At 40.8% G+C, this 288,358-nt stretch overlaps 1 protein-coding gene, 1 long non-coding RNA gene and 1 other non-coding gene across 3 annotated transcripts; 2 read left to right on the top strand and 1 right to left on the bottom strand.

Annotated features, from left to right (window-relative positions):
* Window positions 1–106,333: 106,333 nt before the first annotated feature.
* On the bottom strand, window positions 106,334–232,162 carry ALDH1A2 (aldehyde dehydrogenase 1 family member A2). The gene is made up of 13 exons (XM_070797496.1): window positions 231,262–232,162; window positions 171,975–172,079; window positions 171,647–171,787; window positions 168,407–168,536; window positions 152,259–152,320; window positions 150,136–150,264; window positions 149,896–150,009; window positions 120,423–120,525; window positions 118,022–118,206; window positions 116,477–116,641; window positions 115,650–115,807; window positions 115,125–115,199; window positions 106,334–108,192 (listed from the first exon to the last, which is right to left on the bottom strand). Exons 1-13 carry the CDS (start codon window positions 231,376–231,378, stop codon window positions 108,120–108,122), a joined length of 1,557 nt encoding a protein of 518 aa, XP_070653597.1. The 5' UTR covers window positions 231,379–232,162; the 3' UTR covers window positions 106,334–108,119.
* On the top strand, window positions 123,500–123,606 carry LOC139185543 (U6 spliceosomal RNA). Its single transcript, XR_011569115.1, has one exon. It is a non-coding gene; the product is annotated as a U6 spliceosomal RNA (small nuclear RNA).
* A 37,994-nt stretch (window positions 232,163–270,156) lies between the features above and the next one.
* LOC139185250 (uncharacterized) lies at window positions 270,157–283,566 on the top strand. Its single transcript, XR_011568848.1, has 2 exons — window positions 270,157–271,812; window positions 281,764–283,566. It is a non-coding gene; the product is annotated as an uncharacterized lncRNA (long non-coding RNA).
* The last annotated feature ends 4,792 nt before the right edge of the window (window positions 283,567–288,358 follow it).

Raw genomic sequence — 288,358 nt, 5'->3', positions numbered from 1 at the left:
CCTTCTTTAGGAAAGTTAACAATTTTGTACTATATTTGGGTAGAGAAACTAAATTTCTGCATTAAAGCCTTCCTATGTTCAATCCTTCCCCAGCTGGAAGGAAACAAAGGAACCATGCCTGGACTTCTTCACATGTGTACAGCTGTCATCATCCCATTGTTCCCTTCAGAGGAGTTTTGAGTACTGCATCTTTCATTTGGGCTTGTTGTCTTGTACCCTTAATCCTGGAATAATAGCTGCCCAGTTCCACATGTGTACAAATGAAATGGAGCCTACCTTTGTGCTCTTCCATTTATGACAGCAATCTTTCTTATGTCATGTATGGAGCTTAATTTTGTCCTATTGATGTTGCCATGACCCAGCCTGTGTGCCTAGAATTGCATTTCCCTTAATGGCAAGTTTGATTAGGTTTCAGCAAAGCATATGACTAAAACAGGGCATAGACTTCCTTTTGGAAGACGCCACACCAATGAATATAGTTGTCCACCTTTTGAAATCTATTTTCAGGCCAAAAAGTCTCTAGTCTTTCCCATTTCCTAGCTTTTGTCAAGGTTCATGTAAAATAACTGAAGGTTTGTTGAATGACAGCATGGTAATCCAAACCACAAGTTTTGAGAGAGAGGGAAGGGTGGTGTGACGTTGTGATTTATGTTGAGACATATTTAGTCTTTGTCTGTTTCTGGCACAGAGCTCCTAAAACCCTTAGAATTTCCTGTGGTGATAGTCTGGGCTTGCAAGTGGTATGTCTGTGCTGTTGTGGGGATGGGGTGGAATGGTGTCTACAGTCTTGTGGGACTGAAACTCAGTCTGTGGAATCTGATGCTATCTCCAGGTAAATAGTGTCTGAATTGAGTTAAATTGTAAGACATCCACCAGTGTTAAAATTGTTGTTGGTGGGGGAATATCTCCTCTCCACTCATTGGAGTTGGGGACAGAACCCTAGGTAGATGAGTCAAGTAAGGTTAAATGATAAAGTTTCTTTTTTGACATCAGTTCTGATATGTGCAAGAAACTTGAACTTTCTAGATAAAACAGTCCCCTAGCTAAGACTATATTTAACCTCTATATTCAAAACTTTGTTCCCATTCTTGTCCTTGTTTCTATTCCTGGAGCATTGAGGAATATCAAAGAAAAGGGAGTTTTAAGCTGAACAGGACCCTGTGGGGCCCTCCCAGGTATAAACCCTTTCCATGTCCTGTTTCTTATTTGTAGGTGATAGGCTTCATTCAGCCTTCTCAACCTTCCAAAGGGCAGATCAAACAGTTTAATATCAGGTAAGGGAGGGATTCAGGGAGTGCAGAAACAAAGGAGGAGCTGTTAAGAAACAAGGGGCAATAATATACTGTATTGGTGTTTTTCTTTCTGACTTACTTCGCTCTGTATAATGGGCTCAAGTTTCACCCACCTCATTAGAACCGATGCAAATGCATTCTTTTTAATAGCCGAGTAATATTCCATTGTGCATATGTACCACAGCTTTCCTATCCATTTGTCTGTCGATGGACATCTAGGTTGCTTCCATGTCTTGGCTATTATATGTGAGGCAGCAAAAGAGACACAGATGTAAAGAACAGACTTTTTGGACTCTGTGGGAGAAGGCGAGGGGATAATTTTGAGAGACTAGCATTGAAACACATATATTATCATATGTGAAATAGATCTCCAGTCCAGGTTCAATGCATGAGACAGGGTGCTCAGGGTTGGTGCACTGGGATGACCATGAAGGATGGGATGGGGAGGGAGGTGGGAAGGAGGGTCAGGATGGGGAACACATGTATGCCCATGGCTGATTCATGTGAATGTATGGCAAAAACCACCACAATATTGTAAAGTAATTAGCCTCCAACTTAAAAAAAAGAAAGAAAGAAACAAGTGGCAAGGTCCTGCTTCCTCCCCAAGGGATACTTATAACAATATCTTTGAGTGCTTCTGCAGGAACTCTAAGGCTCCTTCCAAGTTGAAGATGGTAAATTCAGGCTGAGCACAAGATTCCCGGAGACCGCTCTGTTACCTCATCAACCAATCAGAAGAAAGTCTGCACACAGTGGATGATAACAAAGCCTCTGAACCTCTCCCCAAATGATTCTTCCTTTAAGAACTTTCATGGTCAAGCACAGTCTTTGAAGTTGGTTCCTGGACTTGAGTCCACTTTCTCCCCAGGTTGTTAGCCTCCTTGTATAAAGCAATCTTTCCTTTCCAATAAACACTTGTCCCTAGTATTGGCTTTCAAGCAGCAAGCAGCCAAACCAGGTTTAGTAACAAAAAAGAGAGGGAGAGAGAAAAGTGTAAACAGTGCTAGAGGATGGAGATAAGTATCACCAGATATTAAATTTCTAGACAATAGTGAAGGTGGAATAATGTTAATGGCAGCAGAAAAAAGAAAGTCAGTATCCTGAAACAGTTATAGGAGAGGCTCCTGTACAGGTGTGTTCAGCCACTCAGTTACGTCCGACTCTGCAGCCCCATGGACTGTAGACTGCCAAAACCCTCTGCCCATGAAATCTTCCAGGCAAGAATACTGGAGTGGGATGCCATTTCCTACTCCAGAGGATCTTCCCAATCTAGGGATCAAACCCATGTCTCTTGCACCTCCTGCATTAGCAAGTGGATTCTTTACCACTAGCACCACTGGGAAACCCTCTGTACTGGTAAGGGTGGCTTTTTCCAAGCCTGGCCAAACTGAACGAACGGTTCCACAGATCAGTACCTGGGTGGTATAATTAGGGAGATAGTGGGCTGCCAGTAACAAAATCCTCATGCTCTATCGTCACTCTAAAACTACTGCCCTCCTCACCTATTGTTCAGAGGGGTTGGCTGGGTTAAGTAGAGAGAATAGTTCTTTAAGCAAGAACATTCATGTGTGAGCTCAGCTTGGAGAGAAAGTATGGTTCTTAGTTCTATAAGCAGAGGATAAAGACAAACAGTAAAGCCACGCCCAGGATGACTGGAAAAGTGTGTGTCCATATTGTGTGTGTGTGTGAAGTACAGGATAACCATCTCCTAGAGGTAAAGGATACTTGAGTATTTTTAGAAAACTTCCCTGTTCGGTTTGCAACATAACTCCCTTCTGTTTTCCCAAACTGAAGGAAATGCTCCATGTTTTTGAACTGGAATTTATGTTTCTGGAGGAGGGAGGTGATGATGTTAGCCTCAAGTATCAGTAAGACAAGAACAGGATAGATCAAAGGGAACAGAACTTAATTATCTTTAGGATATTTGTGAATGCATCATAGCCATAAAAGCAGAGAGGAGTCATAAAATTACTCAGAAATTTTAAAAATGCTACCCAAAGTAAATTAAGTTAAAAGCCTAACCTGGATGTGGCTGAAGAAAGAATAATTTGAAAGATAAGGTCAAGAATGTCTCCTGGAACAGAGTACAAAAATTCTGAGGTGATGTTAGAACGCTAAAGATTTGAGAGAAAACCATCAACACTTTAAGTAGACATTTTTTAAAGAAAAATCAAGAAGTTAAATAAGGAAAGAAAAAAAAGTTAATATAAAAAGCTCCAGATCAGGAGTACACCCCTCCCCAACACATACACACACACACACACACACACACACACACACACACACACAATATGTGGGCTTACTGACCACAGTGTAGTGAAACTAGAAATGTTTTTTAAAGGGGAAAAAAAATAACACTTGAATTTTAAGACTCTATTGGGTTAAATAAGATAGAAAATTGAAATTAGACTGAACACTGCAGTAAATGTAAATAAGGCTGGGTCTTGGAATAAGTCAGAAAATATGCCCTGTAAGTGTTGAAGAGCAGAAATGGCAGAACTAATAAGTGCCAGTGTGAAGGTGAATAGGGTTGTTTTAAAAGAGTTGATATCCTGTAAAATTCCCATTAAAATATTTGAGGTCTGGAAAAAGTGATGGCCCACGAAAAGAAAATTACTTAAACTGGTTTGAGAAGGTATTAAAGTAGCATTAAATATATTCCCCTCAGTGTTCAGACTCAGTCTTAAGAGTGATTGCTTGAAGCCTTTAAGGAATGTACTTGTCAGGTCATTTAACTGTTCTGCAGCATTAACACACACACATACACACACACACACACACACACACACACACACAGCTTCTGAAAATGAACACCACCCTGTGGGCCCAGTGGGGTCCCAAGAGCCTGTGTCCTCCTTTTCTGTGACCCCTGTTTCTTCTTTGTAGAAAAAGGCTTCTGCCTCCTAGACCTTCTCTGATTTCCAAAGGGCAGGCTTTACTAATCAGGGAAATGAGGAAATGCAGAGACAAAGCAAAAGCAATCAAGAAACAATAGTACAGTGATGAAACAGAGTTCCAGCTCCTCCTCAAGGATTATACACAGTGTTTTTGAGGTCTTCTGCAGGAACTGAGGCCTCTACGCAGGTGGAGGATGGGAACTTCAGGCTGAGCACAGGACTCCTGGAGCACCATGCAGTCAGCAGCCACACATCGTGCAGCCTTCACCCCACGTTTTGCCCTAAAACCCTTTTGAGAACCATCCGGGAGTTCAGGTCTCTTGAGCATGAGCTACCTGCTCTCCCTGTTTGGCTCTTTCTCTGCTCCAAACTTTGATGTTTAGGTTTGTTTGGCTTCACTGTGTATCAGGCACACAAGCTGGCATTTAGCAGTATTTCCAGCTCATACTGCACCCCCATCATAATATTAAAATTAATAAAAGACCTATAAACAATGTCACATATAAACCATTTTCAAAAACTCTTATTTTAGCAAATACAACCTAATTGAATATTAAGAAAAGTATTTACATCATAACCAAGTAGGTTTTATTCTGGAAATGTAAGAATTATCCAAAATTAGCAAGGATGATCCCGAAGTACCATTTTAATAGTTAAAAGCAACAACAAACGATACTCTCAATACAAGCTGAAAAGGCATTTGGTAAAATTCAACCTTTGCTAATTAAAAAAAGAAATGAGGCTAGAAAATCTGGACCTAGTCTATTATTTGTTTTATAAGAGGAGAAAACTAAAATTTTCCCTATAGCTAGATATTTGAAAATCAAAGGTTTTTTTTTTTTTTCTTTTTAAAGTTTGTAAGAACTTCTTGCCCAGCAAACCTGATTTCTGGGATAAAAATAGGTTTGAGATTGAACTCAAGTAACATTCTTGCCCAGTTACAACATGTCCATAGCCCTATTGGCCTTCTGAAGTGTTAAGTTAGTTGACTAGTCATATTTCTAAACAGCTTTCTTCAAATGAGAATTTCTAATTGTATTTAAAAAGTACCCACTTCTGGTATCCCAGTCAAAATAACATTAGATGAAACATTCAATGGTTCAAGATTTACACTTGATTTAAGAGTACATTTCAAAATCATCTCACTTGTAGGAATTTCAGAGCCCAGCCAATCATACTATTTTTAACTTAGAGATATGGGCGCTAGTGGTAAAGAACCCACCTGCCAGTGCAGGAGACATAAGAGACACAGATTCAATCTCTGGGTCAGGAAGATCCCCTAGAGAAGGAAACGGCGACCCACTCCAGTATTCTTGCCTGGAGAATCCCATGGACAGAGGAGCCTGGCGGGCTACAGTCCATGGGGTCACAAAGAGTCGGAAATGACTGAAGTGACTTAGGCCATATGCAATTCTATGTAACTAGTAATTCTGCTTCTCACCCTTACTTCTGGAGTGCTTTTGGCCACATTTGTTGTTCAGTGGCTAAGTTGTGTCTACTCTTTGTGACCCCATGGACTGCAGCGGGCCAGGCCCCTCTGTGCTCCACTATCTCCCAGAGTTTTCTCAGATTCATGTCCATTGAGTCAGTGATGCTGGGCCATATAACAATCATCTTTTAGCAGATTTTGAAAGATGGTTTCAGTATTAATGCAGTAGCTCTTTAGTAGAATTCTGTCACTATATTCTATTTGGTAAACCCAAGGGTATTATCTCAACTACTTAACAATCACTGGGTAGAGGGCATAGACCAGCTAATGCAGACAGCCACCCCATCAGAAAGGGCACCCAGTAATCTGTACTGATGCGAATGAGCTGAGGGGTAAGTTGGCTGATCATCAAGCCTAGGTTGGTCCCTACAGGCCCCAGTTCCATGTTGTCTGTGGAGCAACTGAACACTTGGTTTGAACTACAGTCTTGCATTCACTTGTTCTCACAGCTTCATTAAAAAGCTTCACACTCAAAACTCCATTCCTGATTGCTGTGTGTTTTGCTTTTAACAGTTGGGCCATTTCCATTATATTTAACACATATCTTCACCTCTTTTTCTCCTGACTTCACTGTTCATATCCATATCATTATTCTCAGTCACTTAAGCTTGAAGTCTATGAGTAAATATCTATTGGAGACGGCCAATATCAGGACAACTGACTTGAGTGGTCCTCAGAAAGTTGTAGAGCCAGGGAGACGGAACAACTGTATCAACTATGTCTCACAATAGTTATCAGGGCAAGAGACAGAATAGGCTGTCAGGCAACAAGGAGCCTAGAGTCAATGAGCTAGGCCTAAGATGAATGAGGGAGATAAGAAATCTAACTCTTGAAGTTCTAGGTGGTGACTCAAGGCTGGTGATCATGTCCCCAAATGCATGTGGGGCTTGGATATAGGGATCCAAGAGAATGACCTGGCTATTAGTACTTGAAAAAAAGTTTAAAGGAGAAACACGAATACTACAGTATAGTGTACCTTTGGAGGCTTAATGGGTCCTCACACAACACAAGGCTTGCTAAATCCCATGAACCTCAGAGGTGATTACACTTTCTAGATCTGCACTTGAATGGCATATGGGGAGACTTATAGAATCCAGTGGGGCTAAAGAATGGGCTTCTCTGACAGCTCAGATGGCAGAGTCTTCCTGCAATGCAGGAGACCCAGTTTCGATCCCTGGGTTGGGAAGATCTCCTGGAGAAGGGAATGATTATCCACCCTAGTGTTCTTGCCTGGAGAATTTCATGGACAGAAGATGCTGGCAGGCCACAATTCATGGGATCACAAAGAAGCAGACAGGACTGAGCAACTAACAATTTTTTTTTAAAATAGGGTGGGGGAAAGATAAAGAGATCTGTAATTCATGGACTGGGTTTCCCCACTTCTGACTGGATATTCCCATGCCTAATACTTCATTGCTAAGTAACACATATAGATTGCATAATCTCTGTTGTAGGGTACATTACATATCAACAGCTATTCCAAGAGTTGCATCCATTCACATCCAGAGATTTTAGAATAAACAATCTCAGGAAAAACTAAATAGGCTGGAAGCTTTTGTTGGTCACAGAACTCAGTGTTAAGGAACCAATTTTTATCATAGATAGGGAGGAGGCAGAAAGAAAGGATTAGAAATAGACTGTCGCCAGATGGTCTGACATTGCACTTCATGATTGGCCAAGACAGAGCCCCAAGGTTCAGGAAAGTCGTCTTGAATCTTAATATATACATAGTCCATGGGACGCAGTGGACTGGACGGAAGATACAGGAACTCTGTGACAAAGCCAGTTGTGAGGAGTAAAGGGCTTCGATCCAGCTAGAACAGGCTCTAGTCTGTGGTTCCATAAGCAGGATATATCTAATAATGTTCCTCACAACATTATTAGAATTATGGGAAGCACAGAGTCTTGGGGGCTCCCTGAGGACCAAGTCTCCTTGTTTGTCTGCCTTGGTCTGTGCATAGCCACCACCCAACATGCTATCTGGCATACAACAGTGCTCAGTAATTTTTTTTTGTTAATAAATAAGCACAAACCTGCACTAAATCTTAGCTCTGCTACTTATTAGCTGTATGGCCTTGATACTTCATTAAGTCTCTGAGACTCAATTTTATCTTTACGATTAAAAATGGGATATTGTATATACAAAAGTGCACAACTGGTGTTCCATACATGGTTGTGGCTATTGTTTATGATAGAGGTATGTGACTTTGAGCAATTGACTTAACCTTTTTTTGAACTCAATTCCTTCATCTAAAACAATAGCTATTATGGCACCCTTCTCACATAGTTATGACAAGAGTTATATTGAGATAATATATGTAAAGTTCTTAGTATTTTCTATATGCTACGCACTGCTAGGCACTGCTCTATTTAAGTATTTCCTGGTTCTTAATTTCAACTTGGTATTTGAGTTTTTTATTTTGATTAAGAGTTCACTTATACCCTTCACTCAGCTTTCTCCAATACTGACATCTTATATAATCACAATACAATGATGAAAACATCACAAAACTACTACTAGTTACTAGTAATTACTAACAGTACAGTTACTGTTTTATGCAAAACTATTAAGTAATCCTCCGACCTTGTTTGAACTTGTTTTCCCACTACTGTCCTTTTTGGTCTAATTCAGAATCCGACATTGCAGTTTGTTGACACGTCTTCATCCCCTCCAGTGTCTAAAAGTTCAGTCTTTCACATCACTTTGATGACTACAGCCAGTCATTCCTAAAATGCCCTTCCAATTAGGATTTAGGCTGAGATTATATATTTGGCAAAAATAGCACAGAAGTGATACTGGATTATTCTCAGTGCATGATACCAGAGGTAAAGAAAGTTGCTATGTCTTATAGCTGATGAGGTTGACTTTGATTACTTGGTAAAGGTGGTGTCCAGTTTACTCCATTATGAAGCTACAGCTTTCCCTTTTATGATTAGTTGTCTTACAGGGAGTTATTTTAAGACTGCATGTATACTGTGTGTAACTCACTGTGTCGTGTCTGACTCTTTGAGACTCTATGGATATGGACTGTAGCCCACCAGGTTCCTCTGTCCATGGAATTTTACAGGCAAGAATACTGGAGTGGGTTGCCATTTCCTTCTCCAGGGGATCTTCCCGACTCAGGGATCAAACCTGAGTCTCCCGCATTGCAGGCAGATTCTTTATTATCTGAGCCAACAAGGAACCCCCTATTTGTTATTAAACTCTTCACCCACTAATTTTAGCAATTATTGATAGTTCTTGCTAGTAATAACTATTACTATGCTATTCTCTTAATGGTGATGTTGTATTTCCATTATTCCTTCTTTTATTAATTGGAATTATACTGTAAGAAGAGATGTTTCTTATCCCTTATTCAATTGTTTATATCCATTGGGTTCATGGTTTTATTATCATTATTACATATTTTGTCCAGATGATCCCAGTTTTGACTACTAGGGGTTCCTCCAAGTTGACTCCAGTGTTTAGACAAGCAGTCATCATTTTTTAAACTGTGTCCCATCCGTTATGGTTTCAAAAGATTTAAGCTCATGCTGTATTTTTCTGCCCTGGCCCCAGAGTCAACCAAGGAGTTTTGCCTTCTTTTATTGGAGAATGGTATTTAGAAACCAAGATTTGGGCGCTAGGCGTGCTGGTTGCTACTGGGGTGTCATTCTACAAACTTTTGTATGTATATATGTACTCACACATATAAATGTCTTTTAGTTTTAATTCTTTAAGATAGATTTTGCTTTCTTAAGATATTTTCCAAAGAGACACAGACCATGGACCATCAATTTACTTGCAATTCTACTTATTTATTGCTTCAGTAGGTACCATAATGTAAATGCTATCTGACTCAGTAGAATTAACACGTGAGAAAAAGGAAACGAAAAGGCTTTGCTCCCTCTAGCGGTAAAACTGAGTAACTGGTATTTCATAGCCTTCAGATGGAAGTTGAGTATATGAATGAGACAGCAGAGAGACAAGAAATTTTTTAGAGATATTGACCAATAGAGGAACACGTGTGATTAGACAGAATTAGGATGTGACTATCCTGTGGCACGAATGAACCTAAGGGGAGTAATTTATAGCTAATATTCGGCTGGGTTCTAGAGACCATAGTGTAACCAACATTTTACAAAAGGCATTTACATAGGTCATCTCTCCGGGTCCTCACAATTTTGTGAGGCAGGTACAGCGGACTTATCCTCACCTTTCAAATAAGGAACCAGTCTCCAAGAGCTTAAATGGTATGCTTTACAAAGTAGAAGACAAATTGTTTCAGACAGAGCTGGGACTTGGGTTTAATTTGTACAGCAAAGTAGTGTTGGTCTGTTTGTCACTGCTGGCCCTCTGCTCTTTCTGCTAATGAATTTTAAAATGTTGAGTATTTCGTTACAATTGAAAAAATACAAAAGACACCAACCCCAAAAATATGGCCCTATAATTTAAAGAGGAAAGAAAGGAAGGAAGGAAAGAAAACATCTTCCACATTTTGACTCTTGCAAACATTTTTAGCAGTTCATAAAAGTGAGAAAAAGACAATCCTAACTATCAGTGAAGTTCTTTATCAAGTTAACACCTAGTTAAAAACAGGTAATGGAAGCTTTATAAATACGAAATCCAGACTCTCAATAAACTTCTTACCACCAGATGTGGACTGAGATACGCACCAGTCTGGGAAGCTGGCCACCATAAACCCTCTGAGAGCTGTCCAGGAGTCATATAACCATCTCTAACCACGTGAGCCCTGGTCTCTGTACTATTACCCTTCCTTTGGTGGAAGAGAGATATCACCATAAATCTACTCCTAACTGGAAGAATGCATTTTCTCATTTTTATCTACACAGATTTGAAAATAGGGAAGAGATTGATCAATACATTCATTTTTCTGCAATCATCTGCAAGACCAAAACGGCCTTGGGGATGATGTATGACACACGGCGAATCCCTAAAAGCTTCTGGTCTCTGAGGGTTATTATGGAGACAACCATGGGAAGTAATAAAGCGGTGTCGTTTATTTAAAGGAAGGGCCTTCCTCTCATTTCTCCTGGTACTTCCCCTCCTTTTTGTAGTCCTAAAGTGCTGAATGGACAGTATGAAAGAAAAAAATGCCAATTTCAAGCTTTCAGGAATCCCATTTGGTCAGTTGATTCCAGAAAGGTAAAACCTATCAAGTATTTCACAAGCTGGTGTTACGTTAGCTTTCAAATTGATGCCAGAATAAAAATTGGGGACCTGTCATTTTTATCCACGTAACAATGAAGGGATAAACAAAGACTCCCATTCCTACCCACTGAGAGCTAACATTTCCAAGGACAGCTGAGTTATTTGAACTGAAGAGAGCTGACTGCGTGAAGTTCAATAGAGCTGTTTTCATCTGATGTACTGTGAAGTATAATTGCTAAATCTGGTTTAAAAACATAAAAATGAGCAAAATGTGCTGTGAAATACATTCCCAAGTCTAGTTGGGAAAACAACAAACAAACGAACCCGTGAAAACATGCATCAGATACTCTCTGAGGTCAAGGCTATAAAGGGAACCTACAGGTTCTATAAACTTCTCATTGTCTTTTTTCCCCTGTCCTCAGCTAGGCAGGGAGGAGACGAAGAGCAGGCTCAGGTCAGCATCTGGCTAGTATCCAGGCATGAGCCATAATGCTGTCCTCCCACACACAGGTGCTGCCACAGGATATCTGGCCACCACATGGCACAGCCTGAAGGACACTCTGGGAAGCGGGTGGGTATGCCCTGTGTTCTGGTCTACTGCACCCATGAGCACCATCCCCAGAGTGACACATGTAGAGGAATCTTCATTTCCAGCCAGTTCTATGCAGCAGGGAACATAGAGACCACAATGATCACCCTGGCTCACCCATCCCCTGGAGGCTGCAAAAAGCAGGAGGAAGAAGGGAGGATACCTTCAGTACAAATCTGCTTGAACCCTGCTGTCCATCTCGGAGAAATTAACTTCTGGGGCCAAACCATCTAAAAGCCAATATAAATGGGATGAGGAGAGCCCCCTATGGGAGTGACCCACCGTATAAAATACTGAGTAAATACACCGAGATGTCACATAGCAGTTCAGACCATCACTATATGGACCTTGCTTATGACCGTCCACCACTGTGCATCAGCATGACAACCTCACAAGCTCTCTATTTCCGTTAAGTTCTGGGCATGAAGTGTATGTCTTGTATGTCTCATGAAGACATACAAGAAGTATCTGAATTCCCCTTGCTCTTCTTCACCCCCTCCCTGCCCAACTGAATGTGCTTTTCCTTCTGTTCCCAGAGCAGAGCTCGTCTCAACACCATCTGGCTCCCATTCCCCTCACAGCATAAGCCCTCTCAAGTCTAGGTCATTCATCTTTGTATCCCAGTACTGTTCTCAGTGTTTGGGACCCAGAATTAAACCTGTGCTGACTGCATCAAAGAATTGAGGAAGCATGAGAGAGTCGTGTTTCAGGATCCACTCAGGTCTGAAATGCAACTGAAGAAATTTTCATCCAACCCAGTGCTTCCCAAAGTGTGGTCAGTGGAACATATGCCACGGGGTGTGCCCCTGCCCCCGCCTCTCCCTAGAGAAGAGAAATTTAAAGGCGTATTCTCTGGTCAAATAACTTTGAGAAATGCTGCATACTGTGCATTCCTCCCAAAGAACTGGGTGTTCATGAGCTTTATAAAGGCCCATGGAAAACCTAGCAGTTTAGAAATTTTAAAAGCTGGTTTCATCTGGTGTCATACAATCTAATTTTGTAAGCCAGGTCTTGCAATTATGCACTGTTTTATGAGTAACTCCTCATCTGTTGGTGTTCAAGTGTAAGAATTTCAAAGGGGAGCTTCCATTATAGTAGTGGATCTCAAAGTGTGGTTCCCAAACCAACAAAGGTAGCAACATCTGAGAATTTTCTAGAAATGCAAAGTTCAGCCCTATCCCCTATACCTACTGATTCAGATACTGGGGGCGTGGGATACTGGGCAATCTGTTTCAGCAAGCCCTTCCAAGGATTCCACTGCATGCTCTGAACTGTAAGGACCACAGCACTGGAGACGTACGCCTGGTTCTTGGGGGTTTCCCTCACTGGTTCAGAGAAAAAGAGATTTATCTGAAGGATCAGTCAGGAGAGGAATGACTCAGTTCTTGACATCAGACCTTATGACTGCCATGAAAGTGCATTCTGAGCTGTCCCACTGGAAAGCTGTAAGTCCAGGGGGCCAGAGATTTTCTGTGGGGAAGGCCTGTAGTTTTCCAATACTGCTTGTGACTAGGTAACTATCTAATCCAGAGATGGGGTGAGAGCAGGGCTTTATCCACAAATCAAAAGCCTCACCTTCCAAAAATGCATGATTAGAAGATAGCATTTTGATTGGGATTTGCCTATCTCCTGTATCTTATTTCTTAATTTGTTCAGAACTTAGGTGGGAAAGAAAGGTTTTAAAACAAACAAACAAAAAAAGAAAAAAACAAGGGTGTCACAGAGCGCAAAACAGAAGCTAATGTGGGTAGGGCTCCTGGGGTTGTGAAATGCAGCAGTTCCATTATTTATTAGCCCCATAAAACCCCAACTTTGTTAGATGTTTAAGTAGGATTCTGAGACCAGATCTGGGCTCACTGGGAAGGAGTCTTGAGATCAGGTAATGAAGTCTACGTTAAAAAAACAAAAACAAAAACAAAAAAACAACTAAGATCATGGCATCCGGTCCCATCACTTCATGGCAAATAGAAGGGGAAAAAGTGGAAACAATGACAAATTTTCTTTTCTTGGACTCCAAAATCACTGTGGTGACTGCAGCCATAAAATTAAAAGACACTTGCTCCTTGGAAGGAAAGCTATGACAAATCTAGATAGTGTATAAAAAGCAGAGGTATTAATTACTTTGCCTACAATGGTATGTATAGTCAGAGCTATGGTTTTTCCAGTAGTCATGTACAGATGTAAGAGTTGGACCATAAAGAGGGCTGAACACCAAAGAATTGATGCTTTCCAATTGTGGTGTTGGAGAAGACTTTTGAGAGTCCCTTGGACTGTGAGGAGATCCAACCAGTCAATACTAAAGGAAATCAATCCTGAATATTCATTGAAAGGACTGATGCTAAAGCTGAAACTCCAAAACTTTGGCCACCTGATGCAAAGAGCTGACTCATTGGAAAAGACCCTGATTCTGGGAAAGATTGAGGGCAAAATAAGAAGGGGGCAGCAGAGGATGAGATGGTTAGATAGCACCACTGACTCAATGGACATGAATTTGAGCAAACTCCAGGAGATAGTGGAGGACAGAGGAGCCTGGCATGCTGTAGTCTCTGGGGTTGCAAAGAGTTGGATATGACTTAGCAACAGAACAACAATGATGAAGTCTACACAGGTGTAAGTGGTAAGTGGAGGCATGTGGGTCTGATAATGGCTATTCCAGGGTATATTGTTATCAAAACAGTTTCTCAATCAAGTAGAGAGTTTTGAAGACACTGAACTTTGCTACTCTCCCCACTTTACCAAGCAACCTTCTAATACAGTGATCCCCCAACCTTTTTGGCACCAGGAACCAGTTTCATGGAAGATAATTTTTCCACGGACTAGGCAGCAGGGTGGTTTCAGAATGATTGAAGAATGATACATTTATTGTGTACTTTATTTCTCTTACTATGACATCTTCTCCACCTCAGATCATCAGGTATTAGATCCCAGAAGTTAAGGACCCCTGGCTAATACATGACTTCCAAAGTGGGCTAACCTATGGGGAAGGAATTCCGTGAGCTGAAGACTAGTTACAGGCAGCTCACTAGACTGTTCTGTAGAAAGCAATAACCTGGTCTCTTGATTTCTCTCTCTCTCTTGTTTAGTCAGTAGTGGGCTCATCTCTTGGAGCCCTACCACTTCCTGCATGCTGAGAAAGTGGTTTGCACACGGGGAAACGTAACCAAGGTTCTGGCCCCATGAGGCTTGCTTGGGGTAGCCACAGGCCCCCATGGGTGTCTTTTATCACAATGGTGGCTAGGTCAAATAGGCCTTTTCTCAACACACACTTTCCATTTCAAAGGAGACAGAAGAGAAATTATGTAGGGCATTGTATCCTTGTAGTCATTTCTTAGAAAAGAATGTTCTATCTACCCCTTTCTTCAAGAGCAGAAATTTAGTAGCCATATTATCTAGATTACAATGACTTAACATTTGAAGAGAAAATTGCTTTATGTGTCTGTGAGAAAGACTTAATATTTATTTGCCTCTGATGCCTACTTCCTGAAGTTTTATTACTATAACCAGTGAGGTCCTTACATGTAGTTTTGTAATCGAAAGCCCATGCAGAGTTCTCACTTTTTTGGTGAGATTACTAAAGTTACTTACTTGAGAGCTGCCCATCTTGAAAACTGATGCAAAGAGCTGACTCATTAGGAAAGACCCTAATGCTGGGAAAGATTGAAGGCAGAAGGAGAAGGGGATGACAGAGGATGAGATGGTTGGATGGCATCACCGACTCAATGGACATGAATTTGAGCAAGCTCTGGGAGATGGTGAAGGACAGGGAAGCCTGGTGTGCTGCAGTCCATGGGGCCACAAAGAGTCGGACATGACTGAGCTACTGAACAACAAACAATTTGAAAATTAGAGCCTTTGAGTTAATTTGCAGTGACTACAACTAGTTTATGTAGAAGAAAGCTGAGAACTACGAGAACCATCAGTGTTTTCACATCTACTCTCCAATATATCCTGAAAGCAATGGCACCCCACTCCAGTACTCTTGCCTGGAAAATCCCATGGATGGAGGAGACTGGTAGGCTCCAGTCCAGGGGGTTGCCAAGAGTTGGACACGACTGAAGTGACTTAGCAGTAGTAGAGTTAATCAAGAGGCTATACCTGCCTGAGAGAGTGAATGTTTTGGAAGAAATTAGGAAAGCTTTTGTGAAACTGACAAAGGACATCAGAACGTTTCAAAGTTCTCAGAACTGGTAGTAAAGATGTAGACCCTCCCCAGCTTTTTCCTTCTCTTCCCAGTGAGACCTAAGCGCTGATCTTGAGTTAGAAAAGGTACTGAAAATGATATCCTACAGATTTCAACTGACTTTTAAGTTAAGATTTAATCTAACCAGGTTAGTTTTGCCTTATGCTTACCATGTGAAAATGCTGAGACATCGAGATTTGCAGCAAAGAAAGAGCTTTTTCACAAGACAGTCGAGCACACGTCTCACAGCCACCTCCCAGAAGGCCAGGGCCTGGGGGGTATTGATGGGATTAAGAAGCTGGGCAGTCTGGGACGTGGGGAGCATGAGGAGTGTGAGGAATGTAGGCAGCATGGGGAACGGTGATTGGGAAAAGGCAGTGGTAACCGTAGTTTCGATACATGCCTCGTTCAAATGTGGCGGCACACAGCATGATCTGAGGGTGGAGTTTTCGGCCCACTGACCTCGGAAGGTCACTGAGCAGATGTTCTCACGTGGCAGTTGGAGGGTTGGTGGTCCTATCCTGTCTCACCGCACTCAGCTCAAACTAGGCACAGCTCACACCAACTTTCTGGAAGACGATTCAGGTAAACATCTTATTGTTTAGGCTACATGCCCTTGGAGGACATGCAAGTCTTTTGTAGCAACAGTTGAAATGGACTTGAGGGGCCTCCTTGGCGGTCCAGAGGTTAAGGCTCTGTGCTCCCAATGCCAGGGGCTCGGGTTCAACCCTTGGTCAGGGAAGATCCCACATGCTTCAACGAAAGATTCCACATGCTGCAACAAAGACCCAGTGCACCCAAATAAAAATAAATAAATATTAAGAAAAAAAAAGAGGGCTTCCCTGGTGGTCCAATGGTTAAGAATCAGCCTTGCAATGCAAGGGACACTGGTTTGATCACTGGTCTGGGAAGATCCCACATGCTGCAAAGCAACTACGTGTGCCACAACTACTGAGCTCGTGCGCTGCCACTACCGAAGGCCAAGCTCCTGGAGCCTGTGCTCCGCCAGAGCCACAGCACTGAGAAGCCTGTGCATGACATGAAGAACAGCCTCCACTCACCACAGCTAGAGAAATCCTGTACAAAGCGATGAAGATTCACCACAGCCAAAAAAGTAAGTGAATCTTAAAAAAAGAAAGAAAGAAAGAAAATGGACATGATTAGTGAAGCAGGTTATAGGTGAGATGGATTTAAATAATGATTATCTATGGTTTCAGGATCATGTTTAACAGCAGGGGCTGCGGACCCAGATGCCACTGTTTATTAGCTGTGTCACACTGAGCAAATCACTGAGCAAGTCACTTCACCTCTCAGAGCCTCAGTGAGCTTCCATATAAAGTGGGGATCTTAACACATTATTGACAGGACTTTTCCAGGAATAAATGCCCATGGCCATAATACATCTCCAGTTAATAATGTGGCGACAGTGTCTAGCTTATAAGAAGAGTGAGATAATTCATGTCAAGGGCTTAGCAAAGTTATGGACACAGGGTGAGTGCTCATTCAACATTAACTTCTTGGTGGGAGCTACCAGCCCCTCTGTTGGGACTGGGACCATTCTAATTGGTTGGCTTTTTTAAAAAATTGAGGTATAACTGATAAGTAATTTAGTACACATTTAAAGTATACAATGTGATGATTTTGTATATGTGAAAATGATTACAAGCTGTGAAATTATTACATATTGTGAAATGATTACAAATTGACACATTTATAACCTCATATAATTACCTGGTTTTATTTTGGCAAGAACGTTTAAGATCTACTCTTTTAGCAAGCCTGCAATATAGCATTATGAACTCCTTATAAGTTTGTACCAGGATTTGACCAATATCTCCCTCTTTCTTCCACCCTACAGGTCCTGGTAACCATCATTCTACCCACTGTTTCTATGAGTTCTTTTAAAATTTTATCTAGATTCCTATGCCTGACTTGATTTTACTTATCATAATCCCCTCCACGTTAATCTGTGTTGTCACAGATGGGCAGGATTTTCTTCTTTCTTGTGGCTCAATAATATTCCTCTGTGTGTGTGTTTATACATTTTCTTTAACCATGAATCCATAAGCATGGGTTGTTTCCACATCTTGGCTATTGTGACTAACGCTGCAATGAACATGAGAGTCCAGATATCTCTTCAATACACTGATTTTTCCTTCCGTTGGATATATTCCCAGAAGTGGCATTGCTGAATCATAGGGTTGTTCTGTTTTTAACTTGTGAAGAGCCCTCCAAACCTTTTTCCATAATGGCTGTTATCAGTTTACCTTCCCACCAACAGTGTGTAAGAGTTTTCTCTTCATTCTTGTTAATGTTTATCTCTTGTCTTAATAATAGCCATCCTAACAAGTGTGAGGTGATATCTCATTGTGGTTTTGATTTGTATTTTCCTAATTATTAGTAATATTGAGCATCTCCATGTACCTTTTGGCCATTATATGTCTTATTTGGAAAGATGTTTATTCAGATTTTCTGACCATTTTTTAAATTGGATTGCTTTATTTTTTGCTACTGAGTTTTATGAATTCCTTACATATTTTGGATATTGCTCTCTTGTCAGATATATGATTTGCAAATATTTTCTCTCATTCCATTTTGTTGTTTCTTTTGCTATGTAAAGCTTTTTAGTTTGATATAGTCCCACTTGTTCGCTTTTGCTTTTTGACCCTTTGTTTTTGGTGTCATATCCTAAGAAATCATTGCCATGATCAATGTCAAGGAGCTTTTCCCCTGATGTTTTCTTGGCAAATGGTTAAGACTAATCCATTTTATGGAGTTAATTTTTGTGAGTGGTATATGATAGGGGATCCAGTTTCTTTTTTTTTTTTTTTTGCATATGGATATCCAGTTTTCCCAAAATATTTATTGAAGATACTATCCTTCACCCATTGTATGTTCTTGACATCCTTGTCAAAATTTAGTTGACTGTATATGCATGGGTTTATTTCTATGTCTATATTATTCCACTGGCCTATGTATCTGTGCCAGCACCATAGTGTTTTGATTACTGTAGCTTTGTAGTGTAGTTTGAAACAAGGAAGTGTGATGCCAGCAGCCTTGTTCTTCTTAAGAATGTTTTGTCAATTTTGTTTACGTTTTCAAAAAGCCACCTCCTAGCTTTGTTTTCCATTGTTTTTCTAGTCTATATTTCATTTATTTCTGCTCTGATCTTTGATATTTCCTTCCTTCTAACAACTTTAGGTCTAGTTTGTTTGTTTGTTTGTTTTCTAGTTCCCTGAGGTATAAAGTCAGCTAGTTTATTTCAGATTTAAAAAAAAAAATATATCCCTATAAGCTTCCCTCTTGGGCTTCCCTCATAGCTCAGTCAGTGAAGAACCTGCCTGCAGTGCAGCAGACCTAGGTTCAATCCCTGGGTTGGGAAGATCCCCTGGAGAAGGGAATGGCAACCCACACCAGTATCCTTGCCTGGAAAATCCCATGGACAGAGGAGCCTGGTGGGCTGCAGTCCATGGAGTCACAAAGAATCGGGCATGACTGAGCCACTAACACTTTCTTTTCTCATAAACTTCCCTTCTAGAACTGCTTTTGTGGCATCCCATAAGTTTTTAAACATTGTTTTCTGATTTTGTTAAATATTTTAAAATTTCCCTTCTGATTTATTCCCTTTCAATACTTCTGTAAGATACAATAAAAATTGATTATAAAACAAAAAACCAATGAAGGCAAACAAAATGCAAGCCCTGATTTCCCCCCAACATTGTGAAGATTTAAAAATATACAGAAAAGCTGAAAGAATCGCACAGTGAACCCCCATATGACCACCACCTACATCCTACCACTTACATTTTGTTATATTTGTTTTTTCACTTATCTATTCCTCTGTTCATTTTTTAATACAAATCATATTTTGATACATTAAAGGTAAGTTACAGACCTTAGTACATTTTACTCCTAGATAGTTCGGTATGCATATCATAAACCAGGTTTTAATATTTGTTTGTAGGGATTTTTTAAGGTAAAATTTACATACAGTAAAATGTACATATCTTAAATGAACTATTCAAGGAGTCTTAAGACATGCATACAGCTATATAATGCAAAACGGCATCAAGATAGAACATCCCAGAAATTTCTTGTGCCTCTTCCCAGACAATCTCCACAGTGTATCAATGTATGAATCCTAATTTCTTAATACTAGATTCACTAAGAATAAAATTACAACATAAAGTTGCTATTAACATTTCTAAATACATACTCTTAATTTCTGGACTCACCTCCCACGCCTAGGTAATAAGCTGCTCATGACTCAGCCCAGCCGATGGACTGTTGTGTAAGTAAACTCTTTACTGAAATGCTGGTTTTGAAGCTGAGGGCCCTGTAACCAAAAATCCAAAGGCCACTTGCTTGGAAAGCATCAAAGCAAGAGCACCCCCGCCCCCAGAGGCATATACTCTGACTTTATTTACTCCTTGAGAGTGAGGGAGTGAGTGAAAGTTGCTCAGTCATGTTCGACTCTTTGGGACCCCATGGACGATACAGCCCATGGAATTCTCCAGGCCAGAATACTGGAGTGGGTAGCCTTTCCCTTCTCCAGGGAATCTTCCCAACCCAGGGATAGAACCCAGGTCTCCCACATTGCAGGTGAATTCTTTACCAGCTGAGCCACAAGGGAAGCTTGTACTTGTACTTCCCTTGTGCTTCCCTTGTGCTTCCCTTGTGCTCCTTGTATGCTTGTTATATTCACCTCCAGAGGGAGGGAGGAAGAGACTAGAAAGCAGATAGCAAAGGTATATAGGGAGAATGATGTCTCAGAGCATAACAGGACCTTTCCATGCTCTATTCTTTTCCTTTCCCTGTCCTCTGTCCTTCCCTTCATAGAAACATTGTCAAGATCAGCATCCAGGAAGCAAGAGGAGTGTGTGCAGCATGAAGGTAGTGTCATGCTCCATGGCTAGAGATGCAGCAGTGTTGGAAGGGATATGCAGAGGCAGCAGGCAAAGGAGGGCATTGGCATGATTGGAAGTTTGGCTATATTAAGCATGAAAGTCAGTAAGTTTAGAAAAATGAGAGTCAGATTTCACACTGTCAAACAACCAGAACCAGACCAGGAACTTCTAGCAAAACCATTGCACTTCCACCACTGTGAGAAGGCAGTGACCACTAAGGGGTGACATCTCCAACACGTAAACGCCATGTATGTAAGTCCTTCTATCTCCTATCCTGGGTATCAGCCTGGGATGACTGCAGGGCAGAAGGTACATTTCCTGCAAGATTGCAACTGTCTCTGATCCCCTTTCCCCTGTTCTGTGTCCTTCTCCCAGGGCAGTGAAGTGAGACCTGGCTACATGGTGATCTCCACCCTGGAATCCTGAATCACGACTTAACTAATCATGAAAAACTCCCTGGAAAAGTAAAAAATGAAATATACCCAATGGAGGGACAATAATATGTTCCTGGATTAGAAGATTAAATGTGGTAAAGATGTCAATTCTCTCCTAAATTGACATTTAGGTTTAATGTAGTTCCTACCAAAATGTGAGCAAGATTTTTTGTAGCTATAGATGATATTATTCTAAAATTTAAATGTCCATCAACAGTTGAATGGATAAAAGATGTGGTATATTTATACAATGGAATATTGCTCAGCCATAAAAAGAATGAAATAATGCCATTTCCAACAACATGGATGGACCTAGAGACTATCACACTAAGTGAGGTAAACCGAAGACAAATATAATATGATACTGCTTATATGCAGAATCTAAGAAATAGATTCAAATGAACTTATATGAATAACAGATATAGACCCATAGGTATAGAAAACAATGGTTATCAAAGGAGAAAGGGGGCAGGGATAAATTGGGAGTATGGGATTAACATATACACACTACTATATATAGAATAGATAACCAACAAGGACCTACTGTACAGCACAGGGAGCTCTACTGAATATTTTATAACAACATATAAGGGGAAAAAATTTGAAAAAATAGATATATATGAAATAATCTTAAATTATCTGCACTAGAATAAAGAAAATTTTTATGAAAAAATAAGTGAGAGCACCAAGATGCTAGAGAGGATACGAATAAATTGGATCACTCATACATTAATGGTAGAAGTGTAGAATGGTATACCAACTCTGAAAAAGAGTTTAGCAGTTCCTTAAAAAAAAAAAAAAACTAAACATGCAACTATCATGCAATCTGACTATTGCACTGCTGGGCATTTATCCCACAGAAATGAAAGCGTATGTTCACACAAAACATGTACACAAATGTTCATAACAGCTTTATTCCTAATAGCCAGGAAATGGAAACAACACAGATGTCCTTCGGTGGGTGAATGGTTAAACAAATTAGTGCATCTACACCAAGAATGTAGATTTTTGGGGGGGCTCCAAAATCACTGCAGATGGTGACTGCAGCCATGAAATTAAAAGAAGCTTGCTCCTTGGAAGAAAAGCTATGACCAACCTAGACAGCATACAAAAAAAGCAGAGACTTTACTTTGCCGACAAAGATCCGTCTAGTCAAAGCTATGGTTTTTCCAGTAGTCATGTATGGATGTGAGAGTTGGACTATAAAGAAAAAAGCTGAGCACCAGAGAATTGATGCTTTTGAACTGTGGTGTTGGAGAAGACTCTTGAGAGTCCCTTGGACTGCAAGGAGATCCAACCAGTCAATCCTAAAGGAGATCAGTCCTGAATATTCATTGAAAGGACTGATGCTGAAGCTGAAACTCCAATACTTTGGCCACCTGATGTGAAGATTTGACTCATTTGAAAAGACCCTGATGCTGGGAAAGATTGAAGGCAGGAGGAGAAGGGGACGACAGAGGATGAGATGATTGGATGGCATCACCGATTTGATGGACATGAATTTGAGCAAGCTCTGGGAGTTGGTGATGGACAGGGAAGCCTGGCGTGCTATAGTCCATGAGGCTGCAAAGAGTTGGACAGGACTGAGTGACTGAACTGAACTAAACACCAAAAATACTACTTGGCAATAAAAAGCCATAAACTATTGATACACATTGGAGAGGGCAATGGCACCCCACTCCAGTACTCTTGCCTGGAAAATCCCATGTGTGGAGGGGTCTGGTGGGCTGTAGTCCATGGGGTCGAGAGGAGTCAGACATGACTGAGTGACTTCACTTTTCACTTTCATGCATTGGAGAAGGAAATGGCAACCCACTCCAGTGTTCTTGCCTGGAGAATCCCAGGGACGGTGGAGCCTGGTGGGCTGCCATCTATGGGGTCGCATGGGGTCGGACATGACTGATGCGACTTAGCAGCAGCAGCAGTATTGATACACACAATGACTTGGATGAATCTCCAAAGAATTACAATGAGTGAAAAAAGTTAATCCCTAAAGGTTACATACTGTATGATTCTGTTCATATAACATACTTGAAATAACCAAATTATAGAAATGGAGAACAGATTAGTGGTTATCAGGAGTTAAGGAGAAGGTGGGGGTGAAAGCAAATTGACTGTGCTAGAAAAGGGACAAATGACAGATGCTTGTGATGGTGGAAATGCTCTGTATCTTGATTGTATCCTTGTTGAGATATTGTACTATAGTTTTGTAAGACATCACCACTGGGGGAAATGAGGTAAGGAATAGACAGGATATGTCTTTATTATTTTTTATATCTGTATATGAATCAATCTATAATTATCTCAAAATAAAATTTTAGTTAAAAAAATTAAAAACCAGAAAAGGTCATCTTGGTAAGGTAGAAAAAGCCCTAAGTGAGGAGGTAGAAATCTGGGTCTGGTCCCAGCTCTGTTGCAAACTCACTTGGTGGCTTTGAGTCATTTAGCATATGTGAGTCTCAAAGGTCCCCCCGGTAAGAACGAGGAGACTGAATTGGCTTTACTCAATGTAGTAGTTTACTGGTGGTGTTGTGATAAAATACCACAAACCAAATGGCTTAAGTAACAGAAATTAATTGTTTCATGGTTTTGGAGGCCAGAGGTCCAAAATCCATGTGTTGGCAGGCTTGGTTTATTTCTGAGGTCTGTGCAAGATCTGTTCCAGTCCCCTCTCCTTGGCTTGCACATGGCTGTCCTCTCTCTGTGTCTTTACATTGTCCCTCCTCTTTGTGTGTCTATGTCTACATTCCCTCCTTTTTATAAAGAAAACAGTCATATTGGATTAGGGAACACCTGATCCCCAAATTGAGTCACAGTCTGGGATTCTGGGGGCTAGGACTTCAATATTTGAGCTGGGATGGGAGACATAATTCAACACAGAATACTTAACAACCCAGAAAACTTAACATCACAGATGTGCTGTGTTATCAGATGAATTAACTACATGAAAGTCCTTGCAAGAGGGTCTATGTAAACCTAAGATTTTAAAAATCATTAAGAACATTATTAGAAAATGGCATCCAAGTAGTAACTTGGTGGACAAACACTGATTCAAGAGCCAGGAAGCAGCTTAAGTTACAAGACAAACTCAGGTCAAGTCATTTAGCTTGGTTCCTATTTTCACTTTTTGGAATATGAGGGGATTAGACTCATGATTTCTACTGTGAATTTAGCTCTAACATTCTGTTGGTTCTAATTTCATTGTTTTAAAATAGCTTTCTAATTAAAGAAATTAATATTAATTATAGAATAGTTGGAAATACCTAAAGGCATAAGGACAAAAAATTAGCCATAATCTTATACCTCAGTAAAACCTTAGTGTTAACATTTTGGTATTTCTTCTGTTTTTTTCTACTTCTAGTTCTTTTTTCCCCACACATGTACGTATGTGTGTGTGTGTGTGTGTGTGTATACACATATAACACTCATTCTATACAATATAAAGCACTCATTTTATATATGTAATATATACTGCATATGTACTAAATACATAATATATATTGCATATGTAATACACATATATACAATAATCATTATATACACATTCTTTTTACACTTTGGAGTTCACAGTATCTATACAGTTATGTTTTTTTTTCTCACCTGATACCATATTGTAGGTATTTTCCTACATTATTAAAATTCTTCGAATATGCAATCCCCATTGGTTATATAATACTTCATTGAATGGAAGTCTATATTTTATTTAACCCAATTCTTAGTTCCTTCAAGCCTGCCTCTCTGTATTCAGAAATGAATTGCTGCAGGTTTGTGTTATCTGCCTCAAACACAATTTCAGGCTTTACCCACGCCTGCCCAAACGCCTTCACTCATGGAAACTTGGAATTGAGGTGTGATGCTAGAGGAAGCCGCCCTCCTGCTGGGCGCTGGAGGCTCTGATTGCAGCTGCCTGCTTAGAGCTTAAGGCCCCACCTGCTGGGGGAGGGAGGAGTTTGGCACTTGGGTCGAATGAATGCACGTTTCTCAGGGCAACACAGCAGCTGGATGAAGGCAGAGACCCCAGGAAAGAGAGAGTCTACGGAAAGGGGAGGAAGGCGAATGGCAGAGGAGCAGAAGAAATGCGGAAATGTTCTGCCTCGAGCGTCCCGTCAGGACTCTCGGCTTTCACCTCCAGTTTTCCCAGAACATCCCTGACTACTTTCTGCTCCTAAAACTTCCTTGGGTATGGCTGGCGCTGGGCCATCCACATGAAAAAGCACAATAAAAACAAAATCTTCAGCAGATGCGGCAGCCCAAAGAGGATCTTAGATTCAAGGCCACAGACCGTGGCTCCAACTCAGCAGATGCAGTAGCGAGGTGCACAGATGTGGAGGGAGACCATAGCCTAACTCATAAAAAAAAACAAAAACAAAAACAACAACACTGCAGAAATCATTTGTTTCAGATGGACTTTCTGAGCTCTCACAGGATGTGGCAAACCAGCCCAGAATGCAGCTGTCAGGCTTTCTTTAGGATAAAGATGGCCAGTGCTATGTGACGGAGGAACTGAGATGTTCATTTTATTTTTTAAAAACTTTATGTACTTCTGGCACTAATACAGCTGTTTTAATATTTCTAGTCCTTTTTAATGTTCTGTCTTTCTGGAAAATAAATTCCCTTGGAACCTAACATGCCCAAATTTTGGCATAAATTGGTAAAAAGTAACTTGGGTTTTGCTGACAGTCTTTCTTAGTGGACTGGGCGGAATGCTAGCCTGAGGGTGAAGAAATCACTTCCAGTCTTGAGTCTGTCACACATTAGATGTATGATTTTGAACAAATGATGTATGTGATTTTAAAGAAATAATTTAGCCCTTCTGGATCTGTTTCCTCAAATATAATGGAAATAATTGGATTATTGATGGTTTGCTAAATTTTTGACACTGTGGAACCCTTTGTTCAAATGAAATCTTACATGGAAAGACCCAAGGCTGCTGTTTAAATTATTTACCAACCAGGAGTGCATGTGTGGATCCCTCCATTGAGAACACACACTGACTACAGCCCTGTAGTGGAGACCTGAATGCCCTACCTGACATTAACCCTTGAGTTCTGTGACCATAGAGAGTTGGGAGTGGATCTCGGGGGACAGGGCTCATGAATCAGGCAGCAGGATGCACTCAGGGAGATCAGGACAGCAGTTGTTTACCAACACTTAAGTTCATAGCAGTATTAGTCACAATAGCCCAAACTGGAAATAAACCAAGTACCCATCACATGGTGAATGGATAAAGAAAATGTGGTGTTTTCATATGATAGAATCCTATGCAACCATATAAGGCAGAGGTTGGAGACCACTGGTATAAGAGAATGAAGTAGTGATAAATGCTATGGCATGATGAACCTTGAGAACATGATGGTAAATAAAAGAAGCCAGACATAAAAAGCCAGATATTGTATGGTTTTATTTATATGAAATGTCTAGAACAGGAAAATCCATAGAGACACAAAGTTGATTTATAGTTACCAGGGGCTAGGTAGTGGAAGAGAATGGGGAAATAATTCCTAATGGTCATAGGATTTCTTTCCAGGATGATTAAAATGTTCTGAAATTAGATAGTGGTCATCACCTGCAAATGCTCCTGCAAATGCAGGAGACACGCGTTTGATCCCTGAGTTGGGAAGATCCCCTGGAGAAGGAAATGGCAATCCATTTCAGTATTCTTGCCTGGAGAATTCCATGGACAGAGGAGCCTGGTGGGCTACAGTCCATGGAGTTGCAAAGAATCAGACATGACTGAGGTGACTTAGTATGCACGCATGCATGATGGCAGCACAGCTCTGTAAATAACCACTGAATCATACTCTTATAAAGGGTGAATATTATGGTATGGAAGTTATATCTCAATAAAACTTATTTTAAAAGGTATTGTGGAAAGCTGTGTGCTCATGTATTTAAAATTTAATAAAATACGTAGGTGCCCAAGAAAATATAAAATGCCCAAATCAGCACAATAAAAAATAATTAGGAATTTGAGTTGACTAGTAAGTGATAGATTAAAATAGGAGTTATCTCTTCTTCCCTAGAAACCCAGGCTCAAATGGTTTTACACTTGAGTTCTATCAAACTCTCAAGAAACAGTAAATTTTAATCTTAGATTATATCAGAAAACAAAAACAGAGAAAAATATGCCCCACTAATTTTTGTGAGATCAGTATAGTATTGATCACTAAAGCAGATAATAATAGAAGAAAAGGTAATTATAGGCCCATCTCACTTATGAACATTCATTGAAAATCAAAACAAAATTTTAGCTTACCAAATCAGATACAGACTTTAAAAATATACAGAATATAAAAAATGCATTATGATTAAGTAGTTTATCCAAAACCTGTGAGGATGGTTTAACATCAAAAATTTTATGAATGTACTTTTCTGTGTTAATAGAACAAGCAACAGAAAACACGTCATATCTTAAGCTACCAGAAAATGCATTGTTTTTTTATGATTTTTTAAAAAATGTCTTAGAACCTAGAGAGAGAACTGCCTTAAATTAATAAAGGTGGTGTACAAAAATTTATAGGATGTCTTGTACTTAATGGAGAAACTTGAGATGCTTTCCCCAGTTATGGGCTAGGGAGAGGGGTTGTTTCTGAAGAACCCCCGAAGTTGTCCCCACAGGAACCACTGAGACCAGAGAGCCCTACTTCTAGGTCCTGCAAAGAGAGACAAGTAAGAACTTTCCTGTCACCTTTTCCTACTCTATCCCACACTTTGATCCTAGAGGAATCAGAAACCATGATTAACGTGGTTGAGGAGGCAGAATCAGAGTTCAAGGACTCAAACTCAGCCCATGGGTCCAGTGCAGCAGCCGCACCTCCAGGCCCAAGCTATGAATGTACAGAAGCCAATACTGTGGATGAAAGATGAAGTTTAACTGTTCACTGGATTGGAAATATGAATCATTGACCTGAGGCTGCATTTATTACCTGAGAGGGACCACAAAGCTCCTGGGCTGTGCTTAGTCACTCAGTCGTGTCTGACTCTTTGCGATCCCATGGACCATAGCCCACTAGGCTCCTCTGTCCATAGGGATGAGACTTGTCCTAATTTTGATCCAGGAGCAGAGAAGAACTAGTCTTTGCGACCCCATGGACTATATAGCCTGCCAGGCTCTCCTATCTGTGGAATTCTCCAGGCAAGAATATTGGAGTGGGTAGCTATTTTATTCTCCAGGGAATCTTCCTGACCCAGGGATTGAACACAGGTCTCCCACATTGCAGGCAGTTTCTTGACTGTCTGAACACCAGGGAAGACCATTAAAGAAGTAAATGGAACCAAATAAAGATGCTTTATGATTACATATATTACATACATACATCACCTCCATGCTATGATTATTAGAGGAAATTATTAAATTATTTGTCATCATAATCCTGGGGGGTAGATGTTTCTGTGAGAATAATATTAAACCCACAGAAAGTGAAACTCTTACTTGTAGAGGTTAAAGGATTTGTACAGATTCACAGAAAAGACAAGTGGCAGAGCTGAGAAGTAAGGCTTGGATTTCTGACTCTACAGTCTTTCTTGTGAACAGAACAACTAAAATTCCAGACTTGAAGTAACATCAGCTCTCCTACCACTTCATATCAGGACCTGTGCCACCCAGAACTTTATATGAAACTACCTCTCTGATTCCTGGTGGTCCACTGAATCCCTATTTAAATGACACCATGTATTAATAACAGTTTTATCCCACTTTGCACCCTTTCCCACCCCATTCTGTGGCACCAGAAGGAGGGGCAATTTCCTTCCCCATCAAACTTCTGCTCTGGCTTGGTCCCATATCCAAAGACCCTCTTCTTGTCTGGGGAGCCATCAGCCCTGTGCAGACCCAGTGTAAAAGTACACTGCCAAATGTAAAGAGACAGCTAGTGGGAACCTACTCTGTAAGTGCAGGGAGCCCAGCTCGGTGCTCTATGGTGACACAGATGGATGGGATGGGATGGGGGTAGCTAGGGTGGCCCAAAAGACAGGGGATATATGTATACATTTAGCTGACTCACTTCAGTGTACAGCAGAAACTAGCACAGCATTGTAGAGCAACAATACCCCAATTAAAAAAAAAAAAAAGTGTCCTGGGCTTCTTGGTGGCTCAGTGGTGAAGAATCTGCCTGTCAATGCAGGAGACACGGATTCGATCCTTGGTCTGGGAGTTGTGGCTGAGCAGCTAAGCCCATGGGCCACAAGTACTGAGCCTGCATTCTAGAGCTCAGCAGCTGCAAATGCTGAGCCCTTACGCCCGACAGCTCCACGAGAGAAGCCACCTCAATGAGAAGGCCTCGAACCGCAACCAGAGAGTAGTCCCTGCTCGCTGCAGCTAGAGAGAGCGTGTTGGCAGCAAAGAAGACCCAGCACAGCCAAAAATAAATAAATAAACAACAACAAAAAAATAAAGTGTCCTAAACTCCAGGGGATACAAAGCCCTTTTCCAAGGATCACGTGGGCACCCTCTCTCAGCAAAGGAGTGAGTCCCCTGCCTCCACTCCAACTACAAGATGGCAACAGCTCCAAAAGATCAGAGTCCACACTCCCATCTCTGTCCCTTCAACTTGTTTAGACTTGTCTTATTTTGATCTTGTATCTGGTCAACTTGCTGAACTATCTTATCAGCACTAGGAGTTTTATTCTCCTCTTGATTCCATTAGTTTTCTCAGGAATTTCATAATATCTGTAAATAATGACACTGTTACCTCTCCACTTTTGATCCTCTTTTTTGTTTGTTTGTTTCTTGCACACTGACTAGGTTCTCCACTATTGTGTAAACTATCAACATTCTTAATTAGTTCCCAACCTTAAAGGAACACCCTCCATGCAATCTTTCTGGACCCAAGGTTCCCTTCACAGGTTGTACATGACCTCTGCAGTCACACAGGGCCCCAGGCTTTGCTTAATGCTTTGCTGTCAGCATCTTAAAATCATAATGTTTTAAATGAGGGAGTCCACATTTTCACATTGCACTGGGTACTGAAAATTACCTAGTTGGTCCTATCCAGAGAACAGTGGGTGGTGATTATGTAACAAACTCTACAACAGTGAAGAGTTAGGAAAGTGCAGTTTTTCCTAATGGGCATTGTCTTATCCAGTTAGCAAAAGGTCCATGCCCGAACTGTATATTCATTCTTGCTAGGTGGACTTCTGTATAAACAAGTTGTTTTGCCTTCCAAAAAAAAAGGTCAGCTTAAGTATGCTCCAAATGACTTTGACTTTGTGACTGAGCCTAAAACAGTGAGACCATGGGAAATCAGTTGTTCTTATTTCATCAGAAATCAAGTCATTCCAATCTGGATTATCAGAAGAGGATAACCAAGATGGCAAACAAGGAAATCATTACAAGAAACTATTGATCAGAGTCCCTTCTCGAGCCTGAAGCTCTCGCTGCTGTTCAATAAGGGATAAATCGCTTGTCCCCATCCTCAGGACCACCACACTGGGCTCTGTGTGCCTTCTTTGTGCCCTGTTCATAACACTCCTGTGGAAAGCCAGTCCATGTGCAGGAACCATGCTTACTTCAGCGAATGAGAACGTGGAGATGCACTGGCCCCTAATTCAATGAGGTATGACAGTGTGAGCCCCACAGAAAGGACTGGAAAGGGTTAGAATTACCCCTCTCACTTCAGCCCACAAACTAGTTTCCAGGCCCAGCCTTGAAGCTTGACTGTAGGTCCCAGACCAGCCCCTCTGGATCCTGACATTGTCCTAAGAAGCTAAGATAGCTGGGGATCCATGACTTCTTGGTTGATCAAAGTATTCCCACATTTGGTGAAGGACTGGAAGCTGGAGTACTGTTTCCAGTAAGAAATGAGGGACAAGAAAAAAACAAACAAAAAACTCTGACCTACCTACAGGATCAATTTGAAGCCTCACCCAAACAGGGGACTAGAGTACAAGCTTTGTCCCAATGAGGGGAATTGAGGAAGGGGATTTTTCTTAGTTCAGAAACACTTACTCAGGAGGACATGAAGGTATGTGGGGACCACACAAGTCTGTGGCCTGCTAAGGGCAGAACCAGGACAAGGGGGAGCAGTGGCAGCGAGTCAACCCCAGCTCGATATAGGAAACAACTTTTACCTGGAGTCTGCTTTAAGCCCAGCTACTCACATGGTACAGTAGAGGGGCTGGAAGCCTTAGCATTCTTAAAACCTGGAATATAACAAATATTCAGAAAAGTGCACATATAAGTGAAAAGCTCTTTGAAATTTTACATAACCCTGAGATGACTACCAATTCCCCAGCAAGGCCTTCTGGTCAATACTCTCTTCTCAGGGTCACCACTATCCCAACTTCTAACAGCATCTACAGGTTTGAACTGTGTTTCCCTTCATATACATAGACTAGAGATTTGGCTTTGTGTGTGTGTGCCTGGATTCTTAGGCCCAGTATTGCATCTATGAGATTCAGCTGTATTGTTGTTGGTGGTTGTAGATGATTCATTCTCAGTGTGTGAATCTAGAATGATTTATATAGCAAATCTACTTGTTTAATGAGCATCTGGGTGGTTTCCAGTTTGGGACTATTGTGAAGAACGCTGCTCTGATTATTCTGATGTGTATCTTTGCTGAGTATATACATACTCACTCCTCTTTGGCGGGAGTGGAATTGCTGGGTTGTAGGGTATGTGTTTCAGTTGATACTGTCAGTAGATTCCAGAATGTTTCAGTTTACACTCCCACCAGAAGTGTAAGATAATTTCAAGGCTTTGTCACCCTTGAGATGCTTCTCCACTTTGTCCTGTCAGAGACCTCTGAAATGTTGCCATGAGAGGTCTATCCCTGGTGGGGGCGGGAAGCCCATGCTCTTCTTACAAGTCACTTATACTGAGCCTCTCACTCAGAAAACTGAGAGATTTGCCAAGAATCAAGATCAATGCAGGAAAGCATTGTGCACTTAAGGGCAACAAAGAAGACTGGGGATAGCAGAAAGACCCGTGAGGCTGCCTTCTGGCCCTGTGCCTCGCTTGTGGCCCGGAGGTGTCATTCTGGCCATCAGGTCTTTGCCTAGCCTCAGCTGCTACTCTGTGAAAACCACAAAGTTGGCAGTTGTCCCACAGGATTTGCTCCATCACTGAGCAGAGACCTCGTCTCCTACGTTGCTTGGGGCAGAAGAGAGAGCAGTGTTCGTGTCCCCATGCCCCCAGAAGGAGGAGAGCCCCCAGCTGTACAGACCCTTCCAACCTGGTCCATACCATCACCAATGCTCCCTCCTCAACCTCCAAACTGGCCTCCTTCTCTACTTTTCTTCAAAACAGGAATTATGTTGGACATTTGCTTCCCAAGTCCAAAAATAGGAAAGAGATGGGAACAGCTAATCTGGTCCAGCTGCTGATTTTGCTACTTAAAGATTTTTTTTTTTTTAATAGTAATTCTTTCTTTGGTTTTCCCTCATATCTGTACAATCTTCCACCTCCCCACCACTCTCCCCCCGTCCCCCATATCCACCCTTCACAAAATCACCCAACTAGGGTCCAGGGAATGTTTCTTTCTCAGCTCCCCACAACTGGCATCCACCTAGCTGAGCGGGCTCCTCCTTAGTGGTGCCAAGTCCCCCATGCTGGAATTTTCACCTCTTGTCTTATGCACATTCTGATTGAATCATTGCTGCCACCTGTGAGTTATAGCACATCTCACCCCAGGTGGTGTCCTAGCCTTCTGGCATCACAGTCTTGCTTTCTGAGAAGTATGCAGGGTAGGCAGATGTGACAAGAAAAATCCCCAAAGACACAGCCCAAGTAACTCACATTGCATTGTGAATTACCATATGCTAAACTACATTCATGCATTCACTCATTTATCCCACCCACAGCTCCTGGGCACTTAATTTAGGGCCACCTTGATGCAAGAGGCTGGGGTGTATGCAGATGTGTACTTGCCACATGGCTCACACTGAAGAAGTTTACGCTGTAGGCTGGTAATAAGAGCATTTTAGGATTTAACACAAACTGAGACTCCCTGACAGTGAAAAGCGCTTGGGGCACTGATTTGATCAAGGTGATTTCAGCTAGATCACTGTGGGACTAGAGGCACTAACTCCCCCAGAATTCCTAGGGACCCCTTTCCAAGTGCAGTTCACTACCTGTAGTCAAACTGGTAAACAGAAAGGAGCAGGGTTTGTGGTCCTACCAATGCCACCCCCAACGTCTGCAGCGGCCAGTGCAGCCTCACCTTCCATCCCCTGCTCTTGTTTCCCTCCCTGGCAGAGGCAGAGGTGAAGCCACCCCTACTCCTGACTCCATCCCAGGCGACAGTCTCCACTCTCTGCTTTTTAAGGGATTCCACTGCTAGTTTTGTGACATCTCAGGTCAAATACAGAAATTTGGACCAGGCGGTAGATGGAATCTTTATCCTCAGATTCTGCATGGGTCTACAATTTAAAGATGCCACGTTTTGTCTAAGAATGTGGACATTTTTCAGTGCCATTTCTGAAATTTTTTTTAGGAGGCAATTATAAAGTCATGCTTGGCTTAGGCAAGCCTGAGGGAATTATCAGATCCAGGTTAGATTTCCCTGGAAAGCCTATGGGAAAGGATCTTCTTTAAGAGTATAGAGGTGAAATTATCTCATTTTTGGCTGAAGAGAATCTAGTGACAGAATTTTTCACATTCTTAGTATGGAGATCCCTCTGAAGCTTTCAGTTTTCCCGCTGGGTTTCTGCTCCAGGACAGGGAGGGGAAAGGAACTCAGAAAGAAAAGGAAATTGCATCCATGAGGAATTACTAAGGCAGCAAGCATTGCAAGAGGGTAGAATGCCTTTCTATCTGGATATCTGCAATGATCAGCATCATCCATACTCAGAATGATGTTTGTCTAATGAATGAATAAATGAATGAAAATAAATTATGTTATTGTGTTAGAAAAAACAAGAAGAAGAATAAATCCTTAAAAAAGTCTTTTTGGTCTAGCTGGTTTCAGGCCCTGACGAAACTCAGGTTCTTGATGTCTCATTAGAGAAATAATTCGGTGAGAGACAAAGTATAGGTAAGAGGTGGATTTATTTAGAGAGAAACACAGTCCACAGACAGAGTGTGGGCCACACCAGAAGGCAAGAGAGGCCCAAAACGTCTGTTTTGGATGATGCCCCCAAAGCGAATGGGGGACAGAAGTGTGTGCCATAATTCCTTCGGTGCTGTTAAGAAAGTCTTGCTACCAAAAAACCTTGATGATAAAATTGTTCCACATGATCGATTGTACAAGCTCCTTGGGAGCTGGTAATGAAAGAGTTCATGGACTGACCGTGGTCTGCAGTTGAGTAACACTGGCCTAGACAAGCCCATTGTCACAGTCATACAGGACAGTTGGTCTCAACTGCAGTTAAATTCCTAGGTGTGATCCCCTTTGACAGAGAAGCCTTGCCATCTTCTGAGAATGATGGATGTGTTGAGAGTGATTCTTAGTCTTGGTTGTACACTGAAATCACCTGGGAAACCTTCAAAAGGGGGCTTTCACCCCCAGACATTTTGATTTGATCGGGTTGGGTAGTGGCCTGGGCATTTGAGAGTTTCTAGGTTCTCAGGTGACTCTAATGTGCAGCCAAGGTCGAAGACCACTGCTCTTACTCTAGATCAGTGGTTGTTCAACATTAATGCGTGTAAGAATTATTTAAAGAGCTTGTGTGAAATGTATTGTTGAACACCAGTGCCAAAGACTCTGATACAGTAGGATCATGGAAACTGCACTTCTTAAAAACAATTAGCCCAAGAGATTTTGATGTATTAGTAGGTGGACCATAATACTTTGAAGAGCACCGCTTTAAATAATTTTCTGGACTGGTTAGAGCAGGTAGGCTGGATTATGCAAGGAAGAGACACAATGGTTCAGATTTTGAAGCCACATCAAAATTTGTTTCCTTTCCAGAGGATCCCAACCATCTGGCACTGTTGGAGGGAGTATGGTACAGCCACTGTGGAGGACAGTATGGAGACTCCTTTAAAAATTAAGAGAAAAACCACCATAAACCCAGCAACCCCACTACTGGGCACATAACCCGAGAAAACCAAATGGAAAAAGACACTTGTACCCAGTGTTCTTAGCAGCACTATCTACAATAGCTAGGACATGGAAGCATCCTAGATGTCCACCCTAAAGAAGTTGTGGTACACATACACAATGGAACACTGCTCAGCCATAAAAAGGAATGCATTTGAGGCAGTTCTAGTGAGGTAGATGCGGAGGAGGCAATGGCACCGCACTCCAGTACTCTTGCCTGGAAAATCCCATGGACGGAGGAGCCTGGTGGGCTGTAGCCCATGGGGTCGCACAGAGTCGGACACAACTGAGCGACTTCACTTTCACTTTTCACTTTCCTGCATTGGAGAAGGAAATGGCAACCCACTCCAGTGTTCTTGCCTGGAGAATCCCAGGGACGGGGGAGCCTGGTGGGCTGCCATCTATGGGGTCGCACAGAGTCGGACACGACTGAAGCGACTTAGCAGCAGCAGCAGCAGTGAGGTAGATGAACCTAGAACCTGTTATACAGAGTGAAGTAAGTCAGAAAGAGAAAAACAGATTTTGTATATGAACACATATGTATGGAATCTAGAAAAATGGTGCTGATGAACATATTTGCAGGGCAGGAATAGAGACGTATACATAGAGAACAGATTTGGGACACGGCAGGGGAAGGAGAGGATGGGATGAACTGAGAGAGTAGCATTGACATATATACACTACCATGTGTAAAACAGATAGTCAGTGCGAAGCTGCTATACAATATGGGGAGCTCAACCCAGTGCTCTGTGACAATCTAGGGGGTGGGATGGGATGGGGGGTAGGGGAGAGATTCAGGAGGGAGGGGACATATGAAGGTACTACTGACTGATTCATGTTGTATGGCAGAAGCCAACACAATATTGTAAAGCAATTATCCAATTAAAACTTTAAAAAATAGTGTCTAATGAAACCCAGGAGATAGTGGATAACTTTGTCTGTGAACTTGTCAATCTAATATTATTAATACTCAATCCTATCTCTTGTGGATGTCTCTGCCTCTGTACTCTCAAATCATCTTTCTGTGCTTAGCCTAAAAGGAAATTCTGTAACCATAGGTCCAAGATAGCTGAGGCCAGGCTTAGAAGCAGCCAGGGCCAATCACAATGGTATTATGATGGAAGAGGCATCCTCAACTAGCCTTTGTACATTGCAGAGCTATTTTACTAGCTGCTTGACTTTATAATGATAGCAGACAAAAGACATCTTTGATCAGGATGAGGTTGTTTATTCCTGCAAATGTTCTCATCATGAGCCAGGCTTTGCTTAGTTGGTTTAGGAAATTGAAAGTCAGAGAGAGACAAAATGAATCTCATTGATAAACACACTGAAGTCAAGGTGGTTTTGAAACAGGAAGCACTCACATTCTTCTTATTAACACAGAGAATGTAGGTCCTGGTAATTCACCTCCTTGGGTTAGTACCCATGTGCTTGTGGGTGGCTACAAATTCAGGCCCCAAATGTTTAGAGGGACAAGGTCCCTGGGCGCTGGTCCTCTAAACATTAGCCCACTCCACTGAAACACCTGAAGTCTGAATGCAAGCTGCATGCTAAGTCACTTCAGTCATGTCTCACTCTTTGCAACTCTATGGACTGTAGCCTGCCAGGCTCCTCTGTCCATGGATTCTCCAGGCAAGAATACTGGAGTGGGTTGCCATGCCCTCTTCTGGGGGATCTTCCCAATCTAGGGATCAAACCTACATCTCTCAGGTCTCCTGCACTGGCAGGTGGGTTCTTTACCACTAGCGCCACCTGGGAATTTTTTAAAAAGAGAGAATTGTGAATAGTAACAGAAAGTCTTTTCAACGATTTCTGAAATGATATATTTTTAGTGATCTTGAGGTCCTAAATCAACTAAAACTTAGTTGAGTTAAACTCAATACACAACTTCTTTTTATGGAGAACTCTTCTGAAAGTTGGCTATGAATAATTTGGAAGTTCTAATGATTCTGATATCCCATGGATGTGTTCTGATTACCCAGGACAAACCCACGTTACTTACATTGTCCTTGTATAATGATTAAAGGTGTTTTCTTTCAATCAAAAGGGTCTCAGTTTGGGTGACAACTTGTAAGGTTTTTTTTTTTTTTAGTAGATCAATGAATGCAAGTTTTGTCTTTTTTAAGTTTGTAATCACTGAAGTGAGTAATCCACATTAAGAAATGGAAGTGGTAGATATATTTGTTTAAAAATAACTATTGCAACATTTGAGGAGTTTTATAAGATGAATTCAAAGGAATCCAACAATAATTTTAAAAAGTCTCTCAGGAAGTTAAGACTCTTCGATAGAAACTGTTGACTCTTTTCTGCCTCAATGCCCTTTCACTTGAGGGATCCACACTTGCCAAAGGCCATCAGATAAAACTGTAACTGTATTTTCTTAAAAAAAAAAAAAAAAAACAGACTTATTTTTTAATCTTACAATGAGCATCTACCACCCTAGCTAAAACAAAAGAGACTCAAATCCCTTGTTCTAGGGAAGGTCCTCAGGAAGTGAGGAGATATAAACAAAATGTTCTGCCATGAAACTATTGTCCCTTGAGCAGTGCCTGATCCAAACAAATAAATAAATGAGTGTATGTCTTCAGCATTAAGTGGATCAACTAGCAGAACTATCAGTCCTGCCACCCAGGCTCCTCTCTTTTTCTAGCTCATCACTGGGCTCAGTTTCCAGCTCATTTCTAGGTCAACCACATCCAACATGGGAATGATGAGTGTGTCAGCAGGCTTCCACATCTAGTGCTCTAGGTGCCACTGAGAGGTGTGGAAAAGTGGCTGGCCCATCACATCATCATTGTCTTCATCATCAATACGACTTCCAGTAATCTGAGTGTCCACCATAGGACAAGAGCTGTTTCAAACACTCTACTTACTTTATACAACCTCATGAGGAGGTACTATTGTAGCCTCCATGTGACAGATGAAGAAACTGAGGCACAAATATAGGCTAAGCACCTTGCCCAAGTTTACACAAGTAGCAAGATGTGGAGTCAGGATTCAAAATGAAGAAATCTGATTCCAGAGCTTGTGCTCCTAACCTTTTTCTCTACCTCCACTCTAATATGAATGACAATCTGGATGGCAAATAGCTATTTCTCCTAACACTGTTTCCCTCTCTAGCTACTTTTCTCCTTCCTTTACAGCAAATTCCTGGAACAACATGACTATAATTGCTTTTTCCAGTTTCCCTTTTGCCATTTCTTCTTGAATCTTCTCCAATCAGGCATTCACCCTAAGTGAAGTGAAATCGCTCAGTCGAGTCCAACTCTTTGCCACCCCATGGACAGTAGCCTGCACCAGGCTCCTCCGTTCATGGGATTTTCTAGGCAAGAGTACTGGAGTGGGTTGCCATTTCCTTCTCCAGGGAATCTTCCCGACCCAGGGATCAAACCCAGTTCTCCCGCATTGATAGACAGACGCTTTACCATCTGAGTCACCAGGGAAGTCCCCAGGCATTCACCCTACCACTCCACTAAAATTGTTCCCTTAAAGTAAGTAATGGTCTCCGTGTTGATAGATCCAATGAGAATTCTCAGTTCTCATCTTCCTTGAGGAGTCAATAGCTAAGAAGCTGATCACTCCCAACTCCTTGAAAACCTCTCTTCACCAGCTGCCAGGGCACCAGTTTCCTTACCTCACTGGCCATTACTCTTCAGCACCTCTTGATATCCCTGATGACATCCTAATACTGGTGTGTTTCTGGATGCAGTTTCTGGAATTCCTCTCTTGTCTATCTACACTCTTCTTGATGATCTCATTCAATTTTATAGGCTCCTCTGTCCATGGAATTCTCCAGGCAAGAACACTGGAGTGGGTAGCCATTCCCTTCTCCAGGGCATCTTCCCAACCCAGGGATCAAACCCGGGTCTCCTACATTGCAGGCAGATTCTTCACCCTCTGAGCCATCAGGGAAGCGTTTCTACACTATAGCATTTGTACCTCTAACCTACTCTTTTTCTCCCTTAAACTCCAGGCTCTACTATAATCCAAACATCATATGAAAGTGAGCTCCTGTATGAAACTCAACAAAAATCCCAATGAAATTCATTTCACCTGCCACCATCTCTATCTTGTGCAACGTGGCATCCACTGCTACCCCCTCACCCAAGCCCTCACCATCTCCTGGCCATATTATTGTAATAGCTTATTAATTGGGCTTCCTGCTTCTACCCTTTTCAGTCTGTTCTCAACATAGCAACCAGAAAGATCCTGTTTAAATGTGAGTCAGATCATGTTACTGCTCTGCTCAAAATAATGCAACAGTTTCTCATTGCACTGTGTGGCAGATTATATTCTCCAAAGAAAATTTATTCTGCAATTGTAATTCCTATCCCACATGCTCTTCTTATGACTTGAGAGAAATGGGATTTGTTTCCTCTCCTTTGAATCTGGACAGGCTTATGACTGTGTGGCAAAAGTGATACAAGTAACTTTCAAGGCCAGATCAGCTTTTGAGTCTTCCCAGATTCGAAGTGTGATAAACACTGGGGAAACATCACAGGACACAGACAAGCCATCTTCACTATGCCCTGTCCAAATTCCTGACCCACACATTCATCATAATGAATGCTTTATGATACTAAGTTTTCAGGTGGCTTGCTACAGAGCAAAGATAACTAGAACATTAGGTAAAACCAAAGTGCTTTGCTTATAATAGCTACAAGGTCTCCCATGATCCAGCTTTGTTACAGCTCTGACCTCATCTCCTACCACTCTCCCACTTCCACCCCAGGCTTCCTGGCCTGCTTGCTATTTTTTAATTACACTAAGCAGGTCCCTGCATTGAGGTCTTTATATTTGTTATTCTCACTGCTTGGGGGTTTCTGCCCATCCCCCCTGTTATCTTCAGATTTAATCGCTCATCTTCTTCAAATTTCCCTTTTCAGTCTTCCCTGATGTGACATCCAGGCTCCAAGATGATGCCAGGGATAGATGCCGCCTTGTATCATGCTATGGCATAGTCCACTCCCACAGTGAATAGACTGGGTCATGTAACCAATAAGTTATGGAAGAAATGACAGAATGTGACTTCCAAGGCTCTGTTACAAAAGACATCTTGCCTTCTTGGGTCACTCACTCTGGGGAAGCCAGTTGCCTTGTCGTGAGGAGACATGAGCAGTTTTATGGAGAGGCCCATATGGTGAGGAACTGACATCTCCTGCCAATAGCCACAAGAGGAAGAGATCTAGGAAGTGGATTCTTCAGTCTATTCAAGCCTTCAGATGACTGCAGCACAGTTGACATTTTGATTGCAAACTCATTAAAGATTCCAACCAAGATCTACCCAGCTAAGCTACTAGTGAATTCTTGACTCACAAAAATTGTGAAATAATAGATGTTTGTTGTTTTAAGCTGCTAAAGCCTGGGATAAATTGTTACTCAGAAAAAGATAGCTAAAGCAGCTTTTTTTGTTGTTTAGTTGCTAAGTCATGACTGAATTTTTGCAACCTCCACAGACTGTAGCCTGCCAGGCTCCTCTGTCCATGGGATTTCCTAGGCAAGAATAGTGGAATGGGTTGTTATTTCCTTCTCCAGGGGATCTTCCTGACCCAGGGATCAAGCCCATGTTTTCTGCATTGGCAGGCAAACTTTACTGCTGAGCCACCAGGGAAGCCCCCCAACAGTTCTGGCTCTCTCTTCCCAATGTTCTCTGTCCCCCTTACCTGGTATATTTTCTCTGCTATGCTTATTACCATTTAATAAACTATATATTTTACTTACTTATCTTTATTACTGACTCCCCTCCTACCCCTCACTGTAATGTTAATCTCTAAGAGGATAGACATTTTTGCCTGTTTTATTCACGGCTAATCTCCTGTACCAGGCAAATAGCCAGAACTCAGCAACTTTGTTTAAAAATGATAAATCTCACATGCCACTCTGTGATCATTTGGTTATGGCTACCTAAAGTCCTGTGTTAGTAAAAAGATTGTCTGAGTTGAGTAGGAAGAAGGCTGCAATCAATTAGTGATGCCTGCTAAGTGTGTAAAGAGTTGTGGCGGCAACATGTTCACCATGCATTTGCCATCCTTGCTCTACCCCTGCATCTTTTCTCCAGGCACAATTCATACCCAGTTAGCCAGTACGAATGATAACAAAGCTTATGTGTTCTCAGTGCATTCAGAGAAAGCAACTTGCTCTACAATTTAACATCCATAATGTTTAGGAAAATTATTTCTCTCCTAACTCTCCATACAAATGCCAAGACTCAGTCTGTCTGCTGGCTCTTGACTACTTTCTGGGGAGGCAAAGAATAATCTGCTACCATTATCTTTCAACAAACTCTACAAAAAACATAGAATATAACCACTAAGAAATGAAAATTATATGACTTACTGTGGGGGAATTTTAACCTTGAAAACTATCCAACAATAGAATTCAGAGTTTATACAGGAGTTTGAGAGCAATTTTCAAAATGGATAAAATATTTATGTAGCCCACAAAAATACCACCAACTCTGTTATGAATCGGAGGATGGAATGCCATCTTCGTGAAAACCAAGTCTGCAGCATTTATTATGGACCTAATGAACCTCTTTGACATTACTCTCCTATATTCATTCAAAAATATCTTCTAACCTCTTATTATGTTCTTGATATGGCTTTATGTAAGGTGAATTAAACAAAGTCCCTGCCTCAAACATTTCACATTCTCTTCCTCAAGTAGCATAATTTTCTGACTGGCCCTGTTGACTCCAGTTAGATAGTCAGAACTCAAGGGTCTAAGAGATCACTATGTTTAGCATCAGCTGTTTGTTCCTTATCACATGGAATGCAAGACATTAGTGTTTGCATTAATGCACAGATGCAGGGCTAGAGCAAGGATGGCACATACATGGTGAACATGTTGCCACCACTACTCTTAACACACTTAGCAGGCGTCACTAATTGATTGCAGCCTTCTTCCTACTCAACTCAGTGTCTTTATCACATGGAATGCAAGACGTTAGTGAAACTCCCCCTGGAGTTGCACTCAGCCTGCCCATTTTTAGTTAGTTATCCTCAAATCCAGAACCTTTTTTCTTTCATGAGGCAGAATTTCAGTTCCATCTTCTTAAGTCCAAGTATCACTCTGAAAGGATTCTGGGTACTTTTAAGATAATGACTGTCCAGGTTCCTTCTGGGAAGAGGAGAGAAGTCTGGTATGGGAGGCATCGTGGACACTAGGTCTGGTCAAGACCCATCCGCCAGACTGCACCTTGCATGCATCACAGGCATGTGAGGTAGGTCTGGGTAGGGGTTGTGGGTAATGTAATGGACTTCCAACTTATTGGCTGTAAGATAACTTTGGAAGATCCAAGCAGACAGACCTGTTAGGTAGTAAAAAATACAGCCAATAAATTAGTCACTCGGCAGTCCATCATTGTATTGGTGACAGCTTACATGCAGGGACTACAGAACAAGAGAAGAGGATTGCGGATGGAGTTCTAGGGCACATCAACATTTTACATACCTTATCTCATTTGATACTCACTGTAACCACTGTGGTAGGGAGAATGCAGATTGTTTTAGATTTTATTTTATAGATGAGAGGTGAGAAGCTCTGGAAGATTGGGTTTCACTCAAGATCTCATGGAAGAAAGGGCCTTGTGGGGCCCCTTCTGCAATATCATGACTCTGTGACATGGCCTTCCAGAGAGAAAGTATTAGTATTATTCAAATCATGTAGTTTGTTCACTTTTGATGATCACTCCGGCCATTCCCTCCTTATATATGGGAAAGCAAGAAAAGGTTGCAACAGTTTGATTTCCTTTACATGCTGCAGATGGAACACAGGACTAGAGTCGAAGGATCTTAGATGATTCCCATCACCCTGCCTGTAGCTGACTGCTTTCCATCTCCAAACATATCTCTTTTTTTCCACTAAAATGAGCCAAAGAAATGTAGCTGGAACTCTGATAATTTTTATATTTTTTTGTAACTCAGTTGTTTAGACAAAGATGAACAGATTTAAGCAAAACAAGTTAAAAGTAATTTCTTCTTTGCAAATGCCAAACTTCACCTTTATGTGCCTTGAAATTCCTTGGCAAAACACTGAATTCTGGGGAATCTGAGTTTATTTGAGGAATGTTAGGAGGAAGCAGGCTACCTACCCTCCCAGCTCATTGTTAGATTTAGCCATGAGAGGGTTTGCTCTGATTCGCTTGAGGTGCTGTAACTATGAGACACAGCGATGGTTTGAAACCCTCCCTTGTCTACCTGCTGGGAGGAGTAGGGTGTTTGCTTGGCTCTGTTTTAGAGCAACAACCAGGCAGTGGACAAGCAGGTCCTGAATTACAGTGCTTTCTGAGAACCGCACGAGCTTATCCTATCCTCCCAACCTCTAACAAATCTCCAGGAACTTTACGGAAACAAGACAAGCCTCGGAATGCCCAGTGGGCTGGGTCTTCTTGATGGGGCAATTCCCATGGAAGTATGATTTAAAAAAGAAAGAGACCTCACGAGCAGAGAAATAAGAACTGTTCTTACCATTACATCAAGCAATTTACCTGGGCACTGTGCTAGCAATGTTATTGCATCATCTCATTGAATATTTGCATTGCTCTAGTAGGAGATATCATTTCCTCCATTTTACAGATGAATAAACTGATTCTCAGAGATATCATATAGCTTGCTAAGGATCACAAAGATGTTAGGAGGTGGGGCAATGAGCGCCTGACTCCAATATCGGAAGTATGATATGACACCTCTTCTACCCAGGTAGGGACTTTGTCCCTTGGGTAGGGAGTTTATTCCTCATCTACCTGGCTGCTTTCTGGGTCACCCTTCTCTCCTGGACAGGACTCACACAGTCCTAGATCACACCGTGGTGCTGTGACGCTGGAGGGCTAGCAACAAACGGAGGCAGGGTCGCCAAATTTAGCAAACAAAAAAACAAGACGCCCAGTTAGGACTGAATTTCAGATAAACAAAAGCAAATATTGCATGGGACATACCTATACTAAAGTTTTTGGGTGGTTCATTTGAAACTGAAGTTTAACTGGGTGCCCTGTGCTGAGTTTGGTAATGTCAGATGGGAGGAGACCATTCCAGGCTTCAACCAGCACAGTGCTGGTCTCTGCACTCCTTCCCAAGCTGGTTCTTCAAGCAAACATCCTTCTCCCAAATTTCCCAAATCTCCAGAGACTCAGCCCACTTTTCTTTTTATGGGTCCCTCTGCCCAGTCTTGGAGCTTCCCTAATGGCTCATTAGGTAACGAATCCACTTGCAATGCAAGAGACATAGGAGATGTGAGTTCAATCCCTGGGTTAGGAATATCCCCTGGAGGAGGAAATGGCAACCCACTCCAGTATTCTTGCCTGAAGAATCCCGTGGACAGAGGACCCTGGCAGGCTAGGGTCCAGGGGGTTGCAAAGAGCTGGAAATGACTGAAGCAACTGAGCCCTCGCTGCCCAGTCCCAAAGGAAAAAAGTTACCTAGAGTTCTCATGGTTCCCAGCTTCCTTTTGCTGATCCTCAAAATAAACATGCATGCCCTCTCTTTTTTATGGGTGTTTCATCTAACCATTACAAGAACATGGACAGGGGTGGTAACAGGATTAATAAGCACAGAGACATCATGACGCTTCCAAAATGATTACAAAGCTCTGTTGGTATTTATTTCCTGCTTTCTTGCAGCAACCCTCCCCCCAACTCTTTCTTAGTGGGTTCTAGAAGTCGCCTCGGAGTGGTGCTGGAAATCTCTCAGCCCCACAGCCTCCAGGCTGTATCCTTTCATTTGAAGGGTGAGGCTCATTCATCTGTCACCTCCCTCCCCTGCCCCTTAACCTGAAAAGGGCCACGTTCGGCCTTTGCCCCACATCACTGCACCGAATGGAACTGTAGCCAGAGGGCAGAGGTGCCTACTGCATTGACCTGCCTTCACACCTGAAAATCAGCTGTCTCAGAAAACACTCCTTCCTCTACCTTATTGAGTCCTTCCCTCATGGCTCAGATGGTAAAGAATCCGCCTGCAACGCGGGGGTCCTGGGTTTGATCCCTGGGTCAGGTAGATCCCCTGGAGAAGTGAATGGCTACACACTGCAGTATTCTTACCTGGGAAATCCCATGGACAGAGGAGCCTAGTGGGCTAATAGTCCATGGGTTGCAAAGAGTTGGACACAAATAAGCAACTTCCATTTTCATTTTTCTCTTTAAATCCAGGTAACAGCAAATATGCTCTGCCTTTAAACTTTTCATTCTCTGTGCACCATCATGAGCCTGACTCCCAGCACAGCCAGTATTATTATTACAATGGTTCTGTTTCTCTTGATTTCTAGTGCTCTGGCTCTTCACACTGCTGCCCAGCTGCCATCACCCAGCTGCCTACTGGCTGACTCTGGACCGTAGACTGGGGATTGAGGAGCTAAGGGGAGATTGTACAATGATTAAAAATTAGCTAAAAAAATTAGCTGGATTTCCCTGGTATTCCACTGGTTAAGAATCTTATTGACAATGCAGGGGACACAGGTTGAATCCTTGGTCTGGGAAGGTCCCACATGCTGAGGGATGACTAAGTCCATGCCGCACAAGTACTTAAGCCTACGCATCTAGACCCCAAGCTCTGCAAGAAGAGAAGCCACCGCAATGAGAAGCCTGAGCACCGCGAGAGCAGCCCCTGTTCACCATAACTAGAGAAAGCCTGCAGTGGCAATGAAAACCTAGCATGAAATAAAGTGAAGTGAAGTGAAGTAAAAGGCGCTCAGTGGTGTCTGATGCTTTGTGACCCCATGGACTACACAGTGCATGGAATTCTCCAGGCCAGAATACTGGAGTGGGTAGCCTTTCCCTTCTCCGGGGGATCTTCCTAACCCAGGATGGAACCCAGGTCTCCACATTGCAGGCGAATTCTTTACCCACTGAGCCACAAGGGAAGCCCAAGAATACTGGAGTGGTAGCCTATCCCTTCTCCAGAAGACCCCTGACCCAGGGATCTAACCGGGGTCTCCCTCATCGTAGGCGGATTCTTTACCAACTGAGCTATCAGGGAAGCCAAACCTAGCATAACCAATAATAATAATAATAATGAAATACAAAATAAATAATTAGCTGACCATAAATTTTTCTCCTTCTCATGCTTCTGGCTTCTCTTTACACTTGAAAGGCTCAGAGCCACTAGGCCCTCATTCCTGCACATCCACGGTGTCTGCAAGTCTGGGTCCCCACCTGACTCCTCTAGTTTCCAACCAGGCCCTGTCGGGATTGACAGCCAGCCCCTCACTGGAGAATACAGGCCTTCCTACAAGAAAGGCAGATGATGAATGGACTCCCGATAAACATATTGCATAAGTAACATATTTATATTACTATAAATTACAGTGTTTAAAAAATGGGTAGTTAAAACAGCTCTACAGGAAATAATTTATTTTTGCTTATGACTGTATATGCCAATCTGAGGAATACTGAAGTATATACATATGGTTATGTTGATGATTCTTACAGGTTGAGAACTGATTTGATTTAGTACTGTAAAATATATAGACATAGTAAAATTGTGTCTTATTAAATTTAAAGGAAATGTTTATTGTTAAATAACCATAAATCTGCTTATTGAATTTAGCTCAAAGTACTTTTAATGTGGTTGCAAATGGACCTACAACCTACCAAATTCTACAGAATCCAGTGTCTCTTCACTTTTGCCAATATATGAGTATACAGGCAAGAAACGTTGACAAATGAACAGAATATGAAACTCTCTCCATCTGCTAAGACTCAGAAGAAAGGAACATGTTTACTAGAATCTAGGTTAAAACACCACATGCAAAGATAATACTGGTTCTCCTCAATACTCCTAGAAGCAGACGTTTGAGAAAAGTATTGCTTGTCCTCGGAGTTAGGGAGCTGAATCAACACTTGATATCATTGATTATTTTACCTAAAAAGCTATCCTATTGAATAATTTAAGAAATAGCTTTTCTTTCACACCTTTGATAATCACTTTGGGAAATAAAGCTCCCTAATATATTTATCACAGAAAGATACACGAAATATCAACATGTCCACGAAATAATTATTATATTCATCACATTATAAAGTACATCTTAATGCAGAAAACTTTTCTTTCTTCTTATTTTTGTCAGAAAAATCAGAGAATTTTTGCTCCACTTGACCAAATTTGGCTCGTGTACTTAGAAGCAAACCACAAAACTATGGAGTCACAGATTTTTAAATTTCAAAGTGTCTTGGTGCCATGAGGGATACAGTTCAATCTTTTTACATCATCAGAGTTAATTGGAGGAAATGCAGAACAATATTAGCTCACAGAGAGGGTGCTGGAAGCGGGTCACACCTGGCAGAACGTATGTCTAAATTTTGTCTGAATTTGCACATGAAGAAGCTGAGACCAAAGAGGGGAAATGATCAGGACAGTCTCCTGGCTGGTGAGTAGAATGGAGGAAGGGAGGGAGGGAGGGAAGAAGGGAGGAAGGAAGGACGGACCTGGGGCAAGATCTTCTGGTTTAGTGTTCTTTCCAGCACTGTCTCCTTAGAAAGTGCAAAATGACTGTGAGGATCCTCTGTATAAGAAGTCCAGAGGGTGCATTAAAATATTTTCATGAAAATGATGAAATACGCAATGTTTTTACTTAAAGAAAGAAAAATATATCCATATATGTGACTAGAAGAATATATACCCTGATGTTGATGTTTGGCAGAAATCAACACAATATTGTAAAGCAATTATCCTTCAATAAAAATAAACTTATCTCATAGTGGTTTTGATTTGCATTTCTCTGATAATGAGTGATGTTGAGCATCTTTTCATGTGTTTGTTAGCCATCTGTATGTCTTCTTTGGAGAAATGTCTATTTAGATCTTTGGCCCATTTTTTGATTGGGTCATTTATTTTTCTGGAGTTGAGCTGTAGGAGTTGCTTGTATATTTTTGAGATTAGTTGTTTGTCGGTTGCTTCATTTGCTATTATTTTCTCCCATTCTGAAAGCTGTCTTTTCACCTTGCTAATAGTTTCCTTTGATGTGCAGAAGCTTTTAAGTTTAATTAGGTCCCATTTGTTTATTTTTGCTTTTATTTCCAATATTCTGGGAGGTGGGTCATAGAGGATCCTGCTGTGATGTATGTCAGAGAGTGTTTTGCCTATGTTCTCCTCTAGGAGTTTTATAGTTTCTGGTCTTACGTTGAGATCTTTAATCCATTTTGAGTTTATTTTTGTATATGGTGTTAGAAAGTGTTCTAGTTTCATTCTTTTACAAGTGGTTGACCAGATTTCCCAGCACCACTTGTTAAAGAGATTTCACACCAGTCAGAATGGCTGCGATCCAAAAGTCTACAAATAATAAATGCTGGAGAGGGTGTGGAGAAAAGGGAACCCTCTTACCCTGTTGGTGGGAATGCAAACTAGTACAGCCACTATGGAGAACAGTGTGGAGATTCCTTAAAAAACTGGAAATAGAACTGCCTTATGATCCAGCAATCCCACTGCTGGCCATACACACTGAGGAAACCAGAAGGGAAAGAGACACGTGTACCCCAATGTTCATCGCAGCACTGTTTATAATAGCCAGGACATGGAAGCAACCTAGATGTCCATCAGCAGATGAATGGATAAGAAAGCTGTGGTACATATACACAATGGAGTATTACTCAGCCATTAAAAACAATACATTTGAATCAGTTCTAATGAGGTGGATGAAACTGGAGCCAATTATACAGAGTGAAGTAAGCCAGAAGGAAAAACACCAATACAGTATACTAACGCATATATATGGAATTTAGAAAGATGGTAACGATAACCCTGTATACGAGACAGCAAAAGAGACACTGATGTATAGAACAGGCTTATGGACTCTGTGGGAGAGGGAGAGGGTGGGAAGATTTGGGAGAATGGCATTGAAACATGTGAAATGTCATGTATGAAACGAGATGCCAGTCCAGGTTCAATGCACGATGCTGGATGCTTGGGGCTGGTGCACTGGGACGACCCAGAGGGATGGTATGGGGAGGAAGGAGGGAGGAGGGTTCAGGATGGGGAACACATGTTAAAAAAAAAAAAAAAAAAAGAGTTATATGTATACATAAAAAAAAATAAACTTAATCATAAAAAAAGAAGAATATATACCCTGATGTTAGCTGTAGTCAATATTAACACTAGAATATAAACTACACGAGAGCAGAGTTTTGTCTTTTTGCTCTCTGCTGTCTTCATGGAACCCATAACAATTGAGGGCACAGTTGTTAAGCCTGTTAGGCTACAGTCCATGGGGTCGAAAGAGTCGGACATGACTTTGCAACTAAAGAGAGAGGAGAGAGCTGTTTGATGAATAAGGTGGCTATGTATGCTGGTTAGCTCAGGACAGCCCCATTTATGCCTACTGTCTGGGAGTTGACCCCTTAGTGCTTCTTTCTAAAGTGTCACACTAAATATTACTAAGTAATATAAATATATTTTTGAATAACTGATTTATGAAAGATGGAAATATGGATTTGTTATTTTCTTCTATTGGTTTATCTGTATTTTCTAAACATTGTATAATGAACATGTATATTTGTGTAACAGGAAAAACAGATTTTTTTTTTAAGATTAAAAAAATTTGACTTGATCAAACCAGCTCAACTGTTCAAAGACTTAATTATATGAATCATCCTGATAATAGAATAAATGTTATAATAAACCTCCAGAACAGAACAAAAACACACAAATATGATTTATATACATAAAGTTAAAATACTCTGAAACACTGGAACAAAACTGAAAATTACAATTTTTTTAAACTTCCATCATAGCAGAGTATGGTTTTCAAATCAAGCCATATCTCTGTAAAACTATTTGGCTACTGGGGCCTATAATTGATAAGAGGTTCTTTAAATGTGTTAATTTGCTTAGGTTCTGAAAAATAATGTTTTGTTATTTTTTCTCCAGTGATGTTTTGTCACTATACTGTATTAAGTATGCCCACTTATCTCCATTTTCATGAAAAGGTATGCATTCATAAAAATGTACTGAATAGTTTTAAGAAAACTATGTTAACTCTTTCTTATTCTATCCAACTGAGGAGATAAGCATTTTTAAAAAAACAATAAACTTGATATTGCAGGAATACACTTCAAAATTTGGGTGGGGAGTAGAAAAGAATAGGGGATGGGGAATGCTGAGGAAAATAAAAGAGGAAAAGAGGAAGAGCCCACCTCACCCTCTTCCAACAGAGAAACTAAACACAGCGGGGGGGTAAGAGCTGCAGGTCTTCTCACAGCAAGAAAGATGCCTTTGAGCACTGATGCCCACAACAGTCCTTCCTTCCTGACACTCCCACTTCTTGGCTCCCAGGGTACCATACTCTGACTCTAAAACTCTTCCCACTGGGCTTCTCTTTCACCATCCTTGGGGCTCAGTCCTTAGTATTCTGCTGTGGCTCCCTTCAAAGGCACCTCCCTCACCGTGGTGTTGGCCTCCCACTATATCAAGAAATCTCCATCTCATCGAGCTTCACCCTAAGAGTGCCACAAGTTCACTGGCTTTCCGATTCCTTTCCTTGAGATGCACTGCCATCTCTGAAATATAAATGAATAAGCAACTACTATGTGCAAACCGCCATGGGGTGCATTTTAATCTTTTTACATCATCAGAGTTAATTGGAAGAAATGCAGAACAATATCGGCTCACAGAGAAGGAGCTGGAGGTGGACCCCACCTGGGCAGAACGTATGTGCATGGGACCTATTTACTGCTTTCATCACTTGCCTTCATGGGACGGAGCCACATCTGGATCCCATTACAATTATGAAAGGTGCAGGCTTCATGCTTGCTCCAAAGCCCAGCTCTGATTTCACAACCAGCCTGGAGAAGCAGGAGGCAAGTAAATACTTCCTGTTCCATTTGTAATCAACATGCACTTGACATCAATAAACTGGGATAATTACATTATCATTATCATTACCATCATTATTATTGGACACAATTGAGGAGACGTTAATAGAGGTTTCTGCAGGATCCCCTTGGGATAGATAGGGCTAACATTGGAGTAGAGGATGAAGGGGGTGCCATTTGTCTCTTTCCTTAACCAAGGAGATGAGACAATTCTTTAGATGCTCTCAAAAGATTTGAAGGTTTGACCAATGGAATAGTAATTGATCACTTCCATTGTTTCTTCCATACAAAACATCAAGATCTCTAGGCCTTGAGCATTTTCTGAGACCCTAGAACATTACAGTAAAGATAAGCAAGTCCAGTCTTTCTCTCTCCCTCTCTTTATTTTATCTTCTATTTGCTATTGAGAAAATGGAAGCCAACAGACTCGTGAGCATGTTACTTCGTGGAACTCAAACTAGAACCCTGGCCTGTCCACTTCCTTAAGAAGAGTTTAACCAGGGGTCCTTCACGTTCAAAGGGCAATTTCCTAACCAGGAATTAGGCTTTCTAATGGCTCAAGGGTCTTCACTTTAGCCCTTAGGCCTTCTATAGTCCATTATCTAATGTAATATAAATATTTGGAAAACAGCTACTTGGCCTCTCCCCTGAAGACAGAATTGGGAGGAGTGAACTTTACAGCAGATTAGTTCTGCTATAAACCCTCTGGGTAGTGTGGGCTGTTAGACATTGGCAAGAATTGTGGAGAGACAATTCTTTTGGGAAAAAGAGACAATTCTCTTTTGGGAAAAAACCTCTATATTGGAGAATTATATATAGTTCCTTCTTTTTTTGGATTGTTTCTTTATCATCAGATGAAATCCAAGGGAGTAGGGAGGGTGGTGGAGACAGACAAGCAGATAATTTTGTGTTCTCCATTATTTTGCATGATACCATGCCTACAATCCTGCTGTGTTTTGGAAATTATTCATGTGAACAGTCAGTAAGTCACCTAGTTAGTGAAAGTACCTGGTATGTCCTCACTCACAAATGTGCATAAGTGTACACAGACACACACTACTTTCTCATCTTCATTACTTTTTGCTCCATCACCAAAAATGTGCAAAGAGAAACAAAACCACCCAGGTTGTGTATACACACAGCAGTCCCAGTGTGTGAATGGGAACCATGCAATGGGGTCATCCCTGAATCTGTCTCCAGCCCTTGGAGTCTCAATTAATACACAAAGTTGATACTAAAATTATTTTAATTGTCATTTTATAATATATAAATAATAAGTAAATATTTACCCACAAGTGCCTCTTAAGTCACTTCTTCAATGAGCATTTTAAAAGAGATAAATTATGGGACATATCTTAGCAGCAATCACCAATCATCTCACAGGGACCCTTGTTTAAGGCAGCTTTACTGTGAAGAAAAAGGGGCAATGGAGCCCGTCCAGGGTGGCTGTTGTGAAGAACTGGCTGGGCAAATGCAGAGAGGTGTCCTCCTCCAAATGTGGCTCTGGCTCATTTCCTTCAATTTGCTCACCTTTCTTGTATGAAATGACCTGATTTTCCTCAACATCTTGATGATTTATTGTACATAAGGGTTATTTATAAGAAATCTTCCTGGAGGAATAGCAGAATTATGTAATGGCTTCCCAGGAGGCCAGTTGAGCACTGTAACACCCCTTCCTCCAATTCAGGGCAGAAATGAGAAAATAAAACCTCATTTAACTGTTTATTCAACCAAAACAAACCTAACTCCAGGGCTTGCCAAGATTTTACTGTGCCAGAGGCAAGGGGGCGAGAAACCAGAACGGGAATGGAGGAAAGATCTGTAAAGCATGGGCAAGTCAGAGAAGAAAACAACTCACGCAGCATGAGTTTCCTGCCTCCTCAGACCCTGTTTATGAAATTTGAGCTGCTGCACCCCCGGCATATGGAGCCAGGATACAGAACGGATGGAAAATCAGAAAACTTCAAGCCATTTCCTGACTTCACCAGTGTGTTCTCACCTTTTACCAGTTGGGCCCCAGACTGGACAGGTGCAGACAACATTTCCCTCACACTATGTTCTCATTCTCCAGTCCTTGTTCCTGGGAGTTCAGAGGGGCTGTGTGCTGGAAGGGACCTCTAAAGGTCATGTAGTTAATCCTGCTGCCGTCAGACAACAATGGCTCACTGGTGAAGACCACATACTTTATTCTGAAATATTCCACTATCCCTACTGGTCATCTGTTTCAAGGTTGAACCATTCTATTTCCAAAATGCTTTCTACTTAGAAGTAAGGGAGAAGGGAGAACTTTGTGAAAAACAAACTCTGTCTTATAGTCCTTCCCCAGGTCTGAAAATGACTTCTTGAGCTCCCACAACTTTTGACCAGCATGACTGAAGCCAGAAACCAGGCCATGTGATTCTAAGAACAATTCTCTATGTCATCAAAGTATTGAAAATGGATGGAAGGTTAAAATGCACAAACAGGGGGTACAGAGAACAAGTTTCAAAATACTAACTGAGAAGGGAGGCACATTCCATGAAAAGATGTTCAAGAACCAAGAGAGGCTCTTTATTTACTTAATTTTGACATAGAAGATACATGACTGTGTTTACAGGGTAAGAAAGTGGAGACAGTGAAGAGGGTGAGGCAGAATAAATAGGACAAAATTTTAAATAGAGGAAGTGATAAAGCAAGAACCTGGAGGAGGTAGGAGGTTTTGTGGTACACAATTCAGGTGGAGAAATTAACCCTGAATGTCAGAAGGACATTGCCTCCTCTGAGACTGAAGGAAAGAGGTGAAGGTCGTGGTGGATTCACAGAGATTCTAGATGGAAATATAGAGAACCTACCTGATAGGTCAAAGTCATCTGCTAAGTGAGAGGGGCAAGGCTTAGTAGGAAGTTTGAGGAAGACAGTGAGGATTTTAGTGGCCACTGTAGGAATGGGAGAGAGCATTACTAGGGAATGAGAAGCTTTGCAGAGCAGAGGGTAAGGCAGTAAACTAGAAGTGACTTCCAGTCAAAGCCAAGAGATGTCTTTCTAGCATCACTCATAAGCTCAGGTTCAGGAAAGGAATCCAGGGTGGTTGGGATAACCCAGAGTTGGAGGTCTGTTGAAAGGAGTGTAGAAGGATGAGGTGAAAAAGTTGAAGTTACTCATAATAATGATCTTGACTAGGGGAGGAAGAAACAGAGCTAGGAGGAGACTGAACGATGGGGATGGGGAGAAGTGCAGGAACAGGGAAGCTGGATGTCAAGAACAAGTTGAAGAGTCAAAGGCCTGGAAGTGTGGATGCTGGGATCAGAAACTGAGATCTTAGAGGTAGAACAGTCGACCAGGTAGAGAAGTGGCTTTGAAAATGGGTAGCTAGAGATGAGAATAATATGAGACCAAAGGATCATACTCTGTTCTTTGGGTAGGGAAACTGGGGACCCTTCTCAGATACCCATTTGGTGGTGGTAGGGAACATAATGCCCTGACTCCTTATTCCTCTTTTCTGACCATAATTCAAACTCAAAACTTCTATCATGAATGTTATCCTGAAGGTCCTAAGAAATAAGCTGACAGTTAACACAGCTACTGCAAGTACTATATTTACCATATTCCTGGATTAGCTTTGCATGGAGTGTTGACCCAGGCCCCATCCAACCATACTAGATTGAGCCTTTTCCAGCCAACCCTCTTCTCTGACAGAGGCACTGACAAAGTTTCTTTGTTCGGTCAAGCTTTAGTCAGGCTCCTGAACATTCTCCTAGGTCCATCTGTGTACTTTCTTATAAAATCCAGTTCTAGTAAGAATCACGCTAAGTCAATAACCAGAACCTCCCACCCTTGATACCTGATTAAGTTCCACATCCTCTGCCCTCTCTCAGGTGTCTGACTACCCTGGCCTGTCTTCAGCAAGAATCCTGTTAGGTCAGTTTAGTCAGAATCCCTGTAACTCCTGATGTTTCCTCTTAGTCATCTCCCATCCAGACACTGCTACACTGTTCCTTGGCTATAAATTTCCACTTGCCTGTGCAATATTCAGAGTTGAGCCTGGTTCAAGTCTGGGGTCTCCTATCCCCTATTGCAACAGTCCTAAATAAAATCTGTTTTTACCACTTTAACTACTGTCCAGCTCTGGATTTTCTTTGTAGCACTAAGGGGTTTTGAAGAATCTTCTTGATTTTAACCTTGAAAACTTAGGGGTATGACTCAAAGAGTCGTAGTATCTCTTAATGACTATTATCTGTCATTTAATTGTAATTTAATGTCAGTTTTTTGGAACCCATTTATGTTTTCAGTGTGTACCACACCCTGGGATAATGTGTTACATAAATTTATCATTCATTCATAAAGTAATAGTTTCTTACTTGCCTTGAATTTGTCCTTTTAAGCATCAAAAAAGAAAGTGTTTGGATTCACCTACTTTATAACTTTAGAGACTGTTTTTTCCCCAACCTTTGTAAGGTTGAGTTCTAATCTGTTTGTTTATATCTAGTCCCACTTCCTTCACCATATATCCTTCTCTAAGAGTCTTGTTGGTCAAGATAGTGATGACTATTTGATTAGCTTTATAGCTTTCAAGTGGAGAGTGAAAAAGTTGGCTTAAAGCTCAACATTCAGAAAACGAAGATCATGGCATCCAGTCCCATCACTTCATGGGAAATAGATGGGGAAACAGTGGAAACAGTGTCAGACTTTATTTTTCTGGGCTCCAAAATCACTGCAGATGGTGACTGCAGCCATGAAATTAAAAGATGCTTACTCCTTGGAAGGAAAGTTATGACCAACCTAGATAGCATATTCAAAAGCAGAGACATTACTTTGCCAACAAAGGTCCATCTAGTCAAGGCTATGGTTTTTCCTGTGGTCATGTACGGATGTGAGAATTGGACTGTGAAGAAGGCTGAGCACCAAAGAATTGATGCTTTTGAAGTGTGGTGTTGGAGAAGACTCTTGAGAGTCCCTTGGACTGCAAGGAGGTCCAACCAGTCCATTCTGAAGGAGATCAGCCCTGGGATTTCTTTGGAAGGAATGATGCTAAAGCTGAAACTCCCATACTTTGGCCACCTCATGCGAAGAGTTGACTTATTGGAAAAGACTCTGATGCTGGGAGGGATTGGGGGCAGGAGGAGAAGGGGACGACAGAGGATGAGATGGCTGGATGGCATCACTGACTCGATGGACGTGAGTCTGAGTGAACTCCGGGAGTTGGTGATGGACAGGGAGGCCTGGTGTGCTGCGATTCATGGGGTCGCAAAGAGTCGGACATGACTGAGCGACTAATCTGATCTGATCTGATGGCTTTCAAAGTAGTGTCTCATAACTCATCTCATTTGATCCCCACTGTAATCATAAGAGTAGGGAAGAACATCTTTCCCATCACACAAATCAGAGAGAGGTTGACTTGTCCAAGGACACACTTGACTTATCACTCCAAATTCTGGGCTTTCTCCCTACTAGAGGCAATATAGGAGCATGACTTTTCAGGTTCTAGGTTCAAATTTTCACCTGTCACTTTCTGTGAACTTGGACAAATTATTTAATTTCTGCAAGTCTGAATATTTTTGTAATTAAAACCAAGATAGATGTTCTTATCCTGAAAGACTGTCAAGTGGAATAAATGAGATAATATCTATGAGCACTCAGTCTATCGTAACTACAATTCCAAATGCTTTATGTCTTTCTTGAGAATAAAATTCCTGGTCCTTTTCCTGAATCATAACAGAGATCTTGACATTCACAATTTATAATTATAGTTTGGAAATTTCTTCCATTATTACACTACTTAATATTTTGCCAGACATAAACTCATATGTCACTGAAACCGTCCCACAACAGCAGAATACACATTCTTTCTAAGTGCATATGGACTGTTCACCAAGATAGACCATATTTTGGGCCATGAATCAAGTTTCAATCAATTTGTAAAGATTAAAGTCATACAAAGTTTATCCACTGAGCACAATGAAATTAATGAGAAATAACAAATATTTATTCCTGTAAATCAATGTTTATAGGAAATTTGCATGCTAATATTTTAAGCTAACATTCATACACTGTAAGAAAAAAAGGTCTCAAACAAATGACCTAAACTTCTATATTAAGAAACTAAAAATAATAAAGAATAGAAATCAATTAAACAGAAAAGAGAAAAATCAATAAAGCAAAAACTGGTTCCTTAAGAAGATCAATAAAATTACTAAATGTCTACTCTGATTGATTAAAATAAAAACATTATGTCATAGAATATCAGGAATGAAGAAATTAAGAATAATAGGAATGAAGGAGGCATCATCACTACTGGTACTAATGACATTGTAAGGATAGGAAGATAACTTGAACAAATTTACATTAACACATTTAACGACTTCGAAGAAATGGACAAATTTCTTGAAGAACACAACCAAAGCTCACTCGAGAAGCAGAGAGCTTAGAAATCCCAATACATACATTAAAGAGGCAGAATCTGAAGTTATAAACCTTCCTATCACATGAATAGACAAATACATCAAGTCAAGTCCCAGATGGATTTACTGCTGAATTCTATGAAATATGTAAGGATGAAATAATACAAATTCTATGTATGTTTTTCAAGAAAATTGAAGAGGAGGGACCATTTTCCAACTTAATCTATTAGAACAGCATTATTATGACGTGAAAGCTAGATGAAGACAGTGAAAAATTACAGACTAAACTCATAAACACAGATGTAAAATCCTTAACAAAATTTTAACAGATTGAATCCAAGAAAAAAGATAATGGATCATGAATAAAATGAGGTTTATTCTAAGAATGCAAGACTGGTTTAAAATTTAAAAATCAATGTAATTAAGCATAGTGACAAAGTAAAAAAGAAAAATATGATCATGTCAAAAGATCAAAAAAATGGACAAAATACAATATTCATTTATGATTAAATAAAAACTACCAGAGAACTAGGAACAGAAGGTAACTTATTCCACCTGATGAAGGCCATTGATGGAAAACCAACAGCTAATATCTTACTTAGTAGTAAAAGAATGCTTTCCCCCTAAGATTAGGAACAAGACGTGTATATTGGCTTCTAACACCTCATTCAAATTGTCCTGGAGGTGCCCTAAGGCAAGAAAATAAATAAAAGGAATCTAGATACAAAACTGTCTTTATTTTAAGATGACATAATTGTTTACTTAGAAGATGCTAAGAAAGTTTTTAAAAGCCAGGAGAGCTAATGAGGGGGCTTTATAGTAGTATAAAACACATGAACTATTTATGTATAAATCTTACAAAATATGTGTAATATTTTTATTACAAACATACCAAAAAAAGTTATAAACCATATCAAAAAAGAACTACAAAATACTGATGAAGAAAATCAAAGATCTAAAAAATAATGGAGAGATGGTAATATGATATTCTTGGATTAGATGTTAAGTTATTACAGATAAATCTATAGGTTCAATACAATTCTTCAATTTAAGTCTGAATCCTGCAATAAGGAGTTCATGATCTGAGACACAGTCAGCTCCTGGTCTTGTTTTTGCTGACTGTATACAGCTTCTCCATCTTCAACTGCAAAGAATATAATCAACCCAATTTCAATAGTGACCATCTGGTGATTTCCAGGTGTAGAGTCATCTCTTATATTGTTGGAAGAGGGTGTTTGCTATGACCAGAGTGTTCTCTTGGAAAAATTCTGTTAGTCTTTGCCCTGCTTCATTGTACTCCAAGGCCAAAGTTGCCTGTCACTCCAGGTATCTCTTGACTTCCTGCTTTTGCATTTCAGTCCGCTATGATGAAAAGGACATCTTTTTTTTTTTTTTTTGGTGTTGGTTCTAGAAGGTCTTGTAGATCATCACAGAACCGATCAACTTCAGCTTCTTCAGCATTAGTGGTTGGGGCATAGACTTGGATTACTGTGATACTGAATGGTTTGTCTTGGAATCAAACAGAGATCATTCAGTCATTGTTTGAGACTGCATTTTGGACTCTTTTGTTGACTATGAGGGCTACTCCATTTCTTCTAAGGGATTCTTGCCCACAGTAGTAGATATAATAGTCATCTGAATTAAAATCAACTCATCTCACACTCTAGCAAAGTAATGATCAAAATTCTCCAAGCTAGGCTTCAACAATACATGAATCGAGAATGTCCAGATGTTCAAACTGAATTTAGAAAAGGCAGAGGAACCAGAGATCAAATTGCCACCATCCATTGGATCATAGCAAAAGCAAGAGCATTACAGAAAACATCTACTTCTGCTTTATTGACTACGCCAAAGCCTTTGACTGTGTGGATCACAAAAAAATTGTGGAAAATTCTTCAAGAGATGGGAACACCAGACCACCTTATCTGTCTCCTGAGAAATCTGTATGCAGGTCAAGAAGCAACAAAACTGGACATGGAACGATGGACTGGTTCCAAATTTGGAAAGGAATATGACAAGGCTGTATATTGTCACTCTGCTTATTTAACCTTTATGCAGAGTATATCATGAGAAATGCCAGGCTGGATGAAGCACAAGCTGGGATCAAGATGGCTGGGAGAAATATCAATAACCACAGATTTGCAGATGATACCATTCTATGGCAGAAACTGAAGAGGAACTAAAGAGCCTCTTGATGAAAGAGAAAGAGGAGAGTGAAAAAGCTGGCTTAAAGCTCAACACTCTAAAAACGAAGATCATAGAATCTGGTCCCAACACCTCATGGCAAATAGATGGGGAAACAATGGAAACAGTGACAGACTTTATTTCCTTGGGCTCCAAAATCACTGCAGATGGTGACTGCAGCCATGAAATTAAAAGATGTTTGCTCCTTGGAAGAAAAGCTATGACAAAGAAGAAGAATTGATACTTTTGAATTGTGGTGCTGGGGAAGACTCTCTAGAGTCTCTTGGACTGCAAGGAGATCAAACCAGTCAATCCTAAAGGAAATCAGTCCTAAATATTCATTGGAAGGACTGATGCTGAAGCTGAAACTCCAGTACTTTGGTCACCTGATATGAAAAACTGACTCATTGGAAAAGACCCTGATGCTGGGAAAGATTGAAGGCAGGAGGAGAAGGGGACGACAGAGGATGAGATGGCTGGATGGCATCACCAACTCGATGGACATGAGTTTGAGCAAACTCTGGGAGTTGGCGATGGACAGAGAAGCCTGGAGTGCTGCAGTCCATGGGGTCACAAAGAATCAGACGCAACTGAGAGACTGAACTGAACTGAATATAATCTAATAAAAATCTATCTCACCAAAAAAACTTTTGTGAAAATCTACAAGTTCATTAAAAAAAAATTTATGAACAGTCAAAGGAACAATTTTTAAATAGAAAAACAATGTTGGATACTCACACTGATTTTGAGACTTTCCAAAAAGATACAATAATCAATAGTATGGTGGTATTGATGTAAGAATAGACATAGACCAGTGGAACAGAACAAATAAACCATAAACAGATGCACACATTTACATTAACTGATTTTTGTTAGAAGTGCAAAGGCAATTTAATTGGCAAAGAAGGCAATTCAATGTTTTCAACAAATAGTACTGAACCAAATGGATAGCTATATGGAAAGCTAAAAGCCAAAAACTCAGACCTATTAAAAGATACAAAAATTAGCTCAAAATTGTTATCATAAATATAACACTTAAAACTATAAAACTTTTAGAAGAAAACTTAGAATAAAACATTTGCTAGGTTTAACTTCCTCAAAACATCAGCAATAGCATGATTTACCTAAGGAAAAAAAACTGATATACTGAAATTCAGTAACAGGAGAATGAAAATATAAGTCAAAAGTTGAAAGAAAATATTTGTAAATCACATATTCGGTAAAGAACTTGAATCCACATATATAGAGAACTCTCAAAAATTAATGAGAAAAGAAACAAAGTAAAGGTTTAAACAGACGCTTCACTAAGAAATCCAGTGACAATAAGCACACAAAAAGATGCTCAGCATCATAAATTACTTTGGGAAATATTGAAACCATAATGTGATAGAATTACTCACATATTCAACAGACAACTAGACAGCAAAAAACCCCGTTAATTACTAAGCCTGAAATTCTCATACATTTCTCATGGGAATGCAAAATGGTATGGCCCCTTTGAAAAACAGTTCGGCAATTTCTGTTAATGGCAGATATATACTTGAGTTACCCAGCAATCTGTCTCCTAGATATTTACCCAAGTGAAATGATAGCTCACATTCACACAATAATCTGTACACAAATGTTTACAGCCATTTTACACATAACTGGCAAAACTGGAACCGAATGTCCCTCAATTGATGAATGGGTAAACTGTGGTGCATCCATACAAAGGAACACTACTCAGCAATAAAAAGTAATATGCTACTAATGCATATAAAGACGTGGAAGGATCTCAGGTACGTTAAGCTAAGCCAGACTCAAATTCTATGTATTGTATTATTCCATTTAAATGACCTTCTTACAAAGGCAAACTATAAAGACAGGAAACAGATCAGTGGTAATTAGAAGCTGGATTGGGAGATGTCAACTACAACATGAAATGGAGGTTTTGGTGAGGGGGCTGGGAATGGTTGTGAAACTGTTCCATTTTTAAATTGCAGTGGTAGTTATCCAACTATACTTATTTACTGAAACTTACAGAACTGTACACTAAATAAGGTTAATTAATTATGTGTGTGTGTGTATATATGTGTATATGCTAAGTTGCGTCAGTCGTGTCTGACTCTGTGTGACCCCATAGACAGCAGCCCACCAGGCCCCCCCCATCCCTGGGATTCTCCAGGCAAGAACACTGGAGTGGGTTGCCATTTCCTTCTCCAGTGCATGAAAGTGAAAAGTGAAAGTGAAGTCGCTCAGTCGTGTCTGACCCTCAGCAACCCCATGGACTGTAGCCTACCAGGCTCCTCCACCCATGGGATTTTCCAGGCAAGAGTACTGGAGTGGGGTGCCAATTGCCTTCTCCGATTATATATATATAATTCATAACAACTGTAGCAGAGACAGGGCATTCACATGCCCAATTCCTCAGTCTTTCCCTTGTTATGATAGCTAAGGAGACTATGTGTATTCCACATGATCCACCACAAAACAATGGAGCCTCTATGACTATTTGAAATATAAGTTTTTGCTGTTAACACACAGATGGTGGAGCTGTTTGTTACTACAGCATGACATGTCCTGTTCTGACTTGTACAACCACTGACTGATAGAACCACTATGCCACACTCCCCAGTAGCTTCCTTTTGCAAGACCTGAGGATCTGTGTAAGAATGTTAGGTTATAACCCGGAAACGGCAGAGAGGAGAAAGCTGTTGAGGGTCTTGAATCCCAAACATAGAATATAGACTCTACTGAATAGGTGACTAGATCTCCCACATAGCTGAACATCCTGGATTCAATCTTAAACAATAGTAGTATGAAAGAGTAGTGGCCTGGCTGCAGAGCTCTGCTAACTCTGACTTGGCCTTCTATGGCTCTGCCAAGGAGCCATTTTCCTTGGTATTAAAAAGCTAAGTTTCTCACTGGCAGTCTCTCCAAAGACTGAACCCCTTGGGCACCAAGAGTGTCCAGAGCCTTCCTGTTTGGGGATCTAGTGCCCTGGCCGGCTCCTGCACTTACAGGCAATGTTTTCCTGTTCAGGTTGCAATGTTCTGTGGAAAATGTGAAGCAGAAATTGTTGTGATAAGCCCGGAGCTGAGGGGCCTCTGGGGAGCAGCCCTAGTGAGCTGGGTCACCTCATTTCGTGAGGGCCAGCCCTGGGGGAGGCTCCACAGACTTAATTAAAGCCAGCAGGAGCATATTTGAAGCAAGAGAAGCAAAAGAGCAAGGGCAGGAAAGAGCAGGCTAAGCCAGACCCACCTCTTCCCACTAGACCCTAACCTGGGAGTTCTGTAGGCTGGAGCCCAGGTCAAAACCAAGGCACAGGATGTGTGAGGGGCAGCGCCAGGGGGAGGGGGAGAGGACTGGAGCAAGAAGGCAAAGTGATCTGAGGAGGCTCAGGGGCGATCACAGCTTTTTTTGGAAAACCAGTTCCCAGGGCTAAGCTGCTGGTGATCACCAGAGTAACCAGCTAGGGTGTAGGGGCTGGAGGACACAGGAATCCCAAACAAAAAGCGCTCATCAAAGGTTCAGGGACGCATTTTAAAGCCAGATCCTGCTACTATACTTTCTTTTGGAAGGTCTACTCACCTGTCCCAGCCCGAGAAACCTCTTCCTCCTGTGGAGGGTCTCCTTTTCTGCCGTTCATGGATCCCTGTGTGGGTAAGTGTGTAGGCAGCAGGAGCTCTGGCTTCTACCCCTAACCACAGCTGCCCTGCAGACCTAACGGGGGCTGCCTCTAGCTTCCGGGGCTACCGGCCCCATATCATGCTTTGGGCTGGAGATGAATGGATTTCCTTTTTATTCCATGCTTTGGAAGTGCTTTTGAGAGGGTAAGGAGATCCAACCAGTCCATTCTGAAGGATATCAGCCTTGGGATTTCTTTGGAAGGAATGATGCTAAAGCTGAAACTCCAGTACTTTGGCCACCTCATGTGAAGAGTTGACTCATTGGAAAAGACTCTGATGCTGGGAGGGATTGAGGGCAGAAGGAGAAGGGGATGACAGAGGATGAGATGGCTGGATGGCATCACTGACTCAATGGACGTGAGTATGAGTGGACTCCAGGAGTTGGTGATGGACAGGGAGGCCTGGCGTACTGTGATTCATGGAGTCGCAAAGAGTCGGACACGACTGAGCGACTGAACTGAACTGACTGACTTCTAAATAATAAAGGGTTGTCAACAAGCCTGAATGTGAATTTACACAGCAATTTAGAGTTTGCAAAGCCCTTTCACATATCTTGTCTCATTTTCCCTCTGATTAACTGTGAGGTCATTAAAGCAGGAATTTTTATTCCCATGATACAGATGAAGGAATAGAGGCCCAGGAAAAATTAAATAATTCACCAGTCACAGGGATAGACTCAGGAGCTTTTCCTGCAGCATAAACCAGAATAGTTTTGAGGTCTTTTTCTGTCATATTTGAGACACTGGTAAAATATTTCTCTTGTAAATAAATAGCCATGTGCGTGCATGCTCAGTCACTTCAGTCATGTCTGACTTTGCAATCCCATGGACTGTAGCCTGCCATGCTCCTCTGTTCATGGGATTCTCCAAGCAAGGATATTGGAGTGGGTTGCCATGTCCTCCTCCAGGGGATCTTCCCGACCCAGGGATTGAACCCTTGGCTCCTGAAATTTCTGTATTGCAGGTAGATTCTTTACCCACTGAGCCACCTGGGTTGCCCAATAAATAGCCATAAAAATAAATATATAGCCATCAAAATTTGAAGATTAATACTCTGATTTTTTCTGTTGAAGAAACAAAGACCCAAAGAGGTAAAATTATTTTCCCAAGTAGGCAATGGCACCCCACTCCAGTACTCCTGCCTGGAAAATCCCATGGACAGAGGAGCCTGGTAGGCTGCAGTCCATGGGGTCACTAAGTCGAAGACTGAGCGACTTCACTTTCACTTTTCACTTTCATACATTGGAGAAGGAAATGGCAACCCACTCCAGTGTTCTTGCCTGGAGAATCCCAGGGAAGGTGGAGCCTGATGAGCTGTCGTCTTTGGGGTCGCACAGAGTCAGACACGACTGAAGCGACTTAGCAGCAGCAGCAGCAGCAATGCTAAGTAAGGGTTCAAGGTGAGGCCTGAACCCATTTCTCTTGCTTCCAGGTCAGTTCCCCCAACCCTGTTATTTAAAAAAACAGTAAAGCAAATTATGGTTCTGGGTCAGAATTGTGCATGTGTCCTTACTCTCTCCTAAGTCTTTCTTGCCAGGATCCAGACAAAACCTCAGAATTGAGGGCAGAAAGGAGCCTGAGTCCCTGTCTGAGGCACGGGGTCTTACATTCCACTAACAAGGACACCAAGGCCACACAGAAGTGACTTTCTCACATCCTACAGTAAGTTAGAGGCAGAAACAGGAGGAACCAAGACCTCTTGGGTCTCCAGGGCAGTGTTCTTCCACTGTCTCCTCAGGTTGCCCTGACTTCCTACCTCAAAAAATTCCTGACTCTTTAATCACTGACATCCAATTACCTCCCAGCTCCTCATAACCAGGTGAGGACTTTTTTTAACCCACTCCACGTTGATATTAATAGCAGTGGTTTTCCTTCTGCATCCCTGCCCTAGCACTGGGTACAAGACAACTGGGTACAATAAGACTATCTGTGCCCAAGAGGGACTTCCTGGTGTCTCAGATGGTAAAGAATCTGCCTGCAATGCGGGAGACTGGGTTTGAATGCTGGGTCAGGAAGATCCCCTAGAAAAGGAAATGACAACGTACTCCAGCATTCTTGCCTGGAGAATCCCATGGACAGAGGAGCCTAGTGGGCTAAAGTTTGTGGGGTCACAAAGAGTTCGACATGACTGAGCATAGAGTCACAACCTACTGCAGGGTAGAGATGGTGGAGGTGAAGGAGGGAGGTGTCTTTCTGTCTACTTCCCTAATTCTGGAAAGCTTTTCATGCTTTCTCCCTTGGTAGCCCTTGATGTCATCATACTGTTGGCATAGGACTTCAAATCAGCCAACATGGGGGACTGTCAGACCACATCAAGGGAGGCTGATGGTGGGCTTATCATGCTCTCCTCCTGCTCTGGATATCTGACTCTCAACTCTAGTCAACCCTGTCTCTGAGGGTTCATCAGAGACATCCATCCAGCTTCGCATTCCCAACATATATACACAGTACCAGGGACAATGCTGCACCAGATATTTGATATTTATTATATATTATTCTAATATATTATATTTATTAATGCAACATATTTGTTATATTTATTTATGTTATATTTATTTATATGATCATATAATATTTATATATAAATGTATGTTTATTAGCACCATATTATATGAATCATTATTATATATAGTATATAATGTATCAGTTCAGTTCAGTTCAGTTTAGTCACTCAGTTGTGTCCAACTCTTTGCGACCCCATGAATCGCAGCACGCCAGGCCTCCCTGTCCATCACCAACTCCCAGAGTTCATTCAAACTCATGTCCATTAAGTCAGTGATGCCATCCAGCCATCTCATCCTCTGTCATCCCTTTCTCCTCCTGCCCCCAATCCCTCCCAGTATCAGAGTCTTTTCCAATGAGTCAACTCTTCACATGAGGTGGCCAAAGTATTGGAGTTTCAGCTTCAGCATCATTCCTTCCAAAGAACACCCAGGACTGATCTCCTTTAGAATGGACTGGTTAGTAATATAAAATATACTGCCATATTATATATTGCATACAATAGTATAATATATGGCATTAACATAATATATAACATGTTATTTAATGCTAATTGATCCATTAATAATTAATACATCCCTGTATACTCATGCAGTACTGAACCCCAAGGGAGACAGAAAGATCCTGAGCAATGTATTTTATTAGTTACAAGAGTGAGAACTAAACCCCAAGTGTGCTTCCCCAAATATTTATCTTACACATTTGCAGTATCTTTAAAGATTTCTTAGGACCCTTGTTCTCATAAGTTTCTGTCTCCCAAACTACTAGTTTTCTAATGCTAAAATGTACTAGCTTCACTTCTGCTCCTGACATGCTGTAAAATTACTAAACAGTTATCAACAGAATGCTATGTCCTGGCCAAACCACGCAGCTGCCTGTCTGATGGTCTGGGGTTAGTTGGAAGCATGCAATCTGTGAGTTCTGTAAGATTCTAGATTTGGAAAAGGCCGACAAGTGTCTGAGGGTAGGGAGGATGGATCCATGGTTGTTTCTGCATCTCACATCACCCTTGTCACGTGCCTCAGTTTACTCACCTGCCACAGGGTTGAGTGAGGTCACTGGAATAATTGTCCCTCACAATGGGGCTGTGAGAAACAATTAGAGAAACATTGCAATGTGTTTGAATGAACAAATTCAAATGAAAAGCTACTTGAATGGGTCTCTGGAGAACAACAAACAGACTTTTACAAGTTCACAGTTACTTAGCTAAGATCAGGTGATGATATTTTGTTTGAGAAAAAAGAAAACATTATGTGCTAGCAGAGTTGCCCATGCTTGGGCCAAGAGAGGGCCATCTGTGGGAAGAGAGGGGGTGCTGCCTGCTTTGGGGGCCCATGGGGAATAGTCACCCTTTCCGGTCACACGCTGGCAGAGTCGTCCCTATCGCTTTGGTCCTGCCATCTCCCTGCCCGGATGTTTGGCTTTCCCTGACATCCCTTCCATGGCAGGCTTTCCGCTTTATGTTTTCTTCCTGGGTTTTCATTTTCTCAGCTTTTGTCTTGTTTTAGAAAATTATCAGATAAAAATGCCCCCCTCCAAAGCCCAAGATCTAGCTGTGACATATGGTAGTATCTGTCTTTATCTCCCATTTTCCAGATTATGCTTCAGGAATAAGAGGGTCATAAGTCCTCTCTGGCAAAGATATTTTTTCTTTTTTCCATGTTTATATAGTTATATCTTTTCTTATTTCTTTTCCTTCCTTCCCCTATTTTCTTCTCTCTTTCCTTTAAAAAAAAAAGATTTTCAGGATTCTTAGTTCAGTATATAGATGTAGATATCCGTGGGGTGGCGGCAGCTTTGTCCATTCCAACAGCTCAGCAGGAAACACTCATGATGCTTTATCTCAAAACTCATATAGACTGCTCTGCTCTAGTACTGAAAAATCACACCTTCATTCTCTTTGGAATGTAAGGGGTCTCTGGGCCTCAATTCCCACATGGAGTAACAGTAGCTCTGAGTCTGGAAGGATAGAGAGAAGCAAATTTACTCCCATCAGCCTCATCTGAGCTGTGGCCCTGCTCCTCCACCTTTGAGGTGGTTCAGTCCCCAGGAAAATTAGCTGGTAGGAGGCTCATAGCTGGGCCGGCTATGCAGTAACTACTGTAGTATTTTGACTCATCACACAATTTCTCTGGAACTCATTTATTTATAAGTAAACAGGAGAAAAGTGAAAGTGAAAGCCACTCAGTGGTGTCCAACTCTTTGTGACCCCATGACTATACAGTCCACAGAATTCTCCAGGCCAGAATACTGGAGTGGGTAGCCATTCCCTTCTCCAGGGGATCTTCCCAAACCAGGGATTGGGAACCTGGGTCTCCTGCATTGCAGGCAGATTCTTTACCAGATGAGCTACTAGGGATGCTTGGACTGAATCAGTGGATTTCAAAATTTTACATTTTTCAGCAGTGGAATGCTTTTCTCAAAATCTTGCATAGGTCCTCATTATAGGAAACAGATAAAAGTGGAGCTACCCTGACTGAAGGTGGATAGAGGGCTCAGTCACTGAATCCAGGGCCCAGGCTGGGGAGCAGCTGAGGAGATGTCCACTGTGGGCCCTTCCAGTTCCAATATGTGATGATTCTTGTGCCATAGCCTCTGACTCCTGCTGAGGATGCAGGAGAGGAGTAAGGAACTACAGTATCCCCCTCTCTCCCTTGTGTCCCAGCATCCCTGCCCACCTTCCTCATTCCACAATAACTGGTTGAAAACAGAATCCTTTGGTTGTGGCCTGACATTAAGGAAAAAACATCCAGGCCCCTCCCAGCCCCCACTCCCAGCCCCCACAGCCTACTGTCGTTTTTCCTTAGCTCCCCAGTTTCCAAGGCCCTGGCAGATGTGAAGGCTGACCTGGGATGAGACCTTGAGAGGAGCTGGTGACCTCACAGAGGAGGAGATCAAAGGAGGCTGAGCTCATTTGACCCACGCTGCAGAGTCCAGGGCCAGGGCCAGCTGTGAGAGCGGAGGGAGGGCACAGGAGCCCTCCAGGCGGGGAGCAGGGAGGATCCTGAACCTTCGCCGACGTCCAGGTGGTACCTGCTCTCCCTCACAGTCATTTTTGTGGCAGAGAGTTGGAGATAGAGAGGGGGCCAGTAGAATCTCTGGTTGTTTTGTTTCTTTTAACTAATTCTTCATCCTCTACTTCCTCCCACCTCTTTAGACTTTATAGGAATTTTTGGTTGTTCAACACACCCTCCTTCCTGTCAGACGATATTTCATTTCTCACATTCCACCCCCGAGGCCTAGGTTAGCAAAGCCCAGCTGCCCCTGTTAACCTAGGTGAGATATTAAACCCCACCCGCCCTGGGAGTCACCCGTCAGCATACCCAAGCCGTGGGTCCTCTCCGTGGTGAAACGGAGGTGATAACAGTTCTCATGGTATTTTCAATTAAAAATTCCTGAAATGTTTCCAACATCAGCCAGCCAGAAAGGAGGGTGATAGAGAACAAATGGTGACAAGGAGAGAAAGAGAGAGGAGAGCGAGGGGGCGGCGGGTGGGGGAGGGGAGCAAATATGCGAGGAGCCCGGAGTCAGTGAGGAGGCCAAGGAGGGTGAAACCAGCAACAGAGGCAGGAAAGAAGACGAAGGGCACAAATCAAGCTGCTAAAGTAGACCAGGAGGCCTAAGAGAGGAGCAGAACCTGCCTGTGGAAAAGCTGAAACAAACGAAAGATAAAGTGCTTTGGCTACAAGTCAAAAAACTGCAATCAAGTTAGCTGGCGTTTAGTTGGCATTCGTTAGCCAAGTTTTATGTAATGTCTTTAATTATTCTTTAGTATTATTTTTTGCCATGTCCTATATTAAGCTAACCAGAGAACCCATCTCCAAAATGTGCCTGAGGTCACAAGGAAGGGAACTACAGAGATCTAAGCCTTTTCAGGAAGGAGTACAACTTTTGTCTCCAAGTCTCTGGTTATCTTTTGAGCGGTTAGAGAACTCAGCCCAGCCTGACCGCCAAGGCAGGTACTTGGCAAACTCTTGTTGAAACCAATGTGGTCACCCATCCTGTTGGGGAGGGAGGTCCACAGACAAAGATAAATATGAGATGGGGAAAGGCCGTTATGTAACATTCCCAAACACACCACTTCAGAGAGTGTGTGGAGGAGGAAATGAGAACCAGTCATTCATTTCAAAAGCATTAAAGCAAAGTAAAAGCCCCATAGGCACCCAGTTCACACAAAGCTGTAAAGCAAAAGCCTCATAGGGACCCAGTCCACATGGAGCTGTGCAGACAAGGGGGATCACTGGATCTACAGGAACCACTGCACTCCAGGAAGCTGCCCGTGAATTCTCTTGAAGAAATAGCCACATAATGCTTTTCTCAAGAGTGTGGGATTCCCCTCCAGGGCCTCTCAGCCCAGGCAGTGGTGTCCCCTGCGATCCAGTCTGTCCATGTCAGAAACCCTGTCCAGTCTACCTCCTCCCCCTCCACTATCATCTATCCCACATCCTGGAAGCTGTAACCACAGCTCAGGCCAGCAGCCCATCTCAGCTGGGGTAGCTCCCCATGGCCTCCCTGCAGCCGCTCTTGCTCCCTCTAATCCACTGTCCACCCTGTAGCCACAATGATCTAAAAAGTGCTGCTTTCGTGGTAGCCTGCATATGGCTTCTCATGGCCCTCAAATCAAGTCCAACTGATGCAGCCTGGGTGACAACATCTGATGGGATCGGTCTCTGCATCTCTCTAGCACCTCCCTGTAACTCTCCCCAACTACACTGCTGGACACCCCCCCTCCCGACCCCCCGCAGCCTTCTTCCTGTCCTGTGAATACACAAAATTCTTTTCTGCCACAAGGGTTAGCACCTGTAATCTATATGTTGGGGCCTTTCCTTTCTGTGGTACAGGCATTCTCCCTTAGAAAGGGAAGAGAAATATCAACAGAAGGAGTTGTATGGTCTCCCTGGCTTCTAGGGTCCTCTGCTGGTCTGTACTCTCTGTCCCTATAGTAACTGCAGGATGTGACGAGAGGTCTGGGGAAATTCCCCAGGAACTCCCCTGTCTCCTTACCTGCAACACCACCATGTCTGTTCCCACTGACAGATCACATACTAACTCCAAATTAGTCATTAGTAGCTGTTTTCCTGACAGTTTAAAAGAACATCCCTATCTGTACCACCTGGAAGAACTGGGAGTTCTGACTTATCAGGCTAACTTGCCCCTTGGGCTGAGCATGGGTGTAAAGCCTGACCTTAGTCTTTAAATAGATAGTATCCCTATTTCTCCCCCCTTGCTATGCATCTTTGTACCTACTTTTGAGGTCCTCTTTGAACTATCCACATCCAAAACTGTTATGGACTGAATATTTGGGGATCCCAAAAATTCATATGTTGAAGCCCTAACCTCCTAGGGGGTGGTATTAGGAGATGGAGGCCTTTGAGAGATAATTAGATATAGATGAGGTCATGAAGGTGGAGTCCTCACAATCGGATTAGTGTCCTTAGAAGAGGGAAAAACACCAGAATTTCCTTTCCACATGCACACACAAGAAAGGCCATATGTAGACACAGTGAGAAGATGGCTGACTGATCCAACAAGTAGGCACTCAGTTCAGTTCAATCACTTAGTCATATCCAACTCTTTGCAACCCCATGGACAGCAGCACACCAGGCTTCTCTGTCCATCACCAACTCCCAAAGCTTGCTCAAACTCATGTCCATCAAGTCAGTGATGTCATCCAACCATCTCATCCTCTGTCATCCCCTTCTCCTCCTGCCTTCAATCTTTTCCAGCATCAGTTTTTTTCCAGTGAGTTAGTCCTTCACATCAGGTGGCCGAAGTATTGGAGTTTCAGCTTCCGCATCAGTCCTTCCAATGAATATTCAGGACTGATTTCCTTTATGATTGACTGGTTTGATCTCCTTGCAGTCCAAGGGACTCTCAAGAGTCTTCTTCAACACCACAGTTCAAAAGCATCAATTTTTCAGTGCTCAGCTTTCTTTATGGTCCAACTCTCACATCCATACATGACTACTGGAAAAACCATAGCTTTGACTAGATGGACCTTTGTTGGCAAAGTAATGTCTCTGCTTTTTAATATGCTGTCATGGCCCAGCCCATCAGAACAAGACTCAGATTCCCCCATAGTCAGGAAGCTTCCACAAGCCTCTTATCCTTTTCCATTGGAGGGCAGACAGAATAAAAACCACAATCACAGAAAAATAACCAAACCGATCATATGGATCACTGCCTTGTCTAACTCAATGAAACTATGAGCCATGCCGTGTAGGGCCACCCAAGATGGATGGGTCATGGTGGAGAGTTCTGACAAAATGTGGTTCACTGGAGAAGGGAATGGCAAAGCCACTTCAGTATTCTTGCCTTAAGAACCCCACGAACAGTATGACGTGGCAAAAAGGAGGCACTCACCAGACACTGAATCTCCCAGCAATTTGATCTTGGACTTTTAGCCTCTAGAACTATAAGAAATAAATATCTGTTGTGTAAGCTACTCAGTCTATGGTATTTTGTTATAGCAGCCTGAGCTAAGACACGCCTCAGGATTCTCACCCCTTTCAAGAGAAAAGCACAGTGCCCCTGGCTCAAGTGCTGGGAGATGTTAATGGGCCATTTCTCCTCCCAGGCTTCTCCCTTCCTGGAGGGGCAGAGTCCCAGCAATTGCTTCATCTGCGTTTTTGTCTTTCTCCCCTGGGGGGAAGCCTATCACTGGTTTCTTCTTGAAACCTACATGCATATGCCATTGTGGAAACCAACTTTTTTGTGACGATGACACAGTCTAATCTGTGAAGAAAACCCTTTTTTTTTTTTCTATTTACATGACTCTGCCCTTGTGAAATAATCTTTGTCTTTTTATGTATATTTGTATATTTGTCTCCTTCCTAAAATAAACTCATTACAAAAAGCCCCTCACCTCAACTTCCATCCCCACATTAACTACATTTCTCTACCCCCATTCAGGATGCAGGGCATGATATTTATACAGTTTCCCCCTGGAAAGTGAAAGAGGGCTCATTTCAGTTCCTCTGCATAGGCATGCTTTACCTTCAGACTAGAATGTTCCTCCCTCCCCAGTTTCTTTATCTGATTGGCTTCTGCTTGTCTTTCACTTCTCAGCTCAAAGTTCCTAAGGGAGTTCATTTGTTCTTTCATTAATTCATTTATTCCTTACTTCCTTGCTCTGTACCAGACCCTGGACCAGATGTTGGTACAATGATGAGCCAAGACCAGCATGCCCCTTATGGGCATGGATGCTCACAGTCTTGTGGGAGAAGACAGTCCAGTGGGAAGGCATAAGAGTGCCACTGTGGTAAGCTCCAGGAATGCGTCACTGGACAAACTGGACCTATTTAGAGAGAGAAATGAGGGAGCCATATGAGCATTCTAAACAGGGGAACAGCCTGTGGAAAGGTCATTCATCGGGAGGGAGCAAAGTACGCATTAGGAATTAAAAGAGGCATGAGGTGGCTGGGGCAGAGTGTAGACTGTGTTTCAGTATGAATTTGGGAAAAGAGAAAATGGCAGAATATCAGGACTTTATGGGGTATGCTCTGGAGTTTGTCTTGATTCTAAGAACAAGGAGACATTGAGGTTTTCAGTGTGGAGTTCGGGTAGGGGTGTGGAAGGAACGGGGGTAAGGGTAAGAGTGACATGATCAGGTTTTCCTTGCCGAAGATCACTGTGGCTGTATTGTATAGAATGGCTTGCAAGGGCCCTGGGGATGGGGTCAGATCCAGGAGGTGTACTGTAGGCGAGAGATAACAGTGCTAGAGGAGACAATGCAGTGAGGATACAGAGAGGGACAAGATTCTGGAAGACACTGGAGCACAATCAAGGGGATGTGGTGAGGGACTGGGAGTGGGGAGTAGGAGGGTATGAGGATGATTCCTGGGTTATTGGCTCCACACAGGGCTTGGGAACAGGAGTCCTGATTTCCCAGATAGATGGGACTAAAATAGGACCTGTTTGGGGAGGGCAGATCATGAGTTCTATTATGCCCTCACTGTACAAAATCACACAGCACTCAGCAGTGTTGTCATTAATCATTATCTAGGTAGTTGTGTGTTTATTATATGAATTTCCTGCAGAATTATTAGTTCCATGAGGGTGGGACTTGGTCTTATTCACCAGGAAATTCACAGGGCCTGACTTGTTGGCTTTCAGCAAATGTTTGCTGAATGGATTAGTGACCATCTGCCTCAGTCTGTCTGCCTATGGGAAATCTCCATTTGAAATATTTGCCATTTCTGTAGCCTCCAAGTACCCTAGCCTGAATTTGTTATTAATGTTACATGTTGGAGTTGAAAAGCACTGGGCCTACAGTCAAAAGATCTGGGTTGAAGTCCCACAAGTTATGTGCTATGCTAGCAAAAGGTCTACAGATGAGTCAGAAATATTCAGAAGGAAGTTCCCTCCGGAATAGAGCAACCTGGAAGCCAAACCAATCAGAATACAAACACGGCAAACAGAGAAGTGGTGAGTATCATTCTGAAGGGGCTAGTTTTAACACATCCTATAATAGCTTATTTTATCATTTCCTTTTTATTATTCTTAAATGGTGGGATCAGAGTAAATCAAGGGTCTCTAAAAAGGGATTGAGATTTCCCCCAACAGTGGGGCTTCCCCAAAAAGAATCTCTTCTGGAGACACTTCTCTAAGAGACCTTGCCTCTTTCATCATTCTTTTCTTGGGAAGAAATCAGAAGTCAGAGGGCTTAGGGTGTAGGCTCTGAGTCACAGGAGGAGGTGGGGACTGAGCCTCAGGAGTCCTGGCTCCAGACCCAATCTGCCATGTGATGATAGATAAGCTAGCCCCACCCCAGACAGAGCCTGAGTTTCTGCATGTAGAGCATAAAGACCTTGTACTAATTTAATGCCAGTTCCCAGGGTGGCACTAGGTACTGGGGGCATTGTTGCAGAGGCAGGAGAGGTGGTGGCTTACAAGGCTAAAATCAAGGAGACCAGAGTTGGTGGGATGAGGCTGCTGACCTGATACCAGGAGGCACAAGTTCAGATCTCCAGGAGCTGGAGTCAATTCTGTTGGCTCATCATCAGAACCCCAGTCTAAAGTGGGATCCCCATTATTTTCCACCACAGTGCCCTATTTTTGAACTATACAAATTATGCAACTTTAAATATTGTGTGATTATGTTTTAAACATGTCCCTGCCACTGGGCTATAAGTTCTATTAAAAGCCCATTCTGTATGAATAGAACTTAGCACAGTGCCTGACAGGCACAGAGTAAATGGAGATCTTCTGAATGAATGGATGGATGGATGGGTGAATAGATGGGAGGAGGAGTGTATGAGTAAGTGAATATGGAAACAGTGGTTTCTAAGCTTCAACATTCCCTGTTGTGCTGGGACTTCTGCCCAATGTTTTTTTTTTTTTTTTAATAAGCTCACTTCCTCTTCCCCAATGACTGCTCCCATCCCCAAACTTAGCAGAGCTCATACTACTGTCCCTGGCCCCAGGAGAAGACCTAGATCTCTTCAGCTCACTTGCCAGGCTCAGCAGTAGGACTCTCTTTACTTCTTCTGTGATTGCTATCCTGGTAATCATTGCTTCTATGACTAGAAGGGTTAGAAATTAGCCCAGTTCTGAAGATTGCTTCACAGAGATTAGCTGCCATTTAATTTCTGGTTTGCCAAGAGTTTACCAATACCTCCAAGATGACTGTGGTTCGGACAATGACAGCAGCTCCATCACTGTGTTTTTATTACTTGGCAAGTTGTGCTGAGTACTTCCTAAACATCATCATTCATTCTCCCAGCAACCCAGTGACACGGATGCTATTCTTACCTCCATTTCAGAGATGGGGGCATGGAGGCACTGGGGTGGGGTGGGGGCTATCCATCATCATGCAAGTAGTAATGGGCTGAGTTTGCTCTTGGATTCAGGCAGTCTGAGTGCAGAGACCATGCCTGTAGTCATACAATAACTTCTTCTTGTTCTAAAAGTGTGTTCCCTTCATCTGAGTTCAGCTCCAGCTGTGAGATTACTATTCTGGGGTTCATATTGGGTCTCCAAGTAATGCCCAATTGCAAAGTGGGCTGGTGTGGAAAGGGCCGCTGTGTCCCTGGGAGAGGAAATATTTTTATTTTGGCATGTCAGTGGTGCATACAAGTTCTGCAGATTGTCCTCCAGGGGCTGCAGGCTGTGCTTTCAGGAAATGCTTGTGTCCACTCTGGATGTGATCAGCTCAGGGAGGAGGGCCAGGTGCCCAGACTCTGAATGCCAAGTGTGGGCCTAGGACAGTAATGATTCTCACACCTTGACTTCCTGATGGCAGGATGCAGAAACTCTGCTGCAGCAGAGCTCATCTTTTTCTCACTGCATTTATTTCAATTTTAAACCACAAGGATTTAAAAAAATCAAATTTTGGAATTAAATCCCAAAGTGTGCCAAATAGCAGACTATAACACATGGAGGATCAATGAGTATTTTGTAAAGCACCGTCTTAATGTAACAGAAATGCTCCCAAATTAGTGCTTTTAACCTTTTTTTTTTAATTGCTTGGATTAAAATCAACTCTTAAACAAGCCTGGAACCAATATGCTGTTGTTTCTTCTGTTTGTATCAGTCTTACAGCTGTTGCCTTGCTAGGATTAATTTGTCTCGAAGGGGTTTCAACACTATCCTCCCTAGTGTATTTTCAGAGCCCATAATGTCATATAATCGGGACCATGTTATTTTTGTCTGAATCTCTGGGAGTGATGTAAGAGGAAAAAGGAAACCAGCTAACTCCCAACCATTTGACCAAAGGTTAAATTAGTCTTGGCCTTTCCCCAGCTGGACAGAATGCTGCTCAGTCAAACATTTATTCCACCCTGCAGAATGGAAGTCCTCTTCCTTTCTTCTTGAATTATTTTCCTTATGATATTCTTCCCCTTCATGCCCCCAAATAATGCACCAATGCTCATTTCCCCCTCCTGGGCCCCTACCATCTTTACATTGTTCATTATGGGTCATTAGTGTCAGGTAGAAACATGTAGAAAAAGTCTTATGAGACAGGCAAAGATCCTGACGTGGGAACTGGAGCCATGTTTTCCTGAAGAAAGACTTCAAGCTGCTAAGTGACTGGAATGAGAACACCCTGAGTGGTCCCTTGGTCTTGTCACCAGTGCAGATGCACAGTGCTGCCAGCATCTTGGGAACACCCTGATGGCTCTGAGAGCAGCTTCTTCTGAAGCCAAGCAGGACAAGCCAAAACCCATGGATGAGCTAGTAGCTGGTCATCTTGTAAGACCCATAGACGTATTGATTTTCACTCCATCAAACTTCTACTTCCTGTAAGTGCACGATGGAACCTGAGAGCAGGTCTTGAAAAATTAACATCTCTCCATTGACACTCTTTTATATGTGAAGAAACTTCAGGGTGTGAGTTGTGACTATTGAATGAGGTAGCAGGCCTAGTGAAATAGTCCTGTTTCCTTTGGGTGTTTTTCTTCTGTCAGCAAGCAGGTTTACCCACTGGTAAACTAGAGTTTTCTGGGGAAAAAAAAGTGCCCCCCCTCCCAGGAGTGGGGGACACTGAGGTAGAGGGGAATGAGCTGAGACTTTGGAACTAGAAGGAAAAAAAAAGCAACAGCTGACATCCACGGAAACTTTACCAGGTGTGTGCCAAGCACTCTACGTGGATGATTTCCTTCCGCCTGTGCAGTGATTCCAAGAGGCAGGTATTTTTGTTGTCCCCGTTTTCCAAGAAGGAAACTGAGATTTTGAGAGTTTGGGTAAAAGGCCTAAAGTCACAAAGACAAGAAGTAGGAGCTCAGTCGGATTGTTGGGACAGGTTTCCTAGGCTGCTCCATACTGCTTCCCTGGGAGTGGGCTGTGCATGCAACCTCGGCATCTTCTTCCTTGAAATGGAAACAATAAGACTTGTCTTTCCTACAGACAGGGTGGTTATAAGAGTCTAGGGAGCTACAGATGTGGAAAAATGTGGGCCTGTGAAACCATGTGCAAATGTTTGTTATTTTATGGCTGAGAAGAGAGGAACCCCAGGGACCGGCTGCCTCATGAGCCTCTGTTCATAGCCTGAGCTCTTGTAATTTGTAGAATAGTTTGGGGCAATGGGGATCTATGTGAATGGTGGTGGTGATATTTCAACTCTTAATGGATGATATGTGAAGACAAACAGAAGCAAGAGAACAGGAAAGGGATCCCAGATAACAAGGGCAACACCAAGTCACAGAGAGAGGAGAGGAGACCAGATGTTACAGTATCAATCCTCGGGTCAGTTACTTTCCGTCTTGCCTCCTAGCCTGAGGTCCATTGGTCTTCACCCAATCAGATTCTGTCAAAGGCACCCTGCAAAGAACTCTCACATCTGACTTCTCTCTCTGCTCTGTATCACTGTTTTGGTTCAAGTGCCCATCACTACTCACCTTGACTTTGTCATAGCCTCTACATGCTTCTCCATGCCTCTACTCTCATCCCCTTCCTCCACCGTGCCATCAGAAATCTTACCCTTCAAAGGCTACACAATTCCTTGAAGAATCATGTATAAATTCTGAGCGTGAGTTACTACCCTTTAGGACCTGGGCATGTAGCCTCAGGTGAACCACATCTCACAGTCCTATATTCCAGCCACATCCAACCACTGGCCACTACCAATGCATGACATTTCCTCGGTCAACCTTTGTGCTTTTACTATTTGGGAGTCAGGGAAATGCCCTTCCCTTCCTCACCTAGAGAACTCCTATGCAAGGTCCAGCTCATGAATTGTCATTCTGTATATTCTGATTGTATTCACATTCTCCAATAGTATTGTTCACCACCTGATGTGAAGAGCCAACTCATTGGAAAAGACCCTGATGCCAGGAAAGATTGAGGCCAGGAGGTGAAGGAGGCAACAGAGGCTGAGATGGTTGGATGGCATCATTGACTCAATGAATGTGAGTTTGAGTAAACTCCAGGAGATACTGAAGGACAGGGAAGCCTGGTGTGCTGCAGTCTGTGGGGTCACAGAGTGAGACATGACTGAGCAACTGAACAACAACAAATAGTATTGTAATTATTTAATACCTGTCATTCTCACTCAGGGGTTCTCAGCTCTAGGAACTATGTGTTAGTCCCTAAATCTATAAACCCCAGTGTTGCTGTCGGGCACACAGAAGGCACTTGAGAGAGGTTGTATGAAACAACGAATGAGCCTCTAAATTTGGGATTGGGCTCATATGCAAGAAGGGTCTTCTTCTCTTTGTTCAGTTCACCGGCTGTGTTCTACCACAAACTTTCATGTATTTTTCAACAACTGTAGAGACTGTATTCAGGCCTTATGATGTGATATGGCTACTTCTGATTATTCCTGAATTGGGGAGTGGGTGGCATGTAAAATATCTTAAAGTAAATAGGCCCTCCCGTAAAAGCTCTTCTTAATTGGAAGAAGAAAAGATTTAGGTTCAGTGCAAGGTTTGAACAAAATCTTTGCCTGTCAATTAATCCAGGAAAATGACCTCCCACACCTCCCTTATCTGCTCTTCTCACTGATTTAACAAAAAGAACTGGAATGTCGCTGACACCACCATGCTATCCAAAGGAGCAAGACTCAGAGCTGTTTTTTCCATCAAAAGGAAGTTATGTAAAGTCTGCAAGCTGAGGCATGTTTCGGTTAGTTTTTCATGAAAACCTATTCTAATTCAGTGGGTTAACCATAGCTATTTTGGAGAAACGCTGTATTAGGTGGATAGTCTCAAAGCCAAAATGTCAGACATTTTAATTAGTCTAGTTGACTAATATTAATTATTTATATATATATATAAATGAATTTATATATGTATAAATTCTGTTCTGAATTTTCCCCACCAACAAGCATATATAATAGCCTAAAAGTAGAAATATATTTCACTTTTAACTGTTGCTAGTCTGATTACAAATGAGAAATCCTCTGTGGTTAAAAGAAACAACTTCAGGCAAATAAAAATGCATAATGACCACAGAAAATCTTTCCTTAGAAATATTTCTTGGGTTTAGCCAGAGTTCTAAATTAAACCAATTTATTTTCTAGGAAGTTGCTATACTGGGAACAGTAATCTGGTTCAGTGGTTCACAAATACTAACCCAATGATGAGTGAAAGGCAGGTGGCAGATGGAACTTGAAGGAGATTTTTAAAGTGCTATTTCTAGATCCCCCTAGATAGATTGATTGACTTCCCTGGTGGCTCAGCTGGTAAAGAATCCACCTGCAATGCGGGTTCAATCCCTGGGTTGGGAAGATTCCCTGGAGGAGGGAATAGCTACCCACTCTAGTATTCTGGCCTGGAGAATTCCATGACCTGTATAGTCCAGGGGGTGGCAAAGAGTTGGACACGACTGAACGACTTTCACTTTTTGGGGCTTCCCTGGTAGCTCAGCTGGTAAAGAATCCACCTGCAATGTGGGAGACTTGGGTTTGATTCAGGGAATGGCTACCCACTCCAGTATTCTGGCCTGGAGAATTCCATGGACTATATAGTCCTTAGGGTCACAAAGAGTTGGACACGACTGAGCAACTTTAACTTCACTAGATAGATAGTGATTTGGTGTGTCTGGGAAGGGGAGCAAAACCCCAGCTAATCTGATGCAAAGCTGGGTTTGGGGTCCACTCCCATTCCATCCTTTACCTTGCATGGGTGCAACTTAAGACAGCACCTTGGTACTTTTTTAAGTGGCACATCTATCTGGAACCTAAACTGTGTGTGGCAGTGCCCTGCATGCTGGTGTTCTATAGCAAGGGCCACAGGCTACATGAAAATGTGTTCACCACTCAAAGAGCCAGAGTTTGGTGTTCCTGGGCAGTCAACAGCCTCTTTATATGTAAGTGATTTGTCACAGATTATTCTGGACTTACTCTATTGTGCAAGAGAAGTGGAATGGCCTAAGTAAAACCACTCCTCAGCAGCCTCTGCTCTCATGAATTCTGAAGTTTTCCTCAGATCAGGATGGGAGGGACCGAATCTTTCAAGCTAGACTCTCCTCTTCACCTGGTACAGATGTGTCCCGTGCATCTAAAGGCAAGGGCCTTCCTTCTGAGGTCAACGAAAACCAGATACCTCAGCCTGTTCTCCAAACTGTAGATCAGAGGCCTGACTGAGGGATAAACATTGTGAGGAAGCTTCTCAACGATGTACAGGGGTGCAACTACATGAGAACACCCAGTAATTCCTGGACTCTCTTACCTTGAAAACTGATTATGCAGAAACATAGTGGGTTATTGGAAGATGGCTCATATACAAGGCAGTAGGTGACCACAGGATATCAAACTTCTTTCTTTAATATGAACCACTAAGCATTCTAGACTTCCTTGTCATATTATATATAGCAATGGCACCCCACTCCAGTACTCTTGCCTAGAAAATCCCATGGACGGAGGAGCCTAGTAGGCTGCAGTCCATGGGGTCGCGAAGAGTCAGACATGACTGAGCGACTTCACTTTCACTTTTCACTTTCATGCATTGGAGAAGGAAATGGCAACCCACTCCAGTGTTCTTGCCTGGAGAATCCCAGGGACAGGGGAGCCTGGTGGGCTGCCGTCTATGGGGTCGCACAGAGTCGGACACGACTGAAGCGACTTACCAGCATATATATATATATATATATATATATATATATACACACACACACATATATATATACATATATATGTATGTATAAATGAAGTCAAGTGGGCTTTAGAAAGCATCACTGTGAACAAAGTTAGTGGAAGTGATGGAATTCCAGTTGAGCTATTTCAAATCCTGAAAGATGATGCTGTGAAAGTGCTACACTCAATATGCCAGCAAATTTGGAAAACTCAGCAGTGGCCACAGGACTGGAAAAGGTCAGTTTTCATTCCAATCCCAAAGAAAGGCAATGCCAAAGAATGCTCGAACTACTGCACGATTGCACTCATCTCACACACTAGTAAAATAATGCTCAAAATTCTCCAAGCCAGGCTTCAGCAATATGTGAACCGTGAACTTCCTCATGTTCAAGCTGGTTTTAGAAAAGGCAGAGGAACCAGAGATCAAATTGCCAACATCCACTGGATCATGGAAAAAGCAAGAGAGTTCCAGAAAAACATCTATTTCTGCTTTATTGACTATGCCAAGCCTTTGTGTGGATCACAATAAACTGTGGAAAATTCTGAAAGAGATGGGAATCCCAGACCACCTGACCTGCCTCTTGAGAAACCTATATGCAGGTCAGGAAGCAACAGTTAGAACTGGACATGGAACAACAGACTGGTTCCAAATAGGAAAAGGAGTATATCAAGGCTGTATATTGTCACCCTGCTTATTTAACTTATATGCAGAGTACATCATGAGAAATGCTGGACTGGAAGAAGCACAAGCTGGAATCAAGATTGCCAGGAGAAATATCAATAACCTCAGATATGCAGATGACACCACCCTTAGGGCAGAAAGTGAAGAGGAACTAAAAAGCCTCTTGATGAAAGTGAAAGATGAGACTGAAAAAGTTGGCTTAAAGCTCAGCATTCAGAAAACGAAGATCATGGCATCTGGTCCCATCACTTCATGGGAAATAGATGGGGAAACAGTGGAAACAGTGTCAGACTTTATTTTTGGAGGCTCCAAAATTACTGCAGATGGTGATTGCAGCCATGAAATTAAAAGACGCTTACTCCTTGGAAGGAAAGTTATGTCCAACCTAGATAGCATATTCAAAAGCAGAGACATTACTTTGCCAACAAAGGTCCATCTAGCAAGGCTTTGGTTTTTCCAGTGGTCATGTATGAATGTGAGAGTTGGACTGTGAAGAAAGCTGTGTGCCAAAGAATTGATGCTTTTGAATTGTGGTGTTGGAGAAGACTCTTGACAGTCCTTTGGACTGAAAGGAGATCTAACCAGTCCATTCTAAAGGAGATCAGTCCTGGGTGTTCTTTGGAAGGAATGATGCTAAAGCTGAAACTCCAGTACTTTGGCCACCTCATGCGAAGAGTTGACTCACTGGAAAAGACTCTGATGCTGAAAGGGATTGGGGGCAGGAGGAGAAGGGGACGAGAGAGGATGAGATGGCTGGATGGCATCACTGACTCGATGGACATGAGTTTGGGTGAACTCTGGGAGTTGGTGATGGACAGGGAGGCCTGGAGTGCTGTATTCATGGGGTTGCAAAGAGTTGGATGTGACTGAGTGACTGAACTGAACTGAACTGAAAATAGATTTTAAAGAATATTTTATATATTTAAATGATGTCCATAAATATGGGAAAAAAACAATTTTAGAAATGACTCCAGCCAACTGTACTATTCCATCTAGGCAAAGAGAGTCATTTACCTTTGGAGAAAGGAGTTGAATCTTCATTTTTCTTTCAGTTAGAAGTTGGAATGAATAGATTTGAATTTCTTAGTTTGATTTTTCTTAGTTTCTTGATTTCTTGTTATAAAATAAATTTCTTCAAAGGAAAGACAATTATCTAAGACAACAGCAGACAAAAGTGTGTTGAGAATTGTTTTGTATTCTTTTTATTATCTTTGTCTGATATTAACATTTTAACTTATTATGATTTTAAGAGAAAGAGTATTAAGTAACATGGGTCCAAGTGTTCAGGAGATTATCACTAGTAGCAGGGGCTTCCCAGGTGGCAATACTGGTAAAGAATCTGCCTTCCAATGCAGGAGATATAAGGGACGCAGATTCCATCCCTGGGTCAAGAAGATCCCCTGGAGGAGGGCCTGGCAACTCACTCCAGTATTCTTGCCTGGTGAATCCTACGGACAGAGGAGCCTGGGGTCAGTGGACTCACAGAGTTGGACATGACTGAAGTGACTTAGCACGCACCCAGCTCACAAAAGTGGTCATTTCAAAACTCAACACATTTTAAATGTTTCAACCTAAAGGCTGTTCAGTTCAGTTCAGTTCGGTCACTCAGTCATGTCTGACTCTGCAACCTCATGGACTGAAGCATGCCAGGCCTCCCTCTCCATTACCAACTCCAAGAGTTTACTCAAACTCATGTCCATTGAGTCGGTGATGCCATCCAGCCATCTCATCCTCTGTCATCCCCTTTTCCTCCTGCCTTCAATCTTTCCCATCATGAAGGTGTTTTCAAATGAGTCAATTCTTTGCATCAGGTGGCCAAGTTATTGGAGTTTCAGCTTCAGCATCAGTCCTTTCAGTGAATATTCAGGACTGATTTCCTTTAGGATGGACTGGTTGGATCTCCTTGCAGTCCAAGGGACTCTCAAGAGTCTTCTCCAACACCACAGTTTAAAAGCATCAATTTTTCAGTGCTCAGCTTTCTTTATAGTCCAACTCTCACATCTATACATGACTACTGAAAAACCATAGCTTTGGCTAGATGGGCCTTTGTTGACAAAGTAACATCTCTGCTTTTGAATATGCTGTCTAGGTTGGTCATAACTTTTCTTCCAAGGAGCAAGCATCTTTTAATTTCATGGCTTCAGTGATTTTGGAGCCCCCCAAAATAAAGTCTGTCACCATTTTCATTGTTTCCCCATCTATTTGCCATGCAGTGATGGGACCAGATGCTGTGATCTTAGTTTTCTGAATGTTTAGTTTTAAGCCAACTTTTTCACTTTCTTCTTTCATTTTCATCAAGAGGCTTTTTAGTTCTTCTTCACTTTCTGCCATAAGTGTGGTATCATCTGCATCAGTTCAATTCAGTTGCTCAGTCATGTCTGACTCTTTGTGATCCCATGAATCGCAGCATGCCAGGCCTCCTTGTCCATCATCAACTCCCGGAGTTCACTCAGACTCACGTCCATTGAGTCAGTGATGCCATCTAGCCATCTCATCCTCTGCCGTCCCTTTCTCCTCCTGCCCTCAATCCCTCCCAGCATCAGAGTCTTTTCCAATGAGTCAACTCTTCACATGAGGTGGCCAAAATACTGGAGTTTCAGCTTTAGCATCATTCCTTCCAAAGAAATCCCAAGGCTGATCTCCTTCAGAATGGACTGGTTGGATCTCCTTGCAGTCCAAGGGACTCTCAAGAGTCTTCTCCAACACCACAATTCAAAAGCATCAATTCTTTGGCGCTCAGCCTTCTTCACAGTCCAACTCTCACATCCATACATGACCACAGGAAAAACCATAGCCTTGACTAGATGGACCTTTGTTGGCAAAGTAATGTCTCTGCTTTTGAATATGCTATCTAGGTTGGACATAACTTTCCTTCCAAGAAGTAAGCGTCTTTTAATTTCATGGCTGCAGTCACCATCTGCAGTAATTTTGGAGCCTCCAAAAATAAAGTCTGACACTGTTTCCACTGTTTCCCCATCTATTTCCCATGAAGTGATGGGACCAGATGCCATGATCTTCGTTTTCTGAATGTTGAGCTTTAAGCCAACTTTTTCAGTCTCGTCTTTCACTTTCATCAAGAGGCTTTTTAGTTCCTCTTCACTTTCTGCCCTAAGGGTGGTGTCATCTGCATATCTGAGGTTATTGATATTTCTCCTGGCAATCTTGATTCCAGCTTGTGCTTCTTCCAGTCCAGCATTTCTCATGATGTACTCTGCATATAAGTTAAATAAGCAGGGTGACAATATACAGCCTTGACATACTCCTTTTCCTATTTGGAACCAGTCTGTTGTTCCATGTCCAGTTCTAACTGTTGCTTCCTGACCTGCATATAGGTTTCTCAAGAGGCAGGTCTGGTGGTCTGGGATTCCCATCTCTTTCAGAATTTTCCACAGTTTATTGTGATTCACACAGTCAAAGGCTTTGGCATAGTCAATAAAGCAGAAATAGATGTTTTTCTGGAACTCTCTTGCTTTTTCCATGATCCAGTGGATGTTGGCAATTTGATCTCTGGTTCCTCTGCCTTTTCTAAAACCAGCTTGAACATCAGGAAGTTCACGGTTCACATATTGCTGAAGCCTGGCTTGGAGAATTTTGAGCATTATTTTACTAGTGTGTGAGATGAGTGCAATCGTGCAGTAGTTCGAGCATTCTTTGGCATTGCCTTTCTTTGGGATTGGAATGAAAACTGGCCTTTTCCAGTCCTGTGGCCACTGCTGAGTTTTCCAAATTTGCTGGCATATTGAGTGTAGCACTTTCACAGCATCATCTTTCAGGATTTGAAATAGCTCAACTGGAATTCCATCATCTCCACTAGCTTTGTTTGTAGTGATTCTTCCTAAGGCCCACTTGACTTCACATTCCAGGATGTCTGGCTCTAGGTCAGTGATCACACCATCGTGATTATCTGGTCATGGTGGAGAGATCTGACAGAATGTGGTCCACTGGAGAAGGGAATGGCAAACCACTTCAGTATTCTTGCCTTGATAACCACATGAACTGTATGAAAAGGCAAAATGATAGGATACTGAAAGAGGAACTCCCCAGGTCCGTAGGTGCCCAATATGCTACTGGAGATCAGTGGAGAAATAACTCCAGAAAGAATGAAGATATGGAGCCAAAGCAAAAACAATACCCAGCTGTGGATGTGACTGGTGATAGAAACAAGGTTCGATGCTGTAAAGAGCAATCATCTGCATATCTGAGGTTACTGATATTTCTCCTGGAAATCTTGACAATTTAAAGGCTTAGCACTGAAGAATTGATGCTTTTGAACTGTGGTGCTGGAGAAGACCCTTGAGAGTCCCTTGGACTGCAAGGAGATCCAACCAGTCCATTCTGAAGGAAATCAACCCTAAATATTCATTGAAAGGACTGATGCTGAAGCTCCAATACTTTGGCCACCTAATACGAAGGGCCGACTCACTGGAAAAGACCGTGATGCTGGGAAAGACTGAAGCCAAAAGGATAAGAGGGTGGCAGAGGATAAGATGCTTAGACAGCATCACCAACTCAATGGATATGAGTCTGAGCAAGTTCCGGGAGATGGTGAAGGACAGAGAAGCTGGAGTGCTGCTGCAGTCCATAGAGTTGCAAAGAGTTGGATATGACTTAGCAACGGAAAGAAAACAATAAAACCCAGTTACTTGTTAACTCTAGAATTGTGTAGAGGTGAATTCTAGAATTTTTGGTCCTTCAAAGGTGACATGAACACAGTAAGACCCTTATCCAGTCCTGTGTTTAAAGACACAGCATTTAAACCCAGATCAACTGTGTCTTGTCTCAGGCCATAGACATGTGGCCATGCCAGCTCTGAAACCTGGGGTTGTGATAAACAGCCAGGCCATAGCCCTTCCTTTCCTGATTCCTGGGATGAGGGATTAAGACCTTGACCAAAGGAAACAATTGTGCTGCTAATATGTGTTTCCTTAATGATGTCAATTGACTCTGTTATTGCGCATTCCTGTTTACAGCATCTCCAGTTTCTCCCCCAAAATAAAAAATCAGCCTGTTAAAAATCAAAACTGTTCAAAAATCAGCAGTGTTAACATAAGTCCTTTCCCTGTATTATGTTCGAGTATCTGAATGACCAACACATGCTCCATCTTTCTCTTTGGTAGGTGTCAAGAACAGTGTCTGTGAGGATTCATTACCTCTACTTAGCCACTGCTGCCTCTACTGAAGGCTCTACTTGTCCTTCAGATCAGACCAGCTCCTCTGCAGCAGAAAGCATGGTTCTATTGTTTGGCTCTGTGGCAACCCCATGGACTCCTGCAGAGGGGCTGCTACAAAGTGCATCAAAACAAAGTCTCTCATTTCCTCCTCCCTCCTTCCTTTTTTCTTTTTTTATAATTTAACCCAGTCCCAGGTATTAGAAACCTAGGGTGTGCTGAATGAGTCCCACGCCACATGTTAGCAGCTGAAGACTTCTCTCACATTCCCCCATATCGAGTACATTTGCAGTAGAGTCTACACAACCACCAAAAGCAGACTTTGCCATCTGAGTTTCTTTTCTGTTTTAGTAACTTTCAATGCTAATTTGATAAACATTCTACTAACAGTATATTTCCTATTTCTGCAGGATTTGAGATTGATAAGCATAATTTCCCCTCAAAGCTATTGGTACTACATCCTTTCTTTTCTTTCTTAGCCATCTATCTGTGAGGGCTCCTCTGATGGACATTATCTTGGTATTAGGATCACAGACTCGACAACAATGTGTGTGTAGGTTCTCTCTGCTCAGTGTTATCTGGCAGTCGGAGTGGAAGGGGAGTTTGGGAGAGAATGGATACATGTATATGTATGGCTGAATTGCTCTGCTGTCCACCTGCAGCTACAACGTTGTTAGCTGGCTATGATACAGTATTAAACAAAAGTTGAAAACAAAACAATGTGCAGGTTCTCCACCAACCCCAAAGAGAATTCATTTCATCAACAAGCTTTTAAAATATTAATTCTTGTTGGTGGCATTCACTGGTGACTATTACAAATTACAGTGGAAGTGAGAAATAGATTTAAGGGATTAGATGGAGGTTCATGACATTGTACAGGAGACAGGGATCAAGACCAACCCCAAGAAAAAAGAAATGCAAAAGCAAAATGGCTGTGTGAGGAGGCCATAAAAATAGCTGTTAAGAGAAGTGAAAAGCAAAGAAGAAAAGGAAAGATATAACCATTTTAATGCAGAGTTCCAAAGAATAGCAAGGAGAGATAAGAAAGCCTTCCTCAGTGATTAGTGCAAAGAAATAGAGGAAAACAATAGAATGGGCGTGACTAGAGATCTCTTCAAGAAAATTAGAGATACCAAGCAAATATTTCAGGTAAAGATGGGCACAATAAAGGACAGAAATGGTATGGGCTTAACACAAGCAGAAGACATTAAGAAGAACTGGCAAGAATACACAGAACCATACAAAAAAGATCTTCACGACCCAGATAATCATGATGATCACTCATCTAGAAACAGACATCCTGGAATGTGAAGTCAAGTGGGCCTTAGGAAGAATCACTACAAAGCTAGTGGAGGTGATGGAATTCCAGTTGAGCTATTTCAAATCCTGAATGATGATGCTGTGAAAGTGCTACACTCAATATGCCAGCAAATTTGGAAAACTCAGCAGTGGCCGCAGGACTGGAAAAGGTCAGTTTTCATTCCAATCCCAAAGAAAGGCAATGCCAAAGAATGCTCGAACTACTGCACGATTGCACTCATCTCACACACTAGTAAAATAATGCTCAAAGTTCTCCAAGCCAGGCTTCAGCAATATGTGAACCGTGAACTTCCTCATGTTCAAGCTGGTTTTAGAAAAGGCAGAGGAACCAGAGATCAAATTGCCAACATCCGCTGGATCATGGAAAAAGCAAGAGAGTTCCAGAAAAAACATCTATTTCTGCTTTATTGACTATGCCAAAGCCTTTGACTGTGTGAATCACAATAAACTGTGGAAAATTCTGAAAGAGATGGGAATCCCAGACCACCAGACCTGCCTCTTGAGAAACCTATATGCAGGTCAGGAAGCAACAGTTAGAACTGGACATGGAACAATAGACTGGTTCCAAATAGGAAAAGGAGTATGTCAAGGCTGTATATTGTCACCCTGCTTATTTAACTTATATGCAGAATACATCATGAGAAATACTGGACTGGAAGAAGCACAAGCTGGAATCAAGATTGCCGGGAAAAATATCAATAACCTCAGATATGCAGATGACACCACCCTTAGGGCAGAAAGTGAAGAGAAACTCAAAAGCCTCTTGATGAAAGTGAAAGAGGAGACTGAAAAAGTTGGCTTAAAGTTCAGCATTCAGAAAACGAAGATCATGGCATCTGGTCCCATCACTTCATGGGAAATAGATGGGGAAACAGTGGAAACAGTGTCAGACTTTATTTTTGGAGGCTCCAAAATTACTGCAGATGGTGACTGCAGACATGAAATTAAAAGACACTTACTGCTTGGAAGAAAAGTTATGACCACCTAGATAGCATATTAAAAAGCAGAGACATTACTTTGCCAACAAAGGTCTGTCTAGTCAAAGCTATGGTTTTTCCAGAGACGGCAGCCCACCAGGCTCCTCTGTCCCTGGGATTCTCCAGGCAAGAACACTGGAGTGGGTTGCCATTTCCTTCTCCAGTGCATGAAAATAAAAAGTGAAAGTGAAGTCGCTCAGTCGTGTCCGACCCTCAGCGACCCTATGGACTGTAGCCTACCAGGCTCTTCCATCCATGGGATTTTCCAGGCAAGAGTACTGGAGTGGGGTGCTATTGCCTTCTCCGGTAGTCATGTATAGATGTGAGAGTTCAACTATAAAGAAAGCTGAGAGCTGAAGAACTGATGCTTTTGAACTGTGGTGTTGGAGAAGACTCTTGAGAGTCCCTTGGACTGCAAGGAGATCCAACCAATCCATCTTAAAGGAAATCAGTCCTGAATATTCATTGGAAGGATTGATGCTGAATCTGAAACTCCAATAATTTGGCCATCTGATGTGAAGAACTGACTCATTTGAAAAGACCCCGATCCTGGGAAAGATTGAAGGCAGGAGGTGAAGGGGACAACAGAGGAAGAGATGGTTGGATGGCATCACCGACTCAGTGGACATGAGTTTGAGTATACTCTTGGAGTTGGTGATGGACAGGGAGGCCTGGTGTGCTGCAGACCATGGGGTCACAAAGAGTCAGACATGACTGAGTGACTGAACTGAACTGAGTTACAAATTTGTCTAAGTTATTCCTTAGGGTGAAGACCTTTTAAAAAATCTTTTGGCAAGCAGAGAGATATTCACTGACAACTCCTTGCGTAATCAACAAGCACTGAAAATTAAGACCCGACACATAGGAGAAACTTCTGCTGATCAGTAGGTGTATTTCCTACAGTGACAGTGAGAAGAGCAAGCCAGGAGCTGTGAGCCCCATGCCACATACTAGAAAGGACAACCTGGGGACAAAAGGGCTGGATGACCACAACAGGGACAGCAGCTCCTCCCAGGCTCCCAACGCTTAGGGGAGAGAAGCTGAAAGTAAACCCCATGTACTGAGGAGTGTGCTCAATTGCTACAGACATTGGAAAAGGAAGATGAGCCACTAACACCCTCCAGGCTGCATATAAAATATGGCAGGTCTGTATCATAAAAACAAAGATTCTCAGATGCTACTGTGAGAATCTCATCACCAGAGTGGTCCAGGGGACAGTTGGAGTCTGAAAGCTGGCTAGGCGGAGTACCCATGCTCCATCCATCACCTTCAAAGCAGCAGCCTACTAAGCACTTAGTAGGGTAGGCTCTGCTGAGCAAACAAGTGTCCCATTTGCATTTCTTTGTTGCACTGTTTGCATTTTGCACTTCACCACTTGTCAGTACCCAAAGGTAGAAGTTCATTAAAACACCCTCCAGACTGCACAATGCTTCTTCTCAAGAGATAGGGTTTCCCTTCCCCACAGGAAAAGGTCTTACTTCAGGGAAGTCCAAGGACACCCTTTTTCTTCAAGATAAAGGAACTTGATGCAAACCCCTTCCTCTTCTCATTTATATCTATAGGGCATGCCTCCATAGATACATCTCTCCCACTCTGATAAGCCTCTCTTGATTAAATTTGCAGGTTACAGAGAGTTAAGTGCTTGACTCTATTCACATAAAGTTTCAGATGGACAGTGGGTCTGACTGGATGGAATGGGATCAACCAATACATCTATGCAGACACATGCCCTGTGTTCAAGAACTGAGTATCTTTGTTCCCAAAAGCATCTTCTGGAAGTGATGAGCGCTGATTCCCACAGAGAGTATTTGTCTTTAATATTTCTATGTCATCTCCAGCTACTCTGGATCTGTTGAAAGTTGGCACCTCATGAAGAGGGGGGACCTCACATGATTCTTGGCATGTTTTGATGAGTTTTTGAAACTTTTCTTAAAAGGTTACTTGGCTCTACTCATGCTTATTTGCCACCCAAAACTAAAAGTGTAACATTAGAAAGTATGATCACTGTTTCATAATTATACTTTTGACCCTTAGTGAATCTTGAGTGAAAATATTGTTTCACTGGATTGGTAACTACTTTTTCTCAGATGGACATCAGTGTGCAAATTCTGTCAATATGGCAAGATATTTGAGTTCTGTTAGAGAATATCTATACAAATATATGTTCTCATGGACTGTGTTTTAACATGTTTATCCCAGCTCTGCAAAAATGACAAAAAAAACCCATATTCCAAAACTTTTTCATTGCTTAGATTAAAAAAAATCCAAAACTTTTTCATTGCTTAGATTAAAAAAAATTAATTTAAAACATGCCATTTAATTTAGTAGAAAGTTAAATCTTCTTTAAAACTCTTGAGCACACTACTTAAATGCTCTGCATCTTGATTTCCCCCTCTTTAATTGGTGAATAATAACAATACCTGCCTCACTGACTCTTGGAGACCAAATGAGATAATACATGAATGTGCTTTGAAATTCAAAGACTAATTAGTGACTTATTTCCCTGGAGCATTGATTTGGAACAGGAGAGTCACCACAACCAGGATGTGTTTCACCTCTGCCCTCAAGCAAAATACTCAGGCCACGAGTTAGGCTTTTACTGGAGTTACATTTTTCCTAAGGAAGTCTGGTAAGATGTCTATAAAAGAAAAAGACATTAACATTTTACAGGCACAGAAATGAAGCTGAGTCCGGGTGTTTTTATGCCTTGGAGAATTTAATTTTGTATTATTAGAGCACTAAGACTTGGGAACCAGAATCTGAATCGGGAGTGTAAAGCTTACTGTATCACTTGGACAAGTCATTGAATCTCTCTGGTCTTAGTTCCCATGTCTATAGAAGGTCACTGGGCTAAATGTGGGCCTTCCTGTCTCCCATATGGGATGATTTTTGCTGCCCCATTATAGGAAGGAGAGCAATGATAGTAAAAACTATATTATTAAGCATTTCTACATGCCAGGCACTAAGTTGTTCACATGTATTGATTCATCTATCTGCATAACAACTGCCCTTGGCAAATTCTACTATTATGCTTACATCAGGAATGAGGAAACTCAGGCAGGAGAAGTTAGACGACTTGGCTAAGCTCAGAGTAAATGGTGGATCCAAGGTATGCATGGGACAGTCCAGGTTCTGAGCTGGAAATGTTAACCATACCTCATGCTGAGATAAATTCTTACATAGATCCTAAATTTTTACTCACTTAATGTACCTATTTAATGTATCCATTGTGAGATTTGTACTGTAAAGAAGGCTGAACACCGAAGAATTGATGTTTTTGAATTGTGTGCTACAGAAGACTCTTGAGAGTCCTTTGGACTGCAAGGAGATCAAACCAGTCAATTCTAAAGGAAATCAATCCTGAATATTCACTGGAAGGACAGATGCTGAAGCTGAAATTCCAATACTTTGGCAACTTGATGTGACCAGCTGACTCATTGAAAAGACCCTGAAGCTGGGAGGGCAGGAGGAGAAGAAGGTGACAGAGGATGAGATGGTTGGATGGCATCATTGACTCAATGGACATGACTTTGAGCAAATTCCAGGAGATAGTGGAAGACAGAGGAGCCTTGCATGCTGCAGCCCATGGGGTCACAAGAGTTAAACATGACTTAGTGACTTAACAACAACAAGGACTCATTTAAACTAATCTATGAACACATTCTTATAAGAAATTGAAACTTTCCTGATACAGCTAAAGCGCCCTTTGACAGTTCCCACTAACTAACCATGGCGGGCCCCTCCATTGAGGTAGCCACTGATAAACATTTGGTGGGAATGTTTTTCAGTCTTTTTCTAGACATTTACAAGAATACAAGTGCACTATGGACTTACAGAGTATGTTTGTGTATGTTTCAATCTGCCTTATATCATGCTTTATGCATTATTCTGCAATAAATTTTCTTCACTTAACATTATGCTTAAAAACACATTATTTTCCCTCTGCCCAGCAGTGGAAAGGAGTCAATAAGTGTAATATATTTTATGGGAAAGCTACACAAAAGTATATTTAACCAATATTAATGGCATCTCATCATTGGGAATCTGCACTGCTGAGATTTCTGCTAAAAATGAGGATATTTTCATATGCTAACTGAACTGGCCTTTATGTTTATTCTTCTATTGAAGAAAACATATTTTTTGGAAGGGGTGATATTGAGTTTATTGAATTAGATTTTTCTATTTACAACTGAGATCACATCTACTTACTATTTTGCAAGTCTACATTGTTTCTAACGTGTTCACACTTATGAATGGGCTCAATCATACAAAAACACACCCAAGTGCTCACATTGTTTTAAAAGAGCAGTGCACACATTATACTCCTCATACAAAGCAACCTTTGATTAAAAACCACTAGTTTCAAAGATCAGTCTGATTTTGAACATGAACCAAGATATATACTGTATGATCCAAAAATCTATTTTAGCTGTTTTGGTATAGTTGCTGTCTTACTGCACTATATATATATATATATATATATATATTTTTTTTTTTTATAAGGGACACTGATGAGGAACACCATACGGTATTAACTTTAATTAGACAGCTGACTGTCGCCCCCTCCCCTAAAAAATCTTTGGCCAAGAGTACTCCATTGTGAAGACTGAAAGTATCTGGTGATACTTTAGCAGCAGTCTATTGGCCTTTTTCTTATTGATTTCCAGAAGCTATTTATATATTCTGAATACTGATAATTTGACTGTTACATATGTTGCAAATATTTTCTCCTAGTTTGTTGGGTGCATACTTTATAAATCCTCACAGCACTGCAAACTATTTATTATTCTCTCTCCTCAGTTTTATAGGAAAGGAACAGGAGATATAGAGGATATGCATCTTGCCTCAAGTCACAACAGACAGCAGAGCCAGAATTTGAAGGCTACCTGCTTCCACACTCAGTCTTACTATTACTTTTGACTTTGTCTATTCTAACAATCCCACTTGCCTAAGTGCAAGGATTCTTGTAATAGACAATGAATATAAACTCTTTAATTCAAATAGTAAGTTCTCATCCATTTGCATTAATGTCATTTGGTGTGACAATGTGCAAGCAGATCCAAAAAGCATAAATCAAACCAAAGCTCTGGAAGGCGGGAGCCAAGTCTGGCTGGTGGTGCTACAGCAGAGCCCACTGCAGTGCCTGGCAGGTGGAAGCGCTGGGCACCCATGAGGTGAAAGGTCCTGTCTCTAGCAGGTAGGGTTCTACTTGCCTGGTGTTGCTGCCCATGGGAGGATTTGTGTTCTTCAGAATACCCTTGGGGTTGATTACATGTTCTTTGGGTTTTCTTTTGTTTGCTTTTATCTGTACTCTTTCTCCCCTAGAAGTCAATGTCCCAGAGTCAGTAAGAAGTTAAGTAAGATTCTGAGCTTTGGATATGCCTCTGAAACTCCTTGCGATGTGCTACTGGGCAAGTAAGAAGTGCCTGATATGTAGTAGGCTATATGATAATTCATCATGTTCTCATTTCCTGATCTCTACCCAGTATTCATCCTTCTAAAATACTTTTGGTAGTAGGGAGGTATTTTAAAAAACTCAAATGTCACCTTCTCTATAAAATATTCCCCCAAAACTCACCCTAGTTCCTGCTCAAATAAAAATGTATCCCTTTCTTCCTCTGCCTTCCCATTGCAACTTTTCTTCTTCCTAGAACAGTATTTATGATATTATGGTGATTTATTTACTTCTCTGTCTCTCACATTAGACTGTGAGCTCCAGATAACCAACACATCTCATTGGCTAGGTATTCCCAGTACCTAGTATACACCTGACATGGAGCACAAGGCAGTCATTCTGCTGAAATGTGTAAGTAAATGACAGAAAGAGAGAGGAAGTCAAGGGATGTGGGGTCGAGTTCTGGGTGGGCGGGGAGTGATCGTCAGTGAGCAGAGTGGGAACAATAACCAAAGGGTGAGCTGGGGTTGGAGGAGGAGAGGAAGGGGAGGATGTGGTGATGGAGACGTGTGGCTGGGCAGAGGCTGGGGGTTAGGGTCCCATCACTTCTCCTGATGCATGGAACAATGCCTGGAACACTAGTCCATACACTGATGCTCACAAGTTCCTCTCAAATCTCATTGCCATCAATCAAACAGAACTCATGTGCCCTCTTCTCAGGGCAGTGATGAGACTAAAGTGGAACGATGAAACATGCAGAAACTGCATGGACGAGAGGCGCTAAGCATGTGCAGAGCAGGAAGCTGGCCCCAAGGGTGTGGAGTCAGCACACAGCTGGGACCAGAACCCAGGTGCCTGGACAGCTAGTCAGGGCCCCTCCCACTGCATAGGGCCGCCCCCCGGGAGCTCTAGAGAGGGGAACGTTGGATTTTAAGTAATGCAAAGGAATTCTTCGTATGCTTGCACACAAAGCCTATACTCACAGCCAGCTCCAAGGCGAGCCAATTGGATGCTGAGAAACAGGAAACAACCAAGCTATGAAGTAAACTGATCCAAGTGTTGAAAAGATAATTTGTCCAAAACCAGACCCCTGGTGAAGCTTCACTGTGTTATTTATTAGCTAAGGGCAGGAGTATGTGGAAACGAAGGGTTGCTGGGACCATTGCTGGAAGATCCTTAAGGCCATTACTAAGTTAAATATCAGGAGTGAAGGCTCTTTACTCTCTAGAATTTCCAGCTCCTTTTCTGGGAAGATTTTCCAGTTATGAAATCAGTCAATCTGGAGAAACATTTCCTGCATTTAACTTTTTGATGCCACCAAAGACAGAGAGAGGAGGGAAAGAGGTGGTGCCTGTAGTGGAGTGCTCATCTTCCCAGGGGCGTGGGAAGGAGATGCATTTTTTCACCTTGCCAGGCTTCCTTCTGAGGCAGCTCCTGGGGGGTCCCATAGTCGTTCATACAGCAATTCTGAAGCCCAGCCTGGTGTTTGGCTCTAAGTGTGGGAGACCTATCCTGGCAAGGTTCCATGCTCGGAGGCAGACACCATAGCCCTTCAGCCCCACACAGCAGTGGCCCTCAGCAAGATAATGACAATAGCAAGCAGAGGCCTTAAGACATGCCAAGCACAGATTCAAGACCACCAGACCTCAGCAGTGCTGTCAGTTCCCAAACACTCCACGAGGAGTGATATTTTAATGTCTCCAAGCTTTATTTCCTTCATCTGCAGTAGGGAAACTCTAGAGCAGACATCCCAAATGCCTGTCTTCAAACCAGCTGCACCATAATCACCTGGGTTACATGTTAAAACCATCAATGACATCTTTGGAAAGATACCAAGAAACTGATATCAAGTCTATTTCAAGAGGGATGGTATATGAGGGCAGAGCATTGGAAAGGAACTTTCCAGTATAGAAATACTTTGGTTTTTTTTTTTAACTTTTGAATCCACTGCATGTAATAATTCAAAAACAACAAAATAACTCACTTTTAAAATAAGATGAACCACAAATATAGATTTCCAGGTCCTACCTGAGTCCAGAAAAAATGGGGCAGTGCTTTTAACCCAGTCTCCAAAATGAGTGTGAAACCAGATTCAAGGACTCCTATCCTCCAGGATGACTCCTCCCTCCTGATGGAAGACCCTGTTTTACAGATAAAACTGAGTTCTGAGAATGGTGGGAATGGGGCCAAGTCACACCGTTACTTACCAAACAGTAAGTAAAATTGGGTTTTTCAGTGCCAAGTCTTCAACCTGCTGTTTTTTATGCTCACCCCGCCGTGGCCCCAGCATCTTCTCCTCTCAATTTTACTTCTCTGCACAAGAAAGACTTTTCTTGTCTCAGATCCCTTTCCCTTCAAACCCTGCTTTCTTCAAGCTAATCTGGTAAACGGAGTGATGATGTGTTTAGTGGGTACTAATGGGCCAATGCCCTCTATTAAAAGACACTCATGAACCCTTCTGGAAACATTTGCAATCAATGACTGCATTTCACTTCTGTAAAGTAATATGGGGGATTCAGTATAATGATTTTTCTAAAATTCTATCCCAGGAGGCAGGGGAGAAAAAGCAGCAGACTCAAGTCCTAAGACCTGGGTTGAAAGGTTTACCATGTGGAAGTCATCTCTCTTTTTGGCTCATTTTCTACATGTGTAAAATGAGGGCATTAGATTGAATAATCTCAAAGGTCCTCTTTAATGCTTAACATTCTATTATATAATCCCTGGCTAAATCTGTCCTTTCTGTTTAAATCTGCATGTTCAACCATAGGCTCTAGAAGATATAATTGTGCTTTTGGAAAATGAGTTCTCAGTAACTGAGTATTTTGTAACTGAGCTTGATTAGCATGGTTTTAGCCATTTCAGGATTAAGTGGGTGGCAAGGGGGACCTTGGGGCTTCCCAGGTGGCACAGTGGTGAAGAATCTGTCTGCCAATGCAGGAGACACAGTAAATGCATGTTGGATCCCTTGGTCGAGAAGATCCCCTGGAGGAGCAAACGGCAACCCACTTCAGTGTTCTTGCCTGGGAAATCTCGTGGACAGAGGAGCCTGGCAGGCTACAGTCTATGAGGTTGCAAGGAGTCAGACGTGACTGAGCAACTGAGCATTCACACATGCAAAAGGGACCTTTCAGTGCAAATTCAGTCTTAATCACAAAAAAGAGGAATAGCTTGGGATTCATTAAAAAGAAACTGAAACCAAATAAAAGTTAAAGATGGAAAATAGCCTATTAGAATTGGAGAAGACCCAACACGGGAAGTTGCATGTCAGCACAGATACGCTTGACCTCTAGCGATTTCTGCTTCTGCTGAGGGAAGAAAGCCAGGTATGTGTCTGAGAAAGAATGTTCAAGAAGAGATGCTGTCGTTGGCAATGCCTTAAGCTCCCCCTGTACCAGCTGGGATAAAGAGCCTTGATCTAAGGTTTCTTTCCTGCTAAAATGCAAGTGTATTGAGACAATACTACCCACCCCAAGTATATATGAATTTTTTATTAGGCTGCATTGGGTCTTAGTTGCAGCATGTGGGATCTTTCTTTGTGGCACATGGGCTCCAGAGTGTACAGGCTCAGTAGCTGCAACACACGGGCTTAGTTGCTCTGCGGCCACAGGGATCTTAGCTCCCTGTGCGTGCATGCGTGCTCACTGAGCTGTGTCCTACTCTGTGATCTCATGGACTGTAGCCCACTAGGCTCTTTCTGTCCATGGAATTTCCCAGGCAATTCCATGGGTTGCCATTTCCTCCTCCAGGGGATCTTCCCTGACCCAGGGATCAAACCCTCATCTCCTGTGTCTCCTGCTCTAGCAGACAGATTCTTTACCACTGAGTCACTTGCTGCTGCTGCTGCTAAGTCGCTTCAGTTGTATCCGACCTTATGCGACCCCATGGACGGCAGGCCACCAGGTTCCCCCGTCCCTGGGATTCTCCAGGCAAGAACACTGGAGTGGGTTGCCATTTCCTTCTCCAATGCATGAAAGTGAAAAGTGAAAGTGAAGTTGCTCAGTCGTGTCCGACTCTCAGCGACCCCGTGGACTGCAGCCTACCAGGCTCCTCCGCCCATGGGATTTTCCAAGCAAGAGTACTGGAGTGGGGTGCCATTGCTTCTCTGCTGAGCCACTGGGGGGCCTTTAGTTCCCTGACCAGAAATCAAACCCTGTGCCCTACATTGCCAGGCAGATTCTTAACCACCAGACCACCAGGGAAGTCTCACATATAGGAAGTTATCAAATCTTTTTATAAATAGGGTCTTTTAAATTGTGATAAAATATACATAAAATGTACCATTTTAACCATTTTAAAGTGTATAGTTTTGTGGCAATACATTCATCATTGTGCAACCAACACCATCATCCATCTCCAGAACGTTTTCATCCTTTTCAGCTGAAACTCCACACCGATTAAATAGTAACTCCCCACTTCCTCCTCCCCCATTGCCAGGAACCACTCTTCTACTTTCCATCTCTGTGGATTTGACAATTCTGGTACCTCTTATAAGTGGAATCATGCAATATTTTTCTTTTGTGACTGGCTGATTCACTTAATAAAATGTCTTTAAGTGTCACCTGTGTTGTAGTCAGAGCATCCTTCCTTCAGGCCTGGGTAAAACTGCATCGTATGTATTGCTGTTGTTCAGTCACTAAGTCCTATCCAACTCTTTGCGACCCTATGGACTGCAGCATGCCAGGCTTGCCTGTCCTTCATTATCTCCCAGTTTACTCAAACTCACGTCCATTGAGTTTGTGATGCTATCCAACCATCTCATGTTCTGTCCCCCCCCCTTCTCCTCCTGCCTTCAATCTTTTCCAGCCTCAAGTCCCTTTCCAGTGAGTTGCCTCTTAGTATCAGGTGGCCAAAGTATTGGAGCCTCAGCATCAGTCCTTCCAATGAATATTTAGGGTTTTATAGCACATTTTGTTTATCCATTCAAGGTCACTTGGATTGCTTCTGTTTCTACTGTAAATAACACTACTGTGAACGTAGGTGTACAAATACCTGAGTCCCTGTTACAACCAGGTTTCCGTGGAGTGGGAGGATCAAGCCCCTCCCCTTCAGAGTTTCTCATAACCTTCCCATGGAGTGGGTCCCCCACCCTCATTACTTTAGGTCTGGTCACACCCTGGCATCGACCACAGCAGATGAAGCCCCCCCTCATCAGTGAGCCCTTGCTAGTAGGCAGCTGTGTCCAACACCCCCAGGCTCCCCTTCCTGACCAGCGAGGCCCTGGAACAGCACAGTTTGGTGGAACGTTTCCTCACAAGCGTGGACCTTCCTGCCTCTTCAGCTGAGGACACGGACTCATGACTCAAAGTCACGTATAAGAATATCTTCCAAAGTCTTAATGACCTTCAAAATAGGAAAAAACTTAATTGAAGGGTATGGGAAACTCTCTCCTAGAGTAGGACTTTAAAGGTTAACAAAACATTTCTGAACAATGTGTTGAATAGACAAGACTAAAATTGTGGTTGAGTTTCCTGAAAAGAACTCCTGACAAACTTATTTATCACAAAGCCCTCGATATCGCTGAGGGTATGTGGAAAAAGAGACAAGCCTTTCCAATATGGATGTGGCTTTCCGCATTAATTTATTTGTTATCTTTGAGAAGGAAAAGGAAAAAAAAAAAAGCCAAATCAGAATCCTGGGTCATGATGCCCCAAGCCAGGGTGGTTTTATTTTCCCCAGGTTTTTTAAGGTTATCGATTCTTCTTGTGGGTGAGACTTGTATCCAGTTCATAAGAACAACCGTTTCTTGTGGGAAAGAAACAGAACAAACAGGCAGCAGAAGAATGTGTTCTGGGCGTTTTTCAGGTTTGCCCTCTGCAGTCCTTCGGGTTGAGCTGATTTGATGTAGCTAAACCCTTGGCAGAGGGCTCCTGTTTTCCAGCATCTGGGCCTGAGCTCCGTGGAAAGGGCCAAGAGCTGGTGGAGAGTTCATACTCTGTAACTTTGCGAGAGATCTTTGAGAATGCTATTCCTCCACAGATGACACCGTCCCCTTCCTGAGAATCTCTGCTGGGCTCCCATTTAAATATTCAAACTAGACCAGTGATTCCCCTTCCAGGCAAAAAAAGAAAAAAAAAAAAAAGCCGCCAAATTCCTTGAATTAGAGAACAATGATAACAACAATAATAACAATAATATTCTATTATCTTCTTATACATAAAATAGAAAAATAACATCAACACAACTCACATTTATTCAGTACAAGGTGGCAAAACTCTCTTCTACTGACTTCTCTGGTGATTCAGGGGCTTCGACCCCACATTCCCAATGCAGGGGGCCGGGGTTCAATCCGCGGTCAGGAAACTAGCTCCCACATGCTGCTCCCGTATGCTGCAATGAAGGCTGAAGATCCCATGTGCAGCAACTAAGACCCGGTGTAGCCAATTATTAAAAACAAAGAAACAAAAAACCCTTCTTCTAAATTAACATTGGCTTCCCTAACCCATGTGCCCCTTCTTGCTACCTGTGCTTTTAAACAAATGGGCACCAGGGCATCTTCTGGGTAAGAAATTCCTGGATCTTGGTGATTCAGCAAAACTGACTGGGCACAGGTATGGTTTTACATGAGTTATCCTCTGACCGCCTCGCATGCACCAAGATTCCTGGTGCCCACACCACCCTTGAAGGCCTCCCTCACACAGGTGTCCTCCGCCTGTCCTCTGCATCCGAGACCAGGGCCTCGATGTGCTAGACCAAGGAAGGTAATGTGAGATCAACAGCTCCTCTGGGACTGTGGCTTGCGTGAATACTTACATATTTGTTCATTTCCATCAGTTGCTACCTTTTTTCCAAGCTCTTACAATGCAAATGATTATGTACATGCACTTTCTGGTTCCACACTTCTGACAACGATGAGAGAGGTAGATGATTATATCACCCTTTTTTCCACCTGAGGAAACTTAAGGGTTAGGATGGCAAACTGATTTTCCAAGGGCTCATAGCTGGTGATACATGAAACACTTGAGGATTCTCTGCCTTTGCCCAGTAGAGAAGTTCTTTATATTACTAACAGGCTTCCCTTTCCAAAATTAGCATGTCAGATCTGAATTTAAAAGACGGAACACATGGTGGATGGGCAATTTTCTATACACACACACACACACACACAAACACACCCCTGGTCCCCAGTCTTTGCCTGACAAGCTCCTGTCCCCCCCTCCACCCCCTGCCCTTGGCATTTCATTTAGCACACACAATTACGAGATGGAAGAGGACATGACTGCAGGCTCTGAGAGTGGTTTGGGCATTACACCTCCTTCAGGGCCACTAGGGAACATGAGCTAATTGTATTAACAAGTGGCATCTGGAATTTATTCAATTTTACACGAACACTGTGTTGTTTATGAATGAACCTCACTTGGGAAATGGAGACTAGGATCCCAGCTGTTTAACAAACAGACTCTTCCCTTGGGTTTGCCAAACTCTGGCAAACTAACCAACCGCTTGGGTTCACGTTTACTGCTATCCATTGGGTACCCCATGGGAGTCCTGAGAGTTTTTACTCCAGGTTATCAACCAAAAGGACTTGGGCAAAGCTCCTACATTATCCTTCCATAAACTGGATGCATCTGCCTGGAGTCAGAAAGAGAGCAGTCTTCCCAGGGTCCTAGAATCAACATGTTTGGCTCCAGAAGGGGTAGGGATAGGAGGCGTCCCTATTCTTTGCCACTCAGGGGCACCTGGGTTGGTGTGCTTTTTATCCTACTCAGAATATAAAATATGAAACCAGGTGTGCATTTCTGAAAAACAGGCTGGGGAAATGGCCACCATCGAAGCTCACTGGGGTCCCTGGGATAAATAAGATGGAGTCTGGGTGATAAGATAAAGGCTACAATGATCTCCTGCTGCCTTAAATTGTCTGGTATCCTCACTCTCCAAGAGGTTAGAAACTTGGTGGTTGCTCAGGGATGCGAATGGTCAGGGCCAAGGCCTGGGACAGTCAAGCGTACCTGAAGGGGATGGGGAGAAGTCTTGCTCCTCCCCCCGGGGTTCTGATGATGCCCCCAAATCAGCAGGAAATGTTTAGACTAGGACCTGCGCCCTTGAAAATGAGGATCAGGATAAAAGAAGAGGGAGTTGTCACCAGCAAAGCCCATTAACCATCGCAGGAAAGAAAAACAGAGTGTGGTTAATAAAACAAAGTCTAACTGTTCTTCTCTTCCTTGGTGCTTAGTCTGGTTTCACTTGCTCACAGGCCCCAAGGACAGAGGCCTTGCACCCAGACTTTCAGACCAGAGTTCTGAGTTGAAAGGGCTGCCCAGTATCTCAGCACCAAGCACAGCACTGCTATTCAAGATGGCAGCAGCTAATGCAGAGACGCTGCCCGAGGCATTGTGGTCCAGAGCCGGGAACTGGGCCCCAACCCCGCCCGCTCCCAGCTGGCAGGATCTATAAAGCAGCCCCACCTGTCTGAGAGACCGTGGACTCTAGATCCAGAGCTCACATCTTTTGGTTTTTTGATCAAAGAATAGTTTTTTCTTTGCTTCTAAACCAAACTCAGTCTCATTCTGTTGGCTCTAATGACACCAGTCAGGAGGATCCTTATTGGGGACTGACTTGGGAGGGCTGGCAACAAAACTGTGTTATAAAAGAAATTAGTCAGCGCAAGCAGACTTGGTCAGTAACATTTTATTTCCTGATAAGGAGGACGGGGACCTGCTCTTGAGAAACACACTAAAAAAGCTGGGCCAAAAGACCCTGAAGCCATTCAGAGGCGTTCACGCTCCAGCAGGAGTGGGGCCCGGGCCATGCTGGTTTCAAGTTCCTCATTGCTACATAAATGGCCAAAGGAAACATTATCCAAGTTTCACATCAAAGGCTAATGGCAGGCTAATTTTCCTTTTAATCTGTCCAATAAGCAAGTGGGGATTAGACAATGTACATGCTTAGGAAGACGACTTCATGCTGCTCCAGAGTGGACTTGCCCATGCTCTCGTCTCCAGCCTGTCCGCACTAAGGAGCAGGTGTGTGTGAACAGGGTGGCACAGAAAATCTCTATAGAATGTCTGAACAACATACTAAATAAATGGAGCTGAAACCTGGGGAACAGTTGGAGCTGCAATCATCCCCTTTACTCCCAGCTGGCTTTAGGAATTCAGATGAGGTCCACCTCTGGGAAAGGAGGCCTCCCAGAAACCACAGGAAACCTGTCCTAAATACCCAGGGTCTACATGATGGCTCAATACTGCATGAGAAATGATGGCTTCTGACGTCCTGGATTGATCTGCAAAGCAGTGAAGTCTTTTTTTTTTTTTTTTTTTTTTGAGTTTTAGAGTTGTGTGTGTGCAGCCTAGTGTCTCAGACCAATGGAAGAGATCCATCATCCGTGATGTTTAATTCTCACACAGTATCGTGTGGTGTGCAGGGCAGGATTGATCATTTGGATCCTACACAGGAGGAAGTGGAGGCCCGCAGAAGTTATATGACTTACCCCAAGACACACGAATGCAGACTGGCCAGGCTGGGACCCCAGCTGAGGACTTTTGGTCACTTCTCTGACCCTCTGATGCCATGTGCTTTTCACTCTGCCGTGTTGCTAATGGGCTATTTCTCTGTGCAAAGTTGTCACTCTGGGTTACCTAAAGGACCTGGAAAAGGTCTGTTATCCTTCCATAAATTGAAGGTACATGCCTGGCAAGGAGTTACAGTGAGACAGCAGAGAAAACTATCAGCTCTTGGCTGAGTTGCCATATTAGACCGTGAGCTTCACGACGGCAGTTACCAGGCCTGGCTCGCTCTGTATCCCAGGACCTGGCATAGTAAACACCTGCAGAGGGAGGGAAGGGGAGAGAATGGGAGGGACGAAGGGAGGTTAATTTCTTAGGATCACTGGCCTGCTGTGTTGGCTCCTCTCATTAGATTATCACAGGTGCTCGAGATGAGTCCTAGGATAGGACTTTGCATAATATGATTTTTCTGGTCTCATTCTGGCTGCATTAGTTTCTCACCTTTTTCTTTACTTCTGCTTTTAACTCATGTGATTTTGTTGTTTTCATTTTTCCTGCTATACTTTAAGCATTCTTGTGGCTGATTAAATATTTCTGGGACATTAGTCCACCAAAAAATTAAAAAAAAAACCTAGAAAAGCAAATGAATAGCTATACACACACATAAATGGCAGTGAACATTTCTATTTGTGCCCCCCCAACCAAGAATGCAACCCATTCAATATTAACAAATTCCGGATTTTTTTCCCCAGCAGTGTTGCTATCCTTCCTTTTCATCTTTCCAAATTCTACTCACTCTTTAATACCTATTCCACCAACAGTTTCCTCCCTGACCTCTGCCAGCTAGTCCAGCTCTAGAATCTTCTAACAGAAAGTGGCATGTGCTACTTGTGAGCTCTGAGGTTGGCGGGAGTCTGGGGCAGTGGCAGTGCCATGAAACTCACTGGCCAACCCCCCAACCCCTCGCAATCTGACCGAGTTCCAGCATGTGGTAACTGCTCTTGCCAGTCCATCCCCTACCACAAGAGCATGCCTTGGCCTCCCTCACCTCTGCTGACTCTGAAGGTTTACTGAAATTACTTTCCTACCTCAAGCCTTGTTTAAAATCCATCTCTTCCAACAACTTGTCTCTGTCCTCTTGAATGCCTTCCTATATTAACATTCCAGTAGATCCACTGTTTCTGTTTTTTACTTCCTACATTATATTTTGTCCTTTATTATCTAAAATGTCATGAAAAAGAATATTATCCCTACAAATGCACTGAGGATGATTTGGAGGAAAAGGTACAATGGAAATCTCTGGGGTGAACAAGAAGACTGTAATTATGTAGTGCTGATGACAAAGGACCAATGGGTGTCTCTGTGTTGGTTTCATTAATGACCCCGGTAATGCCATCTGTCTTTGTTTCCTTTATGTCAGGATCATAAACAGATGAGGTTTGAAGGGCTTTATGCTTTGAAGAACTATCAAATTATGTCTTACCTTATTCTGGATTCCTCTTATCTGTAACCTCTACTTGGCATTTAACAAAGCACTTTTACACGACTATTCTGTGTCCATCTTGTTCTCATTTTCTTCTCGACATCTCTAAGTATTGAACACGAGGTAGACTCACAGAGAGCCTACAGCCTACATTTGAGAGTTCACCCCACGCCCGGGGATGGCATTCTCCCATGCTCAATTTGTTCCTCTGAGGAACAAGACGCCAGCAGTCCGAGCAAGCAATCCCAGTCCAAGCAACATGTCTCTCCCCGGGACCCACTTCCTTTGTGTCCACGTCATCGGTTTTGGTTTTTGTTGCACTTGTCCAGGACTTGGGTTGGGGAAGTGGGGCTGGAGGAGGGGATGTGCTGGTCTGAAGGGTGGAAACCACTCTCCTAAAGCACCACCCTGAGAACACATGGAAAGCAAACAAGCTCTGGCTGGTCCTACAGTCACCATTTACAGCTTCCTTTCTACAGCTGCAAAAATATTGCATCAGGCTGTCAGTTTCTGACTTTTAGTTCAGTAAATAAAAATAAAGCTACTGATAAATGCCATTAGGAAATGTGAGCTCTCGTCTCATAGTCCACGTTTGTGAGAACAAGGCCTGAAGATTCCTCTACACGTTAACTCTCCCGGAGGCTACTCTGAATGAAAACTGTCATTTCCTATGTTTCATGCAGGGTTGGACTGGTTTGCCACACAGAACCGTACGTATACCTGGCTTTATTTATATAGAGTCGGAAATAAGGGCTTCATTTACCTTATGGAAAGAATACCCTCCCAGACTGCTCAGTAACCAGAGCAGGCAACATGCCTGAAAAGTCCAGCTGCTGAGCCAAAGGCCTAGATGGACTCAGTAAGACAGGAAGACACTGATAAACATAGCCAGAAGATCCCAAGAAGTACACAATATAAATGCTTTATTGCTAGCACAGAGGTTTCTTTTTAAGTAAATTAAAAGAAATAAATCTTCATTTTCACATTCTATATTGCAGTTCAAGGTAACTAGCTGGTTAGTGGATATGTTCATGGGGGACACAGGCTATAGGAGGAGAGCATGACATTCATACGCAAGAACTCAGAAATGTGGCTCTCTCAAGGCATCCAGCCACTGTCCTTTGTCAATAACAGCAAGTAGAGATTTCTTTAAAATATCATGAGTAGACACAAGGGTTATAAATAGACAACCGGCAACGTTAGAAAGCAGAAAACCCTTAAATACAGAAGGCTATATATGTGTCGCCCATCTTTCATACACTCTAGGTTAGGTTTGGTACTTTTAAATACGTGATCTTCATCTAGGTTAGAGATGAATTGGATTCGGCAGCTGGAAGGGAAGCTGACACTGCCCACGTCATGGAGCCTTCACTGGGAAGCAGCAGTGTGGTGCTCAGCTGGGAGGAGAGGGGGAGAGGGGCCGGCCTGTTTCACGCCATGCCCCCCACCCTGCCAGGAGGCCAAGAGGCAAGAAAGGTGTGTGGATGGGCCACGAGCATGACAAGTGGAGCTCTGGTGGGGCGTGGCAATCATGGCACACTGCAACACTACAAATGGAGAAGGAAACCTCCAGGCCTGGCCAGCTCTTCCAAGGTTACCGCCAGCAGATCTAGGGCATGGGAGCCAGAAGTAACACTTGCTGCACCAGGACTAGCAGGTGGTGGGCACAGGGGACTGGGGGGCAGAAGAGGTTGTGGATTCCAACTGCAGGGAGAATTCACTTCATATGAATTGTCTGCAGAACAAGGCACCCAGCACTACCTTCTTTCCAAATTCTCAAGTCCACTCAGATCACTTTTTGGTTGATTTGAAACATAAACTTTGGAAAAGATCTTACCAATCTATGAAAAACAACCCAGCCCCTGACTTATTCCAGAATAATCAAGAAGGAATTAAATGCATACATGCACGTGTATGCACAAACACACACACACACACACACACACACACACACACACACACACACACCCAAACCATGCAGTGAGCTCCGAGGCTGTGAACTACACAGAATGGTCTCTGGAGCTCCATCTCCTGATCTTTCACTCAAGTTATTTATGGATGTAAGAAAACCAGACTGGGTCAGAAACTTCCTAAGTTCTTTCTCCTTAGTACATCTGCAGTGTACCAGCTCCTGGCATTTTCAATCTGGTCTGGCTCTAACTAAAACCATTTCATGTTTTGCTTTGAAGAATGGATAACATGAAACGGTAATTTGGCTGCAAAACCTTGGAAAATTGTTCCCGGCCCAAACATCTGCCCCAAATGAGCTCAGCTGAGATCTCCTTGGAGGAGCAGGAGGGGAGCGTGAAGAGAGAGAGCCTGGAAGAGGGAAAAGAAGACAATGGAAAGGCTATCTTTGCTCATGAGTGAGGTCCTCTGTGACAGGCATCACACAAGTACAGCTCCCTTACTCAGCCCCTCACCCCAGAAAGACACACTGGATGTGCCCACAGCTGCTCCCCAGGCCTTTATCCCATTTCCAATATTTGGTATTATTAAGGTGATCCCTCACAGAGTGCCAAGAAACCACGCCCACTGGCTTGCATTCATTACACCCAGCGAATGGTCTACATGCTGTCATTTGAATTGTTAAATAAGGACTGAGTATTGGGGATTCCTGAGAGCTGGGCCCCACAGGGAAAGCAGAGAGGGGAATCGTGCAGGCTGGTCTTCACCTTCCTTCTTGGCCATCTTAAGAGTTCTTCTGGGGGATTTTTACTGTCACAGTCTTAACTTCAGAGTACTCTCGCAAACCAAATTCTCCCCTGAAAAATAGAAAAGGGCAGAATCAGGCACCTGAGGCCAAAACATTCCAACGTGGGCTTTCCCCTTGAGGAAATGGGGTAGAAACCCCACTCCTACCACTGGACACCCGGGACGTGTCTGTGCTCTCTTGGGTCTCCTGGAGATCTACTCCACTTCAACTGAAAGAAAACCATGAGGTTTCCAGGTAACAGTCCTCTCGGCTCAGGATTCTACATTCCTTCTTGTTAGTCCTTGGGTTTAATGTGTGTGTTCAGTCGCTGAGTCCTGTCTCTTTGAGACTCCCTGGACTGCAGCCAGCCAGGATCCTCTGTCAGTGGGATTTCCCAGGCAAGAATACTGGAGTAGGTTGCCATTCCCTTCTCCAGAGGATCTACCTGACCCAGGGATCAAACCCAGGTCTCTTCCATCTCCTGCATTCTTTACCATTGAGCCACCTGGGAGAGTGGAAACAAATACCTAAAGGCCTCCCATGGAGGAGTACAAATCACCTATAATGTCTTAAAGACAGAATCCTAAATAAATACTGTCCACAGTTCTCCACAGAGTTGGGGGAAAGAGTCAAGAAATCAAAATAACTGACTGAAGAGGAACTGGGATGTGGTAGTAAGCTGTTCCCTAAGACCTGCCTTTGGTCACTTCCCCTCCTGGCTCATGGCACTCTCTGGGATCTTGGCCATGGACCAAGGAGTCTGTGTCATTTGGTAGACAAACACTGATGGCACTGCTACCACGGGCAGCACTGGGCTGGGTGCAAGAGAAACGACATAACTGGTCCCAGCCTCTGAGGAGCCCGCAGGTGGTCCGGCCTGAGAGGGAGGGTGGGTGCCAGGTCACCTGCCTAGGTGGCCACAGGAGACAAAGCCCCGCAACCGCTGCTCTAAGGATGCTGGGGTGAGGACAAGCCTCCTTGACACCATGCTCCTTTTCTTCACCTCTTTTCTCAAGTTAACCTTCTCATTTTACCTCTCTTGAAATGCCTCTTTTTCTCCCCTCTATTTCATTGTTTTATCAAGTATGTTCTCTTAATTTTTTTCTATAAAATACTCAAACTTTTGTCTTCTTTTCTTTTTAAGGTCACTCCTCTGTGAAGCTTCTCCTTGTGCTCTCAGGAGTGCGCCCTACTCCTCTGTGTTCAGAGCACCTGTGCCCCCCTCCACTACTGATCGCGCCAGGGGGCAGGGTGCAGGAGGGAGGTGACTGCTCTGCCTCCCCCACCAACCTGTATCTTACTGATACAGCTTTCCATTCTCCCCCACCTAGTGTGTGGCCCATAGCACCAGGCTCAAAGAAGCCACCTGATAACTCTGGGAGTTATCTGATAGCTTTCCTGGCACCACATAAGGCTCCTCATGCATTTCCAGCAGCTCCTCTGAGCACCAGGACACCTGAGTGGTCATGCCCCCCTCCCCCCAGCCCCCAGGACATCAGAGATTGGGGCAGGCGTGCTGTCCTCTCATCTGCATTGGCCATCTTGCTCCAGGGATGAGAAGAATAAACTTGGGATTGCCCCACTTGGTATATGGTTCCCTCACTGGCTCCAACCAGGCTGTCTCTTTATTACCAGCTCAGCTCTGGCTCTCAGTGGACTTTTTCCTGCCCTTGGGCAATTGTGCATGTGTCTCTTCATCACGGACATCATCTGCCTCCTGTTTGAAGCGTGGTTACTCCCTTTTTGTTCCCTTGCTTGTGCACGCACTTGGGGCAGACCCTGAACCACTCTCCTCAGATCTCTAACTAGGCTGTGAGAAACGTAAGAAAGCCTTCAGAGACAGGAACTTGCATTCCAGTGTGACTGTCAGATCCCAAACCTCTGGGTGCTCAAAGCAATGGAAAGCCCTGCTGGACTGCGGGTGCTCCTCTCCTGGATCCCAGGCAGCCAGCTGCTGTAAGTGTTCAGACTGCTCTAAGATGGAGAACTGGGTTCATATCTGCCACAAGAGGAAATAATGCCCATGGGCCCAGACCGCAAGGAAAGCCAGTGAGAGGTCTTAGGGCAGTGAGTGGAGCAGAACACTGGGGCAGGGGGTCAGCAGACAGCAGTGCCACCTCGGCTCTGTGTTAACTGGCTGTGTGACTCCAGCCAACTCATCCCCATCTCCTGGTACCCAGCTGTCTTTCTGACATCAGTTCCTGAATGTTAGTATACATATCACTCATGAAGCTTGCTTAAAGTGTAGGTTCCTGACCAATCCCCTCCTAAGACTCTGTTCCAGTAGGTCTGGGGAAAAGCCCAAGAGACCATGAGATGGGTGGTTATTGGACCCAGACTTTGAGCAATACTGCTGTAAGGTCTCTGAAAGCCTTGACATTTCGGTTCTTCAGCTATTTTGCCATCTCCTTCCAGGGTCTTTCTCTCAAATCTACTGAAATTTTTCTTAATCCAGTTAAATTCTGTGGCACAGACAGTTTCACAGTTAAGGAAGACGCTCACTGCTGCACAAAAGGCAGATGCACCGTTACTGACACGCCCCAATACCTCTACATGGTCATCTGTCCAGCTGGGTCACGGGTCAGGGCACAGGACATTCAGAAGCCTGTATTCCTGCTTCTTGACCAGACTAGGTCAAAGATGAACCAAACTCGGCGTACATATGAGGTAAAGTAAGATGTTGAATTTTGGTGTCTCTCAATCAGCCATTTTAGGAAATCACTCAGACTCACGCATAAAACAAACAAGGGTTTCTGCCTAGGGTGTCTGTTTCCCTGCCCTTTCCTTTGGCTTACAGCAGCATTTCTCAGAGCAGGGTCCCTAGATCACCTGTATCAGAATTATTCCAGAAATTTGTTAAAAATGCAATCCTGGGCCCTAGCCCAGATATACTAAATCAGAACCTCTGAGAGGGGTGTCACCAGATAGGTGTGCTTGGCAAGCCTCTCTCCCAGCCTGCAGGTGACTTTCCCATGCACCCGCCTTCTGTACACACACACACACACACACACACAGAGAGAGAGACTCAGGGCATCCAAACAGCGCTTCTTGTCTTCAAAGCCTGTGTCCTTAGTTTTTAAAATGCTGAGGTTCACAGCTTTCTTTCCATCTCCTAGGTTTGTGACACATATTTTATACCTTGGGCTTTATGACCTCTTGTCTCAGGAGAGCTTAATGAGATGGGAAAAGACAGGAAGACTGAAATAGATGGAACTAGCTGAACAGGCAGAATTGAGAGAAACTCAGCACAAGTCTCTGACCCTAGGAATTAAAGGCCAACCCACTAGGTGAAAAACCAACTCTGAATATTCATTGCAAGAACTGGTGCTGAAGCTGAAGCTCTAATACTTTGGCCACCTGATGCCAAGAGCCGACTCACTGGAGAAGAGCCTGATGCTGGAAAAAACTGAGGTCAGCAGGAGAAGGGGGTGACAGAGGATGAGATGGTTGGATGGCGTCACCAATTCAATGGACATGAGTTTGAGCAAGCTCTGGGAGATAGTGTAGGACAGGTATACCTGGCGTGCTGCAGTCCATGGGGCTGCAAAGAGCTGGAGACAACTTAATGACTGAACAACAGCAATCACCAGGTAACCTGCAGAGGGCAGTCCTCTCCACAGCTCTCTGTAGGGGAGCGATCAGAGGCTCAGACAGCCCTCAGAAAGTGCTACCTCCCTTCTCTGTGCCTCTTAGAGGCGGGCAAGGCAATGCCAGGAACCAAAGTTGCATGGAGCCTGCAGGCCTTAAGAGAAACAATTCTGTCTGGCTGGAAGGTGAAGTAGAGTTTCTGGGACTGTATTAAATAAGAAGGAAGAGGGAAGGACCAGGGCAGGGCAGGTTCTTCTATTTGAAGCAGTTCCTACCACTCAGGGTCATTTAAGGAAGAGAAAACATGTTTTGGGGGCAAACAGGGACAAAGACTCATATAATTTGGACAAGATGAAGTGAGTCTCATCAAAGAGTACTGTTTCCTAATTGTTTTTTAACTGCATGGAGAAGGCCAAATCACTGTTAGTGCCCATGAGATAAGTAGAGAGAGAGGCCTCTAGTCTGTGTGGTTCTGACACAGCCAAACTGTTCCCTGGACCTTCTTTCTAGGCAAGGGCACTGTTTCCGACAGAAAGTTCTGCACTGGACAATGTCACAGGCTTGAATCCTGGTAGAAGGCTTGCCCCGTGATGAGCGTCCAGGGCTAGCCTGGGATGAGAAACTGCTAACCAGTGGTTACATACGACGTCTATTTTATGCCCATGACACGCAGCCTGTTAATGACCTGTAACAGTCTATGTGACCGGCATTTCCAGAGCCAGTGACGGCCCTGACATTTCAGAGGCCAGGAGAGCACAAACACAGGGGCAGGAAATGAAAGAGGTTGAATGCATCTTGAAAAGCAGGAACAGAAAGTTAAGGCAAGTTAAGAAGAGATGAGTACATGGAGACTTTATAAAAGCTGAAGGAATACTAATAACAACAAATACTAATAACAACGAATGGGTTCTGGCTGTAGAGCAAGTGGGAGGTCCTGAAGGCCAGAAGCAAAGGTTCAAGCAAGAGCAGCTTCTCGCTGGTGTCACCACAGACGAAAAGCAGGTCGATGATGATACTAGCTGAAATTTAGGAAAACTTGTGCTGCATTTCTAAAGTAATGCATTTATTAAGAGAAAAATGGATTGTCTACTTGGCAGTCATTTAGTTGATCAATAATGACGATAGTAGCTCACATTTTCTGAAGGTTTGTCAGACACCCTGATGGATATTTGGCATACTTGATTCTCACATTTAATCCTCACAGCAACCCTGTGGGGGAAGTACAATAACAATTCCCATTTTATAGATGAGGAGACTGAAGATTAATGAGATTAAGTAATTTGTCCAAGGTGGCACAGGAATTAAGCAGTAGAGCCAGGGTACATATCTGAGCTGTGTGATTCTAGAAACTCTGCTCTTAGCCTCAAAGCTAAATCTCAAAGCTAAACTTCATTTTCATGGTTTAATGGCTCAGGAGTAGAAATTATTAGCTACAGTATGTAAAGATGTAAATCTTCTGTGCTGGTCATGGGGTCTCCTCTTCTCCCTGAACACCACACATCTCTCCCACGGTGCCTTTGCTCACCCTCCCCTCACTGCCACCTTGTTTTGCCCACCAACCCTAAAAATTATTCCTCTCTCTTCATCTGCTTAAATGTTCCTCTTCCTTCAAGGCCAATTCAAATCCCTGTACATCTAAAGTTGTCATGGACTTCTCTGGCTCACGCCATCTCTATCACCCTTGAATTCCTCTATCACTTCACAGGCTGTTCTGGAATTCTTTTGATTCTTTAAGTGTTGTATATTTAATTTATCCAACAAAATTTTAAGTAATTCAATGAGCTGGACCTTTCCCCACAGACCAAGGATCATGCTTTGCATGAAGTATATGCTCAATAGTTGTTAGCAGATTAATTGTGAGCTGAACATTTGTTTTAAAAAAGGATATATTCAGTAATGCCAGGAAGAGTGGGCATAGAAGATATTTCCTCTTAAGAGTCACAGGATTTAGAAAACATGGATCCAGCTCTTTTCAAAATGAGTGAAAATTCAAGTTTTGGGGATGAGGGGAGGTATCAGCTCAGGAAGACCCTAGCTACCGTTCCTTCTTCAAAGCCATTCTAAGAATCCATCTATATATGAAACTGCAAATACAACCCTTCTAGTGTTCCTCTGCCACAGTCCCATTTTTCACATCCTTAGCATCACAAGAGGGCAGTCCAGCTCTGATCCTGACCCGGAAGAGTCCTTATTAAACCTGATACCCACACTTCCTTGGCCAGACATCACAGAAACTAAGCCACCAAAATTTTGGTTCTAAGCTCAGATCTGCTCTTTACTGGCTGTGTAACTTGGGCAAGCTACTTAACCACTCCAATCCTTAGTTTCTCATCTGAACCATCTATGAGATAAACATAAATGTATCTATTCCATAGAATTACTGTGAAAAGCAAATGAGACAAAATCAGACAATGTTAGGTAAGAAGGGAGAATAAAGCTACATGCAGAGCAGGCATCTGATTAATACCTATCACTGTTATTGCAAAATCCTCATAATGGGTCATCTTCCTATAATCTCTACCAAAACATCCTCTCTACACCAAGAATGCTGCCCTTAAAATCTCTGGTATCTTCTCAGCTCCCACATCTGCCCTCTAAAGAGCTTTCAGACTGGGTTTAAAGCAACGTCTCCACTTGCATCTTCAGCAAATCCCCTCCATTCACCCCATGTCCAAGCTCTACAGCCCCAGACTCAAAAGATCCAATAGGCACCGAGCAGGTGACAATGAGCAAACTGGGTATGTGTAAAAATAACAGCAACCAATATTAAGTTCCGTGAACTGCAGAACTCACAGCCGCAACAACTCCACCGTGGGCGAATGAAATAAGCAAGAAATTTAGATTTTATGGAAAGCCTCCTCTTTTTGGATGTCAGGTAAAGATTTTTAAATGTTATGAGGGAAAAAAAAAAAAAAAAAACCAAAACATCTCTCTAGGCCAGATTTGTCCCTGAGTAGGCAGTTGGTGACCTGTTTTAAATACACCAAATTCTGTCTTCTGTCTGGACTATTCTGTACTTTCTGTGACTTCATGCACAGGGAATGTTCTTGCTATTCCCTCTGCCTGGAATATCTTCTTCTAGAAAAACTGAAATGTTATTCCTTCTGAAACTTCATAGGCAAAATTAATTGATTTTTTCTCTGTATTTAACAAGATGTTTAACCTACTTCTATAATAGCACCTATTACATGAGATTATTGGTGCATGAATTTTTCTCCATTCCCACTTAAGGTAAGGGAATTGTTGTGTTTTAGTTATCCTTGTAATGTGTGCTTTGTTTATAGACATGTGTTTTCAACATAGTGTTTGTTTATTGAATGGATGAGAGTAAGAGAATCTACTGATGTGAGTACACTCTATGCTGCTATTTGTAACTCTATTTCTCTTTGGGCACCAGCAACTTGGGACACTTACATTTCTCTCCCATTTCCAGACATCTTGAATCCCCCAAAGGGGCTCTGGGCATTTAAGGCATTGTAACAATTGATCCTAAAAGAATAAGACATGTACTGTTAGTGTGAGTTCTGTTTACATAGAAATAATCCCACTGGCATGATATTTCTTTTGCAAGTTCTATTTTTAAATTCCTTTTCCCACATGAAAATTTTATAATTTAAGATTTTGTGTTTTTTTAAATTGTTATTGGAGGATAATTGCTTTACACTGTTGTATTCGTTTCTGCTGTACAACAAAGTGAATCAGCTATATGTAAACATATATTCCTCTCTTGAGTCTCCCTCCCACACTGTAGATTTCCTGATTTAGCCAATAGGAAGTGTCTCTTCTCAGGATGAAGTCTTTGGTCGGTCTCTCCCATCTTTCCAGAGCTTATGTGCTTATTTCACACAGGCTCTGAAGAATTACAAGGCCCCCGAGCCACCCCCAACCCCTGCCCCACAGAATGTGTTATGGCCAGAATGAGACTGGCCCTGATCTTACCAAACAGTCCCGGCTTGCATTGCAGAAGATACTGTGAGGGCCTTGTTGATGTCATTGGTAAAGACAGCTGCTACAAGCCCGAAGTCCGAGTTGTTGGCTCTTTCAATAACTTCATCCATAGTCTTAAACCTCAAAATTTCCTGAACAGGGCCAAAGATCTGCAGCAGAACAGATGGATCCAACATAGGTGCTTTTCCATCCTTTTACCTGTTCTCCAAACTTCTGCCTTCATCATTTAAATGATGTTTAAGTTTAGCAGAACATAACTGTAAAATATCCCAAACTTTCCCAGAGTAAGATTGCGTACATCTACCCTTAGAATTTAACACCTCCACTCCCCAGCCCTGCCTGGCACCCCTTGATTTCACTGTTTGTTCTAAAGCTGTGTTCTCCACAAGCTCCCAGGCACTGCTCCAGAACTGAGAGCTACTGCTCTGGGCTGCTGGTTGATCTGCAACTGGTCGTTTCCTGCGGAAGTGTGATGATGCTTGGGTGCTTTCTCTTTCCTGGTTAACAGCCTAATGACCCACATTGGGGGGAACTTAACTGTTATCAATGTATTACTGAGACTAGTGATTGATTTTTATGATGAGTCTGTTGGCTGATAACAACTACAATCATAAAGTGCCATCACCTGGCCTCCATCTAGCTCGCTTGCCTTTTTGTCTAGCTTTTTTCTTGAGAAAGTGGGATGTCCACAGCCATGTTTATTGCTATTGTATAATGTATATAAAGTACAAAGAACTAAACCTCTAATACTGTCTACTAGAAATGCCCTGGAAACAACCCCGGGGAAGAAGTGGCTGCTGTTGAGGTCTATGAGCTACCTCCTCCTTGGCAATCCGCATGTCGTCAGTGACATTGGAAAACACTGTGGGCTCGATGAAGAATCCCTTTCGGCCCAGCCCCTTGCCTCCGCACTCGAGCTTGGCGCCCTCAGCCACGCCGCTCTGGATGAGCTCCAGGATCTTGTTGTACTGCTTCTTGTCAATCTATGGAAGAAAGCATCTAATGACTCCAAGTGAAATCTCTGAAAATGGAACAAAATACACTCAAGAATCTCTCATTTGTGATTTTTTTTTTCAAAGTTTCAATATACCTAGTCAGATCACATGGAACTGCTGTTAATTAGCCATTTTTGATCTACATAAAGGGAAATTTTATATGGTTCAACCTAAGACATCAAGAATTCCAATAAATGCACTGCTCTGCTGTTACTGACAAATCGTAACTACCAGTTCAAGATTTAAGCAATGTTTCTCAATGATGGAGATATTGGTTGATTGACTATTGACTTTTTACAGAAGTAAAAATTAGCCTTATAGACAGATGAAGAGTGTAGCGACTTGTACTGATACTAAACAGGTGAAACAACAGAGGAGCTAACACACAGCCCCTGCACATGGTGCTGCACATCAAATCCTACTGGGGCAGTATTGTTATGGAACTACAGTCACACCACCAGAGGAAAGGGTTAAGTTTAAAGAGTGAGAGCTAGCATCCTAGTCCATAAAATAAGGCCATTCTTGCCTCCCCCACGAGGCTCCAAGTTATAGAGTTATTGCTCAATTGCTATTGTAAATAAAATAAAAACCTACACTCACCTGGGTTTCAACTGCTGCTAGAATTTTAGTCTTCTCTCAAATGGCCCCCAAACTAAGGAGATGTTGTTTCTTATCAGGAAACCCATGCTCTCATGAGCCAGATGAGATCTGGTCTACACATTCCTTTAAATACTCTCAGTTCAAAACTAGAATTCATCTGGAAATACACATAGATGAGTGGGGAGGACCTGCAGAGCTCAGTCTGCACGGGGTCTGTGGGCCGCCTCCTTCACCACAGTGCATGAAGCATTCAGACTAAGAGAGAACCACATGGCAGAGGAAAAAGCAGACAGCTCTTGTTCCCTACACATTTACAAGCTGCAAGTGGTTTCCCCAGAGTGGGTCAGCTTGGTGGAAAAGAAACCTTGGCAGCTGGTAAAAGGACAAATGGTTTCTGGGAAGGAGAGATACCTGCCCTCCTTGACTGTGGCACCTGTGGGGATGTCTTGAATCCAACAGTTAAGAACTGGGTTCTAGTTAAGATCCATATTGCCATGCCTTCTTTATAGCCAAGAGACTCCAACTTACCCCCAAAGTTGATGATACCCTTAAGGCAGTCCTAATCCCTTAGTTTTTCAGAGATAAAATTTAGAAACGAAAAGAGAAGTATAAGACACAAGCTAGTAATGCCTTGATGGCTATATTTTCAGCCATGAAGACAACTGAGGAGGAAGAATAAGGAGGTTGGTGCTTTGTTGGGTTCCATTACAGTGTCCTATTTCTGTGCTCACCAGGGATTAAGAAAGGACATGTCTATGATTTCTCTACCTGGGGTCCCTGCTCGGTGGTGGGGTCAAAGGGACTCCCCACTATGCGCCTCTTAGCCCGCTCCACACTTCTTCTCACAAATTCTTCATAGATGGACTCCTCCACAAAGATTCGAGACCCTGCAGTGCAGCACTGGCCTTGGTTGAAGAACACACCCTGGTGAGCCTGCTCCACAGCATAGTCCACTACAAGAGGAAACAGCCATGTTCTCAACACCAATCTATGGGACTGCCTCCCTCCCATCCCCAAAGAACCAGGCATAATGTCATGCTCACTGCAGAGCAGAACCGTGAGCAGCCCAGTGAAAAGCACTGGACTGAGAACACAGCTTTTTTCTAGTTCTAACCAGACCCTGACACTATTGGCTATATTAAGCTTGGCAATCTACTCTTGGAATCCCTTTCTTGTTCTATAGAAAAGAGGAAGCAGACCACATTATCTATAAAAGGAGTCTCAAACCCCAATAATCCAAGGGGCTGGGCAAATAATGCAATTGTAGTAAAGCAGTGTGACAGAGACTCAGAACCCCTATGCACAGACATAGCCCAGGGTTGGCAGATTCCAAGTTTTAAGAAAAAACAGAAATCAATATATTTTGTGTAATATTTAGAAGTAAACATAGCTATGGGGCTTCTTAGGTGGTTCTAGTATTAGAAAACAAACCTGCCAATGCAGGAGATGCAGGAGACATGGGTACACTCCCTGGGTCAGGAAGATCCCCTAGAGGAGGGCATGGCAACCCACTCCAGTATTCTTGCCTGGAGAATCCCATGGACAGAGGAGTCTTGTGGGCTATGGCCCATAGGGTTATAAAGAGTCGGACATGACTGAAGCGACTTAGCACACACAGCACAAACATAGCCATATCCTGCATTTGGCCTATAGACTGCCAATTTGCAATCCCTAATCTATAAGACCTTGCAGTTGTGCTTTTAATTAGTGTTTTGGTGAATTAAACTGTAACAGCAATGATTGTCTTTGAAGACACTAAATTTCCTCTATATTTACATGGACTTATATTATAGCATGTGGTAACTCATTTTCTTCTCTTATGTCTTATACTTGAAAACAGTATTAATAAACCTGGTGTCTGCGTGCTTAGTCATATCTGACTCTCCGAGACTCTATGGACTGTAGCCTGCCAGGCTTCTCTGTCCTTGGGATTTCCCAGGCAAGAATACTGGAGTGGGTTGCCATGCCCTCCTCCAGGGATCTTCCCAACCCAGGGATCAAACCTGCATCTCCTACGGCTCCTCCACTGCAGGCAGACTCTTTACCTCTGAGTCACAAGGGAAGCCGGTGTCTGCTAGTTGCTAAATGACTGACTCAATGAATCAATCAATGTACTGTCAGTGGAGTGCCTACTTTTTAATAGGAATTTAGTTATAGAATTCTGATCTCTTTGACAACTAGTATAAAGCTGAATTCTTTGCAAATTCCAAGCTAGGGCTGAAATTCAGGCAATCTGCTTTCTGTTTTCTGACATCTCTAATAGTGAAATTGAGGGAATAGAGCTGTCTGGCAGGACGTGAAAAATAAAAAGGATGCTTGAGAGAAGTTTTGTAATTTCATTCCCTGGGAAGTTTTCCCAAACAGAAGGACCACTCCCATGCAGAGTGGACTACAGAGCAGCCTATCAGGAGACATGGGGTTTCCTAGATTGTAGCTCCAAGCCTCTGTATAGTCTTACTGCCAAGGTGTGATCATCTCCGATTTAGGTCTATTCATACAGAACTGTGGAGAAGGGAATGGTAATCCACTCCAGTATTCTTGCCTGGAGAATTCCATGGACAGAGGAGCCTGGCAGGCTACAGTCCATGGGGTCCCAAAGAGTCGGACATGACTAAGGGACTAACACAACACACAACACACATACAGAACTGACCATAGTGTGTGACCAACCTTACTGAAAGCCACGGGAGCAACACAAAGGGGAGTGGGCAGCTAAACAGAGAAGAGGGTGTGGGTTTGGGACAACGTTGGCAGGGCTGGTGAACTAAAAAATTTTAATGATCTACAAAGCTACCAGGCATACATGAGACGTTTCAGATTTCTTGAATCTGGGCGGAGGCTATATTTCCAGTGTTGAGAGGCTTAAACCACACTGTTCTTTCCACTGTGCAACACTGGCCAAGCCTTCACCTCTTCTATTATATTCTACAACATCGCAAAATCAAAATGGCTTATGATGTCTAGAAAACAAGCTCTATCTGATTATAAGTGGTCCTTCCCAAAAGTGGGGAGAGGTTTTTCTCCTTAGAATGAAGGGTATAGACTTTTCTCCTTGAATGCCACTTAGCTTCAAAGACCTTTCTCTGCATGTTCTGTCTAAAGTGGAGATAACAAAAGTGAGCACCACAGGGTGTGCCAGGACAAGGCAGCACATATGTGGTGGACTTACAGTCAGCATCTGCAAAAATAATGTTGGGACTTTTTCCTCCAAGTTCCAGGGTTACTCGCTTCAAATTGCTTCTTCCAGCTGCTTCTTGGATAAGCTTTCCGACCTGAAAGAAGGGCAATGGAGAGAGGTTTTGCAGGTCTTGCAGTTGAGACCATAAGTGGCCAGAGGCAGCTGTATGCAACAGTGGGACAGGGTAGTAGTGGATCCTGCAGGGCAAAGCACCCGCTGGATACACAGGATCAGCTCCTGTGGTCACCTTGTGTGGACAAGACATGCAGTTTGGGATTCAGTTTCATGTCTGTGCTGAAGGGAGTTGGAAGACAGCTTTAGTTTCATGATGGAAGGAGCAAGGAAAAGGGGGTTAAACCTGATTCTTAATCACTGAACCATTTCTCTAAAGACAACTGGCAAGCAAAATGTAACTAGAGATTTTCCACCACTGCACTGTGGCTTTTAGCTTTGGACTCTGGCCTCTAGAAAAAAGCCAACTGGCTCCACTTGAAAGACTTTTATGAGTATAAAACAAACTCTTCATGTGTCTCCAAAAATGCCAGGTATGACTTTAATCACATGGTCCAAATATGTGTATATATATATATATATATATATATATATATATATATATATACACACACACACACACACATATGTAAATACATATAGATAGATAGATAGATAGATAGATAGATAGATGTGATACCTCTGCTTCTGCCTAGGGCTATAGTAAAAGGATTCCAGAAAGCTGAGGACCTGTCTTTATTTGTGCAATTCCCATTAACCTAGAATCCAAGCAAGCGAGAGGTGAGTTTGAAGAAAGCACTTCCCATTGTGTAGACTCACACTGTTAACAACATTGAAAGTATCAAGATAGAAGCATGGATGCAGCACCTAGAGCCTCCATTCAAGAAAGAATGCCTTGCCTCAGTGATAAGGAATGCTGTCAGCTCATTCTGAAAAGAGCCTCCTCACCCAAAGAGACACCCTCCTCAGGGGTCCCACATCCACTGCCTGTCAGTGGCAGTGGTTCCGCCACTAGACAGCTCTGCTTCACCACACCCACGTGCTTGGCTGAGGCCATCAGACCTAAACTGCAGCTACACTTCCCCTGATTCCATTGCCCTTCAGCTGGGATTCCCAATGACATATAACCTGCATGGCAAACTCTACCTCAGCAACTCCTTCCAGGGCACCTGGTCTGCGACAGGTGCTGCTCTACTGGAGGACAGAGGTCACTCCGTGGAAAGCACTGAGCCACCGTATAGTCCTTATAGGCAGTGTGTCCTTGTTGAGATGAAAACAGTTACTCATGACCTGGAATCCTACTGAAAATAATGCATTTTAAAAGTCTAGGGGAAGATAAATACTAAATATATGTTGGACTCCTCTAGTCTCTGATTGAGATCCTGACTGATAACTCCTCAAGCAGTATAGAACAGTTAAAAGGCCCTGGAGCCTGGATTTTTTTTAACTGATTATAACACTTAACAACTGTTTGAGCTTGGGATTTTAAAAAAATCTTTTCTGAGCCTCCATTCCCTCCCCCATAAATGGAGCCATTCCCTCCTCCGTAAACACTACCTACATCAGAACTTCATAGCAAACAGAAGGGGAAAAGAATGGAAACAGTGACAGATTTTATTTTCTTGGTCTCCCAAATCACTGCAGACGGTGACTGCAGCCATGAATTTAAAACACACTTGCTTCTTGGAAGAAAAGCTATGACAAACCTAGAAAGCATATTAAATAGAGCAGAGACATCATCACTTTGCCAACAAAGGTCCATATAGTCAAGCTAAGGTTTTTCTAGTAGTCAAGTATGAATGTGAGAGCTGGACCATGAAGAAGGCTGAACACCAAAGACTTGATGCTCTCAAATTGTGGTGCTGGAAAAGACTCTTGACAGTCTCTTGGACAGCAAGGAAATCAAACCAGTCAGTCCTAAAGGAAATCAACCCTGAATATCATTGGAAGGGCTGATGATGAAGCTGAAGATCCAATACTTTGGCCACCTGATGTGAAGAGCTGACTCACTGGAAAAAACCTTGATGCTGGGAAAGACCAAAGGCAGGAAGAGAAGGGGATGACAAAGGATGAGATGGTTGGATGGCATCACCGACTCAATGGATATGAGTTTGAGCAAACTATGTGAGATAGTGAAAGACAGGGAAGCCTGGGCGTGGGCACAAAGAGTTGGACATGACTTAGCAACTGAATAACAACAACAACAACAACAACATCCGAACTTACTTGTCTTGAGGATGCAGTGATCTAAGATTGATGGCCCTCAGAACCCAGGCTGGCACACTGTAAGTGCCCATATGAGTTACCCACATCCAGGTGCGAGAGGCCAGCCACCACCTCACCCCAGAAGAGAAACTGAGATGGTCCGTAAGGGGTGGGGCCTTCCAAAGCCGGTCTCCTCCCAGGGCTCCCAACTATGTATGCATATCAATTACCTTACAAAAACACCGAGGAAACTCTCTGTCATGCCACCAATCTCCAATACTGCTCATTAGCTGGATTAAATGCTTTCTATGTTTTTATTGTTACTCTACCTCCTGGCAAGAAAAATTCAGAAAATATACTCCCATTCTGAGGAAATCTAACCTTGGTAAAAGAGGTAAAATTAAGAGTCTCTCAGATGCAGAACACTATTGCTCATCGAAGATGTAGGAAACTAACATCTGATCCTAAGGATTAATGCGCAGACTAGTCCATGGCCAGACTGCCCTTACCCACTTACTGGCGTGTCTCTCTTCTACTTCCTAGGAATATGGGCTAACAAAGCCCTCATTCTCAAGCAAATGTGCTCTTTCTCTTGCATGAGGGAAGTATGGATACACAAAAGAAAGGAGGGTATGGGCCTCTATGCTGGTCAGAGAACAGCAGGTGGGTGAGATCAGGACTGAAGCCTGAGAGCCCAGTAGAGGTGAACCCACACGAGGGCGATAGGGTTTGGCTCTCTCTGCCCCGAGGAATCCATATTAACCGATGGGGATTCATTTCAAAGTCCAGGAAGATAAAGAGAGAAGAGCTTTCTCAAAGAAGATAATCACTATCACTAGAAGTCATAAACAGTGCTCACTTCGGCAGCACATATACTAAAATTGGAACGATACAGAGTAGATTAGCATGGCCCTTGCACAAGGATGACACGCAAATTCGTGAAGCCTTCCATATTTTTAGAAATCAAAGAGGACACTAATAGATGGAGAAATATACCATGTTCATGGATCGGAAGAATCAATATAGTGAAAATGAGTATACTACCCAAAGCAATTTATAGATTCAATGCAATCCCTATCAAGCTACCAACGGTATTCTTCACAGAGCTAGAACAAATAATTTCACAATTTGTATGGAAATACAAAAAACCTCAAATAGCCAAATCTATCTTGAGAAAGAAGAATGGAACTGGAGGAATCAACCTACCTGACTTCAGGCTCTACTACAAAGCCACAGTCATCAAGACACTATGGTGCTGGCACAAAGACAGAAATATAGATCAATGGAACAAAATAGGAAGCCCAGAGATAAAGCCATGCACATATGGACACCTTATCTTTGACAAAGGAGGCAAGAATATACAATGAATTAAAGACAATCTCTTTAACAACTGGTGCTGGGAAAACTGGTCAACCACTTGTAAAAGAATGAAACTAGAACACTCTCTAACACCATACACAAAAATAAACTCAAAATGGATTAAATTGCCGGTGCCAGCCGGCAAAGTCAATCAGGTCCCGAGAACGTGCACCGTGAGGCTAAGAAAGAAACTAAAGCAAGAGACTACAACAAAGATGGGGTCGAGAGGTTCAGACACGTCTCCACGAAGGGATGCAGTCTGACACCAACTTTATTCAGCATCTTATATTTATACAGAAAAGCGTTAGAAAGACAAGACAGTTGAGTTTTTTTCTTGGTTGGCCTATACATCTTACAAAAAGTCACAAGAAATCTTGATAGCATGGGAATGGCACCCTGTTATTATTTCTTACACCAGATAACATTTCTCTGTGTGTGAGAAGTTTGCACAGAACTCCAGGTGCCTGCAGTAAATAAGCGCCTCATCTCTGGGGTGGCGGGACAGAGAGCTATGTTTGCAAGCAAACCCTCAAGGACTGAGGCAGCTCCCAGAGCTGTGTCCTTCGGACGAAGGACCCCATTCTCACGGGCAGCTCCCTGCATTAAATATCTAAACATAAGACCAGAAACTATAAAACTCCTAGAGGAGAACATAGGCAAAATACTCTCCGACATACATCACAGCAGGATCCTCTATGACCCACTTCCAAGAATATTGGAAATAAAAGCAAAAATAAACAAATGGGACCTAATTAAACTTAAAAGCTTCTGCACAACAAAGGAAACTATTAGCAAGGTGAAAAGGCAGCCTTCAGAATGGGAGAAAATAATAGCAAATGAAGCAACTGACAAACAACTAATCTCAAAAATATACAAGCAATTCCTACAGCTCAATTCCAGAAAAATAAATGACCCAATCAAAAAATGGGCCAAAGAACTAAATAGACATTTCTCCAAAGAAGACATACAGATGGCTAACAAACACATGAAAAGATGCTCAACATCACTCATTATCAGAGAAATGCAAATCAAAACCACTATGAGGTACCATTTCACTCCAGTCAGAATGGCTGCGATCCAAAAGTCTACAAGCAATAAATGCTGGAGAGGGTGTGGAGAAAAGGGAACCCTCTTACACTGTTGGTGGGAATGCAAACTAGTACAGCCACTATGGAGAACAGTGTGGAGATTCCTTAAAAAACTGGAAATAGAACTGCCTTATGATCCAGCAATCCCACTGCTGGGCATACACACTGAGGAAACCAGAAGGGAAAGAGACACATGTATCCCAATGTTCATCGCAGCACTGTTAATAATAGCCAGGACATGGAAGCAACCTAGATGTCCATCAGCAGATGAATGGATAAGAAAGCTGTGGTACATATACACAATGGAGTATGACTCAGCCATTAAAAAGAATACATTTGAATCAGTTCTAATGAGGTGGATGAAACTGGAGCCTATTATACAGAGTGAAGTAAGCCAGAAAGAAAAACACCAATATAGTATACTAACACATATATATGGAATTTAGAAAGATGGTAACAATAACCCTGTGTACAAGACAGCAAAAGAGACACTGATGTATAGAACAGTCTTATGGACTCTGTGGGATAGGGAGAGGGTGGGAAGATTTGGGAGAATGGCATTGAAACATGTATACTATCATGTATGAAATGAGTCGCCAGTCCAGGTTCAATGCACGATGCTGGATGCTTGGGGCTGGTGCACTGGGATGACCCAGAGGGATGGCAAGGGGAGGGAGGAGGGAGGGGGGTTCAGGATGGGGAACACGTGTATACCTGTGGTGGATTCATTTCGATGTTTGGCAAAAACAATACAATATTGTAAAGTTTAAAAATAAAATAAAATTAAAAAAAAAAAAGAAGTCATAAACATTATTATTAATTATATTAAAAAAACTAGCATTTACTGAGTGGATTTATATGAGACATTTACATGTATTCATTCATTTAGGCTGGCCTCTCAAAACCCCTACAAGGTAGGTATTATCTCATTTTAAAGAACAGTAAGCTCAAGTTAGAAATCAATGGCTGTTACCAGGTTACCTGGATGGTTACTGCAGAGCCTGTTGGGCTCTGTGCAGGCTGACTTCATGGTCCAAGTGTGGACCACTTCCTCTCCTTCCCTTAACCTCCTCCCAGCACTCTGTCTTCCTTTACATATTTGCTGAACACCTAACACATGCCACATACCACCAAAACCTTGTCCTTGAACTTAGAAGAGAGGAGGAATATCACTTTTTACAGACACAAATAATGATCACAGTTCATCAGCTACAAAACTTATATTCTGCCTTCAGACTGACTTTTGAAAACCAAGCAAAAGGAAGCAGAAACCACAGCTTTTACACACAGGAAGATGCTGAATAAATGTTTGGCACTGGTGAAGAGAGTGCTGGCCTGCTTGCATGACACTTCTGTTAGCTCTGTTCCCTGACAATTCATCAAAGTGCTCTATGGCTTGGTATCTGTTGCACTAAGAATGCTGTCCAATGATTAGTATTTTCATGGCTACAGTAACTATACAAAAATCTTGCTCAGTCAATGGTCATCAGAGAAGAATACCTAAGAGTAATTTTTCCTGTGTCAATGCTTTGCCAACCTTTCCTTAGAAACCAAATTTGTACTAAACACTGCAAGGCAAATCTCAGATTAATAACGCTTTTCCATCTTTGGAAGAAGCTCATATTGCAGCCCAGCCTCAAGAAAGAACTGGATGTGTTACCTACACTAAAGGAGAACCACGGCCATCTAGAGTGGCCTCATGACACAATACTCTGAAAAATCCCAGTTTCTCATCAATCCCCTTCATTCAACATGTACTCCTCGTTCTCCTACCATGTGTCAAGTACAATGCTAGGTACTGCTCCTCATCCACAAGGAACTCACAGCTAAGAGGATTCCCATGTAAACCTAACAGGTGTTCAGTAAGTACAAAAAATCTGGGCCTGACTTAATATTAGATCTGAACAGTGGAATTATGATTGTGCAGCATTTTGTTATAATGCAGGGTCAGGCTCCTTTGAACCTCACCCAGAGAAGTGGGTTAGGATGAAACCTTCATTAATTACAGGATTGGGTATCATAAGCCTTCCCATTTTACTCTCAGTTTCCAGGTCAGACTGTCTCTGGAGAATACATTACTACTCAGGAATTCTCCCCACAAATGAAACGAAATTAAGTGACCCTGAAGGGAGGCACTCCTCACTACGCTCAACGGGAAAGAGACAACAGGAAGAATAGATGTGACTCCAAAACAGGGAATTCTTAGCAGGAAAGAGTAATGTTTAAAAATGAAGAGTTCACGTGAGAACTGACTCTTACAAAATATGACACGTCCTGTGCAAAGCAACCTAATATATTACTTGTCCGAATCCCATGCAAAGATTTCTGAAGTTAAAATCTCTGGGATAGGAAAGTCCAGGAAGAAGTGAAATACAGACATCAAATGAAGTACAGACCTGGGATTAAGTAGCTCATGTTAGAAAAGTTCCGTGGGGATATTTATGTGCCACACCAGTCATGTTTATACATGAACAGAAGGGAAAACATATGATGAGCTAAATGAGGCTGCCAGGATGGACAGGCCTTCTGAGTTGTTCAAGTCAAGGCAATGGGGTGGACTTCGTAAAACTAAACCCTATTCTGATAAATAGCCAATCTGTGAGATAAAACAGAGAAATAAACAGTTTGAGAAACTAAATCCTGTATGTGAATACGGATAAAATAGAATAAAGGCACAGAGACCAGATTTTGACCAAATTTATCATCTTTTTTTTTTTTTCAAATAAGATTTTCCAATATGAATTGATGCTTTTGAACTGTGGTGTTCGAGAAGACTCTTGAGAGTCCCTTGGACTGCAAGGAGATCCAAGCAGTCCATTCTGAAGGAGATCAGCCCTGGGATTTCTTTGGAAGGACTGATGCTAAAGCTGAAACTCCTGTACTTTGGCCACCTCATGCAAAGAGTTGACTCATTGGAAAGGACCCTGATGCTGGGAGGGATTGGGTGCAGGAGGAGAAGGGGACGACAGAAGAAGAGATGGCTGGATGGCATCAGATGGACGTGAATCTGAGTGAACTCCCGGAGTTGGTGATGGACAGGGAGGCCTGGCGTGCTGCGATTCATGGGGTCGCAAAGAGTCGGACACGACTGAGCGACTGATCTGATCTGATACATTCTGTCCTATTTTTTGACAACCTAGCTAATTATAACCATGACCAGGCTGCTGCTGCTAAGTCACTTCAGTCGTGTCCGACTTTGTGCGACCCCACAGATGGCAGCCCACCAGGCTCCCCCGTCCCTGGGATTCTCCAGGCAGGAACAGTGGAGTGGGGTGCCATTGCCTTCTCTGATGACCAGGCTAACAGACTACAATTTTGCCCACAGGAGTGAGAAGACCTATTCACTGCAAGCTCTGGCTTGGTTTCTAACTAACCTTTGATTTGGGAAAGTCACTTCACCTCCTTGGGCCTCAGTTTCTTCATCTGATGAATGAAGACACCCACCAAGCAGTTAACCTGGCCCTTAGTGCCCCAGTACTGGGCCTCCCCAGTGGCTCAGCAGTAAAGAATCTGCCAGCAATGCAGGAGACCCAGGTTCGATCCCTGGGTTGGGAAGATCACCTGCAGGAGGGCATGGCAACCCACTCCAGTATTCTTGCTGGGAAAATCCCACGGACAGATGAGCCTCGTGGGTTACAGTCCATGGGGTCCCAAAGAGTTGGACACGACAGAGCAACTGAACCCATACACATACAAAGACCCAGTAAGTTGGAAGAGTTAAAAAAGACTCAGGGCCCCTGTTCATTCTGAGGGTCTGTCTACAGTTCTCCTGGATTCTTCTTGTCTTTGAGCAGAACTCAACTTTCATAGAGGCATCACAGCTGCACTGAATGGGAAATAAGCCTGATCTTTTTCAGTTTCCCACAAAGAGTTCATTATGAAAGAGTAAGTGATCTTGTTTCTGTCATGTGGTGTCTTAACTTGGCGCTCCCTGCAGAGTCTCTCAGCTGTATCTGTGTCCCCTGAACAGGCAAGGGCGGGGACCTGGGGCTCGCCCACACATAATGGAACTGGGCTAACTCTCAGCAGGAATGTTGGCACAAGTCAACTCTGACTCCCATCCTCATTTCAAACAGTCTTCAAGATTGATATCAGGAGTATCCTTGGAAGAGCCACAGTGTACCAGAACCATGCTCATGGCAATGCAGTAGGGTAGGAAATGCAATTTGGAGCTTTGCATGGAAAATAATTTGTTATACAGGACAAAAAAGACCATGAAAGGCTTCCCGTGCCCTCTTTATTTAAGGTTGTTGCTTCCTGAACAGATCTAAAGTCTGGTAACATTTTTTTTTTATTCATTTGTTAATCATCCATATTTCTAGGATGGGTTTCTTTTCAGAGATACTTTTTCTTGATTAGTTAAGTACACATGTTGGAGTGGATTCCTTCTAGAGATATGCCACCTTTTTTAAGAAATGGAAAAATCTCTACTAGAGACATCAATAAACAGATTGAAGATGAATGATTTTTACAATATATTTCATTTATTAAACCCCAAACAAACTGTCTCTCTGGTTCTTCCCACCTCTCCTTTCTTGATGTTCATTGTGCTCTAGGTTCTGTCAGGATAGAAACAGAAATGCCCCAAATGTGTGTGTACTGTAGTGTTAGTTGCTAAGTTGTGTCTGACTCTTTTGCGACCCCGTGGACTGTAAACTCACGAGGCTCCTCTGTCCATTGGATTCTCCAGGCAGGAATAATGGGGTGGGTTGCCATGCCCAATCCTCCCAACCCAGGGACTGAACCCATGAGTCTTATGTTTCCTGCACTGGCAAGTGGTTCTTTACCACTAGCGCCACCAATATGTGTAATTGGACATCTCTTGTCTCTTGGAAATATCCAGAAATAACAGACCAAATCAACCTGTTTGGATCTGCACCAGAAAGTAACAGGACCAAGGCATTAAAGAAGCTCCTTCAATTTAAGGGATAAAAGAATTTCAAAACTTTGTGAAATTCAGACTGTGAAGACCAGTGCAGCCACTGCTCGTGCCTCCAGCCCCTCTCTTCCACCACCGTTCTCACCACACTTATCACTCCAGCACATGAACCACTTGCCCTTCCTGGGATGTGGCTGTGTACCTCTATCAGCTCTCTCCTCTGTTTGAAATGCCTTTCCTCTCCTTGCCTACTCATTTTTCCGGCCCTACCTTTGCTACCTCCTCTGAGAAGCTAGCTTTCTGGATCTGCCCTCGCTACAGTGTTTGGTTTTCCCACTTTTATGATCCCACATAACTCTCATACTCTTCTTGTTGAACTGTTGTCTTCCCTACCAGACTGACAGTAAGCAGAGGGACTCCCGTGCGTGTGCACATGCACGCACGCGTGAGCACACACAGACATTTTCAACAACATCTGATGAGTCAACGGGCCAGACATTACAGTTGCTCTTCAAGTCTCTGGAAATTGGAGAATACGAAGTCTTTAAGGAAATGGAAGTGAGAGACTGGCAGACAGGATGCCTGTGTCCAAGGCTCTGCTTTGCCACCACTGCCACCACTGTCCTTATCTTTGGCTGAAATTTCCACATCTTTAATAAAGGGAATGGCTTCATGGTTCTAACACTGAATGCACATCTATTTTCCTGGAGCTCTTAAAAACTTTTTCTTTGTCTGGGCTCTGACTTCAGAGATTTTGATCATGGTGTCTGCAGTGGAGCCTACAGGCATGGGTATTTTTAATGTGCTGCTAGGGTTAAAAACCATGGGATTAAAGAATCTTTAAGGGCACCTCTCTCATACTGTCTCTAATCTTCCCCTGTTGGTTCTATTTTTCAGTTGTTGAACATTCTCATTTATTGAGCACCTATTCTGAACTGCTTGTTCTTATAAACATTATTTAATCCTCATGGTGATCCTGTGAGGCAAGAATTATTACCTATTTTAGGTTTGAAAGAAAAAACATGACTCAGGTCAAGCAAGCCTGAGTTGCTGACAGGCACCCACTGAGTGGCAGGGCCAGTACAGCTGCTCTTCTCCACATGTTCTCCTGGGATTGGATACCTTCTGCTCTGAGAAGAACCCTGATGGCTAAACACACTCTCCACAACTAACAGCTATTCTAGAGTGACTGTCTTGAACATTCAGCCTCCTTCTGTTACATAAGGCTCTCCTTTTTTAATTTCAAATACATTTTAAAAATTAAGACTTTGGGGAGGTCTCCTTTGATAGGAAGAAGCCACAATCCTCAAGTCAAAGGTTCCCCAAGTCCCACGAACCAGGTGATCTAAAGAGATGGGCTTCTTAGGATCGGTTCCTACTCAGCCTGAGCTCTTGAGGTGAGAGACCTGCTGCAGAATGAATCACGGCATTGCAGGATGGCAGGCAGAGGCTACAGCACACTCTTTTTCTTCAGTAATCATATTTTTCTTCAAGTGTTAAACAAGAAAGGTAATAACTTAAAATCTGTACATCCAAAGGTTTAAAATGCTGGATAGTTTACTAATGGACTCATACAAGCTTAGAAAGATGCTTATAAGCTGTTTTTAAAAAATAACTAAAACTCTGGCAGGCCACTTCCTCCCACCTACAAAGAGGGGTGAGGTTACCCAGAAGGGAGAGCTGACCCGATTCATTACTCAAGCAGCAGAGAGGGTGTCCGTACCATGTACGATGACATTCATCTCACTTAGGAAATGAAAGGAGAACCCCGGCTGCGTAAATTAGAATCAGTGATAATACAGCTGTTAGCTCCAAACATTTGTTTGGCACGAATCAATCTGGACTCTCCTGTAGTTTGCTTTGATGGTCTCTCTGTTATCTTGTTGACTAATGATGAGATCATGGTTTGTTAACCTAACTGAATAAAGAAAACATCATACTAAGCAAAATGCAAACTGTTTTCCTATATTTTACTGAGGTTGTTTATTGCCTCTGTGTTTATAAGAGCCCTTTCATAGTCACATATTAAATATTTACATTCATTGCTTAAGTATTTAGCTGCATAAGGAGAAATTAATCCTATCTTTGAGTAACTTGTTTTCTTTTTAAAGGCCTTTTTCTAAAGTAAAATGGAAAGCAGCCACCTCAAATAAGCTTCTTATTGCTGACTGTTCCAAACGTTTTGTGATACTAGGAAAATCGTTAGTGGAGCCACATTCAAATCCATATTTAAGTGACATGTACCCTCTAGAAGAATCTATACAATTTCTCAAGCAGCCTACAAAATTAAGAGAGGATAGGTAAATAAAGAAGTAAAAAACTACAAGCTGTAAAGGGGTTGGGGATTATGTGATTATTCGACTTGCCTATGAAAGTTCTCCACTTGCCACCATTAATATAATTATAAGCTGGCTTTCATATTCTAGTCAAATACTCTCGTCTTCTATTGGGCTTCCCTTGGTGGCTCACTGGTAAAGAACCTGCCTACCAATGCAAGAGATGTGGGTTCGATCCCTGGATTGGGAAGATCCCCTAGTCCAGTATTCCTGCCTGGGAAAGCCCATGGACAGAGGAGCCTGGTGGGCTGCAGTCCATGAGGTCACAAAAGAGTGGGGCATGACTTAGTGAGTAAACAACTTGGTCTTCTATTACCCATTGATTATATCATCCCAGAGAAGAAACTGGGAGATACTTCAGATGCACAGGGTTGGTTTCCCTCCTAGTGAATACAAATCCCTCCAGAGAAGTATCAATAGACACCACCAGAAAACTTTGGGGGAAACTAGTTAATGCACCCAGCTATACGCTATCTCACTGCATGAATGTTCCTAACAGCAAAATGGTTCATGGGGCCATCTTGTATCTTATTCTCTTCCCCAAACTCTCTATTCTCTCTCAGTTCTCCCTTCGGATATCTGCACTGATGAAGATAACATATTTAGTTTTTAATGTTCTTCCTGTGAAGATAAAGTTTATTGTGTTATATAAAGCAACAGTGAGATAGCACTGAACCCCTATTAGAAAGGTAAAATTATAAAGACTGATTGTACCAAGTGCTAGTGAGGATGTGAAGGAGCTAGAAGTCTTATACATTGCTGGTAAGATGATGCACCCACCTTGAAAAAAAAATTTAGCAGTTTCTGAACCTAATATGATTCAGCCATTCCATTGCTAGACATCTCCCCAAGAGAAAAAAAAAAAGAATCAACCAATCTACACACACACACACACACACACATATGAACTGGTGCAGAAAATGTTCATATAGAGAAAAAAAAAAGAATCAACCAATCTACACACACACACACACACACACACATATGAACTGGTGCAGAAAATGTTCATAGGAGCTTTTATCTGTAGTAGTTCCCAAATGAAAACAACCTAAATGTCCTAAATGTACAACAGGCAAACTGTGATGTATCCATACAATTGAATATTACTCAGTAATAAAAAGGTTTTTGATATGTATATGCAAAAATGTGTATGGATCTCAAATAATCATGTTGATTACAAATGGACAACAGAGTATATACTGTATGCTTTTATTCATATAAAATTCTAGAAAATGCAAATGACCTATAACGGCAAAAAGCAGATCAGTGCCTGGGAATGGGAATGGAGGGGAGGGGAAAGAAGGGAGAGAGGTTACAAAGGGGCAGCAGAAAAGGCCTGAGGGTGATGGATGTGTGCACTACCTGAGCTGTAGTGATGGCTTCACAGGTGGATACATCCGTCAAAACTACCAAACTGTACACTTTACATATGTGAAATCCATTGCATATCAATTATACCTCAATAAAGCTGTTAATAAAGGCATATTAAGAAGTAAAAATGTTATTTTATTAGAGTAATTATACCATACATCTTTTTATTGTCCTCTGTGAACTGCTGGTAGGGAAATGATATTGAATCCACATGACTATTTCAAATGTGATTTAGTGGTATTAATTAAAGTCAAATGTATTAGAATGAATTAATTAAATTTTAAAATAATTAAAGCCCAAAAGGGAAAAAGAAAAAGTGAAGAGGAAAAAATATATACACTTAAAGGAAAGCAAAAGGTGGTGAAAATAAAGAACAGATTAAAGGCTAATAAAAGAAATTACTAGAAGTAGAAGGGTGACAATTTTTGAGATTATGAATCTAAATAAAAATAAAGCATCATACTCATTATATAAGTTGACCAGTTCTCATTTAACTGCACAGATGATAGAACAGAATCATTGAGCTAGGAACTCATTGAGTAGATGATGGAAGGGTGGTCATTTCTGTCAGAAAAAAAGGCATGTGCATGGTTACAGTTGAACTGTGAAAGGCAAATCACATTTGAAGATTTGCAAGCAGTCTGGTGAGGCTAGAGAACATGGGAAGGTGCAGGGTTCAGGTCATGAATCAACCTGTTACCTGAAGCAGATTAAATATCCAGGTAGAAGTGTCCACTCCAGAGCTACAAATAGAAGTCTGGAGCTCAAAAGAGAGGTTCATAACTATAAGTGACTTATTTCAGGGAAATATTCCACATGAAATACTGTACCGACTGACCGACTGGATTACTTTCACATTGGTAAATAAAAAACTTAATGAACCAATTAGGTTGCTATGGTAGAAAATCTTTTATACTGATGATCTTATAGGGAAGGAAGAGAGTTGGAGTGGGAAATGGTGGTGAATTTCCATGTTCAGAAACCAACAATTATGACTGAAATAAACCTTGGACCTTCCGTTAGGAATACCGATTTTCTGCAGATAAGGGCTAAATCAACAAAAATTTCTCAAGAAGAAAATCTAACCAGCTAAGCCTATAGGGTAAAGTTTTCTATGAACCCATCAGTTGATTTCTCTGGGCTTCCGTGAGCAACATAAAATTCCTCTTTCATCCAATAAGCGATTGCAGTCTCTCAAATGTCTGCTGCTGCTGCTAAGTCACTTCAGTCATGTCCGACTCTGTGTGACCCCATAGACGGCAGCCCACCAGGCTCCCCCATCCCTGGGATTCTCCAGGCAAGAACACTGGAGTGGGTTGCCATTTCCTTCTCCAATGCATGAAAGTGAAAAGTGACAGTGAAATCGCTCTTAGCAACCCCATGGACTACAGCCTACCAGGCTTCTCCGTCCATGGGATTTTCCAGGCAAGAGTACTGGAGTGGAGTGCCATTGCCTTTTCCATCTCCCATGTCAGGCACTGGTAAAAATTCCCTTAATTCACTCCTTATCTTACAAATGAGGGAATTCTGGGGTTCACCTGGCATACAGAGCATTGAACTGACTCTTGGTAAAATCACCTTAATTCTTTCTGAACTTAATCCTCCCCATCTTCTCTAGTTCTCCTGTGCTCTGGGCATGTTTCCCCAGAGGATGTTGTAAGGTTAGCACAGCTCCAATGCCACCACACAGTATCATTTCACCCCAGGATCATCATGGGCACCTCTTTGTAGGCTGCTTCAAAATATGTGTAAACTAGTGATTCTTGAATGTTAATAGACATAAAAATCACTAGGAAAGCTTATTAAAATAAGAATTCCTGGACCCACTTGAAAGTTTCTAATTTAGAAGATCCTGGGTGGTGCTCAAGAATCTGAATTTAAACAAATCACTCCTCTCTTCCCCAGAGCTCACCTCCCCATTACTATAGGGAAGGTAGTGATACTACTGAAAACAATCGTAACTACATGACAACGAACAACAATGGTAATTACATTATAGTTTTCGACAAAGACATTTCTCCCTACACCAGAACCTAATTCTGGCAGACTTTGGTTGTAGGATTGGCCCCTCATCTAGGCCATAGTAAAATCGTGAGTTCCTTAATAGGTACCAAGTGTCCTCTGACAACACCACTGTCTAAATGGAGTATACTATTCCATTTAAAAAAATAAAAGAAGAATTCATAATCAGTTTATTTAAGCAAGCACCCAGGCGCCCTTCCAAAAAAGTGAACTAGAACAGCAAAACAAACAAAATAAACATTTATTAGAAGACAAAAATATTTGTAAAATATTTATAAAAGCCATAAAACAAACAAAAGGAAAGTAAAATTTCTAGAGCAAAGCAGAGATTAGTTTTTGACAGACATTATCTGCAAATAGATTCAACTAGAATCAATCAGATTTAACTAGTATTCACTGAATTCTCACAGTATGCCAACAACAGGACTGGAACACTAGCTCCATTAATCCACAAACAAACACGTAAGGAGTTCTTCCTAACCGTCTTAACAGATGAAGAAATGAGAGATGAGAGCCGGGATTTGATCCAAGGTTGGCTGAATCCAGCCCCCTTCTCTATTACACATTTTCCCAAGACTATATTGTTATATAAATTTCATTTAAAAATAAATATAAAACAATAACAGCTAATATTTATCGACACCTTACTAAGAGCCGGACCCTGTGTTAAAAACTTTAGATATACTAGCTTACTTCAACCTTAAAATCGATGAATTAGGTACAATCATCCTTTACCTACAGACATGCATCTGAGCATGGGGAAGATTAAATATTAACATGTACTGTGAACAAAGGCACACCACCATTCAGTTCAGTTCAGTCAGTCGCTCAGTTGTGGCCAACTCTTTGCGACCCCATGAATCGCAGCACGCCAGGCCTCCCTGTCCATCACCAACTCCCGGAGTTCACCCAGACTCACGTCCATCGAGTCAGTGATGCCATACAGCCATCTCATCCTCTGTCATCCCCTTCTCCTCCTGCCCCCAATCCCTCCCAGCATCAGAGTCTTTTCCAATGAGTCAACTCTTCGCATGAGGTGGCCAAAGTACTGGAGTTTCAGCTTCAGCATCATTCCTTCCAAAGAAATCCCAGGGCTGATCTCCTTCAGAATGGACTGGTTGGATCTCCTTGCAGTCCAAGGGACTCTCAAGAGTCTTCTCCAACACCACAGGTCAAAAGCATCAATTCTTCGGCACTCAGCCTTCTTCACAGTCCAACTCTCACATCCATACATGACCACAGGAAAAACCATAGCCTTGACTAGACGAAACTTTGTTGGCAAAGTAATGTCTCTGCTTTTGAATATGCTATCTAGGTTGGTCATAACTTTCCTTCCACCATTAGAGAGGCTTAAATTATGTCTAGTTTTCTAATATAGATCTGATATTTAATCTTGATTGCTTTTGGAATGATTTGAAGACTGTGTTTGGCATACCTTACTGAAAAAAATACCTTCCTCTAGTTTTTTAAGAGGTGGAATGATGCAACATTCTTTCCAGTTTTCATTTCAGCAAAGCCATGAAGAGTATTTTTTTAAGAGACTCTAAAGAAAGGAGTGAAATAAATACACTCAAGGTGAACTACATTAAAGCTCAAAACTCCCTAAATTAATGTAAAATTCTGTGAGGAGGTCTTCTTTGATCACGAGATCGATCAGACAGATTATTAACCTATCAGCTCAGTTACTACGTTTGCTTATTTAGCATAAAACACTGGATAGTTCTGTAGATGGAAATTAACTTGGCCTGAATTTAGGTAAGAGTAATATAATCTGAGAATTAGAAAGATGATTTATGGAAAATGGGTATAGAAGAAAACCTAATATTTTACTTAAGTTTTACACACTTTCGTGTCCCTTAAATATAAAAATAATTCCACTAGAACACTGGAAAATGTGTTCAGCAGTCACTGAACATCTGGTGTCCAGCACTGTCTCACTCTCCCAAGTGTGTTCAAGGCACAAGGAAATCAGACACACACTAACTCCTCAATCTGTCATGATTTAGATTTACAGGGCTATTTTTTCCCCATCTCTATCAGGCTTCTCACTTTAGAAGAGATTTTAATTCCAGAACATTTCATATCCATTAGTAGTCCTTTCCCATTCTCCCCTCTTTTCTGCGCCTGGAAGCTACTAACCTATTTTCTGTCTACAGATCTGCCTATTATTGACACTTTATAGAAACAGTATCACACAATATGTAGCCTTTTGTGACTGGCTTCTTTCATTTAGCATGTTGGTAAGAATCACCCATGGCAAAGCATACATTGGTATTTCCTTTTTTGAGACTGAATAATATTCCACTGGGATGGCTGGCTGGCATCACTGATTCAATGGACCTAAGTTTGCGCAAACTCCAGGAGACAGTGACGAACAGGGAAGCCTGGCATGCTGCCTGTTTGCATGGGGTTGCAAAGAGGCAGACACGACTGAGCAACTGAACAACAACAACATTCCATTGTATGGATATGGACACACCCGCATTTTGCTCATCAACTCATCATCTAAAGGATACTCTGACTGTTCCCATTTTTGGCAATTAGGAATAATATTTTTGTATGCTTCTATGTGGTGTTAGATTTTGTCAAATGCTTTTTTCTCTCTACACAGATGACTGTATGGTTTTGTCCTTTGTTCTATCAATGTGGAATATTACACTGACTGATTTTTTGGGTATTAAACTGACCTTCCATTGCTGGGATAAATCCTATTTGGTCATACTATATAATCCTTTAATTTGCTGATTTCTGTTTGATAGTATTTCATTGAGGATTCTTGGGTCTATATTCATAGAGAACACTGGTGTATGATTTTTATATGATGTCTTTTTCTGAGAAGTCTTGTACACTCTGGCCTCAAGTTTTAAACTGAGAATTATTTTCAATGGCTTGATTTGCAGAACATTACTTTCTAGTTCATCTGCCTCCCAACATTTCTCCCTAAGCCCTCTCTCAATCCCTATTCTCTTCACTAAGACTTTCTGTTCTCTTCAGCCTCTAGTTGTTGAAATACTGCTAAGCTAAGTCGATTCAGTCGTGTCCGACTCTGTGCGACCCCACTGACAGCAGCCCACCAGGCTCCCCTGTCCCTGAGATTCTCTAGGCAAGAACACTGGAGTGGGTTGCCATTTCCTTCTCCAGTGCATGAAAGTGAAAAGTGAAAGTGAATTTGCTCAGTTGTGTCCGACTCCTAGCGACCCCATGGACTGCAGCGCACCAGGCTCCTCCGTCCATGGGATTTTCCAGGCAAGAGGACTGCAGTGGGGTGCCATTGAACTATTTCTTCCCAATTTACTCTACTTACTCATATCCTACAAGACTAATATTAAATCTCTCTTTCTCTTGAAGCCTTGACAGACCATCCAACCTACAGAACTCTCTCATTTTTTTAGGATGCTAATAACATATTACAAACTAACATGTGCTTGTTGCTTACAACTTATAAAAACTCATTGTGCATTTAATTCTCACAACTCTGAAAAATGTATGCTTACTATTAAGCAAATTTTGTACAGAATTAAGTGGTTCATAATTATATAGCTACAAAGTAAAATATTAATCCCTAAGCTATTAGTGGCGTTCTGAAGAAAGAAAGTGTTCATCACCTTCTAGTTCTGGGATCAAGCTTTTATTTCTCAAATTTAATCTTTCCTCCTTTGTATACCTAACAAATACTTAAAATGATTGCTGACTACACATCAGATGCTACTTGGGGTAGTGAGAATAATGACTAAAGGACAGTGAAAAATAATGCAGCCCCCCAAATCTATGTATATGACCAGAAACTGTAATATTCAAAAACTAAAGCTTAAAAAATCAATACTAAACTAATAATCAAATTATCTCACCCCAGAAGATTAGAAATTAGTTATTTGTAGGATTATAATCCTTTAAGAATATCCTACACCAAAGAAACCAAGGACTTCTAAATCCAAACATCATTAGGATTGTATTCTTATGACTTTAGTTGTATAAACAGAAGTATATAAATTTGTAACCTCATTGAGTATAATATATCTAATTTGAGACAATGGTAAACTGAAAATTTGCCTGAAACCTACCTAACCAAAGGCAATTTAGAATATCCATGGCGATTATGGGAAACTTTTGAAATCCTCAAACTTGAATAGCTCTAAAATTTCCCAAACTGAATGAAACACATATTTCAATTGGTAGTTTGAAGTTTCCATTGTCAGGAGCCTAAAACTGCCTTTCTGCAAAGTAACATTTTAAAATTAAATGCAAAGATAAAATAGGAGAAGTGGCCAAGATGGTGGAGTGGGAAGACATTGAACTCACCCTCCTCCCTCAGGCACACCAAAATTATAACTATTTAAAGAGTAATTACTGGTAAGAATGACTGGAAGACTAGCAGAAAAGATCTTCTGTAAGTACATATACAAAGAAGGAACCACAATGAGGTGGATTAGAGAGGCTGAGATGCAATATAATCAAGGCCCATGTTCCTAGACAGGTGACCTGCAAGCAGGAGAATAAGAACAATTGTGGAGATGCTCCCCCAAGGAGCCGGGGTCTGAGCTCCACACCATGCTTCCCAGCCTGGGGACTCTGTACCAGGAAGAGAAGCCCCCAGAACATTTATCTTTGAAGGCCAGTGAGGCTTACCTTCAGGAGACCCAAAGAGCTGTGGGAAATTCCATTCTTAAGGGCACACACAGAACATGTTCTGAGACCCAAGGCAGGAACACTAATTTGAAAGAAGCCTGGGTCATACCCACCAGCTGATCTTAGAGAGTCTATCAAAGAGGAAGGGGGCCACTGGGGCTCCCTCAAAATGAGGTGGCAAAGGAATATGCTCCAAATGCAAGAACAAGATAAAGTACCAGAAGAACTAAGTAAACTGGAGATAGGCAATCTACCACATAAAGTGTTCAAGGTAATAATCATAAATGTGCTCAAAGAACTTGAGAGAAGAACAAATGAACACAATGAGAATTTTAACAAAGAGTTAGAAAATATAAAAACCAAACAGAGCTGAAGAATACGATAACTGAAATAGAAAATACACTGGGAGGCATCAACAGTAGATTGTATGATCCACAGGAACATTTTAGTGAACCAGTAGACAGAGTAGGGGAAATCATCCAAGCTGAACAAAAAAAATAATTTTTCTAAAATGAGGGCAGTTTAACAGACCTCTGTGACAATATCAGATGTGCTAATATTCACATTATAGGGGTCCCAGAAGAAGAAAGAAAGGGGCAGAGAACACATTTGAAGACATAAGGGCTGAAGACTTGCCTAATTAGGGAAAGGAAATGCAATGTCCCATATAGGGTTAACTCAAAGAGGAATATACCAAAGCATATTGTAATTAAAATGACAAAAATTGAAGTTAAAGAGAGAATATTAAAAATAGCAAAGGGAAAGCAACTAGTTATATACAAGGGAACTCCCATAAGACTATGAGCTGACATTTTAGCACAAACTCTGCAGGTCATAAGGGAGTAGCATGATACATTTAAAATGATGAAAGGAAGAAAAGCTACAATCAAAAATACCCAGCAAGACTATCATTAATAGTTGAAGGGAAAATCAAGAGTTTCACAGGTAAGTAAAAGCTAAAAGAGTTCAGCAGCACAAAATAGTTTTTACAAGAAATGTTAAAGGGACTTGTCTAAGCAGAAAAGACCACAATTAGAAATATGAAAATTATGAAAGGAGGAATCTCATTGGGAAAGGCAAGTATATGATAAAGATAGTAAATCAACCACCTATAAAGCTAGCAGTGGCAACCCACTCCAGTACTCTTGCCTGGAAAATCCCATGGATGGAGGAGCCTGGTGGGCTGCCGTCTATGGGGTCGCACAGAGTCGGACACGACAGAAGCGACTTAGCAGCAGTAGCAGCAGCATAAAGCTAGCAGGAAAGTTAAAAGACAAAGGTAGTTAAGTTATCTATATCCACAATGAGTAGTTAAGGGATACATAAAACAAAACTTATCAACCTGGTTTCTCTGGTTTACATCTGCTAGTTCATATCCTTCCTGGTGAAGGCCAGGCCCAGTACTGGATGAAAACTGCTAACAAGGAGAATCCTGAAAGGTGTCTAGAATTAAAGCTGGAGATGAGCCCACTAAGTTTTTATATGATCAGACTCAGGCAACTGCTACACAACTTCATCAAGCAATTTCTGGACTTTTCCAAAGCCTGTTGACTGGGACATAATTCAAGCTTGCACACAAAAATCTGCTGAACCTGTTCATGACAATTATATTCGACTTCAGATTGTTAAGGAAAATTTTGGTCTTCCTTCAAATGTTGATCCCACGTGGGGAGCTTTTGATTTTGTGTTTATCAGTGGGCTGAACTGGGACCTTTCCCTTCTAGTAAAAAGGACCAGGATGGGATGGGTAACCCATGGGATGTCCAGTTCAGATGCAGTTAATCTGGTATACCAGCTCTCTCCCACTTTAGAGGAGTCATCTAAAAGGAAGATCAACAAAATTCTTAATCTTCAACGCAAGCAAATGAAAACCCCTTAAAACAAAACAAAACACACAAAAAAACCCTCCTAGTTGTTATTACCTTTGCAAAACAGCCAGGACATTGGAAAAGAGACTGTTACAAATACAAACTTCTGGCACCTTCAGGTCTCTTAACTAGTTTTTCCACTGTCCTAATCCTCAAGGAAGTGGCTCTGAGGAACTACAGGGGGCTCCTCCCAACCCTCCCTCTTACTCATCTTAGAGAAATGTTTCTCCAGACTGGGGCTGAATCTCTTCCAGTCCTAACATTAGAGCCACATCTCAGTGCTCAACCCTACTACTATAAAGCAGCACTCTTTCAGAGTACTGAGACAGTTCAAACAGTGAGGCTCTCTAGTGAACTTCACGAGTTTCTTTCTCTGAATCTATTCCCTTTGGTTTAGACCCTTTGAGAGATAAATACTCTTTTCTTCTCAGCTCCTCCATCCATATCCATTTTCACCTGAGATTTCTTAGGGAAATATAATTCCAGAATTCCTCCAAGAAAGAGGGGGAAATTAATTACTTTTCCCTTCTTTAGTTAAAAAACTGCCACTGCCCTTTTGGTGAAGGCCACCAAAAAAAAAAAAAAAAAAACTGTTATGGGATCCCCTTTAACCACTTTTGTACCTCATGTAGGAAAAGCTCACCTGAATTCTCATCATAGTCAACATTTCTCAGACACCTGCCTCACCTCCTGTAAGTCTTTATGTTAACTGCTCTTCATAGAACTCTTTCACAGAGTAAAGGTAGCCCTGCTGCTCTTCTCCCCTCTGTCACTGATGAAGTCCCTCATGACTGCTTAACACTGACAGGTCTCCGCTTGACTCCTTGAGATGATATGCAGGAAAATGCTTTAGGAAACACTGACTTCTCATGGTTCTCTGATGGTTTCTTTTTAAGAAGTGACAATGACAAATACTGTGCTGGGCATGATATTACAACTCCTTTTAATACTGTTGCAGCAGCATCTTTACTTATGGCTACTTGGGCTAAACAGGCTGAATTATATACTCTTACACAGGCTTGTCCTTCAAAGTGCCACTGATAGTAGACATGCTTTCAGAGTAGCTCATGATTTTGGAATGTTGTAGGAGCAACATGGCTTCCTTACATGTGTGCTTAGTCACTCAGTCACGTCTGACTCTTTGCCACCCCATGGGCTGTAGCCCGCCAAGCTCCTCTGTCCATGGGGATTCTCCAGGTAAGAATACTGGAGTGGGTTGCCATGCCCTCCTCCAGGGGATCTTCCCAACTTAGGGATCAAACCTGGGTCTCCCACATTACAGGTGGTTTTTTTTTACTGTCTGAGTCACCAGGGAAGCCCAAGAATACTGGAGTGGATAGCCTATCCCTTCTCCAGGGGATCTTTCCAACCCAGGAATTGAACTGGGGTCTCCTGCATTGCAGGCAGATTCTTTACCAGTTGAGCTACCAGGGAAGCCAAAATTTTAAATGACCCTTATATTCAAGAATTATTGGATGCAATACTTTTTACCTGCTGCTTTTATTAAGATTTCAGGATATTCTAAACTTTACTTTCTGTAAGCTAAAAGAAATCACCGTGTTGACATTTCCAGAAAGAATGCTGCCCTTAAAGAAATCAATAACAACCAAACCTCTGGCATGGTCCAAAGAGATATTTCCCCAAATGGTGACTTTTAGAAAAAGTATAGAAGCCAAACACTGTTGGCCTCAAAGAAGGGAAAACAAGACTAGAAATTCAACAATTGTTGGTTTGACAAAAAGAGGAAGCTCTGGTTTGGACCAAATAACAACTCAGTCCTAGTGGAGATTCTAAAATTCTCACTCCTAACCACTGTTGGTCTACTGACAAACCATTGGTCTACTGACAAAATGATAGTGTTCATGAATCAGCATTGGTGAGGCAACATTACGGCTCCCAGAAGTTATCACTTAACCCGTTTGTCTGAAATATATACCCCAAATAAGCCTGTCTGCACTGCTCCTGGACATTTCAAACGGCCTAATGACCATGTGAGGTCTGGAAAAGGATTTCATACAACTTCCTCCATCTCATGAATATAAATATGTTTTAGTTCTGGTCTGTATGTTTTTACACTGGGCTGAAGCCACCTCCTGCAGACAGGCTACTGCCTCTTCTGTGACTAAAGTCCCTTTGAAAAAGATTATCACTACCTGGACAACTCTTTAACTTCATAGTGATCAAGGAACTCATCTTACTAGTCAGTAAGACAACTGTACACTGTTTGGCCAGTTTCACAAGACTTTGACCATACTTACCACTGTCAACCCTCTAGTTTAGTCAAATGCACTAATGATATTGTTAAGATTCAACAGGAAATTTGTAGAGTCCCTAAAAAACCTTGGCCAAAAGCATCACCACAGCGGTCCTTCTAGATCGTAGATCGATATCTTTTGGAACTCATAAACTCTCATACTTTGAAATAGTCATTGAATGCCCAGTGCACTTGGCTCCTGCCTCTTGACTCACTGGTAAGAAAGATTCTGCAATATTGCAAAGGCCAAATTGCTTCTATTAAAAACAATCATGTATACCTGTGGCGGATTCATTTTGATATTTGGCAAAACTAATACAATTATGTAAAGTTTAAAAATAAAATAAAATTAAAAAAAAATAAAAGCAATCATGTTTTGGTACAGCAATCTTTTTACAGTGTGCTCTTGGGAGACAAAGACATTGAGCAGCACACCTTACGCTCTGTGGAGATTCTATCTACTGGAAAAAACTTACAGAAAGACTTCCTTCAACCTTGCTGGAAAGATCCCTCTATCTAGTACTGCTAACCAACCCATGTGTCACTGAACTCCAGGGAACAGACTTTGGATTTATGTGATACAGTGAAAGAAAGCACCAAACTCTTGCTGGCCCTGCACGTCACTGGGGACCTGAAAGTAAAGATTCCCTGGAATTGAAGTAGACAATACCTGATGAGACAGCCTTCCCAAGATAATCTGGACCAGGTCTGTTGGAAACTTGCCTGCCAGACCTTTAATGATGACATGATACTTCAGAAGATCTTAGATGTCTATGATCTTGGTAACACAAGGGTTTTACATAAAAATGGCCTAAAAGAGTTCTCCCTCCTACACTTCCTTGTTAGTAGAATATGACCTCAATAGGTTTTCAATCTGCATGCTTTCCCTCTGATGTGAGAAACTACACCAAAGGTCCTCTTGGCACTGAGAGATAAAATGCTGCTGAAACCAGAAAACTGGACTCCTTACCAGCAATGCTTTCAGAGAAAGGTCTTGATCAAAAGGAGAAAATATAAAAAATTAATGAACACAAACCTCAATCAAAATAGACTTGGGAGATCAGAAAAGGGAGCTCTACCACTTATGACAGTAGCAGAGCCCAACAGAAAAAAGAAAAACTTCTTCTTACCTGGCAAGAGTTCACGCAATGAGAGGAGACTGTCACAAGTTAGGCAACAAAAAGCAACTATACTTCAAACTCTCAATTTCTCCAGTGGACTCTGTTTACTACAGCTCTCCAATTTCCTTTTCCCTTCTTTAAAAGAGTACTCTACTCTCCTTGCTGTGGAAGGATGTGCATGGGGTTTGCCATGGCTGTAGACCCCAAACTGCAATTCTTTGCTGATTCTGAATAAACTCATTTTGGCTGTAGGAATAACTGGCAGTCTATTTCTCAAAAACTGTCACTGAACTTGCCCTCGCACTGTAAACAACTAGAAAAGTACATGAAATTGCCTCCTTTAAATGGAATATCATGCAGTATGGGACTGTGATTCTAGAGATAAAAGAAACAAGGGAATGAAACCATCACAATATTGTAAAGCAATTATCCTCCAATTAAAAATAAAATTTTTTAAAAATTTAAAAAAAAGAAAAGAAACAAGGGAAGACCTTTTGCATCATGGGATGTTAAGACCAAAGTAGAACGTGCTGATCTCACTGAAATGATGAAATAGATTAGAGTTTATAGAGAATGAGGTGGTTAAAAAGTAAAAGGCTTAGTACCAGAGAGTACTGACAATGCAGTCAAGGAAACTTATGGGGGTCCCATCAGTTCTCAGGCTGTATACCTGTGGTGACTGGTATACTTCACGAGACGGGATAAAGAACAAAGATCACGGAATTTGTATGCTGAATAATCCTCAGAGCTCATACAGGGTTGGGGACGTCTGAGTTTTGACTAACCAGAGTAGAAAGACCTAGTTGAACACTGAGAATATTCACTACAAAATCCAGAAGGATCCCAACTTAGTAATCTTAATATATTTTATTATCTTAGTAAAAGATAAACTAGTCCTTAATGAAGCTTAAAATTAAGTGTCAAAAGGGTCTACCTGTACTGCAAGTGATTTAATTACCTAACAGAAAAAAGTCCAGCACTCTTAAAAGAAAGAAAACAAAATCTACATGGTCCATAATGTAATGGGCCCAATGTTCAGCATCCTTTCAAAAATTAATAGATAGGAAAAGCATACATATTTGAAAAAACATTATATATAGTAGAACAAAGATAAGAATGACTGCTAACTTATAAAAAACAGAGCAAGTCATTAAAAAAAAACAGAATGACATCTTTAAAGTGTTGAAGCAAAATAAAACAAAATAAAAACTGTTGAATCAGAATTTTATATTCACAAAAAATCATAAAAAATGAAAACAAAATAAATATTCAGATAAACAGAAGCTGAGAGAATTTGTCACTAACAGATCCACACTATAAGAAATGCTAAAGAAAGCTCTCTATACAGAAGAAAAATTATATCAGAAAGAAACATAGGCAAAAAAAAAGAGAGAGGGCTAGAAACAGTAAGTATGTGAGTAAATGTAAAATAATTTTGTTTTCTCATGATGGCTCAGATGGTAAAGAATCTGCCTGCAATGCTGGAGATCCAGATTTGATCCCTGGGTTGGGAAGATACCCTGGAAAAGGGAATGCCTACCCACTCCGATATTCTTGCCTGGAGAATTCCATGGACAGAGGAGCCTGGTGGGCTACAGTCCATGGGGTTGCAAAAAACCAGACACAACTGAGCAACTAACACTTTCACTTTGAAGAGATAGTTGAATTTTTAAAACAAGAAGTGTAGCAATGTACTATGGGCTACATACATACGTTACAGTGAATTCTAGAACAGCTGCAGCATGAAGGATGCAATGAAAAACAGAAGAATTCCGTTGTACTGTTATTACATTACAGTATAACATAATACTTTTAAATAGTAGACTGTGATTAAAACGCACATTGTAATTACTAAAGCAACTACTTTAAAAAGAGGCTTAGCTGATAATCCAAAATGAAAGATAAAATGGAGTACTCAATTCATCCGAAATGTGGCAGAAAACGAGGAGAAAGGGGACAAAAAGCAGATGGGACAAGTAGAAATAAAAGTGAAAATGGGAGATTCAAATCCAATCATATCAATAATTGATTAAATACTGAACAACAAACCCCTCACCAAAAAAACCACCACCACCACCACTAGGCACGGGAGAGTACATATTGTATATTCCATTTATATAAAGGAAGGAAAGAGAGGAAGGAAAATTAACAAAGAGGGTCACTGATTGCCTGGGGCCGATGATATGAGAAATGTTTCAGGGTATGGAAATATTCTATATCTTAGTTTGGGTGATGGTTATGTGACAGTGTGTATTTGGTACTTAAATGAATGCATTTTATTGTATGTAAATTATACTTCAGTCTTTTTAAAAGTTTAAAAAAACTTTTTGAATGGCAAAACAGAGACTTAAACCCAGGCAACTTGGAAACAAGCACTTATGTTCTTATTGATCCACTATGTCACTTCTTGTCTGGCCTGAAAGATTAGGTCATCCTCTCAACATGACTTTCCAACACATAGTATTGGGACTTTAAAAAAAGTGCCCAGTTTTTAAATTGAAATATCCTTGGAAGAAAAAAAAAATCCCTAGAAATTAATTTATCAAGACAAGCCTAAGATGTAAATGATGACATCAGTGAAGAACACTGTAGGGCAGATAACTGAAGAGCTTTACACCATGTTCCTGGATGAGATGTCAGTCTTCTAGAAAGAACACTCATCTTCAATTTAATACAGACAGGTAATGGGATGCCAATCAAAATTCCAATGAGAGATGTGTGGAGGAAGGTAAGGTACTTGGAAAACCAAACTGAAATTTTATCTGAAAGAATGTACAAGAACAGCCTAAAGGTTTTGAAAAACCATATAGGAGGGTATATTGCCTGCCATACTCCAACACATCTTTTAAAATCTTATAATTAAAGCAATCTGGTACTAGTGAAAATACTGAGGAGTGATGTTACCAAGATGGCAACACAGACTGCTCCAGACTTTGCTTTCCTTCACAAGAAGCGTAAGGAACAATTGTTAAAGGCCCCTAGAACACAAGGTTAAGCGGGAAGCACTCCCCTGTACCAGAGACCCATGAGAAGGGTTAAGAAAAGCAGCTACATTGTGACTATACTGCCCTCCCAGAGGCCACTGCAGCATCATGGGGAGACATTTCTCTTGACCCTCTGGCTTCTCCAGTGGGAAAGGAGAACTCAGAACTGTGAGCTGACCTGTGGGAGCCACTACTCTGATCTCACACCATGGGAACTGCAGGGGAATCTGCAGAGCTCAACCACCACAGAAATGAGACTGCAACAGAGAGAGGGGGAGGGGTTGCAACACACAAATCCTGGCAGACTGAATTCACATCTGCAGTGACCAAGCAATAATCCCAACCAGTGGCTCTGCTCATCTGCAGAACCAAACTAGGGGCACACTCTGACCAGGGAACACAGATGGGTGCAGATCGGCCTGATTCATCTCCTCAAATGAGGACTTCTGCCAGCCCTACGGCCCAGTCTGCCCTGCCCAAACAAGAAGCTGAACCACAGCACCATTCACTGAAGAGTGTCTTCTAGTCGCATCTGACCAGAATGACTGATAACTCCTGAAAGACATGTGGCCCAGTAGTGCTTGAGCCAAGAAGTGGACAGGCAGGCAGAGCCCACTGACCCCAGAGCTAGGTCAGTATAGGACATGCAGTGCTCGCCTGCAGCTGGGTTCAGTTCATACTATATTACCTATGGCTACTTTGTGCTCCAGGGGCAGAGTTAAGTAGCTTCAATAGAGACCATATTGCCAGCAAAGTCTATAACATTTGCTATCTGGCTGTGTTTTGCAGAAAAAAATTGCTGATCTCTACTCTCTCTGACCTTTTAATGCTCATGGTCATAGTTAGCTGCAAATAGCATCTACAGGAGTTGGGGATATAATGATAAGACAAAGCTGTGTTTCCATTTTCATCTTGACCAGAGATTAATTTACATCTCCAGTTCTTAATTTGTGTTTTTGATTCAAGAAAGTGTTCAGAACCCCAGCTTCTGGGATAGACTCTTTTGGGACAGTTTGTTAGTTTGTTTTTGCCTCTGATATATGTTCCTTTTATTTCAAAATATAATATGGTTTTGTTTTTCTGGGACAGGTCTCATACAAATGGAACACACAAGAATCCAGAGATTTGAGACACAAATAGTCAATGTCCACCTTTACTTTGTCACCCATCAGTCTTCTAGCTATGATAAGACCTTGTTAAGGTCTTATCTGCTTGTTAAGACCTTGAGTAGCCACTGCTCTTTGGGTGTTCAGTCCATGGGTAACATTTTCAATTTTCTCTCAAACCCTCTACTCATTTGCAGAACTGTTCTTTAAGCTGTGGTTTCTCAGGCACCTACCTCAGTAGACCCTGTGAACGCAATCTTGTCTATGCCAACGTGAGAAGCTATTGCTGCCCCGGCCGTTGGCCCGTATCCTGGCAAAATATTGATGACTCCTGGTGGAAAGCCAGCCTAACAAAACAGAATTGGAGGAAACGTGGCTTGTGAAAGCTGATGAAGCACATTAAATCGGATATGCTCCAGTAGACCCCAACTGTAAGGAGGGTGGGAGCCACTCCTGAGGTCGGTTTCTCTTACCTCCTTGATGAGGGCTCCCATGTAGAGTGCGCTGAGTGGTGTTTGTTCTGCTGGTTTAATAACTACTGTATTGCCACAGCACAGAGCTGGAGCAATTTTCCAAGCAAACATCAGCAGGGGGAAGTTCCACTGAAAGGCAAAAACTCAGGGTTGATAGATGGAAAAATATTCCTCCATTACTTTGTTTTCAAGCTGTGACTTCTCAGATTTCTCAGACTGGTCCTCAACATAAATCTTGTCCCACCACAGAGTATAGATGTTTGGATTTTTTAATTACTTCATTAAGAAGAGAACAGGATTGACCTTGAAAATCTCCCCTATTCTCTCTCTGGTCAGCAAATTACTATTTTCCAGCTACCCACAAAAAGAAATCTTATCGTAAAAAGGGAGTCTTTGTTTTGTTTCAGCTTTTCATTGTTGTCATTTTATATGTTTTTAAAATTAGCTTTTGGTTCCAGTAAGTTCTTGTGTATGAAAACTTTTTCTTGCATTTGTGATTTTTTATACCAGGGTTTCAGGCTGGTATAAAAGCTCTTCAGAGAGGAAGACCTAGAAGTCAGCGTGTATTTCACGGCAGTACCTTTTTCTTTACCTACGTGTATTGTCACAAAACACACAATTACAAAAAATAAAGTACATCTGCTGATGAGGATGCAAAAATCTTAGTTCGTCTCCTGGCCACTGCAAAATAAACTAATGGAGACTAAAAAATATATGTGTGTATCTGAGACTGGGGCCTAAGACGGTTTAAACCAATTTTAAAAAGGATATTAAGCTTGTATTGTTATAAGTGCAGGCATGAGCCTCAGTACTATCAGGTGTCGTTGATAATTTCATTAAGAAAGAAAACAGAGACCCTGGTGCCCTGGCTCCAGCCCCTGAGCACAATGTGTTTCTGCCTGAAGCATCTCAGCTGCCATCCTTGAAGGATTCTCACTGGCCCTGGCAAGCTTGCAAAAATATACAAGTGTCGTGCCTTCACCAAACACCCAATTTCTTTCCCCCTTAGTTGTTTATAAACTTGGGAGTACACAGTGATGTTTTAATTCCATCTACAGTATATAAATCTTGGGAGCGCAGTAATTGAGCTGAGCTGGCTGACAAGCGGCTCTTGTCCTGTCAGTGAAAGCTGCAGCTAACTGAGTCTGAGGAAGGCAGGAAACGCAGGTTTGAGTTCCTGCAATTAAGGTGACAGACCTCAACCCGGCTCTGATCTGAGTGGGATTTCCCTGGGTGGTTTAGGGGCAGAAGAACTTAAACCAAATCTCTCATCTTCTCCTTTCATTCTCGAATAAATTTCACAGTAACCCAGGGTTTGGGGACCTTTAAAATAATTCATTAATATGTCTCCCAAATCTTTGGCTCCCAAAGCTGAAGATTATCTTGAGTTATTCTCCTATATTTTGAGAAAACTTCTTGTCTGTACTTTAAGAATTTAAATTGAGGCTCCCCTGAAATCCTTGCCAGAATGATTAGCTAGACTCTCCTGCTGGAAGACTCGATGATGTTTTGTATAGTGCCAAGGCTATGTATGAGGCAGAGGGGGGAAAAAAAGACAATGTTTAATGTTCCAATCCAAACACTAAGCACTACATCCATTTCCCTGTACAAGACACACAACAGCACGGCATGGTTTCAATTATGACTGTGACGTTAATTGTACTGCTGTGTCTTCTGTAGGGTCTTCTATCTAGATTCTTGTGAAAAGAAACAGTGGGAAAGAATGGGATTAAAAGACCATATCAAACAATATGCCTGGAAAAATGGTGAGTCACAGTTCTAAAAAATAAACAAGCAAATATAACAAAGCATTAATTTTCCATAAGCTGAATGGACATCCATAACTGAAGGCAGGTTATTAATACACTGGGCTTTGCTTTGCTTATTTTAATCATGAGAATTCCATAACTTGAGAATTCAACTCCTGGTAACGAAGCTGAAACCCTATTAACCTGTTCAAATAAGCATTTGCAGGGAGGCTGTTAAAGATATGTCAACAACATGAGCTCAGTTTTTTTCCCCCAGTAATGGAAAACACACATTGCTGAAGTCCATGTTTTATGTATCTTTAAGAGAACTGGTTCAAATGAAAATAAATACGGGGCGTGAGGAGATACACTCACCGGGATGATCTGTCCACACACACCAATGGGTTCATGTCTTGTAAAGGTAAAATAATCTCCATCTGAAAGAAACGAGCACAGTCACTGCCACAGAGTTCAGATGAGAAGAACTGCAGAGGGAGAACACAAGTGGCAGCAAAAAGCAGAAATACAGTTGGAAACACTTTTGGTCATGGTTCCCACTCCACTGTGTGTTAAAGCGAGTAGAAGCTATCACTTGGCAAAGGGTTTCTCCACAGCCGGTTCCCAGACACCCAAACAGAGTACTGGTAGAGGGCCCTGAAGGCAAAATAAAGGATGAGTTTATCACACCAGATGCTGTCCTGGGGGTGGGCAGTGGGGAAGGGACAGAGCGGGGAGTGGCTGGAAACTGGAAAATATTAAATATTATATTAACTATCAAAATGATACTTATATATGGAATAGTTACTTGAGTTAAAAACTGAGGTTCCTCAAAATTTTAAATAGCTTTCTGAAAATATTAAAAAAAAAAAAAAAGAAACTAAGTAAAATGCTATTGGGTAAATTTAAAATGCCAGGCAACTGGAAAAGGCAAGATTTAAAAGTAAGATCTGTTTTATAACTCAGTCTAGGTGTCCAAATGCACTTCTGGGCACTGGGGGAACCCAGGCATGTCAAGGCCTATTTCAAGAAGGCAAGAGTCCACTTCAAAGAAGATTTCATCAACAACCCAAAGCCTCCACCTTCAAACCAGCCATGAAAATGAGGATGATTTAATGACCTTGTTTTCCCTATAGGAGCAAGCGGCAGTTGGAACAAATACCCAGGAAATCCAAACCAAATTCTTCTTTAGGAAAGTACCATTATGTTTATCTGAATTATTTTAAGTGGCTAAAGGAAAAAACCAAAGAACGCCTGTTTTTAGCATAAAGCTTTTCATTTTTGGTATTGAGTCTTCCCCGCACCCCACCCCCATTAATTGTCAACTCTTTGGCCACTTCACTGACACTTGTTTTCTCTCTCAAAAGACGTTCACTGGGGAAAGTGGAGACCCTCTGTTAATACTCAGGAAGAGCATTACTATTAGAGATGTGGACAAAAGTGGGGACAGGAGGAGATGTTAATTCTTCCCAGAATTAACAGCTATCTGTTGCTGGCACATCTTTTCAAAGAACTTTCCCCCCGACATACATTAGCATCCTTTTATCCTCTCTCTTTTTCAAAAGAATACAAATGGGACTATATTATACACAGGCTTCTACACTTTGGTTTTTCCCACTTTTTTCATATAAATCTAACACACTTTTTAAGCTGCTGAATGTTTTGCCACTGGCTCAATAAATAATGGCACTGCTGTAAACTGTCCTGAGGGACTAAAGAGACCGCTTTCAGTGCAAGCTATTACAAATAATGCTGTAACACTATTTTATATATCTCTGCATATTGGTGAAATTTCACAGTCAGAATGTACATGCATTTCACATTTTGATAAATAGTGCCAAATCACCCTTCAGAAAAATTATTCAGTTTATAATTCCAACATGTTTTTTTCCTCCCTATCCTTTAACACTGGGGTTTTTCAAACATTTAAATTTTGGTCAACCTGAAAGAAAATGACAACTTGTTTTGATTTGTGCTTGATGATATATGGATTGAATATGTTTTCATGTTTAATAGCCATTAAAATTTTTTTCTTCAGGTTTATATCCTCTCCCATTTTTCTACCGGTTTATTCTTCTTTTTCCGTCATTTAGAGAACTCTGTATATATTAAGCACATTAGGCCTTTGTCATGTGTATACGCAAAGTTTTCCCCTTTGTCTGCTACTTGTCTCCTAATTTTGTTTGATGTATATACTTTAAATTAAAGACTTTAGGAAGTAGGTAAACTCAGTAACTGTAGGAAAGAAATTATTTTAGAATGTATCTCCACTAAAACAACAAAAAAGAGCCCAAATATGGAAACCATCCACAGGAGGACAATAATAAGTCTAAGTAATATTTAAAAAATCAAGTTAACTATCTCAGCTTTGTATGCAGACAATTCAAGAATTTTCATAGATATCTTTATTTCCAATAGTGCCAGTTACCACCTTTCTTCAATTTATAAATCTCTGAAAAAGTTTTTTTTCCTATTAATACTTTTCACATTTTTTTCTTTAGAAGATATAAATGTTTGTTTCTTCTCCCTGGGAAGATTTTTCATGGGGAGAAAAAAAAATGATCAAGAGGCTAAAGAGTATCATTTGCAAGGAAATTCTCCCCAAATAAATGCTATAATATGGGTAAGGTGATGGATTCAAGTATTAATCACAGACTATAGAAAGAGAGTGTAATGTCAATATGGAGTGCAAAGAGCTAAGAAAAAAACTGGAAGATGAACTGAAGAGCAACACAGGTGTTTATTTTAGCAGCACTAGAATGGTTCAGAAGAATTCACAGGGCACTTGCACAAGCACAGCATGGTAATTCATAAAGCATTGCCCCTCTCTCCATTCTAAATGCTGAAGAATTTAGTTGTACTACGTATATAATTCTGAAAGTTATTGAAGAAACTAAAGAGAAGAAAAAAAAAAATGTAGGGCAATCTTTAAAAGCTGACCTCAAAAGGAAATGAACTTAACTCCATAACTATATCCAAAGGGAAACTGAGTTATGTGGAATAAGAACTTTCCTGGATAAATGTTCACAGAATCAAAACTTAGCTAAAGCAGGCACAAGGAAAGAAACTGAAGATTCTTCTAAGTTCCTCTAAACAGTAAATAAATAAAGGGTATTTTGGTGCTTGAGCTCTTCCCAAAAGAGCACTGAATGAGAGAGATAAGGGTCCCACACCTTTGAGTTCAGTCTGTATTCTAGGATGGTTGGTGGAAGAGGATTCTGAACACCCTTAGTCTGAGCAGGATTCCTGGCACATAAGAACCATACCTCCTACATGTAACCCCTGACCAGGGCTGGAGGCATGCCAGAGGTCCCACACAACTAGTATGACACAGCTCTGACTCTCACCAGCTTCTAGACCAGGGTTCCCCAAAGGCCAATCACGTAAGAGCCACCTTCCTGAAATCCAAAACAGAGGGGATATGCATACGTATAGCTGGTTCACTTTGCTGTACAGCAGAAACTAATAAAACATTGTAAAAATACTACATTCCAATACAAATTTTCAAATTGCAAAAAAAGAGCCATCTTAATTTTTACTATATCCAAGTATCACCTACCCTACTACTTTTAATATCTTAAATTAACTCATCTTTTAATGTAAAGTTTAAAAATAAAATAAAATTTTAAAAAAAATTAAAAAAAAAAAAAAGCTATTTGATAGCCTCACCTTCAGGAAAATCTAAGAAATAAAAGATTTCATGAGCTAGCAATATTTTCTTCTAATATTCTTCAAGCCTAGTAATTAAAATAAACATGGATTCAGTTCAGTTCAGTTACTCAGTCATCTCCGATTCTTTGCGACCCCATGGACTGCAGCTCACCAGGCCTCCCTGTCCATCACCAACTCCCAAAGTTTACCCAAACTCATGTCCATTGAGTCAGTGATGCCATCCAACCATTTCATCCTCTGTCGTCCCCTTCTCCTGCCTTCAATCTTTCCAGGCACCAGGGTCTTTTCAAATAAGTCAGTTCTTCGCATCAGGTGGCCAAAGTAGTGGAGTTTCAGCTTCAACATCAGTCCTTCCAATGAACACTCAGGACTGATCATCTTTAGGATGGACTGGTTTGATCTCCTTGCAGTCCAAGGGACTCTCAGGAGTCTTCTCCAACACCACAGTTCAAAAATATCAATTCTTTGGCACTTAGCTTTCTTTATAGTCCAACTCTCACATCCATACGTGACTACTGGAAAAACCATAGCCTTGACTAGACGGACCTTTGTTGGCAAAGTAATGTCTCTGCTTTTGAATATGCTGTCTAGGTCGGTCCTTCCAAGGAGTAAGAGTCTTTTAATTTCATGGCTTCAGTCACCATCTGCAGTGATTTTGGAGCCCAGAAAAATAAAGTCAGCCACTGTTTCTACTGCTTCTCCATCTATTTGCCATGAAGTGATGGGACTGGATGCCATGATCTTAGTTTTCTGAATGTTGAGTTTTAGGCCAACTTTTTCACTCTCCTCTTTGACTTTCATCAAGAGGCTCTTTAGTTCTTCTTCACTTTCTGCCATAAAGGTGATGTCATCTGCATATCTGAGGTTATTGATGTATCTGCCTGCAACCTTGAGTCCAACTGGGCTTCATCCAGTCCAGCGTTTCTCATGATGTATTCTGCATATAAATTAAATAAGCAGGGTGACAATATACAGCTTTGACGTACTTATTTTCCTATTTGGAACTAGTCTGTTGTTCCATGTCCAGTTCTAACTCTTGCTTCCTACCTGCACACAGATTTCTCAAGAGGCAAGTCAGGTGGTCTGGTATTCCCATCTCTTTCAGAATTTTCCACAGTTTATTGTGATCCACACAAAGGCTTTGGCATAGTCAATAAAGCAGAAATAGATGTTTCCTGTAACTCTCTTGCTTTTTCAATGATCCAGTGGATGTTGGCAATTTGATCTCTGGTTCCTCTACCTTTTCTAAAACCAGCTTGAACATCTGGAAATTCACGGTTCATGTATTGCTGAAAACTGGCTTGGAGAATTTTGAGCATTACTTTGCTAGGGTGTAAGATGAGTACAATTGTGCAGTAGTTCGGGCATTCTTTGGCATTGCCTTTCTTAGGGATTGGAATGAAAACTGACCTTTTCCAGTCCTGTGGCCACTGCTGAGTTTTCCAAATTTGCTGGCATATTGAGTGTAGCACTTTCACAGCATCATCTTTCAGGATTTGAACTAGCTCAACTGGAATTCCATCACCTCCACTAACTTTGTTCGTAGTGATGCTTCCTAAGGCCCACTTGGCTTCACATTCCACATTCCTGGCTCTAGGTGAGTGATCACACCATCATGATTATCTGGGTCATGAAGATCTTTTTTGTATAGTTCTTCAGTGTATTCTTGCTACCTCTTCTTAATATTTTCTGCTTCTGTTATGTCCATACCGTTTCTATCCTTTATTGAGCCCATCTTTGCATGAAACGTTCCCTCAGAATCTCTAATTTTCTTGATGAGATCTCTAGTCTTTCCCATTCTATTGTTTTCTTCTATTTCTTTTTTTTTATTTTTTAACTTTACAATATTGTATTGGTTTTGCCATATTATCAACATGAACCTGCCACAGGTATACACGTGTTCCCCATCCTGAACCCTCCTCCCTCCTCCCTCTCCGTACCATCCCTCTGGGTCGTCCCAGTGCACCAGCCCCAAGCATCCAGTATCGTGCATTGAACCTGAACTGGTGGCTCGTTTCATATATGATATACATGTTTCAATGCCATTCTCCCAAATCATCCCACCCTCTCCCTCTCCCAAAGAGTCCAAAAGAGTACAAAAGACTGTTCTATACATCAGTGTCTCTTTTGCTGTCTCGTATACAGGGTTATTGTTACCATCTTTCTAAATTCCATATATATGCGTTAGTATACTGTATTGGTGTTTTACTTTCTGTCTTACTTCACTCTGTATAATAGGCTCTAGTTTCATCCACCTCATTAGAACTGATTCAAATGTATTCTTTTTAATGGCTGGGGGCAGGAGGAGAAGGGGACGACAGAGGATGAGACGGCTGGATGGCATCACTGACTCAATGGACGTGAGTCTCAGTGAACTCCAGGAGGTGGTGATGGACAGGGAGGCCTGGCGTGCTGCAATTCATGGGGTCACAAAGAGTCGGACATGACTGAGCGACTGATCTGATCTGATCTAATACAGGAATATATCTACCTAAAGAAACTAAGGATCTATATATAGAAAACTATAAAACACTGGTGAAAGAAATCAAAGAGGACACTAATAGATGGAGAAATATACCATGTTCATGGATCGGAAGAATCAATATAGTGAAAATGAGTATACTACCCAAAGCAATCTATAGATTCAATGCAATCCCTATCAAGCTACCAACAGTATTCTTCACAGAGCTAGAACAAATAATTTCACAATTTGTATGGAAATACAAAAAACCTCGAATAGCCAAAGCTATCTTGAGAAAGAAGAATGGAACTGGAGGAATCAACCTGCCTGACTTCAGGCTCTACTACAAAGCCACAGTCATCAAGACACTATGGTACTGGCACAAAGACAGAAATATAGATCAATGGAACGAAATAGAAAGCCCAGAGATAAATCCACACACCTATGGACACCTTATCTTTGACAAAGGAGGCAAGACTATACAATGGATTAAAGACAATCTCTTTAACAAGTGGTGCTGGGAAAACTGGTCAACCACTTGTAAAAGAATGAAACTAGAACACTTTCTAATACCATAAACAAAAATAAACTCAAAATGGATGAAAGATCTAAACCTAAGACCAGAAACTATAAAACTAGAGGAGAACATAGGCAAAACACTCTCTGACATACATCATAGCAGGATCCTCTATGACCCACCTCCCAGAACATTGGAAATAAAAGCAAAAATAAACAAATGGGACCTAATTAAACTTAAAAGCTTCTGCACAACAAAGGAAACTATAAGCAAGGTGAAAAGACAGTCTCCTATTTCTTTGCATTGATCATTTAGGAAGGCTTTCTTATCTCTCCTTGCTATTCTCTGGAACTCTGCATGCAGATGGGTATATCTTTCCTTTTCTTCTTTGCCTTTCTTTCACCTCTCTTTTCTCAGCTACCTGTAAGACCTCCCAAGACAACCATTTTGCCTTTTGCATTTATTATATTAAATACAGTTCCATGTGCTATACAGTAGGTCCTTGCTGTTTATTTGTTTTATATATAGTATTCTACATCTGTTAATCCAAAATCCCAAATTTATCCCTCCCTTACCTTCTCACTTTAGTAACTGTAAGTTTGTTTTCCATGTCTGTGAGTCTATCCTGTAAATAAGTTCATTTTTATCATCTTTTGAAGATTCCACATATTAATGATACCATATGATAATTATCCTTGTCTAACTTAATACTCTTAGTATGATAATTTCTAGGTCCATCCATGTTAGTGCAAATGACATTATTTCATTCTTTATATGGCTGAATAATAATACTCCATTATGTGTATACATACACACACACATTCACACACACACATATCTTCTTTATCCACTCATCCATCAAGGGATATTTAGGTTGTTTCCATGTCTTGGCTATTGTAAATAGTGCTGCTATGAACACTGGGTGCATGATTTTTGAGTTAAGAGTTTTCTCCAGATATATGCCCAGGAGTGGACTTGCTGGATCATATGACAACTTTATTTTTAGTTTTTTGTGGAACCTCCATACTGTTCTCATCTGGTTGCACCAATTTATTTTCCCACCAATAGTGTAGGAGGGTTCCCTTTTCTCTACACTCTCTCCAGGATTTACTGTTTATAGACTTTTTGATGATAGCCAGTCTGACCAGGGTGAGGTGATACCTCATTGTGGTTCTGATTTTCATCGTGCCACATAATATGCCACACTGTGCTTCTCAAATTTCAATGTGTACACAAAGCATCTGGAGTTATTAAAATGCAGATTCTGAACCTGTAAATCTAGGGTGGAACCCAAGAGTCTGCATTTCTATGAGCTCTCAGGTTACACCAATGCTTCTGATCCACAGACCACACTCCAAGTACCCGGGTTCAGAGGAACCAAGTGGATAAAGGGAAGTCCCCAGGTATTGTGATGATCTACAGTTGTTGACTTCATTTCTATTTACTTTTGGCCTCTCTGATAACTACTAATTTGCCTGAAAGGAATCTGAAGTGTAGAAGAATCTAAGCAATGTTTTTAACACTTTTAAATTACAATAATAAAAACAAAAACATATATAACTTTTACAAAATATTTTCATATTCTTGCCTCATTTCATGCTCAAAACAATGTATGGAAAAATTAAGGCAAGTATTATTATTTGAAATTTACAAGTAGTGAAAATATGCCACAGAGAGGTTAAGTCTAAAGTAGTATCACTGGTTAAGTTGTGGCTCCTGAACTTGAAACTGGGTGATCAGACTTCAAGTTCACTTCCCTTAGAAACATACCAAAGGCTCTTCTGTGAATAAGGTTTGGATTTGGGTGGATATCACAAACCACAGAATCAGAATGTAATGTCAAGGAATGCAGATGGGGGAAAAAAGGGTGAAGATGATTCTTCAAGGACGTGGTGTGTGGAGAGAGAACTCACATAGACTCCTGTATCTCAAGCTATAAAGGGAATGCTACAGAGCACAGGCTTCCTCTCGGGTTGGGGAGTCTAAGGCTGAGTGCCTCTCTGCATCTGGGAGAAGTGGACTCCAGTGGGTGGCAGTGTTACTTCTCCCTCCTTCTCTTCTGTACCTAAGACAAAGTATGAGTACTCCTCTCTGCCTAGAATAAAAATCACAGCCCATTTCCCATCTTTCATGTTAATATGTTCAGTCACTCAGTCGTGTCTGACTCTTTGTGACTCCATGGACCATAGCCCGCTAGGTTTCTCTATCCATGGCATTTCCCAGGCAAGAATACTGGAGAGGGTTGCCATTTCCTCCTTGAGGAGATCTTTCGAACCCAGAGATAGAACCCACATCTCCTGTATTGGCAGGCAGATTTTTTTTTTTTTTTAACCACTGAGCCACCCGGGAAGCCCAAAGTGAAAGGGTTAGTTGCTCAGTCATGTCCTCATTGACATGAACTATATAGCCTCATGGACTATAGCCTGTCAAACTCCTCTGTCCATGGAATTCTCCAGGCAAGAATATTGGAGTATATAGCCATTCCCTTCTCCAGGGAATCTTCTTGACCCAGGATTAGAACCTGGGTCTCCTGCTTTGCAGGCAGATTCTTTACCATCTGAAACACCTTTAGTCTTTTTGCTGTAACACTATTTAAATACAGTAAGATGATTAAAAAGATTGTTCCCATCATTTCTCTAGCTTTGCACTATAAAGCACATCAGCTTGACAGAGGAAAAATTCTCCATCCAAACTCAGATACTCCACTTTAGGCTACAATCATCTTAGGTCTTCTTACAAAATATAAGGCATTACAGATGGAGCTCAGACTCAGAAAGAATGGACTGCGTTTGATGAAAATAACAAATAAATGTTTTGAATACCATATTCCAAGCCAGGAAGTTAGCACACAACCGTGGTGGAGAAAACTAAAAAAGAGATGAGACACCAAGATGGAAATACTAAATCTCATGTTTAGAACTTTTTAGCTCTTAGCCTCTTTTCCATTTCATTCAAGAAAGTAAAAACTACTGTTCTTAGAAGGAGTTTAAGACACACCCAGAGACAACATTTCTGATGTGTTTTTACACATCAGTGTTATATACCTTGATGAAGAATTACAATTAAAAGCTTTATCATGAATTTAGTTGAACTATGGATCAAATTTTACCGAGCATGTATAGATTAGGCCATTTTTTAGTTTACAGTTAAACTAAGAAGAGTCTTTGTCCCTAGAGATGAGTAACAGAAAAACTTCTTCCGTATCTGTGAATGTTAAGCCACTGTTCTGTGTTATTTAATGGACATGAGTTTGAGCGAGCTCTGGGAGTTGGATAGACAGGGAAGCCTGGCATGCTGCAGACCATGGGGTCACCAAGAGTCAGACATGACGAAGTGACTGAACTGACTGACAGCAAATTACACAGGAAAGATAGAAATTACTTAATTAGAACAACTATGTGGATTATTCCTTCAGGATAAATATTACTCCTTAAAGCAGATTTTACAGCTGCTTAAAAAAAATTAACAAAATTATTATTCTCATAAGAATATTGGGCATTGAAACACTCTATACATAAACTAGAATATGATTAGGTAATATGTATGGTAAATAAAATCAGAAGAATCTGAAATGTGCCAGAAATTGAGGAGAAATTTATTAAATATGGACCTCAAGAAGTGGCTCCCAACTACAATACTAAGAGCATTTCAAGAACTGCTACAAAAAAAAAAAAAAGAACTGCTACAACTTTTATATACCTGCTAACTCTAAAAATGAGTTTATTTAATAGCATCAAAATCAGTTAAATAATTCAACAAATGGATGGCCATCTTCCAATCTCTAATTTGTGTAGGAATTACCTTTCAAGGAACTAGCAATGACCTTTTGGTGACCTCAGTAATGAACAATTAGACCAACTACACTGAACTAGTTCATTATGTCCTCTAGCAGATTCCTATGTATTCTGAGACTGAGCAGATCTCACTGGACATTTCACAGCTGTAATGATAAACTCCATAGATACCTATACAGACACTGGAGATTCTACAATAATATACAGTGAAGATGACACTATTTCCCCCAGGTGTCAAGTGGTAGCATCTCAGAAGTTTAACCACATGCTCCTGAGTCAATTATGAACATATCTTAGCTCTACCACTACACATTATATGATCTTGGGGAAAAAGCTACTTTACTTCTCTGGACCTTAGTTTCTTTGAAAAATGAGGAGGATGGCCTTAGGGATCCCTGAGTTTTCTTCAACCTGCCTCTCAAAGAGGTTACATGTGAAGCAGACTCCATGATCTGTCACCACCAATTCAAGTAACTACCTGCTTTGGGTTTCCCTGATAGCTCAGCTGGTAAAGAATCTGCCTGAAATGCAGGAGACACTGGGTCGGGAAGATCCACTAGAGAAGGTATAGGCTACCCACTCCAGTATTCTTGGGCTTCCCCTGTGCCTCAGCTGGTAAAGAATCTGTCTGCAACTGGAGACCTGGGTTCAATCTCTGGGCTGGGAAGATCCCCTGGAGAAGGGAAAGGCTACCCACTCCAGTATTCTGGCCTGGAGAATTCCATGGGGTCACAAAGAGTCAAACACTTTGTTTCTTTCTATCTGTATACTGGGTTCTGCTTAGGTGAGTAGAGCAAACAGCTCCTCATTCTCATTGATTGAACAAGATCTCACCATATGAGTTCTCCGTTGACAACATTAAATCAGATTGAGCTGTTGAAGGCAGAACCTTAGGATTCAAGACAATTTCTGCACATTTTTAGCCTATCCTTTAATTTAACAGGTAAAACTGAAAGGAGGTGAACTGGATAAATAATTACAGATGGCCTGTGTAGCTTTTTAACCTTTTGATATCCTAATGTATCATAAACTCATTTTTATGTCAGAATTTAGCTAAAGTATGAACTAAATTTTCTCTGCTTACATATCACAAAACAACACTGTTACAGAGAAAAATCATAAGTAATGTAAACCAAAACCTCGACTTCTCCCTCAGTGAACTAAAGATAATCTTTGTTCCTTCCTCCAGCACTAAGATTTTGTGGCCATGGGAGGAGCAGAGAATTTTGGCACAGGTTAAAAATGATCAAAATGGAGATAAAACTACTTCCCCTGGAGGGCTGCTATGAGATTAGAGATACTATAATAGGCACTAGGAAAGTGTACAATAAATCATAATAATGATTATTATTTATCATCATAATTAGCAGATGTTATAGCAGAAGGGTCAAAGCATAGGATTTATGGTCAGAAAGAATGGTTCCATTGAGTACCATGGCCAGAAATTATAGATAATATTGTAAAGACAAGAACATTAAGACCATTGTGAGTCAAACTAATACTGCATGATTCTGTGAAAACATCCAACTGTGGGCCTTGGTTGGGATGTAACAGAAAGGGATGAGGGAGTCTCTTAGTTCAGAGGGCGAAATGGCTGTCCAGTGGAGGCTCAGCAGTGGTCATGCTGTAACCCTTTTCTCCTCCTCCCAGATATTCTAGAGGGAGGCTGCCCTTCCGGGGGAGGAGGGAAAAGTACTTACTTGCTCTTTGCAACTGATTATCCACTATGTCATCAAAATCTCTTTCTAAAACCAATTTTGATCAAGACACTTATTTACTTAAAATAATTCAGTGACTCACCATTACTGTGGGAAAAAACTTGTAGCAGCTTCCCCAGGCCCAGGGCCCCACTGTCTGCTAAAACTGGCCACACTAGCACACATCAGTCTGCTCCCTCTATGCTCTGCAGACTGCTAGCACTGCTGGTGGTCGCCCTGGCTACATCTTCACATACCAGCCCTTGCACAGGTATCAACTGTGTATCTCACTTCCTTCTCCAGGAAGCCTTAATGCTGAGTGATATGCCTTTCCTACAGAGTACCCACTGAACTTTGTATGTCCATATGTGAACAAGCCACTCTATATTGCACTCGGCTGTCTACCTGCTTGTTTCCCTTACTATTCTATGGGCATCTTACTTGTTTACCTTTGTAACCCCAGTGTTTAACACAGGTGGTTAAAAAATCTGTTGAATGAACGTATGAATGAGGGGATGCCTGAGAGACTGAGGCTGACGCATGGTAGAAGAGGTAAAGGAAGAGCCCGTCCCATTATGAGGCAGAGTGCCCAGCCTTCCTAAATGGGAAGGAGTCCAAGAGACAACAGCATAATTCTTCCCACTCTTTCTGGGTCTTATCCTTCAGTGTCAGGGATACTAAGTTGGATGAACCATGGAGTATGATTCAATGTAACAAAGCAGTCATATATTTAAAAAAAAAAACTTTCAGATATATTTTTACGACTGCTTTCTACCCTTGTATTTCCTCTAGGAACAATGGTTAATGTTAATCTAAAAATCTGCAGAGGATTCAAGACTTCACCAGGTTGACTGGCCTCTTCCTTTTCCCACTCCACTGATAGGTCTCTACCAGAGGGTCTACAATGGCTTACCCAGAGAGAGACCTGGGTTTGAATCTCAGGCCTGCCACTTACTCACATGTGACCTTGTTCAAGACACTAAACTCTTGCTGTCTCATTTTCTTACCTGCAAAATGTGTACAATACCTTTTAAAAACTGACTTGTTTCATAGGATCACACAGAATCTCACAGATCCTACATGCAAAAGACCTTTTACATGCTCAAACATAAAATACATTATTTCTTTACACTTATCATTTCAAACAAAATTAGGCTGTTTCACAGGAAAATGTGACTCAGCAGTAAAGAATCTGCCTGCAATGCAGGAGCCACAGGAGACCTGGGTTCAATCCCTGGGTTGGGAAGATTCCTTGGAGGAGGAAATGACAACCCACTCCAGTACTCTTGCCTGGAGAATCCCATGGACAGAGAAGCCTAGCAGGCTACAGTCCACAGGATCATGAAGAGTTGGACATGACTGAAGAGATTTGGCACATGGAAACGTATATAACACAATAAAGACAGAGATTTCATTGAAAAAAGCCAAGAACACAGAGACAAAAATCAAGCTGATACTAAATTATAAAGTTACACATGACAATAAAGCACAGATGGACTGACTGAACAAATGTGAGAATAAGTAAATGAACAATAATGACCCTCCCTTTCCCTGGTCTTCTACTATGACCCCCTGGTTTAGCCAACCAGAGGCCCTAAGCATTGAACTAGTCAAAGGGGTTGTGAGATGAACACTCAGTAGCCTATAGGCATGCCAAAATGTATCCAAAACTGGAACAGAAAGGAAAGTGGCCAACTTCATGTCTGTCTTCATCCTTCCTTCACCTGCCTGAGGCACCACAGTGAAATATCTTATGTCCCAGACCCACAGCTTCTCAGGACCTCTGCCTAACAACCTGAATCCCTGGAGAGTTCTTCATCCTAGTATCCCTCTAAATGCACGTTAGGGGAAATCAGGGAAACAAAAATTACTTAGCATTTTACAGAATTCCTCCTCTTTTTTCCTTCACAGGCTGGACACCAGTTTATGAGTAAAGGTGGGAGAGACTACTGTGAATGCCTTTTCTAAGCCCTGTACTTCTAACTCAGAATCTCTAAAGAGCATCAGATGAAAACAGTGAGGCTTATAAACCAACTACCTCTATTGCCAGATAAAATTATAGTACAGTATCAAAGATGATCAAAAATTCCAACAAATCTTTATCTAATCAATCAAGGACTTCTCTCCTAAGGAGGCAAAAGAAAATCAAGACATTGTTAGGCCAAGTAGGTATTTATGTATACATATAGCCTTCGATCTCCGTATATCATTTGAAAAGATGTTGAAATATCCGAAACATTAAAATGGCAGTTGGGGTGGGATGCAAAAAACTGGAGCCTTTGATCCTGATAATTTCCTTTCTGCATTGAAACAGCACAGGTCAGCCTGAAAAGGCTGACGCATGTCCTGTCCTTGACAAGGGTTTTAATTCCCAGGCCCTCCCTTCCCTCCAGGAAGCCTTAATGCTGAGTGATATGCCTTTCCTACAGAGTACCCACTGAACTTTGTATGTCCATATGTGAACAAGCCACTCTATATCGCACTCGGCTGTCTACCTGCTTGTTTTCCTTACTATTCTATGGGCATCACATACCAAACTGTGACTCTGTCTCACTTAGGCCATTCTTCAACCCTACATATCCTACAAAGAACAGTGGTCCATAATATCTGAGAGCCAGGACTAAACTAAGATTCTGGCATTCCTTTATCTTCTCCATCCTTCTGAGTCTGAACTTGGGAAATTTCTGAATGGCAGGGAAGAGTCTCTATAACCAGAAAGCCATTTTCTAAAACCAGCATTCCACATGTCACCATCATTCATGGAGATAATTTTAAAATAGTCCTTTGAAGTCTTGTCTCTCTTCTTTGTCACTGTGACTCCTCACTACTTGAGGCAGAGAACCAGCAGCACAGGCATCGCCTGGCAGCTGGTTAGGAACACAGATTCTCAGACCCCATCCTAGACCTGCACTTGAAGACGATTCCAGGTAATACATATGCACATTCAGGTTTGAGAGGCACTGCTCTAAGCCAGCTACCCTATCAGCCATCGGTTTCCTTTTCTGGGAAACCAATCCTCTTCCATTGAGGAAGGCCCACACTGGCACTCGAAGGTCCCCAGCATCACTCTCTACTCTCCCCAATGTGCACACAGAAAGCTGGCTCTTCTCCAAAGAACACAGGTAGAGCACCTGGCACACTGCTTAGCCCATCCAGGAGCCACTCAAACACACGTATTTTCTTTCTGTATACCTATTCACCACTGCCAATATCCTCATCTCTCTTCCAGTTGGCCCTTTTCCTGTCACAATCTTTCTCCCTCCCAGTTTCTAAAACAGATTCTCTAGTGAAGTGATTCGCCAGGCTCTAACGCCAAAGTTTTGGCCCTGCAGTTTATTTACTGGGTGAATCAGGAAGACAATTTAACATTTCTAGGCCTCAGTTTTTCCCTCTGGTAATAACAGTGTCTACCCCTCGGGGCTGCTGTGAAAGCACTTTATTTCATATCACTGCAGCACAGTACTCACGCTTGGCTTCCCAGGTGGCACTGGTGGTGAAGCCTGACGATGCAGGAGATGTAAGAGGTGCAGGTTCGATCCCTGCGTCAGAAAGATCCCCTGGAGAAGGAAACGGCAACCCCCTCCAGTATTCTTGCCTGGAGGATCCCTATGGACAGAGAAGCCTGGCGGGCTTGTGTTCATGCTCAGACCGAGACCTTTCCACTGACTTAGTTTGGATGCCTTCCCACTGCTTTAAGGGCCACAGCACTGACAGGCCAAGCCACATGGCTTAGCACCTAATTGCAACTCTCCTGTAGAGATCTTTGTTTTGTCTTACTGGTTTTGTCTCCAAAACTGGATCTTAAAAGACAATGTGTCAGGATGGTGGTTGTTTTTACAGATGGTAAAAGTAGTTCATGGTCTTTATAGGAAATACAGAAAATATAGAGAAATATGAAAAAGAAATAATAAACAATCCATAATCTCACCACTCAGAGAAAACAACTGTTAACATTTTAGAGGATTTCCTTCTAAACAAGAAAATCTTAGGTTTCAGGAGACCAAGGGCCAAGTCTTAATCTTCTCAGAGTTTTCCCTGGCTTTCCCACACCCAATGCTTGTCCCGCCCCCAGCACCTAAGCTAGCACAGTGCAAGGAACTCTGCAGCAGACACACGCTTGTTCCTTAGCTGACTGACGTACTGATGTGGCTTTCTCTGCACCTATGTATGGACTGGCTACATACTGAAATAGGGATACTGTCAGAAGCAGTGACAAAATCTGTTTTGTTCTTTGTTCAGTTCAAGCTGCTGCAAAAGTGTGCTCAGATCTGTACTCCACGTGACTGCTGTCTGTGTTTGGTGACTGCTGTCTGTGTTTGGTGGTGACACTGTGTTTCTGCTGAGGTCTCATGTTTCCCTTTTCAACGTACTCAGGTCTCACATACCTACAGGAATGGTCATCCCGTGAATTTTATCAGCCCAGCCTGCATAATACCGAAGGGTTTTGATGACTCCTTGCAAATCGACATAAAATGCTTGCAGGAACGGTTTGCCACCATTGAGGGATTCCATGGTCTGTGGGAAAAGAAACAGAGAGAACTTCCCAGTGATACACTAAGTGATTGCTGGAGCAAACAAAGAAAGGAATGGAAAAAATACAAATGAATCTGAATAATGACGCATACCTGGTCAACTCTGATTTCCCAAATGAAAAGATTTTAGTACTGCTTGTCGAGTTTAGTTTCCAGTAAAAGCCACCATGAGTATGTATGTGCGTGTTCTTGTGCTTGGGTATGTGCTTCCAGTAACCACTATTCCAATATATAAACACTACTGGTGATAAAGAAAGTGTTCTGCTTGTCAACCAGCTTCTGTTATATTAATGATCAGAGCTGCGTGGGGATTTTTCAGAGTCTACATCAGTAATCTGAATCCATAAAGAGGAGCAGGGACATGGGCTTTTATGCACTTGATGAGAATATAAAACGTTCTCCACAGCTGCCAAGACCCCTGCTGAGAAATGGAATGGCCACGGTGCACAGCGAGTTTATTTATTACCACCAAATAAACAAGATCTCCTCTAGGGAAGCTCATACTGTAACAACATGAGGGCTGGTTTTCTGTAAATATTTAGCTTAACAACCATTATCTATTAAGAGTGAAGTACTCGGTCCATTTAATAAAAATAGAGTTAGAGTTATTAAGCAGTTTTAGATTATAAATGTTATTATTTTAATGACACATTCCTAAATAGGATAAGTCTGTAATGTAAAGAATTTAAGAAGAATTCACTGGAATGAGAAGAGTATTTTGACTTGAGAAAGAGTAGGTGTTTTTACATATTTATCAAATAATATAAACAAAAACATATGTTTGCAATCTCATGTCCTCTTTCTCAAGGACATTTTACAATATATACTAGTACTAAAATTATCTGAGTACTAACAAAACTAAAATTGAAATACTCTCCATTCAATGACATAAAAATAGTATTTACAGTGTAATTTATTCACATATTATATGTATAAGATGGAACTCATTTAAAAATATTATGTGACCTATTCACTGTATATTACAAATATACAGCAAAACAAGGTATTTCCCAGTTCTTTTTAGAATATTTATAGGTCTGTGAGATGAGCATTATATTCTCCACACAGAGGGCATAGAGCCAAGGTCTAGACTACACAGACTAAAGTAGAGCCATTCATCAGATTCTAGGCCACCTACGTAGTCCATCCCTATGAGCTGTTGATCACCTGAGAGTTGCCAGCCCTGGGTTTATTCTCAATTGTGTTTACCTGGATGCAATATTAACTTCAGTATTCTGGTCAGGAGCTTCCCTATATTCAAGAGGCTGCTGCTGCTGCTGCTGCTAAGTTGCTTCAGTTGTGTCCGACTCTGTGTAACCCCATAGACAGCAGCCCACCAGGATCCCCCATCCCTGGGATTCTCCAGGCAAGAACACTGGAGTGGGTTGCCATTTCCTTCTCCAACGCATGAAAGTGAAAAGTGAAAATGAAGTCGCTCAGTTGTGTCTGACTCTTAGCGACCCCATGGACTGTAGCCTTCCAGGCTCCTCTGTCCATGGGATTTTCCAGGCAAGAGTACCGGAGTGGGGTGCCATTGCCTTCTCCATTCAAGAGGCTACCTCTTAATAAAATTCATTTGTCACATGGCTTAGGAGTGTTTAAAAGTAGGACTCTCAGTTAAGTGTGATGGGAAAAAGGACTTGACCACAGTGAGACATGTCAGAGAAAGGATGGCATTTGAATGTTATGACATGAAAAGATAACTGCAGAAATGATCTACATCTTCATCTAGTAAGTACTGCTAAGCTAATGTTATGAATACTGTATGGATTTAACTGAAATAGATACTTAGCCATCAATGTGCCCCCATCACACTATTTATGTGCCAAGAACTATACTCGGATTACAACATAAGGAAGTAAAACACACTTTTTACTCTCAAAGAAATCAAAATCCAGTAAAAAGACAGCATACAGACCAGCATTCCCCCAAGGTACGCCAAAGAACTGTTTTGTACGATATTGACAGGTTAGCCAGAAAATTAGTGTTGAGGCTCCAAGAGGGTTGAGACACACTGAGTAGGGCTTGTCAGTCTTTAATATGCCAAGTGTCTTATGAATCTCCATGAAACACCTTTTCCCAATATGTAGAAACATCTCATTGGAAACAGCATTCCTTGAAGTACCAAACCAGAAAATGCTTTTATGGACAAATATGTGTTATGCACAGCAGGAGTTCCAAACCATCTCCATAAAGCATCCATTTTTGTTTCCACACTAGAAACAGATCCATGAGGGGGATGGAAGAAGGGAGCGTGATGGTAGAAGTGACAATGCTGAAGGGACTGATGCTCCCCCCACAAAGGAAACCCAACAGTGATGTGACTTTCCAAGCAGAGGGGAGACCATAGTATTCATGACCTTAATGCACTGACTCGACAAGGATGCCCTCAATATTAAATGATCAACTATGGGTCATGCAGGTGGAGACTACAGGCATTCCAAAATGGTTCCAGTGTCCAAAAGAGTTTGTATTCTCAAAGAAACTGACTTCTATTTTTAAAACAGCATCAACAACAACAAACCACTAGGAAAGGAATGTCCCTTATGTGAGAAAATGATCGTTGTAGCAAAAGAAAGTTGCTGTCTCCTGTCTCTCCTTTCTATTAATTCTACAACGTGACAAAAGAACAAAGGGAGCAGAGGTGTATGAGAGGTCTGCATCACGCCTTCTGCTTCTGAAGGATTCTCTTTGGTCAAGAGGGGCTCACACTGGAGAGGCAAAACTCTTCTGAAAGCCAACAGAGTGGTTTGGCTTCCTGCAGGCAACATGGTCACTTTCCCATGCTGGACTGTTTCTGTTCTTTTTGTTGAGGGTGGGAGGGAGAGGGACAAGGAAAGCAGCAAGGTCTGTACCAGTCATGGGAAGCTATGGGTTTGTTCTTAAAAATTCAGTAAGAAAAGACACTCAGCTGGTCCCCAAAAGCCAAACCTCTCCCCTTTTTCATGAGTTATTATGTACTCCTTCACTTGTTCCCCAGATCTGCATCATATCATGCTTTCAGAAAGACTGAGGAATCTACATTTCAATGGATGGTAAGTTTGGTGGTAAAGACGATGTTTGGTGGTAAAGATGTTTTCTTAGGTTACTTACCGCAAGGACTGCCCTGTCTCGTTCCACCAAATCTGCAAGCTTATCCAACAGACGGCCTCTTTCTGAAGCATCCATCCTTCTCCACACTGAACCCAGAGAGAAAGCCAGGCGGGCTGCCTGCACTGCTTTGTCTATGTCTGCCTGTTATAGAGGAAAAGAGAGAATGACACAATAAAGGAAGAAACATTTGCTTTCACACACACGCAAAAAAAAAAAAAAAAAAGGTGATAAATGAACATTAGTGGTGATGTCTGGAGAGCATAAGTTTAGTGTTTTGCTGTCTGAAGGTAGTTATTTCATAGCAATTTTTCTTCTCAGATGAACATACCTTGTCTGCTTCTTGAACTTCACACACCTGTTCTCCTGTGGCTGGATTATAGACAGGGAACACTCGCCCACTCTCTGAATTCTGCCACTCGTTGTTAATAAAAATCTAAGGGAATAGACAACAGAATGGCCTCCATGAGACAAGTGACAGAAAGTCAGTCAATGGTGCTGTATTATACAAAAGTACTATAGTAATAATACTTGGTCTGCCAGTATTCTTGGGCTTCTCTGGTGACTCAGACGGTAAAGAATCCACCTGCAATGTGGGAGACCTGGGTTCAGTCCCTGGGTTACCTCCAGGGTTCAATCCCTGGAGGAGGGCATGGTAACCCACTCCACTATTCTTGCCTGGAGAATCCCCATGGACAGAGGAGCCTGGCGGGCTACAGTCCATAGGGTTGCAGAGTTGGACACGACAGTAACTGAGCATAGCACAGCATACTTGCTGGTATATAACTAAAGTACAGAATCTGAAGAGTTACAAGAAAACCTTGATCATTATGCAGTCTAGCCTTACCCTCAATTCATAAATTTCCTTTATGGTATTTTTACCTCAATGTCATCCAAAGATTAAATATAATGCTTACCTTTAGTAAATCTGTCAATTACTAAGACAGTCAAACAAGGAAGGAAGGAGAGTCTCACCTACATAGAGAGCATATACTGAGGCTGAGAAAGTATTTATTATACTCCAGGCTCTGGCCAATACCCCAAAAGGGGTAAATCACGGATCAAACTGACAGTCATCCAGCTTAAGCTACTAGTTTCTCTGTCAGAGGCCTTAAGTGAGTTCACAAGGAAATCTGAATGGTGCTGGAAAAAGTATTTGCCTAATTTATAGTCAGAACCAGAACACAGCAATGACTTTGACCAAACCAACTGGTGAGTTGAACAACTTACCCGTGTAAACCCCAGTTAGATCTCTTTCCTTTTGCTGGGTAGGCAAAGGGAAAAGGCCTGTAACTTTCCAATTGGTCTCTCCAGGATTTTTCTTAAGAGCCTTGGTTTCTTTATATAGGAAATGAAGGCTATCTTAAAATGGCAAAGAGACTAATGGTTTAAGAAATTATGCTTTTACCATGCCCCACAGGTTTTGGGTTGTTGTGTTTTCATTTTCATTCGTTTCTATGCAAATTTTGATTTCTTTCTTGATTTCTTCTGTGATTTGTTGGTTATTCAGCAGTGTGTTGTTCAGCCTCCATATGTTGGAATTTTTAATAGTTTTTCTCCTGTAGTTGAGATCTAATCTTACTGCATTGTGGTCAGAAAAGATGCTTGGAATGATTTCTATTCTTTTGAATTTACCAAGGCTAGCTGTATGGCCCAGGATGTGATCTATCCTGGAGAAGGTTCCATGTGCGCTTGAGAAAAAGGTGAAATTCATTGTTTTGGGATGAAATGTCCTATAGATATCAATTAGGTCTAACTGGTCTATTGTATCATTTAAAGTTTGTGTTTCCTTGTTAATTTTCTGTTTAGTTGATCTATCCATAGGTGTGAGTGGGGTATTAAAGTCTCCCACTATTATTGTGTTATTGTTAATGTCTCCTTTCATACTTGTTAGCATTTGTCTTACATACTGTGGTGCTCCCGTGTTGGGTGCATATATATTTATAATTGTTATATCTTCTTCTTGGATTGATCCTTTGATCATTATGTAGTGACCATCTTTGTCTCTTTTCACAGCCTTTGTTTTAAAGTCTATACGGGGAAAGTTCATAGCAATACAGGCACACCTCAAGAAACAAGAAAAAAGTAAAATAAATAACCTAACTCTACACATAAAGCAACTAGAAAAGGAAGAAATGAAGAACCCCAGGGTTAGTAGAAGGAAAGAAATCTTAAAAATTAGAGCAGAAATAAATGCAAAAGAAACAAAAGAGACCATAGCAAAAATCAACAAAACCAAAAGCTGGTTCTTTGAAAGGATAAATAAAATTGACAAACCACTAGCCAGACTCATCAAGAAACAAAGGGAGAAAAATCAAATCAATAAAATTAGAAACGAAAATGGAGAGATCACAACAGACAACACAGAAATACAAAGGATCATAAGAGACTACTATCAACAATTATATGCCAATAAAATGGACAACGTGGAAGAAATGGACAAATTCTTAGAAAAGTACAACTTTCCAAAACTTGACCAGGAAGAAATAGAAAATCTTAACAGACCCATCACAAGCACGGAAATTGAAACTGTAATCAAAAATCTTACAGCAAGCAAAAGCCCCAGTCCAGACGGCTTCACAGCTGAATTCTACCAAAAATTTAGAGAAGAGCTAACACCTATCCTGCTCAAACTCTTCCAGAAAATTGCAGAGGAAGGTAAACTTCCAAACTCATTCTATGAGGCCACCATCACCCTAATACCAAAACCTGAGAAAGATCCCACAAAAAAAGAAAACTACAGGCCAATATCACTGATGAACATAGGTGCAAAAATCCTTAACAAAATTCTAGCAATCAGAATCCAACAACACATTAAAAAGATCATACACCATGATCAAGTAGGCTTTATCCCAGGGATGCAAGGATTCTTCAATATCCGCAAATCAATCAATGTAATACACCACATTAACAAATTGAAAAATAAAAACCATATGATTATCTCAATAGATGCAGAGAAAACCTTTGACAAAATTCAACACCCATTTATGATAAAAACTCTCCAGAAAGCAGGAATAGAAGGAACATACCTGAACATAATAAAAGCTATATATGACAAACCCACAGCAAACATTATCCTCAATGGTGAAAAATTGAAAGCATTTCCCCTAAAGTCAGGAACAAGACAAGGGTGCCCACTTTCACCATTACTATTCAACATAGTTTTGGAAGTTTTGGCCACAGCAATCAGAGCAGAAAAAGAAATAAAAGGAATCCAAATTGGAAAAGAAGAAGTAAAACTCTCACTATTTGCAGATGACATGATCCTCTACATAGAAAACCCTGAAGACTCCACCAGAAAATTACTAGAGCTAATCAATGACTATAGTAAAGTTGCAGGATATAAAATCAACACACAGAAATCCCTTGCATTCCTATACACTAATAATGAGAAAACAGAAAGAGAAATTAAGGAAACAATTCCATTCACCATTGCAATGGAAAGAATAAAATACTTAGGAATGTATCTACCTAAAGAAACTAAAGACCTATATATAGAAAACTATAAAACACTGGTGCAAGAAATCAAAGAGGACACTAATAGATGGAGAAATATACCATGTTCATGGATCAGAAGAATCAATATAGTGAAAATGAGTATACTACCCAAAGCAATTTACAGATTCAATGCAATCCCTATCAAGCTACCAACAGTATTCTTCACAGAGCTAGAACAAATAATTTCACAATTTGTATGGAAATACAAAAAACCTCGAATAGCCAAAGCTATCTTGAGAAAGAAGAATGGAACTGGAGGAATCAACCTACCTGACTTCAGGCTCTACTACAAAGCCACAGTCATCAAGACACTATGGTACTGGCACAAAGACAGAAATATAGATCAATGGAACGAAATAGAAAGCCCAGAGATAAATCCACGCACCTATGGACACCTTATCTTTGACAAAGGAGGCAAGAATATACAATGGATTAAAGACAATCTCTTTAACAAGTGGTGCTGGGAAATCTGGTCAACCACTTGTAAAAGAATGAAACTAGAACACTTTCTAACACCATACACAAAAATAAACTCAAAATGGATTAAAGATCTAAACATAAGACCAGAAACTATAAAACTCCTAGAGGAGAACATAGGCAAAACACTCTCTGACATACATCACAGCAGGATCCTCTATGACCCACCTCCCAGAATATTGGAAATAAAAGCAAAAATAAACAAATGGGACCTAATTAACCTTAAAAGCTTCTGCACATCAAAGGAAACTATAAGCAAGGTGAAAAGACAGCCTTCAGAATGGGAGAAAATAATAGCAAATGAAGCAACTGACAAAACAACTAATCTCAAAAATATACAAGCAACTCCTACAGCTCAACTCCAGAAAAATAAATGACCCAATCAAAAAATGGGCCAAAGAACTAAATAGACATTTCTCCAAAGAAGACATACAGATGGCTAACAAACACATGAAAAGATGCTCAACATCACTCATTATCAGAGAAATGCAAATCAAAACCACTATGAGGTACCATTTCACACCAGTCAGAATGGCTGCGATCCAAAAGTCTACAAATAATAAATGCTGGAGAGGGTGTGGAGAAAAGGGAACTCTCTTACACTGTTGGTGGGAATGCAAACTAGTACAGCCACTATGGAGAACAGTGTGGAGATTCCTTAAAAAACTGGAAATAGAACTGCCTTATGATCCAGCAATCCCACTGCTGGGCATACACACTGAAGAAACCAGAAGGGAAAGAGACACGTGTACCCCAATGTTCATCGCAGCACTGTTTATAATAGCCAGGACATGGAAGCAACCTAGATGTCCATCAGCAGATGAATGGATAAGAAAGCTGTGGTACATATACACAATGGAGTATTACTCAGCCATTAAAAAGAATACATTTGAATCAGTTCTAATGAGGTGGATGAAACTGGAGCCTATTATACAGAGTGAAGTAAGCCAGAAGGAAAAACACCAATACAGTATACTAACCCATATATATGGAATTTAGAAAGATTGTAACAATAACCCTGTGTACAAGACAGCAAAAGAGACACTGATGTATAGAACAGTCTTATGGACTCTGTGGGATAGGGAGAGGGTGGGAAGATTTGGGAGAATGGCATTGAAACATGTAAAATATCATGTATGAAACGAGATGCCAGTCCAGGTTCGATGCACGATGCTGGATGCTTGGGGCTAGTGCACTGGGACGACCCAGAGGGATAGTATGGGGAGGGAGGAGGGTTCAGGATGGGGAACGCAGGTATACCTGTGGCGGATTCATTTTGATATTTGGGAAAACTAATACAATTATGTAAAGTTTAAAAATAAAATAAAACTAAAACAATAAAAAAAAATAAATTATGCAAGTCAATTTCTAAGGAGATTTGTAAGAGATGAGTTAAAGGAGGAGGGAAAATATGGGCAAAAACATTAAATTTTTATTGACATTAAGAAAAAATCCAAACTAATATTTTGGACTATGAAAGCTCAAAGAATACATAAAAATATTTTGCTTCATAAAATTTATGGCACAACAACAAACATTTCTGAACTTATGAACCATTTAGTAGCCAGTCAATTTAGAACAAATACAATGATGAGCTGATTTGCTACTGCCTGGCATTTTAATAATTACAGATGAAGCTAAGTGAGTGTATATCTACAATTTTAAATATTAAGTTCTAGATTATGTCAGATCTTTGCTTTTTCCTTGATTTGATAAAACAATGAGCCTGTGTTAAAGGAGTCTTCTTTTACTGAAGGCTTTTTAAGATAAAAGGAGGGAAAAAATGCCTTAAGCCTATAAACGCACTTAATACAAATGTATTGAGCACAAACACAATGACTTTGTAACAAATTTTAAGTTTTTACTATGAATGTGTAAACATGCTTAATATGCTGTATTCATTTGTATAATGTATTTAATAAATGCAAGGTATTTCTAGACACAGGAGAGGCAAGGATGATTAACAGTTTCAGTCTTTCAGGGTCAACAGTCCCTAATAGTTTATTAAATACTTACAACAACCCTAATGGCAGGATTTTATTATTTCAACTAAAGATGAAAACATTAAGAGAGGTTAATAGTCAGAAAAAGCAGGTCATCTCTGGGGCTCTGATTTAGTCTGCTGCTCTTCCCACTATACCCTGGTTTCCAGATTTGCTCAGACCAAAGAAACACAACTATTTGATAGTTATAAGACTCTTTTCACTCCATTTACCAAATTTCCTAACATTTTACAGCTCATCGAATCTGTATACCCCTTTGAAATGCAGTATGATCTTAAAGGTAACAAAAGAAAAACATTTATTAGAGGTTAGTTTCATTAAACATTCACTTCTAGACTTTATCAGGTTTAAGGGAGAATGCAATGGGTCGTGACAATACTCTTTTTATTCACTGTTTGACTAAAACCTCTTAAATCTTGATGTATCATCAGATCCAATTACAGTTTTTAAGCTTTATTGAACAGTTCTAAATGTATGTGCTGTGGTGGTGGTGGTTTAGTAGCTCAGTCATGTCTGACTGCATGGACTATAGCCCGCCAGGCTGCTCTGTCCATGGAATTCTCCAGGCAAGAATACTGGAGTGGGTTGGCATTTCCTCCTCCAGGGGATCTTCCTGACCCAGGGATCAAACCTGGGTCTCCTGCATTGCAGACATATTCTTTACTGACTGAGTCACCAGGAATGTATGTAAAGATTGATATTCCATGACCTTTTATTGTTTCTTAGAGGTCTACCAAAGATCAAACAGAAAAACTACTTATTTTTTAATAGAATAAAATTCATCCTCTTACTGTTATTTAAGCCCACGGATCATTTTCCCAGTATAAAATATAGTATGGGATCTTTTTTAAAAAATTAATTAATTCATTTTAATTGGAAGCTAGTTACCCTACAATATTGTGGTGGTTTTTGCCATACATTGACATGAATCAGTCACGGGGGTACATGTGTTTCCCCGTCCCAAACCCCCCTCCCACCTCTCTCCCCATCCCATCCCTCTGGGTTGTCCCAGTGCACGAGCTTTGAGTGCCCTGTTTCATGCATCAAGCTTGAACTGGTCATCTATCTCACATATGGTAATATACATGTTTCAATGTTACTCTCTTCCTATTTGGAGCCAGTCTGTTGTTTCATGTCCAGTTCTAACTGTTGCTTCCTGACCTGCATACAGATTTCTCAAGGCAGGTCAGGTGGTCTGATATTCCCATCTCTTTCAGAATTTTCCACAGTTTATTGTGATCCACACAAAGGCTTTGGCATAGTCAATAAAGCAGAAACAGATGTTTTTCTGGAACTCTCTTGCTTTTTTGATGATTCAGCAGATGTTGGCAATTTGATCTCTGGTTCTTTTGCCTTTTCCAAAACCAGCTTGAACATCTGAAAGTTCACAGTTCACGTACTGTTGAAGTCTGGCTTGGAGAATTTTGAGCATTACTTTACAAGCATGTGAAAGTGAAGTCACTCAGTCATGTCCAACTCTTTGCGACCCCATGGACTATAGCCCACCAGGCTCCTCCATCCATGAGATTCTCCAGGCAAGAGTACTGGAGTGGGTTGCCATTTCCTTCTCCAACAAGCATGTGAGATGAGTACAACTGTGTGGTAGTTTGAGCATTCTTTGGCATTGCCTTTCTTAGTGATTGGAATGAAAACTGATCTTTTCCAGTCCTGTGGCCACTGCTGAGTTTTCCAAATTTGCTGGAACAACAGACTTGTTCCAAATAGGGAAAGGAGTATGTCAAGGCTGTATATTGTCACTGTGCTTATTTAACTTATATGCAGAGTACATCATGAAAAATGCTGGGCTGGATGAAGCACAAGCTGGAACCAATATTACCAGGAGAAATATCAATAACCTCAGATATGCAGATGACACCACCCTTATGGCAGAAAGCGAGGAAGAACTAAAGAGCCTCTTCATGAAAGTGAAAGAGGAGAGTGAAAAAGTTGGCTTAAAGCTCAACATTCAGAAAACTAAGATCATGGCATCTAGTCCCATCACTTCATGGAAAATAGATGGGGAAACAGTGGAAACAGTGGCTGACTATTTTGGGGGGGCTCCAAAATTACTGCAGATGGTGATTGCAGCCATGAAATTAAAGGACGCTTGCTCCTTGGAAGGAAAGTTATGACCAACCTAGATAGCATATTCAAAAGCAGAGACATTACTTTGCCAACAAAGGTCCGTCTAGTCAAGGCTATGGTTTTTACAGTAGTCGTGTATGGATGTGAGAGTTGGACTTTAAAGAAAGCTGAGCACCGAAGAATTGATGCTTTTGAACTGTGGTGTTGGAGAAGACTCTTGAGAGTCCCTTGGACTGCAAGGAGATCCAACCAGTCAATCCCAAAGGAAATCAGTCCTGAGTGTTCATTGGAAGGACTGATGCTGAAGCTGAAACTCCAATACTTTGGCCACCTGATGTGAAGAACTGACTCATTTGAAAAGACCCTGATGCTGGGAAAGATTGAAGGCAGGAGGAGAAGGGGATGACAGAGGATGAGATGGTTGGATGGCTGCACTGACTCAATGGACATGAGTTTGTGTAAACTCTGGGAGTTGGTGATGGACAGGGAGGGCTGGCATGCTGCAGTCCATGGGGTCCCAAAGAGTTGGGCATGACTGAGCGACTGAACTGAACTGAATGTTATTCTCTCAAATCATCCTACCCTTGCCTTCTCCCACAGAGTCCAAAAATCTGTTCTTTATATCTGTGTCTCTTTTGCTGTCTCACATATAGGGTCATCGTTACCATCTTTTTAAATTCCATATATATGCATTAATATACTGTTAGTGTTTTTTTCTCTGACTTACTTCACTCTGTATAATAGGCTCCAGTTTCATCCACTGCATAAGAACTGATTCAAAAGTGTTCTTTCTAATAGATGAGTAATATTCCATTGTGTATACGTACCACCACTTTCTTTTTATTTTTTTAACTTATTTCTTTATTGAAGGATGATTGCTTTACAGAATTTTGTTTTCTGAAATTTTATTTTCTGAGGTTTTCTGCAACCTCAACATGAATCAGCTATAAGGTATACATATATCCCCTCCCTTTTGAACCAACCTCCCAACTCCCTCCCCATCCCACCCCTCTAGGTTGATAGAAAGACCTTGTTTGAGTTTCCTGAGCCATACAGCAAATTCCCGTTGGGTAATTTACATACGGCATTTTACATATTGCAATGTAATTTTCCATGTTACTCTTTCCATACATCTCACCCTCTCCTCCCCTCTCCGCATGTCCGTAAGTCTATTCTCTATGTCTGTTTCTCCACTGCTGCCCTTTAAATAAGTTCTTCAGGACCATTCTTCCAGATTCCATATATATGTGTTAGAATACGATATTTATCTTTCTCTGACTCACTTCACTCTGTGTAATAGCTTCTAGGTCCATCCACCTCATCGGGACTGACTCAAATACATTCCTTTTTATGGCTGAGTATTCCACTGTGTATATGTACCACAATTTCTTTATCCATTCACCTGTCGATGGACATCTAGGTTGCTTCCATGTCTTAGCTATTGTAAATAGTGCTGCAGTGAACAATGGGATATATGTGTCTTTTTAAATTCTGGTTTCCTCAGGGTATATGCCTAGGAGTGGGATTGTTGGGTCATATGGTGGTTTTAGTCCTAGTTTTTTAAGGAATCTCCATACCATCTTCCATAGTGGCTGTATCAATTTACATTCCCACCAACAGTGCAAGCATTCCCTTTTCTCCACACCCTCTCCAGCATTTATTGTTTGTAGATTTTTTGATGATGGCCATTCTGACCGATGTGGGGTGATATCTCATTGTAGTTTTGATTTGCATTTCTTTAATAATGAGTGATGTTGAGCATCTTGTCATGTGTTTGTTAGCCATCTGTATGTCTTCTTTGGAGAAATGTCTGTTTAGGTCTTTTTCCCACTTTTTGATTGGGTTGTTTGTTTTTCCAGCACTGAGTTGTATGAGCTGCTTGTATATTTTGGAAATTAATCCTTTGTCAGTTGTTTCATTTGCTATTATTTTCTCCCATTCTGAGGGTTGTCTTTTCACCTTGCTTATAGTTTCTTTTGCTGTACAAAAGCTTTTAAGTTTAATCAGGTCCCACTTGTTTACTTTTGTTTATATTTCCATTACTCTAGGAGGTGGGTCATAGAGGATCTTGCTTTGATTTATGTCATCTAGTGTTCTGCCTTTGTTTATCTCTAAGAGTTTTATAGTTTCTGGTCTTACATTTAGGTCTTTAATCCATTTTGAGTTTATCTTTGTGTATGGTGTTAGGAAGTGTTCTAATTTCATTCTTGTGCATGTAGCTGTCCAGTTTTCCCAGCACCATTTATTGAAGAGGCTGTCTTTGCCCCACTGTATATTCTTGCCTCCTTTGTCAAAAATAAGGTACCCATTGGTGCAAGAGTTTATTTCTGGGCTTTCTATCTTGTTCCATTGGTCTATATTTCTGTCTTTGTTCCAGTACCATACAGTCTTGATGACTGTAGCTTTGTAGTATAATCTAAAGTCAGGAAGGTTGATTCCTTCAGCTCCATTCTTCTTTATCAAGACTGCTTTGGCTATTTGGGGTCTTTTGTGTTTCTATATGAATTGTGAATTTTTTTGTTCTAGTTCTGTGAAAAATGCCATTGGTAATTTGATAGGGGTCACATTGAATTTGTGGATTGCGTTTGGTACTATAATCATTTTCACAATATTGTCTTCCTACCCAGGAACATGGACTATCTCTCCATCTGTTTATGTCATCTTTGATTTCCTTCTTCAGTGTCTTATAATTTTCTGTGTACAGTTCTTTTGTCTCCTTCAGTTCAGTTCACTCAGTTGTGTCCAACTCTTTGTGACCCCATGAATTGCAGCATGCCAGGCCTTCCTGTCCATCACCAACTCCTGGAGTTCACTCAAACTCATGTCCATCGAGTCGGTGATGCCATCCACCCATCTCATCCTCTGTCATCCCCTTCTCCTCCTGCCCCCAATCCCTCCCAGCATCAGAGTCTTTTCCAATGAGTCAACTCTTCGCATGAGGTGGCCAAAGTATTGCAGTTTCAGCTTTAGCATCATTCCTTCCAAAGAAATCCCAGGGCTGATCTCCTTCAGAATGGACTGGTTGGATCTCCTTGCAGTCCAAGGGACTCTCAAGACTCTTTTCCAACACCACACTTCAAAAGCATCAATTCTTTGGTGCTCAGCTTTCTTCACAGTCCAACTCTCACATCTATACATGACCATTGGAAAACCCAGAGCCTTGACTAGACAGACCTTTGTTGGCAAAGTAATGTCTCTGCTTTTGAATATGCTCTCTAGATTGGTCATAACTTTCCTTCCAAGGAGTAAGCGTCTTTTAATTTCATGGCTGCAGTCACCATCCGCAGTGATTTTGGAGCCCCCAAAAATAAAGTCTGACACTGTTTCCACTGTTTTCCCATCTATTTGCCATGAAGTGATGGGACCAGATGCCATGATCTTAGTTTTCTGAATGTTTATTCCTAGATATTTAATTCTTTTGGTTGCAATGGTGAATGGGATTGATTCCTTAATTTCTTTTTCTGATTTTTCATTGTTAGTATATTGAAATGCAAATGATTTCTGTATATTGATTTTGTATCCTGCAACTTTGCTAACTGATTAGCTCTATTAATTTTCTGATACTATCTTTAGGGTTTTCTATGTACAGTATCATGTCATCTGCAAACATCTGCAAACATCTGCAAAGTGAGAGTTTTACTTCTTCTTTTCCAACCTGGATTCCTTTTATTTTTCTTCTGTGATTGCTGTAGCTAGGACTTCCAGAACTATGTTGATAATAGTGTGAAAGTGGACACCCTTGTCTTGTTCCTGATCTTAGGGGGAATGCTTTCAGTTTTTTCACCATTGAGAATAATGCTTTCTGTAGGCTTATCATATATGGCCTTTACTATGTTGAGGTATGTTCCTTCTTTGCCCATTTTTAGAAGAATTTTTATCATAAATGGGTGCTGAATTTTGTCAAAGGCTTTTTCTGCATCTATTGAGATTATCATATGATTTTTATCTTTCATATCTTTTAATATGTATATCACATTGATTCGTGTATATTGAAGAATCCTTCCATTCCTGGAATAAACCCAACTTAATCATGGTGTATGAGCTTTTTGATGTATTGCTGAATTCTGTTTGCTAAAATTTTGTTGAGGATTTTTGCATCTATGTTCATCAGTGATACTGGTCTGTAGTTTTCTTTTTTTGTGTTGTCTTTGTCTGGTTTTGGTATCAGGGTGATGGTGGCCTCACAGCATGAGTCTGCAAGTGTTCCTTCCTCTTCAGTTTTTTCGAAGAGTTTTAGAAGGACAGGCACTAGCTCTTCTCTAAATGTTTAATAGAATTCTCCTGCGAAGCCATCTGGTCCTGGGCTTTTGTATTTTGGGAGATTTTTTTAAATCACAGCATCAATTTCAGTGCTTGTTTTTGGGCTGTTCATAATTTCTATTTCTTCTTGGTTCAGTCTTGAAAGATTGAACTTTTCTAAGAATCTGTCCATTTCTTCCAGGTTACCCATTTTATTGCCATACAGTTGTTCATAATAGTCTCTCATAATCCTTTGTAGTTCTGCACTGTCTGTTGTTAACTTCTCCTTTTTACTTTCTAATTTTGTTCATTTGATTTTTTTTTTTTTGATGACTCTAGCTAAAGGTTTGTCAATTGTGTTTACCTTTTCAAAGAATTAGCTTTTAGTTTTATTAATCTTTACTACTGTTTCTATCATTTCTTTTTCATTTATTTCTGCTCAGATCTTTATGATTTCTTTCCTTCTACTAATTTGGGAGGTTTTTTTGTTCTTCTTTTTCCAGTTGTTTTAGGTGTAAAGTTAGGTTGTCTATTTGATATTTTTCTTGTTTCTTGAGGTAGGATTGTATTGCTATAAACTTCCCTCTTAGAACTGCTTTTGCTACTACATCCCATAGGTTTTGAGTTGTTGTGTTTTAATTGTCATTTGTTTCTAAAAATTTTTTAATTTCCTTTTTGATTTCTTCAGTAACCTGTTGGTTATTTAGAAATGTGTTGTTTAATCTCCATGTGTTTGTGTTTCTTACAGCTTTTTTTATTATAATTGATATCTAGTCTCATAGCATTGTGGTCAGAGAAGATGCTTGATATGATTTCAACTTTCTTATATTTACTGAGGTTTGATTTGTGACCCAAGATGTGGTCTATTCTGGAGAGTGTTCATGTGCATTTAAGAAGGTGTATTCTTCTGCATTTGGATGGAATGTCTTGAAGATATCAATAAGATCCATAAGATTCATAAGAATCCATAAGAATCAATAAGATTCCTTATTAATTTTCTGTTTTGATGATCTGTTCATTGGTGTGACTGGGATGTTAAAGTCTCCTACTATTATTGTGTTACTGTCAGTTTCTCCTTTTATGTCTATTAGTTGTCTTATGTATTGAGGTGCTCCTATGTTGGGTGCAAAGATATTTACAACTGTTATGTCTTCCTCTTGGATTGATCCCTTGATCATTATATTGTGTGCTTCCTTATCTTTTGTAATCTTCTTTAAGATCTATTTTATCTGATATGAGGATTGCTACTCCAGCTTTCTTTTGCTTCCCATTTGCATGGAATATGTTTTTCCATCCTCTCACTTTCATATGTCTATATGTGTCTTGAGGTCTGAAGTGGGTTTCTTGTAGACAGCACATATATGGGTCTTGTTTTTGTAACCAGTCAGTCTGTGTCTTTTGGTTGGAGCATTTAATCCATTTACATTTAAAGTAATTATTGACATATATGTTCCTGTTGCCATTTTCTTAATTGTTTGGGGTTGATTCTGTAGACCTTTTTTCTTCTCTTGTATTTCTTGACTATGTAAGTCTCTTTAACATTTGTTATAAAATTGGTTTGGCCATTGCAGCACTGTTTATAATAGCCAGGACATGGAAGCAACCTAGATGTCCATCAGCAGATGAATGGATAAGAAAGCTGTGGTACATATACACAATGGAGTATTACTCAGCCATTAAAAAGAATACATTTGAATCAGTTCTAATGAGGTGGATGAAACTGGAGCCTATTATACAGAGTGAAGTAAGCCAGAAAGAAAAACACCAATACAGTATACTAACGCATATATATGGAATTTAGAAAGATGCTAACAATAACCCTGTGTACGAGACAGCAAAAGAGACACTGATGTATAGAACAGTCTTATGGACTCTGTTGCAGAGGGAGAGGGTGGGAAGATTTGGGAGAATAGCATTGAAACATGTATACTATCATGTATGAGACGAGTCGCCAGTCCAGGTTCGATGCACGATACTGGATGCTTGGGGCTGGTGCACTGGGACGACCCAGAGGGATGGTATGGGGAGGGAGGAGGGAGGAAGGTTCAGGATGGGGAACACATGTATACCTGTGGCGGATTCATTTTGATATTTGGCAAAACTAATACAATGTGTAAAGTTTAAAAATAAAATAAAACAAACAAACAAACAAACAAAAAAATTGGTTTGGTGGTACTGAATTCTCTTAACTTGCTTGTCTGAAAAGCTTTTGATTTCCCCATCAATGCTGAATGAGATCCTTGCTGGGTACAGAAATCTTGGTTGTAGAATTTTCCCTTTCAGTACTTTAAATATATCCTGCCATTCTCTTCTGGCCTGCAGAGTTTCTGCTGAAAGATCAGCTGTTAAGCACATGGGGTTTCCCTTGTATGCTACTTGTTGCTTCTCCCTTGCTGCTTTTAATATTCTTTCTTTGTGTTTAATCTTTGTTAGTTTGATTAATATTGTCTTGGTGTGTTTCTCCTTGGGTTTATCCTGTATGGGACTCTTTGCACCTCTTGGACTTGACTATATCCTTTTCCATGTTGGGGGAATTTTCAATTATAATCTCTTCAAAAATTTTCTCATACCTTTTCTTTTTCTCTTCTTCTGAGACCCCTATAATTCGAATGTTGGTGCATTTGATATTGTCCCAGAGGTCTCTGAGACTATCCTCAGTTCTTTTCATTCTTTTTGCTTTTTTCTGCTCTTCCGAAGTTATTTCCACCATTTTATCTTCCAGCTCACTGATTCGTTCTACTGCTTCAGCTATTCTGTTATTGATTCCTTCTAGAGTATTTTTAATTTCGGTAACTGTGTTGTTTGTCTCTGTAGGTTTATTCTTTAATTCTTCTAGGTCTTTTTTCATTGATTCTTGCATTTTCTCCATTTTGTTTTCAAGGTTTTTGATCATCTTTACTCATTTTTCTGAATTCTTTTTCAGGTAGCTTGCCTATTTCCTCTTCATTTATTTGGACTCCTGTGTTTCTAGTTTGTTCCTTCATTTATGTAGTATTTCTCTGACTTTTCATCATTATTTTTTTAACTTATTGTGTTTGAGGTCTCCATTTCCCAGACTTCAAGGTTGAATTCTTTCTTCCTTTTGGTTTCTGCCCTCCTAAGGTTGGTCCAGTGCTTTGTGTAAGCTTTGTATAAGGTGAGATTTGTGCCGAGTTTTTGTTTGTTTTTCCTCTGATGTGTAAGGCTGAGTGAGGTGGTAATCCTGTCTGCTGATGATTGGGTCCATATTTTTGTTTTGTTTGTTGTTTAGATGAGGCATCTTACACAGGGTGCTACTGGTGGTTGGGTGATGCCAGATTTTGTATTCAAGTGGTTTCCTTTGTGTGAGTTCTCACTAACTGATACTCCCTAAGGTTAGTTCTCTGGTAGTCTAGGGTCTTGGAGTCAGTGATTCCACTCCAAAGGTTCAGGGCTTGATCTCTGGTCAGGAATGAAGATTCCACAAGTGGTTTGTTATGGCATTAAGTGAGATTAAAATAAATATCCAAAAATGAGAAACCAAAGATGAACCCCAGACAAATGGCAGTTATAAAATCAGGCAAATAATAATTAAAATAATGGAATATATACATATCACCCATGAGCAAAATCAAAACAGTCCAACAAAAATAAAGTACAGTAGACTGACCTGGCAAACAAAGGAAATCAAAAAATTATATTTACCAGTTAAGAACAAAACTAACTAAAGCACAACTGGAAAACAACTAAAGCAAGGTGCCAAGTGGGGAATAAAGCAATGAAAACAAAACTAACAAATATGTTGGGAGGAAGGAAAAGAAAGAAAGAAATAGATATGCAAAGTTAAATAGAGGTAGATGAAGATTTATACACACTAAAGATTAACTGCAAGGCGAAAAGAACAGTAGGAAAGGCAAACAAAGGAATAAATGTAGAAAAAATATAATAGGCTTTAAAAATTAAAATTATGAAAAACAAAATAAGAAAAAAAAAAAACAGAAGTAAAAAAGGAAAAAGAAAATGCCACAGAATTGCAAAAGCCCAACATAGAGACAGAAGTTTATAACAACAATAAAAAGTGTGACTGAATATACACATATACATATACACCTATAAGCAAAATCAAAACGGTCCAACAAAAATAAATTACAATAGGTTGACCTGGTGAACGAAGGAAACCAAAAATTATATCTACCAGAACAAAACTAACTAAAGCACAAACTGGAAAACAAAACTAAAGCAAGGTACCAACTGGGGAAGAAAGTAATGAAAATAAAGCTAACAAATACGTTAAGAGGAAAGGAAAGAAAGAACAGATATGCAAAGTTAATAGAGATAAAGAATATTTATATACATTAAAGATTAACTGCAAGGGGAAAAGAATAGTAGGAAAAACAAAAGAATAAATGTAGAAAAAATAATAATAGGTTTAAAAATTAAAAACTGAGATTAAAAAAGAGAAAAGAAAAAAAAGGAAAACTCCACAGAACTGCAAAAGCCCAGAGGTTTATAACAACTATAAAAAATGTGACTGAGGAAAAAAAAAAAAGCTCAAAAGCTTAACTATATTTCACATTGCCAATAAAATCGACAACTACAACAGAGGGAAGAAAAAGAAAAAAAAAATCCAAAAGAATCTACAGAACAAGTCAAGATGTAAGAATAACAAATGTTTTTCTTGAGTCACTGCTGTCAGGGTCCTTTCCCTCACTGGGAGTCACCGTCCACCTCACCTCCCTAGGATGCCCTCCAACACCGTGCTGACCTCTGGACCTGTTGTGGGGGCAGCTCAGATTTTAATCTGCTCCTACTCCTCTGTGTTCTTGCCCCCAGTGTCCACAGCTATCAGAACTAGTGCGTTTTCTTTTGTGGAAGCTCTCAATGACCTTTTATATATTCCATAGACACAGTCTGCCTAGTTGATCATGTGGATTTAATCTGCAGCTTGTACAGCTAGTGGGAAGGTTTTGGGTCTTCCTCCTTAGACACACTGCCCCTGGGTTTCAACTGTGGTTTTATTTCCACCTCTGCATGTGGGTCGTCCACTGGGATTTGCTTGCTGCCCTGGAGGACTTGGGTTTGCCCCTGTGAGGGCCAGGTGTGGAGATAGTGCAGCTGCTTGGGTTGCAGGGGTTCTAGCAGCACCAGGTACTCAGCAGGGTCGGCGGCTAGGGCAGCAGGATATATATTGCTCTATAAGTGTATGGCAACCAATATTGTCCCATACGCTCCAGTATTCTTGCCTGGAGAACCCCCCATCCCTGACCAAGAAGCCTGGCAAGCAACAGTCTATAGGGTTGCAAAGAATCGGACACTATCGAAGCAATCCTGCATGCATAGGCACAAGACTTTTTTTGTCTGTGGCAGCACTGCCCCAGTGAAGAGTTGAGTGTGAAGGTGGCACAGCTGCTTGGCTTGCCAGAACCCTGTCTGCACAAGTGTGCAGGGACATGGACTGCCTCCACCGCAGAGTTATGGCCCTATCAGAATCTTTTTTCCAGCTTCTTGTAGCTGGTGATCAGAAGGCCTCTTTGGCCAGTCTATCTCCGTAGCTCCGCTGTTCAGACACTTAGAGGGCTCCCTTGCCTGGGGTCCTTCTCTGTTGTTTGGCACATCAGGCACATAGAGGGGCCCCCATCTGGGGTCCTACTCTGTAAATGGGCACATCAGACACATAAAAGGGCACCCTGAATGGGGTCCTACTCTGTAGTTCAGCGCGACAGGCGTTTGTTTGATGGACCAGCCTTTCTATTGTTCAGCTACCCACACTGGTGTGTGGAGAAAAAGGCCATGGTGATGGCTCCGCCCCCTGTGCATGACTCAGCAGTATCGCCTTGCTTCCATGGCTGTTGGGCTTTCCTCCACAGGCATTTCCCAGCACAATCTTCTCCCTCACATTCCCTGGAACCGTCTCTCCATAGTCAACAGCAGCCCTCACCCTGGATTGCTCCACAGTCCCCAAACTCCAGCTCCCAGCCGCTGCACCCTCCAGGGTACCTGTGTTCCTGTCCAGGGTATGTATGGATGCAGCAAGGACTGTCTCTCATTCCATTTAGGCTGCCACAGATAAGCTGTTTCAGCCTTAAATGTTTCTCCTCTGACTCAGTTACCCTGATGTGGGGATCGGACCCCTGCTTCAGTTCCCCCACCGGCCAAGGCAGGTCCAGTCCTATTAACACTCCTGTTTTTCCCTCTAGTTCCTTCGTCCTACCAAGTTTTGTGTGGTTCTATATGTTATCTTCCACTGGTTAGGTACTCCTGTCCACTCTCAGCTGATGTTCTGCAGGCACTTCTGTGTCTGAAGGTGTATTCCTGATGTATCCATGAAGAGAGATGTACTCCACGTCCACCTCCTCCTCTGCCATCTAGATCTCTCCTGTACCACAGCTTTCTTATCCATTCGTCTGCCAATGGACATCTAGGCTGCTTCCATGTCCTAGCTATTGTAAACAGTGCTGCAACGAACACTGGGGTACACGTGTCTCTTTCAATTCTGGTTTCCTTGGTGTATATGCCCAGCAGTGGGATTGCTGGGTCATATGGCAGTTCTATTTCCAGATTTTTAAGGAATCTCCACACTGTTCTCCATAGTGGCTGTAGTAGTTTGCATTCCCACCAACAGTGTAAGAGTTTTCCCTTTTCTCCACACCCTCTCCAGCATTTATTGTTTTAAAATACAGTATGGGGTCTTATGGAGTAGGCAATGGCAACCCACTCCAGTACTCTTGCCTGGAAAATCTCATGGATGGAGGAGCCTGGTAGGCTGCAGTCCATGGGGTCACAAAGAGTCGGACACGACTGAGCGACTTCCCTTTCACTTTTCACTTTCATGCATTGGAGAAGGAAATGGCAACCCACTCCAGTGTTCTTGCCTGGAGAATCCCAGGGGCGGTGGAGCCTGGTGGGCTGCCGTCTATGGGGTCGCACAGAGTCGGACACGACTGAAGCGACTTAGCAACAGTAGCAAAAGCATGGGGTCTTAACAAGCTTTTTCTATATCTTGCAAATTTCTTCATTCTAGGAAATATTTCATCATCACTCATCAATTATTTCCAACTATGCCAAAAAAATTTAAAATAATAAGGAACAGAAAACATTATGAAACTATCTAGAAATGACTAAACATATCACTAGCAGGAGGAGAAGGGGACAACATAGGATGCGATGGACAGATGGCATCACCAACTCAGCGAACGTAAGTTTGAGCAAGCTCCGGGAGATGGTGAAAGACAGGGAAGCCTGGCGTGCTGCAGTCCATGGGGTCACAAAGAGTCAGACATAACTGAGCAACAGAACAATTCCATCATCCTTTGGTTTTATTAATGCATTATCCAAAGTAATGCATTATTATGTCTCAAAATGATATAAATAAAAGATGTATGATGATACCAACTTTGTCATATTCTTTTTTCCTTTCATTGAACACAGTTATGAATTCAGAATTTTTCATTTCTGTTCATTATGAGAAAAAGAAGAAATCTAATAGAAAAAGACATTTCATAACTGCTAGATGAGTCAGCAGCTGAAAGCAAAGAGACAGAAACACTAGAGACACTGTTGATGAGGGTGAAATTGACTGTGTAAGCAAAATCTTGGACTATGAGCCCTTAGGATAAATAAATGCACTTTCTCCAAATTAATAATCAGAGAGCAAACAAGATAATTATAAACATAAAAAAGGAAATATGATAGTCTAATCTAGCTGCTGCTGCTAAGTCACTTCAGTCGTGTCCAACTCTGTGCGACCCCATAGACGACAGGCCACCAGGCTCCCCCATCCCTGGGATTCTCCAGGCAAGAACACTGGAGTGGGCTGCCATTTCCCCTAGCTAGCTATTCAATAGGAAGAACTTCGTAATTTAAAACCATCTTGTTTTGATTTTAAAAAATGTAAGAATTCTTTCATCTTTTAAGATATTTGTGGGCAAAAATTTAGTTGATATGATTCATAAATGGACAAATGCTAAAAGTATGTGTATATACAAAGGTGACTGAGAAGGACAGATGTTATGTAGAAATAAGAAGTTCATTGGAACGATCAATCTAATTTACATTTATAAACTAAAATGAAAATCTTTTAGTATTTATGGAACAAAGATGGTCATGCTCTTTTCTACCTAATTAGGAGCCTTCAAACTTTTAAATACTATTACATTATGATAAGGCAAATGCAAGAAGAACCAGAACAATAAGATATAACCTATTAGAAACGTGTTTAAATATGCAATCAGTATTTATGACATATATGTTTCCAGTTTAAAACATGATGGCTGATGAGCAGATGTATATGTGTTCAGTCATTCATTCATGTCCAACTCTTTGCAAACTCATGGACTATAGCCCGCCAAGGCTCCTCTGTCCATGGAATTTTTCAGGCAAGAATATTGAAGTGCGTTGCCATTTTCTGTTTCAGGGATCTTCTCGACACGGAGATCAAACCCATGTCTCCTGCACTGGCAGGCGGATTCTTTACCACTATGCCACCTGGGTAGTTGCATTCAAAGGCCATTGCTCATTTCATGTACATATATCTCCAATACCAGGAAAATATGGAAGAAACATTGGTTTTGTTTTGTTTAAATTCTTTTTCTATTGCTTTCACTATCTCTGTACTTTCACTTTTCTAAATTTTTCATAAAATAACTTGAAGTTTTAAAATTATATAGCCTCCACTGGACCCAGATGGCAAATACGATGACTATTTTTCCTGGTACACTAAAAGTTAAAATGTTTGATATTCTTACTATGCTGTTATTTTTATAGACTGAGCTTCCGTGGTGGCTCAGAGAGTAAAGAATCTGCCTGCAATGCAGGAGACCTGGGTTCAAACCCTGGGTTGGGAAGATGCCCTGGAGAAGAGAATGGCAACCCCCTCCAGTATTCTTGCCTGGAGAATTCAATGGACAAAGGAGCCTGCCAGGCTCCAGTCCATGGGGTCACAAAGAGTCGGACATGACTAAGTGATTAACACTTTCACTTTTTTTCAGTCTTATGACAAAAAACAAAGGAAAACAAATTCCTCCAAAATACTTGAAGGTTTTCAGATTTTCTGAGCATTTTCAAAAGTTTGGAATGCTGTCTACAGTGTTCCCCTCTAATAAAGGCTCCCTGAAGAAATACTGTATCTTAAGGCTGTAGAGGAAAAGGACAAGATGATCTTGGAATATTGTGGTGCAGGAAATTAAGTTATGCTCAAGACTTGATGGGGACATATCAAAGGGACACAAGAGACAACATGAAGGGGGTCCCAGTGGCCAATACTGGGATAATTCAAGCAACAAAACAAGTGAGATAGTGATGGATTATTACCCAAAGAACAAAAAGGCATCCAAAAGTCCATAATGATATAAATTTTTTATGGATAAATAAATGAAGAATAAGGAAAAGCTGTTTTTAACAGAAGAACTCAAATTAATAGCTATCAAGGAATGATGGGATTAGATTATCACCAGGTGTCAAACCCCACACTAGTAATTGCTTCAAGCAAATATCATTAAATGGATGGTAAAAGTATAATGAAAAGTTGGACGTTTATGTAATCTCAGTGTATCTCCTTTCAAGATACTTATTAATTACAAAGTAAAAAATAGTAACTTATCATTGGAGAAATGTGGCAGACAGTACCTCAATCGAGTTATCAAAGTCAGTATCACCAGTAATGGGACAAACTGATCTTAATTTATTAAGTGTTCATCTGCTTGTCCCACTGATAATTAGAAAGCTATGTTGAAATCTCCCACTTTGGTGTCAGACCTGTCAAAATATCCCTTAGCTCTATCATTTTTACATTTATAAATTTTGTTATTTTATTACTGAATTAAATAGAACTATTAGATTCTCTGATAAAACCAATTCTCAATATGCAGTGACCCTCTTTATTACTAATAAAGCTCTGTGTCTTAAAGACTATTTTAATACTAGTAAAGCCATCTAAGCTTTTCTTTAGTATTTTCTTGATGTATCTTTCCCATCACATTACTCTCAATTACATCTTTATTATTTTGATGTGCCCCTTTAAGTGATGTATGAATGACTATATTCTATTCAATATGAAAATCTCTGTCTTTTAACTGGCAAGTTTAATACATTTGTATTTACTGTGATCATATTTTGTGTTAAATTATGTGTTTTGTGATATTTGGACTTAACGTTTCCTATTTGTCTTGCTTTACTTCCTGTTTTCTCCTTTCTTGATTAATGCTTGTTGTTTGCTTTACAATTTAATTTCCCTCTTTCATCAGTTTTGAAGCTGTGTATGATCTTTCTATTTTTTCATTGGTTGTCCATGATATTTTATCATGCATATCTAACAAAATTAAGTCTAAAGTTAATACATATTTTAACATTTCCCCCAAATAATTACAAGGGCCTTAGAACACAAAATCTAATCACTCTTCTCCAGGGGTTTATTTGTTATAAAGTCATTATTTTATGCAGAAAAGGATTTCCTACATTTAGTAAGCTTGAAAATTTTTTATTCTCAAGATTTCTTAAAATTCAATTTAATAAATTTATTGGGGGTAAAGTCTCAATTCCTAACATATATTTATTGCATCCTCATACTCAAAAGATATCACAATACTTTGAGACTATTATTCCAGTATTTTCTATCTTGTAATGGTGCTTACAAGAAATCTCTGCTGCAAGTCTGGTTATCATTTCTTTGTTGATGACTTGCCTCTTCTATCTGGGGTTTTTCATATCTTGTCTTTGTCCTGGTGTTTTAAGTTTCAAAATAATATGTCTAGGTGTTAATTTTTTTATTTTGATAGTTAAGCATTGTGCTTGTAGCCTCTGTGAATTTTTGTTTTGTAATTTCAGGATATTCTTAATCATTATCATCATTTCCTTAAATATCATTATTTACATTCTCTGCTCTGGATTTCCAACTATACTTTTTTAGTCTATCTTCAGTGTCTTTTAACCATTCATATTTTCCATCTCTTTTAAAAACATTTTATGTAAATATAACTTTGTTGTGTTTGTAAATGTATGAAAAATACTCTTCTAAATAATTCAAACTATACAAGAAAGCAAAGAGAAGGTAAAAAATCACCTCGAATTTCATAATCCAGAAATATCTAAAGTTCACATGTTCCTGACCATCCTTCTAGACAAATCTCTGTGTATATACACACACACACACACACACACACACACAATTTTCCAAAACAAGATCAATTTTACATGAGCTTCACAATTTGCTTTTTTTTTAAGTTAATATATGCTATAGACATTTTAAATAGTTTCCTTGGACTCCAGTGTGTATTTTTATTTGTATGTATACAAGTATGTTGGAGAAGGAAATGGCAACCCACTCCAGTATTCTTGCCTGGAGAATTCCATGGACGGAAGAGACTGCTGGGCTGCGGTCCATGGGGTCGCAAAGAGTCAGACACGACTGAGCGACTAACACACATATAGATACGTGTGTGCATGCATGCATGTGTGTGCATGGGTATAGATTAATTTAGTCAATCAGCCCTAAACTGAAAGACATTCAAGTTGTTTCTATTCTCCTTTTTTCTCTGTCCTGCAGTTGAATAATTTCTTCAGATCTATTATCCAGTTATCTTTATCAAGGTCTAATCTGCTAATTTCAACTTTTATTCCTAAAAGTTCTGCTTTATTTTTTTTTTCAAATCTGCTTTTTTTTTTTGTTTTTGTATTAAAAATTTATATCTTAATTTTTAGAACAGTTTTAGGTTTATAGAAAATTGAGCATAGAGGTCCCATATCTCTGCTATTCCCCTCCCCAGTGTCTTCTGCTTTTAGTATCTTGCTTTAGTGCTGTACATTTGTTACAAATGATGGACCAGTATTGATAACATCTATAGACTGTATCAGGCTTCACTATTTCTTTGTGTAATAAAGTTCTCTGGGTTTTGCATGTGTCCACCATCACTTAGCATAGAATAGTTTCTTCACTGCCCTAAATGTCCTGGGCTCCACCTATTTATCTCTTCCTCTTCCCCCTAAAGCCCTGACAAACACTTACCTTACTGTCTCCTTTACTGCACCTTTCCCAGAATTTCATAGAGCTGGAATAATACAGTTGTTGTTGTTCAGTTGCTCAGTCCTGTCTGACTTTTTGCAACCCCATGAACTGCAGCATACCAGGGTTCCCTGTCCTTCACCATCTCCTAGAGTTTACTCAAACTCAAGTCAACTGAGTTGATGATTCCATCCAACCATCTCATCTTCTGTCATCCTCTTCTCCTTCTACCTTCAAATCTTTTCCATCATCGGAGTCTTTTCCAATGCATCAGTTTTATGCATCAGGTGGCCAAAGTATTGGAGCTTCAGCTTCAGCATCAGTCCTTCCAATGAATATTCAGGACTGATTTCCTTTAGGATTGACTGGTTTGATCTCTTTGCTGTCCAAGGGACTCTCAAGAGTCTTCTACAACACCCCAGTTCAAAAACATCATTTCTTCTATGCTCAGCCCTTCTTTCTAGTCCAACTCTCACATCTGGAAAGTGAAGAGAAATCAACGAGCCTCTTGATGAAAGTGAAAAGATATCTGGAAAAACCATAGCTTTGACTAGATGGACCTTTGTTGGCAAAATGATGTCTTTGCTTTTTAATATGCTGTCTAGGTTGGTCATAGTTTTTCTTCCAAGGAGAAAGCATCTTTTAATTTAATGACTGCAGACACCATCTGCAGTGATTTTGGAGCCCAAGAAAATAAAGTCTCTCACTCTTTCCATTGTTTCCCTACCTATTTGCCATGAAGTGATGGGGCTTGATGCCATGATCTTAATATTCTGAATGTTGACTTTTAAGCTAGCTTTTTCACTATCCTCTTTCACTTTCATCAAGAGACTCGTTGATTTCTCTTCACTTCTGCCATAAGGGTGGTGTCATCTGTGTATCTGAGGTTGTTGATATTTCTCCCCCCAATCTTGATTCCAGCTTGTGCTTCATCCAGCCCAGTATTTTTCATGATGTACTTTGCATATAAGTTAAATAATCAGGGTGACAATATACAGCCTTGACATACTCCTTTCCCAATTTTGAACCAGTCCATCATTCCATGTCCAGTTCTAACCGTTGCTTCTTGATCTGGATACAGGTTTCCCAGGAAGCAGGTAGGGCAGGTAAGATATGGTCTGGTATTCCCGTATCTTTCAGAATTTTCCACAGTTTGTTGTGATCTACACAATCAAAGGCTTCAGTGTACTAAATGAAGCAGAAATAGATGTCTTTTCTGGAATTCTCTAGCTTTTTCTATTATCCAGTGGATGTTGTCAGTTTGATTTTTTTTTAATTTTATTTTTAAACTTTACAATATTGTATTAGTTTTGCCAAATATCAAAATGAATCCGCCACAAGTATACATGTGTTCCCCATCCTGAACCCTCCTCCCTCCTCCCTCCCCTACCCTCCCTCTGGGTCGTCCCAGTGTACCAGGCCCAAGCATCCAGTACCGTGCATCGAACCTGGACTGGCGACTCGTTTCATACGTGATAGTATACATGTTTCAATGCTATTCTCCCAAATCTCCCCACCCTCTCCCTCTCCCACAGAGTCCATAAGACTGATCTATACATCGGTGTCTCTTTTGCTGTCTCGTACACAGGGTTATTGTTATCATTTTTCTAAATTCCATATATATGCGTTAGTATACTGTATTGGTGTTTTTCTTTCTGGCTTACTTCACTCTGTATAATAGGTTCCAGTTTCATCCATCTCATTAGAACTGATTCAAATGTATTCTTTTTAATGGCTGAGTAATACTCCATTGTGTATATGTACCACAGCTTTCTTATCCATTCATCTGCTGATGGACATCTAGGTTGCTTCCATGTCCTGGCTATTATAAACAGTGCTGTGATGAACATTGGGGTACACGTGTCTCTTTCCCTTCTGGTTTCCTCAGTGTGTATGCCCAGCAGTGGGATTGCTGGATCATAAGGCAGTTCTATTTCCAGTTTTTTAAGGAATCTCCACACTGTTCTCCATAGTGGCTGTACTAGATTGCATTCCCACCAACAGTGTAAGAGAGTTCCCTTTTCTCCAGTTTGATTTTTGGTTCCTCTGCCTTTTCTAAATCCAGCTTGTACATCTGGAAGTTCTTGGTTCGCATACTATTGAAGCCTAGCTTGAAGGATTTTAAGCATTACTTTGCTAGCATGTGAAATGAGCACAATTTTGCAGTAGTTTGAACATTCTTTGGCATTGCCCTTCATTGGGATTGAAATGAAAACTGACCTTTTCCAGTCCTGTGGCCACTGCTCAGTCTTCCAAATTTGCTGGCATATTGAGTACAGCACTTTCACAGCATCATCTTTCAGGATTTGAAATAGCACAGCTGGAATTCCATCACCTCCACTAGCTTTGTTCATAGTGATACTTCCTAAGGCCCACTTGACCTCACACTCCAGGATGTCTGGCTCTAGGTGAGTGATCACACCATCATGGTTATCCGAGTCATTAAGTAAGACCTTTTCTGTATAGTTCTGTGTATTCTTGCCACCTCTTCTTAATGTCTTCTTCTTCTGTTAGGTCCATACAGTTTCTGTCCTTTATTGTGGTTATCTTTGTATGAAATATTCCCTAGGTATCTCTAATTTCCTTGAAGAGATCTCTAGTCTTTCCCATCCTACTGTTTTCCTCTATTTCTTTGCACTGTTCACTTAAAAGGGCTTTCTTATCTCTCCTTGCCATTCTCTGGAACTCTGCATTCAGATGGGTATATCTTTCCTTTTCTCCTTTGCCTTTCACATCTCTTCTTCTCTCAGCTATACAGGCCTCATCAGACAAACATTTTGCCTTTCTTTTTTGGGGGATGTTTTTGATCACCGCCTCCTGTACAATGTTACAAACCTCCGGCCACTGTTCTTCAAGCACTCTATCAGATGTAATCCCTTGAATCTATGTGTCACTTCCACTCTATAATCATAAGGGATTTGATTTAGGTCATACTTGAATGGCCTCGTGGATTCATACGAGTGTAGCCTTTGCAGACTGGCTTCTTTCACACAGTAATTTGCACTTAGTATACAGTGCATAAAGACGTTGCCTCCTTGATGGTTTTTACACAGCTTACTAGTTAATTATTTCTTAACGCTGAATAATATTCCGTTTATGGATGTGCCACAGTTTATTGATTCACTTCTTAAAAAATTTCTTTGGCTGCTCAACGTCTTAATTGCAGTATGTGAAATCTTCCATTTTTGTTGTAGCATAGGGGCTCTTTTGTTCAGTTGCAGTATGTGGGATCTAGTTCCCTGATTAGGGATCGAACCTGGGCCCCCTGCATTGGGAGCACAGAGTCTTAGCCACTGGACCACCACAGAAGTCTGTGCTTTTTAAAGGACATCTTAGCTGCTTCCAGTTTGGAGAAATTATCAATAAAGTTGCTGTTAACAGTTGTATGCAAGTGTCTGTATGAATATAAATTATTAACCCATTTGGGTAAATGCCTAGGAGAGTGATTGCTGGGTCACATAAGCAACATTATTAGCTCTGTAAGAAACTGCCAAACTGTCTTCCAAAGTGAGTGTAGGTTGTGCATTCCCAGCATTGAGGAATGCGAGTTTTTGCTGCTTCACATCTTTGTCAGTGTTTGGTGATGCCAAGTTTGTTGTTTTGTCTGGATCTTAGCCATTTTAATAGGTAATGGCACCTCATTTTAGTCTGAAATTCCCCAATGATACATGGTGTGGAGGATTTTATCATATTCTTATTTGCAGCCTGTGTATCTTCTCTTCACTTTGCCCTTTATTTAATGAGTTGTTTTCTTAGTGCTGAATTTTAGAGTTCTTGGTCTATTTTGGATATAAGCCCTTCATCGAACACATTTGGCAAATATTTTCTGTCAGCTGTGGCTTGTCTCGTCATTCCCTGTTGCAGTATCTTTTCTGCAGATCAGAGGTTTTTCACTTGAAGGAAGTCCAAATTATCAACTTTTTCTTCCATGGATCATGCCTTTTGGTATTTTATCTAAAAACTCATTGCTGAACCCAAGGTCATCTATATTTTCTCCTACGCTATCTTCTAAGAGTTTTATAGTTCTGCATTTTACATTATTAGGTCTATGATCCATTTTACATTAATTTTTGTGAAAGGTGCAACGTCAGTGTTTAGATTCATTTCTGCATGTGGATGTCCAGTTGCCCCAACACCATGTCAAAGACTGTCCTTTCTTAATTATAGCCTTTACTCCTTTGTCAGAGATCACTGACTATACTTGTGTGGGTTTATTTCTGGGCTCTCTCTCTTCTAGTCTTCTGACCTATTTGTCTGTTCTTTTACTAACAGTACACTGTCTTGATTACTGTAGCTTCACAGTAAGTATTGAGGTTGGGTACTGCTGATTTTTTCTTCTCCTTCAATATTATTGGCTCTTCTGCCTTTCCATATCAACTCAGAATTTATTAATATCTAAAAAATAACTTATCAGGATTGTACTTGGGATTGCACTGAATTTACAGATCAAGTTGGAAAGAACTGACATATTGACAATATTGAGTTTTCCTATCCCTGGGTTATCTTCCCATTTATTTAGATTTCCTTTGATTAATTCCATCAGGGTTCTATATTTTTCCTCACAGAGATCTTGTACATATTTTGTTAGGTCTGTACCTATGTATTTTTCTTTTTGTGGCAGCGAAAATGGCATCGTATTTCTTATTTTAAATTTCAGTTGTTCATTGCTGGTGTATAGGGAAACTAAATGACTTTTGTATATTAACCCTGTGTTAGTTCCAGAGGTTTTCTGTTCTTCTTCTTCTGATTTTTTTTTTTTTTTTTTGGTCAATTCTAGGGATTTTCAACATAGAAATCATACCATAAGCAAAGACAGTTTTATTCCTTCCTTCCCAATCTGTATACCTTTTCTTTTTTCTTAACTGTATTAGCTAGAACTTCAGTACAATGTTGAATAGGAATTCAACACTGAAGAGAGAATATTTTGCCTTGTTTACAATCATAGAGGAAGAGCATCTAGTTCCTCACCACTAAGTATGATATTGGCTATAGGGTTTGTATAGATGTTCTTCATCAAGTTGAGGAAGTTTCTTTCTATTCCTGGTTTGCTGAGGGTTTTTACCATGAATGGGTGTTGGATTTTGTCAAGCACCATTTTTGTATGTACTGATATCGTCACATGATTTTTCTTCATTAGCCTGTTGAAGTGACAGATTATGATAACTGATTTTTGAACACTGAACCAATCTTGTATACCTGAAATAAATTTCACTGGGTTGTGGTATATAATACTTTTTTAAACATTGTTAAGATTTTATTTGCTAATATTTTGAGGATTTTGCTTTTATGAAATGGCAACCCACTCCAGTATTCTTGCCTAGAGAATTCCATGGACAGAGGAGCCTGGCAGGCAACAGTCCATAGGGTTGCAAAGAGTTGAACACGACTAAGCAACTATCACTAATGAGAGATATCAGTTTGTAGCTTTCGTTCCCTATAATATCTTCCTGGTTTTAATATTAGAGGAATGCTAAGCTTATAACATAGGAAGTGTTCTTTCTATTTTCTGGAAGAAATTATAGGAATTGGTATGCTTGGTAGAAGTCATCACCAAAGCTATGTGGACTGATACATTTTTAATGGGGGATGTTATTAACTACTGATTCAATTTTTTATTTTATTTTATTTTTTATTTTTATTTTTTTAACCCATATAATTTTATTTATTTTTTTAAATTTTATTTTATTTTTAAACTTTATAATATTGTATTAGTTTTGCCAAATATCGAAATGAATCCGCCACAGGTATACCTGTGTTCCCCATCCTGAACCCTCCTCCCTCCTCCCTCCCCATACCCTCCCTCTGGGTCGTCCCTGTGCACCAGCCCTAAGCATCCAGTATCGTGCATCGAACCTGGACTGGCGACTTGTTTCATATATGATATTATGCATGTTTCAATTTCTTAACAGATATAGGTCAGGTCTATCCAGGCTTAGACAGTATGAGTCTCCATCCTCAGCTCCCACCAGCAACTATTCTATCCTTTTGCGTCTCTAGGTCAATCTCAGGAGAAGGGGAGTTGATTGGGTTCCAGTACATCCTTTCAAGTCAGGCTTCGGATGTAAATTAAATCACTGCCCTTGGATGCAAACACCTGTAACCAGGATGCAAAAAGTCATACAGGACAGTTTAAGGCCATTTAAACCCCAAGTCCTAGGTCAGGATAATCTACAAACAAAAAAAATGTGGAAGGGCAGGCAAGAAGTGATGACTATTTCAGGGACTACGTGTACTCCGTGGTGTCTGATTCTTTGTGATCCCACGGACTGTAGCCAGTCAGGGTCCTCTGTCCAGGGAATTTCCCAGGCAAGAATACTGGAGCAGGTTGCCATTTCCTACTCCAGGGCATCTTCCTGACCCAGGGATTGAACCTGCATCTCCTGAATGGCAGGCAGATTCTTTACCACTGAGCCACCTGGAAAGCCCTGACTATTTCAAGATTAGGTGCCAATCTGTTAGGTGTTGGGATTTTAAAAATATATTTGTAATGTCTTTGGTTTTGATGTCAGGATACTGCTGGTCTCAAATAATAGGTAGGCAAGTATTCTCTCCTGTTTAATTTTCTGAAATTTATGTAGAAGTGGCATTATTTTTTCCTATTTTATTTTTAAATATTTGCTAGAATTCACCAGCAAAGACATCTGGGCCTGAAGCTTTCTCTGTGAGAAAGTTTTTTAGCAACAAATTTAATTTCTTTAATAAATACAGAGTGATTCAAATTATCTATTTCTCCTTATGTGAGCTTTAGTAGAATGTCTTTTTAAAAAATTTTCCCATTAGTTATCAAATTTGTGAGCACAGAGTTGCTCATAATATTCCTCTGTTATCCTTTTAATGTCCATGATGACTTCTCTGTCATTTCTGATATTAGTAATTTGTGTCTCCTCTCTTCTTATCTTTGTTAGTCGGGCTGGATGTTTATCAATTTTATTGATCTTTTCAAAGAACCAGCCTATGGTTTCATTTATTTTTGCTATTGTTTCCCAGTTTTCACTTTCACTGATTTCTGGTATAATTTATTATTATTTTTCTTCTGCTTAACCTATGTTTATATTGTTCGTTTTTTATGTTTCCTAAGGTAGAAGCTTAGACTATTTATTTTCTAATATACATACTCAATGACATATATTTCCCTCTAAACACTGCTTTCAATGCATCCCACCAATTTTGATAAGTTGTCTTTTCATTTAGTTCAGAATATTTTTAATTTATCTTCAGACTTATTCTTTGATCCAAGTGTTGTTTAATGTCCAAATATTTGGGGATTTTCCAGGTTATCTTTTGGTTATTAATTTATGATTTAATTTCACTGTAATCTGAGAGTGTATTTTTATATGATTTCTACACTTTCAATTTTGCCAAAGTGTGTCTTATGGCACAGGATGTGATCTAATTTGGTTGAATGTGCCACGTGAACTTGAAAAGAATATGTATATTGCTGTTGCTGGACAGAAATTTATTTTACTATTCCTAGAACTAGTATTGGCATTTGCTTCTAGAAAAAAACCCAGCTTTTGCATTTTCCCTCAGCCCTTTGATTAGTTTTCAGATCGTTCTTCTAATTATGCAATATATTAAAAATAATATATGCAAGGATAGCTGTTCCCACTATTTAATACTGCAATAATATCTGATGTTATTAGGCCAAAAACTTGAAAGTAAAATTGGTAATATTTTCTTTATTTTCAGAAGACATGATTGTATAGAGATTTCTGATAAATGTACCAAAAATTACAGGAAGTATAATTTAGCACATTCCCAGGATACAAGATCAGCAGGCTATCAACAAATCATTGGAAAATGAAATTCAGTACATATAATTACATACACATTAATTCGTACAAGAGCTAGTTGCATTCTGACTGAAGGACCCTTTAGAGTATGACAGTTTAAAGCCAGAAGCAGAAATCCTGGATAGCAGCTATTACTCTTTTAACTGATATAAATTTTAAAATAATAATCTAAAACAGTTATGGCTCTCAGTTGCAATGCAACCACTTCATAAAACTGAGAGAGCTGCTAAATCCTCTCAATTCTCCTCTGTGAAACAGGTTTCTTAGAACAAAAACAGAATGAGTTCAAACTACAAGGGAAAGGAATAGCTGAGTAGAAATTTGACTTCACAGAAAAAACTGCAAAATGTTTATTAAAGGCCTATGCTAAACATGGAGATGTTTGTAGGTACCACTGAAAATCTACAGAAAACGTGTGCTCTGCTGTCCTGGAGCTTAAAATCGTGTTTCAAAGACAAGATTACTTTCAGGAAAGTTAAATAATGTAAGGCACTCTATGATTTAGTGCCAAGATGAATGGTAGAGATAAGCACTGCAGGAGTTTGCTTCAGAGAAGGGAGATATCGGTGTGGGCTGACATGTTAGAAGAACACTTCAGGGAAACAAGAAATAATGAGGGAGTATGACCTGGGGTACGGCATGAAAAAGGTAGAAGAAAGAAATTCTATCCCTCATAAAATTATTCAGCTGGCCTCAATAGCCCCTCTTCTCAAACGTCAGCTCCTCTCAAAGATTATCTGATACCCAGGTTGAAGATATGTGACAGATGGAAGAAACCCAGGTTTAGCTTCTCATCTTCCTACCTACAGGTCACAAGTCCTCAGACCCTACCACTAGCTCCAGTGGTTGAGCGACACCGGGGTTCTCAGCATCGCCCTCCACCATAGCATTGTCTTCAGAATAAGCAAGGTGCCTTCAGGCAAGCACTCACGAAAATGCAGAGTCAGTAATTAGGTCAGAAACTCACAAACCTGACTAGTGAAATAGAATCATATAAAGAAGGCAGTCATGAGAAAAGAGAGAAGAATTTTAAAAGTATAAATTAATCACATTTAAGAAGAGCAGCAATTAAAAGGAGTGAAAAATACTGTGGAAGAAATAGGATGGGGAGACTTTTAAAAATAAGGCCATGAATATTAAAAAAGTGTTAGAAAACATATGTTTATTTTAAAAATACAGTTCTCTTTGAAAAAAAGAGACTGAGACAAATAAGCCTTGACTTCATACTGACAAACGGTGCCCTGAGAAGGGAAACAGGATGAAGGGAGAGGAAACAAGGGGCAGGGAGAGGACCCGACAGGGAAAACAGAGGGGAGCTCACCTGCCATGAAAGCTCAGGTATCAACACTTGAACTGTTCAGTGCAGGATGACTAGCTTTCTTTTCTTTTTGCACCACGAAAATACTGGTAGAAAAAGCACTTAAAGCAAGACCAGCTACAAAACATGCACAGTCTGGGGCATGAAAACAAGCTGATAGCCATACACTTGTGTCATCAGAAGCCTGCTGTTTGCAGACATATACCATGCTTGTGGTTCTGGCCAATTTCTGCATTGTGCTAGTATCCCACACAATGGAAAAGGAATTATACTGTACGGGAGGTATGGGATTCCCTGGGTAGCAGAATCCAGATACTCATAACTATGTGTATTTGGTCCAAAAGGTTCTCAGAAGCCATGCAAAGAAATGCAGAAATAAAGACAAGGAGTCCCTGGCAATCAATAGGGACTTTTTTGTTTTAAAAAGTCTAGTCTAAACACAGCTGAACTCATGAGGATATGTCTCTTAAAATATGGGTTCCCATGCTCCCTTCCTATTAATCACCCTCCCTTCCCTTCTTCCCTTCCTATCTCCTCCAACAATTTTTATTGAGTGCTTACTCTAGGCATTGTGTTCACTGGTGCCTCCTTAGATTTCTATATTTTCTTTCTTTTCCAGGCTGAGCAAATTATGTCTTTCAGGCTAAATATATCTGCCAGTATATGATCTCAAGAGTATGAGAGGGCTAAAGGGGTTCCTGTTTCAGTCATCCTAAAAGACAAAAGCCAATGCTTCCATGCAGAGCACCAAAACACATCCAGATAATTTTTTAGGAGAAAATACATGACTCCCAGTACTGATTTGCTTGTAGAAAACAGATCTGGCTAAAATAAACTCAGTTTTGTGTAATCAGGGTACCTACCTACTCTACTGTCCCCTGATTCCCATATCTAAGAATACCGTTCTTATCTGTTTTAGGAAAAATAGTAGGAAACAGTCAACTGGTCTGAGCAGCCTTCTCAGAGCCATATTGAATTACAGCATTTGTTACTCTGTTATGTGTTGTAGCGACATGGCATTGGAGCCACATACACATCAATGTCAGTTGTGACATAGTCTCAAATTGGAAGAAACTGTGCTTGCCATCAGTGATGTGGCAGAAGGCAATGGGAATTGCTACTGGTAATGGTTAATGTTCATGTCTTCCTGTTCCACTTTCTATAAACAAGGTAATGCCTATACAAGCTCATTACTGTAAACTGAGCACATTTAAATTGGCAGTAAAACCAGAGTATTTACTCTAGCGCACATATAAAGTGCCTCATCCAATGTTTTGGAAATGTTTCAAGTTTTGAAACCAAGCAGCTGGCAGCTTTACAAGCCAAACCTTACACTTAAATCACTCACTCTGGAAAGTTTTTTGGTGTCCCGTGTCAGGTAGTACCATTCAGCAGACATTCATTCCCCACCCCTTGGATTCTTTTGCAATAAATTTGCATTCATGGGGCTCTTATAACTGTTCCAGCACCACAGACTCCAATGGCTGTTGATTAAATGTATATATCCTGTGCATTTAATCTGACTTTCATTATGGCCACTTCATAAAAATGCCACAGACTGGACAAGTGATGACACATAGCAAGAACCTGGAACCCCTGCAAAGCCTCAGATTAGCTTTTTTTCTCTGTCTTTATTAATAGTGACCATTTTGCGGCCCAGCTCTAAATCAGCAAAAGTATTTGACAGCAAATGTTCCTATCTATGGATTATATATAACCCGTCCTAAACACCAGATGAAAAAGGGATAACCCCAGGAAAGGAAGGGCTGGCTTCCATGTAAATCATGTTACAAATTGGACAACACCCAGAGAGTTCATTGTCCAGCCTCAATTGTGAAGGGCCATTCCCATTTACTATTCCCCTAGAATCAATGTTAATTAAGGCAGACTGAGATCATAAATCAGTGCGGGAGTTTAGAATGCAATTCAGCATTGAGCATATATATTTAAATTAAAAGTAACTGATTAACCACAGAGTTTTTCCAAAATTGGCTGAAGTAATTTCTTCACGTGAAGACATGTCACCTTCCATTTTTGTGAAAAGGGGAAATGACAGAAATATCTTCTAAAAAGGTGAATTAAGGCTAGTAAATGACTCATGACACTAGTTTTTGGGAGGAAGGGAGAAGCTGAAAAGAAAGGGAAAAGAAGAAAAAGAAAAGACAGTCATGTACGAAGGTGAATGCCTTTGTTCTATCTCCCTTGAAGTTATTAATGTTTCCATGTTCACAAGCACTTATTATGAACCTACTGCACGGAAGGCACTTGCTAGGCACTGGAGATACAGAAATAAATAGTTAGCCCCCGCTCTTGAGATGAGTGTTCAGCAATGCAGTGGAGAAGACCAACACAACAACAGCGCCAGTGATATGATGTGGTAACAACATTCAAAAGTAGTACTGAATACTTACCATATGCTTTAAGGATCAGATAATTTATATTTTAATTTTATAAAACACTGCACTGGACAAGTAATTTGTGTGCCAAAGAGAAATCCAACCAAAGAGCCATGCCTGCCTGACAGAAGCCAAGAGAACATCCTTCTAAGGAGAGCACTTGGGCTTCATCAAAGAAAGCACCAGATCATCAAACCCTCAGCTGAAAAAGCAGGACTGTTTGATAAATAAGTCCTTTTCCAAGAGCTGTGCTAACAGAGCACATCTACACTGGCCCAGCTATATCATGAAGACCAAAACATCCTGCAGAGATCGACAGAGGGGAAGTCACTTTAACTCAAAGTATATGGACAATATACATTCAAAAAATAACTCAGATGATGAACATTATTAGATAGCCACTGTTTACTGAGCATCTTCACTACTTCACTTAATCTATTTAACAAATCTATGATGTAGGTATTTTCCTTCCAGAAAAGTAAACTAAGATTTATGTCCAAGTAAATACTGCAAATAACTCACAGGGCAAAAATTTGAACCTAAGTCTCCTGAAGTTAAGTACAGGGCTTTTTTATGCCTGTTAACATTACTGGTTGTTCCCCCATCCTCTCTGCTAAACCATAACTTTAAGTTAAAGAGCTGTCTTCTGTTAGGCCAGAGGCAGTAGAACGAACATAATTAGGAAATTTACTGTAAAGTCAGAACTGAAAACCAAATGGATCAAGAGAATAATAATCAAAGTTAAATGTGAGTGCTTATATGTTCCAGGCACTGTTTCAGACACTTTACATGTAGTAACTCATTTAATCCTCAAAAATATCACATGAGGTAGGCAATGCCATCATTCCCATTTCATAGATGAGGAAGTAGAAGCTCAGAGATGTAAAGGAACTGGCGCACAGTAAGGGATGCAGTGGAGTCGGGATCCAAAACTGATGCAGTCTGGTACCTACTTGTATGTAACAGACTAGAGCTCTGGGGCAGTTTCCTTACTGCTGCATAACCTTTAAGTGGCCAAGTGAACTGTTTAAAAATAAATTATTTAAAAATGTTTCTTCCCAAGAGGTAGCTTCCTTCATAACTTGGTCCTGACCAATCTTTCTGGTCTCATCTCTGGCCATTCCTCACTAAGGATCTAAGCCAGAATAATATCCATAGCACAGTACCATTTACATAAATGAAAAACAGACAAAATAATACTATTTCCCCATCAAGGATATATCTGTATCTAAACATAGGCTGGAATGGATGCTTGTGGGCAAACAGGAGGAGTCTTGCACAGACCAGTGTCTTACGGTGTGCCATCTAATGAGGAGTATAATAATTGAAAATCTGTGGATCTAAGTTCCTCCCTAGTGACTCTCTAGACTAAAACCACACCTAATTCTAAATATGCTATGAACTTTTATAAGGATCTTTCAATACAAACATACTTTTTCACCTGATAAAACATTAGAATCTTAGTCATCCTTCAAAACTCAATTCAAATATGACCTCTTGGTAAAACCTTCCCAAATCCCTTCAGACAGAGCTAAATGCAGACCTCTGGCTTCTACCTAGTATCTGTTGCTGCTGCTGCTGCTGCTAAGTCGCTTCAGTCGTGTCCGACTCTGTGTGACCCCATAGACGGAAGCCCACCAGGCTCCCCCGTCCCTGGGATTCTCCAGGCAAGAACACTGGAGTGGGTTGCCATTTCCTTCTCCAATGCATGAAAGTGAAAAGTGAAAGGGAAGTCGTTCAGTCGTGTCGGACTCTTAGTGACCCCATGGACTACAGCCTACCAGGCTCCTCCATCCATGGGATTTTCCAGGCAAGAGTACTGGAGTGGGGTGCCATTGCCTTCTCCAGCCTAGTATCATAACATCCTAAAATATTTTATCCCTGGTCAAAGGTATCTGTCCACTACTAAACTGATCCCTCCTTAAGGACAAATACTATGTCACTATGTCATCTTTATTTTTGTATCTCCAGTACCTAGAAAAGGAACAGTGAAATAGTAGTTGCTCAATAAGTGTTAGGTATGTATATGTATCATATGAGAAAGAAGTACTTTCTTAAAACAAAAAGTAAAACAATATATGTTTTGAATTCCAGGAGTCAAAATTCTTGCAACTCAAGAATCATTTTCATCTATCCAGGGAAGTTGGTCCCTCAACTGACACTGAGCAGCGTCTCACTAACACCATATGCTTCCCACTCTTTCTTGTTTGAACTGAGGTTACGATAATCAACCTTCATCCAGAATATGGTTTTGGATACACACTGTGACCACTGAGACAATGGAGTTATTAACTTACCTAGGAAGACTGCTGTACCACAGTACCCTGCCAGTCAAAGTGGTTCAGAAGGAACTACTTTCCTCTGGGGCCTGGGGCCATAACACTGGAATTCTCTTGACTGATCTGACACCTGCAGAACCAAACTGGAATTTCAGTCTCCTCCTCTGACCACTACCAATTATGTAGTGTGGCCATTTTATAGCTCATTATTTAGGCTGACTACACCTAGAGGCTATTTATAAGAGGACACTACTTTAACAGTCCTATTTTCTTCCACAGTGAAAGAAGGAAGAATAGGTGAAGTGCTTGTATTCTGGTCCTAGTTTCACACTAAACTTTCAGCATGTCTTACACCTTCCCCAGCCTTCTTTCATCTAGAACACCAGACTTGGTAACCAAAGACAGGCTCATCCATGGCACCTGTGATACAAATCTTCCACCCAGCCCCTTAACAGACATTCATAATTTACTGTGACACTTTCCAGCTGAACTCCTGAATACTTTTCAGCATGGCACATTAGAAAGCTAATACTAACTGAATGGAAGATGCCACCTCTAAGGACTTCCCAGTTCAGATACTCTGCCTATCTGAGGTACACACACGTGTCCACTAGTGGGCGCTCAATAAGAGAGTTTATCAGAGGTTCTGCGACTGCAGATTTGTCTTACTCCTTCTCTAAGTGCATGCTGGTGTTTCATAACTACTTGAATAATAGTTAATAGATCTCCATGCCCATAAAAGAGTCCATCCTCCAGGTTAAAAGTTACTTCCTTTTCCAATTATGTCTAATACTCGAATATGCAACTAATGTACTAGAAAGATGTCATTTGAAAAAAAGTAAATTTAGATGGGAAAAAGTTCTATAACAAACATTTTTAAACTCATGCAAAGTGACCACCAAGAACAACTGGAAATAGCCCGCTCACCCCCAACTGATGTTAAGTTTCTTACTATGAAATTATGCAGCATGCCAAGCTCATACTTTTGATATCCAAGTCTCATCAAAGCACTATTTTTAAATGCACTAATGAATTAACACTCTTTATTTTTTGGTCTAAATATAGCAGAGGCTGCTCTAATGAGGAAGAGAGAGATTCAAGGAACCGAAAGGGCCTTACATACAATCTATACTGAAGGAAATTGTTATATTGTCAAAAAGGAGTCCAATGACTGGCCCATGGTCATACAGCCCATTAGTGGCTGAACGGGGACTGGAATCCAATATCCTGATTTCCAGCCCAAGGCTTTTGCTAAATTTAAATTTTGTTTAGAAAGCAGATTTGATGGTTGACCAGGAAATATAAGCATCTCTTCCACAATGCCTCTTCAAAATGATTCAGCACAAGGAACTTTGTTTGAGTCTTTTTTCCTTCAGCACAATCAACAAGGTGACAGCGAAACACTTTTTCATTTTCCTTCTTGAAGGCAAATGTGTTAGGGAAACAATGGTGGTTTACATCCCTAGAGGACTCCACTCGGAGGTGAGATCCTGGGGAGATTCTGCATTCTCCTCACCTGCAGAAGCAGCAACTTCTGCCAGAGGACAGCAGCCACGCTACTGTAATCCTCAGATAGAAAATTATTTTCCCGAGGCTTCTTAAAGAAGAGTTTGTGCAATTTTACAACCATAGGGCTATATCTGAGGGTCCAGGAAGGGGACTTCAAAACCCATCCCTATCCTAATGACTTCCCACAGAATGGCTAATTTTGGATATGCAGATGAAAAAGGAAATGGCCAACCTTGCCTGATTTAGGGGCTGGTTACAAGTTCACTACATCAAAACAATTCCTTTTTCATATGTTCCTTTCTCTGCCAAATCTAGGTATCAAAACAGGCATCAAAATGCCAGTCTTTATGAAATGGTCACACCTATCTCTCAGTTACCTCACCAGCTAAGGGAATTAAAAGTAAATTCATAATGGCAGTTTATTAGGGACATGCCACACAGGCAGTTGGACAAAACCTGTAAGTACAATTTCCTTCTGTAATTATTTCATAGCATCCTAGAATTCTGGAAACCTGGTCAGGAAATGTCATCTATTTCCCCATCTCACAAATTTTACTCCCTTCCTGGTGGAATGCTTTTAAGAATTCTAAAACGGACAATTCTCCACAGGTCTTCTGCCAGACAGAAGTGCCCCTTCCCAAACCAGAAAGGAACAGACATCTCCTGGCATTCAAGAGAAGTGGCCTGAAATACGAACGAAATATCTGGTTGTGTCCTTGGCTTTAAACAGTAAAGTTTATAAAGGCAGGCTTTTTGAAAAGGCAGGCCAGTTCAAATTATTGGGTTGAATTTATATGATTTTTTTCAAAAGACACCCTCAGGATAACAACATAATATGCAAGTCTCTTCTCCCCAGGACAAGTGTAGAGACTGAAGTTGCTTAATTAAATCAACAGTAATTAAATGCCATAAGGGTCATGTCTCTGTATGTGAAAAAAAAAAAGTAGGAAATTTACTGAGGACTGAGGTGACTAGCCTTGCATGTACGTCTTTATCTTCCTTATAGAACAAACTAGAATGGAAGTACTAGAGTTGAAAGGTCGCCAGTTAAAATCAACCTGCCCTTTACCACTTGTCTAAGCCTGAAGAAGTAAAGTGAAAGTCGATCAGTCGTGTCCGACTCCCTGCGACCCCGTGGACTATACAGTCCATGGAATTCTCCAGGCCAGCATACTGGGGTGGGTAGCTTTTCCCTTCTCCAGGGGATCTTCCCAACCCAGGAATTGAACCCAGGCCTCCTGCATTGCAGGTGGATTCTTTACCAAGGGAGCCACAAGGGAAACCCTGTGTAAGCCTGCTGCTGCTGCTGCTGCTAAGTCGCTTCAGTCGTGTCCGACTCTATGCGACCCCATAGACGGAAGCCCACCAGGCTCCCCCGTCCCTGGGATTCTCCAGGCAAGAACACTGGAGTGGGTTGCCATTTCTTTCTCCAATGCATGAAAGTGAAAAGTGAAAGTGAAGTCGCTTAGTCGTGTCCGACTCCTAGCGACACCATGGACTGCAGCCTACCAGGCTCTTCTGTCCATGGGATTTTCCAGGCAAGAGTACTGCAGTGAGTTGCCATTGCCTTCTCCGGAGTGTAAGCCTGAGCCATCTTAAATAAGACTTTCAAACTCTTTGAGCTTTGTTTCCTTTCCAGAAAAAGCAGTAGGCCTAGTCTTTGCAAAGCTACTGCACAATCAGGTGAGCTAAAATGTGAATGTGCCTAAGGATTAGCTAGCTACAATGGAAGTTTCTCCCTTTCCTAAGTTCCTTGAAGAAAGGTCTCCCAGCAATATTTGGAGTCCCCCATGTTCTACAGGTTCTAACACACCATCTAACATGCAGTCAGTATTCAGAAGATTTCATAAATCAAGTTACTGGGGAAAAAAGCAAAGATGGGATAAGGGATTCAGACTGGCTGTCAACAGGAATTTGATTCTTTCACAAGCTCTAATTTGTTTTATAAATCTCAGCAGTTTCTTGGATAAAGATTCAGAACAGTGCACCTCAGCCACATAAGCCAAGCCATATCACTTGGCCACTTCTGCAGCAGGAGGTTAATGGAGGACAAATCAGGTTTACCACACTTTCAGGCCACAGCAAAGTGGCCGTGACAACACAGAGAGGCTGCCATGGATTTTCTAATTGTAGGATCTAATCCCAGGGACAGAGGAGCCTAGTGGGCTGCCATCTATGGGGTCGCACAGAGTCAGACACGACTGAAGCGACTTACCAGAAGCAGCAGCAGCAGCAGCAAACCCCTGAGGAGTTCTCAAAGCAGCAGGTATTAATAGAAGTTAGGTGTAAATAATTTCCTATCCTCAATGAATCTTTGACATAAAGCTGCCATGGTTTTATTTCAGTAATAAAAGGTTTTGTTTTTTTAATAGTAAATGCTTCAAATGATCTGTATTAAATCCTGCAGTAGATTATGTTTTGGAGAGTTGAATTTTACTCAACTTGCCACTACACTGCTTTTGGTTCATCAAAGGAGAGTACCAAATAGCAAATCAATAACCAGACTGATCTATTTATAGGGAAAAGTTCAATTACTTTTAATTAAGAGTAGAAAGAAGTAGTCTGAGGACTTGTCATACGTTAGTTATCTCCATTTACATGACTGTTTCTTCTGACATACTTCAAAGAGATTTCGGTCAATAGGGTACAGACAGCACTATCACTGAACTATATGAAATTAAATTTCTATTGTTATAAAAAATTATATTGATGATCACCTCAGGCTACTACCTTGCAAAGCTGGTAGCCTTTGAATATTTTAATCTAAGGTAAGAAAGGTATTTTTAACTTAAAGGAAAAAAACCCTGACCTTATTTACTTGCAATTAAGAGGCCATCTATATAAAATAAAACAAGTAAATGTCCAGATCACTTATGGGGTGAGGTGAGAAGTTTCCTATTGAAATATCTAGGTAGTCAGAGCAAAAGTGGTTCTCCTGTCTTCCATTCTTTGCTTTGCTTCACGCCAAAACATCTGGCTAAAAAGTGAAAAAACACCCAAATGGCATTGTATAGGAAAACACCTAGATGATTGATTACATTTTTCACTTTAAAGTCAATGTTTTGATATTATAAAGACATGGCTTTTGTTCAATAGGTGTAATCGTTTACTGGCAAAAAGCATGGTTTTACAAAGCCTGTTTGACAAGGACTAGTTTATCAATCTTAATTTTAATCAATTAACAGTTTTAAATAATAGACCCAATATTGTATGCCCTGAACCCCACTTATTCTGAGTCCTAGGCTGAAAGGCAGGAAAAAGGAAAAGTCTTCATTAGAAAAGACTACAAACTACACTTTCAAAGTATGCAGAAAGAGCAAGGTCAAAGAAATGAGAAATCAGAGGCAACATTTTAAAATAGCTTTAAAATGTTAATCTAAATTGATTGTGCCAGAGTATTTTAAAATAAATGCTATATGCCCAACATATTACACTAATATGCAATGATTACACAAATTGTGTTAATGCTGTAAAGAGAAATAAGTTAGGGCATTAGCAGAATTCGGCAGCCAAGATCCACCCAGCTTCTCACATATCCATCTAACCTCAAGATCTGTTTCTGAAAGTGAAAGGACACTGATGAGAGTAGAGACAAAAGATCATCAGTCATGTTCCCCAGAGAGCAGTTCCGTTTGGGCAGCCTTCAGGACACAAGGCCAGAACCACATGAACTGGGAGGCGAGGTATGGGGGTGGGGGGCTCCTTCTTTCCCGGGATGAAGCCACTTGGATCATTTAAAGGGCTCTGGGGGTAATTCCAAGACCCTGTGATACAAACTAGGGTAGACCCAGTGTTCTAGTTGATTCAGGACCCCAAGGGTTATGGCAAGGTTTCTCTTCCACACACCTAAACTGCCTAATTTCCCCAGGCTCCCTTAGTAATACCACCAGGTTTGACTAGCACCTATATTGAATCTCATGGAGGTTTTTTTGGTCGTCTTAGGTGTCCTAAGATCAAATTCTGCCTCCCCACTGCTTTCAAACTATTTCTTTATGGATCAAATTTCTACATGTATAAAGACTGCTAAATGGTGTGACTTAGGTGTGTCATTTGATCTTTCTATGGCTCAATTTTCTCATCTCTAAAAGGAGAAAATCAGCTCATCCAGTGGCTGGAAAGATTAAGTATTGGATGGCTGAAAACCTGATACAGTGCACACTCAAATTTTTAATTGATTCTGATTCTGAATGCAAATCATCAATTCAAGGCAATTTATTAATGCTCTTAAAAAGTTACTCACTCCTTGTTCTGTGTTTATCTGTTCATTTATTCTTCTGTTGCCAGTAAGTAAGACCCTTTGTCCAACCATGGGACACACAGGGCAAAAGGATGGGAAAAGAAGGTAAGGACGGTGAAGGCCGTCCAGCACACTGACTGCTCAGAATTTCTGACTGAGACCCTTTCCAGATTCAGCCACGAAGACAGTCTAATGCTGGAATGTTAAGCCTGGCCCTGGCAGGGTCTGAGCAGTGGTGTGGGACATATGCTCAGAGAAGAAACTTCAGGAAAGGCTTTAAGGCTTTCTGTCATCTTGAGAAAGCAGAATGTGACTTGATTTCTTTTTGTTTCTGCTTGGAAACAAATGTTCCTTTGCCTATCTTTCCTAGGTTTAATTAGTCTTCTGTCTTTCTCAGAATTCAGCCTGTTCATTTGCAAATGGAAGACATCAGAAAGGCTAGTGAGTGTGGGTGTTGGGGTGGGAAGGAGACTGAAGTGTTTATTTTCAAAGCCACGGGGGTCCCCATTTGAAAAAGCACCCAGCTTATCTCAATGTTTTTGTTTGTATGATTTTGAATTAAAAGGTTGGAGCAATTCATTTAGGAGATTAAGCTGTCTTACAATGGGCCTAGTTGCCCTATTTATTTACTAGTATTGCTAGGGTTAAAAAAAGGTATTTCTACTATACTCATTTTCATTATTCAAGTACAACAATTTTAAAGGATTCCTTTGGTCTTTGATTTTATTGCCAAGTCATTTTACATTAAAATCATATTCATCTGTTGGTCACAGATAAAAATCACAAGCCATGTATGTAACAGTTTAGGGTTGTCAATCTGTTAAATATCAATTTCAGAAAAATAACAAATTAAATTTCAGTATAATAATGTCCCCAAATCATGGGGCATAGTTGTATTTAAAAAGTATTCATTATATATCAAAAATTCAAATTTAACTAGATGCCCTATATTTTACCTGGTGACCCTACCAGGTTTTCATGGATGTTGTACACATTCCAAGGATGAAAACTGGGAGACAGTCCATGTTATTATTATTTATTATATTTAAACTTGCTTCCTGCAGATCTGAAGTACTTCATCAGTCAGAATAATAATTCCTAGCTAATAAACAGATATACTGATACCTCAGGAAATCAACTGAATTCTGACTACAGGATGAGACCTAGTTCTAACCATTAAAGCCCATTCCATTTATGGTAATTTTTCTCATTTAGAAAAAGTAAAACACAAAAGGGACAAATGATATCTTCAGTTGAATTAGAAGTTAATGTCACAACCTACTACATTTAACGACCAATAAATATCATCTTTCATTATGTTACAAAGCAAACATTCTGTGCAAAGAGGAGCTTGAAATGCCCCAGTGTATATCCTAAGGTTGAAGAGGTCTTTGATCCAATAAATGAGTGTTTTCTCCACAAGAGACTAAACATTTGCTTGTGACGGTAAACAAACAACAAGCTGAATTTTATATTGCACAACTATTTTCATGTGTCTGTTGATAAAAATAAATAAATAGTGCACAGTTACTAGATTTTTTTCTTTCAGTTAAAATATTTGTCCACAATTTAAATGTCAGCAAATATTTTCAAACATAATTATATCTATTTTGTATTTAAGTAATTAAATTCTTCTTCTTTGCTCTTGGTCATTACAAATATACAGAAAGGTCTGTATGCCTGATGCCTTCCCTACTCCGAGAATTAAATTGTCATATTTGTAGTAATTCATTCCTAAAAGTCCTGAGTTAATAAGATGTGATGAATTAATGAGCCTAGTTGAGCATAGCTTATAGAGTCAATTTCATGATCTTAAAGTCACATCTAATATTTAGAAAGCAATTTTTTAATAGACCTAAAATCACCTTTATTTTTCTTTTCTTTCTTTTTTCTTTTTCAAAATAGTTACCATCCCAGAAAAGGGGTGGAGGGAGGAGACATCAAATGAAAAGCTCAAATTAACCTTCAATATTTGGTGAAAAAATTCCTTTTTGCTATTTACATAAAATATAAGAAAAGTCTTGCTAGGATGTGATTTTGAAATAAATCTCATGTTGGGGTTAAGGCTTGCTAAGAAATGCCACTGAAAGCTGCCACTTGACCCAGAATTCCTCTACAAGAAAAACTAGCCACAACTACATGTGAGACTTATAAGAGAAACTGCCGGAATGTCAACTTCATTTGCAGCAGCCCCATATGGCCTGATCACTCTCCCTGGCATGATAAATCACTGGCAGAATCCTTACCTTCCTACGTTTGATCTCTGCTCAGCAAGATGTGGTTTTGATGTGAAGAACTCCAGATCTCTTGGGTCAGAGACAAATAGCAGTGGCACTGACCTGCAAAGTGCTAAGTCTCTATTAGACTCAAGTGAAAAGCCGTAAGCTTCTGACAAGTTCCCTTTCCACAGAGTTTACCCGACCCACTGTGGTTTTCATGAGCTGAGGTTGACAGAGAAACTGCCAAAATCCTTCGGCAGAAAAGTGCCAACAAGCCCTTTTTTCCTACCACCATTACCAAGTATTAAAATCAATGTTCCCTAAGACTTTAAGGAAGAATTCCCTTGGGAGTTACTAATCGAATTTCTAGTACTCTTGAGTGTTTAGTAAACACAACAATTTTTTATTTCCAGTGGATCTTTATGACACCGCTAATCACTCATTTATATAACTAGAGTCATTAACAGAGATTTCTGTGGACTACTTTTTGGTAATTATAAGGACATCCTTGGGAAAATATTTTTTAAAACCACTGTTTTGAGTGAAAATCTGGGGTCCCGGAAAGCCTTGTAACTAGATGTACAAACAAGTTTGGTATTTTCCTTCTGATCTCATAATCCCATATTGGGATCCAGGAAATTAAAGAGTTCTGAAGAGTCAGGGTGGGATGAAGAAATCTTACAACTCATCTAGTCATGTTTGTAAGTATTAGGTGGGTTAGTAAACAGGCATCTCATTCTGTCCTATCACTTCATAAGTAATAAAAGTTAGGTCCAAGGAATTTAAGTAACTTAATCAGTATCACAAAGCATTTTCAGAGTGTGGTGTAGAAGGAAGCACTCAATAAGTGATTGAGTAATTTGTTCATTCAGTAATTCAGTGCGTATTTACTGTGTGCCTACATATACAAGAAACTGCTCAACAAGCACACATCCCTGGCAGAGCTGGCACCAGAACCCAGATCTTCTAGTTCAGAGTCCCCTGTCTTGTTCAGTACTCTACAGCACACCCTGAGGGGCTTCTATTTCAAAGAAAGGGATAAGTAAGTGGGAGTGGAGGAGGGATTTTTCCATGAGAGAAAGAGAGACGGAAGGAGGGAGGGAGAGAGAGGGAATATGAATATGTTTTCTCTAAAGAGAGAAAGCTATTTATTTCAAAACACTTTACCCTGGAATTCACTTTCTAGTCCCAGATTTTGTCTATTAGTAACTCTGCAAACGGATCAGACAATATAATTTTCTATTAACAGTATTCATCCATTTACGCATTTGTTCAAACACAAAAATATGTTGGACCATACTTTGTGCCAAAGCTGTAATGATAACAGTTTTCATGAAAATTTGAATCCAAGAAGTAGCCTAGGCAATAAGCTATAGTCAGATCCCTTGATGTGACATTATCAAACACACAAGTTATACAGGAGTAATAATAAAGATCTGAAATAAATCTTAAAAAACACATATGAAAGGTTTCTCCCTTTGTGTTCAGAAGTCATTTGTGACCATAAAAATAAAAGACCGAATCACTTCAAAAACTGTAAGACAAAAAATGATGTGAGATTTTAGCTGGCTGTAATGATGAGGAGTTCTGAGAAAGCAAAAACTGTGCTATCATTTTAGCAGCTGTATTATTTCAATAGCTATCCCACTACACTCTCACAATTGAAGACACTCATAAATAAGCCCTTCATTAGCTCTCTGTAGAACCAAGTCACTGACTTTACCAAGTGTTCATAAAAGCAGAATGTTGGTTTCTATTTTAGCTAAATGTAGTTTATGTACTCGTATTTGTACATACATGTCTATGCTTAATGTTGAGCAACCATCTCTCTCCTTAATTTGGATCATCAGGAGTTCCAAAAATCACTGCATTTTATGTACTTTTCTTTATTCCTTCTCTGTTGGAATTCCCGGTAATGATACCAGAATGTGGGCAAACCTCATTAGTCTTCCTGCTGTTTACAAGACAGGATTTATGCTCAATGTGCTGAACACAATGACACATATCACTAAGTGGTTACAACTACCACCCAGGCTTTCATCTGAGAAATTTTTCACAGGGTACAAATACCTATCAGCATGGAGAAACATGGAAGAGCAATTACAGCCAACACGTGTAGTCTTTTAAGAGTACCTAATAAATACCCATTTGTGAAGGTTAATTTAATGCAACCTAGGCTGTTATCTGGAATAGTATATGTCACCAATTCAATCCATTAAGTAATTACTAAATTCTCAAGAGGGCTCACAGAAGTCAAATGTGGTTATTCCAGGTTCATTGCTTCTGGTCTCCCTAGGGACCATTCAGGCCAACAGCTGGAAGAGCTGACTACAAAGGTTCCCAGGCACAACTAACAATTTTTATGAAAACAGGTAAATGAGTCTAACCAAGGAATGAGGGTCATCAAGGGCTTGTCTGAGAGGAATACTTTGGGAAGGAGAAGAGAAGCACAAGGGTGTAAAAAATTTTAAAGGAGATGAAAACGGTAAGAAGAAGGGGTGTCTGGCTGGGAAGTAGTGGATAAAGAGAAATGCTTTCTCTCTAAAAGTGAAGACAGAAGTCTGGAGATTATAACCTGGCTTAAGGGCAATAACTTGACAGTTGTTTCTTTAGATAGGATTTCTGAGCCATTTCCAACGAAACATTAATTGTGTATCCCAATCACTACCAATTTCTGTCACCGAAACTCTGTTGAAATTTGAAAACTGCACTTTATTTCTCTATTCTGCATCCCTGCTGAAGTGACATGGAAGAGATGGATCCAAACAAGTCAAGTCTTAGCGAGAAATGGTTGCTCATAAAAGGCAAGATACAAATATCCACCCAGCTCTTTCTAAGTCAAGTGCCTCTCCCACACCATTTACAGTCAAGTAACATAAAATGATGGCTTATGCATAGTGGGAGAGAAAAATTTGAAAGATTGTGAAATATATTCACTTTCTACAGTCTCATTAATCCTCACTCCCAAATGGATCTGAAGTAACCATACCAAAGAAAAGCACTTTTTGACTGAAAAAACAAACAAGCAGGTGTTATTAAGGGCCCTATGTGACTTAGCCAACCAGTGAGAATCCAAAAATACAATTCTTTCCCATAGCCTATGGAATCACATCTACCCAGGTGACTCACCCCAAACGTTGATTGCATCAACTGTTTTTTTGTTTGAACATACTCTGTCATGTGTGTTTTATGTCAGGCAGAAATTGTGGCTGATGATAGCTATGGCAATACCAACTGGACTTAAGGTTGGGATTTATAGTCAGAGAACTGGGTTTGGGATTATCTTGTAAAACATTTAGCAGAGCTTTAGGCTAATAATTCAATTATTATTATTTTTTGGTCTTTGTTGTGGTTTCTGTGCTTGTTCTTGTTGCTATGAGGAGGGAAGGAAAATGATTATTTGAGGCTTAGAAGAGCCACCTACAGCTGTTGATCCTGGAAAAATTAATTAACGTTAATATGCTTGATTGTACCACTTATAAAATGGGGATGTTAATAGAATATTCACATAATAGGACTGCCACAATTATTAAAAGTAATCAATGTGAAAAGTACTTTGGAAACTGTAGTATTAATAATGAAAGGATAATATGTTAATTAACAAAGTATTAATCAAAAGATAATTCATTGCTATTAGTAGCTATCAGTGATAAAATATAACAAGTATTCACTCAACAAATACTTCCTAAGCAGTTATGCTGTAAGATACTAAATAGAGACTTCCACGTACCAACATGAATAAAAGTTTATAATCTAGTACAGATTAAGAGTAGAAGAGTACACAGAAAAATATAATACAAGGCAAAAATTGCACATTTTAGTAGCAGTACAAACAAGTAACAAGGACTTTCAGAGATCATATTCATGCTAAAAAAATACGTGTGGAGTCAACTCCGTGAGGTATTACATAAGTAAAATGCCTAGAAGGACTAGATCAGTTTTAAGGTTGGAGAATTTCATTCTTCAGTTGGTTCTTTAGAATTAGAGGCACACATGCATGGATCAAACAACTTACGAAATCCAAATACAACAGTGAATGTGTAACACCAGCTTTGAGTTTAAAACACAATGAGTTCAAATATTAACAAAAAATAAAGTGATGTTATTTTCAAGCTCAGCACGAAGGAATAATTTAAATTCTCTAAACTAACAGGATGAAGCACAGTACTGATTCAGTTAATCAAGAAAAAGGTCTATTAGATGTTAGATTTCACGTTACAGTAATCGTCACCGTTCCATTTTTCTCCAGTCCCAAACACAAAGGGCACATAGTGAAGAATTCTGGACCTCTTAATCTTGGTCCAAAATTGCACAGAATACAGTTTTAACTTTCTTCATACAGTAATATTGTTTGATTTTCCTCTGTGTTACATTGTTCATCCTTAACATTTATCTGTATCATTATATACAAACAGATAGCAATTATAGATGAATTAAGACACAAATGAAAAAGGTAAAACTTGTAATAATAAAAATAAACTTTCAGAAACTATATAGAAGAATGTCTTGAAAAACTTGGAATAAGTTTCTTAAAGAGCAAGTTCAAAATTACTAAGCATAATGGGAGAAAGACAGAAAATCCCTAATCATACCAAAAAAAAGAAAAAGGAAGAATAAGCACAAAGGGGAAGAAAATGTTCACAGAGTATGTAACTGCCAAAGGATTATAATCGGGTATATATAAAAATTGCTAAAAATCAATAACAAACACACATATATAGAAATAGAAATGAGCAAATGATATACTAGCCAATTCACAAAGGTGGAAAGCCAAATGGCCAACAAACATATGAAAAGATGTTCAACTTCACAAGAAATCAATGAAATGCAAATGAGAACAGCAATGAGATAACATTTCACACTCAGGTTGGCAGAATTCAGGAAGTATGGGAACTCCAAGTATAAGTGAGGATATTGAGTAATGGGGACTTTGATATACTGCTGATGGCAATGGCAACTAGTATAATGTGTTGGACAAATATTTGTCAATCGCTGATAAAGCTGCAGATATATCCATGAGTCAACAATAGCACTCTAAGAATATATCCTAGAATATATCTCACCCAGGCAGATAAGGAGATATGCTTAAGAATGTTTACTGGAATCGCAAAATGCTGGCAGTATCTTACATGTTAATAGTAGAATAAATTAAAAATTGGGTATACTCAAAGAATGGAGTACTATGCAACAATGACAATGAATGAATTACAGGTATATCCAACAACATGAATGAATCTTGAAAACACTAAGCCAATAAAGCAAACTGCAAAGAATATATATGGCATGGTTCAGTTCCGTTCAGTCGCTCAATCACGCCCAACTCTTTGGGACCCCATGGACTGCAGCATGCCAGGCCTCCCTCTCCATCACCAACTCCCAGAGTTTACACAAACTCATGTCCATTGAGTCGGTGCAGCCATCCAACCATCTCATCCTCTGTTGTCCCCTTCTCCTCCTGCCTTCAATCTTTCCCAGCACCAGGGTCTTTTCAAATGAGTCAGTTCTTCACATCAGGTGGCCAAAGTATTGGAGTTATAGCTTCAACATCAGTCCTTCCAATGAATATTCAGGACTGATCTCCTTTAGGATGGACTGGATGGATCTCCCTGCAGTCCAAGGGACTCTCAAGAGTCTTCTCCAACACCACAGTTCAAAAGCATCAATTCTTTGGCGCTCAACTTTCTTTATACATCCATACATGACTACTAGAAAAACCACAGCCTTGACTAGACAGACCTTTGTTGGCAAAGTAATGTCTCTGCTTTTTAATATTCTGTCTAGGTTGGTCATAACTTTGGCATAGTATGGTACCATTTACATTAAAAGGTTTAGAATGCGAGACAACAGTACACATCATTTATGAATATGTGTATATGAACATATATCAGTGGGAAAGATAAATGCCAAATACCTCTGAGGAAGAAAGGAAAGGAGAGAGGGGACTGGGAGAAGTTCACAGGTAGAGAGCATCAATGTATTTCTTTAAAAAGATCAGAAGCAAATAGTGCAAACAGTTAAGAACAAACAAACCTGCGTAAATGTATACACGTTTGTTATACTGTCTACACTCTCCTGTATGACTAAAGTATCTGATCTCCTCTCAAGTATGTCTAAGAATACAAAGTGCTGCTGATGTGCTGAGCCTGAAACATCCCTTCTTTTGAATCATCATGGTGCTTCAAATGCACTCCTGTCAAGAATTCAGCATCTTCTATCATGTGCCACAGTCATTGGTGTGCATGTCCTCATCACACACCCAAGCAGGAATCCTCTCTAGCCTCTTCAGGACATTGCACACATCTATGTATCTTTTCATGCCAGACAGTGACTAACAATGTTTTGGACACAAGAGGCTCTAGTAAATGTCTGATGAATAAATGATGATAAGTAAATAAATTCAGGAAAGCAAAAGGGTGAGCTCTGGCTGCAGTTAAAAATAAAAATAACCCTGAGTAATGCAATTAGATAACCTTCCCTGTGAAAATCAAGTTATATTGGTACATTGGTTATCAGACTCTAAAATATAGAGAATTCACTGGTTTCATGTTCAGCCAATCAGTCTCATACTATTTCCTGATTTCCACCCAAAAAGGATTCAGTGAAGGAGTCCATTTTTCGCACCTCATGAAATAAGACTTTACGTTATCCTCTGTTGATCTGTAGAGATAGTTCATAATTCTGTCTTCCCAGTCAAGGTCTTCTTACTTCCCCCTCTTTTTTCCTTTAAACCCTCCAGCACTACACGTACCTCAGTCCATGTTTGGTGTTAGTCAATGATAGGGGCTGCAGGAGGAGGGAAACAGGTGATTTCTGCCTCGTAGTGAGTTTATTAAATTCACACTACTATGGCAGATCTACTCACATGGAGGTAGCCTCCATCCTTTCTGTGGGAAGAGACATATTGCTTACACCATTTTTTGACCAAGCTTAATCTCTTAGAAATCCCTAGAAATGACCTGGGGCAAAATCCTAAGAGTCACTGGACTTGAAATCCAAAGACAGGTTAGAAAAACTAAAATCATATAGAAGAAAGTATATAAAATATAATCTTTAATTATTTTTACTTTTTCTCCATAATTTATAATCAATATTGGAAACTGTTTTGGTACCCATGATACCCTCAATTCTGTCTAAATAAGGTGTTTTCCTTTCAACTGGACAATAGGTTTTATCTTTCCAGAGATCTAGAAATAAAGAAATTGCAACTCTGGCTCTCCAAAGGTCAGACTGTGGTAAGGAAAGGAAACAGAGCAGATATCTACTTCTGGAGGCAACAGAGCTGAACTGCAGTAAAAGGAAAGCTTCCTTCCATAATAAAAAATTAGAATGTTCACTCACAGATATTCTAATTTTTAACCACAGTCTACAGAATTCAATAAACCCCTGTGTTTAGCCCCAGGCTAGTTTGTTCTGAGCCCAGCTAAAGTCTAGATGGTGAAAGCACTCAATTATTATTCCAACTGGAATTTTCAAAGGCTGGAAGTGTTTTCAAATTATGCGATAAAACAGAAAGTTGTTGTAAATAAACCATTAAGATTTGGAAGGGAAACAATTTAAACATAACTCTACCATCTTACAAGCAGACAAATTAGCAATTGAGAAATGCCAGAGATAAGAAATTCACAATTTGGGTTATCTCACATATCTGAAAGGTAAAATGGAATAAAGCACAAAGACATGTCTGAAAGGCAATTAAAAATTAACCAAGGTGGCATTATGGCAATCATTTCTATGCATTGGTTTGGGGTCTAAGGGGAAATGACTGGCTTTGAAATTAATTGTCACATTTTAGGAAGACTTTCAAAATAGTCCCTATGTGGTGCTTTTATTGTTTGGAGGGTGAAGTGCCCCCAAACTGGGAAACCAGGACCACTGAAAGGCTCTTTAATTTTAAAATGTATAAACTAAGATTATTTTCCATTTCAAAAGGCATCTACCTACTGAGAATGTCCTCCTATGCTATCATACTTCCCAGATTTATGAACCAACAACTTGACATGATCTTTAAGCTACTCAAACACCAGAAATGACTCTTTGCCATCTGACATTCAGGACTGGGTATAAAAGGCATGTTGATGCAGAGTTTTGGCACATGCGTCAGATAACTAATTTGATTACTAAAATCCTGGCTGGAAATTGTTTGATTCAGTAACTTTTTAGTAAAGAGAAGTCCTTGATAGGGAAACCTCCAAGGGGTCCCATCTGATAAAAATCCAGTGTAAACATATAATGATTCCACAGCTACCGAGAATATTAAACCCTTATGACTAATTAGAAAACAATGGACTGTTTCAGAAAACAGCTATTGACTATACAATTCCAATCTTCCTTAAAAGGGATATCCATCAATCTGAAGCAAAAATATATTCATCACTTCCCAAAAATGAAATGGAACTAGACTTTGGCTGACCGTCAATATACGCCACTTACTTTTACATACTTGCTCAGTCCTGACAACAACCATCATGTAAGGTAGGTACTACTATTACCTCAGTTTTGACAGATGTAGAAATTGACACTCAGTGAAGAAACTCCCTGAAAGGAGACACCATTCATACGTTGCATATTAATCCGTCTCCAGAATCTGGCACCGTATTTGGCGCTATGTGGTGAATAAATGCTAAATGCGCACAGCACTAAGAATTACAAATCTGACCTAGATTTGAACAAGGGCCTATTTTTAACCGAGAGCCTTTCTTTTTTCTAAGTAAGTCAAGGGCTTATAAACTTAATGTGGGCCATACAGTCCTGTTGTAACTACCTGACTCTGACATTGTAGTAACAGCCACAGATAATATGTAAATAAATGGTTGTGGATGTGTTCCAATAAAACTTTATTTACAAAATCAAGCAGAAAGTCTATAGTGTGCTGACCCCAACAAGCTGTCACTAACTAAAAGATAAAAAATAGACATCAATATTTGTATTCCATTATCCAACTGAGAAAGACTAGAGAGAAAACTGTATATGTTGATATTTGAGATATTTTTGTTTTGGTCATGGATAGCTCATCAAGTTAATCATCGTCTAACATGAAAGAGAACTCACTATGCATGCCTGGCTGCAAGAAAATCAGACCTCACAGAACACGTTCTCAGAAGGCTTTTTACCCTCATACAGAAAAACTAATTTCTCTTTTTATAGAAATAAAGGACAGAAGCACCTCAGCAAATGATTCCATATGATTCCTGCATATTTAACAGAAGGCATCAGGCAGAACCCAGAAAAATTATCTAATTCAAGTCCTACAATTAAGTTGTTTAGCTTCCCTGGGTTAAATGGAGATGATACAAACATGAGAAAGCTGTCCAATTGTGAAAAAGTGTATTTTTGAAAACCCGAGGTCTCCTATAAACATGAAATTTGATTAACAACTTAGGATCAAAAAGACAATCTTGATTAGAGGTTTAGAAATAACCAAACCTTAAAGAGATAATCCCTGGGATAGATAAGAACCCTGCCCTAGACCTAAAAGAAGCCCCCACAAACTCATAGAAATAGCAAAAATAGTAATTTAAAGTCAGGAAATCAGAGGTCACAAAAAGGAGTTCCTTCTTAAGTTGACCAGTTCATATTCTCTCCATGTTTCCAACAGAAGCAACACATAAAAATAAAGATTTAAACTTTTTCTCAAAAAAAAAAAAAAAAAAAAAGTATGAGACTGTTAGGAAAAACAAAGTGTATGGTGAGGCAAGCTCTATCAATTTTTCATAAGTCTAGGCCAAGGTCTTCCTTATCAATTATTCCTATTTCTTCCTACTCTGTGTCCTTCAAAAGCTTTTGCAAGGATCTAAGATACATATGAAAGTGCTAGGTAAGCCCTTAGGCTCCATCACAATGTAAGTGGCATTATAAATGTTATCATTATTGTTATTATTACATCAATCTACTGAACTACTGCCATGCTGATAACCAAAATTTGGCATTCCATCTTTCTAAAAAGACCCTAAGCTCCTAGGAGTTCGATGTTTCTTCCAGAGCCCAACCAGTGTAATGAAAAGCACTATTACAGGAAGACAGCCACTTAAAAATTCTTTGAACTGAATTGAAATTGATCCCAGAAAACAGTAGATGTTCAAGAAAAGGTTGCTAAATGAATAAATAAAAGAATAAATAATAGTTGCCCAAAGCACATTAGCTCTAATTTTCAGTTTATTGCCTTCTATTTTTTTTTTCCTTTTCTAGTTCAGTGGGTCAGTTCTCCATAACCCTCTTCTTCCCTATGTCCTAGCTCTCCACAGTATCAAATCCTGAAGGAAAATAAAACTACTACTAAAACAAAACACTACTCTTTATGGTAGTGTTCGTTATGGGCATAAACTTTCATCGAAAAAGTGATCAACAGAGAGATGGCATAATGATTGTGTGTGTGTGTAGTGGGGAGTTGGGGGAAGGAAGGACTAGTACAGCCAGAAAAGATGATAGAGACAATAGAGAAGGTAGGGGTGGGATACAGTCCGAAAATTTCCAAAGATCTGGGAATCTGGAAGAGATCTCCCCTGAAGTTAGGGGCAGTCACCAAAGTGCAAGCCTTGATTTTATCATATGTATACTCCTACAATATATTCATATATACAAAAATTTAACAATCAGACTGATAAAACAGGAACAACTCAGAAAAATCTTTAATCCATAAAGGCACAGCTAAAAACAATCACGCTCACTCCTGTGCAAGCCATTAAGCAATCTTCTCAGGATACAAGGAAAAGAGTGCACATTTTCCTGGCCCCAAAGTGGTCCCTTTGCTACTTCATGTTGGTGGAGTTATCAGTCTTTCTTGACTAACAGTCTGCAGTTTGTTTTTTTTTTTTTTTTTTTTTGGTTTTAACATATTCCTTTAAAAAGAATCAGTTTTAAAACTTGTTGGGGGTCTAGCTTGCTATATTAGGGAAATAAAATTAGACATATTCCCAAAATGGTATTACTGATCATTAGTCCTAAATGGGTGTTGAAATTTCAGAGAGATAGGCTTATTTTAAAAATTAGATGTAATTGCCTGAAATTCAACACAAAACCACGAGTTTAGCCCTTTCAGCATTCTTGGGGATTGAACTTTAATTTTGGAGCATTTTCACTGGATAGACAACAGCCGTAACTTTTATTTCTTATGGTCTCCTTTACTCCCCTTTTATAAAAAATGTAAAATACTTTTAGAAGAAGAAAGAAATGGTGAAAAATATATAAAAAAATAACATCACAAGTGCAAGTTTTCTGAACGCATGGTACTTAAAATTCTCAAAATATAACCATTTACATGTAAGTATGACTCTATTGGTCCTCAGACAATATTTTAAAATCCTATTGTTACATATCCTTCACTAAAATTATTCATTTAACAAGACATAAATTATTAAGGATCCATCTATATCTATCTGGTACCATTTTTTGATATAAATACTGTATTTCTTTCCTATGTGTTATTCAACAAGCTCTCTAGCATAATATTTTAGCTAGTGCCCTTTTAAAAATTCCTATGAATGTGGTATCACTATTCTAAAGGACCAACTGCTGCACCTTGTTCATTCTTCTGCTTAAAATCACTAGTATAACTTCCCTCGCTTCTGATAAGTGAATTTTTAAAAACCTCTCCATTAATCTTATTTTCCTTTTAAGTAAAAAATCATGGCCCAGTACCCTCGGCTATCAAAAGAGCAGCTTGTGCTCTCTGTGTTAAAGATGCTGCTTGCCCATACCACTTGTCTCAGAAAATTCAGAAGTCTCACTAAGGGCCAAGGAGCAAAGCTGCTGGGAATGTTCACAGATACCTGATTTTACAAGATTTTGTGAAAAGAGATTGCCTTTAGATTAGTTTTGCTCAATGTTTATGAGGGTTGTTTGTCAAGCCTAAAATAAGGTGCCTCCTCCTCACAAATTAAAGAATCAAGTTACGATCCATTATTTCATTTCTGATTGTTTTTCTTTGTTATAAGTGGGAAAGTGGATACTGGATAAAAGTCTCCCCTGAGCTAAAGGACTCCACATTAAAGGCTTCAATTAGCTATAAATCAGTTGTCTTTCCTACTGGGGCACAACAAGAGAAAAAAGGAAGCGGGGGTTGTCAGAGAAAAAGAGAGCTGGAAAAGCTTCCAAATTAAATTCCTAGATACCTACTACAAACCTAAAACTCCATTCAGGGGCTGTGAGGAAAATTCAATCCAAAGTAAGACTAAATCAAACCCTCCCAAATCTGAGGTCCCCCCTCCAGCACAGCTCTTACATCCCGAAACCTTTTAAAGAGAACCTGAAGAGGTTAGGGACCCTCATAAAACAAAACTCTTATGCTATTCGCTTTCCTTGCTGGTTCCTAAACCCGGAGAAGTGTCACACATTGGCACCATTGTTATGCAAACAATGCCTAAATGGTTGTAACCATTAACGACCTCTCATTAAAAAGGCTTTCAAAAATTTGTCACACCATCTAAAAAGCTAACAGGTACATTAAATCCATCTAAATTGGCATTCAAAACACGAGCCACCCTGGTTTTTATCTTAAAATTCAGCGGGTAAAATTTCAAATTCTGATGGGTTTTTAAAAATATTTCTCTTTCAGTCCTTAAGACAAAACCAAACAATTCGTTCCTGGACAAAATTCAGTTTATCTTGTAATAAGCATGATGGCAAACAACTTTAACCGTGTTGCGTGAGCGCAGTATGCGTTTAGGTTGAACGGGCGATGTCTGGAGTAGAAATCAACGGAAAGGAATAGAAAATCAAGACAACTGTAAAAGGAACTCCAAGAAACATTATTTTGAATTGCATCTATTTCTCTCTCACACCCCAATGGCATAACATAACCTCCCCTGTATGTGTAATCAATACATTTATTCTATGTCCAATTTGTGGCAAGTAAATTCTATTTACATTAAGGTAGCGAACGCATTTCCTTTTTATGTTGTGGTGCAACAAAAATTAATTTCTGCCTGGGTAACCCGAGACGTCAGAGTTCGTTATAAAAAGCATTTTTTTTTTTTTTCAGTTCAAAAGCAAACCCGTTAATATGCACGAATTTAAAGACTTCTCAAGTTTTCCAGGAAAACTGCCACTACCTACAAAATTCGAATAAAACGCTGATATTGGATCTACTGTACTCAGAGGGCAGGTTTCCATGAAATCTGCAAAGGCGGCCGCAGCGCTGTGAGCCTGGACGATCCTATGCGACAGTCGCTGGCCGTGCCCCGCTAGGGCTGCGGGGTACCCGAGACGGTCCCCTGAAGGTGGACGGCCGAGAAGAGACTGCCAGGCTGCTCGGCCAACCCGGCGGGGAACCCTTCGAGGAGTGGAAGCGGTGCCGACGCCTTCTCCGCAGCAGTCGGGGCCCGGAGAACCGGACGAGGAGGCAGCGGCGGACGCGGTTTGGAAAGCAGCCGTTGACGGCGACTCTCAGGGCCGCGCGGCAGGCTGGCGGAGGCGAGTCCCCGACGCGTCCCAAGACCCCGGCGGGACTTGAGTAGCCCCAACGCCGAGGACCCGGTGTCCCTCTGCTGCGCGGGCTCGACGGGCTGGCCCGGAAAACCCCAGCCCCACACCCCGTCCTCACCCCCTAACAGTCCACGGAGAGGAAAGAAGGTTCTGGAAAGTCTCCGTGGACGGCCGGCCCCCCGTGGCGCCTTACCTTGGTGTACTTGATCTCGAGGTTGGGCGTGGGCGACGGCAGGAGGTGCAGGGACGCCATGAGGGCGGCGGGGTCGGCCTTCACCTCGCCGGGCATCTCGATCTCACTGGAAGTCATGGGGGCGGGCCGAGGTCTCGCTCGCCCGCGGCGTGGGCAGTGCGGGCTGTGCGCGCGGTTCGAGAGCCGGGGGCGCGCTCGCCTGTATATAGGCAGGTGTCAAGCTGGGGCTCTTCTTATTGGACGTGAGGGCCGAGGCGCGGGGGGCTGGTCCATCCTACCTAGGACGCCCCGGCGCAGCCCCGATTTACATAAAGCCCGCCGCCCAGCGCCGCGCGGCTCGAACGCTTGAGACCCACGGTCAAGTGCGCCCGCCGCACGCTCTCGCCCTGAGCACCCGCGACCGCGGGGACCAGCCCACGCGGCCGCCGCAGTCCTCGACGGCAGGAGCGCAAACCTGCGCCGCGGCCACTCGGGGCTCAGCCGCCGGGACTGGCCTCTCTCCGGCCGGGACAGCGTCGGCGGGAAGCACACCTTGGCCGATGTCGGGCGCCCGTCCCGGCCGTGGAAGCGGAGCGGGGGGCTGGCGAGGGGACCGGAGCGGCCCGGTGCTTACTCTGCCCCGAGAGCGGGACGCGGTGTCGGTGGGAGAAGCCCGGGCCCCGAGGGGTCCGGCCAAGGAAGGGGCAACCGACGCTGCGGCCGGCACACAGATCCCCTCCCGCCCCGGACCCGCGGAAGCCCGGCTCCCCTTCTCTCCCGGGGACTCGCGGGACTCCCTCCGGTCTCCTTCTTCCGCCAAGGGCGCCAGGCCCTCCGCAGCTACCGGGTGCCCGCGCAACCCACTTCCCGTGCGCCGTGGCCACAGGGTCGGGGACGGGTAGTGGTGAGCGAGTTTCTCGCCCTACTACTCAAAAAGAGTGTCCCCGCGAGCCTGTCGACGCCGCGCGGCCCTCGCCGGGACTCTCCCGCCCAGCTGCTGCCCTCTGCTGGCCTGGACCATCCCGGGCGGTCTGGGCTGCGCCGGGAGGATGGGGCCTTGGGGAAGACAGGGCTGCTCCGCGGAGTTGCAAGCTGCGTTGGCTTTTCTGGTCCTTCCTGATCCCTCTTTCTAGCGGGAAACAGGGACTCTCCTCGTCCCAAAACACACAAGGATACAACTAGTTTTGTTTTTCTGGAGTTCTCCACGCTAACAGCTGTCATGTTGCCAGACATTGGGCTTCTCACTTAACTGCCCCGTTTAGAGATGAGCTCCCTAATTTAAGCCCTTTCGAAGCTCCAACAGATCTAGTTCTCGGAACTCTAGAGGTCAGCATGTAGGTCTACGTCAAGAACACAGAGACCCCCACCTCAGAATGGGCTTTGGGGTCCGTGGTCTAAATCTAGAGTCCAGATCAAAAGACCTTTGTAGGTCACTTGCACTCTCAATGTAAGCCTGACAGAGGTCTACAGATTCTTTGGATGTTAAGTGTCTGCCAGAAAACATCCTGACTTAGATACTTACAGTAACTAAAACAGCTCTATATTTATTGCTTGGTTCTTAACAGCAGTAGAAATAGACTTAAATATATCATTTCAGTATTAGGTCTGAAGAAATAACTTCCAGCCTCTCAGAACCCAACATATCTACATTAAGTTACCAGAGCAAATTTGGGTGTGTGTGTGTGTGTGTGTGTGTGTGTGTTTTGTTTGTTTGGAGAAATTATGGACCTTAGCTGAGGTTCCGAGAAAGCGGTGAGATTTCAGTTCACAGGGGATCTCAATAAAGATTATGCCTTAATAATAACAGTATATGTTCATGAAATAGACGAAAACCTTAGAGGGTTAGAGATACAACTGAGAGATTAAAAAGTTAAGGTTAGTTGAGAGAGGGAGAAGTCTGTAGCGAAGGAAATCAGTGATGCCTGTGGAACAATTCTACAAACATGTTTTGAGTGCTTTCTGATGCAAGGCATGGTGTAGAGACTGGGTTACAAATAAGACAGCTCTGGACTCTAGTGAGCTTAAACCGCCCCCCCCCCCCCCCCACAGAGAGGGAGATGACTATGAGAGGCTGTGGGGGAAAGTTACGGAAAGAGCATCCGCAACACCATCTGGGTGCCCCACCAAGGAAGAGGCCAGCTCTCTGGGGAAACTGACCTTGGAGGTTGGCCTTAAAAGGAAGGTCAGCCTTCAGCATGGAGAGGAGGACAGAATAGGCAGAAGAGTCCACAAGAGCAAAGGCATGGAAATGTGTGAATGCTTTTCAGGGACATCAGTGGTGCTGGAGAAGCAGCAGATGAGGCTGGCAAGGCAGTTGCCTCAAGGTTGTAAGGGCCTTAACTCGAGACACTGAGAAGGACAAGTCATCAAAAGATTCTGAGGAAGAGAAAAGGGAAAACTGTATAAATTAAGCTGATGAATGAATATTATCAAGAAAGACTGTTGCAAACCAGAAACCACTGATTTATATTCTCCTCAAAGTATAAGACAGGGATATTCACCCTTGACCCCACTCTGGTGTGCTAACTCCAGTTCCATCACTGTGGCTGGAAGGAATGACATGTTAGAGTTATCAGCATTTGTTACACAGTGCATGCATGCTAAGTCACTTCAGTCGTGTCTAACTCTGTGTGACCCTGTGGACTGCAGTCAGCCAGGCTCCTCTGTCCATGGGTTTCTCCAGGCAAGAATACTGGAGTGGATTGCCATGACCTCCTATGGAGGATCTTCCCGACCCAGGAATTGAACCCATATCTCATTATATCTCGTGCATTGGCAGGCAGGTTCTTGACCACTAGCACCACCTGGGAATCCTAGTGAGGAAGAGCAAAAAACAGATTCCCTTATTATTTGGGCCAGAAAGGATCTCTTGGCTTCTCCTAAACATTTTCAAAACATTTCTTCTCCTAAACAGTTCCATTTCCGCTGACTAGTTCAACTGTAAAATGAAGCTCTCTGATTAAGGGACATTTTCTCTTCCTGATCTTACATTTTGTTTTACATTTCCCCATCTTTTACTATAAATTTATCTTTTAATAGGTTTCTAAGAGTTTTTTGTTGTTGTTTGTACAGTCATTCTCTTCCCCCCCTATCTTCAGCTCATGATTGTGGCCATTTTTTGTGCAAATTCTTTAAATCAAGATGGGGGACAAGATTTAGCAGAAAAGAATAGTGAATTGCAACTACTTCAGTCTTGCTTGTTTCTATTAGTAGAATTTATTCTTCTGTTACTTACTTTTAAAGCTGCCTTAGCAACTCTTCTCATATTCCTGTTCTTTTCTCTTGTTTTATTGTCCTCTTATTTTCTCCACAGATCGCACAGTGGTTGAAGTAGCAGTCTTTATCTTCAGGTTTAACATTTTGAATGTAAGTCTTTTTCCTGGTTTAGTTAAGAAACATTTTTTCCCAACCTTATAATGTTTCCTTCTCCCACCCTCCCCCATCTGTAATTATTTATTGTTTAGGATACATCTTGGTTAAAGCCCCCTGCACAGGGGAACGTACACTACAGCATGCTCTATTTATTTCCTTGTGAAAACAATTTATTAGGCCTGGTGGAGCCAATATCCTGGAGTCGTAGAGGAGAAAAATAAATTCTTGCCTCATATTTCCTCACCTAAATAGTAGAATGCAAAGTTGTAATTTTCAGGCATCAACTTTATGTGAAGCTTGACTTTAGGTATGAAACCCTAGCAACTTAGGCTTCTTTTCAGATTACAATTAAGGTGGGGAAAGTATCAGTTAAATCGAGAAACATCTTTTAGAAGTCAACGAGGGAGACTAAGTAGAGCACAAATATTCCTTCCAACGAAGGAACACTTCTGGTTTTGGCAATAACTGAATGTCCAGCTTGCATGTCACGCTTCCATGTGTAGGCGCTATTTCAGCCTCAGGTGGCCCTGCTTAATTGCCTCCCTGTTCCCATCACTAACCACACTGACAGCCTACCTTTTCTAACAGATACACTTGCATTTTAATTTATCTGCAAAAATAAATCACACATTATAGCATTTCCTTCTTCTGGGTTAATTGAATCAGTTCCTTAAATGTCTCTAAGTCTAATGATTTGAAAGGAGCATGGTGTTTGAAATATTTAAAAAATTAGGGCCCTTGGGTTGTATGCAGAATGATCTCAGTGCTTATTTCAGATATAAGTGTTTCCTAATGATCTCATTCATCTCAAATGGGATATGTCTGGCTACTTTATTTGAAATGTTTCCTGAAAACTCTTAACAGGAAAGCTTAATGTAAGGAATATTTACAGAGAAATGGTATTTAATATACTAACAAAAGCTTATAAAGAGCTTTACATATTTTTATCCAGAAATGCTTAATGAAGTATTTTGGACCCATTATGAAAACTTCTATAAAATAAATTCACTTACATTTTTTTAGTTAACGTGAATATTAACTTTTTATTTGGGATCTAAATGCTCACTTAATTATTCTTTTCCTTCCAATATCTAGAGGAAAAAAGGCTGAGATTGTGGCACTTATTAACCATAAAAATTCTCTACATATTAATTCCCTATGCCCAATGTGGCCTCTGGTCACTATATTCTATGAAAAAGAGTATTTATGATCGCAGGGAGTAGATTCCTAATTGGTCATGACTCCAAAAATCATGTTTTGATACAAAACACAATTCTTTCCTTTTAAAATATATCTTCCAGCTTTTGAGAACCTCAGGAGACCATTTTAAAAGTGGAAACTAGATTCCTCTTTGTTGTAAAGCCCAGTTCCACCTCATATATATTTTAGAGGCTTAAATTTGGTTGCAGAGATGAGCTCAGTACTTTATCAATAATCACACGTAAAAGGCGCAGAGAAAAATTAAAATCTCAGCTATGGAGTCTCCTGATGGCCCTGAGGAAAAAAAAAGGCATTAGCTCCCTCTGCAGTTGATGGTATGTAGGTGCAAGTAAATATTGTCATTTAAAAAGCAATAGCTTGGATTCAATGTATGCATCTGACACTGGTAAGAACTCTTTTATTAGATGTTTCAGTTTTAATCTGAATTACTTTAGAGGAAAAAAAATACTTGAGATTCAGACAAATTTTACACTGCAGTTAGACTATCATCAAAAGATCTTTTGTGACCCTTAAGAAAAGAACAATAGGGTTCATCAGCCAAATTTACCATAAAAGGTGCAGTACTTAGAACCTACAGTTCATTCACATGCTAGATAAGAGAAGGTAATATCCCAGAGCAAGTCACATGGGTGTGTGGCAGACTGGAAACAAGTATTGCTTCCAATTCCTCATTGTGGGTGAGGAAGAGTTACTAATGGGCAAGCCCCTGCATTTTTATGTTTTCCTTCACCCAGATAAGTGCTTGGCATGTAACTAAGCTAAATGTGCTCTTCTGTTCAATCCCTGGGCTGGGAAGATCCCCTGGAGGAGGGCATGGCAACCTACTCCAATATTCTTGCCTGAAGAATTCTATGGTCAGAGGAGCCCGGTGGGCTACAGCCCATAAGGTTGCAAAGAGTCAGACACAACTGAAGAGACTGAGCATGATGCATTTTTAAATATATACTTCTTTCCCAAGTCTTTCTTTCCTTATACAGTCATTTAACAAGAGGGGCTTTGGGCATAAGTAATCCTCATATGAAATTTGGTGATATTTGGGACAGGGATCCATGTTCATGGTCATTAGAATACAAGGTTAAATGAATAGTAATTATTCTCCTTTACATGGTGGAATGAGCCATTGACAAGATAATGAAGAACATGTTAGATAGACAACAGAGGGGGAATGCCAGCCTCTTTCTTCTCAACTACACAGTTCAGTCTAAAAGCACAGGTCAAGAGTGTGAGGCATTCAGAGCCAGGACTGCTGCTGCTGCTAAGTCACATCACTCGTGTCCGACTCTGTGCGACCCCATGGATGGCAGCCCACTGGGCTCCCCCGTACCTGGTTTTCTCCAGGCAAGAATATTGGAGGGGGTTGCCATTTTCTTCTCCAATGCATGAAAGTGAAAAGTGAAAGCGAAGTCACTCAGTCGTGTCTGACTCCAGCGACCCCATGGACTGCAGCCTACCAGGCTCCTCTGTCCATGGGATTTTCCAGGCAAGAGTACTGGAGTGGGTTGCCATTGCCTTCTCCAAGAGCCAGGACACAGACATCCAATTTGGACATCCAGTCCTAGGTTACAAAGGAAGGGTTTCTTGATTCAGACATACATATTCCCCATTTCAGAGCATCTGTGACTCCTTGACTATATTGCTAAACCTGGATTTTTTTCTCGTCTATCAATCAAATAGCTTCAACCGAACAAATATTCATTGATGATACATTATGAGCCAAGCATCAGCATAGAGTCTATGAAGAACAAAAAAGAAGTGTGTGGGATGACAGTAACTATATATGTGGAACAATTCAAGGAGCATATGAGACAGGAAAGAAGTTAGAATACGCAGGGCAGAATGAGAGTGAAAGAGGATATCAGAAAGGAGACAACCTATTACAAATGCTTTTGTTGGGGTTTCCATAAGTCTTAAACTCTTGCAGGTGCTATGGAGGACAGAAGACACAAGTGATGAGGGAACATTTTCCAAAACATGACCCAACAAAGAACTCCTTTGACATTTTTTAGTGTGAAGGTAACTAATGTTATCCAGTAAGTTAACTATTTGCAAAACTGAAACTCCCAAAAGCAAACACCTGGGCCTGGGATTTCCTCCCATTTCCCAAATCCTAGTTAAATATTCTCAAGTAATAGACTCTTTATGGGCTTCCTTGGTGGCTCCCTGGTAAAGAATCTACCTGCCAGTGCAGGAGATTCAGGTTCATACACTGGGTCAGGAAGATCCCCTGGAGGAGGAAATAGCAACCCACTTCAGTATTTTTGCCTGGGGAATCCCATGGACAGAGGAGCGTAGTGGGCTATAATCCATGAGGTCGCAAAAGAGTTGGGACAGGACCTCATAACCAAACAACAATAACAGTAGACTCTTCGACACAGACATAGCCAAAAGAGTAAACGCAATAAGGACCAAGGGCAGTTTATTTTCCCGCCTCTTAGTAATGAAAGAGAGCATTAAGTTTGACACTACTAATGCTTGCATACCAGCCATTGACTGATGTTGCTGTTTTACTCCTCCTATTACATTCATGGAATAGTCCAATGGTTTTTAGCCTAGTTTCCTATTATAATAATTTAGGGAGCTTTTATGGCTTCTCTGTTGATGGATCAACAGGTAAAGAACCCATCTCCCAGTGCAGGAGACGTAAGAGATGCAGGTTTGATCCCTGGGTCAGGAAGATCCTTTGGAGGAGGAAATGGCAACCTGCTCCAGTATTCTTGCCTAAAAAATCCCATGGACAGAGGAACCTGGTGGGCTACAGTCCAAAGGGTCACAAAAGAGTCAGACATGACTGAGCAACTAAACACACAACACACACACATAGGAAGCTTTAAAAATTACAGATACCTGTCCCACCTTCCGAGATTTCAATCAGTTTAAGTTGGGGCCCTAGTCATTGATAATTTTCCCTGGTGTCTATAAGACACAGCCCAGCTTGAGAGCCACTGGTTAACCCATAGAATGTTAACTATGTGGGGTTACTTGAGTCCATACTGCCGTCTCTGGATTGGAAAAGTGGACTTCATGCTTCTCACTTTCTAGTGTTCTTTGATTTGCTATTTTTAATTTACTATTTGAAAAACACATCAAGCTTCAAATGGATTGACCTTTCTGCTAATGTATTTCACCTAAATTAACAGAGGCAATTAACTAATTTATATTGGAATTGTGCACTTTCCAGGCCACATTTATCAACCCTTAAATGCTTGATCTGGTGTTTCAGTTTAAATTTTTTATTATTACCCTTTAAATCTGAAGACATGTCTTACATCTAATTAGCCAAACTTACATATTCAATTAATAGATTCATTACAGGCTAATGAATATGGAGACAGCACCACGGTAACATCTGCTTGCAGGTTGAAAAGACTCGAACTTTTCTAGTATGAAAAAAAGAAAAGTGTCTGTTGTATATATAACTAAAACAGCTTGAGCTTTCAGTTTTTGGCATTTCTGCATACTGTGATGTTCTCAAATGGGCCGGCTAACCTGGGAAAACCAATATATTGTCCAGTGATAGCTGCCTTCCCAGAAAAATATAGAAATCAGAATTGCAAAACAAATACACACCTGAAGACACTTTTCAATATGAAAATGTATATGTTGAGACTGTCATCTCAAATTATTAAGTTTTTCTAACCTGAGTTTTTTTATTAAAATGCCTAAGATAATAAACTTAGTAAGGAAATTAATACTATAAATTAAACAAAACCTTTAATTTACTATAGTAGAAGGCAATGGCACCCCACTCCAGTACTCTTGCCTGGAAAATCCCATGGACAGAGAAGCCTGGTAGGCTGCAGTCCATGGGGTCGCTAAGAGTCGGATATGACTGAGCGACTTCACTTTCACTTTTCACTTTCATGCATTGGAGAAGGAAATGGCAACCCACTCCAGTGTTCTTGCCTAGAGAATCCTAGGGATGGTGGAGCCTGGTGCACTGCCATCTATGGGGTTGCACAGAGTCGGACACAACTGAAGCGACTTAGCAGCAGCACCAGCAGCATGTTAGGATCATCCCCAAATTCATGTGATTTTATGTGTTTAAAAATACGGCCAGACACTATTTTGGAAAGTAGATGTTCCAATAGTCAATTATATTTGGATTCTAGAAAATTCAAAAATCTGAAATTAATTTCCACAATATTTTCAATTATTAAAATTCTGGGGTTTCCTTTCTTTGGCTATGTAAAACAGGCAATTTTAATAATTATGAAAAAGCCGTGAGTTTCAGGAAAGGTGGGTGAGAGCTAGAATTCACTTGAATTAGAGGTGGCAAGAATGTGAGGGAAATCTTCAGAAATCACTTTTAAAGCACATAGTATCTGCCATGTAACTGTCACTAAACAGGTGACTTTGGACCAAAGTCTACAGGGAAGAGTAATTCAGGGCATGTGCATGATACTCTATTAGGGCGTTGAAAGTCTTTTTCTTCCATTTTACTCCTTACATTCAAGCTGACACTTCTACTATTAAAAGACCAATATTTCTTGCTTTCAATTATACAAGCGCAAAGTCCCAATATCCTTGTTAGAGTATCAATTGCACACTAATCAAATATTCTAAAAACGAATCACTGCAATATTTGTGTGCCTCGTATTGATGGACTCTCATGTACCTAGCACTGGTAAGACTTCCTGGGAGTATGTAAAAGAAAACTATAAGATCTAGTAATATCCCAAGAAATTCACAACTTGATTCTTGTGAGGAAAATCTTCGTAACTGATAGCAAATACTTAGGCCCACAAGATTTAATGTGTTTTAAGGGCAGTTAATGCTCTTCAGTATCTGAAAAATAGTGCCAGGGTGAGTAAGTGGTAAAGAATCTGCCTGCCAATGCAGGAAACACAAGAGATGCAGGTTCAATCCCTGAGTGAGGAAGATCCCCTGGAGAAGGAAATGGCAACCCACTCCAGTATTTTTCCCAGACTTTGCATGATGGCTCAGATGGTAAAGAATCTGCCTGCAATGCAGGAGACCCGGGTTCAATCCCTGAATCCGGAAGATTCCCTGAAGAAGGAAATAGCTACCCACTCCAGTATTTTTGCCTGGAGAATTCCATGGACACAGGAGCCTGACAGGCTACAGTCCATGGGGTTGCAAAGAGTCGGACACAACTGAACATACATTTTGCAACATTAAACAATTTATAATACTCTGAAATCTTTATTGTATACATGTAGGTCTAGACATAACTTGCATTAATTGTGATAAGACTGATACTTTATGTCAGCAGTTAGACAGACATTAAACTCTAGATTTTCTAATAGTTTTTATAAAAATATTTTATGAGATATAATTACATTTTTTTTAAAAAGTAAGTTTATTAAGTTTGACACTCATCAATTTTAATTTCTATTTTGCCTTTTAACTTTAATTAAAATTTTTAAATATTTTAGGAAAAATAACTTTTTAAAAATATAAGAAATACTTCAATGTTTCTACTTTCATTTAATTAACATTTCTGATGAAATATATTCAAGTGTGTACACTTCAAATTATTTTTTAAAAGAAACTTTTAAATTATTACTGTCAAAATCACCAAATTATGTGAAAATCTTGGTTATAACAATACAGTGATCTTGATGAAATAAAGTCAAAAGGTGCATTTTGTGGAATAAGTTTATAATTTATGAGTCATACATGTCTTTATTACTTACCCCAACATTGCTGGCACATCAACAGAACATTAAGACATACTCAATAATAACAAAATTCAGTAGTCTTGATAATTTACTGTCTTTCAGTCAAATAAAAAGTAGAGCTTTACAAATTTAAACATTTTGCCACCCTGAAGTTCTACTTGTTAAAGCGGAAGAGAACCCTATATTTAAGAATTTAAAAGTCTAGTTAAAAACTGTAAAATATTCAAAAGTATGGTAATGGGGTCTTCATTTGTCTCCTTTATATGGACCCCACAAATGTTAGAGGTGGACCTAGGTACGTAGGACTTCCCTTGCGGCTCAGTTGGTAAAGAATCTGCCTGAAATGCAGTATACGCAGGTTTGATCCCTGGGTCAGGAAGATGCCCTGGAGAAGTAAATGGGAACCTACTCCAGTATTCTTGCCTGGAGAATCCCATGGACAGAGGAGCCTGGTGGGCTACAATCCGTAGGGTTGTAAAGAGTTGGACAGGACTGAGCGACTAACACTTTTGCTTTCTCTTCAGATACAAGGAGTTGTTCTTCTCTATGGGCTTAAGAGATCACTGTTTCTTTATGTTCTGGTTCTATGGGACTTTCCAGAGACCCTCGATTAGTTTGCATTGATTTTGTTGTCGTTGATCGTCCTGTGATAATCCTCCTGCATATTTTTAAAGTTTTCTCTGAAAAAACATGTAAAGTATCTCCAGAAACACTACTTTAATTTGAACTCAATACATTAATTGGCTTCTCATTGTAAAGTGGTATTCATGTATCATTAACAGGTTGAGTCAGTGTTGTCAGGGTTTTCTCTATGCTGTAATAATTTTTTATTTGGTTACCTTATTTCAATATGGAAAAGGCACTGGATCTGAATTTAGTGGTGGTTTAGTTGTTTAGTCGTGTCCTAGTCTTTGCGACCTCCTGGACTGTAATAGTCCAATAGGCTTCTCTGCCCATGGGATTTCTCAGGCAAGAATATTAGAGTGGGCTGCCCTTTCCTTCTCCAGGGGATCTTCTCAACCCAGGGATCAAACCGTCATCTCCTGCATTGGCAGGCAGATTCTTTACCACTGAGCTACCATGGATTTAGGAAACCTAAATTTTAGTCTGGACTCTTCCCTTATTCACTGTGTTGAGCCACTTAAGTGTTCCCAATGGAAAATGTTCATGCTAATGTGACTGTACCCTCATGAAGACTGCCAAAGTTTATATTAGGAAATCTGCATTATTGTTTTTAACTACAAAAGGAAAACAATTCCAATTTTTTACCTACGTCAGAAAGTTATTCTCAAAACTGTGGAATAAAGAATTAGGGCACGGTTGAGCTAAACAGGTTGTGGTTTAAGTAAAATATGATCATTACATCTTCATAATTCAACCAAATAACCACAGCATTCTTAAGAACTAAAAAAGTACATAACCATCATCTCACAACAGGAGCTCCGAGTTCAGGCCAGCAGGGAGCATAGTTGTAGCATCGTGCTCTACAGAGCTACAGAGATCAGAAGAGAAAGTGGTTTTGTCTCCATGGGAATCAAAAAGATGGCATTTGAGCTGTACCTACGTAATAGGAAGGCATGTAGGCAAGACCAGCATGGAGGCAGGAAGAATGGAACAAACTGGAAAAGTGTAACTACCATAAAGGAATACTTAGGACGTAGCCAAGATGATAAGCTAAGAAATTGATTTAGTAGAATGGTGAGCTAGGGTAAATCAACTCTCTTGCTCATCCTTTTACTCTGGAATATTATATGGGTTAGGTGGTAGCAAGTCCTAGAAAAGTGTGATGTGTAAGTTATGGCCATTAAACATGGCAAATAGCCAAGCAAAAGCAGAAGAAGGTCCAAAAGGTCTATGCATGCATCAAAGGATTATCAGGTGTGAGAGAAATTCCTAGGGCAGTTGGAGGAGACCAAAAGATGATGAAAAAGAAAGGGTTGTGAGATACCTGGGGTGCCACAGACTACAAGACCTTACAAGGCCCAGCCTCGTCTCGGTGTTAACCCTTTCCTCACCCAGTTCTGCATCTTCTATCTTATTCTTATTCCCCTGTGCTGCCCCTCCTTTTACCTCCAGTGCTACTGCTTTGCTCCTCAGCTCTCTTTAAATTATTATTAACTAATTAATTAATTTGCCTGTACTGGGTCTTAGTTGCAGCATGTGGGATCTAGCTCCCTGACCAGGAATCACATCTGGGCCCCCTGCATTGGGACCATGGAGTCTCAGCCACTGGATCACAAGGGGAGTCCCGGTCCTGGTCTCTTGAATAGCGTTTGTAATTATGTATGATGACAATGAATTTCAGTTAAGTGATACCAGATGAGTTCCTGCAGTATATGGGAAGAAGGCTTGCTCCAAGACACTAATGAGAAAAGAGGATTTCTGTACTATAGTAAAAATTTTTTCTATAATGGCTTTCTCTTCTGTACCACTCTTTACACTACCGATAGACTGGCCTTGTAACATCTTAAACATGATCATGCTACTCTTCTCTGTAGTGGCTTCCTGTTACAGGATGATCAGAGCTGTGATTCTGGAGGGTAAATCATAATACCATGTGTTACAGAAGAGAAAATTTAGATGAAGATCATTTATTCAAGCCCAACAAGGGAATTGGAGGCTTTCTTCAACTGTCCTCATCACTTGTAAATATAAGAGATTTCTATTCTCCTCCCAAGCTTGCTGGAACATTTCCCGGTGAAGGGTTCAGAGTCTGTGGGCTTAATAACCTGAGCATTCTCATTTTCAGGTGGTTTGGGGGACCTGATGAAGAAACTCAAGTCCAAAGAGACACGTTGGTCGCAGAATCTAGAAAATGAGGGCCAGAGCCAGAATGGAAGGAGTAGAAAGGAGGGTGGCTGTGAATGGGGCTGCAGACCTCATGGCATTCTCACCAAGGGATCAATGCCAGAGCCTGATCGAAAGGCCACTTTGGGGCTCCTGGAAGTAAGTGATCCATGCAGGGAGGGCCTCCCTCCTACCCTTGCCAGCCCTGAGGGCACAACAGCAGGCCTGGAGGAGGCAGTAGAAGGGTAAGGGAGGATGAAACATCCTGGGCTGTGTTCCTGTTAAGGAACCGGGCAGAACATGGGGTACTTTTGCCTCAAGCATCTAGCCCTCCAGAAACAGCTGAAGATAAGCAAGATTTGCCTAGAGGGAAAATCATGAGCAAGGCAGAATTTGTTCCTGGTATTCACGATCTTCCCTTTTTTTTTTTTTTTTTGTCTTTCCTTCCTTGTTGGTGTCCTCACTCCTCATCCCCCGAATGTGTCTTTATTCTCAACTTTTTCTTTTCTAGAAGCATAGAAATGGCTTTGACTGAGGCAGTGTTTTGCCTTGACCAGCGTTGTCTACTCAGCTTTCTTTACTTTCTGCTTTCTCCTCTACTTCCTCCCTCTCCTTCTTCCTCCCCTTCCTTCCCTCCTTCTACCCTCCTCCCTTCCCTCCTACTTCTTCTTCTTCTTCTTCTCTTTCTCTCTCATTCACAAATGTAAGGCTTAAAAAGTACAGTAATTCATCACCAGGCAACTTTTAGCAACCTGTGGCTTTTTGTCTTCATAAGCCCCTGATTGTTTCTGTTCCCCCAAACACTCCTTTGGGGTTTCCCAAATCTGTCTTCTGAATTGGAATTCCTAAGACCTCATGAATAAACTATTTTGTTACTGTAAAAAAAAAAAAAAGTATTTCAGGCAATAATAGAAGTGGAAAAAAATGTTTGCAATAGAGGGTGAAGGGAGACACCCTACCCTTGAAATGATAATTTTCCAAAGTTTGCCTTAAAGTTTTATTCGGCCGTTCAGGTCACATTTAATGAGTGAGGACTTAATGTTATGCACCATGTAAATATTTGGCATTCAGGAGGCAATAGGGAAACGTGAGGGTGGAAACAAAGAACAGCAACAAAAGAACAAGTCTTAGTCCTTTTCTTTGAGTTGCTCGTAGTTTGTTAAGGATAAAAATTCAACCAGATAATACTGTAAGACAGAGATGTGCATACTCTAAAGCCTAGGCAAAAGAATAGTTAACCTTCTTTGGGTGGGACAAGAAGGCTTTGCAGTGATGTGGCTTAAATTGGACTTGAGGCATGAGAAGGTTTTCACTAGGGAGTTAACAGAGAAAAGAAAGGGTATTCCAAGCATAAGGAGTAGCATATAAAAGGGTTCAGAGGTGCAGAAAAGTTTGTCATTGTATAAGGAAAAAACTAAACTAGATCAGTATGGAAAGTGTAGAGTGAGTGGTGAGGCGTAGAAGGAAATGATGCTGGTGGAGGTGAAGGGTCAGCTTAAGTCACCTGGCAGGCTGTGTTTTTCAAAGATGACCTCACAATTACATATCCCATCCCCCAGGATCTCGCTTTCCTCTGTCTAGAGGTGGGCTTGGTTCCCTCTCTGTGACCCTGGGCTCCTGTGGCCTCCATGACCCATAGGACATGGCGAGAGTGATGCTGCATGGTTCCCAAGGCTGGGTCATAAAAGACAGGCAGCTTCTGCTCAGAGTGCCTCCTCCTCTTCCTCTCCTCCTGCCTCTCTCCTTCTCTCTGGATCCTTGTCTTTGGAAGTCAGCATGTTGTGAGGAAGCCCAGGCCAAAGGAGAGCGCTGGTGTAAATGTTCTATATCTTGGCCCCAGCCGGGCCCCAGCCAGCATCAGCCATCAGATGTGGGATGCATAGGCCTTCAGATGATTTTACCCAGTGAGTCTCTCTGCTGGGCCCTGGATACCACAGAACAGAAACAATCCACTCTTGCTATATTCTGCCTGGATTTCTACCCACAGTAACCATGGGAGACAATAAGTGATTATTGTTTTAAGCCATTAGGTTTGGGGGTAATTTTTTTAAGTTAATTTATTTTTTAATTGAAGGATAATTGCTTTACAGAATTTTGTTGTTTTCTGTCAAACATCAACATGAATCAGCCATAGGTATACATATATCCCCTCCCTTTTGAACTTCCCTCCCATCTCCCTCCTTATCCTACCCCTCTAGATTGATACAGAGACCCTGTTCGAGTTTCCTGAGCCATATAGCAAATTCCTGTTGGCTGTCTATTTTACATATGGTAATGTAAGTTTCCACGTTACTCTTTCCATACATCTCACCCTCTCCTCTCCTCTCCCATGTCCATAAGTCTATTCTCTATGTTTATGCAGCAATAGATAATGGATTCAGTCATGCCAAAGAGTTGCACTCTCTCTTGAAAACACCAGGGAACCGGTGAAGGTGTTTTCATCAGAGAAGTGGCATAAGACTTTTGAATTAGAAAGATAGCCCTGGTGTCAGTTTGGAAGTGGGATGGTGGGGGAAGGGTGACTTAGAGGCTGGGAAAACAAAACTATGTTAGTTACCCAGGCTAGTGGGAACCATAAAGCTGGAAAATATTTGTGATTTTTTAGGAAAACTTTTAGTTTAGTTTAGGAACTACTTTTCTGAATCCAAAAGGTGAGATGCAGTAAGAACAGCAAAATTCTTGAGCTGGTTCTTTCCCACCCTCCCCGACCACACTCTTCCTCTGCTCCCTTACATCAAGATGCTGAACCTTTAGAGTCCCTTTCATGGTACCCTCATCCTTCCCTGGTGATGTCTACTAGCTAATGGTACTCCTCTCAGCTAGGCTCTTCTCCTTGCCTTCTCTCCAAGGATGAAGGTCATGGTGCCAGTCTTATGACCTAGAATTTCTGTTGTCTCTAGCTCATTGACATCTGAGGTCTTGTAGGGGATGTGGGAGGACATGTCTGAGGGAAAGAGGACCTTAAACTGTTGGGGATGCTGGCTTTTTTAACATAGGTGAGAGAAATAATGATAATCATGAAGCTTATATGACTTACACTGTTTTGTACTATTTTAACTCCAAAGATGATTGTAAATACTGAAAAAGTAGCACCATGTTTATTAATATAGATGATTTGATCATATAATGTTACACCTTAATATTAACTTACTTTGTAGAGCAAGATTCATTAATTGGAATATATGCTATGATGTAAAAGTCTAAGAGTCTAGGAAAGCAATGCAGGCCAAAAATAGAGTGGATTAAATCTTTTCCTTCACTTCATCTAGGCTTCATTCTTCCTACTAAATATTAGGCTCATCTCTAGATTTATCCAGTAGGAGTAGTTGGCACTAATATCTTACAAGCACTGTCATGCATTTTCATTCACCTAGGTAAGATTTTTGACTCAGTTTTTCCTGAACTACTTTATTGAGCAATTTATATCAGGATTTTTCATATTCATTATTTTACTCAATCATCACATAAACCTCCAAAGCAGTATTTTACCGTTATTTCTACAGTTAGGAAAAAATTTCTGAATTGATAAACAGAAGGTTAAATACCTTACAGTGATAAAGCAGGGTCTTGAAGCTTGGTATTTTGATAGTCTCAAGGTTAAACAGTTCACAGTGATAAAACAGGACCTTGAGGGTAGGCATTTTGACTCTTAAACGCAGAATCTTCTCTTTTCACTGTGGACCATAAAGTATGGAGCGCTCAAACCATATCTTTACAATAGCAGTAACTGAAGGCAAATTGCATTTGTCAGTTATAACCATATAGTTTGTTTTTATCCACATAGTGACAGATTGACAGATGATACTCACAAGGGTGTGTGGATGCTCTGATCTGAGCTGTTAAGCCTTTGCATATGTAGAAGTTTTGACTAGCCTTGTGTGAACATCTGCCCCAGCATCACACTGTCAGTCTGGCAGTGAGTCCTGGTGCTTAAAAATTCAGATTCTGGACAACTATTTGGATTCAGATCCTAACTTGGCCTCTTGTGAGTTCTGTGATCTCAGTCAATTTTTCAACCTCTCTGGGTCTTAGTTCCTTCGCCTTTGAAATAGAGGTAATAACAGTGTCTATCTTGTGAGTTTGTTGTTAGGATTAAATGGCTAATATAGATTGAGAAGTGAAAAGCAAAGGAAAAAGGAAAGATATAAGCATCTGAATGCAGACTTCCAAAGAAGAGCAAGAAGAGATAAGAAAGCCTTCCTCAGCAATCAATGCAAAGAAATAGAGGAAAACAACAGAATGGGAAAGACTAGAGATCTCTTCAAGAAAATTAGAGATACCAAGGGAACATTTCATGCAAAGGTGGGCTCGATAAAGGACAGAAATGGTATGGACCTAACAGAAGCAGAAGATATCAAGAAGAGGTGGCAAGAATACACAGAAGAACTGTATAAAACAGATCTTCATGACCCAGATAATCACGATGGTGTGATCACTCAACCAGAGCCAGACATCCTGGAATGTGAAGTCAAGCAGGCCTTAGAAAGCATCACTACAAACAAAGCTAGTGGAGGTGATGGAATTCCAGTTGAGCTATTTCAAATCCTGAAAGATGATGCTGTGAAAGTGCTGCACTCAATATGCCAGAAAATTTGGAAAACTCAGCAGTGGCCACAGGAGTGGAAAAGGTCAGTTTTCATTCCGATCCTAAAGAAAGGCAATGCCAAAGATGCTCAAACTATCGCACAATTGCATTCATCTCACACGCTAGTAAAGTAATGCTCAAAATTCTCCAAGCCAGGCTTCAGCAATACGTGAACCGTGAACTTCCAGATGTTCAAGCTGGTTTTAGAAAAGGCAGAGGAACCAGAGATCAAATTGCCAACATCCGCTGGATCATCAAAAAAGCAAGAGAGTTCCAGAAAACATCTATTTCTGCTTTATTGACTGTGCCAAATCCTTTGACTGTGTGGATCACAATAAACTGTGGACAATTCTGAAAGAGATGGGAATACCAGACCACCTGACCTGCCTCCTGAGAAATCTGTATGCAGGTCAGGAAGCAACAGTTAGAACTGGACATGGAACAACAGACTGGTTCCAAATAGGAAAAGGAGTACATCAAGGCTATATATTGTCACCCTGCTTATTTAACTTATATGCAGAGTACATCATGAGAAATGCTAGACTGGAAGAAGCACAAGCTGGAATCAAGATTGCCAGGAGAAATTTCAATAACCTCAGATATGCAGATGACACCACCCTTATGGCAGAAAGTGAAGAGGAACTAAAAAGCCTCTTGATGAAAGTGAAAGTGGAGAGTGAAAAAGTTGTCTTAAAGCTCAACATTCAGAAAACAAAGATCATGGCATCAGGTCCCATCACTTCATGGGAAATAGATGGGGAAACAGTGGAAACAGTGTCAGACTTTATTTTTTGGGGCTCCAAAATCACTGCAGATGGTGATTGCAGCTATGAAATTAAAAGACACTTACTTCTTGGAAGAAAATTATGACCAACCTAGATAGCATATTCAAAAGCAGAGACATTACTTTGCAACAAAGGTCTGTCTAGTCAAGGCTATGGTTTTTCCTGTGGTCATGTGTGGATGTGAGAGTTGGACTGTGAAGAAAGCTGAGCGCCGAAGAATTGATGCTTTTGAACTGTGGTGTTGGAGAAGACTCTTGAGAGTCCCTTGGACTGCAAGGAGATCCCACCAGTCCATTCTGAAGGAGATCAGCCTTGGGATTTCTTTGGAAGGAATGATGGTAAAGCTGAAACTCCAGTACTTTGGCCACCTCATGCGAAGAGTTGACTCATTGGAAAAGCCTCTGATGCTGGGAGGGATTGGGGGCAGGAGGAGAAGGGGACGACAGAGGATGAGATGGCTGGATGGCATCACTGACTCGATGGACGTGAGTCTGAGTGAACTCCAGGAGTTGGTGATGGACAGGGAGGCCTGGCGTGCTGCGATTTATGGGGTCGCAAAGAGTCAGACACGACTGAATGAACTGAACTGAACTGAATAGATTAAATACTTAAAACATTGCCTGCAACATTCTAAATACTAGGTAAGCATTACAGAACCACAGGTGGTGCTAGTGGTAAAGAACATACCTGCAATGCAGGAGACACAATGAGAAGTGAATTTGATCCCTGGGATGGGACGATTCCGTGGAGGAGGCTGTGGCAACCCACTTCAGTATTATTGCCTGGAGAATTCCATGGAGAGAGGAACCTGGCAGGCTATAGGCCATAGGTTCGCAAAGGGTCAGACACAACTTAGCAACTTTCAGTTCAGTCAGTTCAGTCACTCAGTCATGTCTGACTCTTTGAGACCCCATGAATCGCAGCACGCCAGGCCTCCCTGTCCATCACCAACTCCCGGAGTTCACTCAGACTCATGTCCATCGAGTCAGTGATGCCATCCAACCATCTCATCCTCTGTCAATCCCTTCTCCTCCTGCCCCCAATCCCTCCCAGCATCAGAGTCTTTTCCAATGAGTCAACTCTTCACATGAGGTGGCCAAAGTACTGGAGTTTCAGCTTTACCATCAGTCCTTCCAATGAACACCCAGGACTGATCTCCTTTAGAATGGACTGGTTAGTCTCCTTGCAGTCCAAGGGACTCTCAAGAGTCTTCTCCAACACCACAGTTCAAAAGTATCAGTTCTTCAGCACTCAGCTTTCTTCACAGTCCAACTCTCACATCCATACATGACGACTGGAAAAACCATACCCTTGACTAGATGGACCTTTGTTGGCACAGTAATGTCTCTGCTTTTCAATATGCTATCTAGGTTGGTCATAACTTTCCTTCCAAAGGAGTAAGCGTCTTTTAATTTCATGGCTGCAATCACCATCAGCAGTGATTTTGGAGCCCCAAAAAATAATGTCTGACACTGTTTCCACTGTTTCCCCATCTATTTCCCATGAAGTGATGGGACCAGATGCCATGATCTTAGTTTTCTGAATGTTGAGTTTTAAGACAACTTTTTCACTCTCCACTTTCACCTTCATCAAGAGGCTTTTTAGTTCCTCTTCACTTTCTGCCATAAGGGTGGTGTCATCTGCATATCTGAGGTTATTGATATTTCTCCTGGCAATCTTGATTCCAGCTTGTGCTTCTTCCAGTCTAGCATTTCTCATGATGTACTCTGCACAAAAGTTAAATAAGCAGGGTGACAATATATAGCCTTGATGTACTCCTTTTCCTATTTGGAACCAGTCTGTTGTTCCATGTCCAGTTCTAACTGTTGCTTCCTGACCTGCATACAGATTTCTCAGGAGGCAGGTCAGGTGGTCTGGTATTCCCATCTCTTTCAGAATTGTCCACAGTTTATTGTGATCCACACAGTCAAAGGATTTGGCACAGTCAATAAAGCAGAAATAGATGTTTTCTGGAACTCTCTTGCTTTTTTGATGATCCAGCGGATGTTGGCAATTTGATCTCTGGTTCCTCTGCCTTTTCTAAAACCAGCTTGAACATCTGGAAGTTCACGGTTCACGTATTACTGAAGCCTGGCTTGGAGAATTTTGAGCATTACTTTACTAGCGTGTGAGATGAATGCAATTGTGCAGTAGTTTGAGCATCTTTGGCATTGCCTTTCTTTAGGATCGGAATGAAAACTGACCTTTTCCAGTCCTGTGGCCACTGCTGAGTTTTCCAAATTTTCGGCATATTGAGTGCAGCACTTTCACAGCATCATCTTTCAGGATTTGAAATAGCTCAACTGGAATTCCATCACCTCCACTAGCTTTGTTCGTAGTGATGCTTTCTAAGGCCTGCTTGACTTCACATTCCAGGATGTCTGGCTCTGGTTGAGTGATCACACCATCGTGATTATCTGGGTCATGAAGATCTTTTTTATACAGTTCTTCTGCGTATTCTTGCCACCTCTTCTTGATATCTTCTGCTTCTGTTAGGTCCATACCATTTCTGTCCTTTATCGAGCCCACCTTTGCATGAAATGTTCCCTTGGTATCTCTAATTTTCTTGAAGAGATCTCTAGTCTTTCCCATTCTGTTGTTTTCCTCTATTTCTTTGCATTGATCGCTGAGGAAGGCTTTCTTATCTCTTCTTGCTCTTCTTTGGAAGTCTGCATTCAGATGCTTATATCTTTCCTTTTCTCCTTTCCTTTTCACTTCTCTTCTTTTCACAGCTATTTGTCAGGCCTCCCCAGACAGCCATTTTGCTTTTTTGCATTTCTTTTCCATGGGGATGGTCTTGATCCCTGTCTCCTGTACAATGTCACAAACCTCATTCCATAGTTCATCATGTACTCTATCAGATCTAGGCCCTTAAATCTATTTCTCACTTCCACTGTATAATCATAAGGGATTTGATTTAGGTCGTACCTGAATGGTCTAGTGGTTTTCCCTACTTTCTTCAATTTAAGTCTGCATTTGGTAATAAGGAGTTCATGATCTGAGCCACAGTCAGCTCCTGGTCTTGTTTTTGTTGACTGTATGGACCTTCTCCATCTTTGGCTGCAAAGAATATAATCAATCTGATTTCGGTGTTGACCATCTGGTGATGTCCATTTGTAGAGTCTTCTCTTCTGTTGTTGGAAGGGGATGTTTGCTATGACCAGTGCATTTTCTTGGCAAAACGCTATTAGTCTTTGCCCTGCTTCATTCTGTATTCCAAGGCCAAATTTGCCTGTTACTCCAGGTGTTTCTTGACTGCCTACTTTTGCATTCCAGTCCCCTATAATGAAAAGAACATCTTTTTTGGGTGTTAGTTCTAAAAGGTCTTGTAGGTCTTCACAGAACCGTTCAACTTCAGCTTCTTCAGCGTCACTGGTTGGGGCATAGGCTTGGATTACTGTGATACTGAATGGTTTGCCTTGGAAATGAACAGAGATCATTCTGTCGTTTTTGAGATTGCATCCAAGTACTGCATTTCGGACTCTTTTGTTGACCATGATGGCTACTCCATTTCTTCTGAGGGATTCCTGCCCACAGTAGTAGATATAATGGTCATCTGAGTTAAATTCACCCATTCCAGTCCATTTTAGTTTGCTGATTCCTAGAATGTCGACATTCACTCTTGCCATCTCTTGTTTGACCACTTCCAATTTGCCTTGATTCATGGACCTGACATTCCAGGTTCCCATGCAATATTGCTCTTTACAGCAATCGGACCTTGCTTCTATCACCAGTCATATCCACAGCTGGGTATTGTTTTTGCTTTGGCTCCATATCTTCATTCTTTCTGGAGTTATTTCTCCACTGATCTCCAGTAGCATATTGGGCACCTACTGACCTGGGGAGTTCCTCTTTCAGTATCCTATCATTTTGCCTTTTCATACACTTAATGGGGTTCTCAAGGAAAGAATACTGAAGTGGTTTGCCATTCCCTTCTCCAGTGGACCACATTCTGTCAGATCTCTCCACCATGACCAGCCTGTCTTGGGTTGCCCCACGGGCATGGCTTAGTTTCATTGAGTTAGACAAGGCTGTGGTCCTCATACATTAGACTTTTCATTATCCTCATCATTACTACAATTTCAGGAACCTAAAGGCAATCAAGAAATAATTATGAAATCAGTATGTCATTTTAACAATACACATTTTTGTGTATATATAATGTATTAAAAAGCAGAGACATCACTTTGCCGACAAAGGCCTGTATAATCAAAGCTATGGTTTTTCCATTAGTCATGTAAGTATATGAGAGTTGGAACAAAAAGAAGACTGAGCACCAAAGAATTAATGCTTTGAATTGTGGTGCTGGAGAGGACTCTTGAGAGTCCCTTGGACTGCAAAAGATCAAACTAGTCGATCCTAAAGGAAATTAACCCAGAATATTCATTGGAAGGACTTATGCTGAAGCTAAAGCTCCAATACTTTGGCCACCTGATGAGAAGAGCTGACTCATTAGAAAAGACCTTGAGGCTGGGAAAGATCAAAGGCAAAAAGAGAAGGGGGTGGCAGAGGATAAGATGGTTAGACAACATCATCGACTCAATGGATATGAATTTGAGCTAACTTCAGAAGATAGTAAAGGACAGGGAACCCTGGCATGCTACAGTCCATGGGGTCACAAAGAGTCAGACACAGCTTAGTGACTGAACAACAACAATAACAAAACATGTGGATATGTGTGTAGCTACTTTTGTTTTTCCCTAACTGTTCCATTTTTAAGCCAAAACTTAAGAGTTCCAAGTGTCTGGTACTTGAAAAATCTCTATCTTTGGTCATTTTGATAGCTTAACAAACTAAGTGATGTCTTGCATTAGTTTACTAGAGATGCCATAGGAAAGTATCACAGACTGAGGGGCTCACACAACAGAAATTTATTTATTTTTCAAACAATTCTGGAGGCCAGAAGTTCAAGATCAAGTTGTCAGTTTTAACTTAATCATTTCCTTTAGAGGCCTTATCTCCAAAAACTGGCTACATTCTGAGGGAGGTGGGCTAGCTCTAAAACTTAATTTGTAGGGGACACAATTCAGCCCTTCACGTGATTATTTAGTTGGTATTGACATGTCTACTGGGTAGAGGCTGTGGTTCCTCACTAGAGTTATGTAAATCCTTACAATTTCCCAAGGATATTGTCCCAGGTAGTAGGAGACATATATAGACACTTTGTTGAAAAATAGTGGCTTGTAAAACCCTCTTGGGCTTTCAACTGGCTTGCTGAATTCTAGGCAAAGGTACATGAGAAATAAAACCACCCCTGAAGGTCCCCTGTGCAACCAATCATCAATCAGCCAGGGGCTGGTATGCTTATATGTAATATAAGAATATGTAAAAACAGAATATTTGCAACACAGACCCTGTGGGACCCAGAAAGTGGATCTGCTGGAAAATGCCAATGTTGATTAGAACATTTTCTGTGGATTAACTGTAAAAACTTTTTGATAAACTTGAAAATAAAGTTAAAACTTGAAAATAGCTATAACATGGCCTTTTCCAAGAAATCAATAGAGGGCCTGAAAATAAAGAAAAGGAAGGAGTTTGGTCAGCAAGATGTCAGAGTAGAAAGACGAACTCAACCCTTCTTACAAAAACAGCAAAATCACAACTAACAGCTGAATAACCATTAACAACAACAACAACAAAAACCCCACTGGAACCTACCAAAAATACCCTACACCCAAAGACAAAGAAGAAGCCATAATGAGACAGTAGGAGGGGCACAATCATGATAAAATCAAATCCGGTACATGCCTGCTGGGCAACTCACAAACTGGAAAAAAATTATACCACAGAAGTTCTCCTACAGGAGTGAAAATCCTGAGCCTCACGTCAGGCTCCCCAGCCTGAGGGTCTGGCAATAGGAGTCAGAGCCCCCAGAGAAGCTGGCTTTAAAGGCCAGTGGGGTTTGATTACAGAAATTCCACAGGAGTGGGGGAAACAGAAATTCCACTCTTAGAGTGTGTACACAAGTTCCCATTTGCATCAGGAGTATACTGAGAATTATGTAAGCTATAGTTTATAAGTGTTAAGCCTAACACAGGACTTTACCCATAGAAAGTACATATTTTGCTTAAATCCAAATTTGTCCTATTCATAACTTTTTAAGAAAATTTATAACGGAAATTTTCAAACATACACACAAGAAGAATTCTAACAAACCCTAACATATTCATTACCTACTGTTCAACACGTGTCAACAATTTTTCAAACTCACCCTTTCTCTCAACACTCTTTTTCCTGGATATTTTAAAGCAAAACCTACACGTTATGTTATATAACATGTAATACTTTATTATGCATCTCAAGCTTACCATTATAACATTATTATCCATAACAAAATTGAATGATTCCTTAATATCATCTATAACCCAGTTGGTATGCAAGTGCTTTTGATTTTATTTTATTTTTTTTTATTTTTTTAATTTTATTTTATTTTTAAACTTTACATAATTTTATTAGTTTTGCCAAATATCAAAATGAATCCGCCACAGGTATACATGTGTTCCCCATCCTGAACCCTCCTCCCTCCTCCCTCCCCATACCATCCCTCCGGGTCATCCCAGTGCACTAGCCCCAAGCATCCAGTATCGTGCATCGAACCTGGACTGGCATCTCGTTTCATACATGATATTTTACATGTTTCAATGCCATTCTCCCAAATCTTCCCACCCTCTCCCTCTCCCACAGAGTCCATAAGACTGTTCTATACATCAGTGTCTCTTTTGCTGTCTCGTACACAGGGTTATTGTTACCATCTTTCTAAATTCCATATATATGCATTATTATACTGTATTGGTGTTTTTCCTTCTGGCTTACTTCACTCTGTATAATAGGCTCCAGTTTCATCCACATCATTAGAACTGATTCAAATGTTTTCTTTTTAATGGCTGAGTAATACTCCATTGTGTATATGTACCACAGCTTTCTTATTCATTCATCTGCTGATGACATCGAGGTTGCTTCCATGTCCTGGCTATTATAAACAGTGCTGCGATGAACATTGGGGTACACGTGTCTCTTTCCCTTCTGGTTTCCTCAGTGTGTATGCCCAACAGTGGGATTGCTGGATCATAAGGCAGTTCTATTTCCAGTTTTTTAAGGAATCTCCACACTGTTCTCCACAGTGGCTGTACTAGTTTGCATTCCCACCAGCAGTGTAAGAGGGTTCCCTTTTCTCCACACCCTCTCCAGCATTTATTATTTGTAGACTTTTGGATCACAGCCATTCTGACTGGCGTGAAATGGTACCTCATAGTGGTTTTGATTTGCATTTCTCTGATAATGAGTGATGTTGAGCATCCTTTCATGTGTTTGTTAGCCCTCTGTATGTATTCTTTGGAGAAATGTCTATTTAGTTCTTTGGCCCATTTTTTGATTGGGTCATTTATTTTTCTGGAGTTGAGCTGTAGAAGTTGCTTGTATATTTTTGAGATTAGTTGTTTGTCAGTTGCTTCATTTGCTATTATTTTCTCCCATTCTGAAGGCTGTCTTTTCACCTTGCTTATAGTTTCCTTTGATGTGCAGAAGCTTTTAAGTTTAATTAGGTCCCATTTGTTTATTTTTGCTTTTATTTCCAATATTCTGGGAGGTGGGTCATAGAGGATCCTGCTGTGATGTATGTCAGAGAGTTTTTTGCCTATGTTCTCCTCTAGGAGTTTTATAGTTTCTGGTCTTACCTTTAGATATTTAATCCATTTTGAGTTTATTTTTGTGTATGGTGTTAGAAAGTGTTCTAGTTTCATTCTTTTATAAGTGGTTGATCAGATTTCCCAGCACCAGTTGTTAAAGAGATTGTCTTTAATCCATTGTATATTCTTGCCTCCTTTGTCAAAGATAAGGTGTCCATATGTGTGTGGATTTATCTCTGGGCTTTCTATTTTGTTCCATTGATCAATATTTCTGTCTTTGTGCCAGTACCATACTGTCTAGATAACTGTGGCTTTGTAGTAGAGCCTGAAGTCAGGTAGGTTGATTCCTCCAGTTCCATTCTTCTTTCTCAAGATAGCTTTGGCTATTCAAGGTTTTTTGTATTTCCATACAAATTGTGAAATTATTTGTTCTAGCTCTGTGAAGAATACTGTTGGTAGCTTGATAGGGATTGCATTGAATCTGTAAATTGCTTTGGGTAGTATACTCATTTTCACTATATTGATTCTTCTGATCCATGTACATGGTATATTTCTCCATCTATTAGTGTCCTCTTTGATTTCTTTCACCAGTGTTTTATAGTTTTCTATATATAGGTCTTTAGTTTCTTTAGGTAGATATATTCCTAAGTATTTTATTCTTTCCATTGCAATGGTGAATGGAATTGTTTCCTTAATTTCTCTTTCTGTTTTCTCATTATTAGTGTATAGGAATGCAAGGGATTTCTGTGTGTTGATTTTATATCCTACAACTTTACTACAGTCATTGATTAGTTCTAGTAATTTTCTAGTGGAGTCTTTAGGGTTTTCTATGTAGAGGATCATGTCATCTGCAAATAGTGAGTTTTACTTCTTCTTTTCCAATTTGGATTCCTTTTATTTCTTTTTCTGCTCTGATTGCTGTGGCCAAAACTTCCAAAACTATGTTGAATAGTAATGGTGAAAGTGGGCACCCTTGTCTTGTTCCTGACTTTAGAGGAAATGCTTTCAATTTTTCACCATTGAGGATAATGTTTGCTGTGGGTTTGTCATATATAGCTTTTATTATGTTCAGGTATGTTCCTTCTATTCCTGCTTTCTGGAGAGTTTTTATCATAAATGGGTGTTGAATTTTGTCAAAGGTTTTCTCTGCATCTATTGAGATAATCATATGGTTTTTATTTTTCAAATTGTTAATGTGGTGTATTACATTGATTGATTTGCGGATATTGAAGAATCCTTGCATCCCTGGGATAAAGCCCACTTGGTCATGGTGTATGATCTTTTTAATGTGTTGTTGGATTCTGATTGCTAGAATTTTGTTAAGGATTTTTGCATCTATGTTCATCAGTGATATTGGCCTGTAGTTTTCTTTTTTTGTGGGATCTTTCTCAGGTTTTGGTATTAGGGTGATGGTGGCCTCATAGAATGAGTTTGGAAGTTTACCTTCCTCTGCAATTTTCTGGAAGAGTTTGAGCAGGATAGGTGTTAGCTCTTCTCTAAATTTTTGGTAGAATTCAGCTGTGAAGCCGTCTGGACCGGGGCTTTTGCTTGCTGTAAGATTTTTGATTACAGTTTCAATTTCCTTGCTTGTGATGGGTCTGTTAAGATTTTCTATTTCTTCCTGGTTGAGTTTTGGAAAGTTGTACTTTTCTAAGAATTTGTCCATTTCTTCCACGTTGTCCATTTTATTGGCATATAATTGTTGATAGTAGTCTCTTATGATCCTTTGTATTTCTGTGTTGTCTGTTGTGATCTCTCCATTTTCGTTTCTAATTTTACTGATTTGATTTTTCTCCCTTTGTTTCTTGATGAGTCTGGCTAATGGTTTGTCAATTTTATTTATCCTTTCAAAGAACCAGCTTTTGATTTTGTTGATTTTTGCTATGGTCTCTTTTGTTTCTTTTGCATTTATTTCTGCTCTAATTTTTAAGATTTCTTTCCTTCTACTAACCCTGGGGTTCTTCATTTCTTCCTTTTCCAGTTGCTTTATGTGTAGAGTTAGGTTATTTATTTTACTTTTTTCTTGTTTCTTGAGGTGTGTCTGTATTGCTATGAACTTTCCCCTTAGGACTGCTTTTACCATGTCCCACAGGTTTTGGGTTGTTGTGTTTTCATTTTCATTCGTTTCTATGCAAATTTTAATTTCTTTCTTGATTTCTTCTGTGATTTGTTGGTTATTCAGCAGCGTGTTGTTCAGCCTCCACATGTTGGAATTTTTAATAGTTTTTGTCCTGTAGTTGAGATCTAATCTTACTGCATTGTGGTCAGAAAAGATGCTTGGAATAATTTCTATTTTTTTGAATTTACCAAGGCTAGCTTTATGCCCCAGGATGTGATCTATCCTGGAGAAGCTTCCATGTGCGCTTGAGAAAAAGGTGAAATTCATTGTTTTGGGATGAAATGTCCTATAGATATCAATTAGGTCTAACTGGTCTATTGTATCGTTTAAAGTTTGTGTTTCCTTGTTAATTTTCTGTTTAGTTGATCTATCCATAGGTGTGGGTGGGGTATTAAAGTCTCCCACTATTATTGTGTTATTGTTAATGTCTCCTTTCATACTTGTTAGCATTTGTCTTACATACTGTGGTGCTCCCGTGTTGGGTGCATATATATTTATAATTGTTATATCTTCTTCTTGGATTGATCCTTTGATCATTATGTAGTGACCATCTTTGTCTCTTTTCACAGCCTTTGTTTTAAAGTCTATTTTATCTGATATAAGTATTGCTACTCCTGCTTTCTTTTGGTCCCTATTTGCATGGAAAATCTTTTTCCAGCCCTTCACTTTCAGTCTGTATGTGTCCCCTGTTTTGAGGTGGGTCTCTTGTAGACAACATATGTAGGGGTCTTGTTTTTGTATCCATTCAGCCAGTCTTTGTCTTTTGGTTGGGACATTCAACCCATTTACGTTTAAGGTAATTACTGATAAGTATGATCCCGTTGCCATTTACTTTATTGTTTTGGGTTCGAGTTTATACACCGTTTTTGTGTTTCCTGTCTAGAGAATATCCTTTAGTATTTGTTGGAGAGCTGGTTTGTTGGTGCAGAATTCTCTCAGCTTTTGCTTGTCTGAAAAGCTTTTGATTTCTCCTTCATACTTGAATGAGATCCTTGCTGGGTACAATAACCTGGGCTGTAGGTTATTTTCTTTCATCATTTTAAGTATGTCTTGCCATTCCCTCCTGGCTTGAAGAGTTTCTATTGAAAGATCAGCTGTTATCCTTATGGGAATTCCCTTGTGTGTTATTTGTTGTTTTTCCCTTGCTGCTTTTAATATTTGTTCTTTGTGTTTGATCTTTGTTAATTTGATTAATATGTGTCTTGGGGTGTTTTGCCTTGGGTTTATCCTGTTTGGGACTCTCTGGGTTTCTTGGACTTGGGTGATTATTTCCTTCCCCATTTTAGGGAAGTTTTCAACTATTATCTCCTCAAGTATTTTCTCATGGTCTTTCTTTTTGTCTTCTTCTTCTGGAACCCCTATGATTCGAATGTTGTAGCATTTAATATTGTCCTGGAGGTCTCTGAGATTGTCCTCATTTCTTTTAATTTGTTTTTCTTTTATCCTCTCTGATCCATTTATTTCTACCATTCTATCTTCTAATTCACTAATCCTATCTTCTGCCTCTGTTATTCTACTATTTGTTGCCTCCAGAGTGTTTTTAATTTCATTTATTGCATTATTCATTATATATTGACTCTTTTTTATTTCTTCTAGGTCCTTGTTAAACCTTTCTTGCATCTTCTCAATCCTTGTCTCCAGCCTATTTATCTGTGATTCCATTTTAATTTCAAGATTTTGGATCAATTTCACTATCATTATTTGGAATTCTTTATCAGGTAGATTCCCTATCTCTTCCTCTTTTGTTTGGTTTGGTGGGCATTTATCCTGTTCCTTTATCTGCTGGGTATTCCTCTGTCTCTTCATCTTGTTTAAATTGCTGAGTTTAGGGTGTCCTTTCTGTATTCTGGCAGTTTGTGGAGTTCTCTTTATTGTGGCGTTTCCTCGCTGTGTGTGGGTTTGTACAGGTGGCTTGTCAAGGTTTCCTGGTTAGGGAAGCTTGTGTCGGTGTTCTGGTGGGTGGAGCTGTATTTCTTCTCTCTGGAGTGCAATGAAATGTTCAGTAATGAGTTATGAGATGTCTATGGTTTTGGGGTGACTTTGGGCAGCCTGTATCTTGAAGCTCAGGGCTGGGTTCCTTTGTTGCTGGAGAATTTGCTTGTTATGTCTTGCCCTGGAACTTGTTGGCCCTTGTGGGGTGCTTGGTTTCAGTGTCAGTATGGAGGCGTTTGATGCGCTCCTGTCAATTAATGTTCCTTGGAGTCAGAAGTTCCCTGGAGTCAGGGTTTGGATGTAAGCCTCCTGCTTCCAGTTATCGGTCTTATTTTTACAGTAGTTTCAAAACTTCTCCTTCGATACAGCACCATTGATAAAACATCTACATTAAAGATGAAAAGTTTCTCTACTGTGAGGGTCACTCAGAGAGGTTCACAGCGTTACATGGAGAAGAGAAAAGGGAGGAGGGAGTTAGAGGTGACCCAAATGAGATGAGGTGGAATCAACAGTGGAGAGAGTGGGCTAGCCAGTAGTCACTTCCTTATGTGCACTCCACATTTGGACCGCTCAGAGATGTTCACGGAGTTATACAGAGAAGAGAAGAAGGAGGAATGAGACAGAGGTGGCCAGAAGGATAAAAGGGAGGAATGAAAAGGAGGGAGACAGATCCAGCCAGTAATCAGTTCCCTAAGTGTTCTCCACCGTCTGGAACACACAGAAATGCACAGAGTTGGGTAGAGTAGAGAGGGGTTAGGGAGGAGACACAGGCGACCTGGTGGAGAAAAAGGAGAGCCCAAAGGGAGAGAGAGCAGTCAAGCCAGTAATCTCGCTCCCTAGTGAAAAATGGGTCCTGAAGATTGGGTTCTTAAAGGTACAAAATTGGTAACAAATAAATAGAAGCAAAAATTAAAAATCTAGAGTAGAGTTTGGAATTTCAAAAATACGATGTTGAAGAAAAGAAGAAGGAAAAGAAAGAGAGAAAAAATGAACAAAGAAAAACAAACAAGGTTGTGAAAATTATAAAGAAAATACAGGTACAAAATTGATAACTAATACCAAAAAGAAAAAATTAAAAATCTAGAGTAGAGTTTGGAATTTCAAAAATACAATGTTAAAAAAAGGAAGGAGAAAAATAAAGAGAGAAAACAAACAAACAAACAAAAACAAACAATGTCACAAAAATTATAAAGAAAATACAGGTACAAAATTGATATCAAATACCAAAAAGTATAAATTAAAAATCTAGAGTAGAGTTTGGAATTTCAGATATACAATGTTATATAAAAGAAGAAGAGAAAGAAACAGAGGAAAAGAAAAAAAAAAGTCACAGAAATTATAAAAAAAACTATAGGTACAAAATTGATAAAATATACCAAAAAGCTAAAATTAAAAATCTAGAGTAGAGTTTGGAATTTCAAAAATACAATGTTAAAGAAAAGAAAAAAAAAAAAAGCAAGGTCAAAAAATTATAAAATATATATATATATGAAGTTTGCTGAAGAAGAAAAAAATAGGGCCTTTTTTTTTTTTTGCAAAGTAATAGGTTATAAAAGTGAAAATTAAAGGAACAATAGAGGACTTAAATTTTTTTTTTTTAATTTAAAAAACAAAAAGAAAGAAAGAATGATCGTAAAAATAGTAAAAATATATCTAGGACTTTCTCTGGTTTTGTTGTGAGTATTGTGGGTTCAGTTCATTTTTGGCTAGTTCCTTGGTCTGACTTATATTTCTCAAGATCTATAGGCCCCTTCCTATGTAGTCAGTAGTAACCACAGGGTTTTAATCTCCGAGGCATTTCCCTCTGTTATAACTTCTTCTGTTTGCTGGTCTCTTCAGTGTCTGGTTTCCCCCCTGACACAAAGGGGACGGTGGAGGACACTTTTTTTTTTTTTTGGCTCACTTTTTCAGTCGCGCTGTGGGGAGGGAGGGAGGGATGCTGCAAACAAATAACACTGGCGTGCACTCGCAGTACCTCAGCCACACTGGGTCTGCGCATGCCCACACTGCTCGGGCTCTAGGTTGTTCCTCCAGGAACAATCCGAGGCCGGCCCTGGGCTGCATGCACCTCCCAGGTCCAAGCCGCTCAGGTTCAGGCACTCGGGTAGTCCTCAGAGGCGCAGACTCAGTTGGGCCTGCGTTTTGTGCTCTTCCCAGATCCGAGCAGCTCAGGTGATGAGGTGTTTGGTGAGCGCCAATGCTGCGACTTATCGCCTCCCCGCCACTCAGTTATCTGGGTGTAAAACCGGCGCACCTTCTCAGGCAGATGTTGACCGTCCAGACCCCCAAGAAGTTTTGGTTAGCAAAGAAGCCTGCTTATAGTTTTATAGATAATGTTTCTCTGGGGCTGCGATTGCCCCCTTCCGGCTCTGGCTGCCTGTCACCAAAGGGGGAAGGTCTGCAGCCGGCTATCTCTGTTCAGTCCTTTGTTCCATGCGCGGGCCTGGTGGTGTTTAGGTTAGGGCTGGCTTTTCGCGTGGTAGATATCCCACAGTCTGGTTTGCTAGCCCAAATTATTTCGCTCAGATAGCACTCAGGGTATTCAGGCCAGATTCTTACTCTAAGTGATGCAGCCCGCGCCGCGCCTCCCTGCCCAGCCCCCGCTTGCTAATGGCGTGTGCAGGCGTCTGTGCTGCTTCTCCGCTGGGGGAGTTACCGTAGGGCTCGCAATCTGCGAGTTTTAATTATTTATTTATTTTTTCTCCCTGTTAAGTTGCCCTCTGTGCTTCCAAAGCTCGGCACAGATTCGGCAGTGAGAAGGTTTCCTGGTGTTTGGAAACTTCTCTGTTTTTAAGACTCCCTTCCCGGGACAGAACTCTGTCCCTCCCTCTTTTGTCTCTTTTTTTGTCTTTTATATTTTTTCCTACCTCCTTTCGAAGAGTTGGGTTGCTTTTCTGGGTGCCTGATGTCCTCTGCCAGCATTCAGAAGTTGTTTTGTGGAATTTACTCGATGTTTAAATGCTCTTTTGATGAATTTGTGGGGGAGAAAGTGTTCTCCCCGTCCTACTCCTCCGCCATCTTGGCTCCTCCTCTCGCTTTTGATTTTATTAAAGGTATTTTTTATCTACAGTCATTCATTGAAATAAGGATCCAGACAAGGCCCACATGTTGCCTTTATTGTGTATCTTAAGTTTATTTTAAAATAGTCTCCAATTTCTTTGTTGTTGTTTTACTTTATGGCATCTATTTATTAAAATCAAATAAACATGTTATTTGTATCATGGAGTGGTTTATGCTCTAGATTCAGCTGTTCTGGATTCATGGTGTTGTTTAACCTGTTCCTCTATCTCCCACATTTCCTGTAAATTGGTTGTAAATTGGTTTCCTAAGACTAGACCACATTCATGTCCAAATTTTATAGATAAGAACACTCATAAAGTGGTGCTAGAGTTAAGTCTTTTGAGGATGACTAATGATGTATGTTTAACTATTTTAAAACCCATTTCAGAAATCTTTGCCTCAAACCCAGGTACATCATGACCTGGGTGGTTAGTTCCATTTGGTTGACTACAGAACTCCCTTAATTTATGTTGCCATGGGATGTGGCTGTGTTGTTTTGAGTTTTTTGGTGTGTATGTGTGTTTAAAGACTATGATCTAGTATTGTTTTGGAAACTATGATGCCCCTAACTCTAGTGAATAAGCTATTTTTTAAAGTCACTCATTATTTGATTCAAATACACAGATATTTAGTTAGAATTAGTATTGAGTCAAGTATATTTAAAAACAGTGAGCCATTGTCTCAAATAGAATATGACAGGAATTATTCAGAGGACAATAATCATCTTCTCTGTGTTCATGCCTTAAACTAAAGATAACTGAAGATTTTGATTCAGGATAACTCAGAATCTCCACATAATTCTCCCTCAACTATCTAGATATTCTTTTGAAATGTTGAGTCAATTCACATGGTTCCACTCAAGTAGTTTCACAAATAAGTATTTATTGTACCACCACTTTGAATAGGTCGCGTTTGGGAGGTGCTACAAACATACCAAGATAAGACATAGTGTGTGCCAAGTCACTTCAGTCGTGTCCCACTCTTTGTGACGCTATGGACTGTAGCCCACCAGGTCCCTCTGTCCATGAGATTCTCCAGGCAAGAATACTGGAGGAGGTTGCCATTTCTGACTCCATGGGAATCTTCCCAACCTACTGATCAAAGCCTCACTGGGAGGAAGGTTCTTTACCACTAGCACACCTGGGAAGCCCCTAAGACATAGTACCTGCCCTCAAAGACTAACTTTGATACGGATGATAAGATATAGTACCTGTCCTCAACGACTAAGTTTGGTTGGGAAGAGAGTGAATACATAAATAGTTTTAGCATAAAGTACGGGACATAATAGTGGCAAAAATAAAGCACTAAAAGTTTAGAAGAGTTATGGAAAAGCTTTTGGTGGCATTTGAGATGAAACTTGATTTGGTAGAAGTTTTATGTTTCTTGAAATATGGGGAAGGGTGGCTTTGGCAGGAATGAATAAACAAAAAAATACCTAAAAAGCCAGGCTTGATATCACTGGCTATAGTTTGCCACTAGATGAAGAGATGAGATAAATTATAGAATGTTGTTGTTCAATTGCCAAGTTGTGTCCAACCCTTTGCAATCTCATGAACTTTAGCCTGCCAGGCCCCTCTGTCCATGGGGTTTCCCAGGCAAGAATACTGGAGTGGGCTGCCATTTCCTTCTCCAGGGGATCTTCCTAGATCAGGGATCAAATTCATGTTTCCTGCATTGGCAAGCTGATTCTTTATCAGTGAGCTACCAGGAAAGCCCTTAGGAGATACAGACAGAAAAGCAAGTTGATATCATGGAAATTACTGAACATCAAGCTGGTCCTTCGTTTCTCCTTCCCTCCCTCCCTCCCTTTCTTTCTCCTTTCCTTTCCTCCTTTCTTTCCTCTCTCTGTCTTTCTCTTTCCTTCCTTCTTTACTTCTTATCTTTTTAATTCAAAAGGTAACAGAAAACTATTAAAATAAGATGACATAAGTGATATCAAAGCCCAAAGAAGGAGAGTTTTAAAAAGGAAAGCAACATTATTCACAATAACTTGTAAAGTAGAAACAATTTAAATGTGCATTAACTAATGAATGGATAAACAGGTGTGGTAAATCCATACAATGGAATATTATTTAACCATAAAAAGTAATGAAGTTCTGAAACACATTACAATATGGATGAACCTTGAAAACATCATGCTCAGTTAGATAAGTCACTCACAAAGGACTGCATATAAGATTCTATTTATATAAAATATCCCACATAGACACATCCATAGAGACAGAAAGTAGATTAGTGGTTGGAAATGGCAACCCACTCCAGTATTCTTGCCTGGGAAATCCCATGGACAGAGGAACCTGATAGGCTACAGTCTATGGGGTTGCAAAGAGTCAGACACGACTGCCCCTTTTATGGCAGAGGGGCAGATGTGGGAATTATGGGATGACAACTAAGTTCAGTGGGTTTCTTTTTGGGGTAATGACATGTTCTAAAATGAACTGTGGGGGCTTCCCTGGTGGCTCAGTGGTAAAGAATCTGCTTGCCAATGGAGGAGACACAAGTTTGATCCCTGGTCTGGGAAGATTCCATATGCAGTGAAACAACTAAGCCCGTGTGTCACAACTACTGAGCCTGTGCTCAGGACTAGAGCCTGGGAGCTGCGACTACTCAGTCCACACGCCTTAGGACCAGTGCTCCACAAGAAGAGAAGCCACCACAGTGAGAAGCCCTTGCACTGCTACCAGAGAGTAGCCCCTGCTCACTGCAACTAGAGAAAAGCCCATGCAGCAACAAATTTTGATGATCAGTGCACAATTCTGTGAATATATTAAAAGCCATTGGTTTAAATGCTTTGGGTGAATTGTATATGTTATATCTCAATCTGTTTAAGAAAAAATGGTAAAAGGAGTGGTCTGTAGTATAAGTTTTAGCAGGAAGATCAAGAAGGATGGGGGCTTCCCGGGTGGCGCTAGTCGTAAAGAACCTGTTTGCCAATGCAGAAGACGTAAGAGACATGGGTTTGATCCCTGGGTTAGGAAGATCCCCTGGAGGAGGGCATGACAACCCACTCCAGTATTCTTGCCTGGAGAATCCCCATGACAGAGGAGCCTGGTAGGCCACAGTCCATAGGGTCACAAAGAGTCAGATATGACTGAAGCACCTTAGCTCACACACATGCAAGAATGAAGATTACCAAAAAAGGGCTATAGGATTTTAAGTTCACTGGTGACCTTTGAAAAGGAAATTTCTTCCCTGAAATGATGGGAGCAGACTTGAGTTGGTGGAGAGGAAATTTGGTAATGAAGTGTAAACCATAGGACATGAACTCTCACAACTTCCCCCTACTCCGCCTCAACATTTACTTTAAAAAATTTTCTTATTAACATTAATTATTTCTGAAGAAAGGCATTCTTTGGGGCTAGGGTTTGACTCTTCACCTGAGCTTATGTTCTGCTCTCAGTCTCAGAATCTTGCCTGATGTATTGTGTTCTTTCTCCATTGAATCATGAAGAAATATCAAATAGTCTTGAAGGTGGATGAGATAGGAGGACTTGCTCTACCACACAACAAGATTTATTCCAAAGCTATAGTAATTCAGTTAGTGTGATATTTGTTTGGGGGTAAAGAAATAGATCTCTAGAATGAATAGACCTCTAACGTCTGGAAGCAGATCTGTGCGAGGCCTGACTAGGGGTCACTGCAGAACAAAGAGGGAAAAGAAAGATTTTTTAAACAAATGAGGCTAGAATGACTGCCAAGTGAGAAAAAATGAAATCAGACTCCTACCCTGTACCAGACAGAAAAATAAATACCTGCTGATTAAAAATCAAATGCAGGAAGTAGAATTAGTCATCCCTAAGATTATATAAAGAATATCTTCATGACCTTAGGATTTGGTAAGAATTTCTCAAAAAAGACATTAAAAAATGTAAAGGCAAAGACTGATAAGTTGAATCCCACTTAAAGTTAAAAGTTATCAGTCATTAGTTTTGTATATAAATTTTGTATTCTTTTACTAAGAAAACATCCAAATTGTAAACCGACAGGGACCTAAAGCCTGGATTCACATCTAGTCTTTTCAAACAATACCTTCTTTATTTTCTAAGCAAACTTTATTCCCAAAGATGGTATTGTAGATACAGGCTTTTTCTATTTATTTTTTAATTTTTAGGTTTGCAACAATTTCACTGAAATATTTCTCTTCCTCAACCCAAGAAAGATGTCATAATCTCTGTATAATAAAGGCTTCTATTCCTTTTAATTGGTTCATGAATAAAATTGGGCTTCCCACATGGTGCTAGTGGTAAAGAATCCACCTGTCAATGCCAGATGTAAGAGACACGAGTTTGATCCCTGAGTTGGGAATATCCTCTGGAGGAGGAAATGGCATCCCACTCCAGTATTCTTGCTGGAGTATATCATGGGCAGAGGAGCCTGGCGAGCTACAGCCTATGAGGTTGCAAAGAGATGGACATGACTGAGTGTCTGAGCACACACACGTGAATAAAATCATCCACCATCTTGAGGTATAAGCCAGACCTCAAACCACAGTCATAATTAATACAGCCAATGAAGCCAAATTAAGATCACTTGAGCCTCCAAACTATGTGATTCCAAGAGTCTAGGCCACTGACCTCTACTTCTCTTGGTCCTAGGACCATGTCAAACACAAAGAGGCTTCTCTGGTTCCTCCTAACTAGGCCTGGCAAGAAACTAATAATATGAGTGCTCCATAGCCCCCATAGAACTGATCTCACTATCTTTCTAATTTAAAATCATGGTTACTAACCTCACCAATAAATCAAGTAAAGACAATTTAAATTGCTCTTTAAAGCCTAAACACTCATATTTTGAAGCTCTATCTATCTTCAGGTAAAATTTCCATGGGACTATAAGACCTGTTTCCCAATAATTTAATCCTTATACCAGGCTGAAGCTAAACTGAATCTGTTTAGGCCAAAATTACACTGACCTAGATCACATCCAAGTCCACCATAAAGGACCATATACCAAATATACTTTTGAAGGCTGTGTTGGCCTTCTCCAGTCATAAACAGCCACATAGCTGTAAAAATGTGCCAACTTATAAATTCTTTCAGACTGTCAAAGTTGAAAACCCATGCACCCTCAAACATGAAGTCCTAAGGTGCCTCACGTGGATACCCCCAAAGCCTCAACTATTGCATAATATTTTAGACTCTATAGTGTCAGTCCTTGTTTGTCTATTTAAGATTTCTAGCTAAGCTGGAAACCAGGGATTTTAGGAGGTCAAGTTCAGAACCAGTTGAAAGACACAGGAGTTTTCTCGGCAGATTTTTTAAAATCTATTTTTTTGATAAATTGAGGAACGTGGCTTGAATTTGCAGCCGCAAAGGTATCTTGATATGTCTCCCATGAATTGAAAAGTCCCAAACTATAGGATTCCTCTTAGCTGAAACAGAGTCCATTCATGAGTTTCCACGTGAAAATGGACACAGGGCCTGCACCTCACATTTAGTCAGACCTGAAACAGACTCCAGAAGGGGATTCACCGTGCAGCTATTTCTCCCAGACTCACCAGTAAGATGTCTCTTCTCATGCAGTAAGATGTGCGTAAGGAAGGGGGGAGATGCCAGGATGGTCCTCAAGCAAACAATCATTCAAGAAAACATGAGAAGTGGTGGTGATGTGCTCTGCAAATGAAGGGCCTAGAAGCCAAGGACTGCAGGTGGCCTTTAGATACAGGAAAAGATGCAGTAAATAGAGCGCCCTCTGGAGACTCCAGAAGAAACTGTTAAATTCATTAAACAAGGAGGCCATTAGACTGAGGTGTCCTAAGGCCATGGCAGCCTACATAACTAAACCAAAATCTAAACCTGTAATTGCCTCAAGATTGTGAAATAGAAACCTAGGACACTGAAACACAAACAGTCAACTAGGTCTTAAGCTAAAACCAATCAAATAATTTCCTTTTTCTGCTTCTGCCTCTTCTGTATACAGGTTTCACCCCAGCTGCCTTCACTGGAGTGCTTCTAACCACTTCTGTTTTGATACTGCCCATTTGAATCAATTTTTTACTCAAATTCTTAAGATTTTAATATGTTTCAGTTTATCTTTGAACAGAACACAGTTCTGAAGACACCTTGATTTTAACTCAAGAAGACGCACGTTCAACTTCTGATCTCTAGAACTATAATATAATAGCTTTGGGCTGTTTTAAGCCATTAAGCTTATGAGTAACTGGTGCTAGTAGCTGTGGGAAGTGAGTACACACATCCTCTATCAGGACCATCTTCATGACCGTGGGTAAGCACTGCTTCTGTGGATACTAGCTGAGTCCTTCAACCTAGCAACGGGTACTAGAAGATGGCAAGTCCTTCAGCCCTTCCAACCTCTGCTAAGCTCCATGGTGACATGAATGGAACATCCACTTCCAGCGCTTCTGCTTAGCTTTTTCAAAGGCTACTGACTTGTTGCTACAGTATACTTCTTACAAATTGGAGAGCATTTGTAAGGATTCTCAGGATTGGGGTCACTCTCCTTCTCGCTTCACTAGCTTCTGAGAGGTGAGGGAAGGGTTAGGGGCCATTCTGGACTGCCTCAGACTCAAATCTCCATGTTTTGTTCATTACCTTTTTTGACAGTTGTCCCCCTTTCCTTGACTGGTTGCTGCTTATGAATCTCTGACCCTCTCTTTCCTATTTTTAATTAATTTCCAAGGACTTGGAGGTGAAAAAAAATCAGTTATCTTGCTTCAATCTACCATCCTTACCTACAAGTCTTCCATTACAGATTTTTTTAAATTCTCAGATAATTTTGGCTTTCGTTCTTTCATCTTGAAGCCATTAATTAGAAATTATTCAGAATTATCTTTTTAAATATAAGAAGTAAAATTTTTCATAAGAAACATTTGCTCCCATTACACAAAATGCCTTTTATCTTTTTTTTTAAAGCAAAATATTTTTGTATGCCTGATGATTTTATTTTGGTTGCTTTCCATTTACTTATTTTTAAAGAGGCCTATATTGGTCCAAACTATTAAGATGTGATATGTTGGGAAGAAATTGATATAGGTTCCCAAGCAAATGTTCAAGGCCCAGATAAAGAGTAAAAATTTTTTAAATGTTCATATTTCCTCTTTATGACTCTAAATATACAGCAGCATGGGGAAGAAGGGAGGCACCTAGTGTCTGGTGCCTTGCAGAAGAAAGCTTTGCTGTGGTAGCCAGGAGTTAACCAGTCCAGGGCCTCTGCAGGGTAACCTTAGAAAAATGTCTGCTACCTACTCCTCCCAGATGTTTCCTTGTATCAGAAGATAGATAATCTTCTGTTTTTCAAGTTGATCTCTAGTATATCCTCACCTACAGCTCTCACTGCTGAATGAGTATTTGATGGATTTCCATCAAAGTGTCCTTTTCTGTCTAGTAATTTATCTTCTTGAGAAACTCAGAAGTTTCCTGCACCTTGAAGATCAAGTAGAACTTCTGTAAAAACCGGACCACAAAGCAACGAGAAACAATGAAAAGTGAGTACCCATAGTACTTTTCAGTTCTTTTCCCATTAGCCTCTCAAAGTTGCTTATAGATGTCATTCATTCATTTGCTCATTCATTTATTCATTCAACATTTATAGGCCTAAGAGCTTGGCTTTACGCAGGGCAAAAGGAATACAAAGATAAGTAAAATGAACTCCTGACAAGATGCTGATTAGATCATCAATGTGATATAAACATTAAAAAAACAAATCTGAAGCAGCACCAAAAACTTGTAAAGGGTGACATTCAAATGTTAGTTATTGTAGAGGAATTTCTCCCAATCATAGTTTATATAGAATTGGATTAAAGCAGGGGCCAACCTCTGGCTTCCCTCATGTAAAACAGCAGTGAACTCTCAGGTCATTCAAAGGTTTGACAGTCTAAAATTGGTCAAAAGAGTTGTAATCACTTGGCAGAGACAATTCTACTCTAGTTCAGAGAAGCAGAGTCCCCAAGAAGTGTCTCCATTGACAGCAGTGACAGCAGCAAGGAGATAGGGCTTTTATATTCAGTATAAAGCAGAAGATAATAAAATTAGGTTCTTGATTATTCTTTGGACAATTTTCTGTGTGTTGCTAATTAAATGCATTGTATTTCTTTTAATAAGAAAACAGGTTTAATTTGTTTTTATTTATTAGTGGTCAGTAGATTCCTTTTTCAATGTGGTGTATTTGTATATATATACACACACATATATATGAGGAGGGGCATAGCAACCCACTCCAGTATTCTTGCCTGGAGAATCCCATGGACAGAAGAGCCTAGTGGACTGCAGTCAAGTGGGTGGCAAAGAGTTGGACACAACTGAAGCAACTTAGCAAGCACGCATACATACACACACACACAGACACATATATATGAGCGTGTTAGTCACTCAGTCGTGTCTGACTCCTTGTGATCCCATGCACTGTAGCCTGCCAGGCTCCTCTGTCCATGGAATTCTCCAGCAAGAATACTGGAGTGGGTAGCCATTCCCTTCTCCAGGGGATTTTCCCAACCCAGGGATTGAACCTGGGTCTCTGGCATTGCAGGCAGGTTCTTTATCATCTGAGCCACCAGGGAAGCACACACATATGTGTGTGTATATATATACACACACATAAATATATACACAATAGAATACACACACACAGATATATACACACACAATAGAATATTACTCAGCTATCAAAAGGAATGAAATAATTCCATTTGCAACAACAAGAATGGGCTTAGAGGTTATCATACTAGGTGAAGTAAAACAGAAGAGAAAGATGAATACCATATGATATTACTTATATGTGGAATCTAAAACATGATACAAATTAACATATGTGTGGAACAAATAAAGACTCACCAATACAGAGAACATACTTGTGGTTGCCAAGGGGAAGCAGGGTGGAAGAGGGGAAGATTGGGAGTTTGGGACTAGGAGTTTGGAATTAGCAGATGGAAACTATTATATAGATGATGAATACATAACAAGGTCCTACTGTATAGCACAGGGAACTGTATTCAATTTCCTGTGAGAAACCATAATAGAAAAGAGTATAAAACAGAATATTATATATATATATACACATATACATACAGTTATACCTGTATAACTGAGTTACTTTGCTATGTAGAAGAAATTCATGCAACATTGTAAATCAACTATATGTCAATAAAATTTTTCAAATTTAAAAATTTTGAAAAACTCTTAAAACAATCTGGAGTCTTATCTAGCTGTTGGGAAAAACGGATCAAAGGCTAAGTAAATCATGCCAATATTTACTATTCAAGTGGCATTACCAAATACAAGGTTCAAAAAACAGAAGGGCAAAAGGACAATTTATGTATTTAGTTGAATATTATTTTTCCTTAGAGAAATTAGCTAGTGGAGCCAAAAGTAGTATCTTGTTGCTATTAAAGTCACTCTTCTAATATAAAACTTAGCTTTTCAAAACTTTGTATCTGTGAATCTGGGTAAAGAATAAAATTATTATGTATTTTTAAAAGTGTAACATTTAGCCCTTGTCTAATCTGACATTTAACAGTTATTACATATGAGCCCAGTTAATAAGAATGGATTATTTGATGAAAATAGTAAACAGTTAATGCTTACTATGTGCCAGGCATTATATTATATTATATATATTATATTATATATAAGTGCGTAGCATAATACTTATATATAATCGTCACAACATCCCTCTGAGATAGATACCATGATTATCTCCATTTTACAGATAAAGAAACTGAGGCACAGCAAGTATAAATTATTTGCCCAAAGTCATGCAATTGCTAAGTGTTGAGATGGGATTTGAACTCACAAGATCAATCTGTAGAACCTGACCTCTTAACCATTTCACCTTTAATTTGATATCAAGGAAGGATATCCTATTACAAAAGCAACTACTGCTATCACAGCATCTCAGCACAGCATCTTAGCATAGCAAGGTTAAGTTTTGAGATCTGCTAGCCCTGAATTCAAGCCAATTACCTTTGGGCAAGTTATATACCCTCTAAGCCTGACTGTTATGAAGATTCAATGACAACATATACAAAACAGTTAGCACTTGGTAAGTAAGTAATTAACACCACCAACAAAACTAGTGGAGAAGATGGAATTCCAGCTAAGCTATTTCAAATCCTAAAAGATGATGCTGTTAAAGTGCTGCACTCAATATGTCCACAAATTTGGAAAATCCAGCAGTGGCCACAGGACTGGAAGAAGTCAGTCTTTCATCCCAATTCCAAAGAAGAGCAGGCTAAAGAATGTTAATTGCACTCACTTCCCATTCTAGTAAGGTTATGCTCAAAATCCTTCAAGCTAGGCTTCAGCAGTATGTGAACCGAGAACTTCCAGATGTACAAGTTGGATTTATAAAAGGCAGAGGAACCAGAAATCAAATTGTCAACATCTGTTGGATCATAAAAGAAACCAAGGGAATTCCAGAAAAATGTCTAATACTGTTTCATTGACTATGCAAAAACCTTTGACTGTGTGGAAACATAACAAACTGTGGAAAATTCCTAAAGAGATGGGAATACCAGATCATCTTACCCGTCTCCTGAGAAACCTGTATGCAGGTCAAGAAGCAACAGTTATAACCTTATATGGAACAACAGACAAGTCCCAAATTGGGAAAGGAGTATGTCAAGGCTGTATATTGTCACCCTGTTTATTCAACTTACATGCAGAGTACATCAAGCAAAATGCCAAGCTGGATGAACTACAAGCTGGAATCAAGACTGCTGAAAGAAATATCAACAACCTCAGATACGCAGATGATACCACTCTAATGGCAGAAAACAAAGAAGAACTAAATATCCTCTTGATGAAGGTGAAAGGGAAGAGTGAAAAAGCTGGCTTTAAAACTCATCATTCAAAAAACTGAGATCACGACATCCAGTCCCATCACTTCATGGCAAACAGAAGGGGGAAAAGTAAGTAGTGACACGTGTTCTCTTCTTGGGCTTCAAAATCACTGTGGATGGTGACTGCAGCCATGAAATTAGAAGATGCTTGCTTCTTGGAAGGAAAGTTATGACAAACTTAGTGTACTAAAAAGCAAAGACATCATTTTGCTGACAAAGGTCCATATAGTCAAATTTATGGTTTGTCCAGCAGTCATACATGGATGTGAGAGTTGGACCATAAAGAAGGCTGAGTGCTAAAGAACTGATGCTTTTGAACTGTGGTGCTGGAGAAGACTCTTGAGAGTCCCTTGGATAGCAAGGAGATCAAACCAGTTAATCCTAAAGGAAATCAACCCTGAATATTCATTGGAAGGACTGATGCTGAAGCTGAAGCTCCAATACTTGGGCCACCTGATGTAAAGAGCCAACTCATTTGAAAAGACCCTGATGCTGGGAAAGATTGAAGGCAAAAGGAGAAGAAGGCAGAAGAGGATGAGATGGTTGGATAGTATCACCGATTCAATGGTCAAAATCACCATCAAGATTCAGCAAAGGGGCCAGGGAGCTACAGCCCGAGAGCCCATCAGCAGCAGCGAGGTGCAGAAACAGCTGATGCTCTACTATCACAGAAGATAGGAGGAGCTCAAGGAACTGGAAGAAAATGATGATGACTCCTGTTTAAATTCTCCATGGGCGGTAACACTGCTTTGAAAAGACATTTTCATGGAGTAAAAGACATAAAGTGGAGACCCAGATGAAGTTGGCCCATTGATGAAGCTTTCCAAAATATTAGCTCACCTTTCTTTAGGCAAAATAATAAAAATCATAACTTAAAAGAAGACAGCTGCCACCCTTTGTGAACGTTGTTGAAATTTCTAGTTTTTCTTTCAGTTTGATTTTTTTTTTCCAGTTTGAACTTGGGCAAACTCCAGGAGATAGTGAGGGACAGGGAGGCCTGGCATGCTATAGTCCATGGGGTTGCAAAGGGTTGGACATGAGTTAGCAAACAACAACAAAATAATCAACAGACGTTTGCTATTAGAAGCATTAGTTATTGAAGTGACAGAATTGGAAGGGTCTCAAGTTTATTGTTTAAGCAATTCATTTCACAAATCTGGGAACCAAAGCTCAAAAAAAAAGAAAGCTATTCTCAGGGCCTCATGACTTGTTAGGCTTTTCATTTGTTCATTCATGCAAGCATTCTTACATTCATTCACTGAAATGAACATTTTGAATGTTTTCAGTTCAGTTCAGTCATTCAGTCATGTCTGACTCTTTTCAACCCCAAGGACTGCAGCATGCCAGCTGGTTTACTTTTTAACAATTAAAAGAAAGCCACACAGGCATAGAACAGAAAGTACAGAACACTTTTTAAACCAAGTCCAGGTCAAGAAAGAGAACTTTTGCAGCCACTTTCAGTTTAGTTCAGTCATTCAGTCATGTCCGACTCTTTGCGACCCCATGAATCACAGCACACCAGGCCTCCCTGTCCATCACCAACTCCCGGGTTCACTCAGACTCACGTCCATCGAGTCAGTGATGCCATCCAGCCATCTCATCCTCTGTCGTCCCCTTCTCCTCCTGCCCCCAATCCCTCCCAGCATCAGAGTCTTTTCCAATGAGTCAACTCTTCGCATGAGGTGGCCAAAGTACTGGAGTTTCAGCTTTCGCATCATTCCTTCCAAAGAAATCCCAGGGCTGATCTCCTTCAGAATGGACTGGTTGGATCTCCTTGCAGTCCAAGGGACTCTCAAGAGTCTTCTCCAACACCACACTTCAAAAGCATCAATTCTTTGGTGCTCAGCCTTCTTCACAGTCCAACTCTCACATCCATACATGACCACAGGAAAAACCATAGCCTTGACTAGACGGACCTTTGTCGGCAAAGTAATGTCTCTGCTTTTGAATATGCTATCTAGTTTGGTCATAACTTTCCTTCCAAGGAGTAAGTGTCTTTTAATTTCATGGCTGCAGTCACAATCTGCAGTTATTTTGGAGCCCCAAAAAATAAAGTCTGACACTGTTTCCACTGCAGCCACTCTAGAAGCCCCTTCAGATATCCATCCTGAAGACAGCCTGCCCATTTCTCTATCCTGATTTTTATAAGTGATCTCTTCCTTGTGTTTGCTCAAGATTTTGTGATGACTCATGTGTGCTTCTAGATAGTACCATATAATCTTGCTCATTTTGTAACACCTGATATCTCCTTTAGGTGTCTTTTAATCCATAGATTCTCCCTCAACTCCTTCCTTTCCCTTATAATTTATCTTTTAAAGAACATGGGTCATTCAACCCGCAGTTTCACAAAGTCTGGATTTTACTAATCTTGTCCTCACTGTGCAGTTCAGCTTGTTTCCCTGTCCTCTGTGTTTTCTGCCAGTTGGCAGCTGGATCCAGAGACTTGAATCAGACCCAAGTTTAATCTCTTTGGTAAAGTTATATGTGACATTGTGTTCTCTTATTCAATTCAGTCACTCAGTCGTGTCCAACTCTTTACGACCTCATGGGCTGCAGCATGCCAGGCTTCCTTGTTCGTCACCAACTCCCAGAGCTCACACAAACTCATGTTTATTGAGTTAGTGATGCTATCCAAAGATCTCATCCTCTGTTGTCCCCTTCTCCTCCTACCTTCAATCCAGCATCAGGGTCTTTTCAAAAGAGTCAGTTCTTTGCATCAGGTGGCCAAAGTATTGGAGTTTCAGCTTCAGCATCAGTCCTTCCAATGAATATTCAGGACTGCTTTTCTTTAGGATGGACTGGTTGGATCTCCTTGCAGTGACTGGTTGGATCTCCTTGCAGTCCAAGGGACTCTCAAGAGTCTTCTCCAACACCACAGTTCAAAGCATCAATTCTTCAGTGCTCAGCTTTCTTTACAGTCCAACTCTCACATCCATACATGACTACTGGAAAAAACATAGCTTTGATTAGATGGACCCTTGTTGATAAGTAATGTCTCTGCTTTTTAATATGCTGTCTAGGTTGGTAATAGCTTTTCTTCCAAGGAGCAAGTGTCTTTTAATTTCATGGATGCAGTCACCATCTGCAGTGATTTTGGAGCCCAAGAAAATGAAGTCTGTCACTGTTTCCCGTCTATTTGCCATGAAGTGATGGGACCGGAGGCTATGATCTTAGTTTTTTGACTGTTGAGTTTTAAGCCAGCTTTTTCACTCTCCTCTTTCACTTTCATCAAGAGGCTACTTAGCTCTTCTTCGCTTTCTGCCATAAGGGTGGTATCATCTGCATATCTGAATTTATTGATATTTCCCCCGGCAATCTTTATTCCAGCTTGTGCTTCATCCAGCCTGGCATTTTGCATGATGTACTCTGCATATAAGTTAAATAAACCTTGACGTACTCCTTTCCCAATTTAGAACCAGTCTGTTCTTCCATGTCTGGTTCTAACTGTTGCTTCTTGACCTGCATACAGAGTCCTCAGGAGGCAGGTAAGATGGTCTGGTAATCCCATCTCTTGAAAAATTTTCCACAGTTTGTTGTGATCTACACAGTCAAAGGCTTTGGTGTAATCAATAAATCCGAAGTAGATGTTTTTCTGGAATTCTCTTGCTTTTTCAATGATCCAATGGATGTTGGCAATTGGATCATCTGGTTCTTCTGCCTTTTCCAAATCCAGCTTGAACATCTGGAAGTTCACCGTTCATGTACTATTGAAGCCTGGCTTGGAGAATTTTGAGCATTACTTTGCTAGCGTGTGAGTTGAGTGCAATTGTGCAGTAGTGTGAGCATTCTTTGGCATTGCCTTTCTTTGGTATTGGAATGAAAACTGACCTTTTCCAGTCCTGGGCCACTGCTGAGTTCTCCAAATTTTCTGGCATATTGAGTGCAGCACTTTTACAGCATCATCTTTTAGGATTTGAAATAGCTAAAAAAAAAAAAAAATAGCCATTTGTGTGTGTGTGTGTGTGTGTGTGTGTGTGTACTAACTGGATTAAGTTTGTAGGAAGACATTCACCTCATGTATTATTTACCTGGTGGGGTAGTTTAAATAGGTGAGAAGGACAAATTCTTGGATTTTTATTATTTCATTTTCCCAAGTTCTGGGTGACTCAGTGGTAAAGAATCTGCTTTCAATGCAGGAGACACAGGTTTGATCCCTGGGTCAGGAAGATATCCTGGAGAAGGAAATGGCAACCCATTCTAGTATTCTTGCCTGGGAAAACCCATGGAGAGAGGAGTCCATGGGATCTCAAAGAGTCAGACACTACTTAGTAACTAAACAATAGCAGCAACAATAATGGACAATTCAGAAGACAGTACTTTCATTCCTGTTCCAAATCTGCAATCAGCCTCTTCTCCAAGAAACATTTATTCTTTTAATGTAGAACAGTTTTCAAAGCCTCATATTATTAAGTTGGTCATTATTTCTAGGCCTTTCAGTGCAGAGAGAGAATATATACACATACATACATACATACTGAAGTTTCCAATTCAGATTCAAGTCTACAAAATTTTTACATAACTCCTTTCTATTTCATCTGTTTCCACTTTCTTTCACACTGAGAATCTTAATTTTCAAGGACACAAGGGATGATAGAATCAGAATCACAATATCCCATAAGCACTTATTTGCTTTATCTTGACTTAGAACAGTATAGTCTAATACTACCATGACTAATTATGATTACTGAAAATAGTTACCAAAAAATGGTGGGCATATGCTATCTCCATTCTTTCCCCAGTTTTATGATTTTATATAGATATATGTTGTATACTGAAATATCATATATCTCTTATATGCTAGCATTTCATCCTTATAATCACGATTAATCTTAGTTCCTTGGAAGAAAAGTTATGACCAACCTAGACAGCATATTAAAAAGCAGAGACATTACTTTGCTAACAAAGGTCTGTCTAGTCAAAGCTATGATTTTTCCAGTAGTCGTGTATGGTTGTGAGAGTTGGACCATAAAAAAAGCTGAGCACCGAAGAATTGACGCTTTTGAACTGTGGTGTTGGAGAAGACTCTTGAGAGTCCCTTGGACTGCAAGGAGATCCAACCAGTCCATCCTAAAGGAAATCAGTCCTGAATATTCGTTGGAAGGACTGCTGCTGAAGCTGAAGCTCCAATACTTTGGCCACCTGATGTGAAGAAGTGAGTCATTTGAAAAGACCCTGATGCTGGGAAAGATTGAAAGCAGGAGGAGAAGGGGATGACAGAGGATGAGATGGTTGGATGGCATCACTGATTCAATGGACATGAGTTTGAGTAACTCCAGGAGTTGGTGATGGACAAGGAGGCCTGGTGTGCTGCAGTCCATGGGGTTACAGAGTCGGACATGACTGAGCGACTAAACTGAACTGAACTGAATCTCAGTTCTATGAGAACTATATATTTAACACTTACCAAAATTCCTTATGCTGATGTCTCCATAATTACTTTGGTTGTCTGAAGCTTATTCTTGAGTACATTCCTTAAGAAGGGCTCATGGGACCTTTATTTCCTGAGTTCTTGCATATGAATGTGTTCTTTATATTTTATGGTCAGTTTTACTAAGGATATAAAATCTTTGTTGCACACTTGCTTTCCTTTAGTGTCTTAAATGTTACTCCATCTCTTCCTGGCATTAAGCATTGTTGTTAAAAAAAATCTGTGATAATTGCATTTCATTTTCCTTATAAGTTAAATGCAATTTTTTAAACTGAACAATAGTCGATGTACAATATTATATGTTACAGGTGTACAATATAGTGATTCATAGTTTTAAAGGTTATATGTCATTTATATTATTATGAAATATATTCTCTGTGTTGTACAATTTATCCTTGTAGCTTACTTCCAACATAGTAGTTTGTATCTCTTATTCCCCTACCCCTGTGTTGCCCTTTCCTTCTTCGCACTGGCATAACATACAGTTTTTAAAACATTTTTGGGGAAACAATTTTCAACTTGTAGAAAAGTTACAATAGTACAGAGAGTTCTAGTTATACCCCTCACTCAGCTTCCTCTGAGTTATACCCCTCATTCACCTTACAAACTGTAGTATTACTACAGAAACCAGGAAATTGACACTAGTGTGGCATTGTTAACCAGTAATACAGACCTTACTTAAATTCTGCTATCATTCTCTCTAATGCCATTTGCTGGGCCAAGATCTAATTCATGATCCCATATTGCATTTTGTTGTCTTCTCTCCCTTGTCTCCTCCATCACTCTTGCATGTTTTCCATGACTTTGACACTTTTTAAGAGATAGCTATTTTGTAGTTTCCCTCAATCTGGGTTAGCCTGATACTCTCTCAACTTAAACTGAGCTTATGCATTTTGGGAAAGAATATCAGAGAAGTGACAGTGTGCCCTTCCTAGTGCATCATGCCAGGGAATGTATGCTATTGATACATCTTATGATTAGTGATGTTAACTTGAATCACTTGATTCAAAACAGATTTGTCCATTGCAGGGCTATTATCTTCTTTGTAATAAACAGGCATCTCTTTATCTTACAGTCATTTTGTGTGGAATTTGACCTTGGTAGTTTTCTACTATAATACTAATTCTCCTATGAGAATATTGTTTTCCAACTTTGTTTTCCTGAATTTTTAGAAGGAAGCTTGATTCAGATGTTCAGATAGCTCTTCAAACTCCACTGAGTGCCCTCTTCCATTGTCTTCAGTCAGTGTTAAAAGGTAAGGATTCAAATGTATTCTTTTTAATGGCTGAGTAATACTCCATTGTGTATATGTACCACAGCTTTCTTATGCATTCATCTGCTGATGGACATCTAGGTTGCTTCCATGTCCTGGCTATTATAAACAGTGCTGCGATGAACATTGGGGTACATGGGTCTCTTTCAATTCTGGTTTCCTCAGTGTGTATGCCCAGCAGTGGGATTGCTGGATCATAAGGCAGTTCTATTTGAATCAGTTCTAATGAGGTGGATGAAACTGGAGCCTATTATACAGAGTGAAGTAAGCCAGAAAGAAAAACACCAATAGAGTATACTAATGCATATATATGGAATTTAGAAAGATGGTAACAATAACCCTGTATACGAGACAGCAAAAGAGACACTGATGTATAAAACAGTCTTTTGGACTCTGTGGGAGACGGACAGGGTGGGATGATTTGGGAGAATGGCATTGAAACATGTATAATATCATATATGAAACAAGTCACCAGTCCAGGTTCGATGCATGATACTGGATGCTTGGGGCTGGTGCACTAGGACAACCCAGAGGGATGGTATGGGGAGGGAGGAGGGAGGAGGGTTCAGGATGGGGAACACATGTATACCTGTGGCGGATTCATTTTGATATATGGCAAAACCAATACAATATTGTAAAGTTAAAAAATAAAATAAAATTTAAAAATAAATAAATAAAATGAAAAAAAAAAAAGGTAAGGAGATTTACGTTCTGAGATAATGGCTCTGTTCCCCTCCCCCACTCTCAGCTGGACATTCTCTTCCCTTCTCCCTTTTGATTCCACTCCTCGGAGTCCGCCCTTGAACAGAAAGGGAACTCTGGTGGGTCAGTTTGGAGAGTTTGGGACCATGGTCCCTTTGCACTGACCTGCTATTAGAGATGGCCAGAGCTCTCCAAGTGTCAGCTGTTGTTTTCACAGTGCTCATCCCTCCCTCTGCCCTGACTATCTGTTTGCTGTTTCAGAGTTTTTCTGTTTTCACTCCTTCTTGCTTCTTCTCCCTTTGCAGAAGCCCATAGAACTCAGGTTGTAAAGCTATCAGTGGTTTGCTCTCAGCTGTTTGTATTTTGGAAGTGACGGCGGGACTATGTCACTTATTTTTGTTATATCTGTTGATTGTGGATTTTTGACTTCACTATCTAGTCACTGCTTTAATGGGGGTAGGTTGGGGAGATAAAAGTTATAGTGCTTTAAATGTGCTATATTTTGTGTCAGGGTCCCAAGAAAGGGGTGGGTATCAAGAGGAGTAAGTTGCGGTTTCTAGTTCAAAGAGTACACAGTTCAATAAAGGAGACCGAGGAGCCAAAGTCACCAGGATGTGTGGTGCTGATGGCTTTGTGCACATTTATTATGTGTGCAAGAAGAGTCACCTAGCTTTGTGGAGAAGTGGTGTTAGGGGAAACACACTGACTGAAACCACGCACCCTGGCCAGGCACCATAGTAACTATTTGCATGAGTTGTTTTACAACAGGAGGTCCTAATAAGGAACACGGAACTAATAAGCCACCACCAACCAGAACTCGTGCACCACCAGGAAGGACTCTGAGTCAGAATGACTGGCTAAAGACAACCCAGAAACTAAGCCCATCACCATAAAACCCGAGACTGCAAGCCATGAGGCAGAGCAGTTCTCCTGGGTTCCCTTACCCTACTGCTCTCCACCCGGGTGCCCTTTCCCAATAAAATCTCTTGCTTTGTCAGCACCTGTGTCTCCTCGGACAATTCATTTCCAAGTGTTAGACAAGAGCCCAGTTTCGGGCCCTGGAAGTGCTCCCCCTTCCTGCAACGGTGGGGTCAGTGACCAGGGTAATCTTCTAAAGAGGTCATATTAGAACTGAACTTTGATGGACAAATGGAAGTTAACTAGGATGATGAAGTCAGAGAAGCTGTTCTATACCAAGGAAATTGCACATGTAAAGGTGTGGAAGCTGGAGATGACATGGCATAGATGAGTACCATATGTTAAATTACAGATGTATAAAAATAGAGAGTAGGTTCTCAGGGGGAAATAATGAGATCTGAACTCAGATGAATAAGTGGGACTAGTTTGTGAAAACTGAGGTTGTAGGCTGCAGGAAAGGATTCTGAGAATATAGTGATGGATTGCAAATAGGATTTTCAGGGGAGAGAGAGTTGAAGGGTGTTTCCAGATTAAGTGACTGGGTAAATGGTAATACCATTCATGGATATAGGGACACCGGACAGAGAAAAGACTTTATGGAAAGAGACTGAACTCAGTTTGGGGCATGAACAGCTTGACACTCTTGGGAGAATGCAAGTATGGATGTGACCAAAGGATGACAAAAACAAACAAACAGGAAAACAGTGGAAGACAGTGTGACCCCAACAATTTGGAGCTGAAAGCAAATAGTGAAGACTCAGGGGCACTGGTCTCTTTCCCTTGTCTCAGAGATGCAGGCAGGAAATGGAATGTAGAAGAATGAGCCATTGGAAATAGAGTCACAAAGGAAAATGGGCTCTTAGAGGAAAGACAATTTGCAGTTAAAGCCAAGAGAAGTTGAGAAGGTAGGAGTGGAGGAGTCCTAGTGTGATCCAGGGGCTTTGCCCAGAGTTCTAAAGAGAATCTTATAAGAAGTTCTCCAGGATCTTTGACTAAACCCACCTCCCCACCCCCAGTGGATGGGACAGGTTGCAGGTATCTCTAACTCACTATAGATAAACAACAAATTCCAATTGTATTATAGGTAAAGTAATCCTCTACTTTCAGATTTTCTAAATTGTGCCTTTTCTCTATCCCTGATGATGGGTGGTAGGGGGGGATCTGAAAAATACCTCTCAGACTTTTAAATACCAGAGGTTGAAAGAAAGATAGTTTTCTTTAAAAATTGAACATTTAAAAAATTCTGGTCCATGAAAGTTTTTTCTTTGTGTGACTGACTTGATTTCAGAATATTTCAGATTAGCTAATGTTGGATGGTGGAGAAAGGACCAGAATGAAAGACACAGTGCATGTGTGGAGTATAGAATTGTTTTCTGGGTAAACATGGAAGAGAGAAAAGGAACTATTCATTCATAAGCTCCTCTAGGCATTTTGAGAAATGTGAAAGAAACTTTTGTCCTTGGAATATTTATTCATCCTCAGCTAGAGAATGAGTCAAAATAAAACATGATTACAATATTGGTCAACAATGAGTCTAAGCCTTCATAAAGGAAAACATTATGGATGATAAACGATATGAAAGAAAGTCTTTGATCAAAAGGGAGGAAATGACAGTGGCAGAGAGGAGTGAATCAGAAGGTTATTCTCGGCAATGAACAGTGTGAACAAGGTAGACCTAGAAATAATAATGCATTCTCAGGGGAATGACTTAAGTGACCCAGTTGGGGAATGCTGGTGATGAGATTAGAGAGATGAATTCGGGACCATTGGCTAATGGCTTTGAATACTGGATTCTGTAACATAGGATGTTACGGAAAAACCTGAGCAAACTTTTGGCCAGCCCAATGCTTTGATCTGATAGGTAAGAGTAATTATAAACTTATATAGGAGATAGTAAGATAAGAGTGATGCTTGAGATAATTTCTGGGTTGTTAAATAAGCATATTTGGGGTATTAACTCCATGGTAGGTTGAATAAAGGTCCCCTAAAGATGTCTGCAATTCATGGGGTCGCAAAGAGTTGGACACAACTGAGCGACTGAACTGAACTGAACTGAACTGAAAGATGTCTATTCTAATCCCCAGAGCCTGTGAATGTTACCTTATTTGGTGAAAGAAACTTCTCAAATGTGATTAAATTAAGGATCTTGAGAAGGGGAGAGAATCTTGGGTTACCCGAAAGGATCCAATGAAATCACAGGAGTCCTTATAAGAGGGAAACAGATGATCAGAGTGAATACTAGGAGGTATGACAACAGAGGCAAGATGCTGGAGTGATGCAAGGAAGGAACCACAAGCTACAGAATGCAGGTGGCTCCTAGAGACTGAAAGAGGCACAGACAGAGGAGCCTCCAGAAGGAATGAAGTCCTGCCAACACTTTGAGTTCAGACTTCTGACTTCCACACTTGTAAGAGAATAAATTTGTGCTCTAAGCCACTAAAGTTTCAGTAATTTGTTTCAGTGGTAATTGGAAATCCACACAACCTCTCTAGAGAGATTGATGAAAACTATGATTTTACATAGAAAAATGTATGTATGCATTTGTTTTTGTTTTAGTTGCTAAGTCTTGTCTCAGGCTTTGTGACCCCATGGACTGTACCCCACCAGGCTCCCCTGTCCATGGGATTTCCCAGGCAAGAACAGTCAAGTGGACAGCTATTTTCTTCTTCAGGGGAACTTCCCAACCCAAGGATCAAACCCATGTCTCTTGCATTGGCAGGAGGATTCTTTACCACCAGCGCCACCTGGGAAGCCCCTAATGTATGTATACCAGCACTTTAAAGAATAATTTCAGGGGTTTTACATGCCCATTTAAGCTCATCTGTGGCCCATCCAGGGGCTGTTTGTTTTCCAGGTTAAAAACTCTGGAGTTCATAGATTACTTTTAGTACTTCATATACATAATGAAAAGACTTAGGACTGTTAGTGAGATAGGAAAAGATAATGTATACATAAGAGATACTATGACAGAAGGCTGAATATGTAGTATAAGGTCAGAAATATGTTAAAAGTGACTCCAAGATTACAAACCTGGGAGACGTAGGGAATAAAGGTATGGTAGCAGGAAATGGCAAAAGTAGAAGGATAAAAAGTTTGGCTGGAAAAGATAACGGGTCGAGCCTACGATACAGAGCCTGCCATGTGGGGCCAGAATCAAAATTTCCCAGTTCACCTCAGGATTTAGGGTCTCCAAGAGTAGCACTCGCGTGTGCCTAAACCCAGAAGCGAGACTCAGGCTTGAGGGAGCAGTCAACGATAGAGTCTTTGGGGACTGTTTTCCCAGCTAGGAATTGAAGGTAGCTGGAGAAGGGACATGGAAGCTGTAGAGGTGGACGTGAGGATGCTGCTCTTGACCTACAGTCACCTACAGTCCTCTACCAGTATGATGGATTGGCTTCTATCCGAGTCTAGCCCAGGGCCAATCCTGCCCCTAAAAGGAGAGGAATTTAGGAACTCTAGGTCAAGAATTTATTAACTCTAAATGAGTCTTCAGTCAGAGGGCATTCAGTTGCTGTCCATTCCAAGCAAATGTCCTAATACCAGGAAGTCCAGTTTTCTCACCTTTAGAATGACAAAAACAATACCACCCTTTATAAGGATGCTGCCAATGTTACATGTGGTAATATTCATAAAGCTATTCATATGGTGCCTGACACATTAAAAGTGCTAAATAAGTGGTGGCTGTTGTCACTGTGATTAAGCAAGTGCTAAGCTGTGTATCCTGGAGATGGTATGCAAGTATGCACGTGCTAACTAATCCTGTCCTGCATCAAATCAAGAGGGTGTTACTCTGAAACTATAACCCACTCAATTGCATTGTGAAATATCTGAGGTCACTGTGCTCTCATAAAGGAAATGAGCCACTTGGAATCCAGAAAAAGTATAGACCAAGAGCAGCAACAGAAACAGTATTGTGTGCCTACTATGTGACATATAGACTGTGTTATATAAAATAATTCATTCACACCTCAGAACCTCTGAGGTATGAACTATTATAATCCCCTTTCTACAAATGAGGAAACTGAGGTGCAAAGCAATTAATAACTTGACCAAGGCACCATAACTATTAGTGGTGAAGAGAAAATAGAAGGCAAGCTCTCTGACTCTAGGGACTGCAAATTCAACCCCACACTGAACTCTCTCAAAAGAAGAAATGGTCTCTAGTACTACTGATGGGGTCACGTCCACTGGACACAATGGTCTCGTTTCTTCTGTGGGCAGATTTATGTAGTAGAAATAGGTACATCACTCATCACGTTACTTTCTGAATCCCCTCCAGGACAAAGTGATGGGGATGGGGATACTAGGCTTTTGGATGGAGACAGATTCTGGTTGCTGAGCTAGATGTGGGACTTGAGCAGGGTCAAGAGTTAACTAAAGAACAGCATTGAGGAGTCAAAGTCAGGTCAAGATCCAGGGACCATCTAAGGAAACACCAACCCCAGAGCAGATGGACTGAAAGGTGAAAACTGAAAAGGTTGATAAAGAGAGAATATGAAAAGGAGCCAAGAAAATGAGGACCAGGAGGACCTGCAGCCTGGAGAGAGAATCCCTGAGTTGGAATGGGAAGCAAAGCCTTCCTGAAGGGTGCCAGCCTGTGGGTGGATGGAGCAGGTGCTAGGGCAGCCAGTTCTCTGTTCTGATCCATGTTTCCAAGCTTTCAAGAACGATTTGGCTTCTGCGAGGACTATTGCTAAAGACACGTTTGTTCATCAGCCAACAGGAGTAACATGGTTGTTTTTCTCATTGTAAATTAACAAACAGACATCCCATTTGTTAGTCAGAGCCTGATGAATTTGGTAACTTGAGTCAGTCCTCCAGGGCTTAGTCACATTTGAGTGACACTATGAAATTAAGTTTTAGACCTGTGGGGC

This window comes from Bos indicus, chromosome 10, assembly GCF_029378745.1.
Source record: "Bos indicus isolate NIAB-ARS_2022 breed Sahiwal x Tharparkar chromosome 10, NIAB-ARS_B.indTharparkar_mat_pri_1.0, whole genome shotgun sequence".
In the NCBI taxonomy this organism is placed as follows: Eukaryota; Metazoa; Chordata; class Mammalia; order Artiodactyla; family Bovidae; genus Bos; species Bos indicus.
This window is presented reverse-complemented; position numbering and strand designations above follow the sequence as displayed.

Excerpts from the sequence above, each read along its gene's own strand:
- ALDH1A2 (XM_070797496.1), bottom strand. The coding sequence starts at position 231,378 with ATGACTTCCAGTGAGATCGAGATGCCCGGCGAGGTGAAGGCCGACCCC. Across the intron at positions 115,808-116,476 it reads TGCGGATTGCCAAGGAGGAG|ATCTTTGGCCCTGTTCAGGA; the intron begins GTAGCTCATAGA and ends GTTCTGCTGCAG. Across the intron at positions 108,193-115,124 it reads TCTGGAAATGGGAGAGAAAT|GGGAGAATTTGGTTTGCGAG; the intron begins GTAAGTGTCCCA and ends TCTATTTTTCAG.